The following is a 288358-nucleotide window of genomic DNA, read 5'->3' as shown; positions in this document are numbered from 1 at the left end:
GAGAGATTGAAAAATCTTTTTTATTATTATTTTTTCTGAAGTTATGGCACCAAAGTCAACAGAAAGTTGCTCAATACATATCAGTCCTTCCTCACAATAAATATGCATAAAGAAAAAATAATCAGGTAAAAGAACAGGTAATTCCGGAAAAATAATGAACAATGTTCAGAGCAATGAGCAAATAGTTCTAGCAGGAGTCACCATGGGAATTATCAATGATATAGAGACTTTGGCTGGATTCATGGTTTCTATTTATTTTAAAGAAAATAACTAAACTATTGTTAAGAAATATACTGAAGTACATAGAAACTTTGGTATATACAAACAAAAACCCTTGTGTTCAAGCTGACCTCTGTTTAGTAGAAGTAGCAAGAAGGATTTCTTCCAAGGGTAGATTATTCCATTCCTAGTTATTGCAGGGATATCTATCTAGGTTATCTTCTTCTGGAAAAGTGGTTAATTACTTACCACACAAAACCAGATGTAGTGAAGACTAATAGGCTGATTTGAAATAGCAATCACCCAAAAAGTGGCTGGCTTTAAATTTCACATAATTGGCTTCTCTACTTTTGATTTAGTGTGCTGCATGATTCCATCACTGGATTCATAAAATAAAATTTAGGGCAGGAACAATAGCAAAAAGATTGGTGTGTTGTAATAAGGAAGCAGGAATGTGGCTGTTATAGGGCATATTAAACTACTCAATACAAAATCAGACAACATGGTTTTCACTTCTATACACTAATATACAGAATATGAAAAATAGATGAAATTCAACACTTTGTAACAAAAGGCAAACAAGATTTTAAAGATATAACAAATGAGATGATTGCCAGAAGTAGAAGAGCAACTGAAGAACATTTTTTTTTTCAAAAGAACTGGATGCCATATGAGAGGACAACGTTCACAATATCTTAAAAATGCACATATCTGCTCTGAAAAGTGAAATGTATTGGACAATAAAATTTAGAACATCTAAATTAGACTAAGAGATGAAGCGCACTCTCATAGAATTGGTAGTAAAAAAAGGTTGAATCCCATCACTGATTACTCTTGATATCTACTTACTTAGGTAAAGAAATGCTGGTTATTTTTAAAGCATATAAAAAGACAAACAGTGGACTTTATTTACCTAACAGTGATTGGGAATCAAATTCTGCCAAACTTGGTTCTTTCAAGAAATTATTGGTTGTTTTGCAGAGTAAAGAGTTGAATTGATTCATTAGGTTTTCCCCAGGCTAATTTTCCCCAACATGGACACATCTAAATGTATTGGACCCTCTTGATTTGCACAAATATCTGGACAACCTGCAAAATCAATTCCATTCATTTCGAAGTATAGCTACATATATGCTTACATGTTTTCAGTTGACAATTATTACCACAGTACAATTTTTCTCTCTCCTGTATGAATTTGAATCTGTGAACATATCTCTGCTTAATTGGACAGCACTCGGAGCATATTTGATCTTTTGTCTACCTTAAAAATTGTTCTGTTTGGGGATATTGTCATGATGGTCAAATTCTTGGCTTGCTCCCTTCAAGTGTGGCAGTTTGGCTCCCTCTACTTGTCACAGTCATATGGACATTCTCATAGGCACAATTCCTAATTGATGGGAAGTGGCATTGTTTGTGGTGTCTCTGGGGAAATAAGTGCTACTTTAGTAATTTGTTGCTATCAGCCAATATAAACACTGGATATGGCCCTTTCTCTGGATTTTATCACAATGTATAAATTTTTATGAGAGCCTACTTTCCCATTCAACAGCAAGTGTTGCCAAAGACTGTTCTGAATAGTATGTGGACATCTAAAATCTACACTATTACCATTCAAAGTTGCTTGCATATCAAGTATCGTTAGTCAAAATGGTACACTGTACATACATGTATATTTGGCAACTGGGAAGCAAAGCAGAAATCTTAAAAGGGCTTGACATTGCCCTGCTACATCCAGGTGTTAAATCCTTAGCATCCTTAATCTTCAGTTCAAAATTCATACAGGTAATATTTCTGTGTTCTCACTTTATGTCCCAATAAATATTTTGCTAATATTTTTACAGACAACCTGGGGATGTTAGGTTATGTTATCCATTATCTAAAGACATCTTGCCTCTTCTCTAGCAAACGTATGCAGTCTTGTATGCCATAATTGACCAAATCAAATCTAGATGGGCTTTAGAAATATCAATAGTGCTATAACAATTGATCGGCATTCTTCTTCATCTCATTCAAGTCAATGAGATTCTTGAAGCACCCTACCCCTCAGTCCTCACCTTCACAGTACGATGTGCAAGTCATCGAGTAGAGGATTCTGCACTTGTCAAGCTGACAACTTTTCCAAGCATTAAATTAAAAATACTGTATAGAGTTAACATGCTATATTGCTACAAAACTACTGGAGCAGATAGAAGACAAGCTATTATTATTAACTATCGTAATTGCGGCTAGGATAACTTATTGAAGAAGCAAGGACAAAAGGACAAATGGTATCTAATTATCTAGAGAGCTTATTGTTTTACAGCCATAATACAGATATCAACAATATCATCTAGTTTGGAAGATAATGGATAATTTTGCCAAGAAAATGAGTCAACACATCAGAGTTATATTATCAACGCCATTCTTTAAAATGTCACTTATTATAACACTGTATAAATGTAAATTAATGTATGCCTGTGATAAACAATTTAATGTTAGGCTCACACATTGTACTTAGCAATGGTTTGTTTGTTATGAGTGTGGATACCCTCAATAAGTCAGAGAGAGGCAATTTGGTTTAGTCCAGCAAACAGGAGGCTGTGAGTTCTAGTCTGCCTTAGGAACAAAACCAACTCTGTGACCACAGCCCCATTACTCTCTCAGCCCTAGGAAGCAGGCAACAGGAAACCACTTCTGAAATTTGCCAAGAAAAGTACAGGGGCCATCCACCAGGAGTCAACACTGACTTGAAGGCATCAAAAGAAACATCAGAACATCGCATCTATCTTCTAGTTATTGGGATTCAGACATTATGAATTGGTGTCATTTAGGTTGTGAAAGTAAGAGTGCATTCCATTGAATAGCAATAATGGTAAACCAGAGTAGAAAATATGGAGGAACCTAAGAATGAATGGAAGTACAGATAGTAACTGTTTGGCAAATAATGTATCCCTTATGGTTTGGAATACTGTAGCTTATGCAGAAGTCCATTCATACATACAAACATCAAAATAAAGAAAATAAATGCAAAAGCATGAATTATTTTATTATGCTAAAAATTGGAAAAATTACTAATGAAAAGTGCTGAATGTGGAACAGATTATTTCATGGTAGCATCTGAACAAACCTTGAGAACATCAACATGGAAGGAAGGAAGGTAATGTTTTAACAAGGAAAATGGAGTGAAATGGTTCCAAATTATACAAGAGGGAAAAATAAGAACAATTAAATGGATTTCTGCATCTTGGTAGAATATTTATTAAAGATTGGGAAATGTATAGAGAAATGTTAATGTGCAAATGTTGATAGAAAGGATGCCAGTTAGAAAGAGTATTGATGCTTTCAAAACAGCTGAGTATCCCATGGAAAGCTAAGAAAACAAGCAAATGGATCACTGAACAAATCAACTCAGAGTTCTCACGTGAGGCAGAAATAGCCATGCTTATATTCTTATATTTTGAATATATTATGCAAAGACCTAGCTCTCAGAGAAGGTTCTGGTACTGGGAAAGGTGGAAGGAAAGTGAAGAGGAAGATCTGCAGCAAGGTGACAAACTCAGTTACAGTGGCAATGGGTGCATCATTAGAAGAACCAAAGGACCAGGTTAGAAACACACCACCATGCAAAAAAATCTATGTGGCCATTGACTTCCGAGGAAGAAACACTGAACTAAAGATGGCTCCACTAAAAGCACAGCCAATAACCATGATGGAACGAGAAGCCAGTGAGTAGTCTGGATCTTCGTAATTCCTCCTCTGGGCAAGGAGATGGCCTGAGATTGTCCACAGTTGCTCCTCATAAGATCACAAGACAGCAGTCTTCATCAGGTTTAGAACTCTGAGAAAGAAGGGCCTATTTCTCAAACAACAGTCAGTGCCTTTAAGGACACTGGGTATACATACTTCCTTTTCTAATGACTTCAGAAATTGCTTGTTAACTGCTTTTCAGCTATTAGGAACTTTTGGATCAACAAGTTTTATAGCATCAGGTGAGTCCTTTCATCCTTAGCGACAGAAGTTTTAAAACAAATTTAAGGACTTTAAAAATTATTTTGGATCAAACAGCAAAAAGATGACCAGAGCTTTGATTTTGGAAAGTTACAAATGAGCTAAGGATCCGGATAGATCTGAAATAAGGTTTTAAAATTAATTATAAGAATCCTCCCTGTGGGAAAATTGTTTGGAATTCTATTTTAAAAAGATTATAGGATCAAACTTTGAAGGTTAGACACAAGAGGAATCAGAAGGAACTAAGGATTATAATTAAGGAAGAAGTCTATAACCATTCCAAGATACTGTGATTTGTTCAACTCCCCAACCAATTTTAGGAACTAGCTCATTCACTTGATTGTGTTTAGAATTTTCTTATTGAGTATTGTAGAAGAGTGACAACACAAACTTAAATTTGCCTTACTAATACAGAATGAAACAAAATATTTTAACATTGGACTTATTAAAGTTTTTTTAAGAGGGGTTTCTAAAGTGTTAAAATGAGCATTGTCTGTATTAAAAGCATTTCATTATTTATGGAAAGTTCTTACTTTAATACCTTTGGTATGTTTCTTAATTTTTCTTTATATTTGATGCATCTACTGTTGTCTACATTTTTACTTTATAAGCTGTTTAAAGCCACTTTGGTTGAAGTGGCAAACTGCAACTGTCTCATGAATAGACAGATTGTAGTATTAAATCATTTCTACTAAGCTACCCAGAATGGGAATAAGAAGACAACTAGTAAAAAAAACACCAAAGAACAATTCAAAGGAACCATAGTTTCAAGTTTAATTTGAAATATAGGATCCATTGGCTAGAGTTACTGGGATTTGTTTAGTTGCAACTAAATAGTTATCATATACTTCCGATCAGTGGTGGGGTTCAAAAATTTTTACTATCCGTTCTGTGGGCGTGGCTTGGTGGGCGTGGCTTGGTGGGCATGGTTTGGTGGGCATGGGATAGCAGACGTGGCATGGTGCGGCGTGGTGGACCTGGCAGAGGAAGGATACTGTAAAATCTCCATTGCCTCTGCACTCCTGAGGGAAGGTTACCGCTGGTTCTCTGAACTACTCAATTTTTTTGCTACCAGTTCTCCAAAACTGGTCAGAACCTGCTGAATACCACCTCTGCTTCCGATTCAGTTTCCAGAAAATGCACATGGGTACACAAAAATCTCAGGATGTGCAGTTTCTATTGCTTGAAGAATGAAGAACCACCCAAGGCTGTCAAATCTGTTTGGGGAAGAAGACTGTTGAAGCATTCAGCCCCTACAAGAGCTTAAGACTTTTGTTCTTTAACCCTGAAAACTTTAGGGGAAAAAACCAAATTCTCCACACACACACACAAACACAAATATATACGCGTGCACATACATACACAGAGTTCCTTTAGTCCCAAAGAAGGAAGGGAAGGGTGAGAGAAAGCTGCACTTCTTCTACCTCTGATCTTTAGAAGAACATTAGAAGAGCACATATAAATACCCCTGCTCCATGAATTGTAATGGGTACCACTTATAATCACCTACAAAGCCCTACATAGCACAGGACCAGGTTATCTACAGAACCAGCTTCATCCAATCTCATCAGCCTGTCTCTATCAGGCAGGGAAGATAAGCTACAGACCTATCAGTCAAAGAATTCTCACTGACAGGCTCTAAGAAGGGAGCCTTTTCTGCTGCTACTGCTCCTCTGTGGCACATCCTGCCTCCAGAAATGAAGAAAGCTCCCAATCTCTTGGCCTTTCGCAAAGGGGTCAAAACTTGGCTCTGCAACCATGCATGGTGGGGTGGATGCATAGAGGACCACCAACCATAAGGCTGGCTAGTTAGTCCCTTGAGAGCTCTCCACCCCCCCACCCCCACCCCCAAATAATCCAATGTTAAATGGCCATCTAAGGATTTTCCCTCTGGATATTTGTCATTATTTTATAATTTAAATTTTTTTAACCCTCATTTAATTTTAATTGTTTTACTTCTCAATTATAATATATTGTACATGGCCCAGAGTCCATCTTTGAGGGACATGAGTGGTTTAGAAATATGAAATATAAATAACCACAATAAAGAATATTTATAGCGCAGGGTTGAAATGAGGGGTCCTTGGTGCTCTCTGAGCTTGCTCGTTTTCTTGCAGAGGTTTCATTACCCCAACTAGGGAACATCATCAGTGCGACTAGCTGATGATGTTCCCTAGTTGGGGTAATGAAACCTCTGCAAGAAAACACAAGCAAGTTCAGAGAGCACCCAGGACCCCTCAAATAACCACAATGTTGCTTATTTAGCTTTGACTTCACAAATGGATACTGCTTGTTGTGGTTTGTTTAATAACCCAGAAATAAACAAGCAACGGTATCTGCAGGTGGATAAATCTGGTCTTCGATGCTTGACTTCCACTAGCACAGGGGTCTTCAGACTTGACAGCTTTAAGACTTGCGGACTTCAACTCCCAGAATTCCTCCTCCAGTCATGTTAGCTCAGGAATTCTGGGAGTTGATGTCCACAAGTCCTAAAGCTAGGTTTGAAGACCCTTGCACTAGCACGTTTTGAGATCTAGCGCTCTCTGACCTAGTCGCCTTCGTTAACGGACAAGGCGCCCAAACCCAGCTGCAAGGGAGGAGAAACCGTGTCAATCTCGGAACACATTAACGAAATGTTTCGCTAGGAATTGTGGGTTTGGTAGTCCAACCCATATCAAAAATACTGAGTCGGAAAAAATGGAGCGCGCCTCTACTGACCGCTCCCACCCCACAAGTCGGCTTTGACCAATGACACTACAGTTCCCAGAATGCACCACTAAGGGCTTGTTTTGATGAAGTATGACTATGGCAACAGAGCGCCTTTGCAACAAGGGACGGCGGTTATAGCGCTTTCCGGTCTAGTGGTCAGAGAAGTCTGACGCAGGAAATCCGAAAATAGAGTGAGACGTTCTAGCGTACTCAAGCGTCGTTTTCTATGATGTTCTGTCAAAAGCTTCCGTTCTATTTATTGGGTGTAATAGCATAGAGATAGAAAGAGGACAATAAACTAGGACGAGTTTACTCAATTTTTTTTTCTTTAAGCTTCTCTCTCCCCGTTTCTTTCTTTTGCCCCGAAGTTGTGAAGTGTCTCTCTTCCTTCCTGCCACAGACAGAAAATCCGCTGTCCTGCCTCAGCCCGGCACCTCAGTAGAATTTCCCTTTGGCCCTGTCATCACTGGTCTAGGCAAAGCCTGTCTATCTCGGTGAATCGGAGGAGGAAGTTGGGAGCAAGTTTTGCCCCGCTCCCAGAGGGCGTTCCGGCTATAACTTCCGAAGCTCTATTGTTTCCAGAACGGCCCTCTCGACGGTTTTCTTCTCTATGGCTCTGGGCCGCCGGAGCCGGAGGGAGGCAGCAATACTGAGCCTTTGAACTGGAGCGGCCGTGGAGGGGGCGGGGTAACCGAACGGGAACCGATGGAGCCCGAGATGGAGGCAGAGACGTTGGAGTCCAGGATCAGTAAGTTGGGGAAGACCGCCCGGGTTTATCCCTAGCGGTAGCAGGTGCTTCGGGCCTCCTTGGAAGAGGGCTCTTCTTCGCGTGACCCGCTTGCCATCACATGCTCTGCGGTTCCCCTTTTTCATCGCGGGGGTCACCGCCTGTTAGGAAGACGTTGCCACGTTTTGCCTCATTCCGAGGGAGGAAGAGACTGGCCCTCCGTCCCCTCCTTTAGTCCTGGAGAGCTTTTTTCCCCCTCCCCTGTCTGGCCCAACTAAAGTTTCCCACTCACCAACTGCCAAAGGTTAGGGGTCTGTTACTGTGGCCAGGAATGAAGCTTGCCCCAGGCCTTAGTGCAATCGGACTTTGAAATCCCCAGAAAGTGTTGCTGGATTAATCACATACTCAGTTATGGACAGTAAATATGTTGCTGGTACCAAATAACATTGTTTTTTTTAAAAAAAAAGAATTCCGAATTAGGTTTAGTTACGAATATAACTCTTCAAAATCCAGAGCATGTTTCAAGGAGATAACTTTGTAATCTTTAGTTGCAATGAACTACCCTAAAATGAGTTTATAATTTGCAAAATGATTTTTTAAAAATACCTTTATATCTGGTGAAAGGAACTTTGGCCCACAAAGATTTTTGTGCAGCGGTTTAACTTTTAAGGTATAGCAGGTTCTGTATGCTGTTTTTGTAGACCGTCTTGCTGTTTTGGGCTGTGGTATTGTTCCCCTCTTTTTTGACCTGACAGCATTATTTTTTTTTAAATTAAGTTTGCTGTGTGCAGACGGGATGACTTATATATTCCTCTGCTTTGTAGGAATAGAAGCTGTAGTAAGTTTCATTTGGCTGTAGTGCAGATGACAGCAATATTCATTTCAGGTTACATTGTAATGGTGGATTGTATTGAGAGAACTTTGATTTGCATTTTTAAAAATGAACACTTGCTACTCAGCATGGACAATTAAGACTTGAGTTTGGTATCTTAGGGAATAATGTGCACAATTTGATTCCCCCCATAATGTCATGTTCCAATTTTCATTCATAGAGCTACCTTAGGTTGAGCCAGAAGTTTGGTTCAATTTGTTGAGGACTGTCCACTCATTTAGTAATACTTGCACATGCTAAGTAGATAACTTATTGTGGCCAAAAAAAGATATTGAAGATTAAACCTGTGACCTTTATTGGGAAAGCACATGATTTCCCTCTAACAATGGCGTCTCCCTGTTGTGTCATTCCTGTGGTGTCTGATGGCAGCATTGTAATAAAATTTTGATAACTTCCTCTTTGTTGTAATGTGATTGGTAAATGGTCTCTGACATTTATTCTGATTGCAAGTTAAAAAAAATCGAGAAAACTTTATTTATTTTCTTTCAATTCAGACAGAGCTACAAATCCTTTAAATAAGGATGTGGAATGGGACAATATCAATGCTTTTTGTGACCAGCTGAACAAAGAATTAGAGGGGTTAGTATACCTGATATACCTATATTTGACTATCTGGGGTTTATGTATGCTGAAAACATAATAATGAAATAAAGTATTCCAAAGAAGCATTCTGAATAAACTTATGGCTACATCTGAATCACTTTGTGTTCTTCTAATGTTCAAAGCTTCTCTTTACTTAGCTGTAGTTACTAAATTAATCCACTATTCTGGGTTTGCATAATCCATTTTGCCACGCAGTCCTGATCATATGATGGTAAACCCACCAGCAGTGGGTTTGTGAGGTTGGGATACTGTCCAGCAATGCAGATAGCCTCTTTTGCATTTTACAACAGTTCATTTAGTGACCGTTCAAAGTTAGAACAACACTGAAAAAAAGTGATTTATGACCATTTTCCACACTTACAACCACTGCAGCATATCCGGGGTCACATGATCAAAATTCAGACGCTTGACAACTGACTCATATTTATGTCGGTTGCAGTGCCCTGGATCACGTGATCACCTTTTACAACCTTCTGATAAGAAGTCAGTGGGAAGCCAGATTCATTTAACAGCGATGTTATTAACTTAACATCTGCAATGATTCACTTAATAACTGTAGCAAGCAAGGTTGTAAAATGGGGCAAAACTCAATAAATTTTGGGCTCAATTGTGGTCATAAGGACTGCCTGTATTGAACACGCTTCTACCATTCTATAGATCTGAAGCAAATATTGACAGTGGATAGCATCTGCCTCTAAGGTAGAATAGCTTTTCCCATTTACTGGGCAACTCACAAATCCTGCCAGTGAACTATCTAGCAAGCTTATTTAGTGCTCATTTAGAATTGCAGGATTTTTTTTTTTTTTATTTGATTTGATTTCAGTGCCACATGATTCCAAATTGACTGTGTGGCTTTTTTGAAAGAACCAGTTTACTGTCTTATGGTACATGCTGATAAGCTACATAACAGGCTACAGCACAGGTGTCAAACTCAATCGTGTCACATGACATATCACGACATTTTCTTTGCCTTTGTGGAGTCGGAGTGTGGGTGGCCTGCACATGATGCATCTGGTCCACTGGCCGCCAATTTGACACCCCTGAGCTACAGGAAGTTACCCTGGGTTTTGATAGGTGTGACCTCCTCACCTGGAAGGGAAAAAAAAGAAGAATAGCAGAGGAGAATTCCTTAGATTCCAAGAAAGTGGCAGGCCTCCAGAATCCTGAAGTAGCAAATAGGTGCCAAGCTCTCCCTAACTCCTGCGTATCATCTGACCAGATAGTAAATCACAATGGATTTTACTCACTTGGACACCGCTATGGATTGCTGATGGCTTGGGGGGGGGAGGGGGGAACATGACTTTAAAGATTAAGTGCAGTTAAATGCAACTTAAGCCTGTCTTACTCATGAGCTAAGGACAATTTGAAAATAGTGTCATAGGAACATAGAAGAACAAGAAGTTACTAGAGCAGGGCTTTCAAATTCGCGGCGTCATGTTGCCATCATGTGACATATTGTGACTGGAGGTGGGCGTGGCCACTGCTTGACTCATCTGGCCCCCGGCCCATGAATTTGACACCACTGTACTAAAGCATATTTGTAACATAGTTAAAAGCCAATAGGGAAATATCCTATGTATGAAATATGGGAGTTCTGGAAAGATTTAAAAAAGAATAGTAAAAGCAATTAGTTAAGACTTTCGGTATATATAAATCAGACACCTAAAACACTACAATTAATAGATTGATTTAAATTTGCATAAAGGATAGTAGGTTTTAATTGATGATTTTTGAAGAGGATCATCATTTAACAGAGAATGTTAAAAGAAATTTCAAAATGGTGCTTATATACCCTCTTTATTGGTAGTAGGGCTCTCCAGCATAGGTTTTCTGGATTACTTGGAGATTTCATTAAGATATTAAAAGCTAGGATATTTCTTTAGGGAATGGGCCAGAGTCATAATCAAATTTTGACTACAAAAGTGATTATTTCCTAGAAGTCAACTTCAATCAGTCTCTTAGTATCGGTTAGCAAGTTACTAAATTGCCTTATTCGTAATGTTTGTTGCAAAGGAAGTATAATTCCTTAAAAAGGAAGTACAAAGTATTTACACAGTTTAAGAACCAGTGAGATTTTCTTGAAGCCAGCTAATAGAAAGTAAAAAATTTGAAGACTGCATCAGGGAAAAGAGAGATTTCATATTCATATAGCAATAGGCAGCATCTCACCAACACATCTGCTCCATTTCACAAAATGTATCAGCCTCAAGGCTGTCTGAAGGTGACTTGAAAAGAATAAATAGCCTCTGGATTGAGAGCTCTTCTTCCAGTGAATGGTGGTTTGTCTGTTGTTATGAATGTATAAAGATTAAAATAAAATGGGGAATGGAGAGATCCAGATTGTTACTTCATTAACTGTTTCTGTGATGCCACTCACTGTGTCTATGTTTCACTCATAGCCCACCCCTAGCAACCCGGCTCCTAGCCCACAAGATCCAGTCTCCACAAGAATGGGAAGCCATTCAGGCTCTCACGGTAAGATTCCATGAACTATATCCTGCTTGATTTACTACAAGTTGAAAGGAAACAAAGCTTGATAACTACCTGAATGAGAGCTGGTACAACTTAAGCCATCTTGGGTTATATTAGAATATGTTGGAAGAAGAGTGGTGATATAATCAGGACTAAATGTGAAACATCAGGATAATTATTATCTCTCCCATCCCTCTGCACTCTGATTTCAAGTGCCACACCTTTGACAGATATAGATATTCTTCTTTTCATGGGATGCCAGGTATTTCAAAGAGACACCATAGCTTCACTGTTTCCTGATTTCAAGAAAACTGCAGTTCTGTTTGGTTATTCATTTGGAGCCACAATTTGGCTTGACTAACTGTATTTTTATTATTATGGCTTAATTGAAAGGATCTTTTCAGCATTGGTGTGTCAACTGAGACATTGCCCTTTCTAGAAAAGACCATCTGACACACTTTTATGGTCTCTTCCATTTCCAGTGAAAATTGGATTTCCTATGCTTTTCAAATTTTCAGCTTTAAAATATTTCTCTTTGGATTCTTGCACTGGTTCTGTTTTATTTCGGTTTTAGGTTACTTTAGATTGTTATAAAATTTGTGTGTATTGGTTTTCAACTTTTAAAGTATACATATTTTGCCCATGGCAATATAGTAAATTAATAAATATATTCCCCATTCATGTGAAACAGTTGGTCTACATAGAGAGCAATAATCGCAGCATTGGTATTAATACATAAACTCTAAAAGCTAATTCTAACTGATGCTTAATGAATGAATTGTAAGGTAATAGAAAAAGTCCTGCTACAATCTGCTATTCCCATCCTCACAAATTGTGACAATGACCGCTCTTGATGATTTTACATGCAATCTATTTCTAGCAAGAGTAAATACTATCTGTATCTAATCACTTGGGAAGGAGGAAATTCTCATCTGACTACAAGTCTATTGACACTTGAGATTTTGGATCAGGTGTTTAATAAGGACACTCCTGCTTAGCTCTCAGCTCAGTGTTTCCAATGATTCCTTATCATCTATGCCTGCCACAAAATGAGAAATGAGAGATTCTCTGAGTTCCTGGGAGCAACTGACACTTTTTTCCTGGCATATATCATATTTAACTTATATTTTATAGAATGAATTATTGTAGGTTCATATTAATGCATATGCATGTGATATTTGAGTAAGGCATTCTTGGGCTCAATACTGGAAGCCATCATATAGGATGTTTATTTTTGGTCTAACATATTGTTATTACAAGACAATGCTCTCTCAATAGCCCAAGGTGACTAATTCTGTACTGAGCCATGGTGGGATTGCTTTTAATTATTTCCATACTTAAGACCCAAGGAAGGTAATGTGCACAAAATAAGTCACTCTAAGTGCAACTAGTCTTTTCAAATCTGAGGTCATAATTTGTGAATTTTGGCAGAGGGAGCAAACTTTTTTATTACCTCTTCCCAAAATGGAGTTTTCCTGATGTAGGGAAACTTCTAGAATTATACTCCAATATCTAGGAGGCACTATTGAGGCAGACTGATTTATCAGTAGAGAGAGAAAAAGTATGAAAGCTTCAGAAGGCAATATTTTTTAAAAATAACATTCTTCTCAGTCCTCATCCCCATCCCCCATTTCATTGCATTGTGAAGAAAATGGGGAATCCTGGCATGTGGACTTTCAGGATCACTTCCTGCTCTGTTTTACAGGTGCTAGAGGCCTGTATGAAAAACTGTGGCAAGCGCTTTCATGATGAAGTTGGCAAATTTAGGTTCCTTAACGAGCTCATCAAGGTTGTATCACCAAAGGTGAGTGCTCATTACTATATGGCCCAAGGGTTAATCAATAAACTAAATTAAACTAAACTAACACTAGTGGGTCAGGTTCAAAATGTAACATGTAAAAGTGACAAGCACAGAGCATTTTCATATTTCAACATGTTGAATAAAAGGTAATATTATTGGCTTCATTAAGAAAACCTTGTATTTTGAGTCATTTTCTTTTTGAGTCCTGTGCTAGTACATTGTAAAAGAAAAGTGAAGAATTGCTGATGGTAGTTTATTTCATTAATGTCTGATATTATCACATTGCAACAGTTGGATTTGTCTTCATCTTCAGTGTAGAATCAAACACACGACACTTCATCTCATGCTTGGTATAGAATACCCTGGAAGCAAATTCTTGTGTTTTTCTTTAACCCTTTCAAGTTAAATATGAGATGTGATTTGTTTCTTCCTCAGTATCTAGGAAACAGAACTCCAGAAAAAGTGAAATCAAAAATCTTAGAATTGATGTATAGCTGGACGTTGGGTCTGCCTGAGGAAGTGAAAATTACAGAAGCATATCAGATGTTAAAAAAACAAGGTAGGATATACTTTTCTATGCTCAGAGGTTTTCACCTAATTGTATAAGAATGCAGACATTCCTTCCGAACTTGGATTTAATACCTTGGGTTTTATATTCTGGGTTACAGAAATACTGAAAGGGTAAGATAAAGAACTGGGCATTTTTTCAGCTCTAACTCATCTGTTTGCAAACTCATACATACAAATTAATAAATGATACAGAGGATGGTTCAAAATGGTTAAAGCAGGTTAACTTTTGCTTCATATCTTATTTACAATGCTAGGGAGAAGTAATACTGGAGATGTGCATCCCTCTTTCTGCCAATAATCATCATCAAAGCATCTATTTGATTCTTAAAGATGAAATTAATTAGCATAGTTTGATTAAATTTTTATTACTGATGTTGTGTCTGTATATTCTTAACTTTTAAAATGTGTATATAATTTCACAGCAAGTATTGAAATGAAAATATAAATATACTAATTCAATACGTGTGCTTTGCTACGAAACTATGTGGTTGGACTTAGTTTTAGGGGAAGAAAATGGGGGGGGGGGATTCTGCCTCTGCCTACCAGCATCCATCAGTATTCATGTGGCTAGGATCAGTGTGTGAGAGAGTTGAGGGCTGTTTGGAAACTGAAGCAGTATTTGCTGTGTGAGCAAGGAGACAGCAAGGAGCCGGGGCGTGACTTAGCTCAATTGTTCTGTACCAAGGTTGCTTGGTGCTGTGAAACTAAAACTGAAACTGAAACTCCTCTACTTGTGTTTTGCATTTGGAACAGATTACTTTTCAGGTGGGGAAGGGGAATAGAATTCCTAAGCATCAAAGCTTGTTAATAATATATGAAATACTAATGCTCTGATGATCATTTCAAAAAATCCTTTCTTAGTGAGCATCTTGAAGCCAAGATTTCAAGTTTGCCAAATTTCAAGTTTGTAGGCTTTACAGTTTACATATATATTTATATGTACCTTGCAGCATTCAACATTCTCAGCATTATACATTTCTCAGGTATTTGCCAAAATACAGTATAATAATTTGAATCTGGTCAATTAGGCTTGCCATGAGAACTCTGGATTATTTATTAACTTACTAACCAGAATATTCTGAGGTACTTCATCAAATACATTTCTGAAAGTAAGTCATATTATAGTCATTCCCACAATCTAGTAAGGAAGTTGCCCATTTAAAAAAAAATTAAATAAATTTAGTTTGATAAGTTTGATTTGTTATTACAAATTCATACTAATTATTGCATTGTTTTCAAGGAGCTTAGCTTATTTGTTAGATATCAATATCAGAATGGCTGATTTATAGTTTCCAGATCCTTCTTTTTCTCCTTTTTCAAGATAAAGATAGTATTTGCTCATTTCCTTTGGCGTCAGACAGTCTTAACCTTTAATTCACCAAGTTTCTGTCATAGGACTAAATGGCCATTCAAACTTTCTTTCTCCCATTTCAAAAATTTCTTCAAGATTCTACTAACCTTTTTTTTGTAAATTCAATAATAAATCATTGTCCAGATCTTTTCCCATCTCTTGATATATGTCACTTGTATTTCAAGTCTATCATTTTACAGTTGTTTTATAATCCACAGTTTCTTCAAAATATTTCTACATTGTTTAGGATTTTTTTTTCTATATCTTTGATTTCTTTAACATTTCAAGAAATATTTTGGCAGATGTAGAAATTATTGTTGTTGGTTTATTTGTAAGCTGCTCTCTCAGTTCTTCAATGACTCTTTGAAATGTCTCAAGTATCATATCTTTATCAGACATTTTTAAAGTTTCTGCCTGAAATGTTAATTTAGTATCCTGTTTTTGTATTTACAAAATCTCATTTCTTTATTTTGAAGTTTCCACAATAATCTCTTTCCTCATAGGATCAACAAGTCCCATTCCCACAAAAGTGTTTTATTTACTCAATTTTTCAAAGTTCTTTAAGTCCTAATATTCCAAATTCATTTGCTTCCTTAATCCATTCAAAACTTTCTTAGGTTGAATTTTTATTTAGCTTTTTGGCATTTATTTTTAAATTCTTTAAATTGTAAAGTAATCTTTCTTCTATTTCAGGATGAAGTTTTACTCACCAGATGGATTTTCAGAGTTGTTCAGAAGATCTCTTTTAACTTAATATAATTGTAATTCCAAAAGTGATTAGAAAGTGAGGTTAGACTAATTTAATGACCTTAAGGGCTCTACTACAGCTAGGCTTGATGATTTCCCTTGTCGTTCAGTGCTTAGACCCACAGGAGAAATACAGGCCTACAGTTTCCTTATAAGGAGGAGCTGTCTGGAGCACAAATAGGCAATCTTCTCTCCTCTCCTGTCTGGAGAGGAGCAGCATCTACACTCCTTCGGAGTTGCCTAATTCTAGTTCTCAATTTTTCAAAGATAATACCAGACCATCAAATTTTTGCTTTATTGCCACAGTACATAATTCATCTAGCCTTAGACATTTAATCATAGTAATTTCCTGACAGTAACTCTATCAATCCCGGGCTTCAATCCTGCTTCTTGATGTTGGTCTTTAAATTTGCCTCATGAAATCTAGAGTCACTTATTTGAGAGGACTAGTATAGTTCTGCCACCTCCTTGTTACAATTTAGCATGTTAGTATCTTCACTGCGCATTTGTTATTTGATTATTTTCATTTCATTTCAAACCTTTCTAAAGAAGCCCTTGTTCTTGTACTGGTCTTTGTTACCCAAACTCAGTTTATTGCCTTTGTTTTTCCAAGACAACCTTCTAGAGTTCCATGCTATCTTTTGCATTCACTTCTTAGAAGGCAGGCTTTGTCAATACTTTCCCCTTGGTTGGATGAGTAATAGGAGAAATCAGCAATACAGGTAGTCCTCAACTTACGACCACAATTGAGCTCGATATTTCTGTTGCTAAGTGAGACATTTGTTAACTGAGTTTTGCCCCATTTTACGACCTTTCTTGCCACAGTTGTTAAGTGAATCACTGCAGTTGTTAAATTAGTAACACAGTCGTCAAGTGAATCAGGTTTCCTCATTCACTTAGTCAAAACGTTGCAAGAGGCAATTCCATGATCCTGGGACATTACAACTATCATAAATACGGTATGAATCTGTTGCCAAGCTTCTGAATTTTGATCACATAATGAGGGGATGCTGCAATGGTCATAAGTGTGAAAAATGGTCATAAGTCACTTTTTTCAGTGCCATTCAGGAGTGGGATGCTACCAGTTCTGCTCGGTTCTAAAGAACCGGTAGCTCTGAAGAGCAGCAGACACCGAATTGGTTCTGTGTTTGCTGCTGTTTGGCCACCCGCCCGCCTGGGCTCTTACCTGACCTTTATTGTCTGTTTTTTCAACCTCAGCTGCTTTGCACGGCATAGCTGAGGTTGAAAAAGCAGGAAAAAAGTGCTTTTTCAAATGCTGCGTACGCGCTTTTCAGCTGTCTGGGTGGCATAGCTGATGATTTTTTTACACATGTATGAAGCGCGTGTCTGCATGCAAAACATCACCAAAATAGTAGTAACACCGGTTGAATCCCACCCCTGGTGCCATTGTAACTTTGAACGGTCATTACATGAACTGTAAGTTGAGGACTACCCATAGTTCCTTCATTTATTTTAACTGAGGAGTTGTCCACTTCACTGCAACATTCATTCACATAGAAAAAGGGGTCAAATTGGGGAGACTTATTAAATTGGTCTGATAGGGAAATGGATCATTTGCCTACTTACTTGCTTTTGACCACTTGGGAACTCTTAGTAGGAGCTTTTCTTTTTTTTCCCCCAGGGATTGTAAAATGTGACCCCAAGTTGCCAGATGATGCACCTTTCCCTCTACCTCCTCCCAGACCAAAGAATGCAATTTTTGATGATGAAGAGAAATCCAAGGTAAAAAATAATTTATTGACTATATATTTTACAGTAATTGTTTTGCTTTATCTAAGGTTTGAAACTCTTAGCTTTTCAAGGTACTGCATCATCTGAAAAGGTTTTGTGTGGAAAGTGAAAATGTGAGCTATTTAGAGGTTGCAGTGAACACCCCCTAAATAACAAGTTTTAAGAACTTGTTGGATAGGACTTGGATAGGACTAGGATTGGGTGAGTTAACCTGTAAACCTCTATTTTTTGCTCCTTAGTTCTCATCGTCCTTGACTATTATTTGGGGCTTTTTTTTAATGGACTGATAGATATGTAGTTAGACAATTTCTAGAGTGCCCAGATTGCCCTGGTTTGGGCTAAAAGATGAAATTGTCTGTAGGCCAAGGTTATAATAATGGGCCATAGAGTTTCATATAATATTGTTAAAAACAAATTGGCAACACATGAGTGGTTCACTAAACCTCCTGCTTTTCTTTCCTTAAACAAGTTTAGAAACAGCCCATGAAATCTATCTGTTTATCTTAGTACATCACGGATTATGCTAGCCTACTGTATAGAGAAAGCAGAAAATATAAAATTTATCCTTACTCTGTTGTTGATTATTATAATACTTTCTGGGGTGTTTTAGGTTCTATCAAAGTATAGAAAGCTGAAATGTCTAAAGGTCTGATTGATTTAAAAGGATTACATTATGTGGAAAGTATTGCTCTTATATTATCCTGCTCTATAACTCATATCTATTTTTTCAGATATTCTTCTATTGTAAGCTTTCCACAGACGCCTATTTTTTCTGTGTCTTTGCAGATGCTGGCCCGCCTGCTTAAAAGTTCCCATCCCGAAGATCTCCGAGCTGCCAATAAACTCATCAAAGAGATGGTTCAAGAGGCAAGCTTTACTTCCACCTCCATATATTTATCAATTGGCATTGTTTGATAATGTTGTCTTTAAAGTTTTCGTGCTAGGGTTTTTCCTCACAATAACTTATTTCACAGGGATTTTTCCCTGTAGAAGAAAGAGGTTTCCAAGACTCAAAAATAAATGATGGTCTTGAAATACATGTCCAGTGAGCTATAAGAGCTTTCTGTGGCATGTTTTAATGGCTGTAGTTGCTTAGGATACTTAGTTAGCTGCAGTATCTTTGCATTCAGTGAGCTCGATAGAATAATACTGGGGTACATCAGCTGAGGCTCTCTTTAAAAGTCATTGAAGATAATAGGATTGCCATGTTTTACATTTTCTAGTCTTCTAAAAAGTTGGAAGAGATTGTAACCCTTCTCTTCTTCCAGGACCAAAAACGAATGGAGAAGATTTCCAAGCGAGTGCATGCCATTGAAGAAGTAAATAACAATGTGAAACTGCTGACTGACATGGTGACTAACTATACCAATGGAGAGATGACAGAGAGCAGCGAGGATCTCATGAAAGTGAGTAGATAATCCCCATTTGCATTTTGTTTTGCAACAAGTCCTAATGGAGGATTTGAAATTCTCAACTATGAATACATGTGCGTTTTTACATCCTAAGCAGCAAATGTCCCATTTATGTTTGCATGAAGAAACTAAAATTGTTAGTCCAATAGGCCCTTACAAGGCATCATTGAAAATCCTTGGTTACATAATTTAACATAACAAAGATACGCACAAAGATTGATCTTCTAAGTATCTCCCCAGTTACCCTTGAGGCTCAGCTGCCTGATTATTTTTTCATTCAGCCACTGCCTGCTTTACATTTCTGTGTCTGTCGCTTAAGCTGCGTTGTAAATGAGTAAATCAGTCACCTGAATACAATTAAGATTTGCAAACATTGCTGTGTGACTGTGCTAATAATTGTATATATTCAGCAAATATACACATTCAGCAAATTTACTATTATTTTTAAATACTATTATCTAAATTGATTCTAATACTTCCACTTCATTTACTGTTCAGTTGAACAGGTTCCATATCATAGGTTCCAAATCACATTACACCATATTACATTTTGGCATAATGTTTTGTACACTACAGCCTACTTCATCAGAAATTTCCATACATCAGCTGACATGGACTTCAGTCTACAGAAAATGTATATGATGATACTTGTTAATCTTTAAGCTGCTTTAAAACTGCTTATCTTGGCATCAAATACATGCTAATCTTTATTAGCATTTTTTTTTTTGCCTGTCACGTATAGTACTTCCTAACACACTTTGCTAGAGTTTTCAGACTGGTCAGGATGTTGGGAATTCTGATAGTCTAATACTCCAGAGTTGGATGGGAAAGACTGACAGAATCAGAAACCAATTAGAAGATTAATCTGACAATCCTCCAGAAGGGGGCAGAACATCCTTTTTGCTCTTTCTACAATTAACCACAATAAACAAAGCAGTATCTGGACTCACATGTGGGATGACTAAGCCATTGTGATACTTGGCTTGATTTGGCTTCATGCACTGACTGAATCCCTGAATTCCTGCCTTATTTCAAAAAGCAGACTTAAACAAACTATAATTCAATGGTATACACCCAATTATTGCATTTAGACTTTAAACTTTAAACCGGAAATTCAGTAAGTGGTGTCAATTAATGATTGAAAAGGTGTTAATGTTTCAGAAATAGCTCAGTAAAAGAAATTGCAACTTTTTCTCTTATTGAAACAATCACCTACACAGCAAACACTGGCTGCTCCTTTCAGAAGTTATGAACCCTAACCCTCTTGCTTCTTTTCAAATGAATCAATTTTATAATTTCATATGGGTTCACACAGATATAATCAATAAAATAAAACCACCCCACTTACTTGACTATGTATTTTTAAGCCTAAAAGTACACTTAATTATGTTGAACTTTAATATTCCTCATTATAGGAGTTGTATCAGCGCTGTGAACGCATGAGGCCCATGCTTTTCAGGCTTGCTAGTGACACAGAGGACAATGATGAAGCACTGGGTAAGTTATCTTTAAGCAAGCATCTAGTTTTATATTAGAATAATTTCAAGTAAACCCTATGATATCAATAGACTTCTTCACATTCCATTATAAGTTACTCTAATTATGAGTTTCTGGATTAAAGTGCACTCGAACTTACCGTGTGCATAGATATTGTGATCTTTCACTTCTGACATCTGTTATCATCCCCTGGCGAGCATCTTTGGGTCTGTTCTAATTAGGTTAGCTAATTGAATGGAAGCAAAATTGCTAATCAATGTATAGACTTATTGTGTTACGTTGATATATTATGAATGTCAATGTAATTTTCAGCTAAAGGTTTTAAACCTAACAATGTAGGCTTAAAACATTTGTATTTTTTATTGTAGAAAAGTTAATGCTAGGGTTCATCTCTATTGTGGAACATTTGATTACCCTCTGAACCTTCATTTGTATCATCTTGATCTTGTTGCAGCTGAAATTTTGCAAGCTAATGACAACTTAACACAAGTGATCAATTTGTACAAGCAGATTGTGAAAGGAGAGGAGATCAATGGTGAAACAATGGCAGGTTCTCTCCGAGGTAAGGAGGCTGGATAATAGCTGCTGATGTAAGAGGAGAGGGCTCAGAGCCTTGGCTAAAGTAGGAATCTAAATAAAAGATGAGATAAACAGAAGAGATAAAAAAATAAGAGATAAACAGATTAAAAAATCCAACTTTAGGATTTAGAAAGTGATCTTATTTGACTAACTCACTCTCATTTAGTCCAGCAACAGGGCTGAAAAAATAAAGCAGTAATCAGGGATTACTGAAGACTGAAGGGAGTTGAGGTAGAGTAAGGGTTTTCGCAGGGCAATCTCTGACTGACATAAGGGAGTGATTGCTAAGAGCTGGGTTTGTTGCTATTCTGTTCTTCTAGATAGAGACTTTGTTTCTTTGTTTAGGCAGCACTTCTGCACTTCTGGATCTGTCAGGATTGGACATGCCACCTGCAAACCCTGCCTACCCAGCCATACCAACTTTCTCAGGCGGTAGCTCAGCAACTGTGCCAGAGCAAAGCAGTTCAGTCTCTCTGTTGGATGATGAGCTCATGTCACTAGGTAAATCCATGATTCTACAGGAGAGAAGGGGACTGTTCTAAATGAATGAATACTGGTTGTTTGCTCTTGAGTGTAGCTTGTCTTCTATAACAAGGATGTTCTAAACAGATAAGAATAAGGTTTAATAATATGGCAATCCTGCAAGGTTACAGCCATCAAGCAAAACTTTAAGTAATTTTTGGTACGTCGTAAGTCCAGATATTATTGTACAAATGTGCTTAAATCGTTCCCAAATTGATTTAGACAAATTCATAATTAACTCTTCTTGAAAATGCAGAATCTATTCACAAATTACGTATAGATCTTGTTAGTGAAGTTCTAAAGCTGTTTAGGTTTTTCTGATTTGACTTAAGTGTACATGTTTATTTTATTAGGTAGTTATTACATTTATATGCCACACATCTTGCTATCTAAATTTGCATTACTAAATCATATAATCAGTTTCCTATAGACTAAGAAAAATCTTGACTGTCATAAAAAGTAATATTTGAATAGGCCATTAATATAAAGAGATAATAACATATTTTATTGCAGTCATTAACCAACACAAATATAAAAAGAAAAAAAACCAATCTGTTTAAGGCATAGTAGCATTTCAGAAGATCCCTGGGAAGGTTGCAAAATGACAGTCCCAGGACACTACAACCCTTGAAAATACATAATGATCATGATCATATGGCTATGCGATGGTCCTAAGTGTGAGAATTAGTCATAAGTTACTTTTTCAACATCGTTATAACTTTGAATGGTTGCTAAACGAATGGTTCTAAGTCGAGGACTACCTGTGTACGGTATATACATAGACATCAGAATTGTGATTTTCCATTTATTCTTATTAAAGCTTTGGAAGAGCATCCTGATGGAGATAGCCACTCCTTATGATTTTCAAGAAATGTTAACATAGAACTATTTCAGAAAGCATTCTCCCTAAGTTTATGCAATGCAACATGAATTCTTGCCTTTTTATTCCTTTTATTTTTCTTTTATTGTTCTATTATAATTGATTTTATTGTGCATTGGGGACATTTTATGACTATTAGTTAATGTACTGTTTTAATCATTGTTGGAATATTTTAATTTGTTTTCCATATTATACTGAGTTACTAGAATACTATTGTAGTTTGGGCTCCTCACTCCTCACATATCTGTTCTTTCTGATCCTCTGCCTAGGGCTTACTGATCAAGCAACTTCTTCAGTCCAAGGTGGAGACAACAGTGGGTGGAACAGTTTCCAGGTAAGCATCTGAAAGCTGAAAGGACATCACTGGTTGATAAATCCTACAACTTTGCAACTAGAAGTCAATGGATAATGAAAAATAAAGCTGTGAGTGCAGATTCTTCATATTTATACTAAGTGTAGATTAAAGATGCTTCAATCAAAATGTGTACAGCTTATCCAGTGGAAATATAAATGAAGTTTATTTTAGTTGACTAGGTCTATAAAGATGCCTTTGCATGTTGAAATGTTTCTGTAGCATAGATAGGTGAGCAAGGTTGTGTGCAGAAGTAACTTTTATGAAGGAAATCCTCTAATATGAGTTGCTTGTTTTTCTGGATCTGCTTTAATTTCAGATTGTTAGATCTTGATTTGAGAAGAAGAAAATCATTAGAGTTTTATTTCAGGAAAATAGATGCAACCAAAGTGTGAATCAAGCTCCTGTTCTCGTTTCCCCCCCCAGCTGTCTTTTTGTAAAACAAATAAGGGAGACCTTACTTTCTTGAAAGGGATATAAAAAGACCAGCACACTTGAGCCTCCCATTTTTCAGGCAAAGTTTATGTTAGAAAGCTTAATGAAACAGCACACAGAATAGAGATGACCACAAATAAATAATTGAATCCATGTCATTCCTTGAATTTATTTTATTTTTTATTTATTTTTATTTGCCAATTGTTTTCAAGATAATAGCTATAAGTAAAAACATAGTTATGAATACATGGATACATATAAGAAAAATAAAAAAACATAAAAGAAAGAATAGGACAGGGACGGTAGGCACTTTGGTGTGCTTATGCATGACCCTCTTGTGCAGGCCTTGTAGATTCTGTGCAAATCTCATCTGCTGTGCAGAAAATTGTAGACTTTCCTAATCCTATCTGGAGGACTGCAGTTATTTGAAATTGCTGTCAACATGTGTGCAAGAAACCCAAGGATTTTTCTGCACTTTGTACTGCATGTGAATATACTGTTCTTTATCTAATGGTTATACTTAAGCTATTCAGTTTGGCTGTGCTTTTGTGGGGAGCTGTATCAAAATTTCTTCCTTTTTCTTTTTTTAGTCTTCTGAAAGCCCAGAAGGACTACCAACTCCAATAGGGAAAGCTGAAGCTGGACAGCCTGCATCTCCTGCTGCCACTAGTGGTATGGATGACCTGGATCTGCTAGGCAAGACTCTGTTGCAGCAGTCTCTTCCCCCAGAATCTCTTCAAGTCAGATGGTAGGAAGCAAGGAGGGGAAGGACAGAGAGCGTTTCTGAAAAGGGTGTAGCTTTTGCTGAGGGGGAAGCCAGTTCTTGGCCTTTCTCTTGAAAATCTCACTCTCTTTCAAACTTTGCAGGGAGAAGCAGCCACCTCCTCGGTTAACCCTGCGTGATCTCCAGAACAAAAGCACTTCCAGTCCATCTCTGAGCACCAATAGCGCTTCGTCTGTCTTCCCAAATCTCTCTTCAAACCCTGCGGTCACCCTGCCCTTGGAAAAAACAGCCCCTGTTTTGGCCCCTCAAGGGTCACCGACTCTTTCTGGAAGCGCAAGCCTTCCAGCAGGTCTCCCAGCTTCCACACACCCCTTGGAATTCTCACTGATGAATGTCACCGTGCCTTTGGAATCCATCAAGCCAAGTGAGTTTGGGCAAAGTTTTGGAGAACGGTCTCCAAATAATAATAAGCATCTGGCTTAGCTCATTTATTGTGGTGGAATCTCTTGCTTGGTGGGGGGAGGGAGGGAGAGGGGAGAAGTGGAAAAACTGGGGAGCTTGGAGTCGTCCTTGCAGGGAGGGAAGCGATGGAGGCCAGGAAACCTCCCCACACCTTAGAATTCTTGATAGCCTTTAACTTTCTGTTCCCAAAATAATGTAGTCAGTCTGATGAGATTCTTATAAATAGACAGACAACAATAACGACGCAACTCTGATCAGCTTAGAATGTCACTCTGGTTCCTTGTGTCTGACATTAATGCAAGTTAGAAAACTTGGGGGAAAGATTGTGGTTTGTCTTCTCATTTTACATTTGAAGCATACCTCCATTGCCTCAATCTGGAAAGTTAAAATGTGGGGTTCCTACTACTTGAAATGTAAAGGACAACCAAGCTAAGAGAGATAGAATTTCGGGGTGGGGGGGTGAGATAGGTGGGGGTTGGTCATTCTAGTCCTACCTCCTGACTGTAATAACATTTAGTCAATGACTGACTGCTTCTTTAGAGTGGACCAGTCAATATTCTCTCATATTTTATGCCTCTCCTGCTACTTATTCTAGGCAACATCCTCCCAGTGACTGTGTATGACCAGCATGGTTTCCGTGTCCTCTTCCACTTTGCAAAGGACTCTCTGCCTGACCGACCTGATGTGCTAGTGGTGGTCATTTCTATGCTAAGCACAGCCCCTCTGCCCATTCGGAACATCATCTTTCAGTCTGCTGTCCCCAAGGTAATATTTTTATGCAACTGAAAATTTCTTGGACAGTATTTTAATTGTTTGAGAACACTAGGAAGTCACCACCCAGCCTCTACTTACCTAGTGTAAGTGCCTAAGTAAGTGCTTATCTATCTAGTACTTACTTTGCCTACAACTTCTGCTGATTTTTTTCCAATTGAGTTAAGGAGAAATCATAACTTACTAGTGAAAGGCATGACTTGGTTTCATTCCTTATTTTCTCTGACCCAAAAGGCTATTGCTGATTAATAGTTTAAAATGTAACATTTGTTAAAAATCTGAGACTTTGAGAACCACTACCAGTTACGTTCAAATAATTCTGCTTTTTTGTTTGGGGTTAAGGTTTCACTTCCATACATGCAGGTTGATCTGAAAGGAGCAAGTCCCATGGCTGATCAATGTGTTGATGATATACTTCCATGCTGCCCTTGGTACAGTGATTGCAATGGCCTGTTCCTTGAAATAATTTTGTTTAGCTAGTTAAAGATTTTTAAACAACAATTGCTTTAGTATTTCCCATTGTCATTGAAAGAAAAGAAATGTAATATTCGTAAAGGCTGTAAAACAAGCCTTGAATTAGAATTATTAACTAAAAGATCCGGAGAGTCATATTATTATATTAATCAAACTTCTAATGGATGTGGTTTAATTTATCAGTCCAATTCTTCCAGAGGGGAGATACAAAGCCTACAACCTTTCTAATTAAGTAATGCCATTATTTGGCTGTATGGAGGCAACTCTTGTTCTTTAATGGTTAAATCATAGAGTTGTATTTATGTGCTTTTCTTTGTACAGGTGATGAAAGTGAAATTGCAGCCACCTTCAGGGACAGAGCTCCCACCATTCAACCCAATAGTGCCCCCTACAGCAATCACCCAGGTCCTCCTCCTTGCAAATCCACAAAAGGTAACCATACCTCCTTAAGGAAAATAAGTGGGTCTGTGTTCTTGATCTAGAGTTGTCTTCCTCAGAAGTCTTAGTTCCTCTCTACTCCACTCCTACCCCACATTTGCAAATCTCGGCCATTATCCCCGAGTCCTTCTCTTAATTGTTATATATCTTTTTCTCTGTCTAGGAGAAAGTAAGACTACGATACAAGTTGACCTTCACCATGGCAGATCAGACTTACAATGAAATGGGAGATGTGGACCAGTTCCCCCCTCCAGAATCATGGGGAAATCTCTAGTGCCACAGCCAGTGTGCTGGGTCATGTTTCTAAAGATTCTGCCTCGCTTAGGACCAGAGCCTTCCCAGGATTGGCTGCTGTTTGGACTCTGCTTTCAGACTGCAAAGGCAGGCGCAGGAGGATGAGAGGCAGAGAAGAACAAGAGGGGGTGTCTGTCTTGGGGTCAGAGGGACAAGAAAGATTGAGTTGCTCTCTGTTCTTTGATTTCGGTTCTTATTTGATTTGTCCTTTACCCTCATCTTGTTGTCTCCCTTTTTGCTTTTCCTTCAGTGGAATGATATCAGCACAGATGAGCTTTGAAGAGACACTTTAGATCTTCTTCTGTACAGCTTTCCCAAATCTGCTGAAATAGGATTGGATCTTACACTTTCCCATTAATGCCACTTCTACACAAGCAGCCCTGACATGTTCAGGTTAATAGATCAGTTCTGGGTTTTGGTTTTTGTTTTTTGTTTTGCTGCAACACAAAAGCTGCAAGACAAAAGATGGGGCAAGATAAGTACCCAGTACTTTGTCACAGGAGAATTAGCTGTCCCATTTAAAGCTTCGTGAATTAAACATCTTTAGGACTACAGGGTAGCTGTTTCTGTTTTGCTCACAAGGCCTTCATTCTCCCAAAGGCTGGACAAGGGGAGGAGTGTTGGCCTAATTCTCAATGTATTGATTAACACTCCAGGAGTCTGAACTAGACTGAGTTAACAGGATGGGGAACCAAGTTTTATAAGGGAAGTCTGAAAACTGTTTTGCTCCATGATTTGTTTTTCTGGGAAAGGAAGTAAGCTATACCAATATACTGTGTGCAGGAAGTTGCAGGATCCATCTTCAGGTCCACATTGTTGTATGCAAAGCTCCTAGCTCCATCTTACATAATCCAGTCTTTGAAATCCACCAGAATATAACAGAAAATTGTTGAGAGAGAAAGATATTCCCCTAAATATGCTTCCCTTCAAACCATTAGCAACTATAGCTCCCTTCTTCATTTAGACTTGGAAACATGCAGTCTATAGGACTGTTAGATTTATTTTCATGAGCAAAATGTCCATGGAAGAGTTCTCAACTGGTTTTATAATAAATTGCACTAAGACGGATGAAACTAAGCATTGCAAAAACTAAATGCAAAAACTAAATGGGATTGAGACAGTGAATGACATTTTTACCCAACAGAGTTGCATACTTTCTTCAGTCAAATTGACAGGTTTTGATGAGAAATATTTCTGGTTAGATTCTGCTATGACTGGATACTTTTAATTTCTAGTCTCTCTTTTCAGGTTTTATCTTTGCCCCTTGCTTATTTTAGAGCTGGTTTCATTTAAGTTTTGAAGTCTCTGTTTTTGTGTGCATGTATCTACACACACACTCACAAGTTCTGCACATAGAAAGGAGCCCCAAAATATACCGTGCGAAGTCTGGTGTATTAATGAGAAATATTTTTCCCTAAAGTGCATTCTAAGATCTGGGACCTCCTGAAATAGCATGAGGATCCTGTATAGAGTTGTAGTCTTACAAATCTCTTGTTTTTCTCCTGTTGGTAATTTATAAACTTCATTTTGAACTTGAATAGTTTGCAGTCACTCTGTTTTTGGTGGAAAAGAGTAGTGGCTCTTCATATCATGGCTTACATAGAACTCTGCTTGTATCATCTCTATTTTGGGCCAAATCCGTACTATGTACAGTATAATCTGCACTTTTAAAAAGATGTACTGAGAAACTGAATGTATTATGCAAATATCTCATCTTTTTGTAACACTTTATGGTGTTTCTACCAGTTAACCGAAATCTTGCCTTTGTGAATTAGTGCCATTGCTGGCGCATTCTTTTAATGCAGTCTGATAGGCTAGAAATGTAAGGGGCAAGACTCGCAAAATGCATCATTAATTCCTTGCTTCTGGATTTCTGTAACATGTTTGGGATATTTACGGGTATTCGTGTCTGTTTTTAAAACTGTCCTGGAGGTTAGCCCTGACAAACACTTGATAATCCACAAATACTAAGCATTTATATAAAAATACTAATGCATTTTAAAGCAATTTACTGATATTTTATGCAGACTCAGTAGAAGGATAAATGTAGAGCAACCATTTCCAGTCATAATGAGTTATGTTCCTCAGTCTCAATTCCTGTTTTAGTGCAGAAACTTCGAACATAACTAAGATATGACTATATCGACCACAGTTGCCTCCATATTTCATGCAAGGTAGTGTTTGTATAGTGATCTGTAGAGCAATTACAGAGCAATATAATTTGGCAGAAAGCAAGAAATGGCTGCAAATGCTAAGCATAGTTTTTAACTCGAGGAAACTTGGCCAACAGTCCTTTCTACTCCTCTTCTAGGCAGGGTTATTATAACCTCAAACTGTGTGTTATAGTTTGTGGCCAAATCTACTCTGCATATATTAATAGCTCTCACTTCCTCTTCCTGCTGCCTTTTTTGCAGGGCCTCTGCAGCAGTAATTTCTGCTACGTGATAACTGGAAAGGGAGGAAATGCATACTTGCATTTGAGATATAGGAGTAAGTACAGGTGGAGATTGATGCCTTATTTGGGGCTTGATATTGCTACTGTCTACAAATTTCCATCACACAACTTCTCAGATTGCTATATCATTTCATGAATTTGCTTCCTTTCTATTTTTGGTGGACATTATTGTACCATAACTAAATGTTTACATCTTCTGTGGTAATCTTCTTTGTACCTTAATTAGGCTGATTGGATTTCAGAAAGGAAGCTGACAGTGATCTGTAAGAAAGAATAATTATATTAGATTATACTAGTATACATCAGTGATAGATTAATAAAATTTAACAGAAAGCCATAATTATTCCACATAAGGGCAGCCAGATTATTCATCATTTTTGCAGGTTGTGAGATGGTGACTGCAACCTCCCAGAAATGACTTTTTTTCCATATGCCCTTAATCTGTGCAAGACAACCAATGAGCTCTTTTTTAACCTCAGTGAAACTGAAATTTAATGTCTTAACAAACACCTTAATTTAAGTAAACAAGGAATCGAAAAGAACACCTTCTCTATTTTAACACACTTGAGAAGTATCCTGAATCAGAGATACACATTTTCCTCCTCTATTAGGCAACGTTGATTTATTATATCCCATCAGCTTGGTGTTGATTCTTACTGGCCACAAAGCTAGGCCAAGTGAACGGTCCTTCAGATTTTCCAGCAGTGCATCCACTGCTGTTGTGATCATTTCCATCCATTTCATTGCTGGTCATCTTTTAGATTTGTCAGGAGCATTAGATCTTCACATACCTTCAAACAGAATTTGAGTCTGGACATCTTTGCCTTGAATGAGAACTCCAGATTGATTTGTTTTATGATCCACTTGGCTATCTCTGGTATTATCAGGAGCCTTTAGCAAAACCAACCTTCTAATTTTTTTTTTCCTATTCTGCTTCTTCTCCTATCCTCCACCTTCTGCTTCCATAGAGTAACAGAAAAGTATTGCCTCCACAATTCTGATCTGATTTATAATACAAACATTTCACACTATCTGTGTATCTTTTCCAAAGCCTTCAATTGCGATCCTACCAAGTGTTAACTTGTAGTGTATTTCTTCACTACCACTTTACTGTTGATTATCAATTCTGAAAGGTAGAAACTGTCTATCACTTCAGTATATTTATTTGTCAGTTTTAAGGTAGTGGTTGTATCTCTTGTCATTAGTTTGATCATCTTTATATTTAATCTTAGTCTTGATTTTTCCATTGGTGCTCCTTTGCTTTCATTACTAGAGCTTGCATATCATTTGCATTTTCAGTTATCAGAGTAGTGTCATCAGCATACTGCAGATTTGTGATGCTTCTGTCTCGAATTTTAATTCTATACTTACTGTTTTCCAATCCAGCCTTTCTCAGTAAAATATCCAGGATATAAATTGAATGAATCGGGAGAGAGTATACAACCTTATCTCATCTTTTACTGACCTGAAGTCAGTTTGTTTAACCGTGTTAAACAACCATGAGATACTCTGAGATTCCTGTTTTCCTAGGGACGCTACTGTACATGATTTGACATGTTCAACAAAATCCAAGACTTGTATAGTTCTGAAACAAGTACTGATTTCACTGGGGTACTTTTGGCTTTCTCACTTATCCAGCACATGTCAATAATAATGTTTCTTGTTCCTCAGTCTTTTTTAAAACTAGCTTTAATGCCTGGGTTTTCCTTTCTTTATACGGCTCTAATTTACATTGTATGATCCTAAATATTGTTTTGCTAGCACGAGAGAGTTAAGAATATTGTACAATAGTTTGGACATTTTGCTATTTTATTTTATTTTATTTTTGTATTGGGATACAGACTGATCTCTGTAGCCTACTGTAGTGTTCTCCTAATTTGCAGGCATAGTTTGATTATGTCGATTGTTTGAGGTAACCCAGACAAGAAGCTCAATAGGGAATGTAAGTTCTATCTTTGTTGTAAGGTTAAATTGACAAAATATTACAAGACTGAAAATATGTTGGCCCTCCTCCCCTTTTTCTCTCCAGAGTGTTAGGGACAGTTCCTTCTGAAATGCTTCTCGTGCCTCTTCTCCTTCCATGGACTATGACATCTTTTAGATATCAGTTGTCCAGTCTGAAGCTCTTCCTCCTGTCTTCCACATACCATTAACAGATTAGAACCTTTATTAATTCTTCTGTCACTTGCATAGTTCTGCAGATATTCCATTCTTAAAGACCTCTGACTTACTAATATTGGCCTCTTTTTTTCTACTAAAGGTGCTCAAAAATAGGGAGCATCTTTAAAGGTATATTGGTATAATTATCCCTAATGTACAGTATTTCCATTTACTCTTTCCATCTTGATTGATCTTCTTGGAATCAATTATTAGTTATACTACCATTTCACTGACATTGATTAGTATATCAGTTTGAGGTTGGAACTTCTAAGTTAACAGATCTTGGAAAACTTGGGGCTTTTTTTTGTACTTGTTTTCATTTTTAATGTGTTTTCATTGCCTCTGCTTCTTGCCTCATTTAGTTGTACTCTGAAATTTTTGGTAAGTTTTTCCCTGAGATTTGTGTCTAACTTCTTTTCTCTTGGCTATTTACTTTCTTCTGCCATCCATTTTACTTCCTTCTATTTCTTGATCTTTGGCAATCTTTTTTTCACATTAATACTTCTTTGATTTTAATTCACAGTTCTTCTAGTTCCCTATCAATGAGGTTCAAGATTTCAAAACAATTTGTGATCTTGAAAATGGTTAGCATGTATTCAAGATCATATTATGGAAGCTGATTGCCTTTTTTCCACTTTTGTTTGATTTCAAACTTGCACATATGTACTTCAGAGTTATTGCACAGCCAGCCTCATCTTTGCTGTTACAGCCAAGTTCTTCCACTGCCTTGTATCAATAATATAGTCAGTCTGATTTTTGTGCACCCTATCTGATGATGTCCAGTTATACAGATGTCATTTTGGTTGTTTAAAGAATGTTAGCAATAAAATGGATTAGCAAAAACAGACTATTCTGCTTCATTTCTGTTTCTTAGACCATAGATCCAACTGTCTTTTTAACCTTAAACTATTTCCTACTTTGGCATTCTAATTTCCAACCACAAGCTTACGTGTTCTACCAATTTCACATTAAACTTGACCCATTGCTGTTCTCTTCTATGCCGGTGATTGGAGGATACAAGTATGTAAGTGTCATGTTAAAGTGTTGTCTGCAAAATCTAATAGTCAGTCATTGACTGCATCATTTCCCATTATTCTGCTTGCTACAGTATCTCCTTAATTATGAAAGTAGCTTTGTTCTTCCTTCATTCTTCATGTTCTGAGTAATAAACCTGATCTTCTGACTGAAAAGTCCAATTCCAGAACATTTCATAAGATTTTGAATGTGTTATTGGTTCATTTCAACTATGTTGAGCATCCCGTGTTCATATTTCTTGTGTCCTGTGCTCCCACAGTAATTCTGCCTTTGCAGCTCCAGCTTTTCCTCTCGTACATGGCAATATTGGTTACTGGCCATTCCAGAGTCTTTAAACTGATTGCATTGTAAATACCATTAACACTCTGAAAGAACTTCAGCTTTTTCTCAGGAGAACATTGGATGCCACCTGATCCGAAGGGCCCTTCTTCTGGCACTATATTGTCAGTCACTTTATACACTTTATATAGCAATAGCACTTAGACTTATATACCGCTTTACAGCCCTCTCAAAGCAGTTTACAGAGTCAGCATATTGCCCCCAACAATTTGGGTCCTCGTTTTACCCATCTCGGAAGGATGGAAGGCTGAGTCAACCTTGAGCCTGGTGAGATTCGATCTGCCAAATTGCAGTGGGTGTAGTTTGCAGTATTGCACTCTAACCACTGTGCCACTGAGGCTCGATATACCTTTCTAAGTGGCTTTCTTGCTAAAATAGAGGAATAGTTTAGCATTGCCTTCTGCATGGTATGAAATTATGCCTTTGCCATTGTCACAAAACCGATCATCCACCTCCAGCATTTCCTATATCACTGATGCCTACCTGCTTTAATTAGCTGAGATCTTCATATCTGGGTATATCATCATCATCATCATCACCAACATCAGTTTAGCCATTGTCTATCCATTGCAGGATGAAGGCCTCGTCTGCATGTTTCCAGCCAATACGATCCTGAGCTTTATTTTGCCAATTGGGCCCGCAATACCTGCTGATGTTGATTTATCTTGTTTTAAATGGATTGATGACAACTCTGTGTGTGTGTGTGTGTCATCTATATATCTCCTTGGTATATACTCCCAGAATTCTTCACTCATCACTTCCAGGATAGCACTACCACTACAATCAACTAATGTAGCAGGATTGCTTCAGAAGAATTATTATATAATGATTTTTTCTAAGCTGGAAGTCTGCTAAATATGTTGTATTTCAATTCACATAATTCCTGGTATTTGAGAGATTGCAGTCCAATGGATGACTGCTACAGATAGAATAGTGGCTAGAGTGGTTGTTTATGCTATCTTGAGCTGGGAAGAATACCCTGCTGTTACTTCCTTACACAATTTACAAGAATGAAGCTGTCCATCCAGTGGATCAAGACTTTAGTTTAAACATTTCACTGCTATGTTGTATGTTATAAAGTGCATATCATCTCACAGGCAACACATTTATGAGGAATTCTAAGACAGAAATGTATTTATTTAGACAATTTAATCCTGTCTCTTGGAAATACAATCTTAAATATTTCAGAATTAAATAAAACCCATTAGAGATGGTAAATTCAAAGTAATCCATCTTATGCTTACTTTCTTGTCTTTTTGGAATTTTTACAAAATTGAGTTATGCAGAATTCTCTGACCAGTGCACTGAAAAACTCTTTGATTCTGACCATTGTTATCTCTATAATTTTTTTAAAAAAAATTGCAATCAATCTTTATCACCACTATTCATTTTACAAATACATTCGAGCAACAATTATTTAATGATTTTTCCCCATAGCCTATGAATCAAAAGTCTTGCTTCCACTAAATTGAAATGCATACTACTATAAGCTTCTTTCTCATAATTTTCATTTGCTTTATACCCCCTTACACTGTGCTTTTGGAAGATACTAAAGGGTGTCAGCACTTGGCTAATCTTGTTTAAGTTAAAAAGGGTTGGAATATGCTTAGTCTTTCTACATAAAATTCCAGACCTCAAAAGCAAATGCAACAATTCAGTGGTGGGGTTCAATTTTTTTTTTACTACTGGTTCTGTGGGCATGGCTTGGTGGGCGTGGCAGGGGTAAAATCTGTAAAATCTCCGGTCGGAGGTGGTATTTGTTGGTTCTCAGATCTATTCAAAATTTCCTCTACTGGTTCTCCAAAACTGGTCAGAACCTGCTGAATACCACCTCTGCAATAATTACTCAATAATTTCAGTTACATATACAATTCGGAACGTGTATATCAGTTCTATTTCAGTTCCTTGAATATCTAGATTTAGGGTACTGTAAGTGCTGAGATAAATCTTTTTTTCTTGTCTACAACTATATGTAATTCTTGCTTAGCAACCACAAACTCAGTTGTTAAAGCAGTCACTAAGTGAAATTACGACTGCTTATAATCTTATTTCAGTTCCCCTTTGCTTTATAAATTTGTGACGAGCATAAGTGTGAACATCATAAATGCAAAGATTAGTTGTAAAGTTACTTTTTCATCACTGTTGTAACTACAAATGGTCACCAAACATGGACTACTTATAAAATTGACTTCTCAACTGGACTATGACTGCTTTCCTGCCTTTTCCTTCAGGTTTCCTATTTCTCAGACCATAATTTGAATGAAATTCTCAATTACAAGTCAAAATCCCAGACAATAAAACCTATAGAAAACAGCTACAAAATTGATTAAAGCATACACCAAATAAAACATGGATAATCATGCTTGCACTAATTGCTATCAGCCATATATGAGTTTTATAAGCCACAGGAACAAAGTTTGCATCTGCTAGTAAAAAGTAAACATAAATTTCTTCAGTTAATTCTTCAGTCAAATCAGTGGCTCTCTTTGTCTCAGTTGAAGGTGCAATACAATAATATGCATTCGTTTCAATCTTTATGAGGGCAGAGCCTTCCTCCATAATATAGCGAGTGAATGGCACCAAGCAGTTATTAAGGGGATTACTTATAGATGAAGAGGAAATTTGGAGAAGGAAGCAAGTGGTCAAAGGTCAAGAAAGTTGTTACACCTGTTAGAAGGAAGACAATGAAAGATATGTGTGTTTTCTGTAATCATACAATAAGGTCCTTGTTTGACTCTCAGATGAACATGTGCGTGACCTCCAGTTAACATAGCTCAGTGGTCCTATCAGATAATAAAGACATTTTGTTGGGAGTATATAAACTGTTACGGTTGTTCTTGGTTATAAAAGCAGAATTTAGAGATGGGAAGCAGTTGCATGATGCAAGTCTTAACTGTTTTCTGAAGTTATTTCCAGTAGCATCAAGACAAACGTTTCTGGAAGGGCTCAACCAGCATATGAAGATGATCACTGTCCAGACCTGTTCATCACCACCAGGACATACTTCATACCTGAAAATCCATTTTGCATTGTAAATGATTGTTGCTAATAAACTAAATCTTCAAAAATGTTACTAATTTATTTTTAAAAGACTACTGTAATACTGAATTTCACAACCCAACCAAGTGATATGAAATGAACATCTTTTATCTGTTGTGGATTGTTAATTATAATTCATATGTGGGTATGTGGACGTGTGTATACATTTCAATACATGCCCACACTGTTCTGTGCAAATATTAAGGCACCATTGATCAATATTGTTAGGAATATAAGTCACCTAACAGGTATTTGGGTTAGAAATATATAAACCAGGATAAACATTTTGAAACTGTATCTTTAAGAAAATGCAAAACTGTAATTAGGTGTGGTTTCTCAAATGGCCATAAGATGGAGCCAGAAACCTGGGTTGTTTAGTCTGAGTCTCAGGAAAGTGTGAGTGTATCTCTGTTTCCTTCTGTTGGAAAGTATTGCCGTTCCTCCATTTTTCCTAATTGACTGCTATTTCTGGATTTGATATAAGTTTGTTACTGAACTGTTTTTGACACTGGAATTTGTTATTAGATTATCCCTGGATTGAAAAACTGACTGATTTACCTGTGAATGACTTTGGACTGCTTATCTTGAACTTTGCTTAAACTTTCTGGAAGTAAAAACCTACATTTACTGTACAGTGTATCTGTGTACTGTATGTGTATTATTCAAACACTACTCTCTATACCAGGCTTGTCCAACCCGCGGCCCACGGGCCGCATGCGGCCAAGGTCGCCTCGTAATGTGGCCCAGTGCCCACCCCAACCATCGTGCTACAGCCAGCGAGAAGGAGGAGGAGAGGCAGGCGCAAGGCGGGGCGAGGCGAGCGCCAGGCCAAGCAGCAAGAGAAAAGGTGGGCGCCGTTAGAGCGCCACCTCCTGCTGTTACCGCCGCCGCTTCTGCCCCTGCCACCGCTGCTGCTTCTGCCCCCGACGCCGCTGCTTCTGCCCCGACGCCACCCCGCCGCTTCTGCCCCGCCGCCACCCCTGCCGCTTCTGCCCCAGCCGCTTCTGCCACCGCCGCCACTGCTTCTTCTCCGCCACTGCTGCTGCTTCTGCCGCCACCGCTGCCCCCACGGCAGGGGAAGAAGCGGTGGCGGTGGCGGGGAAGAAGCGGCGGCGGGGGGGTGGCGGGGGCAGAAATGGCGGTGGCAGAAGCAGCAGCAGTGGCGGGGAAGAAGCGGCGGCGGCAGAAGCGGCGGTGGGGGAAGCGGCGCGGCGGGGTGGTGGCGGGGCAGAAACGGGGCGGCAGAAGCAGCAGCGGTGGCGGGGAAGAAGCAGCGGCGGGGCAGAAGCGGCGGGGGAAGCGGCGGCGGGGGCAGAAGCAGCAGCGGTGGCAGAGGAAGAAGCGGTGGCGGGGGCAGAAGCAGCAGCGGCGGCAGGGGCAGAAGCGGTGGCAGCGGCGGGGCAGAAGCCTTTCCCCGCTGCTGCTTCTGCCCCCGCCGCTGCTGCTGCTGCTTCTGCCTTCCAGTCCTGCCTCATCCAGCCGGGCTATTTGCAGGAGGAGAGGTAGGCGTGAGGCAGGCGAGCTTTCCCCCAAAATTTGGCCGGAAAATAAACTGTGATAAAAAACTGTGATAGAAAAACCGTGATAAAAAATAAATAATTTTTAATAAATAATAAATAATAAAAACATCTCACTAACTTTATTTCTAAATAAATTTAATATGTTAACTATGTTTTCTATGGTTTTTTGGGATGATCGGGTATGGTTACTGTTATTTTATTTTATGTGCGGCCCAAACCAAATTTTCATCTTCTAATGTGGCCCAGGGAAGGTGAAAGGTTGGACACCCCTGCTCTATACATCTCCCTGCATGCGCTCATTCTCCTAAATGGGAATTACCTCAACAAATATTATGATTCAGCATTTGGAAGTGGTTATTTCTGGAAAAAATGGTATTACAAGGAAGTACGGTAACTAAAAGGATATCCAAACTTGCATTTTTCATGTTCACTGATTTCTTAGTTTGAATCAGTAAATAATTGCATGTAAAAAGTAGGATAAAGCTATGTTCACCTTTGTTTCAGCTTCTATTCATTTAGGGATTCTTTGAAACATACAGCCTTAACTGGTGCCTTAACTTTGGCATACTGATTTCATATATTTTTATATCTATCTTATTTCTGTATTCTTGTTGAAAACTGACAGGTAAACTCATGTTTAAATACCTGCCTGAACCAAACAAAAAAAGAAAAATGTAATTACAGAAATATTAGAAAGATTTTAAATTTGGTATTCATAGAAATGGAGTGGTTTTTAAAAAAAAAACATGAAAAGATGAAGTTGAAAAAACATGCATTACAAAGTTGCATTTTCACAAGTATCAAGGAGGCATACCCATGGTTTTATTATGGAGGCTTTGCTTTTAAAAAATCACCCACCATGTTTTTATCCATTGTAGTTGAGAAGGTGTTGGTAAGAGCATTAAATCTCCAGAACTAGAGATGATGAAAAATAAAACAGTGGGCATGAGTGTAATATCAGCATGTAACAGAATGCTGTATCTTGCACACTTAGAATCTTTATTTTCTAAGATAGTTTTTGTTCTGATGTTTATTTTCTCTCGGCATCAGTACGCAGCTGAAAATTTCCAGAAAGGCAGAATATCATCATTTATCATTACAGATATTTTGTTTGTGTGGTCACAACTAAAACAGTTGGAATCACTGCACGTTATCAGCTTTGCTTGAAGAGGTCCAAGCCTTTGAAAAACCCATTTTCCTTTGCCTAGAGGTAATACTGATCAATTCTCTTTGAGATCCTGTCTGGGAACACTCGTAAATCAAATGTGCATGAGTATGTATTTTATAGGTAGTTTTCCTCTGGTCCGTTCACACAGTATGCTAAGCCATAAGAAGCTTGCTCAGCCCTAATGCAGCTTATTATGTGAATCTAGATATGATGGCTTATTTATAAATCATGGCTCAGATAACATGCAGGCTCATTTTTGCCACCTATTCTAATCAACGGGCTGTCATCTTTGTACAAACCTTTATGTTAATGTATCAAACATTCACTATTAAGCACTGGAGAAAGAAAAAAAAACAGAAAAAAGTAGGAAGTGCTACCACATGAGCCTTGCAAATCAGCTTGTTCTGCCTTGTTTCATGTTTGCTGTAATCATATTTCCCCTTTACGTCTTGGCTGAAGTTATTTGTGTGGTTTTTTTTTTAAGGGGTGGTGACAGGAACTCGGAGAAACAGCCACCAATTTTACCTGACAAGCACAAGGAAAGGTGGTGTTAGAGGCTAGAAGGAGCAAGAGAATTAGGAAGCTGGAAAGTTTGCAAAAAAAAAAAAAAAAAAGTAAAGTAGCACCCAGAAAAAGATGAGTAAAGCTCATTAGTGGAAGGGGAAACCATGAGAAGGAAGTAGAATTGGGAGGAGAGGCATAAAGACACAAAGGGAGGATAGGTGGAGAAGAAAAAGGAGGTCAAACTAGAAGATGACAAGGAAGTGACAAGAAGAAGCCTGCAGTGAAGGCGGGGAGAGAGAGAGCAACGCATGGCAGCAAGTGCAGCTGTCTTGTCTTGAGGAGATACTAAAGCCTCTGGCTTCTTTTCTTGCCTTCGTGGTGCTATTTCAGCTTGGCCCACAGAATGATGAAGAAGCAGTTTAACTGGATGCGGCAACAGCTCAGTTACCCCAGTAGCAGTGGACGGTAAGGACTAGTTGTTTGGCTACATTGCTAGACTTTCTATGCAATTTGGGGTGCTAGTACTTTGTGTTTAAAAGTTCATCTGGATTTAGATTTTGTACCTCTAGCTGAAGGGTAGCTAAAATTCTTGCAGGGTAGCTCTCGATGGAGGTACACCCCCTCACAAAAAAAATCTAGTACAGGGCATGTATTCACAACCCTACCTTTTCTGTGGAATTATTTAATTACAGTTTATTAATGGCTTACAGGATCACCTTCCTATGCCACCCCAATGCTCACTCAGCAGACTTCTAAAAAACTTCCATGGTGATTAGCAATGTGCTGAATTTTCTCACAACAGATAGCCCTCATTTCCTGCAACTCTGTTAAGACTTCAACACCCAGGTTTTGCAACCAAAAGGGGGAAGAGTTCTGATTCCCAATTGGTTAACAAGAACAAAGTGATCTCTCCATTCTTATCATAGCTTGTTGCTGAGCCTGATGCTGTTGATCTCACTGCTGAAATTAAGAAAGCCAGTATGCTGTGGTGGTTAAGGTTCTGGAGTAGGAGTGTGGACACTCAGATTCTCATTCTCCCTTGGCTGCAGAAACCAGTTTGATAACCTTGAGCTAAGCAATCCCCCTCAAGCTTGATCAGCATCAGACTCTGCAACAAGCTAGATTCTAAATAATTCCTTCTTACTGCATCATGCATTGATAGATTCACCTGTAAGAACCAGGTGATGCAGGGCAAACCAAGCAGAGCCTTAGCAGGAGAAGTGCTAAGAACAGCAACTCTTGAAATGAAAATAGTGGGGCTAATCATAAATTGATTTGAGGGTAGAAAATGCGGAATCCATCTATTATTCCTATCAGAGAAGGAGAGGGGCTTTTGAGGGGCTTATATAGTACCCTTTGTGTATATACCGTAGTTCAACTGATGGTCTGTGGTATTAGTGAAACAAAAACTGGATTCTGCAGAACTGAAAGCTGCCTTTCCCTGTTGTAAGTAAAACTGGAATCTTTTTGTGTGTGTGAACAATCACATGCTTTGAAACCTCATCTAAAGAAGCATAGACACTTTTGCTCTTTCCTAAAATAAAAGCAGAGGTTTTCAGATAGCAGATTCTGTACAATATTTGTAGGCGATGAGATTGCTATAATCTCATCATATATATATCCTGAGCATATCAGTTTCATGTTTAGTCACTTTCTTGAGCAGTTAAAATAGCAGCTATCAATCAAAGGCTTATACTGTTGATCTTATGTATCCCTGAAATAACTGGAGATTGGTAAACTTCTAAAGATGCAAGCGATAAGTTATAACTGGCAAGGTAGGAAGAATTATGGCATTTACAAGAATGCCAGAAAATCATAGGATCTCCATTCCTGACGAATAAAAAGAAAAAGGCCGAAGGTCATGTTTCTATTAGCTCATGTTTACCAACCTACTGTTACTAACCCTGCATCCCAACCACATCACATTTAATCAATGTGGTGAATTTAGTCCAACAGGTTAGAAACTTTTTCTTGCCAAATATGAGTAAGAAGATGAGCGGCATCTTTGCTCCAAGAGAAGGCAATGTTTGCTTTGCAGGACAGATAATTTTATTGTTTGTTTTATTTTATTTGTTTGTATGTTAAATTTATTTGCCACCTATCTAACTGTGGGGCTATTCCTGTTGTTATTGTTAGAATAACTCTGAAATATTATTGTCCTTCAGAAGATTTAAATCAAAATTCAATTATCTCTGAGGAAGATGGGCAGTTAAAAAATAGGAAATATAAATAAAATAAATTTGATTCTTGATTCTTCTTGTATTTCCTGGCTGCTTTTTAACAATTCAGCACATCTATAGATGGGTAGGATTTTACTTTTGGTCTCCCAATGGCAAACACATTTCACTAGCACAACAATAAACAGCTTAGTGCCTTTCAAATATTTTGATTAAAATTCACGTAATCTCTGGCTCTTGGTCATGCTGAATTGGGATTTTGAAACTCTACTCCAAGACATAAGGACACCTGGTTGTCTATTCCTGTCCTAAAACAGTCAAAAGGGAGATTCCATAGAGGTTGGATGAGGAGGTCTCTTCTTAACTTTGTTCCTGTCATTTTTTAGGCTGGAAGTACAGAGAAATTTGACTGCTTATCATATATTTTAAAATGTGGGCATGACATCAGTAGAGTTAGGGCAAGGTTCTCCTCTCAGGAGTCCTGAAGCTGCTTTTCCTGTCTTCCCTGTCTAATTGTTGTGAAGTTACTCATCCTATTCCAAGATGGGGGTGAAAAGGATCTTTGCAGACTTGCTCACCTAGGCTAATTGCACAAAGGGACACTTAAGTATTGCTGTTGTTGCATAAAACAAGGGGCCGTGTTAATAACATGTTTTTAGGTTTAACTATTCTTTGTTTGCAACTTTCATTAAAATACCATTCGGATCAGTCACAACACAATAAAAAAAAATGCAGGGAGAAGAATTCATCATCTCCCCAGGATGGTTGTGACCATTATTTCAACAATGCAGCAGCAATTAAGGTCCCAAACCATTAACATTAATACTTGTGTTTTTAGCAGAGCATTTATTTGAAATGGGATTCCCCCACCCCCCCAAGATAATGTTACATTAATGTTATAACAGTAATTTTCAGTTCATCAGCAATTGGTGAACGGATCCATAACTATTGGAGTCATCTTAGCTGTAAGCTTATGCATTGCCATCTTTTCCTGACTCTCTTTTTTCAGAGAGTAGGAGCTAAAAGTTGAAATGTAAGAATCCACTTCTTGAGTTGGCAAAGCACTATTACAATATAAAAACTGCTGTCCACCCAGCCCAATCCTAGACTGAAGTGCAGGTTATCCTCAACTTAACCAGCATTCATTTAGTTATTTTTCAAAGTTACAGCACTGAAAAAAGTGCAGTTCTCCCACTTATCACTGTTGCAGCATCTCCACCATCATGTGATCAAATCTTGGGGGTGCTTGGCAACCAGCATGTATTCACAATGGTTGCTGCATCGCAGGATCCTGGGATTGTCATTTGCAACCTTACTCGGGTGCTTCTGACGTTAAGCAAAGACAATGGAGGAAGCCAGATTTGCTTAACAGCCATACGATTCACTTAATAACTGCAGTCATTCCTCTAACAACCATGGTGCTGTTGGAAGAAAAATTTAGTTCCAGTTCCAAGCTGGGAATAAAATGGAGGCTGATTGGAAAGAAAGTTGGTTTATTGATTGGCAGAACCAGCAGCAGTATGTGGTTCTGGGACAGCTGACAAAATGGAGTTGAGAGTGGGTGGCTTTTTATATCTTCTTTGGGATTTGTATTTGAGCTTCCTGTTCCTGTGCAAGAACATGTTCCTTTAATATTCTAATGCCTGTTGTCAGTTTGTTCCATCCAACCGGGTTATCGGTGATAGACTTGTTGACAGGTCTTGTGCCATCTTTACCAGGATAGTAACCCACAATTAAACAGTAAACAGCTGTCTGTATACAGTACTGTGCATTCACACCAACTCTCAGTTATCTGAGCCTGGTATGGCCTGGGCACATAACCAGTGTTGAGGTAATTCCCTGTTAGGAGAATGAGTGCACACAGGGAGACGTAGTGAGAGTGGCGAGGAATAACACACAACCAGCACACAGATACACTGTATAGTAAAATGTAGGTTTTTACTTCCAGTTAATGGTTAAGCAAAGTCCAACACAGTCCAAGTCATACACAGTTATAGCAGTCAGTTTTCAGTCCAGGGATAATCCAATAACAAAGTCCAGTATCAAAAACAGTTCAGTAAAAGACTCACATCAAATCTAAGAATAACGATGATCAGCAACAGTCAATAGGGAAATGCAGGAACGGCAACACTCTCAGCAACAACAAAACAGAACAACCCAGGTTTCTGGCTCCATCTTATGGCCGTTTGAGGAACCACACCCAATTACAATTTTAGCATTCCCTTAAAGAGACAGTATTAAAATGTCTTATATATTTTCCAACCCAACTGTTAGGTGACTTACATTCCTAACAGGGAGGTGCAAAGTTTTGAAATAAGTACAATTTTTTAAAAAAAAAAAAACTTGAATTGCAATAGTGGATACAGATTTTGAAAGAGTCACACTGTCCTCTGGAAAGCATGGCACTTTCAAACATGGTGCCACCACCAGCCTACTCCTCGGCATTTTCTGCTGGGAGATGGAAGAAAAACAAAATGTAGACGAATGCCCAAGGGAAAAGATGTTCCCATACCAGTCTAAAGCAACAAATAGATGTGGAGCTAGTCCCATCAACTCTCTATGTTTATCTTAGTAGGCAATGGAAAAAGCAATTGACAAACTGCATCAGATTATATATTTCTTTAAACTGCTACAGATTGTTTTTAAAGGGGAAACATGGTTTAGGTAAGGATAAAAGAAAGCTATATTATACCTTTTCTAAAGCACCTGTAGGCCAGACAAGGAATAATGGATGGTAACTGAACAAGGAGAGATTTAACCTGGAAATAAGGAGAAACTTTCTGACAGTGAGAACAATCAACCAATGGAACAGCTTGTCCTTGGAAGTTGTGGGAACGCCATCACTTGACACTTTCAAGAAGAGATTGGACTGCCATTTGCCAGAAATGGTGTTGGGTCTCCCGCTTGGGTGGTGGGGTTGGACTAGATGACCTACAAGGTCCCTTCCAACTGATTATCTGTTATCTGTTAGGTACAAGATGAAGGCAACATCTTGGAGACCCAGCAAAAAGACGATACTACCAGTGTTTCTCAATACTGACAACTTTAAGAGATGTGGACTTTAATTCTCAGAATTCGCAAGCCAATTCTGGGAATTGAATTCCTGGTATCTTAGTTGCTGAGATTGGCTTCTATCTTCTTTGATTTCCTGATTTGTATTCATTTGTATTCATTTCAGTTTGCTGTGAAATTCAAACTAAGCATGTCAAGGTAATTAAAATCCCATATATTTCCTCTAGATCAGAGCTTGGAATGTGTTTCTAACCAAATACAGACATCAAAAACAAAAGGAGATGGAGGATATTGTCAGACATAGGGCTAAGAATAAGGCAACAGCAACATTTCAGACGTGTGAGAAAGTGTCCTCTATGTTTTTCTGGAAGATGCCCTAGTGGTTATTTGTCCAAGAACTGAAGTGGGGGAGAGTTTGACCAAAGCATCTATTGTAATCTTTTGAGTAGGAAGTGTTCCAGGTTTTTTTGCCAGTCCATTTTGCCCCAACCTCAGGAAAGAACATTTTTTGAGTTCAGAAAACTCAATATGGATGTTCTGGTAATATTTTGAGCTTTGGGTATCTTGCATGGCTCAGATGGGCCTCATCTAATGGTGACAGTTGACTGATTCTGTGTGGACTCAAAAGCTAAGCAGCTGGGATAGAAGCTGAAATAGGAGATCACCAGAAATGTTATGGCAGAAGGCTAGTCTGGAAGAGCAGTTGTCTGGGAGTAGGTAAGAATGGCAAGCCATCTCTGCAATCAAGAAAATTCCAAAGCAATTACATCCATATAGACAACTGGAGCCAAGTTTGACTTAAGGGCATCTTTACTATTTTGTTTATCAGTGGCAAGAATGTGTTGCAGAATCTGGGAAGCATTCCAATTTTCCACAAAATAGCATTGTGCTGTTGAAATATCAGTTTTCAGGCTCCATTTCCAGAGTCCTGGAAACAATTATTTTCAAAAGGAACCAAGGGCGAGGCTTTTGCTGATTCCTCATGTTGCCATTTATAGGCCTTCGGCCTACATTCAACTTCAGGTTGAATTGTGAAAATTAAACCACAGCTAACATTTGAACATTTTAAGCCTGCATTTGCTTGACATGTTGCAACTGCCCAAGAACCCTTCCACTGTGTACCAACGTGTCTAAATAACTGTGGGGACAACTGTCCCCATCTCTGTCCATGCTTTATGTTTCTTTTTTCTGAATGCTAACCGGGTATATTGTTAGTGACAACTATGAGCCTGGAAAATCCTGATTCTATTCTTCTTTCCCAGGGATAAATCAATCTGTCCTACAAACAACCCTACCATTGTCCTAAAAGTATAATGCTGATGTAACATGTAAGGTGGTGGCTTATAGACATTATTGAAATAATATAAAGTTAATGCACAAGTGTGTTGGTGACCTCTTTCTTCCATTGCTGCTCCTCCTTCTCCAGAGCCCAAGAGACAGCGGATTACTTGACTGAAGACTTGCTCCAGGTGAGGCACCGGGTTTCATTAGTGGGCATGTGCTTACCTGTAGCCCTGTGCTGGCAGAGAAGGCGTGACCAAATTGAGCAGTTTGTTTTCGCTCTGTCTCTGAGTCACAAGGCAATCTTGGACTGGAATCGTCCTCTTCCGATCTACTAGTAAGGTCTACTAGTAAGCTGTGTCATGCAAGCTGAGTACAATGAGACTCCACTGGGTGGGGTGGGAGGTGGGGACAACTCCCCATAAGATGCAGAGCATTCGAAACAACACAGACTAGCAAAACTGTAGAACATACAAAGCTGCAGATGTACTGTGAACTGGGTCTCTCTCTGTCCTTAAATTAATGGAGTTTTTAAAGGCAACGAAGAGGCTTTCAAATGGATGAGTCTTAGTGCCATCACTCATAAGATATCTTAGAGTCATTGGACCTTTCTTTATTTAACTGGGTTTTTTTTTCCCCCTGGCATAAAAAGCATAGGGAAAAAAAGACCATAATATTTGAATTCAGTGTAAAATTCTGACAATGAGAAGGGTAGCTACATAAATAAAAATTATGATGATGTGCCACAGATAAATGCAATGTACGTATTTTAGCCACAATCTCCAAAAGGAGAAGATGATCAGACTATCCTGGGTATGCTTTCAAAAGTGGCTGCATTTTTTTTAACTCAAGTTGTGTCATTTTAATAACACTACAATGCATTTTCGGCACTGCAAGAGTCCATGAATAAATATTTATATTTTATCAAATTTGTATGTTACCCAACTCCTAACAACTGAGTGTCTCAGTATAACATGAGATTACAACAATAAGCAGTTAAAAATGATTTAAACAAACAAAATTGTGAGTGACAGACTGGCCAAGATGAAGCAAAGGATGTTCACAGAAGCTATTTGCATATATATATATATATATATATATATATATATATATATATATATATATATATATATATATATATATATATATATATATATATATATATATATGCTCATATACTTACAGTATGTTTGGGGAACCACAGTGGATGCATAGAAAATGAATTTCTCCTCATTTCTTCTCAGCTAACTGTTGCACTTTCTGTTTTAGGTTGAACAGAGAATTGAACCAGTCAAACGGGCAGCACATAATGTGCACAAGAGGCTTGTGGCTTGCCTCCAGGGGCAATATGGAGCGGAACTGGACAAACGGGTGGTAAATCTCATTTTTCCCCTTTTTTGTGGTTCTTTCTTAGTTCACAATGTATTTATAATATGGGAAGCACATTTTTGGTGCTTCATGATAGTTCTCAAGTATAAAACATCTTTCTTTCCCCACCTCACCTTTTTTAGAAGCTGATACTATTCTACACTGAGAAAAAAAGTGCAATGGATTACACAGTAATTTATGCCTATAATTTTTTTCCTCTTCATGGCTCCAGCTTTGGGTGCTGATCTAAATTGTACTATAGAGTTTTATCTCTATAGTTTGCTACTGTACAGCTCCTCTGCAGATCTCCAGGAGATTAAAGAAACATGGGAATTAAAATGGTCTAATATATAAAGCCTTAGTAAGACCACACCTACAATACTGCATCCAGTTTTGGTCACCACACTATAAAAAGGATGCTGACACTCTAGAAAGTGTACAGAGAAGATCAACAAAGATTATTAGGGTACTGGAGGCTAAATAATATGAAAACAGTTAGAGGAACTGGGCATGGATAGTCTAGTGAAGAGAAGGGCCAGGGGAAACATGACAGCAGTGTTTCAATATTTGAGGGGCTATCACAAAGAGGAGGGGGGGGGTCAAGCTATTTTCCAAAGCACCTGAAAGCCAGACAAGGAATAATGGATGGAAACTGATCAAGGAAAGATGCAACCTAGAAATAATGGTTTTTTTTCTGGAAGTGAGAACAATGCACCAGTGGAACAGCTTGCCTTCAGAAGTTGTGGGAGCTTCATCATTGGAAGCTTTCTAGAAGAGACTGGACTGCCATCTGTCAGAAATAGTGTAGGGTCTCCTGCTTGGGCAGGGGGTTAGAACTAGATGACCTATAAGGTCCCTTCCCATTCTGTTATTCTGTTAATATTAATCCACAGTTCTATCTGTAGCATTTATCCTAGGCTATGGTAGATTTAAGTTCTGTTGCCCTTCCAGATAAACTCCTAAGATAGTCCTCTAGTATTTAATATCTTCTGAATACATTGGATTTCTCACCTCACAATCAGGAGGCTGGGAGTTCGATACCAGGTAGAGGCTAATATTGGAAATAGACTCTCCTCCTCGAGCAGGGGGTTGGACTAGATGATCTCCAAGGTCCTTTATAAGTCTGTTATTCTATGATTCTATGAATCTTCAGCAAATATTGCCATTAGGCATGCTGGCTAAAATTATGGAAGCCATATTCTCATTTATCTATTGGTATGAAAAGTCCATTCTAAGATATCAAAAGAAGAAGTAGGGAAGGTATCCTGGAGGTTAACATGCCCTGTTTATGATAATCAGTATTCAAAGGAATATGACATTGAACAGAATTGTTGGATTTTTGCCCATGGAGAAATACAGCTAGGTGATGCAACCTCTCTATACAAATTTTATAATGTTTTGGAATGAAATACAGGCAAAATCCAAATATCCTATTTGTTATTTTTCTTCGGCAGTTCATTTTTGCTTCTGTATATAAATAGGTATGAAAGGGAGGAAGGGAGCCAATTACTCTTTTCAGACTAATATACTACACAGAACTTTTCTAATACTTAAAAAAAATAGGAGAGAATGATAACAGACTACCTGCATTCCTTCCTTCAAGGAATGGTAAAATAAAAAATATTAAAAAGCAAGAGAATTTATTAATCAAGCTTTATAACTCTTTCATTAGTTGTCTATTTTAGAACAGTAATACTTTTGTACTTCATATCCTTTAGAATTATTATTTTTTATCTTCTTTCTTCTAGCTAGAAGGAACCAGGGATGAAGTAATCTTTTTCAGTTTGTTCTTATATTACATGTCTAGCTTCTGAGTGAATACAGTAAATCCAGAATACTAATCACTAAATTCAACTAGCCAAGCTGTGGACATTTTTTAGCAGTATTTCCCTCCTCGTGGGTGCAGCCAGGAAGAATAGAGACACATTTGCTATCTAGCCAGATAGTCTTCAGAATAAGGTATAAATTGGCCCCATTAGTACCAATAATGGTTTGCCTTAAAACCCATGGTATATTTATTTTATTTATTTATTTATTCAATCATTTATTTGTTTGTTTGTTTGTTTGTTGTTTGACAAGCAAGTGTTAGATAACAGGTATAAGTATAAACATGGTTATGAATACATAAATGGATATGAATAAAAAAGAAACAATAGGACAGGGACGGTAGGCATGTTGGTGCGCTTATGCACGCCCCCTACAGACCTCTTAGGAAAGGGGTGAGGTCAATAGTAGACAGTCTAAAGTTAAAGTTTTTGGGGTTTGGGGAAGAAACCACAGAATCAGGTAGACTAGTATTCCAGACATTGACCACTCTGTTGCTGAAGTCGTATTTCCTGCAATCAAGTTTGGTGCAGTTTACCTTGAATTTGTATCTATTGTGTGCTCTTGTATTGTTGTGGTTGAAGCTGAAGTATTCATTGACAGGTAGGACATTGCAGTAGATAATTTTATGTACTATACTTAGATCAGACCAAAAGCAGCATAGTTCTAGGTTTTCTAGGTCTAAAATTTCAAATCTGCTGGCATAAAGTATTCTTCTACGAGTAGAGGAGTGCAGAACTCTTCTCGTGAAATATTTCTGGACTTTCTTGACTGTATTAATATCCGATATGTAATGCGGGTTCCAGATTGATGAGCTGTATTCATGTATTGGCCTAGCAAATGTTTTGTATGCTCTAGTTAGTGGTGTGATATTTCCAGAGAAAAAGCTACGCAGGATTAGGTTAACAACTCTTAATACCTTTTTGGCTATGTAGTTACAGTGGGCTCTAGCACGTAGATCATTAGAGATGAGTACTCCAAGGTCCTTGACATAGTTGAGATCATCAACAAAGTCTTGACTATTTACCCGTCTGTGTCTGTGGCGTATTATGTAACCACCAATAATATGTTAAGATGCTAATATTAAACTTTAAATCAGTTATGCCACCATGTATTTTTATTTTTAAAATCATTTTAATCATTTTTACAAATATGTATGGGAGTAGAGAAAACCAATATAATTATCATTTAAAGAACAGGCTTGTTATATTCATATAGTTAATGAACTACCATACGTACCTCCATCATACTTACCTACATACTTATCATACTGTTCCCTTTTGGGGTGAATTATGCATAGTTCAGAAAAGGAGTAATAAAAAGCCAAAGAAATTAAAGAATGGGTTCAGAAAAAGAAACATAGCTAAATCTGGTTTACAGTTCATTGCACCTCTCTCTATCTTTCTGTCCTTGCAGATTATCCTTGTTTCTTTATTGAGTTGGTGCATATTTCTATACTGAGTTGGTCTTGCTTTGTGTGAAAAAGATTCATTCCTCACAACAAACCACATTGTACCTACCCTTCTCTACTACCATTTAATTCATAAAATTTCTCCACTTGAATTCTCATCTTTAAATAACAATTGTACCAATATACAAAAATTCATCTCTTTGCTCTTGTTTTTCACCATTTATTTATAATGTACAATCTTTCACTCGGGTTTCACTGTTGAATATATCTACCCTGGTCTTTGAATATTAATCTCCAAAAATCCATATTCATCTATATACAATCTATTCTCAGTCTTCTCTAAGCTTGATTGATTGCTTGGAGACATTTTGTTACTAGAAGTCAGTGCTAAAAGATTGTGAAGTTAGTAGCTTGCCCTGTTAGTGTTTATGGGGGTGCTGTTTTCTCCTGGTACTTCCTCGATTAGGATATTATTTACTATTCGGTTGTTTGGTGTTAATTTCTGCTTATCTGGGTGTTTACTGATAAGAAGAATTCTTTTTTAAATTTCCATCTTAGCTTTTTTCTAGTCTCTTTTAAATGATGTGAAAATTATATGTGCCTATGGGTGGCTTATTTGTCTGAGTGCCAAGTATCCAGGAATGTGTTTTTGGATTTATCTTGGTCTGGGATAAACAAGCAGTAAACAACAGTTTACCTTCTAGTACTGTAGATGTTATATCTAGTCTGGTAATGAAATATCTGCAAGGAAACAACCAAGCTCAGAGAGCACTAAGGACTGCTCAGTCCAACTCTGGGCTATAAATATTCTCTTCTATTAATAATTGATCTGCAAACAATAGATCTGCATACAAATATGATATGTATATTCATATTTCCAACCAATGTCTAATATCATTCCAATGTTCCTTATATATTCGCCATCAATATATTTCATCACCAAAGAGTATCTTTTTCTAAGCAGGTACTCAACAGGCACCATACTGATTCATTCTTGGGTCTTCAATGGCCCAATCACTTTTTTCCCCAGACTTTTCTATACTATTCAAGTCACTTGGCTGAATATTTTTCTCCATTCAGATAAAATTCATGTAGAATGTTACATAATTTTTTTTACCAAAACTTATCACTGGGTCTTCCTTTTTTACCATTTACCAGAGTATAATATGAAACTATCACAAGCCCCTGGACTTTTATTTTCTGTGCAATTACCATGGCATAAATGATGCTAATTCATACTCTCTGGCCTGTATCTTGGTCTTTTCATTCATAAGGTAGGATCCTTAATTCAGACATTGCCTGGAAACCAAAATACTGATACCCACATTTCGCTAACTAGGAAATATACCCAGTATACGCATACATACTGCCCATAGGATTCAATGAATTATCATTGCCAAAAAAATATAATATCACATTAAGATAAGATGTTGATGGTGAGAAACAGCTATTATTATTATTACCTGTTAAGTCAATAGTAATATATATAAATATAAATTATGGAGTCCATAATGGAGTTATATCCCTACAAGAACCCGTAATGTAGGCAAACGTTAGATATTTAATAACTGTAATTACCAACTGTTACTGGTATAGGTATTTTTCTTCTCTGTTCATGGTCTTATTTTCTCATTTTTTTCCATAGAAAAAGTTACCTTTGATGGCATTATCAGTCGCTATGGCTGAAAGTTTTAAGGAATTAGACATGGATTCCAGTCTTGGGTAAGAATTGTTACATTTTATGAGTGAAAGACACAGTGTTCTTCATAACTGAGGAACATATTAGTCTAGCTTGTTATCTCTGATAGCATCTCTGTTATCTCTGATACTATAAAGTTCATCCCCTCTATGGATCACAAAATCATATTTTCTTTTACAATTTGGAAATGTCCTTTGCATTAATATCCTGACTGAACTGGTTTTGTTTGTTTTCTGAAAACATAAAAATATTATTTTTCAAGAGCAGTATTCTTTCTAGCATCTGTGTAATTAATATTAATCTTAAAATCTACTCGTACAGAAATATCTGGCAACTTGAGTCTCCTCTGTTTGCCTTATCTGTTTCCCTCCACCACATGTTTTTACTGTTGGCCATGTATTTTAAGAACCATGCCAACTATGAAATCTGCTTTAAGCTATGGTATATTTTGTACTTCTGGGATAACTTTCTGTCCAGCAATATGGTGGTACAGAAGAAAGCAACAGAAACACAGAGTGGATCCAGTTTTCACTAGTGAAATCCAAGCTGCAGTTTTGTGATGGGTGGGTATTGGATTTGGGGGGTTGGGGTTGACTTCATTTCAGTTTTTGACTCCTAGTGATTACCTGGATAAGTCCCTGAAGTTTTCTTGACAAGATTTCAGAAGTGGGTGCCATTGCCTGCTTCCTAGGGATAAGAGTATATGATTAGCCAAAGGTCAACTAGTTTGCTTCATGCCTAAGTGGGATTAGAATCCTTTGTCTCCTGGTTTCTAATCTTCTGTCTTAATCAGTACACCAAATTGGTTCTTACATTTCTATTAGCAGAAGCCAATTCTGGGTGTTGAGTGGGAGGAAGGCCATTTCCCTTTCTCCTTGCACAGGTTTGCCCCATGCCTTCAAATCTGTTTCAGAGAAATTCATATTCTTCCAGAGCAATTGTAAGAACACACAGGAGTGACATGAAGAAGAGAAAGTCTCATCACACAAGTGCAAATCTGCTAGTGCAGCCTTAAATTCTACTGCTCATCACTTAATAGGCACAATTTTCCCTGCTAGCATTCCCTTGGCTTCCTCTATACAGTGTCACAAAAGAGCAAAGGGTAGACTTTTTTTCAGTAACAGACACACCAAGTCACAAAAAAACAAAGCATTTTTTACAGGCGATCCCACAAGTAATATATGGATGTTGCATTATCAACTGAAGCTGAGCCACAATGACCTGAAACTGCAGGAAAATCTTTGGGGTTTATCAATGTCAAGTACATATATCTGCTCCTCAAGGAGTATTTTATTTAGAAAATGAATATTGGGAATGATATTTACTGATTGCATAAACTGTCTTGTATCTCCAATCATTCAAGCAATTCCAAGTATTGGAGAGTATTTCTCTGGAAATTGTGCTCAAGTTTCCACCCTTTATCTTTTTCAGTTGGAATGAGGCATGATTTTTACCCCCTTTAAACTAGATTTTTCAACTGCTTATTTTACTTTTAGTGGCTCTATATATCCTCTGGGTAAAAAGATGCAATACATATCAGAGAAATTAAAGCATAATTAATAATAATTGCAGAGGTTAAAATTGTGGCAGACAAATTGAAAAAAAAATAGTTTTCCCAATTTGATGCTCTCAGTTCCCATTGCACATGGATTGCAATGCCATATATTTAGAAAATGCTGGCTGTGGGAAGAAGCAGCTGTTGAAGGAGTCAAACAGGTCTCTGGAAGCAAAAGAAGAATATTATGTATTATATGTTAGTCCCCAGAGGTGTTATGGTAGATTGATATTCTTCACCTTCCAAGTGGGATTTTGAACTCTTTCTTTCTTCTTTCCTTCTAGGAAAGCTCTAGAAATGAGTTGCTGCATTCAAAGCACGCTGGCCAGGATCCTTGCAGAGTTTGAAATTACTCTTGAACAAGATGTCCTACAACCTCTGAATAAACTGAGTGAGGTATCTTTAATCTTGAATCAAATCTTTACTACAGTCAGAAACCAGCATAATCTTTCATCTCTTTTCTCTTCACTCCTATTTCCATGTTTACTTAACCTCAGCATTTTCACAATTTGTCCAGCCACAGTGCAATTCATGCAGTAAACTATGGTTAAACAATTGATGATGAAATGCTTCAGGTACCCAGCCACATAGTCCTTCCTCACTAATGGGCAAAAGCTGCTGTAATTTAGGAGCTATGGGAACTTTGGTTGTAATGTTCATTTACAAGGAAGAACAAAATCAAAAGGTTGTTTAAATTTTGTAAGGCTGTTCACAGCTATAGTTAAGGATTAATATACACTGGAAATAACTATCTTGTCATGCTTGACTTTCTAACTTAAGCAAAATCAGGAAACAGGCATTTCCTGACAAGGTGCTAGAAGAAAGACCACTAACTGCTTCTGCTGTTCAAATGTAAGAAAAGTATAGTAGATAAGAAGCCACTCAAGGCCTCAGGAGAGCCAAACCCATTCTCAGTCATTGGAAGCTCATTGAATGCCTTTATACCAATCACTGTTTCTCAACTCAACAATCCTCATGGAATGATTGTTGTAAGAAAAATTGGAGAAAAGACTACTATGTATACTCCTTTGATCTTCTGGAGGAAAGATAGGATATAAATCTAGCAAATAAATAACAAATCTGGCTATGGTGAAAATTCTCATACAAAATCCTGGCAAGGGCCATCACAATATTAAGGTCAGAAAAAGAATAAAATCTTGGAAACATAAGAAATAGGCTATTTTATGCCGATTACAAACCAACAGGATCTTAAATTAATGCCATTTCCTCATTAGTCACTGAAAGAATTTTCTAGTGCCATCCATCCATCATTGATATAAAGCTTATTATTATGGTTGGTCCCACAATCAGCCAGATGTTTAAACTGGAGTTGGCATTTTTCTATATGGACTTACTGAGTCCTTCCCAAAAACCCAAGATAGGCAGGAGTTGTTTAATAATTAAATATCATTGCAGCATGTTGTTCCAAGTAAAGCTGCCTTTTGCAATTAACTCATGGTGATTTTTGTCAATGCCAATGGTGTAAGAGTGGGGCTCCAGATGTTTTGGAATTGCACCCAAGATGCCTATTACTATTGGTATTATCTTTGCTTTTTTTTGCTACTTTTATTTGTAGGTCTTTAAATTTTGTGATTTTCTCCAGTTCTTTGTCTTTTGCTGTCTTTAGGTACTGCCTCATCCACTATCACTATAGAATTTTTTGTCTTTCTTATCAACAGTTGTTCAATCTGAGGCATTATATGGCAGGTGCTTGTCTGTTTGAATTTTAAAATACCAGAACACTTTAGCTTCTTCATTTTTTAGTTGTCTATTTTGTGATCTCACCAGTTCTTGCTTTCAGGCAAATGATATTTCTTGAAGATATTCCAAAGTATCTTTGTTACCACTGTTGTTTATATAAGAATATAACAGTCAAATATTTAGACTGTATTTGGAATTTTTATTATTAGTATTAGTATTATTACCATATATTACTGTATCTAAAGTCTATTTAAACATTTATTAGTTAAAACTATTGGTGGGAATGGTGCTTATGGGAGCTGATGATAGTGGGAACTGACCCCAAATCCTTCATCCCAACCTCTTCTAGGAGGAGCTGCCTGTCATCCTGAAACACAAAAAGAATCTTCAGAAACTTATTCTGGATTGGAACACCATCAAAAGCCGGTACTGAGGGGATATAATAAAATAGAAAAATGAGGAAGGCTCAATGAAAACTTTGAATGGGAGTGATGGGGGGAAAGTCTCTTAAAATGTAGCTCATGTTCTGCCAGGGGCTGGTTATGTTTTTGATAACATTACCTTGGCAACAAGATCTCTACCATTCAAAGCCTGAAAGTACCAACTAACTTAACATTCTGAATTACAGTTTCCTTGGATTTGAGGTTTAGGGTTTGTATGAGCTAGCCACAATGGCTTATGATATAGTGCAATCACTGAAAGAAGTTAGGTTTGAGCACTTCAAAACTACTTCAAATCTTTAGCATATTATTTTTCCAATCTGTTACCAGATGTACTGTACTATTCTTCCTATTACTCACAGTCAGCATAGCCAGTGGCATATTATAGTCCTGCAATTGGGACCACTAACTCCATCACTAAATGGCATGGTCATAAAATGAAATATCATGTGAGGACACTGACTTTTAACAGTTGGCAGCTGCAGTTGTTATGTGAATCATCCTCAATCATTAAGCATGATATCACATGCTAACCAGTCATTAAGTAAGGATTACCTGTATTTGAGAGATGCCAGGTCGGGGAAAGCTGCACAAATGGATAATCCCCTACATGCCTGTTCAACTGCATTTCAATTTGGGAGTCCCACTTTCTGTATGTCTTGTATTATTATTTGTTTTGTGTGCTGACTTACATAAATGATTTAACGTTTCTAAAAAAATGCATAGGTTAAGGAGAGGTGATTGCTCAGTGGTGGAACTCCTACTTTGTGTGTAGTACATCTCAGCACAAATACTTGCCATTTCTGAATTAGACAAGAAAAACAGCTGCAAGAGTTTGATAACTGCCATCAATTCATGTCAGTAATAGGAAACTAAATTCTCAAGGTTGTTAGAAGTGGCTTTCATGTTTTTTCATGTCTTTTTGGTTAGTAACTGTTTGCTGTCATATTCACATCAGTAAAGTGTTTCACTACTATGCTTGCTAACTGAAAAAATGAACTACATTTTCTTGCATATAAGGGCCTACATGGTTACAGTCTCCGTAAGTCCATAATGTACTTTAGATATCATAAGCCCAGACTTTAAGGTTTAGATTTGTGTTCTGCCTCTTTCAAGGAAAAAGTAATGTTATACGTGGTATTTCCAGAAGTCCACTGTCAGTGCAAAGCAATGCCCATAAAGAGTCACGTTTATACACACAAACATTACAGGGGGTGTAGTCCTGTTCCTCTTTCAGGTTTCTCGATTACCAAAGACCTTCCACTCAACATTTTCATCTGTGTGTTCAAGTGGATACATGTACTGTATTTTGGGACATAAGAATTGTATGGACATACATCTGGCTATTGTAATATGAGTGGTATAAATATAATGTCACTCTCCTGTTTAATTATTATCAGTTCTAACACTGCATTGGGATAAACTAAGGAATAATTAAGATAGAATGTATTACTGAACATTAGAAATAATACTGATTAGTTGCAACTTTCCATCTGTAGATAATTCACATTCCATTTACTTAAAAGTAAGTGACTGTCCATCAATGCCCATAGTGCTCTTATGCTATCCATGTTATACCAAAGGCTAAAAGGGAAAGTTGTTGCCAATTTAATTGGCTTGACCTGGAGTAATATTATATTCATATGTTATGAAGGAATCTCTTAAGTGTCCCAATCTTGACTCATTTTTATCCTGCCTTATTTCTAAAGAATCAGACAGATTTCTTCCCCTCTCCCCTTTTATTCTCACAACAGTGTGAAATAATTTAGAGTAAAATAAAACAAGCCACAGCCATTCAGTAAACTTTGACAAAAAAAAAATTGGATTAGGATTTGTATCCAAGTGGTACAAGAATGTGATAGTGATGTTACTAGAAGAGATAGGACTAACATTCTTGTCTTTTTTATGTCTTGGGGGAATCAATTTACCTCTTTTAACATCTAAAATTTGTACCATCTGAATTTGGTAATTTACCCTTAAATTTAGATTGCATGAAATTACCAAGTTGTGCAGAATAAATAAACTGGATGGTATTGGTTGTCTGTGCAATACGCTTTCTCAGTGAGACAAGATTTGAACTCAAGCCTCCCCTAGTTCTAGTCTGGCACTCAAAATTTGCACTACACAAACTGCTGTTAAAACAGTTGGGGCTTCCCACTCCACAGGAAATACAACATCACATGGTTTTTTCATACAAAGTGTCAGTCTTAGGCTTCACAATAACACCTCAAAACCTTCTTATTAAGACATTTTTTTTATATCAAACATACCCTGTTTCCTAATTTTGAAATACCATTGAACCTACCTGTTTCTTTTTTTAAAAAAAAATCAGTCTAAACCAAGCTGCCAAGAATTCCAGTAATAGTGTCAGTGCTAGCACAACTTCAGGAGCCTCATCAGCTGCCGTAAAGTTGGAGAATCTGAAGGAGGAAGAAGAGGAGATGAAGAGGAGGTTGGAGCAGAGTAAGGTACTTCTACATAGAGACAGCTTGATCAAGAATGTATTGATTTATCTTAGTCTACTCTTCAATTCTGGTATCGATAAACATGTTTATGTAAGAAATTCATCAAGTACAGGACAGCTGAGAAATAGTTAAAAAATAAAGTGGAAAGAACAGAGTGTTGAAGTAGTTTCTTTTTTGTCACAGAGTTCATCAGATTGGCTGTTTTTAGTTTGTTTACTGATGGAACCAGTCCCTACTATCAATTTTATTGTGTATTGTGTAGCTTCCATAAGTGAGCTCAAAATGCCAGACTAGTTTCTAATGATTGTCACTCCAAAACCTACTATTTGATTGCTAAAATAAGACTATTGCAAAACTCCTGCATCTCATTATTCTAGCTTGGAAAGTCACCATGGATTTGTAATGGCTACCAATGGAAGGCATAAGAATTTTTTGGCTTCCATTAGTTGCGTACATGTATCCTCAGAGCCATGCAGTTACATTCAAGAAGTGCACTAGAGGTATACTCCCTAACTCTATTAGGAGTTTGTTGATGCTGTAATGCAGTTTCCCAACCTTGGCAATTTTAAGATGCATGGACTTCAACTCCCAGAATTCTCCAGCCAGCATGGGAAATTCTGGGAGATGAAGTCTACATATCTTTGTGACCTAGATTGGGAAACCCTACTGTAACGAATGAATATTAAGAAATAATAGTGATGAATTTTATGTTAAATTTTTCATGAGTGTATCAAGGAATAATAGTTCCCAATACTGTTCCAGGATGAATATATGGCTGATTTATATCATTTTTCAACCAAGGAGGACAGCTATGCTAAGTACTTTATCAAAGTAAGATTTAATTTCATTTTCTTAACTACTCTATTTATATTTTATTCATATTATATTTTAAAAATCACATGTTCTAACTTCTGAAAATTTCATCTCTCCATGGACAAGATGTGAGAAAAATACTAATTAGAATTACAATTCTGTTTACTTGTTTCTCTGTCACAGTTGTTGGAAATCCAGGCAGAATATCATCAGAAGTCTCTGGAATCTCTAAATTCCAGCTTGGCAGAGCTAATGAGTTGTCACAACCAAACAGGTACAATTTGAGATGCATTTTTTTGGTATAACACATTAGCAATGAATAAATTACTGTACAGCCAGAGTTTTAGGAATATTAAAGAGAAAGGATTACAAATACAGTATGTGGGATCTGAACATTAATAGCAATAGTAATAGCACTTAGATTATATACTGCTTCACAGTGCTTTATAGCCATCTCTATGCAATTTACAGAGTCAGCATATTGCCCCCAACAATCTGGATCCTTTTAATACTTAATGTTTTTGGCAGGGGCACTCTCTGGCCATTTGCTTAGAAGTGGTCCTTTTTAACTGATATTTGCATTAACTGATGTTTGCATTGACCCATGGTAGTCAGCTAGAAATGGCTTCAGCTTTTTGTTCTGTGTCCATAAAAAAACACCCCAGATATTAGCCCAGAAGAGTTGAGAGGAGATGACTCTGGAAATTAATAGACAAGCATTCTTTAATCTTTCTCCATTCTCCTCCTCCTTCCTTGTTTAGATGCCCCTTTTCCATTAGATCCAGCTGTACCAGGGGTGTATGGAATGCCCTTAGAGACTCACCTGAAGGCTGCTGGGCGAGAGATTGCACTTCCCATTGAAGCCTGTGTTATGATGCTGTTGACCGCAGGTATGCGGGAAGAGGTAGGTACCACCCTCTATCCAGCTATTTATTTGCCACAGACCTCCTGGTTTCTCCCTTATTTTTTTTTTCTTTTCTTTTAGGGGCTCTTCCGGTTGGCAGCTGGAGCTTCTGTGCTGAAGAAACTAAAATACTGCCTGGACAGTGGCTCAAATATTTTGGATGAATTCTACGTAGACCCTCATGCTGTGGCAGGTAGGTGATCAACAGTACTGAAGAGCTCTTGTTTGGGACACTACACACTGTCTGGGACATTACACATCCTCCTCATGACCTGTTTTCCTTGTTAGCTACCGAGAGGAGGCTTTGTGGTATCTGAAACAGAACATCCAGATTCAGTTACAGTTTTGTTCCATATAGTATCAACCTTGATGAACTCTCAAACTTCCTCTTTCTGATATGTATTCAAGATGGACAGTGATTAATATATGTATATATGGGTGTAGGGGTGTGTGTGAATGTGTGTGTGATGTGTGTGTACACTTTTGAGAGCAGGCAACAGAATTTCATTTTTAATGTGTTCCAGTGTGTCCACAGTGAAAAACAGCAATAAAGGTTGTCTGTCTGTCTGTCAGTTATGTATTGTGAAAGGAGTAAGTTTTCACTTCAGTCTGCCAATCGGGCAGGAAAATACTTTAAACTGATTGGATGGCTTGTCTGACTGCTCCTATAAAAGGAGAACTGTCAGACAGGGTTTTTGCTGGGTTGTTTGTTCCTGAATAAAGAAGTTACAGCGAGTCTGTCTGTACAACACTATCTATCTATCTATCTATCTATCTATCTATCTATCTATCTATCTATCTATCTATCTATCTATCATCTATCTATCTATCTATCTATCTATCATCAAAGAGGATTTTCAGTGAAATTTGAGTAGAACAAAACAGAAGCAAAGCACATTGTTCTCTCACCTCCAAGCTTCTAAGCAACCTTCCCTTGCTGCTTCATAATATAGGAAAATAAAGTATTTACTTTGAACATCATTAAATGTGGCAAGTTTACACAGCATAATTCCACCTTTCTCTCAGACAGCAGTAAACAACTTAAGGTTCTTTAGACAGTTAGGAAAACAGTTCCCAAACTCTGGTCATTGATTACAATACTGGTTCTCATAATATTGAAACATTTGACACATACCCAGCAATTTACATCTTGTTTACAGCTAGGCAGTCATATTGTGTCAGAAACATACTTCTTTGTTTCCAGGTGCATTAAAATGTTACCTACGAGAATTGCCACAGCCGTTGATGACCTCTGAACTCTATGATGATTGGCTGAAAGCTGCCAGGTGAGTTAGAAATAGAAAGACAGGCTTAAGCACGCTATAGTTCTTTCTGTCTTTGGCTGAGTTTTATTTCTCTGATGAACTAATACTTACTCCCTTGTTTATATTTATATTTATATTGACTAGAACACTGGGCCGTATCTAACAAAATGAAATTCAATGTAGAGAAAAGTAAAGTCCTACACTTAGGCAAGAAAAACCAAAAGTATAGACTGGGTGAAACCAGGGTCAATAGCAGTAACTGTGAGAGGGATCTTGGAGTCTTAATGGACAGCTAAATATGAGCCAGCAGTGTGCAGCAGCAGCCAAAAAAGCTAATGCAATCCTAAGTTGCGTTAACAAAGAGATACAATTGAGATCAAGTGAGGTACTAATACCACTCTATAAAGCCTTAGTAAGAACTGCATCCAGTTTTGGTCATCACATTATAAAAAAGATGTTGACACTCTAGAAAAAGTACAGAGAAGAGCAACCAGGATGATTAAAGGACTGGAGACTAAAACATATGAAGAATGGTTACAGGAACTGGGCATGGATAGTCTAGGGAAGAGAAGGACCAGGGGAGAAATGATAGCAGTCTTCCAATATTTGAGAGGCTGCCACAGAGAGGGAGGGATTAAGCTATTTTCTAAAGTGCCTGTAGGCCAGACAAGGAATAATGGATGGAAACTGAACAAGGAGAGATTTAACCTGGAAACAAGGAGAAACTTTCTGACAGTGAGAACAATCAACCAATGGAACACCTTGCCCTCGGAAGTTATGGGAGTGCCATTGCTTGAGACTTTCAAGAAGAGATTGGACTGCCATTTGTCAGAAATGGTGTAGGGTCTCTTGCTTAGGTTGGACTAGATGACCTACAAGGTCTCTTCCAACTCTGATTATCTGTTATATTTGAAAAATAGTTATAAAACCTATTTTCTTCCCAGATATACAGTGGATATAAAAAGTCTACACACACCTGTTTAAAATGCTAGGTTTTTGAGATGTAAAAAAATCAGACCAAGATAAATCACTTCAAAAAAAATTGCATCCTGATTTATATTGATCTGATTTTTTTTTTACATCTCAAACACCTAGCATTTTAACAGGTGTTTAGAGTTCTTATATCCACTGTATATGCTGGCACAGGTCAGGCTGCATGGTCATTAAGAAAGTGCAGATATTCTTATCACAAGTTAATAAAGACATTAAAAAATTAAAAGGAAATTCTATATTTCAGCAGAGATCTTTAAAAAAAAAATCTCAGAAATATATCCAATTATTGTTCCTAACTCAGATTATTCTTAGAATACTAATTCAGCCTAGTTCTAGTCCTATTCAATTTCCCATAGGCAGATAGAACTATAACAACCCAACAACAAGCAAGAAAGATCTCCTACTCTTTGTGTGTAATTGTTAATCTCCAGATTCATAGTACTTTCTTAGAAATTTACGAAAAAATCTTCCTCTCCTAACACATGATGGTACAGAAGAAAAATGTCTAATACATTCTGATCCATAAAATATAGAGACAACCAGTGGTTGAAATTTAGAATAAACTGTAGAAACCTTACAATGAATCTCAGCTTAAGCAATTAACTCTGATAATCAAATCAGATTCCTTTGCATTGAACTTGACTTCTGATAATTTCATGAACATGCCTGTATAATTTCTTGGCAACAACATGAAATTGTTGCCACTGCCTTATTTCCATTAAAACAAGCAGTCTAGAAATTAACCTTAGTTAATTAGTTAACCCAGATGACACCCTCTTGCAAATATTAACCAGACTCACCCAACTTGTTTGGCTTCTACCGTCAGTGAAGCTCGGCCAAGTGCTACCACCAACTGAGAACTAAAGACAGCTGTGGTGGCACAGTGGTTAGAATACAGTATTGCAGGCTAATTCTGCCAATTGCCAGCAGTTCGATTCTGCCTGGTTGACTCACTCTTTCACCCTTCCAAGGTCGATAAAGACCCAGATTGTTGAGGGCAATATGGTGATTCTGTAAACCACTTAGAGAGGTGTAAGCCACTATGAAGTGGTATTTAAGTCTAAGTACTATTGCTATTGCTAAAGAGGATTGCTCCATCCATAACTGAGAAGCCTTAGAGGATGTAAATGAGAAGAAATACTGCAAGAATCTGATTGCATTGTCCTTGACTATTAGGCAATATGAAATAATATGAGAAATTCTCACAATCGCTATTATCCTTTTTATTTTCATGTTGTTCTGGCTTTCCTTTTCTGCCTCAAAAAAAAAGAAATAACACACTTTCCACCCTTCACTCTTCCTTTTCAGTGCCAAAGAGCCAGAAATTCAACTAGAGTGCCTCAAGGATGTTTGTAATCTTCTTCCCAAGGACAACTACAACAATCTGAGGTGTGACATAGCTATAAATTTTTAGAATGTTCAAGAATCAGTCCTTGAATGTTTGCATTTTTATGTGTTCACTGCCTTAATTCAGAAAGTTGGCTTACTTAAATGAAGATGTAAAGCTTTTCTCCTCCTTGCCTTTCTGTGATAGGTCAAAATTCAATGGAAAAACATGGGAATCCTAAGAAAATCAAGGCACAGAGTTTTGCTTTTACAAATCACTCTCTCTTTGTAGGTATCTGATTCGTTTTTTAGCCAAGCTGGCTGAACAACAGGAAGTGAATAAAATGTCCCCAAGCAACATTGCTATAGTCCTAGGACCCAACCTACTGTGGCCCCAGGAGAATGAAAGGTAAAGTATAGATGTGCCAGAAGACAATATATTGTGGGTTTCATATAGCATAATACTTATTCAGTAATGAAGTATTGAGAAATACCTCTCTTATTTCACACACTCTCTCAATCTGTGTAATATGCTGTACCAAAATGATATATGTTACTTTCTTCCAATCTTGGTACTGCCCATCTGGTGTATTAAACAATAATGCTCATTATTCCCCAGCCAATAGCATTATTGTTGGGAATTGTAAGACAGATCAACTGGGGACCCACAGGGTAGATAAAGAAAATCATCCAGATCAAATTCATTTAAAACTGGAAAATATTTGGAAAGTGCATCCTTTTTCATCACTGCAACAATGTAATTAATTTTTCTGGTTTCAATGCAATTTAATTTTTCTGGTTTCAACATTCCTCATTCAAAGACCTTATTGAGAACTTTTTCTTTATTTGTAATGGAGAGAGGAAGGTCTTCATTTCTTTTTCAGCCATGCCAAACCAATCAAGTAAGTGGCTGGTAGTTTAAATAGATACATAAACAGATCTCCTTTCCAACTTTTTTGCACCGGTTCAGCTTTCCAAGAATTAGACATAAAGTTTTTAAAAAGCTTCAAAAATAACTTCATGAATAATTAGTTAAGCTATTAAATTATTCCTTGCCTAAAGTAATGATACTATCACTATATTCCTTATAGAATATGTCTGTGTATGTAACTATGGGTAATTTCTATCTTAATCAGGGGCAGTAATTGCCCTTAGTTGGCAGTCTTATGTAGCTAGTGAATACTGCTGGCTTTCTTCCAATCAGCTTCTACCTCTGTATGGAATATGTGTGACTCTATGTCACATCCTTCTCCATCTTTGCTGATCTTCTTATTTGAACTCTTTGGCAATCTTCCTCAGTCTGTCTTGGAATCTGCACTTCTTCATCAATCAAAACTACGTAAATCCCTTTTAGTTTTTCAACTATCAGCTTCTTCTGGATCTCTCTAATCACAGTTCCAAAGCAGCTCTCTTTTACTGTCATGCTTTCAACTATCTTCAATATTTTTTGTCAATTCCAGCTCTCCTAATGTGAGAAAGTGTGTATGTGCTTGTGTATTGAAAGTTTATTTATTTTACTTTATATTTTTATATAGCATTTCTAAAATCTCTCAAGAAATGACAGAAATTGAATGGGTATTCACTGCCAAAATGAAGTGGGGGAATATAATTGCTTCCCCTTTTAAATCTGTTCTTAATATGTTTCAAATTAGGTTTTAGTCAGTTTTCCAGAAAACACATATGAACAGCAGTGCTTTCAACCTAATATTCTGTTCTTGAAGTAACCAGCCCAAAACAGATGGGAATCCTTGTTGAAAGACAAGGCTGCATGCTTTCCTACACATTTTAAAGAGAAACCAATATTGAGATATATTTTTTTCTTTTCAGGGAATTAATATGTATCAATATATCTTTTCACAATAATAGCCTTATCTTACCACCTCCTGTTTAGTACCACATAAATATAAAAACCCAGATGGAGAGGATAGTGTTGTTAAATTATTTATGTGCACTTGTTGTAATCAGGTTAAATCTTATTAGATGTTCAGAGATCAAGCAGCAGAAGAGCCTAATATTTATACGCTGACATATAAGTGAAGCTTACCTGTAAAGGTGAGCAAGGGAGATTAGGACAAATGAATTACAATATATAAGATGTTTCTTCAGAATCTGCTCAGTGTTGTTCTTGGCTTTTTCTCCCAGGTCCCAAGTGCAGCTAGACATAGCTTCTGTATCCTCCATCCAAGTTGTGGGAGTTGTGGAGCCTCTCATACAAAATGCTGAGATCCTCTTTCCAGGAGGTAACTAGAATTCTTTTTTCTCAGAGCAAATTGGGCTCTTTCACAAAGCTTGTAAGCAGACACGTGCAGTAGGTACCCAGTTGAAAAGGACAAGCGTAGAGAGACTGGAAAATGGAATTAATAAACGATTCTGTGGATTCATTAGTCACTATGAAAAAGAAATATCTATGTGGCTTATGGGGTAACTATGCACTGCAATAATATCATTCATGTGCTATATTTCTTTGTTGTGCAAGTTTCAATAGCAAGATTTTTATAATCCTGTGTGTGTGTGTGTGTATGTAGGGGTTCTTAATTTGTGCTTCTTTGGAGCAAAAAAAATATATAATTTATATTAATGATTTTTAGTATTTAAAAGTAAGGTACTGTATAAAGGTGGCTAGAGAAATGGTTTTAAAATACTTAATACTTTTAAAGTTGTAGAGATAAAAATGGAGTATATGTGAACCATTCTTGGGGAGAACTCAAATAAGTGGAAGATGTAGAAGCTGCATGTGGATGATTTAATCAAGTATGATTTATATGCAGTTACCAACACTTCTGAAAGGAATGTCCAAGGCACTTCATTAAATGATGCATTGAATGCCATCATGGTATTCCAGCCAAATGTATTGCCTTTCTCTAGGCTAAACCAAGATCCTAGAAGGGAGGTGCTTTCTTAATCAAAAAGTAGATAAATGAACACCTGTCTTTTAGCAATTTAAACACCTAGGTTGTGGCATTAGCTTTTAAGGGCCTTAGATAAAAGAATCACAGGCTTCTGACTTTTAGCCAGGCTGTCTCTTCTTGATCTTGCATGAATTGACTATTCTCTATTACAACACTGATACATCTTAGGAAACAAAGAGGTGGAAGGAATCGAAGACTAACCTCCTTTCTTCTGCTGCTAGAGAGAACCGCAGAATATTATAATAGCTTTCAGACACTCAGACTGTCTCATGCATTTATTTGTCTTTTTTCCTTAAGATATTGACTTCAATGTCTCCAGTCTGTTCACTCCTCCAATAGACATCAAAAATCAAAACATCCCCACAACAGAAGCTACAGCAGTGTTTCTGCCTTCTGAATCTAATTTCCCTATGCCTGAAGAAAGGTATACATAGATAAATATAACCTTCAACTGTGCTCTTTATCTGTGTGCCCGCCCCCAGTGCAATTGTACTTTTAAAAAGTTTCCACTCAGCCTTCCAACTAGAGTGGTAGGATTCAAAATAATTTTACTACCAGTTCTGTGGGCGTGCTTGGCGGACGTGGCTGGGGAAGAATACTATAATATCTCCAGTCAGAGGTGGTATTTGCCGGTTCTCTGAACTTCTCAAAATTTCCCCTATCGGTTCTCCAGAACTGGTCAGAACCTGCTGATGGTATCCATTTGAAGACATCTTCTGTTGGGTTGTCTGGTCCAAGTCTGATTTCAGAGTAAAGGACTAGGTGTTGATAAAACCTACCAGTCTTCCTCTGTACCATATCAAAACAGTTATGCTGAAATGATATTGGATCATGATTGGAAAAATCACAAATTGCTTCTAGTTTGGAAGATTAATTTCTGGAAAATGGCTGGTCCAGGATGACTAGAACACTTGGGGTCCAAAGGAGGAAAGGAAGGTTTTACACATTCCAAAAAGAATGCCGAGAATGAAAAGGCCATGAAAGTATTCATCTGAGTTAGCATCTGGATAGCAGCATAAATATACATACAGAGCTTGTGGTCACAGTTACTCTAATATGGATTGAATGCATTGGGTTCCCCTCACCCCACCCCCGTTATACCTGTTCCTCAAAAAACTGTAGTGATACATTTCAATTACAAAATGTGGATCTTTTGTTCTCCACTTTTTATTCTGATACAATTTTTCTTTTTAGTGATGCAATGTGCCCATTTATCTATCACCACAGGATACTGTTGTGTTTATTAAGCCTATCTTAATAAAACATTTGTAAAAATAATAAAAGAGGAATCAAATAAATAACCACTATACCTACAATAACATGCTATATAAAAGCAAATAAATTGTGTTACAGCTTAACATACTGATTACAGCTTAACATACTGATCCTACCATATGAAGACAATGGCTGGGCTTCTAATAAAGACTACCTAACCAATCATAAGTTACTCTACCTTACTTTAGCCAGTTCTGGTGTGTGCTGCTTGTGCAGCCATACTGTTGATGCTTAGGGGTGTGTGTGTGTTGAGGTATTCTCCGTTAGGAGAATGAGTGCACTCAGGGAAACGTAGTGAGAGTGATGATGAATAACACACAACCAGTATACAAATACACTGAATAGTCAAATGTAGGTTTTACTTCCAGTAAATGGGTAAACAAAGCCCAACAAACAGTCCAAATCATAAACGGTTAAAGCAGTTAGTATTCAGAACAATCAGTCCAGGGATAATCCAAAAACGAAGTCAAATATCATAAACAGAGTTCAGTAAACAGAGTTTGCTAACAGTTGCAAGACTCACAGCAATCCAAGCAGAACGAGGGTCAGGCAAAACAGCAAAACAGGAAATGCAAGAAAAAAACAAACCAGGTTTCTGGCTCCATCTTATGGCCCTTGGAGGAACCTCAGCCAATCACAATTACAGCATTCTCTTAAAGATGCAACAGTCTTAAATAACTATCCCGGTTTATATATTTCCAACCCAACTGTTAGGTGACTATCATTCATAACAGGGGGGACTCCAGAGAAGAAGGCTTTCCACAACCATCATTATGAGATAGGATATGATTTAATGCATTGTAACCTGACCTTGTAGTACCAATAGTCAGTAGCACATAAAAAGCAGGACTAAAAGTCTCTCACTCAAACTTACATTTAAAAATAATCCCAAAGAAAAGCAGATTAGCAAAAGAGAAAAGGAGAAAACACAATTTGGGAATCAGTTTTTTTTTCCTTTGGGATGCACAAAGCAATGTCAGCTGTTCTCCACTAGTCAGTGAACGGAGTAAAAACGTTAATCTTCCTGAATTACAGGTCAGTCACTATTTTAGTGGTTTGTGGTTGAAATCAAAGGATTAAAAATGGAAAGATCTCTGGAATTTCTCTGTATACTAATTGCTTTTGGAAGCCTATAAATGAGAGTTTATCTGACTTTTCCACATTGGCAGGAACAATGAAGTTATTCCAGAAATAGTGCCCTCAAAAGTGACCCAGTCATCTACTGAAACAACAATCTGTCCACCTACCTCTGCTTCTGCTGATGAGACATCACGAAAAAGTAAGTTTCATAGTACTACCATAGAAATATTTTTACCTCTCTTATTGACACCAGCTGCCAATGTCCCCACATCACTCAAGAACTCTTCAAAAGGGATCGTAGCAAGATACTTGCATTAAGTACAAGACAGTGGTACTATTTTGTATTCCGAAAACATAGCTTGTAGCTTGGAAGATTCAAAAGGTCTTAGTTGTGCAATTGTGTTCCTCTAAATTTTACAGAGACCGGATGATAACAACTTACATTGATACTTTTCCTACTTCTTACATTTTTTTAACAAAAGAATAAACAGCTAAATAAGGAGTAAAGGAATAATGGTATTTCGATTGACAGAATTGGAACCTATCGGGAAATATGCAATGTCATACTACCTGTTGCCTGTTTTCTTCTGTTTACCTCCGTACCATTCTGCTACTCATAGCTGCCTTTTTACTGTCCTGTTCAGAAAATCCATGACATAGCCAAAGTTGACAAACTAGTGCATAACTCTGTATGTACTTTGAAATGACAAGACTAGATAAAATAGAGGGGGGCATATGTAGAAAATTCATACTGCAGTTTGATAATGTTGGGTATAATCTAAAATATAGATTTCAGTTTTCAGTTTACTCTGTAATTCTGGTATTGTTAGGAACCATCTTAGGCAGTTAACCACATATAAATAACACATATAAAAACCCAGTACTTTTAGAAATAATTTTATTTCAGTTTTGAAAAACAGATACAAAGAAAATACATAGAAATAAAATAAGTAAAAGAGACTTTTATATCAAATGTGACAGTGTTTTTTTCGGGATTCATGTAGAGCTGAGACACAGGAGTTAGAAAAAAAAATGCCTAAAATACTGGATTTTATTTCTCTTTCTTTCATTCTCCTTTACAGCAAAGCGGGTGGCTCCACCCAGACCTACCATACCACCACCCCATCCTCAAACCACGCCACCTGCTCCCCGTCACATGCCGCCTCCTCCTCCTCCTCCTTCAGAGTCTTCCTCCATCCCTAAAGCCTTGCCTCGAAGAACAGTGGGGGGACCAGCACGGGTGCCAGTGGTGCCACCACCCCTTCCCCCACAGCCCGCCAGACGGCAGAGTCACAAAGCTCCGCCATCACCCAGGCATCCTTCAGAAGCTATGAACAATAAAGCAGCCGCAGCTGAAGAGGATTCTGCTCATGTCTGCAGTAGAGAAACACCCAAAGATTCCGTCCATACCCAGAAAGAAGCCACTGAAGGAAAGAACAGCTCTCCATCTACTGCTGCTCAGAAAGTATAAACTCTGGAGAATATCTGAAGGGAAGAGTTTTACTGGCTTTGCTTTTGCCTATCCAACTTGTTGCAATTCTTTTCTGCCTGGTATTTTGTTAGGTGTTCCCCAAATGCATCAAGGTGCAAGGGCCATCTCCCTTGGGACCCTTATATATGGTCATCTATTTAAATCAAACAACTCCCCTCCACAAAATAAATAGAAAATCCCCTCTTCCTGTTTACAAACATCATCATTTAATATAGGTTGTCCTTCATGCAATATTTCAATCCAAGCCCTGTACAGAAGCAGCAATCTGATACAGCATACTTCACGTTCCTACTATTCTTTTGTCAATCTATAAAACACAATGTATCTTTTCATTAACGGTGTTCTACTTTTTTATTATTTTTGACAAGACATTTGTGGAAGCTTCTGAATAAATGTTAAAAGAAGATAACTACTGGTTATCTTTTCTTTATTGCAGTTATATCATACATCTTGCATTAACCCTATCTATGAGAATTATACTTACCCTTTTAGTGGTTAGTTATTTCACTGGGGTAACATTTTATCTATAACTCAACTTTAACAATATATTTAGTTCATCTAAGATGATCCAAACTGTTCATATAGGCAAAAGGCAAATCAAAGAAACTGTGTATCAGTTTTGCTTGTACCAAACATAAATACAGCTCTCATTTTATTGAGATAAAAGCCGTTTTGTAACATTATAAAGTCTAATAAATACATTGTCAGTGAATACTCCTTTTATCAATTTTCACTTTTAGGTACTGTTTCAGGAAAAACAAATGAGAGGAATAGGCAAATAAAATTGCAATTGAAAGACACTTTTCTGCATAAAATCAAAATTGTAGGCAATATATATAACTTTTCATAAATAAACAAATACACTGTAATATACAAGAAAGAGCATAATAAAAATTCTGGGTCCTACATGAACACATAGACACACACACAAAAAAAATTGAACAAATGTAGCAAGGCAGGGGTGTCAAAGTCGCATCACCACGTGACATATCACAAATTCTTTTCCCTTCGCTAAACCAGGCGTGGGCGTGACGAGCGCATGATGCATCCAGCCCGTGGGCCGTAAGTTTGACAGCCCTGCAGCAAGGCATTCATGCTGACACAATTCAAAAGTGGCCCTTCAGAAGCAGGTGAAGAGTTCAAATCCCTAGCCTTTCCTGGAGAGCAAGATTTTTTTCTGCCTGTTTTAAATGGCTAGAATGTGCTTTATTTCCAAACCTTGCACCTGTGCCAGGCACAAAAGACTAGGTCCACACATGAAGGTCCAATTCAACAGATTTATTTCTATGCACAGAAATCTTCTCAACTAATGGTGAGCACCTGCTTGGAGTTAAACAAGGGTCCATGGAATTCAAGGAAAGTTGGATTTAGTCCATTTGTGACTAAGCTGAGAGTCTAGGTTGATTCTTCTTTTAACTCCACACCAGGTTCTGCCACTCCTTTTCCTATATACTGTCACCTTGTTTTTATTCTTTTCACAGAGGAGAGAGTAGGAAAACAAGAAGTGATAGGAGTACCTCAGGCAATTCTCTTAATTTCTATAGCAACTATCTGGCAGCACCTATCCTCAAGCAGCTTCTTGAAGAGTTTATCAACAGGAGTTTTTCTAAAGGTAGCAACAGTAGTTTCCAGGGGGGAAATAAAATCAGTATTTTGGATGACTTGAACAGGTGTACTATTTTAATATAGAGCTGTGGTGGCGCAGCAGTTAAAACATAGTGCTGCAGGATAATTTTGTTATGGTATTCAGCTTTGTTCGGGTATTTTCCCACGTCATTATAGTTGTGCTTTTAAAGTTGTAGTGACGTTTCGGCAGAATCTCATCTGCCATCCTCAGGCTTGTGTACTGGGCTCTTTATAATCTTGTGTGTCAGGCTTAGCAGCCATTTAGCTAAGCCTGACAAACAAGATTAAAAAGAACCCAATACAGAAGCCTGAGGATGGCAGATGAGATTCTGCCGAAACGTCGCTATAATAAAAGCACAAATATTAAGACGTGGGAAAATACCCGAAGAAACCTAAATATCATACACATACATATATACTGTATGTATGTATGTGTGTGTGTGTATGTATGTATGTATGTAATATATATATATATTACATACATACACACACGTATATATGAGATGAGCATTATTTAAATCAGATGATGCTGATGATAAATGATGGAAGAGGTGGAGATGGAGAGAGATATAGAAATAGATATGATAGAGATAGAGGAAGAGAGATGATATAGGTAGTCAAGTAGATAAATCTAGGACAGGGGTCTCCAAACTTAGCAACTTTAAGACTTTACTGGGAATTGAAGTCCACAAGTCTTAGAGTTGCCAAGTTTGGAGACCTCTAGGATATAATCCCTCTGTTACCCCGCGGTCTTTTCCCACGGTCCGTCACCTGAGTTTTTTTCAAACGTTCCTTTGTAAGATGAGCCCGTCGAGCTTTGATCCTCCGATCCAAACAGGTCTACAACACGTGCCACTTTATTTTGACCCGCCTCTTCCTTCTTTTCTTCCACCAATAGGCTAAAGCTACAGGGGCGGAGGGAACATTGCTTTGCCCTTCCCGCTGCTCATTTAGAAAGGAAGACGAGCGCCCCCTTGCGGGTCTTGCTCAGAAAATGCATTTTCTTTCTTTCTCTCGCCCCCCCGCCCCCCTTTTGTGATCCGCTTCTCACGCAGCCCGCCCGGCTTCCATCACTTCGGGCGACCCCTCCTGCCGGAGGGGGTTAACTGCCTTCATCGCATCAGCTCCCGCCATTGGACGACGACACCCCCGCCCACCCCAGCTTTCCCTCCGTTTCAGTTCTAACCGGGTCGAGCCCCCGGCTCTTCGGGCATCTGATTGGTACCGTTTCCTAAATCCATCAAGGGAACGGCGCGCTTCTGATTGGTTGCGGTCACCGCGAGGAGGACCGGGTGGAGGGGCGGCGAGAGCGGTTCCAGCATGGCGGGCTGCAGGCGGTTGAGCGGCGCTTGTCTGCGCGAGGTGCTGGGCGAGGCGCAGGGGCTGCTCTTCGACTGCGACGGGGTCCTGTGGACCGGAGAGCGGGCGGTTCCTGGGGCGCCGGAGCTGCTGGAGCGCCTGAACCAGAACGGGAAGAGCACCCTGTTCGTGTCCAACAACAGCCGCCGCTCCGTGGCCGAGCTGGAGCGTCGCTTCTCCCGCCTGGGCTTCCGCGGCGTCCGCGGCGAGCAGGTGTTCAGCTCCGCTCTCTGCTCCGCTCTCTACCTCCGCCAGCGGCTTCTGGGCGGGGAAGCCGGAGCTGGCGACTCGACCCCGGGCCGGGTCTTCGTGCTGGGCGGGGAAGGGCTGCGCGGGGAGCTGCGCGACGCGGGGCTCCGCCTGACCGGAGAAGAAGGGGACGGCGACGAAGAGCCTCCGGGCCAGGAGGCCCTCCCGGTGCGCGCTGTCGTCGTCGGCTACGACGACCAGTTCACCTTCGCTAAGCTCTCGGAGGCCTGCGCCTATTTGCGCGACCCGCGGTGCCTGCTGGTAGCCACCGACCCAGACCCCTGGCACCCGCTTAGCAGTGGGCAGCGCACCCCGGGTGAGTGAGGGCGGCGGGCCGGAGGGGGCCAGGCTCTGGAGCCCCCTTGCCAGCCCCGGGTGGGCGTCGAGGCCCAGTTGCGTCACCCTGCCCTGGGCCTGGTAGCTCGGTACACATCCTGCATTTCCACAATACCTAAGAGAAAGGGGTAGAGAGAAAAAGAGGACAACCATCCAAAGCCTTCATATGATCTGGGTAGGCTTAAGGCTGAGGAATGGATTTTCACTTGTTATACACTCTACTCTGGTCTTCAATATCTTGCTTTCTGTACAGTTTAATAAATGTCCCATAATGAGATTTAAACTGACTAATATTTCATTCAGATAACAGCATACAGTATAGAAGTACACACCATAATTTATTTGAAGAATCCTGACCTGCTGAGCAAAGCTTTGACCAGATAAAGGTAGTGTGAAATCAAGGAATGTTCTCAAAGTCAAGTGTGCCTTTTCCTAAAATGCTGAAGAATTTAGCCTTTATGTCACTTTTATTTTATATTTTACTAGCAATCATTGTTGGAAGAACCCTTGGTGTATTAACACTGCCAGTGATCAAATAACCTTGTGGAAGTTCTCTTGTGTTGCTATGATATGAGCCTGGCACAGTTTCTGTATTCAGGGTTGTTGTTATTTTGATAGCCCCTTTTGCATGGTTGTTAATTAGCAATTCCAATAAGATGACTTTTAGTAAGGTGATTTGCAAGTAGAAAGTAAATGTCTATTAGTCAGCTGCTGCACAGCTCTTCAAATAAGATGAGTCAATATTTGTTTCCCTGCCTGGACCATTGCAAGCAACTCCTTTTAGAGCTTTAGGAATTTTAAGTTGTTTTTTTGTGGAACTTAGAAATATCCCTGCACTGAATGAGACATTCTCCATGATTGGTAAGAGAAGTGGGCGGGGGGGATCTTAATCTCTATTGATATATATCTATGAATCTTCAAACATCCTAGTCTTGCCCTCATAAAAAGGTTATTTGTTCCCCACTTTTTTTTTGAAAACTTTGCTCCAAAGTTCACTGATTGATCTTAGGTATACATTACTATTAGCAATGCTACTTGTATCCTGTATAGCTATATATTATATGATAACATATACTTATATTATACAGAGTAATAAATTGTATCCATATCTAATTCTAGTCTTGAAATGTTACATACTCAAGCATATCTGCTTCTGAACAAATGGGAAGTTGATTCTTTAAGTTGGGATAACTGAGCTGATAGATTTTCTTGGATTATAATGTTATTTACAGTAAAATCTTTAGAAACATGTGAATCTGTTTCATATAAATAGTAAAATTAGATGCAAACCTTCCATTTAAGTGAAAGTTTACTTTGTCTCGCTAGTTTGAACCCAAAATGACCCATTTCACTCATCCTTTATTGGTTGAATTAATTTGGATTACCTAAATATGTCAGGCAGTGCCTGGATTGCTGTTGCTAACAGGGGTCAATCTTTTGATTGGTGGTTGTTTTGTCTCTTCTCTTTCAGGGACAGGGAGTCTCACTGCTGCAGTTGAAACAGCCTCCGGTCGCAAAGCAACAGTAATTGGAAAACCAAACACATACATGTTTGAATGCATTGTAGAGCGCTTTGGTGTAGATCCATCCCGCATGCTTATGGTGGGTGATCGGCTGGAAACGGATATACTGTTTGGCAAGAACTGTGGCCTTGATACTGTCTTGACCCTGACAGGTGTCTCTGATTTAGAGGAGGCACAGGCTTACATGGCCAGTGACAGCCCTTCAGTCAAGGACCTGGTGCCTCACTACTATGTGGACAGCATTGCAGACTTAATACCAGGCCTGGATGAATGAGGGGAGAAGTGGGTGGGAAACAGTCCTGTTTCCATTCCAGACTGCCAACCTTTCCTCCTCCTGTCTCCCCTCTTGAATCCGGGCTCATCACATTCCAGTGTTTCTTCAAGAATGAAGAGAGTGGGACTAATTCCCCTCTCATTCTTTAAGATTACTCGGTTTTATTTTAGACACAGTAGGGGAGCAGGAAATCTAATGTGAAAAAAAAAGGTGGTTTACAGGCCAAACTAGTATTTATTACTGTTTTTCATCACAGTAACTATCTAAGTTATTTTAATTTTATTGTAGCCAATAGTGGTCGTCTTACTGTTGGCCTTTGCTTTACTTTGAAGCATAATGATGTACTTGATGTGCTTTTGTAGTGTTCGTCTCCAGGCTTAAATATAACCACTACCATTCCACGCCTGTTTTGAAGTTCTTCTCCAAGAACCTATGCTGTGAAAAGGAAACATCAGGTACATATTCAGACAACATGACATTGAGCTTCCACAAAATAGTCCTTTGGGTTTATTCCTGTGGAAGTTTATGTAGTTGAAGTTCATTCAAACAATTTAGCTGATCCAGGAGTTGTAAGAACTAAGACCATTTTTAAAATTGAAGCTAAATAGAGGAGCCATTCTAACAGAATCAAATAAATTCCTCCATAGGATTTGTTCCAAAGTGCTTTGTTTTGTGCAGGAAAGAAAATGACAGCTGTCAAAAGGAACTCAATATCCAGAGTATATATTAATGAATTAAAATGTTAATATCCTTTTTCTGTCTTGAGTCTTATCAGCTTAAATGTTTCTTTATCCAATTTCATTTTGGTATATGGAATTGCTACTGCTGCATCAAACTAAGTTGCATACAATAATTTTGGTGCCACAGTGTTCAAAACTGATGCACTTTATCTTGGTAATTCTTCTGTAGTCACAGCCTCCAGATATTCTTGCCTAAGCAAAATCAAGAACTCGATGATTTTATTCCTTTTTTCCCCCTAACTGGGCAAACTGATAAATTTCATCAGTAAACATTTTAGCTCCTGTCTGTGCCTGATACAATACACCACTGTTCTAGAGGAGGGATGAATACGTGTTCTCCTCCTGCTCTGCCATGGTGTGCTTGACCTGCGGGATAATGTTGGCATTGCCAGTGGTGTCTGTACCACTGTATTCCCAAATCAGTCCTTGCTGTTCTTTTAATGGTTTATTATGTATTTATTAATGTGTTTGTATAAATTATGCTGATCAATTGTGCCAAAGTGGTATGTTGCCTCTGGGCCTACTCACTAACTGTACCTCCATGATGTTGTGCTTTTTCTGACACTTGCTGTCATTCTGCATATAATAAATTGCAGACACCAGATGGGATTTGATTGTATTTATTTAACTACTTTGTGAGATTGCTCAGGGATCACTTCTAAGTCCATAATTTCTTTAATTAGGAATGTGCAGAAATCATTGATAGGGGAACAGAATGTTCCAGAGAACTCCAGAATGCTCAATTTCTCTTACAATTGTGTTGAACCTTCTTCTGGACCATGTCTTTCTGAGATGATCTGTCAGTTTTCAGAAGTAAATCTTCCAAGCCAGAAGAGGTTTGGTGTATTTTAAGAATGATCTTTTATTATAGTCATTGACAAACAAACATAAAATGATACATTCAAAGTGATCCATTGATTCATAATAGCTTCACCATTTTTTTTAAAATGGAGAAAGGACAACTTGGAGATGAGTATTTTTAAAGTGTTCCCCCAAATGTTAATGCTTTAAAAAACTGTTAAGTAAACACTAAAAAATAGTATTTTAATACTTTTGGTTCTGTTCCTGCTCAAACCTTCTCATGCTTTGTAAAAAGCTTTTCCTCGGGAAGAAAATTGGCATAATTCACAAACAGAACACTCTTAACATTCTTAGGAATGTTCTTTTTATGGATTGACAGATATTACCAGAATATATTGTTTTCATTGTAGGCACACAAATCCTGTTGGATAGAGTACAGGGCAAGGGAAATGAGACTGGATTAATAGTCCTCACACAAGCCCAGGATGATTTTTGTTATGTTATTAATAGCCTTTACTGTCTTTTTTTTTAAAGAAAAAATCAGCCTGCTGACATCATTGAGACTAAATATAGGTCAACAATGCTACAATATTTATTATGTTCCATTCATAAAGTTTAATGTCTAATAAATAATGTGAATTAAACAGAACTGTAATGATATACTGAGAAGCCATTAAATGTCCTTGCACTTAAAAAGAAAGAAAAAACATGATGCTACAAACCTTTGGACCAAGGTACCTGTTTATTCATTTTGTGTAAAAAATGGTTTGACTAATCAATCTGCTGCAGATAGATCCTGCAAAACTTGTTAGAATTTTCAAAGCTGGGTCAAAGAAAGAGATAAAATTTTATAGCCATGAGAGCAGGCCAGAATTAAGGACTGCAAATGCATACAAAGATTAAGAGTAAAAGAAAACTTTCCCACAAGCATAACTTAAAACTCAGTTAAGTACTCTTGGGACTGGAGGCACATTAATAATCTGGTGAGCAGACATGGTGGTCATGGCAAGCTTCCAAACATCCATTTATCAGGGTCAAAAGCAGTATGTTTGCTCCACTGTTGGATGTCCTCTATCCAACCCTTTCGCTTACTGTTATCTTTTATGATCACTCACTTTCAAATAAAGGACTCACCCTTCTTCATTCTTTCAAAGTGTCTGGACCTATCTGAATTCCAGAAGTATCCTTAGAAACAAAGGCAATACAAGTTGTTGGCACTTTGAAGTATGCTCATTTCCAATTTTATTTTTTTAAGTCAAAAAATATTTTCAAAGTTCATAGAGCAGAAATTGGCCAGAAGGCCTTCCTCTGATTTAGGCATATTTTTTAATGGGGATGCTCTTGGTACAATAGTTTCTTATGAGTTGTACTATTAGCATGCTATAAAGCAGGAGTCCCCAACCACCAGTCTGTGAACTGGCATCAGTCTGTGACATGCCAGAAACTGGGCCACACAAACAAGTGAAGCCCCATCTGCTGGATGCAGGCAACACATGAAACCATACACCCCTCCAGTCCACAGAAAAAGCCTCTCTAAGGAACCAGTCCCTGGTGCCCAAAAAGTTGGGGCTGCTGGTATTTTGCAGCTTCTCTTTCCAAATTGCTGTGAATTTTACAGTGTGGGATGTCCTCCACTGGGGTGAATAGCCCAACCAGGAGGCAATTAGCAAGTTTCTAATGCTTTTATTAATTTGATCATAAGTCACTTAATGATTCATGCTATAATTACAGGATGTAAATTATGCAAAGAAAATTAAGAAAAAATACATAGAGAATGTATATCTTGCCTCCTGATTCATAGCTATATTAATACAGCAAAAAGACCATATCCAATCCATGGAACATAAAGATCAATTTGAGGAGTAAAGAATCAGGAGAGACCAAGAATGAGACCAGAGGAACACAGGCTCATAATGAAAAATAGTTTTCAATAAAGGGAAGGCATCCTGGGAATGCTCTTAAATAGCAGGAATTCAGGACCTTCCTAATCAGAAGAACAGATGCTCTCTCCTCTCAAGGAGACATGCCACTCCTTGGCCTTCCTTTGTTGACCTTGTGTTTTAAGATTGCGTACCCTCCTGGATTCTGGATTTGACCCTTTGTTCTGTGAGCCGGTGATCACCTACACTGAGTCTGAATTGTTTATTTGCCTCCCATCTACAGGTTCCCCTCTTCAGCTTTAGAACTAGGCAAGTCCATAACAATGACTAAATGGGAATGCTCCATTATCCTGCTTGAGTAGGATCTCACTCAGAATTTTATTACATAGAATATTGGTCTTATATCTCAAGATTAAAAATTGAAGCAGCATTCTAAGATTAAAGGCTTAAATCTATTATTTCAAGAGTAAGAAAGAAAACACCCGATTACAGATTTGGAAAAGGTCATCAAGCCAACCTGGTGATTAATTCCAAGAATTCAAGCAAACAAGTATTTTTATTTTAATAGAGCAAAGTAGAAAATACCATTTTTAACATTTAAATATATTCCTAGCATAAAATTATTCATTGGGCTTTCTAGTAAATGTGATGTAACTATTTCCTCTCTGTTATATTTTAGGGTATCCCAAAACAAAGCAGGATAGGAAAAATATAATAACAAAAAGTAATTCTTTCATTTCATACTCTATACCCATTTCTTAGAATAATAAAGGAAGTAATTATCAGGGTACAATTTTGTTTTATTTGCCTTTCCAGTGATCTGTAGGCTGGAAGCATTTTGATACTTGGGTCTCCAAATAGTATTCAAAAGAAGAAAGTAAATGCCAAGTAAAATAAATAATAGTAAAATTAACTACAGCAAAAATAGGCTTAGATCAGGCTTGTCCAACCCGCGGCCCATCGGCCGCATGCGGCCCAGGTTGCCTCGTAATGCGGCCCAGTGCCCACCCCAACCTTCGTGCCAGAGCCAGCAAGGTGGAGGAGGAGAGGCAGACGCGAGGCGGGGCGAGGCGAGCGCCAGGCCAAGCAGCAAGAGAAAAGGCGGGCGCTGTCAGAGCGCCACCTCCTGCTGTTGCCGCCGCCCCCGCCGCCACTTCTTCCCCTGCCCCCGCCGCTTCTGCCCCCACCGTCGCTGCCGCTTCTGCCACCGCCGCCACTGCCGCTTCTGCCCCTGCCCCTGCTGCTGACCCCGCCGCCGCTTCTGCCCCCGCCGCCACTGCTGCTGCTTCTGCCCCTGCCACCACCGCTTCTGCCCCCGCCGCCGCTTCTGCCCCCACCACCACTTCTGCCCCGCTGCTGCTTCTGCCCCCGCCGCCTTCTTCCCCATACAGCTGCTGCTTCTGCCCGCGCCGCTTCTTCCCCCACCACGCTGCTGCTTCTGCCCCCACCGCCGCGGTGGGGGCAGAAGCGGCGGGGCAGAAGCGGCAGAAGCAGCCACGGTGGTGGGGAAGAAGCGGCGGCGGAGCAGAAGCAGCGGTGGGGCAGCGGCGGTGGGGGCAGAAGCAGCAGCGGCGGCGGGGCAGAAGCAGCAGCGGTGGTAGGGGAAGGCTTCTGCTCCCTTCGCTGCTGCTGCTTCTGCCTTCCAGTCCTGCCTCATCCAGCCGGGCCATTTGCAGGAGAGGTAGGCGCGAGGCGGGGAGCTTTCTCTCCTCCCCTCAAAATTTGGCCGGAAAATAAACCGTGATAAAAAAACTGTGATTAAAAAAAGTGATAAAAATAAATAATTTTTAATAAATAATAAAAACATCTCACTGACTTCATTTCCAAATAAATTTAATATGTTAACTATGTTTTCTATGGTTTTTTTGGATGATCAGGTATCGTTACTGTTATTTTATTTTATGTGCGGCCCAAACCAAATTTTCATCTTCTAATGTGGCCCAGGGAAGGTGAAAAGTTGGACACCCCTGGCTTAGATAAAAGTATAAATTACAAACAAAACAAGAAACAAAGAGAATCCAAACTTCTGATTCATTAGGAATATAAATTGTTTTAAATCCTTGATTATACATTATTCACTCTTTCCATGTAGATGTTAACTTGCAGTCTTTTCCATAATCAAGGCATGGTTTTTGAGTAGCTCCATATGCTGTAATCTTTGAGTAATAGTGGTGTTAGTGATGGGGATAGTAGCTTTAATTGTGGAATAGTAAATAACATGAATTTATTTTCCAGGATCCTTTCGTTTCAAATTTCTGTTTCAAACTAACTCACAGACAAAGCAATTTCATTTACTCACTCTCTCCCCACAAATCTGAGGAAGAGTGTTTATTTCTCTGTTGTTATTTCTCAGGCTGATTCTTTATGGAACATAATATTTTGCCCTTTCAAAACAGAATCTAGCAATTTCAAATTCCTTACTGTTAGTTATGCTTTCTTTGTTTGTTTTATCCCTTGAAGCATCTTACCAGAACCAAGCTTTTTCACAATACTGTCTAGTTTAAAAATGTGACATTCCTTTTCCCTTTAAAAAAATAATTTCAATAATATAAAATAAGAAATCTGTGAACTGTACAATTTTTTTGAATAAATCATGAAATTAACAGGTGTCGCTCATGTCAGCAGTTTGGCCCTATGCAGTAGATGGGCAGCAGAATTATTGTCCACATCTTTTCACTATAAAGCTAGATTTTCAAAAAATGAAGAGAAGTAACATTAGTTCAGGAGTAAACCTATCCACTGAAAAGCTGTGATTAAGATGCAAACTCCAGATAATGGATCTCAAATTTAAAAAGTTCTGCCAACTGAATATACAGTAAATCATTGGGTCAGGCATATGCTTGTCCAAAAGTCTACCAAATGCTCTTGTTTATATCCTGTTCTTGTGCAATATAGAATAGTTGCATCAGTCCCTGATATTATTTTTCTCTAATCATTGAACTTGACATTCCCAAGGCAAGTTTTCTATTTAAGTATGGCAGAGAATAATATGGAAATCTTCCAGCTTCCCCCCCTCTTTTTAGTGAAAGGTTTGGCCATAATGTGCCCTTCTGCTCTTTTCAGCTAGAAAACAGGTTGTGTTTTTATTTATTTACTTTGCTTTTTGTTGGTATTAGTGTTAGTAAAGACAATGGCTAGTAAAAAGGGAGACGAGATGAGAAATGAAATGTGTGTGAGAGAAAGAGTTATGCTCCTCTCCAGAATTTCTTCTTTGCTCCCTACTATCAGAATTATGTCATTGGAGAAACAACATCCACCAACTCTTCTGAAACAGATTATGATTCTGAGGTAAAAACCCATCTCTGGACCGAAATCTTTTTTCTACCTTTTCAGGGATGAGACTGAAGATAACAAAGATAATTTCAGATCTTGATCCAGAGTTTAGAAGCTCTTATATTACCAGCTTTTTGATCTGTTAATATAAAAACATTTATATTTCGGGGCTTCCGGTTTGAGCTTCTTCGGCGATAGACCGAAATCCGCGATCGTGTGTGGTTTTTATCTGTGCTCACCTCTGGAGCGCCCCGAGCCGGCTGATTTTAGGGCTAAGCCACCCCGTAGAGGTGGTGAAGGGGGGGGAGACTGCCAGCAGGGTCGAGGAGAGTCACATCTCCCTTCCCCAGCTGGCTATTACTCCCTTTCCCAAAGGCGGTTGCAGCGGTGGTCAGAAATTGTCATCTCAAAGAACTCGACCGGAAAAGAATGTGCAGGAGGAAGATAAGAAGAGAAAGTTTAGGCAGACCGGGTTGAATTGAAAAAGCAACAATATAAGGTACCCTGGAATATGAATTATAAAGAATAACATTGCTTCCAAAGAAGGCTTTGAAGCAGTGAATGAGAGAGGGAAGGGAAAGGGTTTGTTTTTTTTTTTCTTCCCTAAATTGACAACTAAGAGATTTAAGCAAGAAATCAGCAAAAAATCCACTTTGACATTAACAGGTATTTAAACTGAAAATAAAATGTCAAAGGGATAATAAAGATTTCTGGATTCTAAAAAACTTTTAAAAGAAGGAAAAAAACAAAAGGGTGGGATCTGAAAAAATGGAGGAGACCACCTGGAAGTGAAAGGAATTAATAGTGAAACTTTAACAAGATTCCTAAAAGATACATTTTGACTGAAACTTTGTAACAAGATAATAGAACCCCAGAAAGAGAAAGTGGAAAAAAGAAGCAAGAAGAAACAGCTTTGTATTATTTGGATTACTTGGTGATTTTTGGATTTTTGGCTATTGGATCTAAAGGACCAAAATTAATTGTGTGGTTGTTTAAAAGTTTTTAAAATGGTATCACTCTTGGAAGAATTGAGAATGGAACTTAAAAACAGAAAGAAGATGCACAAGAAGGAAGAGGTTCTTTTGGCTTCGTATTTCAATTTTTAGAATTGGAGATCCTGAACTATGAGAAACAACAAGAAATGCCTGTAGAACAAGAAGGGTGGGACAAAGAAGAAGCCATCTTCAATGACCAAGTATTTCTATGCGGGGAAAAGAAAGGAGAGGGGGGAAAGAGAGTGAAAAATTTAAGATTTGAAAAAACAACCCCCAAAAAGAATAGTTTGAAAAGTAATTACAATATTAGGGAGAAACAAGAGAGTATTACAGAAGAGAGAATCAGAATTAGAGAGAGAAGAGGTCAAAAAGGGAAGGGAGAAGAAGAGGGGGAAGAGGGAAAGGAAAAGAAATTATAAAGGACAGAAACAGGACATAGAGAAACAGGGAAAATGTACAAAGATTAAGGGTATAAGCCTATTTAGAAGACACAGAGATAATGGGTGAAAATTTAATTGAAAGGGGGATTCCGTAAGGGTACATAAGATAGTATTGTTATATTAGAAATAGAAATGAATTTTGAAAATATGAAAGAAGTGTGATTAAAATGATAGATAAAATACTCATTGTAATGTAATAGAATGTTTAATAAATAAATGAAATAAAGAGAATGAGAGAATGAAATTAGGAAAGGAGGAGAACATTTTAATTATTATTAATGTGTTATAAAAATTTAAGTGAAGAGGAATATGAAAGAAATATGAAAAAATTATGGAAATATTATAAGTGTTCCTAGAAGTATGATATCCTATTGAAAAGAAATGTTAAAGATGTTAAAGATTATAACTAATATTAATGATAGAGCTGAATTGGAATAGAATAAGTATTTTATTTATTATTGTTATATATATACTTTCTCTTTAAGAACTTAGTGCATATTTTAAGAATGTACCAAGCAGAATTCGACTGGAAGTTATATGTTATATTGAATGTTATAATTGTAAAGGCATAAATTGAAGTTTAAATAAGAGTTGAATGGATAAAAATTAAAAGATGCAAACGTGTCATACTCCAATCAGTAACTACAGGGGAAATTTTTGTTTAATGAGAAAAGCAAATATGAAATTGAAACAGGACAGACAAAAGTATAAATATAACGATAAGAAAGATATTGAAACTTAGAAAAAGATATATATAATTGAATTTAGAAAGGAATGAGATAATTAAAAGTAAGATTGAGAAAACTAAGGGAAGGGAAAAATTATTGAGAAAATGTTAAAATAGTAATAAGATATAGAATAGAACACAAAGATGAATATGAAATTGAATTTGTGTCTGTATGGAGAAGTGATAACCCGGGACCATGCTATTCTCAAAAAAAGAAATTTTACTTGTATTATGTTTTGTGAAAACCCAAATGAAATTTTTATTAAAAAAAACATTTATATTTCTGATGATGATGATGCCACCAATAAACACTGACATATTAAACTGCAGTCCGTTATAGTTATTGCTGGCTCATTCATTAGTATAGAGGAGTATTGTTCAGTTTATTAAGTTTGCTTATAACATGAAAGGAAAAGATATTAAAAGTGCTTTCATACTTTCAAGGGTAAACATACCAAACTTCTTCAAACTATCTTCTTAGAACTTAGAACTTAGTTTTTAATTGAGTACAATTCTTGGAGCCAGCTATATATCTACTTAATTACCATGCCATCCAGCAGGCACGTAACTAGCTAATCAACATGTCATTTGGTACATTGACAAAAGTCAAGTTCTGATATGCCTACAGTATTCCCACACTTTATTAAGGAAGTTGTCAGATTTAAAAAATCAGATAAGTTTATCCTGACTCTTGACAAATCTATGCTGATTTCATGTAATTACTACATTGTTTTTGAAGGTGCTTACAAAGTGATCTCTGTGATATGTTCTAGCCCAACTACTGATGTCAGACTGACTGGTCTGTAGTTTGATGGATTCTTCTTTTTCTACTTTTTGAAGATAGGATAAAGATTTGTTATCCTTCGGTCACCTGGTGTTTCATCAGTTTCCCAAATATGTTTAAAATATAACAAGGATTCAGTCATATAATCAACTAATTTCTTCAGTACCCGAGAAATGGAATTAAACTGGCCTGAAGGTCTGGCTCATTCAGGGAATGCAATTATTCAAAGAAGCAGAAAAGGTACTTCAGGGAGTCCAAAGGCATGCTCACTGCACCTACTAGTGCCTCCTTAAAAAAGCCACACCTTTTCCTGAGGTCTCAAATGCATATTTTTCTAGGATCACACATCTAAGTTAAGAATATTTAATCCTTTTATATCTTCCTCCACCCTCTGAAGAAGAAAGTGGTTAGCAAACAAGTCAGGAATTTCTGGCCAAAATTATGCTTGAAGGAGTTTGTCTCCCAAAAGATTTTGTTTGGTTGTATCTAGCCTTTGGTACAAAGGGTCAAGGAGGTAGACATCATTCTCTCTCTAACCCAGTTCTTCCTGGAGCCAATCCTACACTTTAAGCACACTACCAGAGTGGATACAACAGATGCTAGCATAATTAAAGTCTCCCGTCACTACAAAGTCAAGTTTCCTTTTAGAAAATACCACCCACATCTTCTTCTCGGTTGAGAAGGCAATAATAGATGCTGACGATAGTATTTATTACCTGAAATCAAGTGCTGCTTATAGCATTCATTTGGATTTTTGAACAAAAATGGGTTACAGTGTAACTCCTTTCCTGCTCTTTAAAAAAAAACAATTTTCAATTGCTGTATTCTAATCAGTGGGGCTCTGGTATGTATTAACTCATATCTGTCCTTCTGTGCTAAAGCTGAAGCTCATCCTTTTGTTTGTACTATAGAAAATGGAGCCATGGGCTTTATAATCCTGTTCTTATACCCAAAAAATCAATGGAAAGCATTATAGTTAGTATTGAGCACACAGATATAAAAAAGGCCTAGCTCATGATAAAGAACAATCAGCAAGGCACATGTTGGCATTTATTACGCTTTCAATCTGACCAACAATACAAATTGTTTGGATACAAGAAGAGAGCTGCCCTTTAAAAATAATAGAGAACCTTTTCCTTTGCTACTTTTTTTTTTCCACGAGCTTGGAGCACATGTACCGGTCAGATTGATGCTGCTCATGAACGAAACAAATTATGTAATCAGGAAAGAAGATGGGAGATCGTGCTTTATAGATTACATTGTATGACTTTGAATTTTAGCGTACAGTGATGAATATATGTGGAAGCCAAAAAGCTACATCTATTGACTATTTTCAGTGTAGCCATAATCAAGGCATGCTTTTTGAGTAGTTCCATATACTGTAATCCTTGAGTAATAGTGGTGTTAGTGATGGGGATAGTAGCTTTGCTAATTAATTGTGGAATAGTAAATAACATGAATTTATTTTCCAGGATCCTATCATTTCAATGTAATTATAGATTACATCGTATGACTGAATTTTAGTGTACGGTGATGAATATAGGTGGAAGCCAAAAAGCTACATCTAATGATTATTTTCAGTGTAGCCCACTTACACGAGTAACACACACAATTCAGCCAATGTCCTGTATGGTTTGCCCTGTGTGTGTGCCTTTTGGAATTTCAGTTGTGTGCCACTACCATAAGCTTGAGAAAAATATGCTGCTTGATGAATATCCATGAAGAGGGAATCAGGAGTGCTTCCAAAGCCGGTTTGGTGCAGTGCAGCAGATGAAAGCCAGTCTGGTGTAGTGGTTAAGCCATCAGGCTAGAAACCAGGAATTCTAGTCCCACATTAGGCACAAAGCCAGTAGAACTCACTATCTGTTACTTTTTTTCCTCCTTCAATCATGTCTGACTCTCAAAGACTACCTGGGTAAGTCTCTGCAGTGTTCTTGGCAAGGTTTTTCAGAAGTGGTTTATTATTGCCTCCTTCCCAGGGCGGAGAAAAAGTGAACAGTTAAAGGTCATACTGAAAAACCTTGCCAAGAAAACTGTGGGGACTTACCCAGGTAGTCTTTGAGAGTCAGACATGATTGAAGGGGAGGAAAAAAGTAACAGTGAGTTCTACTAAATATTAAACCATTATCATTTTTTTTAAAAAAGGCAGACATCCAGTGACACCACTGAAACAATGCAGGTGACAAGCAGTGATGCAATTCTTAGCAATACGGTTATATTTTATTATAGGTACATTCAGGCCACAATAATTTCTTGTTGTCAGGAGCTGCCAAACAAGCTTTCAAACACAGGTGTCTTTTTCCTACTATCCCACACTTTTCCCCACACTTCTCACGCTTCTTGTCAGCCACAGTTCTAAAATCCTGCTCAACTTTGAGTAGTCAACTTTGAGTAGAAGAAAAACTTGTGATTCACATTACAGGTAGTCCTTGACTTACAGCTATCCATTCAGCAATCATTTGAAGTTACAATGGCACTGGTAAAATGGTGTGTAATTCACTTAACAATTGTTTTGCTTAGCAATGGATATTTTGGGCTCAAATGTGATTGTAAGTTATGGACTGCCTACATTTAACTCTTTTAACTGAGAAGACCCAACCTTCCATGTTAGGCAGGTTAAAAGAAACAAATCCAGAAACCCAGTCCTTTGCTCTTGAGTCTGTAAAAGAGCAGGAAAATTTCACTTCCAGATTGCTTTATCTCTGTATTTCAGGGTTGGGATTCGCTAGAACCAGTTGTTAACATTCTAAGCAGTTCAGAGAACCAGTTGTTAGAAGAAATTACTGGCCTAATCCTATAAGGAAAGCAGGAAGAAAACATTCTGGTGTTGCTTACAGAAACTGCCTCTCCGTTAACCCTTATTACATTCTTGGCAGGACTAGACTTCCTGTCTCTGGAACTTCCCTGGAGTTTTTATCCTCTCATTTGCTGGTACTTTGCTTGTGTGGCATGACCATTCAAAGTAACAATGGCACTGAAAAAAAGTGACCATTTTTCACACTTACGACTGTTGCAGCATCCCCACAGTCATGAGAGGCCAGGTGAGGAGATGCGTGCCTCAATGTGAGTGATATTGAGTTGGCCACGCCCAGTCAATAACAGGACCACCAAGCCACACCCACCCAGCCACATGACCACCAAGCCACGCCCATCTCCTAAGCCACGCCACAGAACCAGTTGTTAAAAAATTGAATCCCACCACTGCTGTATTTGCATGCATGCATTGTGTGTGTGTGTGTGAGCATGTATATATAAACCATATTAGCACGGATTGCATTGATTTATGATTTATTTTACAAAATTACAGTAAATTAGAATGCATCTCTGCAAGACTGTTAGTCCCCAAGCTCTTTTCCATTGGCAGGATTTCACATGCTTCTCAACTAAACAACAAAGCCAGAATTCAAAGAGCTTTTATCAGGTGGCTAAACATGTGGGAGTCTTCATTTATTTTGATCAGCAGATTCTTGGGTCAAAATCACAAGCTGTTACGAGAAGTCCCCTTGGTTTCAAAAACAGTTGCATTTCATAACAACCATGCTGTGGGCAGAAAGCTAAGGGTGATTCATTATAGATTTTGAAAATTTGTTTATGGTAATGGTAATTTAATTTTAGGAAGGAAGGAAATGTATGTAGATTTTTTTTTCTGTATCATTATTTTTATTATTAGCTAACTTAACTTTCTAGTGTGCTAGTCCAGCCTCTATGCATGTGAAATTGGATTCTTTTTATGGCCCAATGTGCACCAATTTTCATTTGCTTCCATTGGACCATATTTTATTGCACTATTTAATGCGTGTCCCTGCAGATCCTTCCAAAGTTCTTAGTATCTCTTTTTATTTTAATTGCTACCCTAAATAAAGTAATGGCTTCAATATATATACGTCTGCACTTTATTGCTCCAGATCTTTTAGGAACAACTTAAAACATTGCCCATTACAAATTCTTTGTGGGATCTTGTTATTTATATCCATCCATTGTGACATGAGAATAAATTATTCAATAACTTGTTCAATAAGTTATTAGGTCATTCATTTGACGTCCTCCAATAACTTTCTACCTCTGTGATGTCCTTTTGAAAATGGAACAAAAACTGCATATAGTACAATGTTTTGGATTTTTTGTACACATTAGTCACAGTTAATTTCCTAATATTTGGAAGCTTTGATTTTTTTTTTACTGTTGCTACATATTCTGAGTAACTATGTATGACTTTTTGTAGCAATTCTGCCCTTTTCACAAAATGTCCTATTTACGTTCTTGCAGAATTAATGATGCACTCACAAAATTTTATTTTCAAATAGATATTTGAACCCCAACAACACAACCCCAACCTTAAGATTTATCTCAAAAGACAGCATAGAAACATCATGAGAAGCAAAAAAAAACTTCTCATACATAGCTAGCAGTACTCATGTAGCTGGAAATATGTCTAGTGAGTACAGATTATAGAGCAGGATAAAGGTTTAGGGTGTCCAGACTGAGTCCTATGATCAGAGGTGGTATTCAACAGATTCTGACCAATTCTGGAGAACCAGTAGCGGAAATTTTGAGTAGTTCGGAGAACTGGCAAATGCCACCTCTGACTGGCCCCACCCCCATCTATTCTCTGCCTCCTGTGTCCCAGCTGATTGGCTGGATCTTCTTTTGTTGCCCTGCACAGGAGAACGAAGCTGTAAAGCAGGTTAGTGGGATGGGGAGGGAATGGGATTTTGCAGTAACCTTCCCCTAGGAGTGGGGAGGGAATGGAGATTTAACAGATAACAGATAATCAGAGTTGCAAGGGACCTTGTAGATCATCTAGTCCAACCCGCTGCCCAAGCGGGAGACCCTACACCATTTCTGACAAATGGCAGTCCAATCTTTCTTAAAAATCTCAAGTGATGATGCTCCCACAACTTCCGAGGGCAAACTGCTCCATTGGTTGATTGTTCTCACCATCAGAAAGTTTCTCCTTATTTCCAGGTTAAATCTCTCCTTGTTCAATTTCCAGCCATTATTCCTTGGTCTGGCCTATGGGTGCTTTAGAAAATAGCTTGACCCCCTCTTCTCTGTGGCAGCCCCTCAAATATTGGAAGACTGCTATCATGTCTCCCCTGGTCCTTCTCTTCACTAGGCTAGCCATGCCCAGTTCCTTCATATGTTTTAGTCTCCAGTCCCCTAATAATTCTGGTTGTTCTTCTCTGTACTTTTTCTAGCTCTCAACATCTTTTTTATAGTGTGGTGACCAAAACTGAAAGCAGTACTCTAGGTGTGGTCTTACTAAGGCTTTATATATTTTACAGTATCCTTCCCCTGGAGTGAGGTGGGAATGGAGATTTTGCAGTATCCTTCCCCTGCCATGCCCAACAAGCCACACCATGCCCAACAAGCCTCGCCCACAGAAACGTAGTAAAAAAATTTGAATCCCACCATTGCCTATGATATTTCTAAACAGAAGCGGGAGACACTGTTTTATTCTTGAGAAATCACCTTTACTCCTTCCTTCTTATTACTGGAGGATGCAGAGAGCTCAACTGATTATTTGAAACACTGTGGTTTACTCACCGTTTCTTCCATCATTTGTCCTTACCACAAAAATGAGAAACACGGATGGAAGAGAGCTTTCCCACTGCAAGAATCCATCACAAACAATCTCTGACAAAGGGCCATCCAGCTGCCTCTGAAACAGATCCAGTGGCAGGAAGCCCATTACTTCACTGGATAATTGGTTCCACTATTGAAATGCACTCTGAAATGAGAGAGAATGAGTATTTTAAAGAGGCACAAAAGGGGGAAAAACTGTTGAATGGAGGCCTAGGAACGGTTTGCCTGCTGCCTCTCCAGAAGGCTGTTTAGGGAGGCCTCCTGGTAAACTGTATAAAATGCTTGATTATTAAACCATGTATGCGTTTTTATTCAAAACAGTATTCAAGTAACAAACTAGAACCTTATTTTTAAATTTCTTCTCACTACAAAAAAAGCATGCTTAATCTCTTTTCACCTACTTCTTTCCTAGGAAAGGGTCTCTTTCCAAGTTAAATGAAAATTATTTCCAAACACAATCAGCCTTTGCTACAGAACATGCTCCAGAGTTACACTGAAAGAATGCAATATCTCAGTAGTGGGAATTATGTTTCCTTATTCTTGGATAAACTTTGTTGCATTGAATTAAATCAAAAATGTAAAGATCTTTTAAGAAAATACAAAAACACATTTAAATCAGAAGTGGTATTCAGCAGATTCTGACCAGTTCTAGGGAACCAGTAGCAGAAATTTTGAGTAGTTCGGAGAACCGGCAAATACCACCTCTGACTGGAGATTTTGCAGTAACCTTCCCCTGCCATGCCCACCAAGCCACATCCACAGAACCAGTAGTAAACATTTTTGAATCCCACCACTGATTTAAATCCATTGCTAGACCCTACTGGCTGTAGAAATATTGCTGCTTAATTATGGAATTCACTCACTGCCACAAAGTAGAGTGCTGTCCTTTAATGTAGATGAAATTAGAGGAATTGTGGAGGCTAGAATATCAGTAATGTAGTGGCTATACAGTAGCTTCATCAGAGGTGAGTACATTGTGATCTTACAGATAATGCTCAATTATCATTCTCAGAAGCACAGACAACAGACAATGGTGAGGAATATTGATAAAAGTGAATAGTTTCTTCTGAACTCCTGTTTCTGAGAGACAGCAGCAAGGAGATACTGTTACCTCTAGGTCCTGTCTCTGGCTTGTTAGACTGATAAACTCCCTCAGTATAAAGTAATTTGGTGGGATACCTAGACTAGAAAAATGCTTCTCCGTTTCAGTACATCATACATGAATAAGAAATTGGAACAAGTGATGGAAAGGTTGCATCTCCTGTCCCTCATCATTGAAGTTGGCGCCAGACATGGCATCATGGTGGCCATTGTTGATGAATAAACAAAAGCCATCAACAGTTCCTCAAACTCAAAGGTTCCATAGTAAAGATACAAAGATGGTAGAGAAGGTGATAGGTATTTACATGCTTAGTATTTCTCTCGTACGTAAACAGATTGGAAGGTAGGCCCAATGTGGAAGCTTGATATCAGCATTCTGAGTAAGAAACGTTCCAACTTGAGAATCTAGAGTCTGTGTGGATTTGCCAAACCGCAGGCAAGCCTACAAACACATCAACTTGGGAGATGGTGGGGCCTTCCATGTTAAGTTGGACTGATAGCATTAGTCATTGCGTAGCAATAAAAAGCATATCTTAGCCTATTACTCTGAGAATTTTTCACTGCTAAAGAAAAGAAGTAGTATTCTTTATATATCAGCATGAATATTTGATGGTGGATTCTCCTGGACATAGCTAGGAAGGCATTTTCCTGTTGAACCTTTTTCATCTAGTGAGTGCAACAAATTGGTCTTTTTGATTCATTGTTTTAAAATCTGTTCAACTTCCTGCTCTTTCTGAGTTATTGGGCAATAGAATTTCCTTACCACAATTCCAGAATGACCTCACACTGTCATTTATTAACTTATTGTTAATACTGTACTTATTTTTTTGATGAATCACTTCCCCAGTCTGGTGCCTTCCATATATGTTGGGGCTTCAATTTCAAAATGCTCAGGCAGCATTGGCCACCTAATCTATTTTTCTCCCCTTTTTCTTTCTAGGAGAGGTGTAACTTCCTGCTACCATAGCTCTGATGGCTTTTTTTTTAACTAAAAATACACTTTCATGAACATTGATGTTTTTGAACATCTAGGGGAAAAAATAAGAAACGTTTACATAGTGCCAAAGAAGTCATAATATAAATAGTTCTTGACTTACGACCATAAGTCACAATTCAGTTAATAACTAGGCTATTAATACAACCTGCTCAACCTCTTAGTTTAAACAAAGTTAGTCAGGAATTGCCATCTGTTGAGACTAATGTTACGGTATCACCACTTTGAATTGGGCCAGAAGACGAACTGGCAGATCAGATAATAGGGAGGAGTTAGCTGATGTTGTCCCTTTCTTACAATATCCCCCCTTTCCTGGGAGTAGGGCTATCATATGGGGAGAGAACCACTTTTGGTAGAAGTTTAATTTTACAATATATATTTTTACATTCAGAGCAGTAAGGATTAACTGGGGCTCTAAGTACATAGGTGGACTTCATTTTAATTCCCAAGATCCATGCTCTTCATTTCAAAAGCCTTATACTATGCAAGCGATCGATTCAACATCCAATAAAAGTCATTTTTTATTCTTCTCTGGCAACCTTCAATGGGTAGTTGTGGTGGGGTGTGGGGTGAAAAGTGGTGGAAAAGCAAAGGAGAATTTTGGGTTTTGATTTCATCACCAGTCTTCATGTAGCCCTCTGCAAATTCTCCTGACTGGGCAATTTTGTCATATTCCACCAGAGCAGAAGTATTGATCTTGGGTGGCATTGAGGAGACCATAATGCAGCTTTTTTGAAAACAGAATGGACTCCCCAGGATTATTTTTCATAATGGTGCCTTTGCCAACATGCATGGCTACTGCAAAGTCTAGTGATAATTTTCATATGTGAATGGTCTATGTCAGGCCTGATTGCACAGGTAGCAGAGATCATTCAAGGCACAGCTAGGCTCATTTTATACTTTGGTGGGTGGGGGTGGAGGGAAATGGAATAATGTAGCTAGGTTCTGTGCAGTTGGGAATGGGTGGTTTAATTTTTAAAAATGTGAAAATATGTGAGCAAAAATCAATAAAACAGAAATGTCATATTGTCAGACCTGCCAGCACTTAAACCTCTCAATAGAAATGATCCTTGGTTGGATCCATTTATAGAGAAAGGTATAATTTTATATCTTTCAATAGAAATCAAGTATATGCAGTAATGCATAACCAGAACTGAGAATTGCACACCAAAATCCCTAGCTTCAACTTATCCCTCCTTAACTTCCTCCCATCACTAATCCCTCATGACCCATTAGGTTCAAGCAAGATGTTTTCAGAAAGGATACTTCAAAAGTAGAGTGGTATGCAGTTGTCTTCTTCTTCCAGCCAGGTGACCTTGAAGCAGCATCTCAGGGAGATCCAGAGATACTTTCGCTTTCCTCCAATCATTCCCCCTCCCCTCCACCCTCCCCAGAGTTTATGGCAGGCTGTCACCACATGGTAGCAAAGCACATAAGCAAGTGTAAGGAGGCAGCTGACACATTTTCTAGTTCATTATCAGTTTAATGCAGGGGTGGGATTCAATTTTTTTAACAATTGGTTCTGTGAGCATGGCTTAGGAGGTGGGCATGGCTTGGTGGTCATGTTATTGGCTGGGTGTGACCAACTCAACATCACTCACATCGAGGCACACATCTCCTCGCATGGCCTCTCATGACTGTGGGGATGCTGCAACAGTCGTAAGTGTGAAAAACGGTCATGTCACTTTTTTCAATGGTCACTCCACACAAGCAAAGTACCAGCAAAGGAGGGGAAAAAATTCCAGAGAGGTTCCTGAGACAGGAAGTCTAGTCCTGCCAAGAATGTAATAAGGGTTAACGGAGAGGCAGTTTCTGTAAGCAACACCAGAATGTTTCCTTCCTGCTTTCCTTACAGGATTAGGCCAGTAATTTCTTCTAACAACTGGTTCTCGGAACTGCTTAGAATGTTAACAACCGGTTCTAGTGAATAGGTGCAAACTAGTAGAATCTCACCCCTGGTTTAATATCTCATGGTTACGCATTTTTAATTAGAAAATATTTGGAAGGTGATCATGGACTATAGAGTGAAAGGCATTAAACTTTATTAACATTATAGACTTGCTAATATATTCCTTTTTCAGAAAAGAGACTGATATTGCCAGATGCTTTAGAACCAATTTATAAAGATGAATCATCCAGGGAGTGGCAGGCTAACTCGCACCAGATTCTAGTACATTTGCAATCTGATACAATTTCCACTATAGGCAAAATGTCATTCTTTGTGGAATGGAACTAATTATTATTGTGCCAAGGAGCAAGTTTTAATCTATTTTAGTTTTTGCTTGGTTTCTCCCTGTTTCTAACCAGATGGATGCCACCATTTCTTGCCTGTTAAAGCCAGCCTTAGTGGAGCTGAGGACAAGAATAGTTTATAGCAAAGATGTATATGCAACTCTAAGTGTGTCTCTGGTTCCAAACAGTTATATATACAAGTTCATAGTCCAGACTGTGGCTGGGGAGAATTTAATTTGAGATTACCAACCAACAAATCAGTGCTTTGCTGCAGTGATCTGACTTTCTGTTTCCCAGTTGTTTAACAAAACCAAAACCCCTTTCTCTCCATTCCTAAATTATAGTGTCAAGATGGAAGAAAGCTTTCAATGAAAAACAGGAGTGCTTTTTACAAGTGCCTGAACTGTAAATGAGTTCTGGTATGGGAATACATTCTAATCTGAATGTGTGTTCAGTCATTCCTCAACTGTAAGGTCAAGATTTCTTTGCATTCTCTCAAGCCACTATTTTGTACCTGATTTTTGTGATTAAAGAAAAAAATGGAATTATATCCTGCAAGCTTGGAATCTCTGCATCCCTAGCTCATTCTGGCCTAAATCCCAAGTTTTTACCTTACCTGGTCTCCCTGTCTTTCCATCGACTGGGCTAATTGATTTAATATTTCATAATTCTAGTTCTTTGGCAAGATATTTTTTGAGTCCTCTCATTTTAAACTAATTGGAGTTTCCAGCCTGGTTCTTCCATATATCTTAGGTCTGCAGCTCCCAGAATCCCAAGTTAGGCTGTGACAGCAGGCATTATATACAAATTTTCAACAGAGGTTTGTATTCTTCACAAACGTTTTGCCATACATACCCGTTAACTATAATTGGAACGTTCCAAACTGTCTTGTTTTGAATCTTCTAGAATTGAAAAAACCCGCATAGATGCTCCTGTGGGTATTCCAGAACAAATAAGGGATATAACACAAAATTACTGCTCCTGCTTGGCAATGACCTACTGTTCCCGCCAAAATATTTCTATCATCTACCACTATAAATGGTGTATAGGAGGGAGAAATTTGTTAGATCAGGAATCGCTCACTTTCCCTCACTGAATTCATGGGCAGGCATAGTTTTTGCCCGGAGAACTGTGTTGATTGATGGTGGCGTTACTGGAGGGAATCCAGCCTCCATTTTCAAGTCTGAGAGATAGGAATTAGGATTGCTTAAAAAGAAACAAAAAAGTTAACAAGCTTATTGAAAAATTAACATCCTTCTTGCACCAGAGGGGAGAAGGGAAAATGGGAAGAACATTAAAATCATGTCTGGTGAGTTTAAAGGACTACAGAAAAGCATACTAATGCTGCTCTGAACATGAGGTAATTACTACTGGGGTAATTAAACATCTGCAAGGAAACAACCAAGCTTAGAGAGCACTAAGGATGCCGCAGGTCCACAGAAAACTAGCTAGCCTAGCTCTAAAGTATAGAAAACAAAAGCCAGCAGCTATCTACCCCTCTATCATACATTATATTTTTAAAGCTAGATCAGGACTAATACCCTGGAAATGGAGAAGTGTTTTTGTTGCTGAAAAATGCTTGGAAGAGAAGTTATCCTCATTCTTTCTAGATCCAGCATTCACCCTCTGCAACTGTCTCTTATATCTTTGCACATATTATATCGTCAATGCATTAAATTCTGGAGTTCCATGAGAATGCTACTATGGGATCCATTAATACTATTTCCATAAGCAAGCATAAGCTAGTATAGTAGAGCAAAGGAGAACTGTTTGTTCTGAAACGCTTGGAAGGACTTCAGCTGCCTTGAGATGAAAATATAAGCAAAACCACAAACCACAGAAATAGACGTTTTGCCTCTGGCTTTCTTTTTCTTTACTCTGCAGATTTAATTCTTCAGATAATTTATTTACCCCACCCACTATCCTCCACTTAAAAAAAGTCTTTTTTCATGCCATGATTCACAATTGGCATGATATACCAAAACCTGGTCATTTTCAAGTTCTGCAGAAATTGCTGAGAAGTCTTTGCCTCTGTACTAGATTCTTCTTTTAACTCCATCTGAAACCAGTTGGATTATCACCAGGACAGAGCCACCTAAGGGATTAGATAGATTCGGTCTGAAAGTTGGCCACTTGCCTAAACAATTCAAAGCATCTCAATTTAATGAGCTTCCCACCTTGTCTTTTGGCAGCATTGGACCAAACCTGAGCTCTTATCAGGTGGCTTTACAGTGGAACAATTAATTAAAAAAAAAGTTGTAGAAACCAGGATGGATGACCTATCAAAGTGACAAAGCCAACACAATGATTCTACTCGCTGCTGGGTAATATGGTTTTTTGAATAGAAGATAATATCTGTAGCTCAGGATTGAACTATAGAGAGCTTCTTGCTCTCTTAGATTGGTTATTTGCTTGCAGACTTTTTATTAACCAATTATGTTACAGCATCAGTGTGAGTGAGTGTGGGGTTTACTGGTTGTTTTCAGTTGGTTTATTATGCTACATAATATAGCCTGTGTTTTTTCCCTTTTGCTATATGTTATATTGTACCTCTTTCAATGTGAACATCCATTCATGGCTTCCTCTCCCTCTGGTTTTCATAAACCATTAGCCATGGTGGCACAGTGGTTAGAGTGCAGTACTGCGGGCTAGTTCTGCTGACTGCCTGCTGACTGCAATCTCACCAGGCTCAGGGTTGACTCAGACTTCCATCCTTCCAAGGTGGATAAAATGAGGACCCAGATTGTCGGAGGCAATATGCTGACTCTGTAAACTGCTTAGAGAGGGCTGTAAAGCACTATGAAATGATATATCAGTCCACGAGCTATTGCTGTTAAGCGTTGATGAAAAGTTTCAATGCTCATTTTGTCATGGTGATACCTAGAACATCCTTACAGCTTGCAAAGATGAGAGCAATGTTATAAAGTGCTGGCAACTAATGTCATGGAGAAAGAAAAATAGAGATCTAAATAAGGGAGTATGTATTAAGTACAGTTAAGTAGATACCCTAATCTACTTCATTCTAGTCTGATGTTTTAACTCTAATCTGATGTTTTTCAAAAATAATGAATTTGCAACTTTCAGACTTTTCAACTAGCATGTTGCAGTTTTACAGCCTCAATCTGTGAACTTCCTTTTGATCCTTTCCCAATGTTAGATTTTCTGGTGTGACAAAGATGTGGCTCTGAAATTTTGCAGAAGGATTTTTCAGTACCAAATTCCCCATTCTCCCTCCAGCCTCACAGGGAAAATACAAAATATCTTATGATCCCTGGGAAGCCCGCCCACAGATCATAAGATTTCAGCTTAGTCACATTAACTGTTGATGGTTATGTTCTCTTTTCATGGGAAGAATGAGCTGAAGGACCCAGAAAATAATCCATAAAATAGTCTAAAATAGAATCATTCTGCTTAAGGAAAACATATCGCAATCTTTCCTGAAATCAAAATCAACTATATTTCTGTCTCACTCTGGAGATATGACAGGTAAGAGTAAAACGTTAGGATAAAATCTCTGTTTGGAAGAAAGTCAGACAACAAAACAATCTAATAATGAATGTGTGGCCATCACTGTTGTTGGACAAGAATTAGATATCTTCAGTTAGATAAAAGAGTCATGCCTTAACAATAGATTAATTCAGCAATTCTGGTTTAAACTTCTCCCACTTCTTAGTTTTAAAATAAAGCCATTTATTCAAATATCTCTGAATCTTTTGGCTCTGATCTCTGTAGGCTTTTACAATAAAGAGGCCTAGAAGTCCCTGCCAACTAGTCAATTTAAATTGGGAAGGGGAGAGATCCTGGACAATAAAACCCTCTCATTGTGAAAGTATTTTCCATTGGCCTCAATGCATAATGAAAAAAACTATGCCACATTGCCACATCCCCCACAAACAACTGCCTTGATAATCCTTCCAGCCATCCTTCACTGCTGCTTTTCTATTGGTTGCTGGCATCTGTAATTCCTCAGTTGCAGAGTATTTAAAAGCAAGGGAGTGGCATCATAGTTCCCTTCATCTCTGTGCAGAATCTTCTTCTGTGAGCTGCAGGAACAAAGAACAGAGCCATGCCTGTAAGTTTATGGGGCAGTGATGTACGATGCTTAAGGATGCTGGCTATTGTTGAAACCAGGCACTCAAATTAGATGAGAGTGTCTTGCCTTCCTGCTGTTGCAAACAGAGGCAAGATACCCCAATCTACCCTGATCTTCCTAGAGAAGGGACCCTGATTTTGAGCTGGCTGATTAATTTTTCCACCACCATAGTAATACCAGAGTGAAAGATGAAATTGGCTAAAAATGTTAAATAGAATGTGTTATCTCTTAACAGGCTTCTATCTAGCACAGGGTTTTTGAAGTATCGAATATCTATGAGGTTATTGTAATTTTCTCATTTGTTTGGGAGAAGTTTGTGGAAGTATATCTGGGAAGAGAAGTTTGGCTTACATTTGCTTCAGCTTAACATTTTTTTTCTCCCTATTCTCGTCCAGTTTGTTCTCTCCCAATATTGCAGTAGCTGCAGAAAATTGCTGGAAAAACTGCTGATGGAAGCCCCAGTTTTTCAGACTCTGTAATCTCATTATTATAATATAAGTCTAGCATGATTTTAAATCCAGAGATTTGAAGGAACTGAAAACATCTGTTGGGGGGAATAAATAACAGGAATGTTCAAAGTCTTGGGGCAATTTGGTGTGGCTCAGGCTGGCACAGACTCGCTGGGGCGTTGCCCTCTTAGGCCTTTCCTCATATTATCTATCATTTTCTGTCTTTTGTGGTTTAAAAGTTTTAACTTTTACAACAGAAAATTTTTTAAACAAATGAATCTTTTTCCATTTTGTTTTAGTTCAGTGGCGGGAAAGAATATTGCTTGCTTGAGTTCTGTTTTGACTGCTTTATAAAAAAAAAAGAAAACTGTAGGCATCAGAAACACTAAGATTTCTTTTGCCTCTTTATAAACATACTTTGCCAATTTTAATCTCTTAAACATACCCCAAAGCCTTTTGTAACCATTTGTCTGAATAGCAGATGGGGATTGAAAATGGTTTTCCTGAAGAAAATCACATCAGGCTTTCAGCATCAATAGTATAAGAGTCGAACTTAGCCTTCTTCCCATAAAGGAAGTGACTGGAAACTTTCATGTCGCCATCTTTGACTTCTGAGATTTTCCACAAGCTTCCAGTTATGAATGTGTATAGAGAAGTTAACTATCAGATGGTGATGTCAGAACACCCCTTTCCCCCTCTCTCTCATAGACAGTCAAATGGGCAGGAGTTGCCCCTCCCTTGCAGAAGGTGGCTACGGGTTTGAAGCATTTCTCTGCTACTCTCACCCAGCCTTTCCAATAGTGAAATTCAGCATGTAGCAAAGCAAAAGGTAGCCTGGCATCCTCATGACTCGGCCCGGTGCTTGACTCTCTCCTCTCAGCACTGTTAGGTTTGGCAGGACAGAAAAAAGCAAGATGAGCCTGCAGTCTGAGGGCAAAAGGATGCCAGCTCAGAGCGACAAGGACAAAAATGTCAGATGAGGCTCTTTCTGTTGTTTCATGGTAGCCTTCATGCAGCAGCCTAGAACCACACGGTGAAAAATGCTGGAGCATTTTGGTCAAACTTATGGCCACTTTTATGTTTAACATAAAACATTTTGCTTTGTCAATAGCAACAAATAATCTATGATTATCATCTTCATTCTCAGCAGAGCTGCCTACTTAAAAGATAACATTTTAATGTGCCGTACTAAAACGGAATAACTAATTTCCTGGATTTTTCTGTAAACACAGTGCAGATTGTAAATCTCCCATCTAATAATATACAATGTTGTGAGAAATAACTAGTTAGGCTATCCCTTCTGATTTATGCAGAAGTATCATTCCTCTTGTTTTTCTGGCCAACATTAACTGGATTAGCAGAAAAGTATCCAATATAAAATTGTGCTTGGTTAGTGGACCACTTTGCTATGTGACAGAATCCTAATCTGGGAACAAAACAGATATCAAGGGGCAATTCATGAATATACTTTATTATTTCTGCTAGTTCAATTAACTTTGTACCAGTTTTATTTGCTTAGAACGCCTGTTCTCAGCCCAGTTAATCTCTAGAGATATTACAGGTTTGATTCCATTGTTGTTGGCTGAGGTGATAATATTGCAATCATTTCTAGAATGATTCTTTGAACTGGTAACACTGGGTAAAATATACTTGTATTTTTTTAATTTGTACAATTGATTTTTAAAAAATAATAATAATCCAAATAATAGAACATGGTAGCAACTTCAACACAGGCTAAAAAAATAAATTCCTCCATATTTAAGAGGACTTTAGTTTAGGAAAGGATAGAATATTTCCTGCCAATCCTTTCCTGTGATAAAATAATTAGACTTTAAAAGGTTTTGATTGTTCACTTTTTATGATATTAATTTGAATATTCATTGGTTTTGAAGTTAAAGGACCCAAATACTACATGGCCATATTTCCCTGCCACCTGGTACAATAATATGTTTTATCAATGCAGCAAGTTGTTGGCTTCAAATAAGCAGTTGTTCATAATAGGTGTATTTACTGGGGGGGGGGGGTGTCCTACAAAGGTGGGCACAGGAGCAACTCACTAAGTGCTTTTGGAATTTCTTTTCTAGGGAATTGTTTGTACTAGCCTGAGGATTCAACCTGGCCAGAAGGTAGCAGTGAAAGGTGATATTCAATCAGGATGTGATGGGTAAGTTGGCATCACTAATACAATAATTTAGAACATATTTAGAATCGTTTATAGTGGAACCTTGTATTGGTTCATAGAAGCTTCCCCCACCAGGTGATGACCAGATATACAGTAAGAGTTGATATCTAACATATCTGGAAGATGCCAGATTGTTAACATTAATCATAATGGTTTCCTCCAAAATGCCCGGGAACTATTGTTAAGTGACATAAAGAAATTTCTTTGTATCTGTCTGATTGCCAATCCCATTAGAAGGCCAAACTAGAAAATCAAGTCCACATTAAATTAGAACTGTATTTTATTGAGATAGGATATAATACTGAAATCTTGAACACCTGATGTGCTTTACTTCCTTCCTTCTTGTATCCCGGTGAATCGGGGATGAGATTGCCTGAGTTACCTCTGGATACTACCTTGCTTTCTGAGACTTAAGTAGTGTTTCAGCCCTCTTTGTTTATATAATGATTCTTGCATATTTCTATCAAGATCATCTCCCTGACTCTCTACACTTATATTCTCCAGTGATATACAGTACAATATAGTCTGGGCCTATGTGAGTAGGAGGAAGAACTTACTAGTCCTCAATAACAAAACAGAAGAATCCTGTTGCTTCTTCCCTCCTCTAACTCTAATCTAAAAGATCCCAAAGTTGTTTTTCCCCCAAAACATCTTTTGGGAAAAAGCATCAGTGGGACAACCATGTCCTGGATGATTGAGAAGCTCGATGGACAATTTGCTGGAAGAGGGTTAATGCCACTGTAACATTTTCCAATGACTCATATCTGAACACGTTCCCGCTGCTCTCTGCTACTCCTGCCAAGAAACTAAATAAAACCAGCTGTTGGGAAGCAGCCCCATTTTTTTGTCTTCCTTCTGTCTCCTTTTGGAATGTGTCCACTCCCCTATTCACTGTACACAGTAACCTAAATTTGGTGACCTCCTAGAAAGACCATGAGCATGATAATTTGAAAACTGTACATACATTCTTCTGACTGTGGTTTCCAATATGACTATCCATTTTTAAAGATACAAGTTTGCCCACTTGTTGACTCATCAACCAAGTGTCCTCCAAATGTGTTGGATCACAGCTCAACAGCTCAAGCCAGCACATTCAAATGATATTCAGACTAGGAATTGTGGGAGATGCATGAAGACTTTTCTCATAAAGTTGAGAAAAATGAACTTGATGGAACTAGAACTCACAACCTTCCAGTTTCTAGCCTGATGCCTTAGCCACCTCACCAACAGCTCTCACATATGATTCTAAATAGTTTTAAAATTGTATGCGTGTTCTTCCAGTTTTCACCAAAATCAAGAAAGGGACTGGAGACTTTTTCTTAGGAAAAAACTGCATGATCAGCACCATTTAGTGTTATAATCAGTGCTTATTATTTGGCTCAGCATGAAAGCAAAAGTGGGTGTTGGGTCTGTAGAGGAGGAACATGTCTGAGCAGGAAAATATTTTAGAAATCACTCCAAATGATAAACAGTGGAGCATCTTGCCAAAAAACATATAGTCAGGAACATTCCTCCTTAAAATATATTGAAGATGTCCCAATTATAGCAGTAAAATGTAGTCATTGAAGGCCATTTAAGAAAAAAGCAATTCACATGGCACAAAGGTACAATTTGAAAGAGAAAAGTTGGATGATATTATGAAAATGATGCTATTCTGTCTATACAATGGACTTACCCAAGCAGGTGACTTCCAAATGTGCTGCTTTTAAGCTCCCATTGTTCCTAGTTAAAGGGAGTTGTAACACTTTCTAGCAAGCACCAATGGTGTTGGTGGGGAGTGTATTAGGCATTTGTAGGGACTCTTGAGGGAGTCTGTATTTTGTCACTGAGACAGATATTCTGAGGATCTACATGCCCCAACTCTTCCCTTACTGGTAATCCCCATTATTTGGCTCAGACATCTCCCACTTGCACCCCAAAGGCAGGGAAGATCCCTGGAAGAGACGGGTGATACTAATTAAAGCCAAGAGAACTGATCTTCTTTGGGAAAGATGCTTGAGCAAGAACATTGCTAATACTATGTGACTGCTTCAGCTTGCCTTGGGGGCAAGGCGAGGCAGCTGCCGAATTGGGATGGGAGAAGATTGGAATTGGCAGTGGATGCCTTTTCCCCATTACCATGTTGCAGAGCTCCCACCCACCCTGAAGTTGGTGTGAAATTACCAGCATGAAATTTTCCATTCCCATTGATGATCCCCCATCCTCCCTCATGCATGCTTATTCTTATCTTCATTTATTGCTCTTTTTCAGAGTAGAAAAGTGTGCAGTGGGAAGTGAGAGTGAGAGAGAATACCTGTTTAGGACTGAACTTGCTTCAGATTACAATGTGAAAAAGGGAAGGGGGAAGCTACCACAATAATTCTCAATGGCTACATTTGTTGAGCATACTGCAAACTAGTGTAGAAAATTAGCATCCATCCCTCTCCTAGAAAAATGAAATATTCTAGGAAATATTAAAAAAGCAGAATATTATATTTTCCCTGGAGAAACATGTTTTGAAAGACATAAACTCAGAGCCTCAGTTCCCTGCCACCCACAGCAGATATTTTGGTGCCAACCTATTTACAAGACAAAAGGCTGGGCCAGCTTATCTACAAAACAAAAGACTTTCACCCTCAGGACATGATAGGATTAGCCCTCACTCAAGATCCAAACCCGGACAAAGCCATTAAGCCATAATAGGAATTGCCCAACACCCTTTCAGAACACAACCCTCTTCATCACCCAGCAAGATTCAACCAAGCCTGAGACTCAAGACAACCTACAAAGTTACCCCTATATGGCCACATGGGAGACTGACAACCAATCAGAATACATTTCTTTCACAGGAACAGGAAGCAAGTTCAAAGCCCAAGAGAGGGATAAATCTCTCTCACACACACACCCATGTGCTCAATTGCCCAGGGCCTCAAATCATGTGGTCCTGTCCACCATTAAACCATCTTTCCAAACAACCTCCATGTCCCAGTGTCTTTCTCCCCACTTGGAACTGAACCCAGATGGACATTTCTTCTAACACTAGCCAAGCACGCTTCAGCCTACTTCATTGTATGAACTCAGTCTGCCAGTTTACTTTATACTTTAGTGTTTTGTCAAGCCCAAACATAGGGTTAATACAGTATGAATAAATAAGGATGCCAGGCTAATATTTCATGGACATATTTGCCACTATTTTTCACATCCCATTAGAATGCTGCTTGCTAACCCAAGCTAATAAATTCTTAGTTTAAATGCAGGATAGTGTATTAGATACTGCTGGGAGTAAATTGCTTTACGCTCTAGTAAATTGCCCTAGAAATAGTTTGGTTTCAGTGATTTTGGAAGAGAGGAATATAAATGCCACTAATCAGTCTATTTCTGTTATTATTCCTGCACAAGGATCTTACCATATATTTTCCCCATCCTTCACAGTTTTGTAATAAATCTTGGCAAAGATCAAGATAATCTTGCACTACACTTCAATGCACGTTTTAATGCTCATGGAGACGTAAGAACCATCGTGTGCAATTCCAGGAACAAAGGGCAATGGGGGAAAGAACTCAGGGAGAGCAACTTTCCTTTCCAGGAGGGTGAAACTGTTGAGGTGAGTCTTAAAAGGGCACAAGAAGAGTCAAAATGTGTGCGTGCATGCTTGACAAGTAAGGAGCAGCTTTCCCCAACATTTACTCTGTGCATGTTTGACAATGTCAAAAATCAGGGGTGAAATTCAAAGTTTTTCTCTACCGGCTCTGTGGGCATGGCTTGGTGGGACTCAGTCTCTAAAAGGAAGAAGGCAGGCGTGCATGGGCAGGGCCAATCGATTCAAATCGTCCCTACCACCTCTCCAAAGCTATTCAAATCATCCCTACCACTTCTCCGGAGGTGGTGTGAGATGGTTGAATTTCACCCCTGACGCCCATTCTCCCAGCCAGTGGTTTATCAGCATTCTATTCCAATACACCTAGAGAATAATTTAGACATTATTCATCTAGTACTTCTAATACTCCTCTATTAGTCCCTTTAATCACTCCTCTGATAGTCCCAACTGATGCTCTTAAGGGTTTTGTGATGGGTAGCTCTTGGAATGGTTGATCTCCTTACTTGTTCAACTTGTCATTGGGAGTTCCTAGCTCTTTCTAATGGCAATACTTTTTTTAAGAATGATGGGAAGTCTTTCATAAATGAAGCTCTCAAATTATGTAAGTCTGTTGTAGATAATAAAGAGGAAATTAAGGACTTGTGCACTTTCCAGCATTCTTGATCACTGGCTATATTGGGTGAAACTACTGGGAACTGGTTTCTGTTCTATATTCCCCAACCTTGTATTATCAAACATTTATCCATCACATAATTAAAGGCTCAAAAGCTTTATGAAATTACCAATCATTAATCAAATCTTCTTTGGCAACTATTTCACCTACTCAACTGCTATCCAACTTCTTATTAGGCTAATTAAATGGATGCTGTATCTTCTGTTGAACTCTATATTTCACTCCATTGTGGGTTTTTTTTCAGGTGGTCTTCGCAAATGACAAAAAAGAATTGAATATTACATTGCCTGGAGGTCATCAGTTCAAGTTTCCCAATGAAACTGGTTTGGAAACCATTGAATTTATTTGCACAGAAGGGGGTCTGAATTTCAGAAGCCTCTCACTAGTTTAAACAACTTCCTGATCTGTTCACCTTTTTTTGCTTAATAAGGCAACAAAATAAATGCAACTGAATTCTGGTCTTTTGTTGATGTGTCCTTTCAGTTCTTGCCTTTGCACTTCAGGATTTCTCAAACCAAACATCTCTATATAACATCTCGAGGGTGGCTGACTGGACATACGGCTGCTTGGTTGAGGGATAAAAGCTGTATACATAAAAAAATGTAAAAGAAATATATTTTGGGGTCCTTATTGTTGAGGCCTGGTGTGTCATAGAAATGGAAATTATTCCACAGAGCAGATGCTACCACATAGAAGGTTTCTGACCATGGGAAAGACAAGGAGATAAGCTTACTTCAGTTTTGTCCAATAGTCATTCATCAATACAGAGTTTAATTAAATAAATATATAAGTAACTGCTTATCAGAAATAGACAACCAGTTTGTTGTAGCAGTTAACCTAATACCTTAATGCAGAGGTGTCAAACTCCTGGCCCATGGGACGGATGCATCACGTCCTGGTCACACCCGTGCCCGGTTTAGCAAAAGGGAAAAAAAGTCCTGATATATCACATGATGCCACCATGACAACATGAGTTTTACACCCATGCCTTAACACCTGGCTAAAAACCAGGAGCTGTGAGTTCTAGTCCTCAGTAGAAGCCAGGTGGGTGACCTTGGGCTAGTCACTCCCTTCTGCTCTAGGAAGTAGACAATGGCAAACCACTTTTGAAACCTTGCCAAGAACACTGCAGGGACTTGTCCAGGCAATCACCAGGAGTCAAAGCTGACTCCAGGGGAAAAAACAAAAAATTAGCAGAAGCTTGCTTCACCTATTGGAAAGTATGCATAACCAGCTGCTGAAAATTCACCAACTTCCAAGTGCTAACTTGTGCAACCATAACTACATCATGAATATTCTAGAAGTGTAGAACATACATCTATGTGAAACTTTCCTGGAGTAACTGTGCAAGAAAAATGAGAATTTATAAGTATTTATTTCAGGCTACCTACTTGTGCAATAATCTTCAGTAATTGTTAAAACATATGAGCCACCTCAAAGTGCAGCAAGCATTTTAAATTATATTCATGGCTACAAGAATGTGGAAAAAGGGGGAAATCTAAAATCCTTACTAGGGAAATATTTAGGGATTTTTATTAAGCCAACACAAAATATATGACAGATGTATACATTTTAAAATCTCCATGTCAGGCAGGAGGAATCTTATAAAAAGCAGAGATAAACTCAGAGTTTGGGGATTTCTAAAATATAGTGTTCCACTTACAACCATTCATTTAGCAATCATTAAACGTTGCAACACCACTGAAGAAAGTTACCTATGACCAGGCCTCACATTGCAGGGACTTGTCCAGGCAATCACCAGGAGTCAAAGCTGACTCCAGGGGAAAAAAACAAAAAATTAGCAGAATTAGCATGACCATAGCAGCTTTCTTCACAGTCTTGTGATCAAAATTTGCACACTTAGTAACCAGCATGTTTTTATGATGGTGGCAATGTCTCCAGGTTGTGTGATCACCATTTGCCACCTTCCCAGCCAGTTTCTGACAAACGAGGTCGGGGGAAGCTGGCTTTGCTTAATAACCACATGATTCGCTGAAGTTATTTGCTTCACTGTGGCAGAAAAGGTCATAAAATCCAATCCACTTAAAAGCTACCTTGTTTAGCAATGGGAATTCTGGTGCTAATTGTGATCAGAAGTCAAGGACTACCTGTATATCTGAACCAGTTTGCTGTTCTGAGTAAAGGCACGGACCAATGCCTGTGGGTTGCCAATTTTATAAAAGACAAACTTTAGAGTTAATCTCTCTTGGCTATGTTGCCTGTTATCCACCAGGGAATAGCCTTGCCCACCTCCTGGCTATGGGGGCTCAGCTTTAAACCGGGCATGTGACATAGATATACCCAGGGGTGGGATGCTACCGATTCTGCCCGTCTCTATAGAACCGGTAGCTCTGAAGAGCAGCAGATACCGAACCTATTTTGTGTTTCCCGCTGTTTGGTCCAGGCGCCCACCCAGACTCTTGGCTATCCTTTATTTCCTGCTTTTTCAACCTCAGCTGCTTTGCGCAGCACAGCTGAGGTTGAAAAAGCAGGAAAATAGAGGCTTTTCAAACGCTGCACACCCACACACAGCGCTTTTCAGCTGTCCAGATGGAACAACTTAAGGTATTTTACACGTGCGCACAAAATGTAGTCACTGAACCAGTAGTAAAACCAGTTGAATCTCACCCCTGGATATACCCACAAGGAAAGTCCTGATAAACCAGGTTCCTAATTATCCTATTTTATCTAAAGAAGGCAGTCTGCCATCTGGTGGTGAGGAAAGAATCATGCAGACTACAACCTCTTCTAGATTGCAATGGGGACAGTAAGACAGGGATGGTAGGCACGCTGGTAGGCTTATGCGCGCCCCCTTTACGGACTTCTTAGGAATGGGGTGAGGTCAGTGGTGGAATTCAAAAACTTTTACTACCGGATCTGTGGGCGTGGCTTGCTGTGCCTGGCCATGTGACTGGGTGGGCGTGGCTTTTTTGCAGCCCCCACCGGTTTTGGGGAGCTTCCTAGCCTCAGAGGAGCCTCAAGGGGTCATTTTTGCTCTCCTAAGGCTCCTCTGGGGCTCTGGAAGGCAAAAAATGGAGGGAGGGCTGAGCTCCTCCCTCCATTTTTTGCCTTCCTGGGCCTCAGCAAGGGGAATCCCTGCACAGCTGATCTTATCTACAGCTGATTGTCGGGAGGAAAAAAATTGCTACCCACCCACCCACCGCCCACCCTGGAACCAGAAGTAACTGTACTGCTGTCAGCACTTGGAGGTAAATAGACAGGAAACAAGCCAGTAGAGTTTTCAGATATGCTTTTTATTGTTTTAGGATAGAATAGCAATATCTTGAAACTAAGCCTGTCTATTTTTGTTTACTATATCTTATGCCAAATAAAATCAAGGCAGGGTTATTTTGAGTCCCTTTCTCAAGAGCGAGTATTCTTTTCTAAATCTTCTCTTCCCAATGGTTCACCTACCCCTTTCTCAACAACAGCAGCACGTGCAGCTGTAGGGTTTTGGAAAAAGCATCCAAATTTGCCGATAAAGCCACCCTTAAAAATAATAAAACCTCCCCAGGTTCAGTGGGATACTTTTTCATGCCCATGAGTGATCTGCAATTTCTGTCAGGGGGTAGGAAAGCCTGGTTTGAAAAAGGTGGGTTCTCTCATCTCCTTGGAAGAAAAGGACCCTGGAGGAGATGCCCAGAGACCAGAAGGGAAGGTTGTCCCCACACCAGCCCGAAATGGCCAATAGGTGCCAGGATGATTCATCCCCTTAGGCTACCTGACTGAATCACTGATAGCGAAACACATCACATTTTGCACACCTTTGTCTAGCATCTGCAACAAGATGCCTATTGTTACCAGTTTATCATGGATATCTCCTTTTATGCTGATTACCCTTCCCAGCTGGTTCTGGAGAATAATCAAATCATAATTTACTAGGACTCAAAGCAATATCCCACTCTTTAGCACTATTTTTCCTTCTGAATAATACCTCTCTAAGCCTTCATGATCTCCACCAGCAATCCTTGAAAATAAAAATGTTAAGTGGCTGCAGCCCATGCTTAATCTGGAAGCGTGCTTGACAGCTCAGAGTAAGGAAAATGTAGACTGAGATTATCTTAAGGTCTAGAGAGGTCAGCAGGAATATTCTCACTAATCTGCATGAGTTCCTATCACGTGCTATCAAAATTCTCAATGTACCCATGGAGCCCAAAAGGTTGAAGTTTTTGGATTAAGTGAGTTGGATGAACCTGAGGAACAATGACATATTTGACATTCATTATTAACAGATATCTTCTGTTTCTTCAATCTGGTCAACTCCCTCTGCTGCAGGTACATGTTCTGCTTGAGGTTTTACATCTCGCCCTCTTTTGAAGAAGGCAAACTGCCTGCCTTGTCTTTCCTCACACTGAGTTGCTATGTACTCACGGTATTTTTTTTTGTTAGCAAGGTATAAAGGAATGGGTTGATGCAACTGTTGCTATAGGTCAAGCAGGTAACACCAAAGTTGAGGTAAGCCTGAGCAGTAGAGCCAAGCTCAAAGTCCATTGACCAGTACAATTTGGCTAATTGCCAGGCCCAGAATGGTACAAAGCAAGCCCAATAGGCCACAGTGATGCTGAAGATTCTGGAGAACAGCTTCTGTTTCAACATTCTGCATGTCACCTGAGGCTGCATAGTTTTTGTAGAAATCCAATAGTTCCATGCAAGACGTGAGTACAATATGGCTAGGACAAGGCCAGGTGTTAAGATGATAGTGCCAAAGAGAACTGTGAGGTAAACTCGGAAGGCATCAGGTGTCCACGTGGGAAAGCAAATATGTTTATGGCTTCCACCTTCCCGCTGCTGGATCATGACCATCATTGGTATTGTAAGCAACAATGACAGAAGCCACACAGCAAGGCTGGCAACCTTACGATAACTGTTCCCAACAATCCTAACCTTTAGCGGTCTGGTCACTGCCCAATAACGCTCCAAACTCATGGCCGTCAGCAGAAAGATGCTAGCGTGCATTGTGAGCAAGTCCAAGCTAAGCAAAAATCTGCATCGTGCATCCCCAAAGAACCAGTCCTAGGCAAAATAGGTACAGACCACAAAGGGGATGGTGGAAAGATAGAGTAAGTCTGCCAAGGCCGAGTTAATAACATACAAACACAAACAGCTTGCTGAACGAATTGCCATGCTGCCAAATGCCACCACCAGTGTATAGATATTCCCTGTCATCCTAACGAAGCACATCAGGAGGATTGCTCCCAAAACTCCTGTGAGAGAACTCTGCTCCTTAAAGTCAATGTCTTCATCTGAGAAATTGCCCCAGAATGGTTCTTCAATGAGTTCTGCCATCACTGAATAGTCAAAATGCACTCCAATTCCACAGAAAACTATCATAGATACATTTTGTGCCTCACAAGTCTGGCAATCGAGATCAACAAGGAGGGTTGGGAATGCTGATGGGGCAAAAACCAAAATAGGTTGGATATGAGGAAAAAAAACTGTTCTTCATAAGGAATGATGGCAACCGCCTTCTTTGCACATCCTGCTCAGCCATGCTTCTTATCATTCCTTAGAGAAAGACCACGACTGAAAGAAGGACATCCATTGCACTTTATGAATGAAACAGTATGGTTTCTTCTTTCTGTTTTCTACCTCCAAAGATTGAGTCCTCTGTGCATCTGTGAGTCTTTAATTTCTCTTTGTATTCCAGTATTCATCTGCTAGCCCATTAATGCAAATCCATCCTCTCGGAGTAATCCAACAGATTTCTTCCTCATCTCTTCTGCTGCCCCGTCCCCTACTCAAAAATAGCATTCCCCTTTACAGAGGAGGAATGTGTCTGGCTCACCGCTTCACACTCAAATGCTAATATTCTCAGCAAAAACTAGTGGACTGTTAGCTAATGGAGAATGACACGGCATATTTAAACCCTGATGTCTTCCCGCCCATCTAACCCCCATGTTCTTCCTTCGGCTTTCTGTCAGTTTCTCCATTGCTTTCTCCAACCCCCGTTTCTGCCTTTTTGTGCATTGTTGTAATAGAGAAGGAATGTCTTTAATTGTCTTAGAATAAAAATAGAAAATTAAGAGGGCTAGGATGGAATAAGACAAACTAGTTAGTGGAATCAACACAACTTTCTGTGGTATAACAGAAAAGGTTGGCTGACACTGAAAAGAATTCCCCTTTCGATAAATTTACGTGTTAAAAAATGGAACACACAGAATTGTTTGTGTAGCACTGTAATTTTAAGATATTTTAAATATATCTGGAATAAAATACAGGTCTTTTTAATCAAATTATACCCGATATCTGTCTTGATCTAATCAGGATGCTCAGTGGTCTGTGACAGATGTAATGAGGTTCGGAGAATCATAAATTTTAAAGCAGCTTTTAAACAATCAAAGCCACCTCCCAATCAATGCAAGAACTCATATTAAAGCAAGCCTCATATTTCTATGATTCTTCCTCTACTTTAATTTAGACAGGATCTTTTCACCAATTTCAGAAATTTACATTTATCATGTTTCCCACCCACCACCCTCATTTTCAAGGCTAAACATATCCAATTCCTCCAATCTCTTCTTTTGACATAGCTTCCAGGAACTTTGAAAATGTTTTGAAATAAATGTGCTATGAATCTTGCACCTACCTCACTTCTTTACTGTTTAGTAAAGCTTCCTGCTATTTTTGTGTGTGTGTGTGTGTATGAGGAAAAAAAAGATTCCGCTGCTTTAAAAATCACAACCGAACAATTAAAACAGACATATTTCAAGGGTTGCATGGAAGCCTAAAAAAGACAAACTGAGATAATTCCAAGCCATTTTTGAAGTGTGCAAAGTTTACTTTCCAGGCGAATGATCCTTCCTCTTGTTTCAGAATTTGCTTTGCTTCTATCATAATACCAAGCAAGTAGAGTAAATAGTGGCCAATCTGCAGCAGGCAGTGGTAGCACAAAATAGGAATATGAACATTTTGGTCAATAAAAAACAAACCATTCAATTTATTGTAGGGCATGGCAGTAGCATCCATCAGCTGCTTTACATCAGTCTTTGTGCTGCTTATTTCCATACCAAGTGTCGTTTAGGATCAAAATGATAAGCGATTTTGAGTAGGTGTCCAGCAGTATTTTGGCAGAGGGCTGTCTAGATGGATTTTGTTTCTTTCAACACTTCTTCCAGCTCTGAGAGAATGCATAGGCTGTTGTGACTCCAGAATGTCTTTTCTTCTTTGTTATCCAAAAACTGTAGACCAAGAAACTAGCAGCAACTCACTGTTCCCCAGAGATGTTAATGTTTGATCCTGAAATTAGCTTCAACTATAAAAAAAAAGAAAGAAAGAAAATATATTATATTATAAATCTACTATGGCAAACATGAATAGTAAAGGTAAAGGTTTCCCTCGAACATACGTGCTAGTTGTTTCCAGCTCTAGGGGCTGGCGCTCATCTCAGCTACAAAGCCAAAGAGCCAGCGCTGTCTGAAAATGTTTCCGTGATCATGTGGCCGGCATGACTAAACACTGAAGGCACACGGAATGCTGTTACATTCCCACCAAAGTGGTCCCTATTTTTCTTCTTGCATTTTTACATGCTTTCGAACTGCTAGGTTGGCAAAAGCTGGGGCAAGTAATGGGAGCTCACTCTGTTACGCGGTGCTAGGGATTTGAACCACTGAAGTGCTGACCTTTCTGATTGAGAAGCTCAGCATCTTAGCCACAGAGCCACCACGTCCGCTGCAAATATGAATAGCCATAGGCAAAGGGGGGGGGGTGATAATTCTGCAACTCTATACAGTTATTTTATTGCTGAGCATATGACATAATTTATTTTAGAATTACTTTTCTTGCCCTGTTGGTTGAAGAGACAAAGGGTTGTGGGCAGTGCCTAGTGGCAGCAAGAGATAATAGCTGCATTTTATTACCCAACAGCCTTCCATGCGCCTCGTCGTACAGTCATGCTGGCCATGTGAGCAGAGAAGTTTCTTCAGACGATGCTAGCTCCCATGACTAAGAAATGAAGAGGAACACCACCATGTAAAGTTGGACAAAACTGGACAAGGGAAACCTTTATCTTTACCTTAGAGACCCTCTTGCCTAGTGAAAGCATAATAATTTAAGCCAGGAGTGTCAAACTCAATTTCTTTGAGGGCCTCATCAGGGTTGTGTTTGACCTCGGGGGGCCAGAGTGGGCATGGCCAGGGTGGGTGTGGCCAGCTTGACATCATTCTTGTCGGGGGCACCTGTGGTGGCCTGCACGCTATGCCAGTGAAAACAGGCTCCCAAGCTCTGTTTTCAGTTGTGACGGCCTCCTGCAACCTTCTGTCAGCAAAAATGGAGCTCTTCTTATGGGTCAGTTCAGAGTTTCTCAATCTCAGCAACTATTAAGATGCATGAACTTCAACTCACAAAATTCCGTAAACAACATACCAGCTAGGAAATTCTGGGACCTGAAGTCCATACATCTTAAAGTTGCTGAGGTTGAGAAACACTTGATTGGTAGGTATATTTAGAGTGTTCAGAGCATGTAAAGGGGAATCTTGCAATAGTCACAAAATAGCTTCCATAGGGGACAGAACCAGTTACAAAACATTCGTTTGAGAAAATGCTACCTGCCATCTTCTCCCGACTGCCATTGCTTACCTTGGTCCTTTTTCTGGGTACATTGGCATAGTCACAAACAAGCCACTGAGCTGTAGTCTCCCATTAAGCTTACAGGGTCCACTTGAGCCTTAAAATATTATTAGAGGTTGCCACTTTACCACAGAGACAGTTTGGTGTAATAGATTACGCTAGAAACTGAGAGATTCTGAGTTCTGTCTTAAGCAAAAGGCTACCTGGGTGACCTTGGGCCAGACCCTCTCAGTCCTAGGAAGAAGGCAATGGAGAACCATTTCCAAAATCTTGCCCAAAAAACTGCATGGATTTCTCAAGGCAGTCAACAGAAGCCAACCTTTTAACTTAAAGGCAAGTGGAGACACACACTGACAAAGATACACAGTTTTTAATGTAACTTGCCACGCCTTACTTCTTAATTCATTTTTTTTAATTTACCAAATTATAAGGGGAAGGACACCAAGAGAAAAATCAGCAACCACCTTAGGGCGATCCCCTGTCTTCAATTTCTCATGGCTGAATAGAATGAAAATATCCTCTTGAAACTTACTTGCATACTCCTGGGGCGTCATGGGCTGCTCCATCACATGGCTGAAGACAGATTTCCATTCCTCCTGCTCTTTCTCTGTCTCACAGGTGAAGATGTACTTGCGGTCAGGAGTTACAATAATTATGCCATGTTTCCAGGTGAACCTACCCTGCATGGCATGTGGCAATCCTTTTATGACATTATATCCTTGTTCCCCATTGCCCAGGAAAACCTCACCTTTAGCAAAAGCATCCTGCATGGGATAAGAAAAAAAAACATCTGCCTCAAAAGTAACTTTGGGATTCTAGACTATAGTTATAACTTATAACAGAATGCTGCCAAAAGTGCTCTGGTTGTTCTCCTGGGACATCAGTGAGAAGGGAGAAATTTGCCGATACTTTAGCTACAACATTCTAACTTTAGGAAGAGAAGTAGCAGCTGGAAGAACTGAAACAACAGCAGAACCATTTCTTCATACATTTTTGTACTTTAAAAAGATTGACTAACAGCCCTTCTTAAACATTCGTGGAGAAGTCAATTAAACACAAACAAGAAACCTTTGATGAATTGCTTCTGTGTTAAGGCCATTATATTATTGTTAATATTATTTGGGGAAGATAAATAAGGTTTACACATATTAATGCAAAGCTAAACTATACACCAAAAATTAGAATCTATTTTTTAAAAACAATTTTGAATTCTCAAGCTTGGGGTGTAGCTAGGCCATAATACATCGTTTTAGCAGTGAACAGTTACAATTTTATATAAAGCTATCTAATGCAATCACTCAAGTACATATATATTTCTAATAGGTTCATATAACTATCATCTTTTTTCAAACCTACTTTATTTTACAATGTGTATTTTTTCTTTGACAATGTATGTATTTTTATGTTTTTTTGTCATTATTTGAAAGGCAATAAAATAATGCATTGATTTAAAAAAAAAGAGCTTTGGATGCAGCTGAAAAGGAATTATCACTTTGGATCTAAAATCCTGGACTGAAGAAATTTGTTCACTTTTAGTCTTTGAAATGACTGGTGAGCTAATGAAAAGATTGACCAATATGATTCCTTTGGTGCAAATTTTAAATTGTTATTTCAAAACAGAGTCACTTTTACATCTCACTGTAACAGTAACACGTATATTTTTATAGTTTTTTTATTTTTGTTCTTAAATGCCCAAAATGAAACAAATCAAATGTTAAAAAGTTATGATGTTTATGAAATTATTTACCAAACTAAATTATATTGAAGTAACCAAAATATCTTTACAATCCCCAAGGCATGTCACAACTTTTGAGCAGCCGTAATGTTTGGAAATTGAAAGTTGAAAAATTTGATGGCCTTTTTTTTGTTTTAAATATACGTATATATTGTTTATATTTTTCTTTTCTTTTTCTATTATAGACTCATTTGACGATTACGTGTTACACTGAGGGATTAAAGATGGTAATTTCTTAGCCTTGGGTGGGAAGAACCTTTCAAATTTCTGAGCTATTAGAGCCCTCAGGATCCCAGCAATCAAAATCTTCCTTGATTGTACAAGAAGTTAGGAATGGAAAATGTCAAAGTTGGGCTCTTGACAAGCTCTCCTCAATCTTTGGGGCTAATAATGGATTATATATATGGAACATATGAAAATCAAAGATGAATAAACTTCAATATCCTGGTAGGAAATTCAGGGACATGCAATTCAAACACATCTTGAAGGCACTGAATTGGGAAAGGCTGTTCCAACTTTGCAAATTGAGGAGACAATTCTTCTCTCTAACTTAGAGTACACAACCAATAAAAGGAGAAACACTCTGGTCTGCTTTTAATAGAGGTTTGATATGCAAAAAATCAAGTGGAAAAAATAGGAAATTTAATATAGGTGTTTTTAGGTAGCTATAGGAGTGAGTTCAAAAACTAATAACCCTATTTTTATTTCAAGCAACAAAATGGCCATGTTTCAGCTGGACTAACATATATTTAAATACCTCAGTAAATCAGGAAGATGAGAGGAAAGGCAAAATCAATTACTGGCTTACCAAAGGATCTTTGAAGTACATCAGCCTTCGGTGATCTAGACTGAACCAGCGCTTCTTGAAACATTCCTTTTGCTGTGAAAACCAACCACAGACATTTATAAGAAGAGAGAGCCCTCACCTGGTCAATTCTTTGGAAGCAGCATTAAAAACAACTTCAATTCCTAACCTATGCTAGAGTCAATTTCTAGAGTGGCTATCTTGGGTTTACTTGTTTTCTTTGGTGCTGTTTGTTACATTTCCCAGTTAATCTTTCCAAGAACATTGCAATAAAGGTTTCACATATAATACTAAACCAGAATGGACTTTGTGACTTAAAATAACCATGGCGCATGGCTTAGTGTGTATAATGTCAACACAGGAAGTTGAATTTAGTCAAAAAATGAAATTCATTTTTAGTCCTGGAACAGCCATTTTTTGGAGTCTGGGTCTTATAATACTTTTGATATTTGCTGTTGGAGAAGACCCTGGAGAATATTTTCAATACTTCTTGGCTGACCAGTAAACAAACAAATGATTTATTGAACAAATCAGCTCAAGAGTTCTCAATCGTGGAAGAAAAGTTGAGGCTCAAATTACCCTATCTGGACACCTATGCAAAGATGTCATGCTCTGCAGAAGGCTCAAAAGCTGAGATAAGTGGAATGAAAAAGAAGAGGATGACCAGTAGCCAAATAGGTAGACTCAGTTACAGTAGCAATAAATGCACTATTGGAAGAGCTGAAGGTCCAGGTTAGGGTCAGATCATGTTGGGGAAAATCTACTTATATAGTTATTAAGAGTTGACAACAACTTGATGGTATGTAATGGTAATCACCACCATCATCATCCTGCTCAAAGATAACGTGAGGCTTTTCACCTCAAAAACATTGTACTTTCTTTAGTAAAAAAAATAGTCAATTTTATGAAAATCTGGAATTCCACATCATTGAACACTCTTGTCTTTCATGCTCCTTTTCTTTTCATATATCAAAGACTTTCAGTCAGTAATAGACACATAGAAATAAACCACATTTACACCAGTGATGGTACGCTACCAGTTCGGACCAGTTGGGCTGAACAGGTAGTAAAAAAAAAAAAAATCCTCGATGATCAGCTGAGAGGAGGAAAAAAATCCAATCAGCTGAGAGGAGAAAGTAGAGAAAAGCGCAGGATGGGCCCTCCCACCGGTCCCTGCATTTTTCTCTTCTTTATCCTCTCAGCTGATTGGCGCTACAGGCCTTAGCTGGTGTGAGGAAAGCTGCATGCGCGTATGTTAGGTGTGCCTGCACACACGAGCAATCACCGAACCCGTAGTGAAACAGGTAGGATCCACTGCTGATTTACACACCATTCAAAAGAAACAAAATGAAAAGAAGGAAACAAAAAGACCAAAACACATCCTCTCCAGTAACCGATACTCAGATAAGCAGGGATTAACACTAGACAAGAAAGCAGGAAACAATACCTCAATCAAGGAACTACCAAGGGCAAAATTACACACACCCCAACATTGGCAGGGCAAGCTACTATAAATAAGCAGGGAGCAGATCTTATACTCACTAGCACAGATGATGTTATCTAGTTGAGTAATGAAATGTCTGCAAGCAAATAACCAAGATCAGACACATCAAGACTTCACATTTTAATCCCGAGCTACTGATATTCTCTTCTATTGGGTTTTTTTTTTTTTTGGTAAATGGTAACAAAAAACAACAAAGTAATAAGTAGCAATAAGTAGTTGTACCTTGGGTCCAGTTTTTTCCATATAACCTTCTCTTAGGAAATTTCTTGTCAATCGGGTTTTCAGCTGCAGCAAAAAAAAAAAAAAGAAGAAGAGGATTACCTGTGAAAATGCCTTAGCTACTTTCAACAATTAAAGATTAGGATGAATTGTTTTTTTATCCAGCTATTCATGCTGGGCAGAGAAGAAAACATGCATGAGTCCAGAGACATATGATTATCCCATTTCACGGAGATAGCCCAAAATCTGAAAATAATTAGACTGGTTATGTCACAAGGAAATTACATCATCTTTAATATCGTTTTGTTAATAAGCTGTCCAGTTTAGCAAGATTCTTACCTCCTGATCACTAGCTCCGGGAAAGGCAACTTTAAGGTGGTGGAATTTTACAGCACGGATTGTATTGAACCAGTCCACAATTTCCTAGGAAGAGAAAAAGCACATTAAAAATTAAAATAGGATTGGCAACTTGGTCTTAAGGTGATTACTTAGAAACAATTCTCAGTTTACTTATGGAATTTATTTGACTGGTATAAAGAACTTCCAGAGGGTCCAAAGGTGCTTTTTTCAAGAGGCAACTGGACTTTCTGGTTTTTCTTTGAAGATATTTTGCTTCTCATCCAAGAAGCTTCTTCAGCTCTGTCTGGATGGTGGGACCATCCAGTTAGAGCTGAAGAAGCTTCTTGCATGAGAAATAAAATGTCTTGAAAGAAAAACCAGAAAGTCCAGTTGCCTCTTGAAAAAAGCATCTTTGGGACAACCATGACCTGGATGACTGAGAATCTCCATAGAAACTTCCAGAAGGAATTCATAGAATACACTAGAATACAAATTTGTTGTAATATGTCTGCATCTAACTATATTTCCTTTTTCTTAAATTAATTATTGGCACAAAGAAAAAGCTTTGAAAGAATTAAAAGAGAAAAAGAAAAAACGATCTTTAGATATGCTAGGTATAAAACTCTGCAAAATTTTTAAACATGCTCTGGAGAAGCTTGCTGAAGATTCATCTAAAGAGAATTTCTTTATTAGGCATCCAACTATGCATATATTTACTGGCAATAAATAGGTCATGATGAATGGAGAGTTCTTGCATTTCAAGGACTTCTTTTCTAGGGAAGAGTTGAAGACAGGAAAAAGACACAAGAAGCAGGAATGATCTGGCCCTGCTCTAGTCTTAAATGTACCGTTTTAAGATTGCAGCAACATCTCAGACTGTTTCCATCATTTCCTATAGCTGTGCAATAAACATATACAACAGATCCTCATACCTTCCCATCTTCGTGATAAACAAAGATGTTGCGAGTCTTGTTATGTTTAAGATAAGTGATCTGCAAACCATTGGAATGCCTCATTTTTTCTGTCTGGAACATGGCATTGACAGTGTCGATTTTAACTTCTATTTTGGGTTCTTTTGCCTGAGAAGAAAGTGGTTTTGCTATTATTTGTTTTGCTATCCATTTGCTATTAATGGATAGACATAGAGTGTTACAAAGTTCTATCTCTGCCCTCACCCATTTAAAAAAAGGAAATATCTTTTTGTCCCCAATGAATTTTAAAAAGTTAGTTCTTGCAGGAAGCTGAGTTGAAAATACGAAAGAAAAGGAACTGAAGAGACATCAAATGATTCTGTGACCCTAAATAAGGCTCTACTCAGCATAGAAGAGTCACTTAAAAGCTGGTTGTTACGCACATCCTGTTTGACAAAATATTTCAGACATCTCTCTTTCTCAGACAGAAGAAATCTGCGTGGCTGATATAGCTCATTATCTCGGCCTCGTTTCCACAGGATCCCTTCCTTCAGGCCTAGGAGAAGAAATGCAAGCTGCAGAGTTGGTTGTGTTAAATCTTTTTTAATTTTGATATATGAAGTCACAATGGCTAGGTCACACAGGTAGTCCTTGACTTATGGCTATAATTAAGCTCAGAATTACATTCTAAATTCTCCCCATCATTAAGTGAGTCTTCACCTGATCAATCCAATTTTACAACTTTTTTTTGAGTACTTGTTAAGCAAAACAGTGGTTGTGAAGCAAGCCCATTATACCCAAAGAACACTTCTTGCTAGCAACCAGAATTAAAAACTGGTTTCCTGCAAAAAAAGAAGTTGTATATTACAGTCATGTGACCGTGGGACCCTGCAAACAGCCATAAATGCAGGCTGGTTGCTGAGCCCAAAATGTGATCACATGACTGAGGAGCAAACATTTGCAATTTCAAACATTGAACTTCAAATCCAGGTTGTAAATACCTTTTCTGGGGTCCACTGCAATGTCAAACAGCTGCTAAGCAACTGGCCATTACGTGAGAACTGCCCATTTATCAAATTATCAATATCAGATTAAAGCCTAAAGCCTAGGTTATAAACTGCAACTAGCTTCTGACAATATGCTTAACCACATTTTTAAAAAAACCACATTAAGGCTAAATTCATTACTGCAAATATTATTGCCTGTATATACATTGGCAGAAGGGTGATATCAAGTCAGAATCACCCAGTTGGCCTAATCTTTCCCGTTTGGTGTCAACCTGCAAAATGGCTTCAGCTGAAGCCATTCTTTCTCATGCTTATTCCTGCTTCGTTTCTTGGTTGCCATTCATGGGGGAAGGGATGGGGGAACTTAGGAATGTGATGTCTCAGCTACTAGTGAAAACATCTAACAGCTGGCGGGTGAACCAAGGCCATGTCAATAGACACCTGCCAGAACCGAGTGGGAACTTGTGCCTGAATTGATTGGCCCACAAGACCTAAAGGACACAGGGGAGTGGGACATTTCTATTCTATTAACTATCCCTAAGTATGGGTGGCTCAGTGGCTATGACGCTGAGCTTGTCGATCAGAAAGGTCAGCAGTTTGGCAGTTCAAATCACCACATAACAGAGTGAGCTCCCATTACCTAGCACCACATAACAGAGTGAGCTCCCATTACTTGTCCCAGCTTCTGCCAACCTAGCAGTTTGAAAGCATATAAAAATGCAAGTAGAAAAATCGAGACCACTTTGGTGGGAAGGTTACAGCTTTCAGGGCGCCTTTGGCATTTAGTCATGCCGGCCACATGACCACGGAGACGTTTTCAGACAGCGCTGGCTCTTTGGCTTTGTAAAGGAGATGAGCACCACCCCCTAGAGCCGGAAACAACTAGCACGTATGTGCGAGGGGAACCTTTACCTTTACTTACTAAGCGTGGGAACCCTTTAGAGCTAGCTTCACCTTTCTGAATGCCGATACGATGTATTCAATAAAAAGCTTCTTGAAACTGAACGAACTGTCAGAGTCTTGTCTGCCTGGAGTTCATTATTTGGAACGATGATACTTGGTACTTCCAGATGTTTTGTGTTATAATCCTGTAACTTCCAATTACAGGCCACAGTGCCCAGGTTCATAGAAGCTGTAACTAGGCCTAACATATTTCAGCTACTAAAATTCAAGCAACCAGTATCTCATTCTGGCCATTTAATTTTTTGTAGTCCAGATATGGTAATTCTAAATTGTTGTGTACCTATAACTCTTTCTCATCGTGCTACTTCGTCTTTTGAATCAGGAACAAAACTGATTCAACTTCAACAAGGCCAATTCCTTGATCTCTCTACTCTAAACTCTACACAATTTTGCAAGAGGTCCCTTTTCCTTATTATTCCTTAATTGTAGTTATTTAGGAGCCTGTACAAGTTGTTGTTAGTTAAGAGCCTGTACAAGCAGGGCTTTTATTACCTTATTCAGTACTAGTAATTCAACTGGGGACGCTCTACAGTAACGAATGTGGGAAAAAATGTTTAATTTTTTATTTCTAAATTTGCTCTGCCTGTCTCCCCATGAGAAAGTCTTCAAATCCTCTGATGTGTAATTTCACATCTTCTAACATGCATAGACCACAAATATTGAGCTAGAATTCTTCCTGTTGCACTTTTGCAGGCTGCCACACTATGACACTTCCTATGTTGGACAAGAGTGAAGTATTACCAGTAACGCCAACAATACCACTTTATGAACTATCGGTGGGCCTGTTAAAAGGAAGGTTTCTGAAAAGTGAACTGTATGCCTGCTATTTGCTTAAGCATTGGAAACATAAGCAGCTGCCTTCTGCCATGGAAGGTAACTTGGCCTTCTGGGCCATTTTGGTTAAATGAGAAACTTAATTATGATGTTTGTTGTGGATATGGTTTAATATGTTATTCAAACCCTGATTAACTGATGTCTGAGCTGATATTAATTCCTCCAGAAAGCGATGTGGGATATGGGATCAGCTTTAACTACACCTGTACCGCCATCTCTGAGACTCTGCAATTGTCTTCTCCCTTCTTCAGGTGTGTGAAACTCTTTTTTTGAAAACAAAGGAGCTTTTACAGTGGCACTAAACCAAACCAGCTACTACATGCTTTCTGTGTTTTTTGCTTGCAAACAGCAACAAAACTATGATATTATAAGTACAGCGGCAATCAGTCATAGCACTAAACCATTTGGCCTAGTATTTTAGGCATAGATGGGCAGCCATTTCCAAAGTTTCAATTTCGCCAGGCTACAAGAATATGCCAGGAATGGAAACTGGCAATTTCTCAAACCACATATTTTGCCACCAAACTCTAGTCTTTCTCTTGAATTACAATCTCTCATCCTGCTGATACTTGCTACCCAGACTATATTGTAAGCTCCATAGCAGCATCCTGTCTTCTCTGATAGCTCCTACAGTCAGTTTTGAAAATTAGTCCGAATGGTGCATTTCACACATAAATTGAAGTCGTAATTTATTTGCTTGCTTGCTTTGGGCATAGCATTTTATGTGAACCTGATAGCATCTATTACCTCTTGTCTTGATTGCGATCCAGAGCATTATGGCTTGTCCAACCAACCAACATAAAAAACATAATACTTTAGCATATATGAACAACACTAATATATTTCAGGAGTCTTGTATAAAAGCAAAATTGACAACTCAGCCTTAATTTCCATTTAAGCAGAGGTGTATATTCAGAGATAGATTTTTATTGGTATCAAATTAAATGTCTGGGTCCAATTATTTTTAAGCAGTTCCCACTGGGCTTTGTCTCAGGGCTTCCAACATGCTGTTGGAAAAAAATATTTCCCAAGTTTTAATTTGCTTAAGACAAAAGGCATATACCTTTGCATAAATAAATGATAAATAAAAGTACTGTAGAAATTCTACCATAGAATTGTTACCATTAGAATAAGGAACTTTCTTTGGCTCCAGGAATTCCTTCCGTTCATACTTGGCTCGTATCCACTGCTCTCTCAGGACTCTGTGAGACATCACCACAAGTGATTAAGCTGGTAAGAGAAGTCCAAGAATGCCTACCACCCAATCTCCTGTACCTTCTCTAATCAAGAGTTATTGCACTTACTGACAGTCATTGTAAGATGGACGGTAATAATAAGCAGGTACATGAGCCTCGTACGTTGCTTTGGCCAGTGCATTCCCGTGCTGGGCCAGAAACTGTAAAGCAAGAAAAAGCAATTCTCTCAGTCATCTCCCTTTGCACAGAAATGATCTTCATTAGTAGCATGAAGATGAGCTGAGAGCATTCTGCCTCTCAGTTATCCAAGCTCCAACTATCCTCAATCCTCATATTCTGTAGAAAACTTTCTCTCTGCCAATTAGCTCCTGTAAAGGAATCCAGAGCTGACCTTCTGGAAGGAAGAAGCAAGTCATTAAAGAGGCAGCTTTCAGAAATGATTACAGTCTTGAAAGAGAACAGTTTAGCCTAGTGGTTAATGCATCAGTCTAGAGTCCATGATACTGCAAATTCTAATCCTGCCTTGGTGATTTCGGGATAGACACTCTGTCTCAGTTCTACGAAGGAGGCAATGGCAAAACACTTCAAGAAACCTTGTCAAGAAAACTGCAGGGACACATCCAGGCAGTTGTCAAGAATCAAGGCACAAAAAAAGAAAGAAAGAAAAATCAAAGTAACCGCCCCGTAATTTTGTTTGCGAAAAGGTGGGACAGAGAAAAATCTGGACAGCCTTTCAAGATACTGTTATGCTACCTTATTACAATAAAACAGACTCCTAATATCTTTACTGCACCTGTTTCTTGACCTGTTCTACATCAAAGGCCTAACAGCATCTGAGATTGAGAGGGGGTTTTCTTGAACCCTTTTCTGAATTCTTACACCACTACACCCTTTTGCTTCATAAATTGCTCAAAGACACGAGTGGTATGAGGCAGTAGAATTGCCTGTGGCCCTCAGCAGTCTTTCAAGTTAGGCAGTTAATTTTCTGAAAACAGACCTGATTTGTCAGTCTGTCCAGATTAGTGACTATCTCTTTCCATTAACTGTAGGAAACAAAAATCTGAAGTAGGCATGCTGGAATGCCAGCAAAGCAATATCCCTGATCTTGTAAGAAAAGTATTCTTCTAGCGTACAGCCACATCTGAAAAGTATCTGACTTGTAAATAAAAGGACTTCAGCTGCTGCAGTTAAAGCTGAACTGGGAATTTATAGTTTCTTTGTCTAAAATCGTGGCATATAATTCCTTCCCTGCTGGTGCAATTTATGAAAAAAATAATTTTCCCTCTCTTGCCACCTGCTTCCCTCAATGCCTCTGAGAGAAAATATGGTTACATGACTAAAACAAATAGCAGGCCAAGAAACTTCTCAGGATAGCACTTACCTGTATCTGGCTTTCTTCCCAGAAGTTCTTCTTTACTGATTTAACTTCACTTATGTTAGGGATCTGATAGTGTATTTTTGAGCACTCACAGCAGATGAAAGTACCCAAAGTACAGGAGACCCAGCAAGGATCTGAACAGAATCAAACAACATCAGTGATTATGGACTGACTGTTGTGAAATTCATCACAATAAATTGTAAAGAGCTAAAGTTCCTTAAGGTCCAAGTAGCTGTCAGTTAATTATCACGGCTACTTATTATTCCTACGTCACTGTGAGTTGCAACACCGTTCCTCAAGCTAATGTCTCAAGATTATTTATCAGTCAAGAACTGACATGGACCCAGGGGTGGGATTCAATTTAACAACCGGTTCTGTGGGTGTGGCTTAGTTGGTGGGCGTGGCTTGGTGGTCATGAGACTGGCTAGGCATGGCCAACTCAACATCAGTCACACCAAGGCACACATCTCCTCGTCTGGCCTCTTGTGACTGTGAGGATGCTGCAATAGTCATATGTGTGAAAAATGGTCATAAGTCACTTTTTTCAGTGCCATTGTAACTTTGAATGGTCACTCCACACAAGCAAAGTACCAGCAAAGGAGGAAAAAAAACTCCAGAGAAGTTCCTGAGACAGGAAGTCTAGTCCTGCCAAGAATGTAATAAGGGTTAACGGAGAGGCAGTTTCTATAAGCAACACCAGAATGTTTCCTTCCTGCCTTCCTTACAGGATTAGGCCAGTAATTTCTTCTAACAACCAGTTCTCCAACTGCTTAGAATGTTAACAACTGGTTCTAGCTAATAGGTGCAAACTGGTGGACCCTCCTTGGGGCCTTTTCGGAGTCCTACTTGGAGATGTATAGGCCGCACAGTACTGTGATGTCATGGAATGAGTATGGCAGAATTTTTTAAACTTCCTTTTTGTTCTATTTGGGGGTAGTTTTTAGGGTGAGATTTGTGCTATCCAAAATAAAAATATAAATCCCCTAAACCTTTTTTTTAAGGAGGCAAGTCTCTGCAAATACTTTAAAAATAGATCAAAATCCCAGATTAGCCTCTTGCACTTTGCAGGAACTCCCGTTAAGGGCCTGGCAAAAATATGGTGATATCAGAGAATTGGAAAAGGCTTTAACTCCACGTCCTAACAAAGGCTTGATCTGTTACATTTCTGTCCTTTCTGATCCAGATTACCGAAGCTATAAACAATGCAAATAGGATTAAAAAGCTGCACGCTGCTGTTTCTAATTATAATATCGAAGGTTAAAAAAATACCTTCTGCAAAAGATTTTATTAGATAGTATTCCATTGTTTTATTATGTGTGGCTCTTCAGTGGCCTGCATCAGTTCCAAGTCTACCCAGCCCTGCAGCCCAAGTGGTTTGTTAAACCTCCAATGTACATGCCATCTCCAGGATGCACACATACCCCCACCCCCAATACTTAAGGTTTTCTTAATTACATCCATTTCCTGTAGTTGGAAAAAAAAATCTCCCCAGTATACCAATCTTTTTCTCCAATACCTCAAAAAACTGGATACCTTCAAATATTTGTCTCTACCTGGGTGGTAATTCTTCACTTAAATAAATCCAGTGAGTTCATGCTTCCACAATCTCCATACAGTAGTATTACAATTCTTCATTTCTATCTTACAAGGAATTCACTCTTATTCTTTGGTGGTAGAAGCAATCTTTCTTCCTACTTACTCCCAGATGCTGAACTTCAAATCCCACCACCCATCGGAAGCATGGCCAATCATGACGGTAAAGACTGCAACGACGACACCATTAAAGCCAACATCTTTAACACATTTTTTGGCTCAGTATTTGTAAACAGCAATGGATCATGCCCAGTATTTCCTAGCCGAACCACAGATAACTACAATGATCTAATACATATCGATTTTACAGAAGACAATGTTGAAAAAGCACTTCGCAATCTAAAACCATCTCTATCTATTGGACTGGATGGAATATGTGCCTACTTCTTAAAAAAGCTACCCACTGCCATAGCCAAACCTCTAAGCATAATCTTTGAAAAATCTTTCAGGACCAGTTCCTTGCCTAACCTATGGTCACAAGCCACGGTCATCCCCATCTTCAAAAAGGGAGACCCCAGCCTAGTTGAAAATTACAGACCAATCTCCTTATGCTGCGTCACCTGTAAAGTCATGGAATCAATTATTAACCAATCCATCATCCTCCACTTAGAGACAAACAACCTACTCTCCAATAAACAATTTGGTTTCAGAAAAAAACTATCCTGTAATCTGCAACTCTTACACTGCAAAAACATATGGACTACACAACTTGATCAGGGCAAAACAATAGATGCAATCTACATAGACTTCTGTAAAGCCTTTGATTCAGTGGTACATGACAAACTACTACTAAAAATAAAATCCTATGGTATCTCTGGACAACTGCATAACTGGATAGAAGCATTCCTGTCAAACAGACAACAAATGGTCAAAATTGGGAGCGTCCTATCAAATTCTGTACCTGTCAATAGCAGTGTTCTAGGACCAACTCTCTTCATACTCTACATAAATGACCTCTGTGATCATATTAAGAGCAACTGCGTTCTTTTCGCTGATGATGTAAAGCTGTTCAATACTACAGACAATACTGCTACCCTTCAAAAAGACCTCGACTATGTATCAGAATGGTCAAACAAATGGCAACTTCAAATCTCAACAAATAAATGCTCTGTCTTACATATTGGCAAAAAAAATGAGAAAATAAAATACAAGCTGAATAGTCAAGATCTTGTTGATGATCCAAGCTCTGTCAAGGACCTTGGAATACTCACCTCTAATGATCTAAGTGCTAGAGCCCACTGCAACTACATAGCCAAAAAGGCATTAAGAGTTGTTAACCTAATCCTATGTAGCTTTTTCTCTGGTAATATCACACTACTAACTAGAGCATACAAAACATTTGCTAGACCAATACTTGAATACAGCTCATCAGTCTGGAACCCACATTACGTATCTGATATTAGCACAATTGAGAAAGTCCAGAAATATTTCACAAGAAGAGTTCTCCACTCATCTACTCGTTGTAGAATACCTTATGCCACCAGACTTGAAATTCTAGAACTAGAAAACCTTGAATTACGCCATCTTCGGTCTGATTTAAGCATGGTATATAAAATCATACATTGCAATGTCCTACCTGTCAATGAATACTTCAGCTTCAACCATAACAACACAAGAGCACACAACAGATACAAACTCAAGGTTAACCGCACCAAGCTTGATTGCAGGAAATACGACTTCAGCAACAGAGTGATCGATGTCTGGAATACTCTACCTGACTCTGTAGTTTCTTCCCCAAACCCCAAAAACTTTAACCTTAGACTGTCTACTATTGACCTCACCCCTTTCCTAAGAGGTCTCTAGGGGACGTGCATAAGCGCACCAACGTGCCTACCGTCCCTGTCCTATTGTTTCTTTTATTTTTCTTTTATTTTTCTTATATGTACCCATATCATGTATTCATAACTATGTATACACTTATACTTATTATCTTGTAAACAATTGACAAATCAAATAAAATAAATAAATAAAATAAATAAATAAAATGATGGCCGTTTGGAATTGTAGTTCAGCAACGTCTAGATTGCCATAGATTCTCATCACTGAATGGAAAGTCACAGAGACAACAGCAAGCACATTCCAGTTTAGATAGCTACTATTGTCTGCAGAGTTACAGAATTCTTAATCTTTAGTAGAACAAAATATTTAATGTATAATATACAGCATACACAGAATTCTATGACATATTTAAGAAATCACACAATATTAACTATCTCTTCCTTGTCCTAAATGCCAGGCATAATTCCTCCATCTGAATTTCTTCCAAATTACTGCAATTGCTTTTTTCCAAGAGCTATTTTTGTTAGCTATTCATTTCTGCTACCACCACCATTTCCCCCTTTACTTACCAGGCTGCCCGCAATCTGCACACATGGCATTTTCTTTTCTTTTCCAAACTTCCTGGAGGAGGCTTGTATTCTTCCCATCTTCTGCAGCCATTTTTCTCAGTTGCTTTTTAAGCCTCCAGGGCCTTTTTTTCTCTCCTCCACATGCATAGGAGATCAGACTTTATGTAGAGAAGTAGGTTTTCCTTTCTTTTCTCTTTTGCATGGGAAGAGTGACAGGAAAACAACAGTCAATGTCCCTGCATGGCAACTTGAATGACAGACTGCTTTTGTAATCCAAAGCAAGTTCAGGCTGAAGGGTACTAAGTAGGCTTAAGTGACAGCAGAGTGCTATAGTTCAGGAGACCAACCCCATGGGTGTAAACTTAAAGGGAAATACAGCTATTAACCACAAAACCGGATTTTCCATCTCAGAAGGGGCTGAAGGACAAGCTCATAAGTTTAAGCGCTTTGCAGACTGCTCTGTGATTAACAATACTGTGTGTAACTTCCCCACCCCTTTGATAAGGTCAGAGTACTTGTAATCAGTCACCTATTGGCATGAATCTTATTTGGAGATTTATTTATTTTTTAAAGGGGTGTGTGTGAACATCAAGACGAATCAAATACATTCAAGTTGTCCTGAATTTTTCTACACATGACAAACAGCTCCCTTAAAAGAGCCTCCAATTCCACTTTGCCTACTGCTTCCATGAAATAAGGTCTCCATAAAACTGCTCAGTCCTGATGAGCAGTAAAAGTGGCAGCAATCAAATACACACAATTCTAATTATGCTGTTATCTAAAGACAGTCTGGATTTTTGTAGTCCAGACTGTCTTAGTAGCCTTATTAAAGACTTGAAAGAAAAGGCAAAATGACCAATTCAGTGACTTGAGTCTACCCAGTGATGGCTATCAGAACGAGGTTGTAATTCCAGGGTATTCAGTATGAAGATAAATTTACATTTTCAAGCAATGCCCATCTATTTGTGATCATTTAAGTAAGAGACTGAGGCACTGAATCTGTAATTTTCTACCACAGTTGGGCAAGTAACAAGGATTAGGGTTTTACTTTTTTTTTCCAAAAGCCCAAACAACCACAGTTAATTTGCTTTATATGCAAATTAGAGATTGGATTTAGCTGGAAACAAATTGTAGTTCAGAGGGTAAATCTGACTTTCCATTACATCCCAAGGTTGTACAATACAACGATGAATAGAGTCTGACAGCTTCATTTAGAAAAGGATCCTTTTTATAGCTTTATCTATTCATTTAAATGTATTGTAGTTCTGATGGACTGGGCAATATACAAACCAAGAACAAATTCTATGAAGAGATACACAAACCATACATTTTGGACTAAAATGATTCAAAAGTGACACAAAATCAGGTTTTCAAGGCTTTCTTAAATTCTACAAAGAGGGCTCCATCTTTACCTTTGTGGGGAAGCTGTTCCAGAGTGAATGCGTTGTGACAGAGGAGGTATGCTTTTTCAATCCTGAAGGATGACAATCTTTAACAAAGGAAACCTGGAGCACACCCGGTCTGCCAGAAGAAACTAGATTGGCAGGAACAATTGGGGGTAAGTGGTTTCCTCAGATCTCCAGGCCTCTATACCATACAGGGCTTTATAAGTAATAACCAGAACACTGAATTGTACTTGAAACCCAATGGCAGCCAATGCAGCTTGCAAAGCAGAGGTGATACATAGGAATGCCAACAGGTACCATTGCTGCTGCATTTTGATCTGGCTGTACCTTCCAGGTGGTATTCAGAGGCAGTTCAACAATGGTCAGTTGGAAGCTCTTGCAGGTAAACTGTATAACATGCAGTGAAATGCTAACCAATGATCTGTGGTGGTGCAGTGATTAGAATGCAGTATTGCAGTTTGATTCCTTCGATCTCAACCGGTTCAAGGTTGACTCAACCTTTCATCCTTTTTTTTTTGAAAACAATTTTATTGATTTTTAAAAACAAACAAAACAGACAAAACATAAAAACATCCAACTTTCTTTCATAAATATACAAAACAGTGTATCGGTTGGTTTACCAATTTTTTGTGCATCCATTTCGTGGTCTCAATTACAGTTACCTTACATAATATCTCATATTGTCAATCAGAAATTATATACCCTAGTATCACTATTAAACAATCATTTGACCATGATTTTATTCATTCATACTTTACAAGATAACTATAGTTTACTTAATTTATTTTATAACAAATCATATAGTCATACCAAATCTATCCTAATAACATTTTATAAATATAATATCAAAAAAGAAAAGAAATAAATCTTTATATATTCGTTATTTTCTAAAATTCTGAATATTCTATTATTGTAAACCTTTCATCCTTCTGAGGTCAGTGAAATGAGGACCCAGATTATTGGGGCCATATGCTGACTCTGTAAACTGCTTAGAGAGTGCCACAAAATCTAAGTACTATTGCTAGATTCCCAAATCTACCTACAGCCTTCCCCCAGGGAGCCTACTTAGTGCTTATTTATGCAGTCACTGTGTTATTCTCTTTTTGTAACAAAAGTACAAGGTCAGTACCGCTGCTTGTACCTGTGAGTGAACTTCAGAGAGCAGTTTCACATGCATATACTGGAATAGGTCTAGAAAGATCCAGGAAACCATTTAAAAGTGCAAGCTAGCCACATGTTCCACAGAAACTTACTTCAGATGACAGAGACTGAGATATAGGTACAGGGTTTTTTCACACATCATCCTAATCCAATTTACTTCATCATGGTTTACTAAAAGAAATGGAAGCACACGCTTAAATCATAGACTGCAAACCACACTGAGCTCATACAAAACTAAACCACATTCACAGTATGATTTAGCGTATATTTGAAGCTTCCCATGACAATACAGCCTTTGCTTATCCATACGACCAGATCTCTCGTTTTGGGCTAACCAGAAGCGTGCAGAAGAATTGGGGAAACAGACTTGTCTCCGGGAGGCAGCCGCATTTAGGTTCCTGGCCCCCCAAAATATTTCGACTATGGATACTGCAGGGCAATCTCAAAAGTTGCGTAGCGATTGCATGACTAAAAAAAAAAAAGCTTGGTAATAAATAACTAGCCTAACAACGACCGATGAAAGGCGAGAGCAGAGGCGGAGCTTCCCGCAAAGACTCATCGAGGAGGCGACTGCGGAACGGAAGAGGCGGTGCACTGGTGTGCGCTTCTGCCGGCGGAATAGGAAGAAGTCATCGCCGGCATGGGCCGCAAGAAGAAGGAGCGGCGCGGTGGGACTGCGGTGCTCCGGAGAGTTGTGTCTTTCGATGAGAAGAGTCGGCGGTGAGTGCGGGAGAGGAGGAAGACGCTTGCCCGAGTAGATCTACCGCTGGCCCCTCGCTGGGCGTATGCCTCGGTGTGCAGATCCCTCCCGTGGGAAGGAGCCCACAGCGTGGAGATTTACCGGGAGGCTCTTTGCATGGGATGCTTGCTGCAAGGTTCAGACACATGTTGCTTTACTTCAGAGGTTTCCAAACTTGGCAACTTTAAGACTTGTGGACTTCAACTCCTAGATTCTGGAAGTTGAAATCCACAAGTCTTAAAGTTGCCAAGTTTGGGGATGCCTGCTTAACATAGAATGGGAATGGGAAGGGAAGGGAATTCTTGATTGGCCAACTGTGATTAGACACACAAGGAATTTGTCTTGGTGCAAATGCTCTCAGTATACATATAAAAGAAAAGATACATTCGTCAAGAATCATAAGGTACAACACTTAATAATAGTCATAGGATACAATAAGCAGTCAAATATTAGGAAACAGTCAATATAGATCATAAGGATATAAGCTACAAAGTTACAGTCATACAGTCACAAGTGGGAGGGGATGGGTGATAAGGAGTGATGAGAAGATTGGTCGTAATAGTAGTGCAGACTTTGTAAATAGTTGGACAGTGTTGAGGGAATTATTTGTTTAGCAGAGTGATGGCATTTGGAAAAAAAACTGTTCTTGTGTCTAGTTGTTCTGGTGTGCAGTGCTCTATAGCGTTGTTTTGAGGGTAGGAGTTGAAACAGTTTATGTCCGGGATGTGAGAGGGGTCTAAATATTTTCACAGCCCTCTTTTTACTCATGCAGTATACAGGTCCTCGATTGAAGGCAGGTTGGTAGTAATTGTTTTTTCTGCAGTCCTAATTACTCTCTGAAGTCTGTGTCTTTCCTGTTGGATTGCAGAACCAAATCAGACAGTTATAGAGGTGCAGGTGATAGACTCAATAATTCCTCTGTAGAACTGTATCAGCAGCTCCTTGGGCAGTTTGAGCTTTTTGAGTTGGTGCAGAAAGAATATTCTTTGTTGTATAGTATAATGTTTTTCAAACTTGGTCACTTTAAGATGAGTGGACTTCAACTCCCAGAATTCCTAGCCAGTGGCCAAGTTTGGAAAACACTGCTTTACCTTACTAGATGTTAGTTAGTATACATGTGCAACAGAATGTATGCATAATGAATTTATTTACAAAAGGGGCAATTTGCTAGAATTTCTGAATTCTCTTCAAAGTAGATTTTCCCTTATGTCATACCTTCCAGTTGGTTTGGATTCCTCTTCATCTGGGCAACATCAAGAAAGTGAAGGAGTCATGGTTTCAAAACAATCCACAGAATAGTTAACCAGCTCTTCAAAGAGTAAAATCCAATTTTTGTTCTTGTGGTTGACATTCACAGTTACTTCTTTATTCCCTTGGCCATTGCCTCTTCATCCTTCTTGCTTAGGACTATATCTGAGCTACAGATATCCAGGCATGCTTCAGATAGTAGCTGGAACAGATATGGATTTTTTTTCAGCTTAAGAGGGAAATAGAGAAGTGAAATGTGTGGAGCAAGAAAGTCTGCTTATCATTCTGTCTCGATTGGGTAGACAAGCTAAAATAAAATGGCAAGTAATGGGCAACAGTTACATTGCCAAGAAAACTAGCCCACTTAGGGGAACAGAATCACACAAGGCTACCTGGATATTCAGAATTATAAATAGTTCTTGGTTAACAACTGTCCAATTTAATGATTGCTCGGTTATATAACTGCTGAAAAAAGTAGTTTTATGACTGGTCCTCACTCAATTGTTGCAGCATCCCATAGTCATGTGATCACCATTTGTGAGCTTCAATCAATCAAAATAGAGCTGGAAGGGACCTTCTTCTAGTTTAACCCTCTGCTTAAGCAGAAGACCCTATACCAGGGGTGACAAACTTGCATTGTCATGTCATCATGTGACGTATTGCAACTTTTTTCCCCTTTGCTAAAATGGGGGTGGGGGTGGCCAGTGTGTGATGCATCCAGCCTGCAGGCTGCAAGTTTGACACCCCTGCCCTATACCATTTCAGACAAGTGGCTGTCCAGGCTCTTCTTAAAAACCAAACACTTGCGTCCAGCAAGCGGAATCAACGGAGAAGCCAGCAGGAAGCCAGTCATATGATGCCAGGCTTAACCTTGGATGCTTCACTTTATGCATGGCAGTGAAAATGATGTAGGTTTGTGATGAAGGGTAGCCATATCCCCTAGCAAAGGAGTTGCTGGTCCCAATTGCAATTGTTAAGGACTACCTTGGGCTTAAAAAAAATCATAACTTTCATACTTTATGGTTATCCAATCTGTTCTGCAGGGTAATCTTAACTTATTGTTGCCTATTATACTGTGTTTATTCTTTCCAGGGAGTTCTTGACAGGGTTTCACAAACGCAAGGTTGAGAGGAGAAAAGCAGCTTTGGAGGAAATAAAGCGCAAACTGAAAGAGGAAGAAAAGAAGATGAAAGAAGAGGTATGATTTCATCTGAGATCTGTTTGGGAAATGGAAGGCTATAACAGCTGCAAAAGTAAGGCAGAATTGTTTCCTTCCAAAAATGACTTTTTTCAAACATTTTGGATAGCTGCCTTCATTTTTGCCTTTTATTATTGATACTCCAAAAATGTATTTTAGCAAGCTTAGCCTCGCCATTTTGACTCCACTCTAAATATGTTATACCAGTGTATTACCAAATTAAGCTGACCTTACAAACAATAAAGACGTAGGTGCTTGGAAATAAAATGGAGTACCTCCAAGTGTGACTCATATTTTTAGGCAAAGATTTTGTAGGGAAAAAGAAAGAGCTTTGCTTATGGCACCATGGTTTAAACTGGCTTGTTTTAAGGGAGATTCCAGATCTTGTAGGCTTTGATAGTGTAATATTATAGAGTAAGTTGAGTTTGGTAAGTTAATATAGAAATACCACACAGTACCAAAATTCTACCAAATACAGTACTATACTACCATAATAGTAAGAAATAGTGCATTACTTTTCATTGGCAGGATTTAACTAGCAACTTGAATGAGGCAATTTAAGGAGATGATCTGAAAATTCTTGGAATATCTAGTTGTTTGCTTCTCTTGTAGAGACATAAAGAATACATGAAGATGCTGAAGGAGAGAGAAGAAGCCTTAGGTAAGTGTCCTATTTGAAGATGTAACCTAGCCTAGGAATCTCAAAATGTATAAGATGACAACTTAGAGAACAGAAGGCTGATCAATACAATTTCTTTAAGGTTAAATGAATATGAATCATGATTCAAACTATATCTTCATTTAATCTGTTAATGAATTAGTTTTTCTAATCTATAATCTTTAGCACACTTTTACTAGGTGTTGTTTTCTGTATTACTCAGTATGATTATGTTTAGGTCACTGTTGTTAATCACAGATAGTTGGAAGGAGACAGATTCAGTGCTGATTTTTTGCTGCACTGTGTAAGCTTTCGGTTTTTAGAAGAATGGTTACTATATGGACTTTCTGCTAATCCCAGGATTGAAAAGATGATGTTTTATGGATTTATTTATAGATAAGCAATGGGATATGAGATGAAGAAATTTGTAAAGGGTGAAGAGTCATTAAATTTGTTTACATTTGCAATGATGAAGATTGGAAGGAATTTTTTTTATATTCCTACTCTTCTCTTTTTTTCTCTTTCCTTCTTTCATTTCCTTGAAGAAGCTTGCCCATCACTGGCAGAATTATGTAGTAAATAATGATGATTATGTGGCAAATACAGATAACAAAAGAACCTGCTTCATCTCTTAAAATATTCCAGTTTAAAGTTATGGAGGTAGAGGCATCAATTGTCATTAAACCACATACAGTATATAAAGGAATAATAGAATGTAATGGTAGCAGGACTGAAAGGTCTAAGCTTAAAGAATTCCTCCCATAAAGTTTTCATTTAGAATATAGATGCCATTCTTCAACAGAGTGATTGAAGAAACTGCCTTTACACAAAAAATTATCACTGTACTTATGTCATCTTCTCAGAGGAAGCTGATGAGTTGGAACATCTAGTGACATCTCAAACAGAATCGGTGAGCTATGATCACCCAAACCATACGGTTACCGTTACTACCATCAGTGATCTGGATCTTTCTGGTGCTCGTGTGCTAGGGCTAACTGAGGTAATATATCTGTCTTTTATTCACTTGTTTGTTCACTTGTTAATTTAACAAAAATATTTATATGTAATTTTTATATGGCTGCCCAACTCACAAATTCAACTCTAGTTGACTATCCTAGGTGTAAAAGGCAGACTAGTGAACAACAATTGTAGGACCGTACCATGCCATATAAAGTGGCACAAAAACATAATATCTCAATATCCGAAACCTTTTTTTTCAAACGGGCTCATCCAACATCTTACTTTGTGTGTGTGTGTGTGTGTGCATGTGTGTCAGATTTTTAAAGTCGTACAGAAATTCAGGAGGGAGGGAGAGTGAACAAGCCCACAGCTACTCAGGTTTGTTTGGGTTAAGCCAAAGCTTTTACCTCCCCATCTAAATCCCCAAGGCTCCCTGACACAGAGAATCTGAAGGTATTGTTTGGTCAGCCCAGGATAAAGATGGAAACCCACATACCATTAGCATACTGACTAATGATACTTAATCCCATGCCAATGGATAACCTCCCCCAGAGACGTGTTTGGGAAATAACTTGATTTTAAGTTTCTAGTCCAGATCGTCATTAGGAATCAATATTGACTGGGAAGCACAAAAATAAAATGTGGAAGAAGAGCCCCGGACTGCTCAACATCCTACAGTGTGGAATATGGCTGAGTGGGTATTAATCTGTTAACTCCACAGCCATGGTTTGATACTTTAATCACTGTGCAAGAGCAATGGGTAGAATGCAGTTTTTCAGGCTAATTCTGCTAACTGCCAACAATTCAATTCCCACTTGTTCAAGGTTGACTCAACTTTCCATCCTTCTAAGGTCGGTAAAATGAGGATCCAGATTGTTGGCGCAGTATGCTGACTGTGTAAACCACTTAGAGAGGGCTATAAAGAACTGTGAAGTGGTAGATAAGTCTATTGCTATACTACAAATTTCTCACATATATTTGTGCATCCAAATATGCAAGATTCTAGTGTTATGTTTGAATATAGTGTCTTTTGAGCTGTTATTCCCAAAGTTTATGGAAGGGAAAAGCTTGCCTGAATCAAGCCAGAAGCCAAATTCCGAACCATAATTTATGGATTACAGTTCACCACTGTGCTAAATGATTGATGCCAAGTTTTGGCTTTACATGTTTGTGTTGATTGCTATTATTCTTTCATCTAAAGTGTTTGCATTTAATCTGAAATCTTAATATTTTGCTTAGAAAATTAAATCATGTTTCTAGTTGCATGTCTAGATTTTATTGTGGTGTTCTTTATTAGCTCACGTGCCTTCTTTTTTAGAAAGAAAATACTGACCTGGAAGGAGAAGACGCCTTGAATACATGTACATTGCCTAAGAAAGCTAGAGATCCTCTTCTGTCTGAGAGGTATTACAATTGTGTGACTTACTTTCAGTTACCAAATCATTCAGAATGTCCCATCTGTTCTCTGAAGATTTGCTTAGAGATTATTCTAACACTGAGTGGAGAGTAAACTCTGTTGAATTTAAAGGGCTTTTGTTCTGAGTAGATACGTACAGGATGCGCTGTCAAGTTATGTTAAATAGAAAAAGTAGAGGTAAGTATGATACGGTCAGGTGGAAGTAGGCATAGAGGATTACGTGAAAGTATTATTTATATATAACACTTTATATAAAGATATTACTGTCTGAGAGAATAAACGGTGTAGGGACAAGAAAGGAGCTTCCCCCAATGGCTACCAGCATTCAGGCGTCCCGCGAGTCAAGATAACACTGCCTGAAAAAATTCCTTTCACAGAGGCAGCCAGCCACCTCAGTGATCCCTGGCTAACATGCCATACACTAAAAAAACAAAACTGTCTGAGTTAGGAAGAAATGTGACTGAAGAGTCTTCTCACTGCTGGTTCTTTCTTATGATAGACTTTCTTTAGAAAGTATACCAATATTCCTATACCTACCCCTTTGTCTATGTAAATATATTTCTCCCACCAGACAAATGAGTTAGTTTTTTAGTCCTTTTAAATATATTGGAAATTTTGTTTTTGTTTTTACAGTTCCTGTTCTCCCTCTAGTTCCAAATTTATTGCTGCAGAGTTTATTTACTCAATATGGATTGATTTGTTATCTCTTAATAGTGCTGCAATTTGTATTGTTTTGTTTAATTTTTATAATCTATCCAGAGAATTTCAGGTGTACAGTTTTTCTAACGCATGTAAAAATAAAATAAAGGAGAAGAGGACTGACAATTCTGTAAATAACAGGAACATTCAAGTCAGAATTAGTCCAAGGAAACTATTTTTTTCTTATCTGTTTATTGTTTCTCTTCAGAGCTCAGAATTGTATTTAAATATTCAAACATCCTAAAACTGGATGGACATACATAGCACTGAGCTGTGTTTATAATCATGATTTCTTAAATAAACCACTATAATACAGTTGAATAAACCAGTATAATACCTTTGACCAATGAAATTTTCATTTTATGTGTTCAAAGACATAATGGCTTCGGAAAAAGTTATAACCTATACTTGCACATCTCTAGGGTTGCATAATCTCTAGGGTTGCATAATCATAATTCAGGAGCTTGGTAATTGCTTCATATTTATGACCAGTTGCATAATCCTGTGCCTTATTAATTATGATTTGCAGCCTTTTTTGTCAATTTCCAGCCAAAAACGCCCATTGGGAAAACTGGATTTGCTTAACTGTAATTATTTAACAACTCCATAAAAAAATATTGGAAAATCAAGTCCAATTTGACTTACAACCTCAACAATTTAACCACAAATATTCCAGTTCCAATTGTGGTTGTAAGTCAAGGACTACTGGTAATTTGAAAACCACAGCAGCCATGTTTACAAGGAGCATAGGTGAGGGTGAATAAACCTGAGAATTAAAAGCTAGCTTTTATTTTTTAAAACTAAGAAACAATCATTATTTTCTTCTCTTTTCCTCAGAATTTCTTCCCTCACTGCTTCTCTGCATTCCCGTACTCAGAAAAAGAAGAAAAGAAAACATATCAACCACAAACAAGTGATAAAGAACAGAGGCCAAAACACAAGAACAGGACGAACGAGCAAGTCTCAGCGCCGGAAAATGACAGGCAGGAAGAGGCATGTCCAAGACTGAATGGCTGACACATGGACTATTAAACTCTACTAATTTGCTTGGAGGAAGATCAGTGTTACGTGAACACAGTCTTCTACTCAGGATCTCTCATTCAACTTCCCCTTATTTGGGTGGACAAAGGCCTTTTTTTCCAGAGAGAGATTGGATCCCTGATTAATATCATGTTTTCCAAGACTGAGGAAGGCCACATTTGTAATTGTATTTTAATTTTTATCCCTATGCAATATCATTTTATGTATTGGATTCAGATAAAGAAATAAGTATAAAAGAGTAGCCATGGACAACCAGGTGTTCTCCACTTGTTGGGACAAACACCCAAATATTGTGCAACACATCTGTCAAGTATGAAGTTGGGTAAGACTGGCACAGATAATAGCAATATTTTCTTCTTGCACATTATTTTACCATTATTCATATTAATTTTCATCTCTTGAGGAAGAAACGGGTTTCTCATAAATCCTGGTGACACATGCCAACATTTACACCACTACTCATAAACAAGCATTGAGGATAAAAGTAGTTGTTAACTTTTTGAATTGTTTTTGCTCTCGCGGGAAAACATAGAACCTGCCCCCATTCCCAGTAGGTCCAAGGAGTAACTTACCAACACTAGCAAGAAATGAATCTATGGAAGCAGTGACAATGAATCCATATCTATACTTAAAACCCCATACTTGATCTATTAGCTGTCAGGGACTTTTTTAAAATGACCAGGATCCAAATATTTCTTTAGGTAGATCCATAACTCTGCTTTTTTTTTTCTGAAGAAGTCCTCTCTCAAGGTGTTGGCTCTGTGTCTGAGCATCATTTAATTACAGTACATTTAAATGTCAGGCATCTGCCATTTAAAATTCCTGAATTAGATCTCCAGATCAAAAAGAATTATTAGATGTGCTGTTTTGCCCATCCAGCAAAAAAACTAAGAAGCAGGAAGAGGATTTTCTGTATTATGTTCTAACAGCAGCCTGGAAAACTGGGGAGACAGCCAATGCAGATGCTGTTGCTTGTGCCCTGGCAATAATCACACCAAGCCAAAATATTTCTGATCTATTTGTAATTGGTTACAGAGCTCAGAACAACAGCGAAAGAATGCATTATGATGGGGAAAACATAGGAGGGGAAAGGGGGAGAGGTGAGACCTGGAGGTCAAGCTATATATGTCTCGTCACCTCAGTCATGTGAAGACTTTGAAAGGCAGCACTTGTCTTGCTGGATAAAGTATTTTTTTCTCCTTGTCTTTGAAGGCTAAATGCCAGAAGCACTAGGCTCATGGCAGTTGGGTGGTTTGCTGTTTGGGTGAGGGGTGAGGGAAGAGAGTATGTTTTCTGATTTCTCAGCTACTGGAAAGCCCTCAGACAAACAAACAAAATAAGATGGTACAATCTTTTAAAGACAATACTTGCATACCCACATCCAACTTTGACAAATGTGCCCAGCTACTATCCTACATGGACTGGGATAGCGTAATGTCACTGCTTCATGCCCAAGGAACTTTTGGATTGGATTGCTGCAATTCTTCATGAAGCTATCTTGAAGTTAACCCAAAAGCTGTAACTGGTGCAGACTGCATCTGCCTAATTGTCGAGAGGGGTGGCTATAGTATCACACTAATCTTGAAAAGTGTCACATTGGTTGTGATTACTGAACTGTACTTCAAGTGTTGAGATTAATTTGTAAAATTATAAGGATCCAAATATTTAAAAGAATATCTCCTTCAACACTGTCCAAAGCTTGCATTGCAATCAGGAGGGGAGGCCTTGGGGAGGTCCTATTAGTGGATTTAGTTAATAGTATGATGGCTATATTTTTGAAATTTTTGGAAAATCACGACTGCAAACTCTGCCCATCTCACTTTATGCCAGCAAGCTGGTTTTACTGATCACAGTCAGGAGTTGATGAATTTACAGTGTGTATGTCTCCCTCCAATATCATATTGGAACATAGAATCTAACCATGCACAGAATACAGGAACACATCAACAGGAACACATGTGCATCACCTATATTGGATACATAGCGTAAAATGAGAAGCTGCTAACACATTGAGTGGACTTTGGTCATGCAAAATACTTCAGCATTAAATGTAGTAGAAACAAGCATAAGAAATGAATTGTTAGCAGGAACATCATCTTGGAAATATTCCCTCAACACTTTAAAACATATAGGCAGCCCACTGTCTCCAGTGAATGTGGTTAATGGGAATTAGTCCAAACATTTGGAGACCAGGTTGCTAACTTTGCTCTGAACTACAAACAACTGCCAGATAGCTCAGCCCCACTTCTATAATGGGGATTGCAGGAAGAAAACACCAGACAAATGGGAGGGGGAATTTAGAGAGCCCTGCTGGATCAGACCAAGTTCAGTATCAGTATTCCATCAGAGGTTCAGTAATTAAGACATGGGGTTTATTACTAATATTCTCACCGGTTTCCAGTGGACAACAATGAAAGGGAGGTTGCCTTTGATTCTAATTTCCAGAGAGCATATGTACCTTGAAGTAGAATTTTTGCATTTCTTCCCTGCCTCCTTTGAAGATTCTCCCCCTCCACATTAAATGAATGTATAGACCATTCCCTATCCGGATGCCATCCAGATGTGTTTGGATTCTGGCTTCAGAATTTTCAGCCAGTATGGGCAAGATGTATGAAGGAAGGACTGGAGATGGCTGCTACAATGGTTGGTGTTCTTAGATTAAGTTCTAATGTGGCTTATCTGATTTTGACTTTGTGTGTTGTATGAGCAGATAATGGTGGAATTGCTTGTAATGCTTTATGATAAGATAATTTTTCTCTGCTACTATAGCATAGGATGGCAGGGTTTATCATTTGGCTTGCTACATCTGGGGGCCATCCATAATTACTGTATAAGTACTTAAATGTGCAACAGATTAGTTTTTCCAACTAATATGCAGAAGAGTAAGCTTGGGTGGTCTAGAAAGAAATGCATAAGCTTTGTTTTAATCAAAATTGCTCTTGTATAGAAAGAAGAGAAACATAATCCTGATTAATGAAGATCCAACTACAGAGTGTTAAAAGATTTTCAAAGGAGAGACAGATCAAGAGAAAAGGGAGAAGACATTGCTGTAATGATAAATTGTACATGAGAAATGAAAAAAAACCCACCAATAATTGCGATAGAATCTCGTCAATCAATATAACAACATATTGGGGATTGATTTATATCCCTATTTAGGGGGGCAGCCATAGTGCTTCCTCCTATCATTTTTCATCATAACCACCCAGTGAGATACATTATATTTGAAGTTTGTACCGAGGGGCTTGGTGAGGTTCTTCATTGGGGAGGTTAAAGTTAGTTGAGATATCTGTTTTATATTTATGATTTCTATATTAGACACCAACCAGGTTGTTTTGAGAGGACGTTTTGTGGAACAAAATCTAAACGTGTACATGCATACAATAAGTTACTATGTACCTAAAAGGCTACAGTGTTGGATCAGCAGCAAACAACATCCTGCCAAAAATATACTCTTGTGGTAGACTTGACCTAGAGCAGGGTCCAGGAAAGTTGGCACATACTGCAATGGAAAGGAGAGATTCCAAAGAGGGTATAAACACGGCAAAAATCAAGATGATCCACTCCACGCGGTGTCAAAGCGTGTGTCATTGTTTATGTCCGCTATTTCGCATTTTATCTCCTCCTAGTGAAAAAAGACAGAAAGCATTTAAAAAAAATAGTCGTTTGCCCGAAAGGACGCGTGCTAACTCTTGACAGAAAGCACGACGGGGAGAAATCAGCCACACGCCCAATGACTCTGCAACGCGGGTTGTAATAAAATACTGGGGGAGAGGAGGCGTCGATTTAATTGCAAAAAAACCCGCAGCCGAAAAAGATCCAACTCAAAAACTTCCAATATCGTCTGAAATGTAATTCGTTCCTGATCGGCCCACCCCTCTGAGGCAATCAATTGAGATAGTACATTCAAATGAGTGTGGTCCATTCAGCCAATGGAAAGGAGGCTAGTGGGTGGAGTCCTGATCCACTTCCTCGGAGGAAAGTTTGTATTCATAAAAAAGTCAGTGGTGGATGAGTTCCAGTTGTAGCTAAGTGTAGGCGTGCGTAGTAGGAGTTGCATTCTCAAGGTGCGTTCTTTTTTTTCTCCTATACGCTGTAATGATAATGTATGAGCTTGCTATTTTCTAGTCACAAACTAGTTATATATTAGTATTAAAAACTATCCAATTCTTAATAAGATGGTGCTATTTTATTTAAATTTTCAGTAGAAAAGAATTTACATTTTTTTCTTTACATAGAAGGTTGACTCAGCTTTCCATCCTTCCGAAGTGGGGAGAATGAGGACCCAAATTGTTGAGGGCAATATGCTGACTCTGTAAAACCTCGTAGAGAGGGCTGTAAAGCACTGCGAAGCGGTATATAAGTCTTAGTGATATTGATACTGCTACATTTTCCAATTGTTGATAATTGGAAAATATATTTTATTTTCTTCAGTTGCAGGCAGAAAGTGAATTCTTTAGAGGCCGTGAATTTATCGTGGGCACAATAAAATTTTTTCCTCTATTACTAAGTTCCAGAATGGTTTCAAGTGACTGTGCTTGATTTTGATGTGTTTCTGAATGTATTACATGATAATTTAAAACAGTGGCAGAAAAAGGATGAAAAATCACGTAAGGAAGCATATAAAAATAAAGATGTTCAGCAGACATGGATTATGAAATTTGAGTCTTTGTATAGCATGCATTGTAAAAATCTTTTTTTTTTCTAAAAACTACTGTTAACTTCTAAGTTGTGCTAAATCCTTAAGTTGGGATTCTAATGAATGAGCAGGAGTTACATTTTGTGTGATAGGAAGCAAAACAATACAAGATGCTTGTGTAAAACTTACACTGTGGAGTATTTTTTTAAAGTTATCCCAAGAATTGGTTGATATAACTGCATGGTAGCATGAGTTACCACCATTCTTATCTAGGGAGATGTTACATCTTGATAAGGTTTTTGTTTTCCTATTAAATCATGTCTGATTCTCTGAGACTGCCTAGATAAGTCAATGCAGTTTTCCTGGCAAGGTTTTTCAGGAATGGTTTGCCATTACCTCTTTCCAAGTGCTGAGGGTAAGTGACTGGGCCATAGTCACCCAGCTGACTTTGTGTCTAAGACGTCTCCTGGTTTCTAGACAAACACCTTAACCACTACACCAAACTGGCAGTAAAAAGCACAATAGGGTTCATAAATTGATCACACATGAAATAGAATACATTAAAAAAGATACTGAAGAAACTGAGATGGGAAATTAAGAACATAAAATCAATGTTAAGTTTGAAATATTAAATGGCAAGGTCAATTGTGTTTAATTAGTTCAGTCAAAGGAATTGGACTTACGTTTATATCCTCATGACGATAAATAATTAAAAGTATAGAAAAATACAGTACTCACTGTCATTAAGTTGGTTCTTACATTGATGCAATCGTGCAATAATTGTCTTGTTAAAAGTAGGGAGTTATGATTTGCTCTCATTTTCCTTTTCCAAAGTTTTAATCTTCATGTTGACCCACACTGTTGCAGCAGATCCTGTTTCCAAATCAGGGTTAGAAAGTAGAACAAGCTTATCAAACACTTCACAGAGATGCATGTGGTAAACCTGGGCATCTGAAAACATAATGCAGAAGCAGCAAAATAAGTACAAGTATTTTAGCATGTAATATACTTATATGTAGCTGAAAGTTAGCAATATCTCCCAGTAATTAGGCAGACAATACTTTTCCAGCTGCCTTTTTTTAATTACACCAATGATAGTTTCTTAATATTAGAAAAGCTTTTGCTAAACTATGTGCATCCAGGTAAGAACTGTGAAAATGCATTCCCTTTGTAAACCACAATTATATGTGGTTAGTTATATGTGAATAAGCCTTACTGGAGGGTCCCAGCAAACTAACAATGTTTTGTTTTTGAGAAACTGCAGTTGTACTGCATCTTGGAGACAGCAGATTGAGAAAACTTCTTTAATGTGATTTTCTCAATTGAGAAAATGCACATAGCAGGTCTACCTAAACAGGATATACTTCTGTGGGTGAGTGTTTGATTCCCGTGTAACTTAAAGCATCTCTCTAGCTTTGATATTCCCATCTGAAGATTATTTTCCAGGTGATGGGAGAGCAATCTTACAATTGCTAGTAGATACCAGTATGTACAAAATGTTTTCTCTTTGATAAGTTTAAAGGAAACAAGGGGTATTTGTTGTGTCTTGTCTCCTGATCCTTTCACAGCTGCTCTTCCCTCCCCGCTCTCTCCATCTCTCCACAAAACTACTTGCCTAAGGCATCTTTCCTTCCTTGCATAGACTATGTCCGAACCAGCTGATTATGCTCTCTGTGAGAAATTTGAAGCCAATATGTTTGCCAAAAACCGATGCCAGAACTGTTTGCGAACAATCACTGCTCATCAACATGGTAACCAGGTGAGCTTAATTCTGACATGGAGGAAAAATTAATTCATGAGGAATGCTTAGTGTTGGGAAGGGTAGCATCATAAATGTTACAAGAGCAGCTTTACAACAGTAAGGTGTTAAAACACAAGCAATATTTCTGGTAATTAAGATTTAAGGCAATGGCGACCAATCCCCTTTTTAAAAAATCAAGAGTCTGTTAGCACCTTTTCCAGCTAGCAGACTTTATTAAAAAGGACAGGCTTTCATCAGCTGCGGCTTCATTCTCCCTTTTAAAAATTATCAGCATACTAATTCTTAATGTAAAAGAGAATAAAGGATAAAGCTGGGAATCCTTTTTCAGTGAACTGCTTCTCTTTTACATTTTTAAAATATTTTTAAAAGCACTTTTGTGCTAGAGTTGGTACAGATATTTGAGTTGTGAATGTTGCAGGTGTGGAATGGAGATGGAAGTAAGAAGTTTGGCAAGTTATCATGAGCCCACCCCCATCAGATGTCGTCCTCAGAGGGCAAAAGGTGTTTTTAATATTGTACTTGGATGGGACACAACTAGGAATTCCTCTGGCTGTAGGCTAAATTAGAAAGTTGAAAGAAATACCTCAGAAGAAGGTAGTGGCAAATCATTTCCATGTTGTAAATCCTCCAGAAAATCTTGAATGGATCTATTTATGTAGTTGCCAGGAGCTGACCTGAACTCAAGGAATCTTTATCTTTGTTGTGATGCACTTCTCATACGGTAGATTGCAATTTTAAAACATCAAAAGGGAAAAATGTATAAATAAAATCAGTTACATTAAATGTAAGTCGATGTACAATATACTGAACCAGCCTAGAATAAATATAATTTTCATGAAGAATAGCACATGACTAAAGTAATCTTAAAATAAATTTCAGTAGTTAGCTTAATCAATTTCAGTATTTTGGGGTATTTTGACTTGCCAAGCCAAATTTCTTATGCGGTTCTAAATACAGAATATAACAAATTGCTGGAGTGGTCTACAGGCACTGTGATAATATATGACGGACAGGGATCTCAAAGAGCGGACTGTCAAGGGATGGAATATAGTTGTATCTTGCCAGATCTGAAAAAATGGGCATGTATCTATGGAATTCTTCATTTGAAACACAAGAAAATTCAAACTTTGGATACTTCGCGGAGTGATTATAAGAAAGGTGGTACATTTAAAGCAGGTCTGGAATTCAATAGTCATACCACAGAAATAAAAATTATATGTATGTTGTAATAGTGATAGAATGACTAAATGATTTATCTTAGAAATAAGCACTCAGATAATTGTGGAATAAGCACAGTGGCCTCCAGATATATTGACTTTAACTATCATTAGCCAGTATGAAAAATGGCAAGTGACTTCAGATTCAAGAGAGATCTTCTCCAAAGTTATCTACCTATTTTTCAGAACTGCAAGGAAGTCAGGATGACTTTGAATATTTGCAGTCTCTCCTCAAAAATATTTTAGATGTGCTGATCCATGATCCTATGCTAAGTTTGGGATAGGGGAGGTTGTTGTGGTTGAAATACCTAGGGAGAAAATTGCCTCATCCTCTTTCCATTGCTCCCACCAGGAGAATTAGATGACGGGGCATTTTCTTCATAAGCTGTTCTCAATAGCTTAGTTGGGACTGCTGGCTGTTCTTTATTTGGGATTTATTCTATTTCCTTTTGTTCTCTCTAGATTCCTTTGACTTCTGCTTAGGTTGATGCTTTCACCAGGGTTCCTTGGCCACAGAACCAGCAAGCCATGTCCCTTTGTCTACTTTTAAAAATGTGAAGTGGGAATATTGAAAATAATGTCCTTTTTTATTCTTATAACACTACATCTACTTAAATTCAGCTTTCTGCAACTGCCTATTATACCAGAAGGTTGATTATTCAGACTGTAAGCTAACCTTCCTCCACCTGGTGTTCTTAGAGATCTTAGATTCGCCCCCCCCCCCACTTCCAATTCTCAGGTAGCATGCTGAAGATTGCTAAGCGGGTGGAGAGAGGCTGCTGCAAGTATCAGAAGTGATTATCCTCTATTTTCCTGTTTTGGAGCATCCTGAAGAAGGCAGAGTATTCTTGTCATAGCCCCAGTACTTCCTAAAACAATGATGGCTTGCCAAATGAAAGAACAGTCCTTCCCCATAGCTTGCTTTCTTGCTTTAGTGCTGTTTGCAAATGTGGAATATCCATAAAATTCTAAACTTTAGTAAACAAAACTTGATAAATTAAGGATAGTATTAGTAGTATCAGTGGCTTAAAATAACAGCTCAGTGTCTACTGTGGAGATCCTGATAAGTTTCTTTTCTAAAGGGCTAGGAATTCTGTGTCTTTCATTGCTATGTGGCAGGCAGCCATTCAGCAGGTGAAACTGCCCTGTTTATTTTCTGCAGTGCTGTAGGATGCTTTCTGGCCTGGTGTAGACTGGCTGAATGTCAGCACTGTCCCTCCTTATACAGTGCCAACTTGTATACTGTAAACAAAGGGGTTTATATTATGTCTTGTTCAGTGGGCTGCATCAGCCCAGGATTATGAAATAGTAATGAGGTTTCTTCTCTCCAGTCCTGGCCCTCTAGAATTTCCTTCTGGCGTAGCTATGTGCAGCCCAGAGCCAGTCCTCCTGAGCTTCAGCAGGACAATGGAAGGGAAATGGAGGTGCTGACAGCCAGTCTGCTAGGGACCCTCCCTTTGCTGATCAAAACCTGTTAAGGTAACCCGACTGGGATGAGGTGGTGGATGGCTCTCTAGCTTAATAAGGCGATAGGATGCTCTTAAAGGGACAGGCACATTTGAAATTCAACTTAGGATCTGAGTAGGAGAGGATACTTCACCTACACCCCTGCTGCTAGCCACTCCATTTCTCTGGAGCAGAGCGGGCAGTGCTTCCCATTAGATGGTTCATCCTTGGTAGACTATGGGCTTGACCAGGAACCGTATGCTAAGCCATAATATGATTGATTTTCACTTCTAAATAGTGGTTTATGGCTCTGTGGTATGTGAATTCAACCTATCAGTCAGGTAATCTCCACCTTCACTAAGACCCAAGTACAGTTGCAAATCTGTGGTTTAACATTGTCTGCAGAATTGGAACTGGGGTGACCAATTGTAACCTTCAGTATACAATTATTTCATTAGCCTGGCATAAGCTAGAAATAAAAAAAAGTGCCCTCTAATTGGGTTTGTACATTACATGAAGCTGTATTGGTTGGTTTGGTTTTGACTTTGGTGTTGTGTGAACCCAGCTAATGGCTTTTTCAACAACCTTGGCTTTGAACAGTATGTGAGCTCCGCCTGAGTGGGAGCTTAGAAATATTGCCAGACAAAGATGTGTTCATGAAGAGGTTTCGGTGTGATACGAGTAGCTAGTGCATGACCTCTCTTCAGATATTTTGGACTATAAATCTTGTATCTCTGGCTGGGGAAAGCTATATTGCAAATGTGTTGTTGGCACTAGATTACTATCTTAAATGTTAAGATGAGTTATCCCCTCTGAAGAAAGGTGGACACCAATGGCCAGAGGAAGTTGACTGAGATGTTGGAGACCAGTGTTGGAATGGGCTATTCATATTTTTTATTCTATGAGCTTTTTGGTTCAGGATGTTCAAAGTGCATTCTAGGCCCCTCTGTTAGGTTATATCAACCTTCCCTTCAGGAGCTCAAGGAGGTTAACATGAGAATCGTAACAATTAACCTGATTGGTTGGTCTAAGAGCATGACTGGCCCAGATTTCCCAGCCGTAATCATGACTGAAGGTGAACTTAAATGTTGTAAAATGAATAAAATATTTGAGATATTTTTTGTTCAGGTGCTGCAGTGAGTCCCAGTGTAGGTAGTCCTTGACTTAGAACAGTTCAGTTAGTGACCATGAAAAGTTACAACGGCATTGAAAAAAGTATTTTTCACACTTACGACCGTTACAGCATCCCCATGGTCACGTGATCAAAATTCAGATGCTGGACAATCAAATCACATTTATGACCGTTGTGGTATGCCAGAGTCACCTTTTGAGGCCTTCTGATAAGCCCAGTCAATGGGAAAGCCAGATTCTAAATTTAGCAGCTGCAGTGATTCACTTAACAACTGTGGCAAGAAAGGTTGTAAAATGGGGTAAAATTCACTTAACAAATGTCTCGCTTAGTAACAAAAACGTTGGACTCAATGATGGCTGTAAGTCAAGGACTACCTGTATTGAAGGATTCTGGGCAATGCACTATAACACATCAAAACAAAAGTTATAAAACTCAACAAACTGAATTAAAATAAAATCAGATAACCAAAAGATGGACACCTAATAATCAAACCAACAGAGGCCAAAGGCTCATTGGAATAATGGTGATTTTAATTGCTTACAGAAGGTAACCCCGTCTTTCCTCAGAGAGCTACTGAAGAAGCATTAAAGTACCTCTGTGCCCATGTTTTATAGCTTCTCAATTCTTCCTGACAGGTATTCAAAAAAGATGTCATAAACCTTCCTAAATGTATTTCTAATAATATCAGCGAATCTGATCCTGCTGATCCATGGGACCCCTTGTGCATTCTAGCATCCCAGTGTAAAGTCTATGTATATGTGGGCTCTGAAGACAGAAGAGAAAGGCAAGTACTATATTTGTGAGGCAAAAGATGGTTTATTTTTGAAACTTATAGCTGGTTCTTCAGTAGGCATGCAGAGTTTCCTGGTCAAGCTTCAAAAGTATATAATAGGAATGATCAAAAATTTTATATGGTAGACAACATGTGATTTTGCATAATGTCCACAGGCCTTACATATAAAGTGATATTAATACACATGACATCCAGTTTGGTGTAGTGGTTAAAGCAGTGGGCTAGAAACTGGGAGACTGTGAGTTCTAATCCCACCATAGGCACAAAGCCAGCTGGGTGACCCTGGGCCAGTCACTCACTCGCAGTCCCAGGAAGAAGATAACAAACCATTTCTGAAATAATAATGTTAAGAATTGGAGAAGATCACAAAGTATTAAGATCTGAAAATAGAAGTAGAAAGATAATGGCATTAACTGGCTGTAGTGGTCCTGATGGTTGTTAGCACAAAATTGGACAGCACTTAGAAATTCTGTGTATTGTCAAATTTTTCATCTGTTGGAATCTCTTCACATTGTTGAGAACATTTTTAAATTATTTTTTAAATTGGCAATATAGTATTTTTTTCCTTTTTGGAAAAAAAATCAAAATGAAATTCATTTTCTCCTGAGATACAAGTGAAAGGAAGAATCTACTGTTTGTATCTCACATTCTGTGATGTCACTAGTTATCCTCAGCCGTTCACTCTTTTCATGTTAACCGTAAGGAAATAATAATAATGTTGGAAGCAGTTCTTTTATTGTGTGATATGTTAATTTCAAGTGGGTTTTTTATTAGTAGTCATGTAATTGAACTGGGTTATTTGATAAGGGGAAGATGTTCAGTATGGTCCATTTAATTGGCTGTTCGTATTGTATACAAACATTCTTTTCAATGTTATTTTTATTGAGAGACTTGTAAATATTTTTGAGAAATGACTATTTGTTGATGTAAAGTTCCCTTACATCATCCAAATTTCCAGGAAGCTAAAACATTTCATAAGTTTCTTCTTTCAGCCCAACTCACCTCACATGGTTGTTATTGTTGTTGGGAAAATAGGAGGAAGAAGGTGTATTTGGATATGTTTACTGCCTTGAGTTATTTGTAAAAATAATAAAGATGAGATATAAACAAAGATAAAGTAAAACCTAGTATTTCAGTTTTAGCGTGATCAGAGAACGGTGCTATTAAATGATTTGCATGGAAGTATCTCAAAGTAGTAAAATCCATTGCTGGTTGGATTCTATACAGAGTTTCTCCCACTTAAACTACAACCTTACCTCTTTCTTGGCCAATAGGAGACATCCAGCCTTCTTCAGACAACTAGGAGGAAAGCAGTGAAATTAATACATTCATTTTTGGCTCTTATAGTAGATCAATGATGATAGAGGAGCAGGGCAAAAATATAGAATTTTGCTTAGCAGAATGAGTAGAACGTCCAAATGTGACTCATGTGACATAAGTTTAAGTCAGTAAAGTCACCACCAAATAAAAATAATTAAATCTGGAGATTTGCATTAACTAATTAGTATAACCATTGGTTTTGAGCACAAGTTTTTTTAAAGCAAGGCTGAGCCTTCTAAACAAGTTTCTATTATAGACATAGCTCTTAACATTACAACTGTACCTGAAATGTTGGTGGTTCTCATTTGTTTCACTTCTTCTTCCCCACAGCCAGCAGGAAAGGTTGGGATATACCCTGCTCAACTGCAGCAATGAAGAATCTGAAGCAGCAAATACATGCCCTGATGCCAGCAATACTCTCAGCACTGATGCAGGTGGCAATGCCATGCTTAGTGAGGTGAGATATCAATTCTCATATCTACTTTAACAATCTACTAGTCCATATGCATGCAAAACATTCCATAGTTAACTTTATTCTTTTTACCATGCTTTCTCTAAATCAACAAATGTACAATGAACTTTTTTCCATTCATACATTTTTCAGTGACCTAAAGGGCAGAGTCTGCACATTCTCTCCTAGTACAGGACTATATAGCACTTCCCAAAATTTGCTTATTGTCTCCTTCTGGAAACCTTCTAGTCAGAATTCTGCCAAAATAACTTTTGCAGGCAGAGTTAACAAACCAGACTGGTAAATATTGCATTCACTCTTAAAACTGTTCTCTTCAAAAGAATAATAACATTATTCTAATTGTCAGATCCTGATGCAGTCTTCACACAAACTTTAAACAAGTTGTACATCCATTTAACAAGCAAAAGACCAGTATTTTAATAATCCTTCATATACCTTCAACCTCACTATTTTTCAACATTCTCACCTTATGAAATACAAGTACATGAATAAATCTGATTCTTGGTAGGGACTTTTTAGTGACATGCTAATTCTTATTCACTTAGGACCAGGAAATGACTAGACTGCTCAGCAACATTTTGGAATCTGAAAAAAAAAACTCACTACACATTGCAAGTCTGAAGGAAAAGGTACAGTCTGAAAACTTGCACTCTGATAGGCACAGGTGGGCCGAGGCAACATCCTGTAGAAGAACAGTGTCTTGGAGTTGTCTAAAACCAGGTATGTTTTCTTATCACCAACAACTTTCTGTTGACCTTATTTTTAGGAAATGCTCAACTCCTGTCCTAGTGCTCCACAACGGAAAACAAATCTGCATTTAAATAAAAAATGTTTTTTATTTATTTTATAAATAGAATAAAAATTATTTTCTCTCTCAACTCATGCACACAGTTAATTTTGCTCCACCATTTATATCAATCCTCTCTAATATTATGCCTTCCAGATGTATTGGTCTTCAATTCACATAACTTTCTGTTACACTGGATTTCAAATAGTAGTCAGGAAATATTGTATGGTTGTAGGAAAAGCCCTATCTAGGTTTCAAAGAACTTGACGATTTTAGTCAGGTTAGAGGTGGTTGAAGGGCAAAAGGAAATAATACTTTTTAAAATAGTTTTTATTAAAGGATTTTATATACAAGTACTTTTTAAAGAAAAAAATATCAGAAAAAAGATAGAAAAAAAGAAAAGAGAAGATACCAGAAAACATGGAAAATGCTTCTGATCATCCTCTTGGCAGTCATACATACAATTCTAATCAAACTTCTCTGTAGAATTACACCATAATCCTCTTCTTTCTAAAACCCTATGATGCTATGTTGGCCTCTTTCCATCTGTCAGGAATCTTTCCATTCTGTAGAATAATATTCATTGTTTGTTGTAAATGTTATAAACATTCATCCTCAAAACATTTATAATAAGAGGCCAGCAGACCATTTGGGCCAGCTGCCTTTCTTGTTTTACTATGTTTTTCTTGCTCTTTTATATAGAGTAGAACAATGCTGGAGAAATAATTCTGCATATTTGCATTATCTGTTATTGCAGTATTTCCTTCTTGTAACTTTAGTATTACTTTATTTTTCTTTTCACAACATATGCCGGCCATTTTGCATAATTCATTTTTAGTTCCATCTCTCTCATTGTCAACATAGACAACCACCTCTGTAGAAGCTTAATTTGGTGAGTAATCTTCTCTGGGGAGTTTTCCTGTTTTGCTCTCTCTGTCTTTAACATTTTAGTCCTAATTAGCTCTCCATAGTTACAGTCACACAATCGGACTCACATTACTTATCTTCTTATTTTGTAAAATCCATCAAGTATCTAATTTCTTTAATAAATAATCAATATTCCCCTAAAGTTTCAGTTTAGTTGTCTAGTTAATTTTACTATTTTTAAAGAGACGTCAAACACAATTCTTTTGTTTCTAAAATTATTGTGCCCTTTATCTGTTAAAAATTTAAATCACAATCTTGTTAAGTTGTTTGCTTTTACATCAAAATTAGTTTTTTTCTCTCTTCTTAATTCCAAAAAGAAGGCTTAATTCCAAAAAGACACTGAGTGTCTTTATTCTTTCTTGTTGCTTAGAAAATCTTTCTTAAGACATAAATTAATTATATCAGATTTTTTTTTTAAAGTGAGGCTTTGGTTAGTCAAGTGTCCATAAAGGGCTGCACAGTATTTTTGAGTGGTAATCCCTCTACTTCCAAGCCACTCAACCTATGATTGATCGCAAGAAGGTTAATTCCTGTGGTCTCCTCTTCTACTGTAGAACACAAGTGGATGATCTCTTGGTCTCTTCTCTGGGAAAAATTTTGTTGGTCAGAACTAGCAATCTTTGCTGCGGCGTTGTCTCCACTCATAGGAATGTCTAACCCCTTATAGATCCTCACCCAGAAGCTGCAGAAGAAAGTAATATTAAGAAGCAGATTAAAAATTCAAAATAACCTCCCAGAGAAGGCGGAAAAAACCAAGAAAATGTAGGAGGAAGAGAAAATGAACCAGTATTAGGCACTAAAGTCTTTTCCTTGACCAGTGAGAGCCCAGCCCTGTCTTCATTGGATATCTAAATAGCCTTTGTATTACTAAATACTAATATTTATTTATTCAGTAATAGTTCCATACACTGTGCGAACAAGTTTGTGCCAGGGGCTTATAAGTACTTCTTCCCTCCCTTCTTTGAAAACTGGCATTCTCCAGATCATATCTCAGAGCTAGAAACTGGAATCTATTCATGGAATGGCCTCATGAAGAAATGGAATGCACATTGCTTTAGTTCAGTGTACAAAATGTTCAATTACAAATCTTATTTGTAAAGATTATCTGTTTTTTCATCTTACTCTCCTCATTGATGATGAAGACTTATTTTGTCCTGAGTGGTGGTGGAAAAGCTGCAACTGCAACCAGTCAAAACCATATTTATCCTCATCTACTCACAGTTCCTTTCAACCACCTTGAAATTATTAGATGGAGATTGAGGGCTTTCCTTTTTGCTCATCATGTAAATGCCAAAAGGTTGTTTTTAAACTCCCTAGCCACATAAGTATTTTTAAATCAAGCTTTCTATTGGCCAGAAGGGTCTGCTATGTCAATTTGGCCATCAACAAGCATAATTGATAATCAAAGAGACTTCACCAAACTGGCATCACTTACATACTTGGATTGTAACTCATGTTTTCACTAGCCAGCACAGCCAAGGGGCAGGCAGGCTGAGGCTTAGAAACTGGTAGTTCATCATGTCCGGAGTACATTTGGTCTAGAATAACACTAAGAAGATTCTGATAAAGAATAAGCCAGAATGCCTTTTGTTAGTGCTTTGGGGTCTGTGTTTCCCAATTCGGTCTTAAAAGCAACTCTGTTCAGAGATGTTTTGAACTGTATTCTCCCTAGGAATGTGCACCTTTTTCAAACAATTTGTCATTATGACATTTTTTCTTCCTTCAAGAATCCAGGGCTATGAGCCAGGACTGTGGCGACAGCAGGAGGAAGCATCAAGCTGAGAGTGGCTATTTCTCTTTGGAGTGTTGTAAATCAGAGTCAAATTGGATCTCTTCCACTTCCTGTCCTAATCATAGCATGTTGCCCACTCCTAGCAAGGCCACAGGAGCCTCCCTCAGCTTGGCAGATTCCAAGCTGAACTTTCACAAGAGTGGCAGCAATGAGGGCCGATGTGGGCTGATAAAGCAGAACTATACAATCTTGGCTGACTTGCCCAAGGCCAAACGGCTCCGTCACCAGGAGGCTTTTGAAAAAGAGCACAGCCGTGCTCGTAGCCCAGGCCGAGCAGAGGTGGAACGGATTTTTGGGCAGGAACGCAGGTAAGAAATGCTGTTGTGTCCCAAACTGCATCCTCTCTCAGCCACAAGCATGGGAACTAGATAAGTCTTTGTGCAAACAATATTACTGCAAAGATTCATCTGTGACAATATGGAGAACGTTCCTTTTGGTCCCATTAGAGCAGGGAATACCCAAGCCTTGGGCTGCAGCCAGGGGTGGGATTCAAATTTTTTAACAACCGGTTCTGTGGGTGTGGCTTAGTTGGTGGGTGTGGCTTGGTGGTCATGTGACTGACTGGGCGTGGCCAACTCAACATCACTCACATCAAGGCATGCATCCCCTCACCTGGCCTCTCATGACTGTGGGGATGCTGCATCAGTCGTAAGTGTGAAAAATGGTCATAAGTCACTTTTTTCAGTGCCATTGTAACTTTGAATGATCACTCCACACAAGCAAAGTACCAGCAAAGGAGGGAAAAAAAACTCCAGAGAAGTTCCTGAGACAGGAAGTCTAGTCCTGCCAAGAATGTAATAAGGGTTAACGGAGAGGCAGTTTCTGTAAGCAACACCAGAATGTTTCCTTCCTGCCTTCCTTACAGGATTAGGCCAGTAATTTCTTCTAACAACCAGTTCTCCAACTGCTTAGAATGTTAACAACCGGTTTTAGAGAATAGGTGCAAACTGGTAGAATCCCCAAACCCTGGGCTGCAGCCCATTCAGAACTGGGCCACGGAAGCAGTGGGCAAGTACACACATACCTCCTCTTGTGCATGCAGCAGGCAACTGAGCATGCATGCACAGCTCCCCTTGTTTGAGTGGGGATGGGACACACATGCCTGTCGCTTGCACAGGTGGAGCTGTGCCCACTCGCCTACCACTTGGACCCATCCCCTCTCCTAACTGTAGTGACTCGCTTGACAATCATCATAAAAGTAGTCATAAAATCGAGTCTACTCCAGTGGTGGTATTCGACCTGTTCTGCCTGGTTCTGGAGAGCCAGTAGGAGCGATGAGCAGCAAAGACCGAACCAGTTCTCTCCGCTGCTCTAATGGCTCTGCTGTTGGGCCCACCCACCCGCCAAGGCTCCCATACTCACCTTTATCCGCTGAATTTGAAGCGCAGCTGCTTTGCGTGGCACAGAAGAGTGCCACGTGGCAGCTGCTGAAGCAACCGGAATCATGCAGGCTTGCAGGAGGCGAGTTAGAACAGCTCTGTGCCTGCGCAAAATACACGTTTGGTGCACGCATGCATGCAAAGTATGTGCATGCACGCAAAGCCACGCCCACCGAACTGGTGGCAACAATATTTGAATCCCACTACTGGTCTACTCATGTGGTGACTTGACTTCCGACCAAAATTCTGGGTTCAGTTGTGGTCACAAGTCAAGGACTGCCTGCATTGCATACCTATTATACCAACATACATTTGACTTTGGGAGAATGGATTTTATGATCAAACATGGCTCAAAGCTACCAGACAGGGAAAAGTTTTTACAGGTATTAGAAATAATATTAAAAACATATACTGGAGTGTAAATGCTCATATTAACCCTTGATTTGAATCTGGAGATCCTTTGCAGGTTATTTCAATTGTTTCTGAAGACTGTCCCTTTATTTTTGGTTGTTAGGAAGTCAGAGACCCTGGAAGTCTTCCAGGCACTGGAAGAGGGCCTCCTGGAACATTTGGACAGCAAGTCCTTGAAGCTGGCCAAGGAAGGGCGATTAGTCAGAAGGCGATCGAGCCCCACCCTGTGCCGAGAAGTGAGTGGCTGGTCCACAGGCAGAATTTCAGTTCCATTTACTAGCTGGATACTGAAGGGGGAAAGAAAAAATATCTTCAGTGTTGCATTCCTTGATTTGTCTTGCTTTCTGTGGTGGTCAACCTCAAAGAATGAAATTCTTGCTTTTTCGGCTTCATTTTTCAACTGTGTGGTGGAATACTGAGGAACAGACCAATCCACAACAGCTGAAGATTGTACCACTTCTAAGCATATAAGAAGAGTTGTTATCTTGAAAATGCTGTGGTGACAAACTCTTCCTGGTTGCACAAAATTCACCATGGTGCAAGGGAGAAGCAAACCAATTTAACCCTCCCTTTGATGTGCTAGTTTTGCAAGGATATCAGATTGTCCCTTATAAACATCTTTGCATTGTGGTGTTGGGAAGAAATTGCTTTCCTATTTTATTTGCCAAAGGATGACAGAACACTTTTTCATGTGTGGGCATGGCAACTAAAAATAGTTGAAACCTATATTTTAATTTTCTCAACTGCTAGTGGTGGCTGCCAGTGGCCAAGTCTCAGGGCATGTCTGTACTTGTAATAATAGATATGAACATAGATCTGAAAAATAGCCACTATGTATGAACCAACACAATGTAGGGATCTACTTTATCTTCACAAAATAATCTTTTGTTGTTTGTGTTAAATATACTGATAGTAATTGCTGGGGGCAGCAAGGGCATGGGAGGGTCAGAGGTCAGCTCAGAATAACCTGCTTGACCAGTTAATCTGATACTGATTTTTTGATTGCACTATGTGAACTTTTCTGGACTGTTGAGAATGTTCCATATATTTTGAAAATTCCTTACTAGGGCAGAATTTAGCCTTTTCAGTATTTCAGATTTAGAATTTTTTGAGAACTACTTGCAATATCCATAGAACATGCTGTGGTTTTTAGCATCCTGGACTACAAAGCAGGCTTGTAAGCATGTTGAAAATGTCAAAGAAAATCTCAGAAGATTTAGAAAAGTATCCAATGAGTAATCATTGATTTTCCTAACTCCGCCAAATTAATGTTTTAACCATTACTACATTGACCTACATTACTGGTTTCTAGACGTGCTGACATTATAATCCCCAGAATTCCTAATCAGTATGCTTGGAGAATTATGGGAATTGCAATTCCAACCAATCTGGAAGATGTTGGATTGCGAAACACTGGTCTTGAGCTATTGAGCTTTAGAGTAGAATGTTTTTCTGGATATATAACACCCATCTACTTAAATCTTAGAACTCCACTATCTCTAGTTGACTGCTAGTTGCTTATCTCCAAATCCCAACACTTCCAATCACAGGCATCAATGATATTTATAGTTCTGTACAATATCTAGAGAACCTTCAATTTCATGTTCTAAAAGAAATGGCAGCACTTCTTTTGGAACATAGAATATACATATCTTTTAAAAATATTGCTTTAATTAAATATTTCTGCTTGGGACTATAAGGCAGTGGAGGATACATAGAAGACTTAATTCAGCAAAGAATCTTGGTAAATTCAAGCAGGTTTGATTGAATAAGGATGGCTTTACTATCACATTAAGTGGAATGAAGCAGTTATTTCAGCCCCTGCTAATGAGAACAAGTTTTATAGGATTTGTGTTTTATTTAATAAACTACATTGCCTTGTATTGAGTATTCAACAGTGAGAGAGAGGTTTTACTACTGAAGAATAAAAAGGAATGTGAGGAAACTAGCCACTGTAGGAAATTGAATTTTTCAAGTTATAAATTTCAGCATGAGAAATGTTTTTCTAATGGATTTCCAATTTCCAAGGTAATTTATTAAGTTTAACTGTTTGCAATAGGTACATTGATGGGACTTGCATAATTTGTTCTCTTCCCTTCTCTGCTACAGGTGAAGAAAAGATTTCCATGGGAGCCAGAACAGCCCAGGAAAAGAGAATCTCTTTGCATAGGAAGAGCAGAACAGCAACTCAAGATAAGTAGCCAGAGCCATGGTGAATCCTTGCACTTAAAGAACCCAAATCAGCAATCACAGAGAGAAATTCAAAGTAGAGGGATGCCTCTGTACTCAACAACTTCAACCTCTCAGAAGATGGAGAGACAAGGAAGGAAATTGGAGGAGCTTGTGTCCCGTTTGACTTCCAGTGCAGAGAGGGCTGCCCTTTGTCCTATGAGTCATGGGAGGCAAGTGGATAATGATAAAAAGAGACCAGCAGAGATCTCACATCACAAGAGCCCTGGAAAGAATGACACAGATGCTAGATGGAAAAGCAATCCAAGTACCTTGCATACTGCTAACCCTCCAAAGACTTTGGACAAGAATCAAGCAAGGCTCACAAGGCAACTAGATAGGTATAAAGAAAGTGACCGGAAGGCACGAGGAAAACCTTTGCTCCTTGTAGGTACAGTTGACCAGCCAAGAAAGAACATAAGAGACTCCCAAGATGTTATTTGTGCCGTTGGCTCAAGAAGTGAAATAGCAGCTAGAGGGAAAGAGGGGCGGCCAGTGGTTTGTTCAAGGTTTGGGCATGATCAGTGCGGAGCCCAAGAAGTGAAAAAGTATTCTTTTAATCCTAGGAAAGAAATGGAAATCGGTTTGAAATGTCCTAGTGCAGCTGTGAATAGCTCTAGTCCTGGAATATCTGCTAGTAGAAGCAAAAGAGATATCAGAAACTCTTGTGGTCCAGGGAGATTCAAGGAAGACAACTGGAACAACTTGAAAGAGCTCAGACATTCTCCAAGTCCTGGGAGTTTGATGGAAAGTACCCAATTATGCTTTGAGCAGGCAAGATGCTGTGCTGCTTCACAGCAGCGCCAAGAGAATAACTGGAAAAGTCGAAGGGAAGCCAGGAGTTTAAGGGCCAGTGCCAGTAGTGATGGGCTGAGCAAAGGAGACCATTCAATTGCTTTCACTCCTAAGAAAGCGAATGACTTGAAGGGTTGTTGCACATCCTTTAGCCCCCCAGACCCTACAGTTTTTGGACAGAAAGGGATGGTCCAAGAAGCTCTTGCACACTCCATCAAACCAGAGACTGTCCCAAGAATTCAAGAAAGCTCCCAGAGCCATGTACATCCAATGCCATCCTTGGAAAAAGAGTGGATAAACCAAGGGGAGTGCTTTCATTCTGCCAAGCCAGGGCAGCAACAGTTGGAGGATAACAGGAAAAACCAAGGAACTCCAGAAAAATGGGCAGAGGATAAATGGATAAACTGGCAGAGGTGTCCCAGCCCCTCAACAGCAGAGAAGCATCTGGGAAATAATAAGGAAAGAATGGTAAGGAAGAGATTAAAAACAATGCCTGAAATTGCTTTCATGTTGTCCCATATTTTCTTTTTGTTTCTGTCTTCTGCCTGGTCCTCAAAATGCAGGGTGGATAATCAGGCATGCTTCAGAGAAGAATCCTGTTTTCTGTCTCCTGAAGCAACATTGATATGTCTCAATTTTAAGCATGTATGTGCAGTGTGTGACCCTATAAAATATGTCATTGGCATTATTGTATGAGTTAAGGAGTGGAATTATATAAAAATAGAAAAATGCAGCTATTACATCTTTGTGGATTTGTGGTTTCATGGCTCTAACGTCCGTTTTCAGGATTTTAAAAACCATGGCTTATTTAACTAGCCAAATGTCCACCAACGGTTGCTGCATATGCAGTATTAATATAGAGGAAGGCTTACTCATTCAGCAGAGCAAATCTGAACTGTTGAAAAGTTATTAGAAAAGGGCTATTGTAAGCAATCAGAACTACATAGAATATAAAAGTTTTCAGTGTGATATAAAATAACATATTTATACTGATATTGTGTAAAGCACTAAAATAGCTTAGAATTTCTGTTTTATAAACACATATAACTATGATTATTTAATTTAAAAATCCTTGACAAAGACATGCATTGGCTTCTGAACAGAAGTAATTTTTGCTTTTTGAGGCTTTTTTTAAATTATCCCATTAATGGAGGAAATGGAGATTTTTCAAAAATATTTTTTTCCTTTGTAGAAGCAGCAATGTGAAGGGCATATTGCAACAAGTGCTTGTTCCTCTAGAAGTCAAATCCTTTATCTGGACTCCAGTAAGAAACATAAGGTATAGTACAACTTTATATCCTTTGGCTCAAGTAGATGCAACTTGATGTCCTAAGTTTTGGATTTCTTCAGTTCCAGTCAACATGGTCAAAAGGGAAGGAACTATTAGGAAATGAAGTCCTGAATATCTGCATGGCCACAGGTTGTCTACTCTTCATTTAGCTGTTCAGCATTGCCTACTGTTGTCACTTCAAAAAAGCCTTATACTTTGTTTTGGAAAGAATAATTAACAATTCTTCTGGGCATACTTGGCATGAGTTTAGCACTTTCAGGTGCCTATTAATATATCCTGGACAAATACTGTAATTATAAGAATCTGAAAAGCAGATTTGTGTGTTCTCGTAGGAATACAGGCAACTGCCTTATATATGATCAGTCTGCTGATCTATTTAGTTAAATACAGTATTATTCTGATGAGAATTGCTCTTCAGAGGAGTTTCCCATCTTTCTCCACTAGATGCTTTTTGCAGGAGGTGTCAATGGCTGTGTGCCTTATTACTTTTAAAGCTGGTACTCTGTTCCTGAGCAACTCTTCCTCTTCTTAGGGGGCTGGAGGTACTGAGATCAGCCAAGCCTGACTGATCTCAGAAACCAAGGAGAGTTAGAAACCACTAAGAAATAGTAGCACCAGAAGTAAACTAGCTAGCTTAAAAAGTTTGTAAAAATGCAATGCCATTTCTGGATTCTGATCAAGAAAATATGGAAGTAGCTATGAAATCATCAGGAGTTGGAGCTTGACATGAAAAAGACTTATTATATCTCACGTGGGGAATACACTACTGATATAAGCCCACAGAAAATTTCAATGTTTTCAAATAAATGGTCATAGACTGCAAGTAAATGAAATGCACAGAACTCGAAAATTCTAGATCCTCCTTTAAGATTAAAGAATACCAGTCCCAGTAATATTTGGGTGTAAGACTGAGAAGAGTCCCCCCTGGGTCCAGGAACAGTGCAGTATTGAATCTGAACTTGGAAAACCTGATTTAAAAAGTAGCGCGTGAATAGCAGGGCATGTAGACAACATTGGGGACTATTATTTATTGTTCAGGTGGAGATGGCTGGCCAGCTGGCCTCTTCTGTAAACACTGCATCAATGCCTTCCCCCTCCCTCCAAAACCCCTTTAGAGCAAGCCTCTGCTCAAATTGCAGCTGCAAGTGGATGATATGAATCTGCCTTCGTGCTTTAGGCCAGTTTAGCACCTGTATATCTGCTCTTCCAGACACTGACTCTACTGTTAAGCATGTTACACCCTTAAGGGAGGCAGCAGCAAAGTAAATAGCCTGAAAGAACCATTAATCCCTATTTAGAAGTGATGACACTGAAATGACCTAAAGCTATATGCAAATATTTCTGGAGTGGGAAGAGATTATATTCTATAGTACAAGACAGATACATGTTTGAGGAGAGTTTGCAAATATACAATCTTAATTTTTTAAAAGACAAAATCTATTATCCAATTATTATTTTTTTTGCTGTAAAAATAGGCCTGTTTATATTTTTACAGATACCAAGTATTAAGATTTTTTTACATCTAAGTATTCCGAATTGCATGATTTCTGAGAGGGGAGGGAGTAGTGGGAGGGATTGGTATAGCTGGGAGAGAGCTGCCCTGGATGTCGTGCTCCATGGCTATCCAAGAAAACTCTTGGTTTTTCAGGTTCCACTGGCATATTTTAGTAAATAGTACATACTTACAAATGAGTTGGGCAATATAAAATAGTAGGCTCATTTCTTTTGTTCATAAAGCAATTCACCCCTATGTTATTGCATTTCTGAATGTTCAAAATGAAGAACTTGTATTTTGTGAATAGAAAATGTTGAAGTACCTTTGCCAATAATTTCTGTTCTTTCTAGGAAACAAAAGGTCTTGTATTAGACAACCTATAAATACCCAACAGCGAAAGCTGGCAATTTCTTAAGTACAGCCATGTAATTTTAAATGGCAATTTCTTAAGTACAGCCATGTAATTTTAACTGAAGATGGAAGCAATTTAGTGATTTGCTACAACAGATGTAATATTGAGCAAGGTTGACAGGTGGGAGACAGAAGCAGCTGCTTAGCACCCTGTTTAGGATATGGTGTGCGGGATGGTGTGTTTTCTCTATGGCTATCATTGACATAGTGTTATCTTCCCATCATCCTGCATTTTTCCTTGCTAGCAAGTGAACCTTCTCATCAAACAGTTTGTGATTTTTTTTCGTGGGCATCAATAGATTTTCTCAAACAAAACAGCTGGGCTGTACAGTAAGCAAGTACTTTTGTTTCCAATTGTGCATGCTTGAAAATGCTTCATTTTTTCCTTACTTTATATATTTAAGAGAGTTTTAGGTTACAAAGTCAATTGACTTCCTGGAAAGCAGAGTTAGGGCCTATTGTGTCCTGGTTGAATGAAGCATTGATGGTAATGCTACATATTTCTTAGGGCTTTTCCAGAGATCATGTCATTACAAGTTCAGCTAGTGCTGGTAAAATGTGAAGGGAAGTGTGCATTTTCTGAAGCAGTAAGCTTTTCATTTGCTGCCTGACAGAACTCCATTTAAGAAAAAACAATGAACAGTACAGGTAATTATCAACTTACAACAGTTCATTTAGTGACTGTTCAAAGTTACAATGGCACTGAAAAAAAATGACTTATGGCCATTTTTCACACTTACAATTGTTGCAGCATCCCCAGTCATGAGAGGCGAGGCGATGTGTGCCTTGATGTGAGTGATACTGAGTTGGCCATGCCCAGCCAATAACATGACCACCAAGCCACGGCCATCCAGTCACATGACCACCAAGCCAACTAAGCCATGGCCACAGAACCAGTAGTTAAAAAATTTGAATCCCACCCCTGGAGCTGGGAATTATGAAGGTAAAAGAAATGAAATGCAGTCAGATTGTTTTTAAAAGGTTGACACTTAAAACTGCTTTTGGTCTTGAAGCTGTCATTCCCTGTTTTGACTTAGGAAATGTAATTGGCACAATGCTTGCTCTAATTGGGTTTCCTTCATTTAAAGTATTAGTGTTCTTCATACCTCTTGGATTGCATGATAGAAACTGTAACTTTTTCTGGTTTAGGCAAAGGCAGAAATGTAAATACTCATTTTACAGCATTGCATACTTCAGAGTGTCTGATCTTGTCAGCCATTGTGCAGAAATAGGAGCCATAGATTCTCTTCCCCAAATCAACGTAAAGGCTGAAGCTATCAGGTTATTATTGCACTTCCCATTTGTGCAAGCCAGAATGTATATGTAAACCATCATCATGAATTCCACAAAACACACTTTTAATCCTACTTAGGTTTCCCCTCTCAGGCTTCTTTACACAATTAACACCAAATTAGAAAAAATGCCACCGGAGAAGTCTGAAATGTAAGAGTTATTTTTCTCCTTTCTTAAATTACAACCCAGACGCCTCTTTCCTTCCCAATCATTCCCAGGATTAGAGAAAGGCAGGGGAGGAATTACGCGCGGGAATCTAGAGGGTTGGTAAAAAGGAGGAAGCCCCTGATATTCTGGACTGCGAGCCTCTTCGTCGGACTGTAATTCGGCATTCGCGCCCCAAGGCTTTCCGTAGGACCATAGGCTTTTTTTTTTTCTTAACTTGGCTTTGAATCAGCCAACCTCTCCTTTGCTGCGGCTGACAGGCGCTGCCCGGCGCACAATCCCCGTCTGGGAAGGGACCGTGCGGCGCCTCTCGCCGAACTTTTGCCTGCTCTCCCTCGCCGCTTTAGTCTCTCGCGCCCGCCTCCCCCATTGGTTACTCTTGCCTCGGGGCAGCTGGGCTCCGCCCCCATCTTCGTTCTTGTTTCCTCGTTGGCTGCTTGGTGATAGTGCGTCACGAACGTTGGAATTCGATACGTCCCTATTGGCGGGGAAGAGCCTGCCAGGAAGTTTTGAGGAAAAGGGGAGAAGAAGAAGGAGGAAAAAAAAAAAAGTTTCTCCTGGGCGGATCGGAGAAGCGAGGCGAGTTCGGAGCCGAGCGAGCGGAAGGCGAGAAATGGCCATTGATGCCGCTGCGGTCGGCGGGGACTTTAGCGTCGCTTTGCGGGGCTGATAACTGAAACGTCCCCGGGGAGGCTTGACAGCCGTCCGCTTTCGACGGCAACATGACGGTAAGGGTCGGTCCCGGTGGAGGTTTTTGTGACCGCGTCGACTTGCCTATGGAGGGGAGGGCGTGTCCGGTCGGGCAATCCGCTACCTTTCGGCTTCGAAGCTAAGCCTCGCGAGGTCGATTCTCGCGGGGCTTTTTCCCCGCTTTTCCCCCCTCGAAAAGGTGGGCTGATACCTGAACTTCCCCCGCTTTTGAAGGCCTGCCGCCTCCTCCTGTAAGGGCTCTTCCCCCCCCACTCTCGTTTTGGGGAGAGGTCACGCGTTTGCACACACGAGTGCGCGCCCCGGGATGACTTGGGAAGATTTTGCGCCGCCGCCGCCGGCTTTCGGAAGGGAGAACGGAGGCGAGCGATCCCTCCGATCCCGCTTTTGCTGAGAGCGGCGGACGCCGGTTCTCTTGTTCCCCTTCCCGCAGGGAGAGAAAAAAAAAAAAGAAATATGGGCAGAAGAAGCAACTGGCTTCATAAGTTTGTAAGTTTTACGGAAAAGGAGCCATGCAAACTTTCTCGGCAACACAGAATTCTTTGGTCGAATAAGGAATTCTGTAGAAGTCTGAAAACCTGTTGAACGCTTATTCCGGCAGAAAAAAGTATTCCCATGAAAGTATTGTGTTCGTAGAATATCCATATCCGTAGAGCGGATATAACTAGGAAGAGCCGCTGCTCCTGGGTGGGAAAATTCTTCTTTGCCTGCTCCAGAACCTATCACCATTCTTCCTAGGCAGGCCTAAAAAATTGGCTTTGTGCAATCTCTTTTCTTTAACTTCTTCTCTTTCCCATTTTGATCTCCTGGGAGTGGGTGTATTGTAATCATAGCATGGAGCAGCTTTGAGATGAACATGTTGATTTGGAAAGCAGGGGTTTTTTTTTTTGTTTTGTTAGCCAAGCAGACATATTTTCTATATCTGTTTCTTCTCCTTATCCTGTGAATTGGACCTTATAAAATATATTGCAATATAAATAAACAATGTGTGGTTTTTCCCGTTTACTGAAAAAAATTCAACATTTCATTCTGCATCTTTACAGAGAAGAATAGCATCCAACATTTTGTGGAATTTCTGAAATAGTTGGCAATAATGGTCTTTCTTATCATGCTTAAGAAAATAAGGAACCGGGAGAGGAGATTGTTCCTGAATTCCACCCAATACAGGGAGAGGAGATTGTTCCTGAAAGGGTGATGGGCTGGGATTTGGAAAGGGATGGGGGACAGGAGGACTAATGCTGAAACAATTGAAAGCTTTGTCTGGTTTTTTTTTTTTTTTTTTTGCAAATGTGCGTTATGGACCTTTCTCCAATGCCTTAGGACCCTGGAGCAGAATTACCTAGCATGAGATTGGACAAAGTGAATGCAGCAACAAGTTGGTGCCCCTGGCAAAACAAAAATCTTACCTTCCCAGGCTGATTGGCAGGAAACAGATTTGCCAGTCGATCATGGTGGCTGATGTGAGGCCTCCTCCTTGTCAGATTGTGTGAGGTGAAAGAGCCTGTTATGGAAGAGGTGAAAATAAATGGGGAATCTCAGTGCTTTTAGTTTAGTGGCCATGAAATGCCTCGGCATAGATATTTGAGGGCAGAGCAGTGATCTAGGAATATTTGTAATGTCCAGAAGTCTGTGAGAGAGGGCTGACATAATGAGGGAGGGTGGGGAGAAAGAGAGAGAGAGTGTGTTGATAACATTTGGTTATTTATGCTGGCTGCATGAAGAATGAAGGCTTCAATGATTTTACAACCATATTAGGGGAAAGCCATGACCCTGAGTTTTGCTTCGTGCTTCCTACTGCCTCATTAACATCCTGCAGCCCTTCCTATCCTTCCTGGAGACACCACTCCTTTTCCTCTTCTCTTACCCTTCGGACCACCCTTCCCAGTCCTGGCTTAGAATAATTACTTAGAGAGGAGGAGGAGGAGGAGGAGGAGGAGGAGGAGGAAATGGCCACGTGAAAATGATTTTCCATCTTGAGGTCTATGTGGAGTCCCAGTTCCATAAGAATGGCATAGTTCCTGGTTAGATTTTCCTCCTTTTGGTTTTCCGTTCTCCCTGTTTTTTATTGTGGGCGGAGTTGATTATCAAGCCTTGGCTACAATGCAGCAGGGAGAGATGGTTTATTTAAAAAAAAACTTTAATAGTGTTGAATTGTATCTCGCTAGAGTAGGTGATGTATATCCCTTGCTATTGCTGACATGTCTTCCTTTTGACAGTGTCATTTTTATTCAGTTTTAGTGAGTTCTCACTCAGTGCTTACACAGGAACATTCTTCTAATGACTCTTGTAGGCAAAACAGTCAGGTGATCTCTCTTTACCCCTAAACAGACCTGTGCTTTGGTGGAATCTGTTGAAGACAATATGTCCTCTACAGTAAAGTCTCTGTTAAAGGCATGCATTCCTCAACATTTAACCCAAAGGAATTAGTAGTTAATAAATGGCAACAACCAATAGTTTGCATAGATGTATGTAAGAATGTCACCCATAGTGGTTTCCTATAGAGATATTCAAATACAATGCTAAGTAATTTAATAAGTTAATGAGGTTTGAGTCTCAGTCTCCTTCCCAAGGCATGGCAGTTGAAGAAAGGACAGATCAGTGCTTCCAATTCTGTACCAAAGAGTAGTTGTGGATTTACACATGATAGAAATGTTACACATTTCTGCAAGAATTTAAAGCAGCTGCATTTTTCTTGAGAATGAGTGTCAATACGCTGCAGTTATGGTGGTGGAATTAAGTGCTGGACTAGCGGTAGGGAGGCCAAGGTTCTTGTTCTCCCTTAGGCATAGAAGACAGCTGGGTGACCTTGGGCCAGTCTCTATTTCGCATCTCCCAAACAGCATCACGTTAGCTGATTAGCCTGCTGAAGACCTAACCTCTCATTGCATCATGGTTTGATGCCTTTGCTCTGTGAAATAGGCAAGCACAGAGCATTCCAGCAGACTCCTCAACAAGTAGGACAAATGCTAAAAGAAAAGAAAAAACCTTGGAATTTGTGGCAGCTGAACTTTTGTGAAATAAACACAAAACTGCATAGCGATGCTTGATCTTCGTGTTGAAACAAAGCCTTTGAATTTCATCCAAAGAGGCAGTGATCTGTGATAGCTTACAAACAAGGATTAGTTTTGAGTTTTTGATTTTAAGCTGAGGATGACTGCTTGTTCAGATGCAATACCAGCTCTGCTAAACTATAATGTATCTTACTTGTTTTTGATGTAGGGTGTTAAAAACTAGCCATTATAGTTTGTGAAACATAGTTTGATTTATGTTCCATCTTTCTACCCCAACAATATTTAAACCATCTATCATTTTTTAACAATTCCAAAAAATCAAAATAAGAATCACCATTAATATTAACATGAAAAACTAGTAAAAGATATGCCTACATGAATTTTTAACATCAGTGTTTCTCAACTCTGACAGCTTTAATGTGTGGATTTCAAGCTCCCAGAATTCCCCAGCCAGACTGCAAACCTCTAATAGCAAGGGCATCTTTAGAAGGAACTCTTCTATCCATTTTAACAAATTCATACAAGGAAAAGTAATTCCTGATATAAGCAGAACCATATATACCGTGTTTCTCCAACAATACGGCCTCCACCAATAGGAAGCCCTACCATGTTTTATTGGCATAAAATCAAATTAAGCCCTCCCCCCAAATTAAGGCCCATATTAAACATGGAAAATGGGGGGGGGGAAAGGCGGGCGGGGTTTGCCATTAGGAAGTACTTTCGTTGCATGCCCGGATATGGTGCTGCCTGCATTGGTGGGGCACTTCATATCAGGAGACCTTCCGCCACCGTTGCTTTCCCTTCTCCCTTGCTGCCGCAGCATTTAGAGCGGGAGGTCTCCCGATACGAAGTGCCCCACCAACGACGAGGTCAACATCCAAGCTGTCGCCACCCGCCCACTCGAGGATGCAAGGGGGGGAATTAAGTCACCCCCGAAAAGACGGCCTAGCCGTTTTTTCGGGGGTCAAAAAAAAAAAAACAAGGCCCGGCCTTATTTTGTGAGAGAAACACGGTATTTAGATTTTATACTGCAGTAGTTGTACTGTAGTTGCTAAACACTTTTTAAGAGTAGCCCACGTACAATAAGTTGCAATAGTCAGGTGTAATCAGCATAGTCATTCTCATTAAATTCTGCTAATGTAGAATAATTATTAGTGCATTGGCATTATCCACAATTGTGCAAATATACTTCTTGCTATAGTTGCCCTCTTTAAATTAAGTAAATCTGAGGATTAAGGAACACTCAACAAACTATGGAACTTCTCTTTATGGAAGAGTACAACCCTGTACAAAACAGTCACTGAGTTGAGTTACCTATTTATCAGTAACACATTAATATTACATAGGTTTCACCTTGTTCTTCATCCAATCCGTTATTGGACTTAAGCGAGACTCAAAGGTATCTAAAATATCTGAATGCTAATAAACACCAAAACTGGGTTCATCAGTCTGGATAACACCCAGCTACTGTGTTCCCCTGCAATTTTATGTAGATGTTACACTGCAGGGAGAACACAAGGGAATCTATGGGAAACTTTAGATCAAAACTTTGATATTAAATAGACGTTCCCAACCACCATGTTATCGGGTATTGCTTTATATGAAAGGCTGGAATGACAGTAAAAGCTGGCCTATAAGGGCCAGTTCCATCAGATAATCTGGAAGGGTGCCTTGTTGATACTTCTGAAAGCAACTGTGATGTCTAAAAGCTCCAGCAGAACTGCAAAAGTCACATTCCAGTTTCACTGCAGATCATCAACAAATTGCCCCAAAACTGTAATTGAAATGTGTCTAGAACATCAACCATATGTTTGGATTCCTTTTCCCAGAAATTGAATTTTTAAAAGTGATACAATTGTACAGACAACTTTTTACTCACCCTTCTTTGGCTGGAAGGGGATATTCCCCTGAACTGAATATTTTCCTCAAGTATGGGCCAATTAAGTAACTATAGTTTTTATCTCTGCAGACATCTTGTGCACATGTTCAAGATCTACAAATATTCTAAAATAATAAAGTAGTCAAAATACATCCTTTCAACTTTATCCACGAAAAATAATGCAAATGAGTCAATGATGGCTCAGTGATTGCCAACTCTTGGCCTAGTATGATATAATTTTAAAACTTGGCATGTATAAGAATTGGGAGTTCTGATTACTGTGAACTTGGAAATACAAGAGTTTGAGGCTATTTATTTTTTTAATGGAAGATTCATGCTTTAGCATTATGGCAAGAGCTCTGTCACTCAGTCTATTCTTGTCTTCTCTGTTAACTATTTCTACGAAAACAATATAGACATTAGAGTTGGTCAGCGTTTATTTAAACTAAAAGAGTTGCATGGATATGATTTGTGCAAGTAACTTGAGTAAGGAACGATATATTTGGTGGAGAGTAGTTATACAAAAAAACTTAACCCGTGGTTGCAGAATGTAATACGTGTTTGCCTGTTTGCATGATCTATTCTTAATTTCTGTACAGTTATGCTTTAAAAAGAATTAACGCAAATTTAATGAATGATGTCTAATATATATCATTACAGTAGAATCTCTTTGGTTACACTTTGCTGCTGGTCAGATAAGATTTTCTCTAGTGTTTAGATTAGATAGGTTTTCTTGCTGCTTCTCAAGGTGCCAACACCAAAACCTAAGTCAGAATTGAGCTGAAGATTGTTCCCTTCCATTTTTTATTACTGGATTTGATATTTTTATCCACCTGTTGAGTCCATTTTGAGAATGGCCAAGCTATGCAGCTGAGGGATGAAGCAGCTTGCTCTTCTTATGCCAGGGGTCTCAAACTCAATTTACCTGGGGGCCGCTGGAGGCAGAGTCTGGGTGAGGCTGGGCCGCATAAGGGATTCTACAAAAAACATTGTTAAAAAATATCTTCAAATGTTATACTTTCATATCACGGTGGGGGCCACAGGATATCGTCCTGCAGGTCGCAATTGGCCCGCGGGCCGCGAGAATGAGACCTCTGTCTTATGCAGTGTCTTCCTTTCTAGTTCAGGTGGGCTAAAAGCTGTGTGAGCTTTGCCCCAACTTCATTTTCCCCCTCACAACTTCTCTCCTCCCTTTCTAGTCCAAGTGGAAAAAGGGACATTCTCCCAGCTTCATTTCCCCTGCAGCTTCTAGCCCACGTGGGCTACAAAGGGAGGCGAGAAGCTGTGAGGAGGGAAACGGAGCTGGGACAATTTTTATAGAAGTGTCAAATTCAGAAAAGTGAGCCTTTGTGTATATTCCACAGATTTGTTTATTTTGTGATGTGTAAATTGGAAGGGACAGTTTATAAGATGTTCTTACATAATCACCTGTGTATGCAGGCAGTCCTTGAATTGCAACCATAGTTGGAGTAAAAAATTCATCATTAAGTGGTGCAGTCATTAAGCAGGACACCATTTGCCTGTGACTTACCCTGCTAGCTTCCACACTGACTTCATTTATTCGAAGCTGGCTTGGAAGATTGCAAATGGCGCCAAATGATTGCAGGATGCTATCCTAAGCGCAAGCTGATTGCTAACTGCCTGGATCGTGATTATTTAACCATGATGGGATACTGTGACCTTCATAAGTACAAGGACTAGGTTATTTTCAGGGCCTCATCACTTCAAGCAGTCGCTTAACAAATGGGTGTGAGGTTGAGGTGTATCTAATTTGTATAAAAGAGAGAGGCAATCTAGGTGAATGGCTAATTTCTTTTTAAAAAATGCTTTTATTTGATTTACATTGATTTAAAAATTAATTTAATTTACATCTGAGCAGAATCGGAAATAATAAATATTAACAACCTATTAGAAAAACTTATCAGGGGACATTGCTTTTTAAAAACATGTATGACAAATGTTGTGTTTCTTATACCGACAAATATCCTTTTGCAATATATATGTGTAATGTTAGTTTGGCTGGTACATCTTACAGTAATGGTCCCAGATCTGAATTTGCAAATTGGAATGACCTTGTAGTAGCACTAAAGATGGCCATTCATGATTATAGTTTTTCAGAAAGAAAAGGAGCTTATTTTTTATGCAAATTATACTGTTTTGCATAAGGATGTTTATATCTGCAGTGAAGCGGGTAAAAAATATTTTAACTTTGTTTTCTAATGTTAGAAGAAGTTTACATGAAACTCCTTTATAAATACACTCAAAATCCCTAACAGTTCAAGTTGATTTAGTATCCTTTAATAATAATATCTCACGTATAGAGTTTCTTCCAAGTTGAAACCACAACTAGTGTTGAAAAATATGCTAAGTCTTGCAAGAAAAAGCAAAGTAACTAGCTTGTATAGATGAAGCTCTGAAGCTGGAAATTTGAATCCAGGTCAGGGGAGCCAGATACGCCAAACCTCTAAAGTTGCTTGTAGTCCTCAGGTATCCTTTTTCAAGTTGCTTGATGTTCCTTAATGTTCCTGACTAGGATGAAATGCTGGATAAATAGATGTATCACTTAACTGAGGGTGAAATGTTCCAAAACTTAGCCCTACCATTTTATTGCTGCCTAAAAGCCTTTATAGACATAAATCAGAAAAAAGGAACTGTGGTTTTGATAATTTAAAAAAAACAAGTTAACGGGGGGGAAAAGATCTTTCCTTTTGTAGCCATAGAATATGAGAGAATGTTGTGCTTGTATTTGCTGCAAAGAAAATCAGACCTTTCTTCTATTTCTTTTTATCTTTTTGCACTTTTGTCTATTTTTCTCGCTTTACCTTTCTTCTCATTCATTACTTTAGTTTTTGGTTAATTTGTATATTTTTTAAAATAATCTTTTAATGAAATTTGTATGTACATGTAGTCTTCATTTAATGAGTTCTAATAGACCTTCCAAAAACTACTTATGACCCAGTCCCAGAATTCTGACAGATATGCTATTCCCTCTTCCCCCATTGAGTCATGCAATCACATTTTGGACGCTTAGCACTCAGATCGCATTTAGGACCATTTGCAGCATTCCGCATTCATGTGACCACAATCTTTAGTGGGGGGATTGGCCAGTTTTCAGCATTTATTTCTGGTTTTGGACAAAAAAAACCCTCACCCATTGGGTAAAACGGTTTTACTGACTGCTGCAAAAAAGGTTGTAAAATCAGGTACAGTCATGCAGTGATCCTTTTAATGACTGCCACAACTTATAACCATAATTCCAGGATCATGTATGGCCGTAATTCAAGAACTACGCGCGCGCGCACACACACACACACACACATACATATATATAAAACTCAGCCCCAACCACCTCATCGTTCTCACTTCCCCTTCAAATCGTATGTGTGACCTTTGTTCACCCAAAGATTGTACACTGCCAGAGTAATTCAGTGCTACTCTAAATACATTTTTAAATCTTGGTTAGGCCTTTTGTAGATGTTCTTAGCTTGGTATGACAGTCCCAACACATTGTTAGTAAGGTGCCTGGTAGAGAAAGCCAGAAGTTGCTGTAGTTAAGGTGGAGCATACAGTGCCATGTTTGGTTTTCTCTACTGCTGTGTCCAGAAGGTTTCTCATTCTCTGCCATACAACCTTTTTATTAAAGGGCTTGTTGTTTGCTTGCTTTTTTTCTGCCCTAGTTACGAAGTCCTGTTTGCTTTTGGGTGAATGCAGTATTTAATTGTGATGAGCCATTCTGATTTGATGGATTTTGTGAAATACTTTCAATTGGGTTCTGTAACCTCATTTCTGAAAAACAGGAGCAGGTCATGGTTTTCCTATTTCAGGTATATTGGGGATGTGGCAACAGTTCAGAGAGATTGTAGATAACAGCAGCCTTTTGTGTCTGATCATGAAGTTTGGTTAGAATTAGATCATTGCCGCAGATGGCTCAGTTTCGTTTTAGCATAACTGCACAGTGACCAAGAACACTTTAATGTATTCAGTGAGTAATCCCTTAATTAACTAATTCATCATTATAGACTTCCTGAACCTCCCGTGTGTGGACTACATAGAGCTATGCTAGCTAACAATAGTAGGATGTCTTGTGTACCTGAAAGACTTAAGTTGAGAGGAAGGGTAGATTGCACAGCCACTGACAACATTGAAATTCAAACTCACCTCCTTTTCGTCAAGTTTATATCATTATTTGGTCAGCTTTTGCTACCAAACTTCTAGCTAACAGGGAATTAGTGTGCTAACTTTTCTCTATTTAAATTTACTAATTGGTTTTGGCAGTATATGTTTATAACTTGCATGTGAAAAAGATTATGCCTTTCCCGTCAAGGTAAGCCACTGTAAATCAAAAGTTGGAATGGAATTGGAGGGATGTCCTAATGTCCATGCTACCGATTGCTTTATACTTTCTCTTGACTTTGTGCCCAAAGTCTGCATGGACTTTGTGCCATTTTAATCCTCTCCTTTGCCTATGAAATAACCATAGGCAAAGAAAAACCGGTCTGTTTAAACTAGTGAACAATTTCATTAAGCTAACTTTTTTTTATTGCTATTGTGCTCCAAAGACTCCTGACTTATTTAGCCTCCCCCCTCCCCCCATGTGGCTTCTGTTTTTGACTTGGAGGAAACTGCTCCGAATATTATAGCTTTATTGTTTAGTTTTTCTCCTTAAAAGCATGAGACATACAAACCTCTGAGACATACAAGGTATTTGTCATTCTCTCAGGATCTGTTGATTCCCCTTTTACGCAATCTTGCTATAAACCGTTAGATCTCACACTTGGTCGGTGTCTGATGAGAATTCCTTCCTTGTTCTTCTCCTCTTTTGCCATTCTAAGCAATTTCTCTCCTTTGGTATTTACATTCTTGGCGTACTTGCTCACTATTATCATATTCCCCATCAACTTCATTTTAGCAGAGTAAGCATTTTTGATTCTTTTTAATCTCATGCAGGATAAGCCTCTTCAGACCTGTGGGAGGATTTGTGAAATACACATGCGCATACACACACACAGAGACACACACACACACACACAGAGACACACACACACACACAAAGATGGTTTACTACTTCTTGTAGCAAGTTGTTTTAAGCTGAAATATAACACGATTTTTTTTAATTTGCTGCTGGTTTGTTTTCTTGCATGACACATCTTTTCTATTATTCTTGTTAATATATAGAATACCTGTATATGTAGAAGGTACCAATATCAACTATTCAATAAAATTTGTCTTAAAAAAAGGAAATGACAACTTAGAGACATTGGTTCTATCTTTGCTTTCTTTTGCCACAATTATTCTACTTCCATTTACAAGTTTTTGTATTTTGCAATTTTCTCTAGTTCTTTCGCTTCTACTCTGCTGTCTCCAGGTACTGTCAGATCCACTACCCAGACTTTTCCTTTTGGTTTCGCTTATCAATAACTGTTACATCTGGGGTGTTATGGGGTAGGCGCTTGTCTGCTTGAATTATAGAACCCCAGAGCACTTTAGCTTCATCATTAGCTATTACTTTGCCTATTTTGTGGTTGCACCAGGTTTTTGCTTGCAGGAAAATGGTATTTATTGCAGATATTCTAATGCACCATTGTGGTGATGGAATCTGGTGCTGGTTGCCGAAGGGAGGGGCTCTTTCAGCATGCCAAGGATTCAAAGCTGATTCGTCTTTTGGCTTCTTGAGAAAGAGCCTCTCCCTCCCCCAAACCATTACAAACTAGTTTGTCATGCCATTTGTAGTCAGTCTGTGTAGTCCTCTTGCAGCAGCTAACTAGGCGTCCACCATTTCTCCCACTTCTTTGTAGAAACGGCATTTGCTCTCTCTCGCTGTCTTCTCAATTGTTGTATGGACTAGTTCTTAAGGCTTGGTCTTGTGCAGCTAGAATTAGCCCCTCGTATAATAATGGGGCCATTAGAATCAGGGCCATCTGGGTTTTGTGAGGACCCTTGTTTCAGAGGGCAGATGCTGCTGCAAAGAGAAGGCAGACTTCCAGGATCCCATTAAATCAGGCGTCCCCAACCTTGGCCACCTTAACACTTGTGGACTTCAACTCCCAGAATTCCTTAGCCAGTTTTGCTGGCTGAGGAATTTTGGGAGTTGAAGTCCTCAAGTCTAAAAGTGGCCAAGGTTGGAGACCCCTGCATTAGATAACATTGTTTACTCAAAGGAACCCAGAGTACACCCAACTCTGAAGGATCAAATTGGTTGGGCAGATGCTGTTGGAGACAGATGGTATCAGTTGTAAAAATGAGTGTGACTCACTTAATAATGGCATTGCTTAACATTGCTTAATTCTGGTTCGAGTGGTCAGAAGTCGAGGTCTATCTGTATGATATTTTGGAGCTCTTCTATATCCTGACGGGAAATGATCAGAATTGTAAGTAATGTGTAAGGGAGGTCCTAGGTCCGTGTTGGCGAACTTGTACCATGCATGCCAGAAGTGGGGAATTGCGCATGCACACGCAAAGACGGGTGGTGTGTGAGGAGGGAATCGCATGCGCAGACCTTCTGGGTGCTGGCATGTGAGCTCGCGCAATTATCAGCACGAGAGCTGAGAAAGGTTAGCCACTACTGTCCTAGGTTGTTGAAGCTCCTAGAGGCATAATTGGTCCTTCAAATACCTTGATCTTAGGCCATTTAAAAAGATATTGATTCACACCCTTTTTAATCCATCGTATATAGATACCAGATTATGCATTACTGCTATAAAATATTATGGTAGAATGCATAGATGAGACTTTGTTAATAGGCAAGAAAATTACCTTGCAGCTCTTTCAGGTGCTCAAACAGAATTTTACACATTTTCTTCATGATTTTGATTGTCCTTACCTGTCTGACATGTAGGAATCTGTTGAAGTTGAAATCTCTTTAGAATGGTAGACTAGAGGAAGACCTCACTTTATGACCACAAGCAGGACTAGACTTTCTGTTGTTAAGTGATGTAGTCTTAAGGGAATCATCCTGTGACCTCACCTGGTTTTACAACCCTTTTTGCCACAGTTGCTAAGTGGGCCATGTGGTCATTAAGGAAATATGACTTCCTCCTTGGCTTTGCTTGTGGGAAGCTGGCTGGGAAGGCCCCAAATGGCGATCATGTGACTCCGGGATGCTGCAAGCATTGTAAATGTCAGTTGGTTGCCAAGTTCCTGGATCACAATCACATGACCGTAGGGACACTGCAACCACTGGAAGTGCGAGGACCAGTTTGAGAATTAGATCCTAGGCACTGTTGTGAAATGTCTGCTGAGGGGCTATTCCTCATTGAGATGGGATAATTTCATCTCCCTTCTCCTGCTAGGTGCTCCCTATTATTATTATTTTTTATCCTTTTTTAAACTGGCATACGTCCAAATAAAACTCTGGTAGCAGCTGCCCAATATTTTTATTTTTAAAAAATACAGATAGTCCTCGACTTACACCCACAATTGAACCCAGAGTTCTTGTTGCTAAGCAAGACAGTTGTTAACTGAATTTTGCCTCATTTTACGACCTTTCTTGCCACAGTTGTTAAGCGAATCACTGAAGTTGTTAGTAGCATGATTGTTAAGCAAATCTGGCTTCCCCATTGAGTTATCTTTTAAAAAGGTCACAAAAGGTGATCACATGACCCAGAGACACTGCAACCATCCTAAACATGAGTCGGTTGCCAAGGGTCTAAATTTTGATCACATGACTATGGGGAGGCTGCAGGCATAAGTATGAAAAATGGTCATAAGTCACTTTCAGTGCCTTTGTAACTTTAAACAGTTGCTAAATGAATTGTTGTAAGCCAAGAACTACCTGTACTTGTGGTGCTGATTGGCATTTGAAAGTAAAAACTATGTCATTAGCTGATGCTTTTTTTAAATTAAAAGTCTCTTTTTAAAAATGTTCAAAGTCTGGGATGGCAAAAATCTTGCTGAGCACCAAATGACATTAACATTTTCTGCTATGCTAAGAAACCCAACAAACTACCGTATATTAAATACCAATGGACAAATAGTGAGGATATACATGGATAAGATCCTAATTTCCCCCTTGTCTTCACACATTCATGTGGACACCACACCATCTCTCACTTTCCAGTGGCTAGAAATATAGAGATGAGAAATGAGAAAAACCTTGCTTTCCTGGCTTTAGTTTCTATGTAAATTTTTTTCTTTTGTGTTTTCCTATTGATATCAAGTTCCTGCACTTCAGCAAACGAGTCATATTTGTGTCTGAAGCACCTACTGTACAAAGCTAACCAAAATGATAGGCTGGGATTCATAGTTGTAGCAACAGGTGGCCTTCCCCATTTCAAATCAGGCTGTACAATCTGGGATGGGCCTAGCACACATGCTTCAGTACGCCTGCCCATCAGCTTGGGTGTAACCAAACTCAGTCCTTTGAGATGAAAGCAGAGAAAGTTTCCTTCAAGCTGGATTTGCAGACTCAACTTGATCCTTTCTTAGAAGTATTGGAAACTCAGCAAGATCTGAGGATCCATCCAAGAACTGCTTCTAAGTCCTGTATCCCTGAGTGGAGGATGTGGCAGACGCGGTCATTGGATGGTTTCTCTATAAATGCTTTTCTTGCTCCAGACAGCTCTCTGGTATGGATATATTATTTCAGATATTCTATGTGAAGAACCTATGGAAGCCTCGGGTTTGAAGCCCAAGGTCATTTTGCTTGTGTAAACAGAACTTAGATAACTGATTTAAATATTTTTGTTGGCATCTTATTTTTCTTTATTATTACGCTAGAACTACATAGTGCATCCAAATACTATTGTGTTCTGTATTTGAAGGGGGTTAGTATCCTTTCTGTTTGTCTGAAACCAGAGAGATCTTCCTATGGCAGCTGTCCTGAACTAGGAAGCTAAACTGGTTGGGGTGCAGCAACAGCTGGCATGTGTGGCATTACAAATTTGGTTTGAGTGGCATCCACCCTACCTATGCAAGAGTTTCCTATCAGAAACAGGAAGGGAATGGCAAAGGTGGGGAGCTTCTGGCTCACCTGAGAAGTTCCTCCTGCATGTTTTTATGTTAACTTTGTTTTTCCTCAAATCTGACTTGTGCCATAGCCTTGAGTGGGTGATTTTAATATTTATAAATTACACCGCCTATGTTAAGGGAAGCCTAACTATGATTTGTTTGCTCTGTGTCTTGGATTAGGAAAAAGGAAAAATATATTTTTTAAAGATGTGATTCATAGTGCAGGATAGCCCTTTAAAAGAAAAGTTCAATTTTTTTTACAAATATACAAAAAGATGCTGTCCATAAAAGAATAATTCATGTAAATGATGAAAAAATGTGAGTAGTTCATTTAGTTCAAGTCTAATTATTCATTCATATAGGTAAGTTTAAGTGTTTATTATTCAATCACTGTGGATCAAGCCCCTTTAAAGGTGTTTCAGAGAAAGGAGCTTCTGACCTAGTCCTGGATAGATGGAGAGAGCCAGGGCTGTAGGCAAGATCATGAAATCAAGAAAACAACCCAGAAGAAGGCAGTGGCAAACGATTTCTGTATTGTTGTTGTTGTATTATGTCTATCTAATTATCAAAGATTTGATTACTAATTTATTTGAGATTTAATGTAGTTATGCAAACAAATGTAATAAATGTATTGCACAAACAACATTATTGTTAAATAACGCCAGTACATAAAACTGTTAAAACAATACATTGGCTCACTTTTTACGTGTTGTTCCTGCCTTATCAGTTACTAGAAGAATGATCAGCTTCTGTTTGCTACCTATTCTAAACCAACCATAATTAGGAAAGTTGTTTTTTTTTTTGTTAAAATCTCTGGGCTTTAGTTGGCCATAAGCAAGTGCGGGATGGAGCCAAGCATCAAATAAGTAGCATATCGTATCTGTACCATATCATAACAGCTTATATGGCAGTAAATGCTTATCTACCCTGAGGAAAGTCAGGATATTAAGTAAATAAATAACATTATGTTTTAATTCTTTGAAAATGGAATGTAACAGCATTTACAGCAGCCTAATAGAAATCTGACCAAATGCAGTCACGTATATTCAATATATGTACACATATATTCACACACTCTATATTAAGAACAAAGCCTTCCTCTGTTTTTAGAGAGATAATAAATTCACTTTGCTTTGGGTTTAGTATCATTTTTACTATAGATCTGATAACTGAATTTGGGCCAACAAAATATTTCTTTTTAGTGCTACAACTGTAATACAGGAAAAGCAGTAATCCTTATTATTCCCCTAAAGGCATTCATGTAGTGACACAGTGAGAAAGACCTGTTTGCGTGCCTGTTGTTTTTAAGTAAACTTGTAAGCCTCCTAGATATTCTGGAAGCTGTAAGGATAGATGTTTGCTATTCTTTTCTGTAGATGAGTTTTAATGTACATTCTTGAAATTCAGGGAAATGGGGAGTTGTGGATGTTTTGAATACATAAAAGAGCTCTGGTTGATTGTGTAGATTGGCTGGGGAGATATATTGTAGAGGACTTGGTCTCTCATCATCTCTCTGCATAGAAACCAAGTAAGAGCTTTAAGGAAGGAAACCCTTTCATCTGAATCCCTTTCTTATTATTACAACTCCCAGCAGGCTAAAAAAAAACCCAGAAACTAATCTTAGTTACTCTAGTTATAAAGCATAGTTAATTAGTGATATGCAGATAAAAAATGCAGCAGTGGTTCCATGTGTGACGTCTTTTTCATGTTTTCAGATGTAAGAGTTTATTGCATATTTCCCCAGTGTATGCTTTAGTCTAGCCCAAGGGCCTTCAAACTTGGCAAGTTTAAGACTTGTGGACTTCAACTCCCAGAATTCCTGAGCTAACATGACTGGAGGAGGAATTCTGGGAGTTGAAGTCCACAAGTCTTAAAGCTGTCAAGTTTGAAGACTTCTGGCCTAGTCTTTCCCATCTTCTAGAGCAGGGGTCCCCAATCCCCGGTCTGTGGACCAGCACTGTGGACGCAGCATGCCAGAAATCAGGCAAAAAAGCAAAGCCCCATCCATGGGATGCAGGCACCATGCAAAACCACACCCCCTACAGGCTGCGGTAGGACCTCTCTTCTTGGAACCGGTCCCTGGTGCCCAAAAGGGGTGTGTGTGTGTGTGTGTTCTAGAACATTATGAATGATAAACATTGCATACTGGAGAGTACAAGGACAGGGAATGGTCAGCTTAATCTTGTGCTCTGTATTAAATCTGTTCTGTCTTCATCTCTCTTTCCAGCCAGATCTTCTGAATTTCAAGAAGGGATGGATGTCCATATTGGATGAGCCAGGAGAGGTAAGGTGGAAGAATTATTAGAGCCTACCTCATCCCCACCTCTCCATTTGAAGAATTATTAGGACTCTTCTTCTTACTCTTACTCTTCTTTTTCTTCCATTCCCACTGAAATAATAGTTTTACAACAACCCCTTTTTAAAAATGTGCAAATTAAATAGGCTTTTGATTTTTCTTCATAGTTAAATGTATCGCTTTACACAGAAGCTTTTGCTGTGTAACATAAATGAGTTATATGTATCAGTAAAATATCAATATGGATACATGTTTTCTGTGATTCACAATTCTGTTGCATGTTTTTTGTAAAAAATGGCTGACAAATAAATTGGGATATCTCTTTTTTCATAATTAAGTGGCTACACATGAGTCTGAGTGTTTTTTGAGCAGTATAGGTGTTGAATAATCCATGTTTTTGAGAATTGAAAAAAAAACATATTTTATCTTGCTGTTCTCCTTCGGTTGATGGTTTGGCCAACAGTGGACAAAGCACTGGTTTGTGCTGACAGACTCAAGTCTGAAGTACTACAGGGACTCCAATGCTGAAGAGGTAAGAGCCTGCATGGAATCTTTTGGATGTGGTAGTCAAGTATTCAAGGGAAGAGTACTGTATAATGATTGTATTTCCTTGGGGGGAAAGTAGAAGTGATGTGCTTATTTAAAAGTGACAAAGAAATGTCATGTGCTTCTCTATACACTGAAAAGATAACATGGGATTGCTTAGCTTGGAAATAATCATTGAACTGAAGTAGATAAGAGGAAGAAGGAGGTTCCAGTAGACTGGAAAGGGTGTATATTGGAGATAGGAAATTCCTGGAGTAGATGATTTGCTTAATGCTTATGGTCTGGAGGTCTTTTCAGGCAGACGATCTAGATGGAGAAATTGACCTACGTACTTGTACCGACGTGACAGAATATGCAGTGCAGAGGAATTACGGCTTCCAGATACATGTAAGTGCTCAAAAATGAAATAAAAGTATTTGGAAATGAAATAAAAGGCCATATAGTTTACTGAGTCCAGCAAGGAATTCTCTAAAGTTCTTTAATTCTGTGGAGAAGATGCTTCTGTGTTGCCACCATAGTGAAGTAAACACAAAGGATGGCAATTTAGCTTGTGAATTGAAGTTATTTTCTAAACCACAGTCATAGAATTATAACAGGAAGGAACCCCAGTGCTTACCTTTCTGTTTCCCAAGAGACAGAGTAGAATTGACCAAGATGAAGTTTTCAAAAGGAATAGGTGGCAGTTTGTGTAAATACTGTTGAACAAAGGGTTAAACTAAGTGGAACCCAGCTTTAGTTACAGCTAGTTGACTTAAAACTGTAATGGAGGCTAAAAGTACAGTTGTGAATCGTTGTGATCTTAAGTCTCACATGACTGGACCTGGGGGTTTTTTGGCATTTTTTGCAGTGGTTATTAATCAAACAACATGGTTGTTAAAGAGACCTGGAAGTAAATGCTGAAAACCAGCAAAAAAACGCCATAAATGTCCTATAATATGTGCAAATGACTGTTAAGGTGAACCTGACCAGCCAGCGCATAACCTTGGGGGGATGTGGCCCTTATAAATTCAAAATCAGGTTGTAAGTAGCTTCGGGGGTAGGGATCCATCATTATTTAAAACTGTTGCTTAATAACTTGTCATAAGTTGAGGAATACCTGTAATACTTAGTTTGTAAGGAAGTTCTTATGTGATTTTATCCTCATTGAAATCTGGCTGTTTCCTGTTTAATCAAAACCCAAACCAGAAGTCAGATGTACTCATAGGACTTGCCAGCATTTGAAGTTCTTGGTGCTCTCTGAGCTCTGTTGCTTGCTTACAGATGTTTCATTTCCTGACTTTTCAGTCAAATGAAACATTGCAAGCAATCAACAAAGCTCAGGAGCACCAAGGACTACATAGTTCAATCCTGAGCTGCATATATTCTCTTCTATTGCTAGTATACACTGCCTTCCATTTGGCTCGTTACCTTTCCTATGTTGAAGGTGAACCGTAGGTATACTTGAGGTGTATAATCAAGCCATATTTTGTATGTTTCTTTTTTTCAGACTAAAGATGGTGTTTTTACATTATCTGCAATGACATCAGGAATCCGCCGGAACTGGATTGAGGCTCTAAGGAAGAGTATTCGACCAGCCAGTGTGCCTGATGTCACAAAGTATGTGGTGCATCAAAATTCAGACAGATATACGTTCCTTGCTAGAATGTGGTGTTAGAATGGAGGTGGCAGAGCAATCATCTTAAATCTGGTGCTCTTTAACAGACATGGTGGTTGAGAATTGCAAGTAAACTGTGCTGAAGGTTTTGGTAAAAAACAGGTTTCTTATGGAGTTGAGTGGAGAAAACTGTTGCCCTTCAGTGTACTTTCTGCATTGGTCAATAGTTCTTTTCTAGATTTCAGAAATCCCTTTTCCCTAGCCCTGATGAGTTTGGATATAGCATCCTTTAAATGTTGACCAAGAGTTAGATTGCTGTGCTGGGCCTCTTTCCGATTCCCAAAAGTTGTCTAGTCTGATCCAATGCTATCAGTCTGGAATGCCAGCTCTTCTCTCCAACTGGTCCAGGTGAAAATATTTATTAGTATTATTCATCACATATATTTTGTTATATTTCCAACAATCCAGTTATTGTAACTCCTTGAGAACTTGTTCCTCTTGAATTACTATGTGGGTTAATAGGGCTGACTGTGCTTGGGTGGCTTCCAGATGTGGGTGTCATCTACAGTGAGATTGGAGATCCATTGTAGGCAGTTTCTATGAACACTTTCCTGAATGGTTTCTACTTCTAAGTTTTGCATGACTTTCCTCCTGGTTTCAGGCTATCTGACCACAACAAGGAAAACTCATTCTGCAACAATAAATCCCCCAAGAATTCCTTCCGAACTGAGCTGCAGCCCAACACTGGAAGTGAGGTGATATCCAGAGCTGTCAGCAGGAAGGCTGAAGGGCAGCAACAAGCTTTTGACTATGTTGACTTATCCCCCTTACAACAGCGGTCAGCTTTAAATAAGGGGTCCCCTCAGCGGTCAAGAGGGAGCACGAGAAGTTCAGATGGAGCAGTCAAGCGGGAAGAGTTGGAGCGGGACCTGGCGCTCCGCTCGGAAGAGAGGCGCAAGTGGTTTGAGTCTTCATTCAGTGGGGGCCTGCAAACCGATGGCCCAGCAGAGAATCTTTGTCCTAAGAAACCTCAAGGGACTCCTCTGACCGAAGCTCAGAGGAGCAGGCTAAATGAAGACATCGAGAAGAAGTGGCAGGAGCTGGAATGTCTGCCTCTAAAAGAGTCCAAACGGGTCCCACTGATGGTGCTGCTGAACCAGGGCAAAGGGAACCCTGAGGATGCAAGTGAGGCACTGGAGAAAGAGGTAGAGAAAAAGGGAGATGGTGCTTTTAAAGTTTGATAAATAAAATAAATAGAAGTAGCCACTGGTAATGTCCTGAGTCATCATGTGTGGGAGGAAATACCTCTGTCCTTTTCACAAGCCTGAATAATGCAAATGTGCACATTCCCTAAATTGTTTCTGCTGTTGATGCTGACTCTTTGAAACCTATTGAAATAAGAAGGAAGGAGAAACATAAGCTTCTCTGTAGAGGTAGCACCTAGTAATAGCATTTGGACTTATATACTGCTCCACAGTGTTTTACAGCACCCTCTGAGTAGTTTACAATGTCAATGTATTGCCCCCAACAATCTGGGTCCTCATTTTAGCGACCTTGAAAGAATGAGTCAACCTTGAGCTGGTCAGGATTGAACTCTAGGCTGTGGGCAGAGTTAGCCTGCAATACTGCATTCTAATCACATGGAATGCCATCAGTCTGGTGTACTGAGAACACTACAGTACTGAATAGGAAAAGAGTCCCTTCCATGCTTTTAACAGTGTGCAAAGAAGAGGTGTCAGTCCAGGTTCATTTTGAGTTCGACACATTCACCAATGAAATTTCGATCACTTGGCCATTCCAAACACATAAGTCTGGATCAGCTACAGTTTACTGAATAAAACATAAACTATGGTTCACAAACCACTGGCTAGATTTTCCTGACACACTGAAGCAAACTGGAACAAACCATTAGTTTAATACAGGATATGAAACATCCATATAACTATTGTGTAACTTTTGTGGTTTGGTCATAACACTAAATAATGTGACACAAACCAGCACACAGAGATCATTGGAATGGTTCTATGTTTCTTTACTTGCAGAAATAACATAGTACTTTGAAGCTGTCTTGACTATGGTAGCCAGAGTATAGAGTCATCTGGATAGAAAAATGATTCTTGAATGTTGCCAGCAGCTTCAAAAATCCACGGTCACATAGGAGTTGACTTCCATGCAGCAGTGATTATGATGTTTTGGAGCAGCAAAAATGGGGAAATATTAAGGGGTTTAAAATGGATGTACTGAATTGATGTATCAGCATGCTGGCATGTTCCTGTGTCATAATATCAAGGGTGTGTGGATGGATTAAGGAGTAAGTCCATTTGCCTTTCCTGGTGACCTGGGACTCGGGTTAACAGAAAATTATTCTTTGGTGGTGGTTTGTTATTCTGCTAAATCATTTTTCTAACAGGTCCAAGCCCTGAGGTCACAGCTGGAGTCCTTGCGTTCCCACAATGAGGCAAACCTCCATAAAAATGGGCATGCGCCCCAAGGATACATTTCCCAGGTAATGATAATAGCCCAACATAATCTTTATACTCTCCAGCTTTTCCTTTCTCCACTCCAGTCGCTAACCAGCCAACGTGGATAGAGAAATGCTGGGACCGTGTCCGTCATTTTCCTATCTATGCTTGATGTATCTGCAGTGGGGCAGTGCCTTTAACACATGGCAAACATTGTAAAGGAAAGGACTTCTAATGCAAGCTCTTTCTGATTGTGCTGCTCTTTAAAGTAGAGATGGGTAGCCTGTGGAGCTCCAGAAGCTGCTAACTTTGATTTGCAGAACCTCTTGATGTTACCATGTTGGCTGAGGTATGCTGGTAGTTCAACAATAACTGAGGGGCTGTAGGGATTGAAACTGATACCAAGTTGGCTAAAGTGGGTGTGGGTGGGTATTTCAGTCTCAACCTGTGATAATAATTGTAAATGCCTGCTTGCCTGATATGGAGTGAGGACAAGGCAGGAAATGTCTATTTCCATGTTGACCAGAAGCCATTATGTTATTTATCCATATCTGAACAGGGTGATTCTCTTGCATATGTACTGGGCAACAGTGCACTCTGCAATGACTCAAGACAGTATTTTTAATACCAGTAGAAGGCACTCAGCTGTGGAATTTCCTCTGCACACAATAACAGTTTCTACCAAATCTTGGGAACTTTTAGCACCAACTTGAGTTCATTAAAATAGTGGGATTTTTTTTATTTCCTTTAGCAATGATTACAGACTTAAAATGAATGAACAGATGGATAAAGTAACTATGACTTGTTGAAAAAAAACAGTTTAAACAGTAACATACGGTTGTTTTAACTTTAGCTAAGGCTATTTTGAGTGCTTTTGAGGCCAAGCAAAACTGTAACTCTAACCAGTGTGAATTGTCAAGTTTGCTTTGGTGGTTGCACAACCAACAGAGAAGGTTGAAACCAAGGTTCATGATGTGTTGTTTTTATAATTTAAATTACAGTATAGCATTTCCAAATAATAAGATGGTTGAAGATACAGATATGGTTAAGAGTATTTGCCTTTGAGGCGTAGGAGTATTTACAGTTTATAGTGCAAAATAGTTAGTATCATCAACTAAATTATTTAATAAAGTAATTGGACAGGCTGAACTTGTTAACTGAAACTGTAAATTGGAGACCCTCTCTACTTTTTAAAACTTCTTTTGTTAACTTTATTTTTATTAAAAAATATTTCAATTCTTATTACAGAATAATCTAAAACTTTTAGATTATTATAATCTAAAATCATTCTAAAATATAGCAAGATGATGATTATGGGTAGTTTTAATTGTCTGTTGAAACTTGAAAACTGCTATGCCTCTCGGGGTCATTATACATTGGAGCAGGCTATAAACACTAGACTAAACACCTGATAATTATTAACAATTTTTAAAAATAAAATGAAAAATATGGAAGGTACAAGTTATAGGCTAAAAAAGTCTAAAATGTAGAATTGTTTTTTTAAAAATGAAACCCAAAGATAATCCTCCACTTACTACTATTGATACTAAGACATAGCATGACTCAGAATTGAGTTACTTATAATAAACTTAAATTTTAAATTTCACATACATTTACAAACTAAAATGTAAAACGTTAATATCTAACTTGGTTACTTGATTTCCCTCTAACTTTATGAGATCTATTTATTTAGATTATATCAATAAACAATAGGTGAGTTTTAATAAAATTAAATATTTTAAGACCTTTATCAATTACCAGTTATAATTAAAAAGATTAAAATGATTCTGCAATGCACACAGCTCCCCCAAATCCTCACCAGAAAAGCCAGTTCTGGTGGAAAGTTTTCACAACTTTCCACGGTGCTTTGGAGAGATGGAGCCACCACCACAAAGCCTGATTCCAGACTCCCACTCTAATCTCAGAGAACTAGGACTCACCTTCTAAGTCCCAAACAGCATAAGTCAGTTCTGAACTGTGACCCAAAGGACTGAGATAATCCCTATGGGGCTCTCTAAAATCATAATGCCACCCCTTCCTGGCTAATTAACAGGAAGACCAAATTCTATTTTTAGGTCCCATAGACAGGTTGGACCCAAACTACTTCTTTATAGTATATATAGGACAATAACAGCGTCTTCAGTTGAATTGTAAAACAGATTGTATTGTAAAACAAATGTCTTAACATGTAACCTGATAGAGCTGCAGGGTAGAGGGGCTTTTGTATCTCTCTTTTTAATATGTTACGTCCCTCTTAACTTTTTTGCAGTTATCTGTTCTCAGGGCTCCCCTTTGGCAAGCAGCGATGCGTTTCTTGTTAATTAATCCCATAAAATGTGTTTTTCCATTCTTCTCTCCCCCATCCCCTTCTAGGAGGCATGTGAGCGCAGTTTAGCAGAGATGGAAAATTCCCATCAACAGGTCATGTCAGAGGTACAACGGCATCACCAGTGGGAGATGGAGCGGTTGCGGCAGGAAAAAGAGCGCCTTTTGACTGAGGAGGCAGCTGCAACAGCTGCAGGTAGAACCTACACGATGCACCACACAAAACTAAGGTGTAATGCTTTTTTTTCTTCCTGTATATAATACTGTATAAAAAGGAAGAAAATACAGATGCCTATTCTAGCCATCTATTTTTTAAATATTAAATCTTGTCCAATCACGTTGATAAAGATTTTCCATTTTGACAATAGTGAGCCAGTTTAAAAGCAGAGAGAGAGAGAGAGAGAGCTTACCATCAATCCAAGAAAGTAGATTCAGATTTTCACTATAACAAAGTAATTTTTAATGACCCATGCCTAGTACTTGGTACATATTTCTTTTGTTAGTGAATTCCATTTTTTCCTAAACAGTTAAAATCCTGTAGTGCTGCCCTCTCTCGATGAGGAGAGGCAAAACATGTACTTTGGTAGAAAACAAGCAAACATCAAAAACAATTGTAGTCCGCAGGCTGTAGTTATCCCTTTAAATGCCAAGGGCAGAGCATGTAAAATTTTGGGAAGATATGGTTGTCAACCACAATAATATTTTCAGGGTGGAAACAAGCAGAAAATAAGTCTTGACGACACGAATGGGAACAAAAGAAGAACAGGCAAGGGAAAATCAAAGGATGGGGAAGTTAAAGGGAATTTATATTAGATATCTTATAGTCAGCTTTGAACAAAGCTATAAAATTCTTGATAGAGATCCCATTAGAGAATTGGGGGAACTGTTACTTCATTTTTTATTGGTCCTTGTCCTCTACTGCCCTGACTCCTGGAAAAAGTAGGACTAGATTCATTGAAGTGGTTTCCTGCCTTTCTGTTAGGTCACACATTTTAATAGCTTGAACTCGCAGCTGTTGACTTGCTAGCCCTGGGCATCCTGATGTCCATCTTAAAAATATTCTTTAGTTATTTGTAATCTAAAATGCATCTCATTGTTGATAATCTTTAGGAGCTATAGAACTGCTAATGCATCCAAATCAAACTGTAAAATCATCAGATGTTTTAATTAGATATATACTGCCATCCAGCATGTTTAGACAATTCAAATTCCTTTTGTAATAAATCATTCTTTTTAAATACATTTTATTAAATATCATAAAGTAAAAATACAAAAAGAAACAAAAGTTAGAAAACTGACAGAAAGAGAAGTGCAAAGAAAGAAGAAAAAAGTAGTGACTCGACTTACTCTTAATAAGATACCAAAAACTAAAAATAAAAAAAATTGCAATCTCAACCAGGCTATTCCTATAATAAGAAGAGTATTCTAATAATCAAAACCTAAAATTAAAGTATCATTTTTTTTAGTTTTAAGTGAAAACTCCAGAAGTGGTTCCCAAGTAGAACTAAAACTAGATAAATTCTTCTCTTTAAGTAAAACAGTTTTGCCCTTAACTCCATCACCTTTATTATCTGCTCTGCCATTGTGGGAATTAGCGCATCTATCCATCTTTCTGCATATCAGGCTCTTGCCACTGTAAACATATAATTGCAAGGTTCCAAATTTTCTTTCAAGTTCTTGGTCCCTTAAACCTAAAATGAAGACTCTTGGTTCCAATTTTATATTTAAGAATCTTCTGAATCAAGATAAACTCACCTAATGAAGACTTCATATTTGTGGTTTCAAAAATCTTTAATAGCTTTAAGATAGTCAATAGGCAGTTTGTTAAAGTGATTAGAAAGAGAAGTTTACAAACTTAGTGTCCTTTAAAACAGGAGACTCCAACTTTGGGAACTTTCAGACTTGTGGACTTCAATTCCCAGAACTCTTAGGAACTTTAAGACTTGTGGACTTCAATCCCCAGAATTCTGGGAGTTGAAGTCCACAGGTCTTAAAGTTGCCAAGGTTGGAGACCCCTGCTTTAAAAGACTCCACCATGGTTGCAAGCGAGATGGCTGATCTCGTCTTCTGGAGCTCCAATCCACAGAAACCTGTTGTCCTGAATCTCCTCATGAGGAGCAGCTGTCCAGAGCACATGTGGCCAATCTCCCAACCTCTCTTTGTCTTGGCTGTAAGCACCACTTTGGCAAAATTGTCTTTAATTTGCCATACCATCGCCAGTAGTCCAATAAGCAAGTGAATTTCTCTTCAAATAATTGCTTTGAGAAACCTAAGAAAAACCTCAAAGTAAAACCTAATTTGTTAGCAATTATAATTGGGAATATAAATGATATTTCTCCATTTAATTGAATAACCTGATAATTCAGCATCCTTTTAATATTATGGCAGTGCGTTTTGGTAAAGAATATTCACAATGATCAAATAAAATGTATAATTCACATATAACATGTTTAGCTCTAGCCACTGACATCTCCATTATTTAAACATCAGTGGGCCAATGTTCTCTTTGTCACCTGATACAATGAGTGCAGAACTTAATCCACTGGATTTTTCTCCTTCCTAAAACAATTTATTTTAAAGTGGTGGGACTTATCTCCAGGAGGGATGAGTCTGCCTACCGAGATGAGGTGGACCAATTGCTTTCGTGGTGTGGAGATAACAACTTGGTCCTCAACACCAATAAGACCAAGGAGCTTATAGTGGATTATAAAAGGAACAGATCTGACATCCAGCCCTTGCTTATCAGTGGAGACCGAGTGGATCAAGTGGCCAGTTTTAAGTTTCTAGTGTTACCATAAAAGAGGACCTGACCTGGGGTGCCCACATTGCAGCCCTACTCCAAAGGACCCAGAAGAGATTATACTACCTGAGACTTCTCAGAAAACAACTGAATGAAAAACTGCTGGTGACCTTCTACTGCTGCACCATGGAGAGTATTTTAACTTATTGCACCTGTGTATGGTTTGCCAATTGCACAGTGGCAAATAGGACAGCACTCCAGAGGGTTAATGTCATTGCCCAGAAGATCATTGGTTGCCCTCTCCCCTCTTTGGAAGAGCTGTATAGCTCCCACTGCCTTAAGAAAGTTAAAAACATTCTCAAAGATCCATCTCATCATGGGCACCCATTTTTTGAACTATTACCAACTGGCAGACGGTACAGAATAATGAAAACAAGGACAGATAGGCTGAAAAACAGCTTCTATCCCAGGGCAGTAGCTCTTTTGAATTCTGCTGTATAGTGCAGTTTTGGTGTAGTGTCGGGGGTTTCCGGTTCAATGTGTGAGGGATGTGTGTTTGTGTTTATTTTCATGGTCATGGTCATGATGTGCACTGAAGATGGTGTTTGATTTCATTGTACGAGGTGCAGTGACAATAAAGTAAACTAAACTAAACTAAACTAATTTAGTTTGGAATACATAAGATACATAAATTACAAGTTTAGCAGATTTTACTAATCCTTTCTGTGTCTTGCCTCTCTGCTCCTACCCTCCCTTTTGCTCTAGCAATTGAAGCTCTGAAGAAGGCACACAGGGAAGAAATGAACAAGGAGTTGGGCAGGACACGCAACTTTCAGAAAGGGTTTTCAGATCCAAATGCGCTTCAGCAACAGCATCAGTAAGTGATGATGGAAAAACGATTGAGGGAATCTTGATTGGTGAATTGAGGTGGGAGGTATAATTGTTACCTATCAAAATGTTGATTGCTGTAGCATTTGATGATAATATTTGGGTGCGTTTTGGGAGCAAATTGAGTTCACCAGCAATTGTAAGTGTAATAGAGAGAAGAAAAATATAAAATAGCTGGAGAGTAGTCCTATTAATTTGTGCGTTCGTTTAAATTCATTTAGATCAAATTCAATTTTTGTCCTACCTTTATAATATGTCATTCTTTGACTCACCCCCTTGTGCTTTTGGGATGCATCCCCTCTAGCTCATTCAGCTAAGTGCAACCCTTTTACAGGAAAAGCTAATGACCTTGCGCTTTCAGTTAATGACCTTGCGCTTTCAGAAGCCATTGCTTGTTTTTCTTTCAACAGATAGAAAGATAGGTCAGAAAGATAGGTTAAATAGGACCACTTAAGGCCCTTTTGCACCATAGATAGCCTAGAAAGGGAATTCTGGAAATTCAAAAAGATGCACATCAGACCTAGAAATGGAGATGTTAGCAGTAAGCTATATGTGTATAGATTAGGGGTCGCCAACCTTTTGGACCTCAGGGACCACCAAACTCATAATTTTAAATCCCATGGACCACTAACTGGTTCTGTGAGCCTGGCCTAATTTTTGGTGGTCATGTGACTGGCTAGGCATGGCTTGTATGTAAATATAAATATTTATATAAATATTGATTTTTTTTATCAAAAAAGAGCAACTTTTACCCAAAATCAGGCAAAGCAGGCAGGTAGATTGAGTTGCTCACAGAATCACAGATTCATTCAAAAATCTATCTATCTGCCATTGGCTAGCTCAGTCTGTCACATAAAATTTGCTTGCAAGCAAACTCACAAAATTAACTCACAACACCATGCATGTAAATACTGATTTTTTTATTTAGAAAAGGAGCAACTTTTACCCAAAAGGCAGATTGAGTTGCTCACAGAATCATTCAGTGATCGATCTATCTGCCATCAGCTAGCTCAGTCTCTCAAATTTGCTTCCTGTGAGTCTGCACTGAATAACAGAACCTTCAGTCCTAAGGGAGGTTCGGCTGTACTTTAAAGCAGAGCCAAAGATCTAAAGACTAGCTAGAAAGCAAGAAATCCAACCATTTCCTGCTTCCTAGCTAATCTAAATCTCCCGGCATAGCAGAACAGATGATGGTCGGAAAAAGGAAAAATAGCAATTTAGCAGGCAAGTTTGCTGGGTAAGGAGTGAGTGGGCAGGGAGCGTTCCTGCAGGCCATGTGTACGGCGCAGCCTTGTGTTTCTGTGCAGCCTGGATTAACTGCTTTGGGAGGTTCTCTGGGGGGTGACATTTCTCTGCAGCCCACCAAAATTTTCTCACGGCCCACCAGTGGGCCATGGTTCACCGGTTGGCGACTGCTGACATAGATTAGCCTTTCAAACGGCTTTTGTCTCATGACGGTCACATTTTATTCAGGATTTGCAAAATAAGATTCTTATTTTGGAGGGGACAGGCCAGATGGAAGACTAGCAGAGAAAACTTAGGCTGTGTTGATGGTGAAATCCTGATATCTGCTGCAGGTCTGATGTGGAGTCTCTGAAGAGGGAGTTGCAAGTGCTTTCAGAACAGTATTCCCAGAAGTGCCTGCAGATCGGGGGCCTGGTGCAGAAGGCAGAAGAACAGGAACAAATGCTGCAGCGTTGTCAACAGGAGGGGAAAGAGCTGCTTCGGCAAAACCAGGCAAGGGCTGGTAGTGCTGCCAATAGCAGGAATTCTGAGGGAAAAACAGTGACAAATTTGCATTCATGAAAGGAGGACAATTGCAATTTCCTTAATCTAAAATTCAAATTAAATTTAAAAACCAGTGAGCTTGCCATTCTTCTTACCTGGTGGTCCTTATCTTAGCAGCTAATTCTGGGAGATTTAGCAAAAAAAAAAAATTGTGATGTCAGCCACAGACCTGTTTGGGATCCCTAAAATGCTGAGTCAAGTTGAGCAGTAGAAGAGCAAACACTATTGAGCTCTGGAAAGTCAAGCTTGGTAGAGAGCCCCGGGCAACATGCAGCCTAAGATGTTTCTTCTCAAGGCTGCACAATTGAAGATGGCAGCAGGCCATTGTGTAAAAATGGTGCAAATGTCCAGAGTCTTTTGTCAATATAAGAAGTTAGACAGCCATGGTTTTGCTATATGTAACTCATCTTTTAATAACTTAAAAAGTTAAGAAATAGAAGGCGCAAAGCCAGAAACTATCTGTCTCCCTTGAGGACATTTATTGGGGGGGAAATGTTTAAATGGTTACCAGCTTCAAAAAGTCTTCCTCCACCTGTTATATTTGATGAATATGTTAAACTATTCCATCCTCATTCTTCCAGGAGTTGCAGAAGCGTCTTTCAGAAGAGATTGGCCAGTTACGAGACTTCATTGCTGCTCGGGGCGCACGTGACAATGCTTCACACAATGAGAAGAGTTCTTGTGAGCTACAGGTAAGGAGGAAAGGTTGCTTGTTACTTCTTGCCTGTCAAACTTTGCAGGTTTTTTTGTTTCAGGTTTAATTTGGCTATGTGGTATTGTGAATGAAAATAAATCTCTGCTGAATCCAGAAGCAGATGCACACAGCTTTTGTGGCAACAAATAGCTCTTTTAAAAGGGAGATTGGGAAAATTAGATGAGCCAGCTTAATGTTTCTTCAAGACAATTGGTAGAAACGGTAATCAAGGACATAAAGAAAATTAAAAAAAGAAAATCAATCTCGATTTTGTCAAACTTGTAAGATTTTTTTTAAAAAGAAATCTACCAGGCAATAAGGTATAGTTGAACAAACGTGGTTGAGTAGCTCAGGTAAACTAAGCCACAGAAAATCAGTTTGTTTATGAACACTATCAATTTCCTGCTTTGTATCAGACATGATTTTAGTCTTAGGGGAATGCTTGGGCAACCTGATTTTTGTTGTCTTCTGAGGGCAGTATCTCACCCGTCTTACCACATTGAAAGTGGTTTTGATAGTGGACAGTTGTGTCCTGAACATTTCCCTTTCCATCTTTCTTCTGAAGGTGCTTCTTCGAGTGAAGGAGAATGAACTCCAGTATCAGAAACAAGAAGTCCAGTGTCTGAGGGATGAACTCCAAATGATGCAGAAGGTAGATTTCTAAAAGCAAATCAGAGTTGCCGGTTTGCAAGAAGTGTGAACGCACATTGGCACAAACCAATCACTCCATTCCCTGTAATGGTATGCTGTGTTATCCAGAAAAGTAGCAAACTAAAGAAATTAAAGGCATCGTGTAGAAAAGGAAACCCAGCTAAAGCTGTTTCGCACCAAATCAAATTCTCTGTATTGCCCCATACCTTTCTGCCCTGGCAAATCACCTTTGCTTCCATCATATCCATCCCTTGCTTCATACTCTGGCTTTTATTCTTTAAATTATTAGGCTCTCTTTTTTGAGGATCTCTTCAAACCCCTATAAATTCTCAGTTATTCTTTTCCCCTCAACTTATTTCATTTTTTTTTCTAATTTGATTCTCATTGTTTATGACTAATACATTTCTTCCATACTAGTCACTTAATATTCAGCCCACATTCATTCTTAATTCTCCTTGATCTCATTATATTACGTTGCATTCAACTTTATATTTCTCTCCTGATATACCTAACATAAAACAGAGCGGGCAAAAGCATGCTTATATATAGCTATTGTCTTTTGATGAACATTCATACACTATTTTTCTAGAAACATTTGCACATCTTAAAATTTTTCTATCCAGGTTCCCATCTTTAATTAACGTTCTACAATATTGGTGTACAAATCATACATTTGCCTTATTTTTTGTACTACTTGCAAACATTTAATCCATTTTCCCTGTTATTTTCCTGTTATCCACAGCTATCTTTGTGTTAGATTGTGTATCACACAATCTAACATTCAGTTCAAATCATTCAACTTCTCAGCCAACACAATATCATCTGCATATTCTGGTTCATGTCCAGTATTCATCTAACATCTCTACAAGTCCATAAATACTGTACATTAAACAACCAGGAAAACATCCAACATCCCTGTCTTACACTCCATTCAATACTGAGTTATCTGCTCAGCATTTATTCTTACATATGCTTTGTTGCAATTATATACCACTGTTATTATATTGAGCAATGAACTTCAGCACAAACAATTCCATAATTCAAGTCTGTTTATAATTAATAACGTATACTTTACCTCAAAAGATGCCAGTATCTTTTATTTGTATCCTTGATTTCTATTTTTTCTGAACAGTGGTACTTCCTTCCCCATGCAGGACAAGAAGTTTGCCTCAGGAAAGTACCATGATATTTACCTGGAGCTGAATCACATCAAGCAACGGTCAGAACGAGAGATTAAACATTTGAAAGAGCATCTGCGCCTGGCCATGGAAGCCCTACAAGAGAAAGAGATGCTGCACAACAATATTGGTATAAAAGACATGTTTGCATTAAAGACACATGTTGTGTAAAGTAGAGCTAGCCAAACTGCAAAGGCAGAAGGCATTGAGGCCCCTTTTATCTCTCAACAGCAGAGATGCACCTTGTATTGGCTATCTTGCTGATTGCTTCAAAATCTTTCTCCTTGCCTCCTCTTCTCTCTCCTCCCCTCTTCTGTTATGCCAGAGGACAAATGCATAAACAAACTGCTTGTAGAAGGCTCCATGAAATCAGGTTGAAAGCTACATGTTGGTCACAGCTACTGTATTGGTCTAGTCCAAGTCAGTTTCATTCTGCATCTAAAATAAGTTTATAAGCCAAGGATGTTACAGCTGAAATCTATAAATTGTCATCATCAAGACACTTGAAATGTTTTAAACTCCTGTCTTCCATTACCATTAGCATGGCCACCAGTCCTACTATGTAGCAAAGGTACACTTTTTGAACACAATGTATTGTTCTTGATTCTACTTTTCTTTGTTCCATAGGTTAGTTACTTTTTGGTGCACCACTTCGGAGAATAAAGCAGCATTCCTCTCCAGGAGCACTGGGCAAGACTTTACCAAATAGCCAGCACATGCATCTGTGTCACTTGGGCATGTTTTGGGCTGGATCCTACTACTAGCACCTTTTTGGGACTTTATACATGAAAATAATTTTTATATTTTGGGGATGGAGTTGCGGATATGTTTTAAAATCTTATACTTAAGTTTCCCAGCAGTTAACCACAAAGGTGGGTCAGATATTTCTCCCTAACGTTCCTTTAGATCTAATTGTTTCTTCTCCCAAATATTTAGCTGTATTTACATTTAAAGTATTTATCTGCTTTCAGTTTTCTTCTAAATGGAGAAACAAAACTACATAACTCTCAACTTCAGGCTGTATAGTGTTGCTTCACAGCAATCCATGTTGGAAATACGCTGTGCCGAAAGAACGTTGTATTAGTTACATTGTCAGTGGAACTGGTTTGTCCAAAGACCACGCAGAGTTTATGTTTAGGATCTATGAGTAGCAATTGTTTTCAGAACGGAAGTTTATTTTTAATGTTGATTAAATGCCTGTGCATCCCATTGTAAACTCAGTCTTCCTCCCCAAAAGTTGGGTTCAACTGATGTGTTCTCAGAGGGAGAAATTTTACTGCTGATGTTGCAGAGCCAAACAATGAAGGTGGCTGATTTTCTTTTATTTCTGCAGAGTTAACTTAATAAAATCATTGACTACAGAAATGTGTGCTTTTTGCTTGGCAGTAGAAAGTATAAATGTTGAACCATTTTGCATTCCCCAAAGGTTGGCACCACTTCTTCTTTATATTAACATTATTGGCTCTTAATGCTTTTTGGAAGTTCAAAGTACTTTCCCTGTTTTCTCTCTAATCTTAGAAATCTTTAAGCAGAAATGCGGGCAGGGGGCCCCTTTATTTACATTTTGGATGATTTGCAATAGATCAGGGGTGTCAAACTCAAGGCCCATGGGCCGAATCCGGCCCACAGGGTGCTTAAATCTGGCCCATGAGGCCAGACTGGAAATATGAAAGGACTGGCCTGCAGTGCCTCTGGTGGCTAAAATGGGCCTCATTTTTACCCTGCATGGCCTCATGCAGCACTCTACCGACTGAAAACGGCCTGAAAAATGAGCCCAAAACAGGCTGAAAATGGGCTGAAAAATGGGCCCAAAATGAACTGAAAAACGGGGTAAAAAAACAGGCCCCAAAAGGGCTGAAAAATAGGCCCAATGCCCCAAAACAGGCCCAAAATACCCAAACCTCAGGCTCAAAACAGGCTGAAAAATGGGCTAACAGCCAAAAAAGCAGGCCAAAAATGTGCCATGCCAACCACCCGCCCCTCCCCACCCTGGCCAGCCTGCAGATGAGAACTACAGTGCTGATCCGGCCCTCGAAGAAATCCAGTTTGACAGCCGTGCAACATATCAAATACTTGACTCTGAATCAGGGGTGGGCAAACTACAGCCCGCGGGCCACATCCGGCCCGTTGGTCTTTTTAATCTGGCCCGCCGAAGATTGGTGCAGAATTAAGGTTTGATGTGAATGATTGAATGATTGCATTCATTTGATTTTGACTTGTAATGACAGGCATTTTGACACCAGGTGGCGGCCCGTCTGTCAAATTTTAAAAGTCAATGAGGCCCCCGAGCCAAAAAGTTTGCCCACCCCTGCTCTGAATTCTTGGCAATAGCAACAAGAACAAATTTCTACTCCTAAATTCATCTGTTATAATCTGTTCTGCAAATATAGTTTTTCATTGTTTAATTAAAAGGAAGAGTAATTATAAAATCTTTAATAATTTAATAAAATCTTGCTGCATGATAGGTAAACCACCTATGTCCCACCTATGATTGGGTTTGTATGTTGTCACCTAAAGTAAAACAACTTTTACCCAATTTTAGGAATATACCAAGGTTTGGAAAGCGTAAGAGTTAAAATGTCCAAACTTGATCTTGAACTTGACCCCAAGTCACCCAGTTTTTGTATGTTAACGGGTTACTTAGGAACTTGAATTTATTTCTCTGTTCCTACCGTATGCTGAGCCCTCTATCAGTGACATATCACATTTGAATGCAGAGGTTATTTGCAAACTAAAATATGCAGATGAAGATTGCAAATCTGTTATAAAAATGTTTAAATGCATAATATATATAATATAAAAATGTTTTGAATTTTGTTAAAATGTTATCAGTAGTAAATATTCCAAAAATTATGAAAGATGCTTTTACTCTTTCAGATATTCTCCTACCCATAATTTCTTTTTTTTAAAAAAAAAATGCTCTGCATTTAGTAGTCTTTGAATTAATTATATTACACAAGATCAAATTTCAAAATAAATATTGAGACCATCACATTACCATTCCATCATGCAATTTAATTAGATAGCACAAAATTGGTCTCCTTTTCCCATATAAAACAAGCAGAGATGCATGTTTTTTAACATGCATGCTTTTATCCAAGTTTTTTCATGAGACCATTCCAGTAAGTTCATAACATTTCTTGTATTTACTAGCTCTCTCTCTCTCTCTCTCTCTCCCACACATACATACAAAGCACCCTTCTATAACTGGCATATCAGGTTTCTCATTAACAAGATATGGCAAAATGATATATTAAAAATGTTCAGCAATTTCATGTGTGCAGTAATTTCATTTGTAAGAAAAGCGGGTATTGTATAACTACTTAAATTCTTTCCCTTTAAAAAATGACCTTGACTGAACCAAGAGAATATAGCATATATACTGGAGTCCAGCTAAGGAAGAGTTTTGTTTCTCCAACCTCACTCTGATTAACAATGGTTTACTCTATCCAAATCAAACATCGCATGGACTTGAATTGCAGATTCCGCTGGCTGAAAGGTGGTTGTGAGTCAATTTGTCGCAGCCATAAAAAGCCATGTAAGGGAAAACGTAGCTCTTTCGAATTATATTTGTAAGATACGGCTGGGTTTTAAATAGGTAAAATTCATCTTAAAGAAATCCTACTAAAAATTGTGACCGGTCATCTGAAAAATAATTTTCGTTGCAAAGAGAGTCGCGTATGCGTTGCCCCCCATCCCGATCCGGCCATTCCTGTTCTCTCATTCATTTCGTAACGCGTCCCTCCCTCGCAATGCCTTTCTATAGTAGCCGACGGGGTCCTTAAAGGATGACGGCTAAATTAAACTTATATTTTGTCGTAAAGCAACTGAGGAACTAAACAGCACGCGTGTCCAGTACCCATCTCTGGCGGTGCGAAACAAAGGAAAGGGGGGCTAGCCTCTTTCGGGCGATGCGTGTAGTCTGTGCCGAAGAGGAAGCGTGTGCGACCATCCAGAAGCATTAGACTGTCGCCTTCCAATCGCAGGGAGGAGTCACATTCCTATTTCTTCAATCCTTCCAATGTTGGCACTGTCAAGTAAGGTAGAAGCCTTCCTTCTCCGACTACATTTCCCACAAAACATTGCTCGCACGTTGTACGGCGGCCCTTTAGCCATAGAAACCACTTTGACCGATTCCTTTCCCTCGGTAAGAATTAATCAGCTGATTGCTGAGAGCTCTTCAAAGAAACTATTGCTATTGTCAACAGAGAACTGTCAACGCGATTACATCCCACAGGGCTGTTTAATCGCTGCCCTTATCTCAATCTTTAAATTCTTCAGTAAATACTTAACACGGCTCATAGAAAACTACTTTCCTGAGATCTTGGCTCGTAATAAACACTAAAGAAGCAAAATCCCACTTTATAATTTCAATAAATTAAACATTATTTCTTAACTTTCGGGGAAACATACTTTAGAATTTTATATAACATTTTAATACTTTTTATATCTTTAGTGAATCCTGAAAGTAACCTTCGATCTCACCGATTAATTTTCTATATCCTCCAACTATTTACAATCTTGGTATACGGGTAAATTTGAAATTTAATCTACTGGCGCAATCTTTTTCTCTATTACGTTCCTCTCGGTTTTTCGGTATAATGAGTCAAGGGAAAAGACAGGTTTAAAACAGAAGTTTTACATGAGTGTGTATCCCACCCCCCACCTTTTTTTTCCTCAACTGTCCAAATTAAAAGTAGCCTAGATATTTAAAAAATAATAATATTTCCAGTAATGTGCATGATACTGAGATAGCGATGAAGGATAGATATTAATGAGCCTAGAGCCTAATCATTTGACAAAACAATAAGATTAGCAATCCCAATCTTTTTCCGCGATGTCGAAGTCAAAGCAATTAAATCGAGAGAGACGGGCCGGGGGCTGGGACCAAGGCCCTTCCCCACCTCTCTATTGCCATCAACTTACTTGGAAGTCCTCGAGTAATATCGGGAGTTGGAGGTAGTAGATCAAGCTGCCTTGCTATTCATCTGTTCTATAATACACACACCCGCGTCATACTCCACGCCACGGGGGTCTTTACTTTCTCCAAATCGAGGAACGCCTCCTCTCCCCCTTCTTTTTTGAAAGAGTCTAAGGAAGCTTCCCAAGAGAAAAGACGCAGGCATTGCAAAGGTGCTGACGTTTTGTTATTCGCATTCTACTGCTGCCATAAAACTGCATCTCATGGTTTTGTGTTTAAAAAAAACACCACACAGACATATTGCTAACTCAGTTTTTGGATCTAAGAAGCGGCGGGGTATTTTGGAAACGGGGAGAAGTGCGAATGTACTTAGATGTGTTTTTGGGGTGGTGTTCTCCGGGTTGCTAGGATGCCAGTTCGATCTTATAATTCCCTCTTTTTAAAAAAGTATTCAGAGGTGTGCTTTTTTTTTTTTTAACTTTTCCTCCCGAGTTTTTCCGATACCACCAACCGACACTTAGCAGCTCCGAGTCTTTCAGGTTGCATCCACGACGCTTTTCATTAATTTCTTTATTAACAACAACACTCCTGAGGGGAGAAGGGGGGAAAAACAACCTCAGTTCTTCCAGCAAGATGGCGATTGCACGTACATGTAGTCTTCCAACAGTTAAGCCCTCCGCCTAGGCTGGCAAATTAGGGTTAATTCATTTAGGGAAATGGCTCTTCAAGCCCCTGTCGCCTCATACCCCCTTTCCTTCTCGGGAACTTATTTGGAGAAAGTGTTTAAGTAAGAGGAGAGATTCCACCCTGAAAAGCCCAAACAACAGCTCGTATAAATCTCCACTGTTTTTTAGTGGGGGACAAAATAAATCGGGGGGCTGGGGGTACGAAGGCAAGTTGACCTGGGGTGTGGTGAGAGGGGTCTGAGATAAGTCGATAGTGGGGTACTTAGGCAATGGGGGTGTTGTGTCCCCCTCCCCTTTCCCTCTTATGTAGACACACTTATTATTTTGATCCCATTGCAGGCAATGAAGTGCGTTTTGGGGTAACGGGGGGCGAGTGAAGAAAGACCCCATTCTGCCCCTCTTCGTCCGAAGTCAAAAGGAAGATCCAGATGCGTCCCCAAGCTAGGTGCCCCCCAACTCCAAGCAGGGGGCTGCTAAGTGGTCCTTGGGGGAGGGGATGGCTGCAAACTTCCCATCTAACAAAAAGGAAAGTTTTCTCAGCGCTAGGACTTGGGGAGGGGACGGCTGGAGGACGGGACCCACAGTATGGGGGGCGAGGGTCCCCCCAAAGACACCCCCAACCCGGGGGGAGCCGCTCCCCCCACCCTTCCTGGCCAGGTCTTAGCTGAGTCTCGGCTGGCTCGGGGCTCCCTGTGTTAGTTGGGGTCTGCTCCAGGGCTCCCCGCGCGGCTCTTGGGGCTCTTGGAGTGCCGGAACGGGGGTTTCCCGTTGGCCTAGGGGTGCCTCTTGCTTGTCGCTTTCCCTCTTGGCTGGGCTCCCCTCGGCTGCTTCGCTAGGGGGGAGCAAAGGGGAAATGTCGAGGCGCCCCACTCGCACCCAGCGCCGTTTGGGGCGCCCTGAAGCGGCGGAGGACGGCTGCAGAGGGAGCCGGCCGCGGGGACCAAGAGCTCAAGGACCGGAGCAGCCGGCGGCAGTGGTGCGGAACCCAAGAGCCACGGGGAGAAGCGGGAAAAAGCCGCTTTAGGCGGCGGAAGAAACACAGATGTCGGCGGCGCGGCGCCATTCGGGGCCTGAACAGGCAGCCAGCAACCCTGTCCTCACCGCGGTCCGCGCCTGAGCGCTAAATACCCGGATGCGCCGGCTGCTGCCTAGAGAGCCAGACAGAGAGCAAGAAGCGGAGGCAGGGCGCAGCAGAAGCTGTCAGAAGAGGTGGGGAATTGAGTCCCAGAGAGAAAAAGAGAGAAAAGAAGGCAAGCAGGAGCTGGGCTTGGGCGCAAAGCCGTCCCCAAGCCCGAGTGCGGACACCTGCTTCCTTGAAAAGACTGGTGAAGCAGAAAGGCCTTAGCCAGAGCTGCTTCTCAGGAGGGTGCATTCCCGAAGAAGACTGTCCTGACCACGCCCTGCCACCAGCTGCCTGGAAAGACTGTCAGGAGGTGACATCCTTCTTGGGCATTAAAAAGGAACTCTTGTCAAAGAAACTGTTGGTGAAAGTTCAGTACCTCTCAGCAGGATCTTCTGTACCACGCAGGCTGCTGGAAAGAAGTCCCCACGTGTCTAAAGAAAGTTTAAGACCAGCCCCAAGACTGGTGGCTTAGAGACCAGACCTGTCCTTCTGAAGGGAGACTGCGCAGCAGGATGACTGAAAACTCTACCACGGCACCTGCTGCCAAACCCAAGCGGGCCAAGGCGGCCAAGAAGTCCACGGACCACCCCAAGTACTCTGACATGATTGTGGCTGCCATTCAGGCTGAAAAGAGCCGGGCTGGTTCTTCACGCCAGTCTATCCAGAAATACATCAAAAGCCACTACAAGGTAGGGGAGAATGCAGATTCCCAAATCAAGCTGTCCATCAAGAGGTTGGTCACAACAGGTGTCCTAAAGCAGACCAAGGGTGTCGGGGCTTCAGGTTCCTTCCGCCTGGCCAAAAATGATGAACCCAAGAAGGCTCCAGTCAAGAAGGCCAAAAAGGAAGTCAAGAAGGCTACAACACCCAAGAAAGCTGCTAAGCCCAAGAAAGCTGCTGCCAAGTCCCCGGCCAAAAAGCCCAAGCCTGCAGCAAAGAAAGCCAAAAAGAAGCCTGCACCTGCTCCAAAGAAAGCCAAGAAGCCAAAGACTGTCAAGGCCAAGCCGGTGAAGGCCTCCAAGCCTAAAAAAGCAAAAGCCTCCAAACCCAAAGCAAAGTCCAGCGCAAAGAAGTCGGCCAAGAAAAAGTGAGGGGCAAGTTTGGGACTTATTTCTTGGAACTTCTTCTTGACCTCTATTCTGTAAATAGATTTCTTCTTTATTCTCTACTCATTTCTATTGCAGCTTTATAAAGACTGGACAATTCTTGCCCTATACTTTAAAAAAAAAATTCATATGGAAGCTACATTTGGGGTTTGGTTTTGTTTTTCTATTGTAATTTGAAAGAGATTTTTATGTCATTATTTTATTTCCCTTCTCTATTAAGGTATGCAATACATGTGTCTTAAGCATGAGGGAAGATTAATGAGGGAAATCTTAGTGTTCTTATTTTTGGTGGAAAATTTGAGAAATATTTGATGGAGGGGATGTGCTATGGGTGGGCCTTCTTTAATTGGATCTCCTCAACTGAATATACCCACAACTGATCATTGTAACTGGCTTTTAAGAAAAACAACTTTGTTTTATCATGGATAAATAAGCTTCCAATTTAGCTGATATGGTGGATGATTGTTTCTTGACCTAATGAAGGCTGGATTCGTTGAGGTTAATAAGCTTTCCACTGACTTCATTCTTTCAGAGGGGGACTGTGCTATTTGCAGGAAAGATTGAAATGGGGTCAGTGAAAAATACTGCAAATATTTGAATTTTTCCCTATTAATATTTGTACATGTTGGCCACATTGGAGTAAAGTGAAGATGTTAATTCTGTTCCTCAAAAGAGAACAGAAATAATCAGGAGGGGGTGTGTTCACAGACTCTGACCACCATCTGATTCTGGCAATTTCAAGAGAGTTCCAAAAGGTATCCTACCTGCTATTGGAATCAGTTGGATGCCTCCCAATTCTGCAGTAACTGCCATGTAAAATTATAACTTTTATATGAGAATAATCTACAAGATTCCTTCCAACCTTCACTTTTAAATTATGGTGTTTTTGAGGGTAAAGGATGAAGAACAAATGTTAGGGAATAATAGATAACACAAATGTAGCCAATATTGAAACTAGGAAGCTGTACACAATTATTGCTAAGGTTTGGAATGTTTTTCCCCAAGAGGGGAGTGAAAAACAATTTTAAGTACTCCAGATTTTAAAAATTAAGTATGCTTATGTTTAAACAAGAAAATTCTTATAGGATTGATATCTGATTGTTCATTTTACTTTGTATGTGTAATTTTGTGCAAGGAAGGTTTAGCTGTCTTTGTAATTTTAGGGTTTAAAATAAAATGTAAAACAAACTAACATTTTATTCATTTACATTATGTTGTGTAAAAATCATTTTTATAACATTGCAAATTGAGTTATATATCCTCAACACTAGACAAATCAAGAGCATTATTCTTGATCAAATATGTTAACTTGAAAGGAAAAAGGAGACAGTTCTTTGGTCATGAAAACAAAGCAGTCAGGGAAAAAACTGCCCAAGCCTAGGTTTCTCCATTCGGGTATTCTCCAGATACTTCTCCCCCCACCCCACCCCACCCCATCAAACAGATCTGGGAAGCATGAGCTTAAGAAAGCTTTATTATAATTCTATATAGACATAGCATTGGTGGCAAATTAAGGAATTGGATATTTGACAGGTTGAAAATAAGTTTTCATCACAGAAAAATCAATATCACTTCACCACCAGATGTCAGCCCAACAAGACGTAATCTCATTTTACTATGAAAATGTGTTTTACATTAAAAATAGCCAATCTGTTATTTAGTTCTTTGTCTAAACCCTGTATGAACTAGACAAAGTTGCATTTACATTAAAGTGTGTGTGTGTGTGTGTGTCTCACAATTGTCTGCTACTATGTTGAAAACTTACATACTATCAGATTGCAAACACATTTGATATTAGAATCATCAGATGGTCCCACATGGCCTGGTTTGGAATTTGCAATGGAGATAGGAACAACTTGAATAGAATATTTGGAATACAGAAAGTGCTTTCAAGGAACAAATACATCGGTTCCTCTAAGAATACCATGCAGATGTGGCTTTATAAAGTTAATTAATTGACACTTCTCAGACATATTTAAGATAAAAAATCAAAATGGAAAATTTCTGCAGGAATGTTTACTTTGTAGCTAAATCAAATAAAGGCGAATAGAGAAGAGAAATTGGAAGGAGGCATGCCCCTGCATCACTTTTCATATAATGCTACACACATAGCTGAAAACATGAGATTTCTCAAAATTGTGCTACAATTGGAAGGAGGATATGCTCTTATATTCACTGTTCTTTGATAATCTATGTTTACCATTACTAGTTTACAGGGCTTTTATTTTTTCTTCTTCTGATCTTCAAAGATTGAAATTAACCCCAAACCTGCTCAGGTTTTTATATTTCAGCTAAGTGTTAGTTGTTCCTATTCTATTTTTCAGAATTTTTTCATGTTTTTTTCAAGTTGGAAACACTAGGGTTTTGTTTGTGTTTCAGTAACAGACTTGTTCAACTTGGGAGATTTTGCCTGACTTCAAAGAAACCTATTTACAGCAATGTGTGGTGGGTGAGTGCAGGCATGCTGGCTTAAAACTATGATTGTGAATGCACCTTTCCCAACTGCATCACAAGACAAATGACAAACACATATTTTCCCAAATTTGAATATTCACTTTCAAATCCAGCTAAATATGTCCACTTTAAACAATCCTAGTGAATGTTATTATTAGCATTAACAAGTTAATAATTATATTATTTTAATTATAAAACCTACACTGATTTTCTTCTAGTATGCAAACATTCCCAAAGCAGAATAAAAATATTCATTACATATAAGCAACTTATTAGAACAGATCTAAAGGGTAGCATAAAACCATGTGTAAATATTAAATGCAGGAGCAAAAAGATCCTGGCATGTTGACCAAGTACTTCCAACCTTATTTGAGGAGTGTGGACTTTCCTGAGTCCCTTAACAAATGGGCTTTTCAGTTTCAATTTTTTTGAAACCAGAGGAACCAGATGTTCATAGAACTTAAGATGTGTATTTTTCCTAATTTGTCCAAGGAAATCAAGGCAGACAAGAGAACACTGCAGATTTTAAACAACGCATAGGAGACCTACTTCACAGCCTGATTTATAATTTTACTTTATTAATGCATTGTTATAGGCATTTATTTTACGTGATATAAATATGTTATTCCCCCTCCCTCATTTGTTCTTTACCTTCTCTGATCTTTGTTGGGGCGTACAGCCAAGCCCAAAACACAAAGGAACAGTATGAAATGTAACAATGGCAAACATTACAAAACAAAAATCAAATCTAGGAACAGAAACCTACAGCAATTGAAAAGAATTTGGTTGCTATCAGGGAATGGTTTGGATTTCACACACTATTGCAAATCTCAAAAGCCAGGCAACTTTGTACAGGAGAGGCAATCTTTCAAGTAATTAGATCCTAAACTACTAATTGTACTGTTGGAAGAAAAATCCTTCTGGGTTCAGTTCCAAGTGGGGAAAAAGACACTGGAAACATGGAGGCTGTTTGGAAGGTTTAATGGTAGACAGGAGGACCACATGGCCTAGAGCTCCAGAGTGAAAAGAAAGGATGATCACATGCTTCAAGCTGAAGGAAGAGATCAAGAAAAACAGCTGAGGTGCTGAGAGTGCCTGGGTTTTATAACCTTTGTTGGGATTTGAATTGGATCTTGTATTCTGATTGGTTGTCAGACTCCCATGAGGCCATGCAGGGGCAACTCTGTAGGCTGTCCTGAGTTCCAGGTTTGGTTGAGCTTGCTGGGTGATGATGCACTGAAAGGGCTTTTGAGCAATTGCTATAGTTTTACCTGGAGAACTTCGTTATGTAAAGTATTCTGGCCCAAGCCTGAAGGTGGAGGTGAGCATCTGCTTCTGAGGTGAGTTTCTGCTTCTGAGTTTCTACTCTTTTTAGAGGAAATATTCTGCCTTTTTAATATTTCCCAGGATATTTCATTTTTCTAGGAGAGGGGTGGGTGCTAACTTCCTACAGTACAAATTGTAACCAGTACTTTGAATGGTCCCAGAAACCAACCAGATATGTACTAGACTTTTAAGCAGTATGGGAGTGCTTCCTAAACTGGGCAAGGTACTTCTGCTTGAGACAAACTTATTCCTAATTCTTAATCCATCACATATTTCTTTTGCAGAAGGGTTTCAACGGACTCTTAATACACTAATGGTAACAGGATAGCATTTTTCAGAATAAATGTCTACGGAGATTGTCTGTGATGCAGGTCATAGTTGTCCCAAAGGTGCTTTTTTTTTTCAAAAGGGAATTGGACTATGTTATTCTTTGAAGACATTTCACTTCTTATCCAATAAGTTTCTTGGATGAGAAGCGAAACGTCTTCAAGAAAAACAAAGTCCAGTTGCCTTTTGAAAAAAAAGCACCTTTGGGACATTTTTCAGCATACAAGCAAGATATCTAGATCAGCAAGCTAGATTAGGATGTGTGAGCAAGCTGTCCCTCTCTGAGATAAACTTTTTAAATTTGGAAATAGGAATTTCCTAGTCTGAAATCAGAGCAGGATAAGACATATTTGGAAGGGTCATTCTACAAAGCCAAGAAGAGAACTTTTTCTGCAGCAGGCATTCCCCTCCAATTTCCACCCATTTTATCTTACTCAACTGAATATCACATTAAAATCCCTGGGTGTGGAATAGTCAATTCCAGATAATTTTTGGATTCTATGTGGGTTTGTATTAAAGAAAAAGCACTGGCAATTTGAACTGATCCTACAGTATGTCCTGACTTCTATTGATACGTTTTATATGGTGAATTGATTGTAGTTCTCAAACTGACTTCAAGACAATTCCACAGAAGAAACTTGAGAGTAATCTAATCATGAAACTTAGCAAAGCATCTCTAAAGTTTCTACATAAGGTTGAGCACAGATAACAGGCAACAGGTAGATTCATTATGCTATGTTCCATCTCCAGAAATATCCAGTAGCTTCAAAAGCCATTGCACTTAACAAGCCACATACAAATAATCACGTTGCTCTAGTCTGTTGTGTTAAACTCAGCAAAAATGAGCTTCTCTTTTTCACAGATTTCAGTCTCACTAACTTGTGGAGGAGATAAGGGAATTCCATGTATTTCACAACAATTCTTATTACTGCATATTAACATTTTCAAAAGTTTCTATGGTTTTTCTAGCCAAACATCCCCTTAAACTAGTATTTCTTAAAGTGTGGCCCTAGGACCACCCCACCCCCCCAGAGATCTCCAAGACCCTCTCGGGAGTCTGTAAAATCAAAATTATTTGCCAGCCTATGTTGAAAAATAGTACACTATTAAAATCCCATCCAATAATCGTAAGAAGCAATAATAGCAGAAAATGCATCCACTTTAGTTTTTAATACAATAAATATCAATAAATATAACTAATATGAACAAAACTCTTTTGGGGTCCTCCATAATTTTTGAAAGTGAAAAGGCATCCTAAGAGAAACAAAGTTTAAGAAACACTCCTAAACAAATGAAAAATTGCGGACAAATCTGATCGATTAATTCTAAGCAAGTTAATTTTCAGTTAACTTAAGCAAGCTTCCAGGTTTCTTTATATTCTTTCCTATTAGGCCTGCATGACTTGTTCCAATAACCCATTTGGCTATTTTTCATTCCGCTCCTTACCAATTTCAGTTCAATTTCTGTTCCGCTTTAGAATCTCAGAATATCATCTCCCCGCACCCCCCCACCCCTTAAGGTTACCCTGTCTCTTTAAATAAATTCTGCTGCTTATTGGTGCGGCTGGAGGGAGAAGCCTTTTCTGTTCCCTGATTGACTGCTCAGTCCATGCCTCTTTTGTCAAAAAGCCCTCGCCTGCCAGATCTCCCAGTGTCGGTGTGGCAAGCTTTCCTTCGGAGCCATGTGGTGGAGCCAGTTCCTACGGCCCCCGTTTGTTCTGGGGCAACGCAGCCCTTCGCGGGCGCAGTCTGCTTTGGCCCAGCTCAAGCACCTGCTGGAGGGGGAGCTGGAGGGTATCCGAGGGGCCGGGACCTGGAAGAACGAGAGGGTGATAACATCAAAGCAAGGCTCGCATATTAATGTTGAAGGCAGCCGAGGAGGTAAGCCTTGGGAAAGAGAAACGAAAGAGAAACGGAGCTTTGGGGGAAGGGGAATACAGAAACTTATTTGTCAATAGTTCCAGGAATTCATATTTCTCTTTCTTATTGAACTGACATATTTGGCAAGCAGAAAACAGATAATCATCTCATGTATGTTAATGATGCTGGTTAGCCGTACATGGAAACGAATAAAAAAAGACAGAGCAAGTATAAAAGTTAAGATTTGAGTTACTTTTAGGGTGGCTAAGTGGGAAGATGCTTGTCTCCCACTCAGAACAGTGGTGGGATTTGGGCATGGCAGGGGAAGGATACCTTAAAAAAAACACCCCATTCCTTACCCATTCCATTTACTGCAAAATCCCTATTCCCTCCCCAGCCCACTAACCTGCTTTCCAGCTCTGTTCTCCTGTGCAGGGCAACAAAGAAAGACTCAGCCAATCATCTGGGACTCAGGAGTCAGAATAAATGGGGGCGGGGCCAGTCAGAGGTGGTATTTGCTGGTTCTCCAAACTACTCAAAATTTCCACTATGGGTTCTCCAGAACTGGGCAGAACCTACTGAATACCACCTCTGACTCAGAAGTTTGAGAGTTCAATCCTGGGTTGAGAGAAAATTCAATCTGGGTAGTGGGAAGATGCTTGCCTCCCACTCAGAAAGTTGAGAGAGTTCTATCCTGGGCAGCGACTGTGAAGGAGTCAGGAAGGACTCAGTTCCACCCAGTCACCCTGATTCTATACAGGGAGTTTCTTTTAGGTTACTTTTCTCTTGCATGGGACAACTCCTACTGACTTTGCAGAAAGTGCTACGCCTTTTTCTTGGGAAAGATCCTCCATGAACTTTCTAATCTAGAAAGGTTCAAACCCAATTTTTCTTATATGTCCCTTGGGATGTCCAGTAGTCTTGAAAAATAATACTTTGTTGAATAAAATTCATTTTAAGGTCATGTAATACTGATCTGACATTTTTAAAAAACCTTAGCCTGTTGATTTGCTAAAAAAAAAATCTAACTTCTTATTGAAGCCATGTGCAAATTACACATATTTTTCAGTGCCATTTTTCAATTGTAAATAAAAATTAGCTCTAGGAATAAAGCTTTTTCTAAAATACTTGATAAAGTCAAGTATCTTCAGATGCACCTAATCAATCACACTCAAACCATGCTATCAAGTAAGAATATTTTTTCATCAAATGTATGATGAGAAATTTAATATATATTTTATATATTTTATATATATATTCACAAAACATCAAAAGCTGCTCCAAAATGTTAATGCTTCCTCCTCAGGAATTCCAGAAAAATCGTTGGTGACCAATTTTAAGGATTAGATTGTCCCATAGGCATAATTCCATCTGCTTATTTCAAACCACATTTACCATTTTAGTCCCCACTCCTTCCATTTAGAAGCAGCATTTTAACTCTTTAGTATTTTAATACTTAGTAATTTGACTTGCACTGTGTCATTTGAGAATATATTAAAAAGGATCAGTACTTGGAATGTCGCTGAACTAGGAACCAATGCACAGATTACAGACTTTTGGGTGAGAATTAACCTGGTGTGTAAATGTTCATACCACCTCCATGGCTAATGCCTTCCCCATCACACACACATGAATATTGTTGCGATAGTTGAATTGAGAAAATTGGAATAGGTGAGGAAAGTGAAGACGGGGTAGATTTTTAAGGTCTGGGATCAACTTTTTTGAACAAGACCATGTTATATTTAGAAGAGTGGGTTTGGGGTAAATATGGGGATTCATGTTTTTTAACACTGATTTCTTTTGTAAGGCTTTCTACTTTAGTTTTCATCTATTTCCCAGATTTATTCACAGCACAGGCTCTTAAAGTTTCTTTAAGCCCATTAGCGACAAAGGTGGTTCCAAGCCAACAAGAAAGGGATTCAAGTGGAACTTCTGGTTTGAAGGACTTTGGCGACAGGCAGGAATCCACGATCGTGCGCGGTTTCTGCCTGGGCTTGCCGCTGGAGCGCCCCGAACCGGCTGGTTTCGGCGCTAAGCCACCCCATAGAGGTGGTGAAGAGGGGGGAGATCACCAGCAGGGTCGAGGAGAGCCGCATCTCTCCTCCTCAGCTGGCCAAACTCCCTTTCCCGAAGGCGGTAGGAGCGGCGGTCAGAAATGGCCGCCTCAAAGAAGAACTGGAAAAGAACGTGCAGGAGGAAGATAAGAAGTGAAAGTTTTGGCTGACTGGGTTAAGCTGAAAAAACAACAATTAAGGTACCCTGGAACTTAAATTTTATAAAAGATAACATCGCTCCCAAAGAAGAGTCGGAAGCAGTGGAAGAAAGTGAAAAGAGAAAGGTTTTTTTTTTCTTCTCTCTCCTTCCTCACATTGACAACCAAGAGGTCTGAATAAGAAATTGGAAAAATCCGCTTTGGCATCAATAGGCAATTAAGCTGAAAATATAATTAAATGCCAAAGGGACAATAAAGATTTCTGGACATTAAAAACTTTTTTTTCTATAAGTAGGAAGGGAGAGGAAAAGAATAAGGGCAGGATCTGGAGGGAGGAGACTGCCTGGATTTCAAAAGAATCTAAAGTAAAATCTCAATAAGACTTCTAAAAGATACATTTTAACTGGAACTTTGCAACTAAACAGTAACCCCAGGAAGAGAAAGTGAAAAAAGAAGAAAGTGTAAAAAGAAACAGCTTGTGTGTATTTGGATTGCTTGGTGACTTTTGGATTTTTGGTTATTATATTTGAATGACTAAAAACAATTGGGTGGTGGTTTAAAATTTTTTTTACAATGGCATCACTTCTGGATGAACTGAAAATGGAACTTAAAAAATATAAAGAAGATTCACAAGAAGGGAAGGGCTCTTTTGGCTTCATTTTTCAATTCCTAGAAATGGAGATCTGCAACTATGAGAAACAACAAGCAAAACAAGAAGACTGGGACAAAGAAGAAGCCATCTTTAATGAACAAGTAACTCTATGTGTGGAAGAAAGGGGAAAGGGGGGAAAGAATGGAGAATTTAAGACTTAAAAAAACAGCCAAAGAAGGAAAAACAATTTGAAAAGTGGATATAATGTTGGAAAGCAACAGAAAAGGGAAATACAGAAGAAGGAAATGGAGGTGGAGAGACGGGGGGTAAAAAGGGGAGAGAGAAGAAGAGAGGGAAGAAGGAAAGGAAGAGAAGTTACAAAGGTTTGGAGCAAGATGTAAAGAAACAGGACCTATTTAAAGATAATGGGTGAAAATCTAACTGAAAAAGGGATTCTGTGAAGGTACATAAGATTGTATTGTTATATATGTAATAGAAATAATGTTAGAAAATTGGAAACAACATATGACTAATAAGGGGGATAAAATAGTGTAATTTAGTGAAATGTTTGTGAATAAAATAAATGAAATAAAATAAATGAGAAAATTTAATTAGGAAGGAACGGGAACATTTTAATTAGTCAATGTTTTATAAAATATAAGTGAAGGGGGGGAATTAACTATGGAAAGTTTATAATTGTTCCCATAGAAGTATGATATTTATTTGAAAAGTAATGTGCAAAATGTTAAGATTTAAATGAATATTAATATTAATGATAGAATTGAATTGGAATGGATTGTTGTTTTAATTATATTATACATTTATAATTTTTTCTTTTTTTAAGAATATAGTGTGTAGTTTTAGAATGTACCAAGCAGAATCCGAATGGAAGTTATGTATTATATTAAGTGCTACAATTTTAGGGGAAAGATATAAAGGCGTCATACTCCAATCAGTGATTACAGGAGAAATTTTGTTTAATGAGAAAAGATAGCAGACCGTTGAAACAGGACAGACAAAGAATATAAGTACAATGATTTGAATTGAGATGAAATAAATAAAATAAAATTAAGAAAGTTTAAAGAGGGGAGAAGCTATATAGAAAATGTAGAGTAGTAATAAGATATGGAATGGAATATAAAAATGAGCATGAACTTGAATTTGTGTCTGTACGAAGAGATGTAACCCGGGATTATGCTGCTTTCAAAAAAGATGTTTTATGTTTTTATGTTTTGTTTGTTGATGTTTGTTTTTAAAAACCAATAAAATTTACAAAAAAAGAAAAAGAAAGGGATTCAAGTGTGCATATTTGGGACCTCAACTCACCTACCTTTGGAGTAGATTAATAGTATAATTTAGCTTTGATCTTGCTATTCTCATGATTAATCTTTGCATTTATATTCATAGTTCTGACAATCCAAACAAAGATTCATTCTCCCATATTTGCTAGTGTAAACAAAGGGTGTTTTTAGTAACCCAGTAGACCTGGACCTGCATATACTCTATGTGCAGTTTTTAAAAAAAGTATCAAAACCTGCTTGAGGAAGATATGCACAGTAATATTATTCTTAAGGGTCTATCTTCAAATATTCAAACTTCAGACAAGAGGCAAAATGATGTTTGCTAGAAGTCCTGACAAGCAGAAGCTGAAGCTTAACCAGAATAGGATGTGGACAAAACTATCTCATGACATAAAGTAAAACCATATATATATAAAATTGAAATATAGAACATATTTCTATATATAATAGAAATGTAGAATTATTTAAGAAGCTGCATATGGCTGGATTCCTTGTGCCCAGTTCATTTCCTCTTCTTACTACATGTCATTTTTTTTTTTGCAGATATCCTGAATTTCTGTGCCAACAATTACCTTGGACTTTCTAGTCATCCAGAAGTCATCCGTGCTGGACATGATGCTCTGGAGAAGTACGGAGCTGGCCTCAGTTCTGTCCGCTTCATCTGTGGAACACAAGTAGGAAGCCATAGGAATGTGGATCTGTGTAAAAGCTATCATTTTATAATTCAATTTATAATGCCTTATAGCACTATATTTGTAGAGCAAGCATTTGAAAATTTGATTTTCCTTAGCAGTTGCTCTGAGGACAATTTTTAAGAGTTAAACATTTTCAAAAGCAAGACAAGGTTCTGTTGTATTATTTCTTAGGACTGTTCAATTTTGAGGCAAAAAATGCTTTGGAACATATGGGGTACTCCCATAGCAGTATCTGCAACTTTTTGAAGGAGCTGCATCTTTCAGGATCCAATCTGGGTTGGTCACTGGGACCAAAGGTTTGTCTTCTGACTTTTGGACTCATACTGGAACCCATCTTCAGGGAACTTCTCTCTAGTTAACTCTCTAGCTTGGAAGACAACATTTTGGGTCCCAAAGCCGGACCCAGATTGGATCCTGCAACATTATCCCTGGACATGTTTATTCACCTTCATTCATCTGCTGTATCTTGAATTGAATTGAATACTTTATTTGGCCAAGTGTGTTTAGACACACAAGGGATTTGTCTCTGATGCAGAAGCTTCTCAGTGTACTTGCAAAGCAACAACAATAATAATCAAAACAATGCCAATAGGAGGGGGTAGTAAAGAAGATAATAAGGATAAAAATACTACAGTCCTACTATATGGGTAAATACACATAGACATTTGAAAGCACTGTAAGAATTAGTGTTCAGCAGAGTGATGGCATGAGGGGAAAAACTGTCCCTGTGTCTAGTTGTTTTGGCTACAATGCCCTATAGCGCTGTCCTGGGGGTAGGAATTAAAACAGTTTATGTCCAGGATGTGTGGGGTCTGTATGTATCTTCCCAGCATTCCTTCTGACCCAAGCGATATACAGGTCGTCTATGGAAGCAGGCTGATTACAATTCTATAGTTACAATTTCAAATCTCCCAGGACCTTTCTCCCGCTATAGTACAATCCCCACAAAAGACTTTTGGTTGAAGGAATTGCAGGCAGTTGTCACATATATGCCCCATTACACACTGAGTGTTTTTTTTTTCTTTTTTACCTTTGAATCCAAAGCAGTGCACATCCTTCACATTTATATTATGGAATCTATAATTCTATATAAAAAAGTTGGGTACTGGAAGAAAGATAAAAACATGAAAAAATATCATTACTAATACATTTCTGGTGCTAGCTTTAGGAGCCTAAAGTTCATAAAAATTTGAGTTTCTCAGGATTCTATTATACACAAAGTTTGGATTTTCTGTTTTCTCATACAGTAGGTCTTTTTAAAGCTACTGTGATTTGTCTTGGTGGGATAATAGTTAATGCATTTGCACTTATTTGGAGATTTCTGAAAAGAAAACAGAGGTTACCATAATACCAGCCTTCCGTTTGGATTTGACTGTGTAGATATTGGCTTATTCTATGTGGAAAATGCTGGTGGTCCTTGACTTATGACCACAATTGAGCCCAAAATTTATGTTGCAAAATGAGACATTTGTTAAATGAGTTTTGCCCCATTTTACGACTTTCCATGCCATAGTCGTTAGTGAACCATTGCAGTCATTAAGTTAGTTATCTGATTAAGCGAATCTGGCTTCCCCATTGACTTTGCTTGTCACAAGGTTGCAAAAGGGAACGCAGCAACTGTCATAAATCTGAACCAGTTGCCAAGCATCCGAATTTTCAGCACATGGCTGCAACTGTTGTAAGTGTGAAAAACGGTCATAAGTCACTTTTTTCAGTGCCATTGTAACTTTCCATGGTCACTAAATGAACTGTTGTAAGTCAAGGACTACTATGATAAGTTACTCTTGGACATACTGAAATTGAGCATAATGTTGGAGGTATAGATCTATTAGGTAATAGCATCTTTTCTCAAGCTACTACACTCAGATGTGTGAATTGTTTATGGCAGTGGTTGCCAACCAGTGGGCCGGGGACCACTGGTGGTCCGTGAGAAAATTTTGGTGGTCCACAGAGAAATGTCCCCCCCAAAGCAATTAATCCAGGCTGCGCCGGAACACAAGGCTGCGCCGCCCAAATGACCTGTGGGAACACAAGGCTTGCATCGCTTGCATTGCACACAACACAAGGTAGTGAGGGGAGGAGGGAAAGGGCAGAGGGGGGAACTTCCCCCCCCCTCGCCCCATGCGCTTGGCCTGGCCACCAGGCTGCTTCTTTCCACTTCTTTCTCCTTCTGTTTTTGGCTGCATACAAGGAAAGCAGCAAAAGTCTTTCTTTCTCTCCCCCAAACTCCGCCAGAAATGAGTCTTTGGGACCCTGCAAGACATCCTGCTCCAACAGGCTGAGCAGGCAAAGACTCATTTCTGGCAGAGTTTGGGGGAGAGAAAGAAAGACTTCTGCACCTGCTGCTTTCCTTGCATGAAGCCAAAAGTCCCCCCCGCTCTCTCCCACTCCCCGAGAACGGAGCTGGAGACTGTATCCTGCGATCCCAAATGTTCGATTAGTAGGAAAATGGGGTGGGGGATTTTCCTGCAGACTTTTTGGGGGATTTCCCAGAGTCTTTGCTGCTTTCTGCAGAGACCCTGGGAAAACATCAGCAAGACACCGTCAGTCAAAATTCGTATTAGTGGTCCGCGGGATTTAAAATTATGAGTTTGGTGGTCCCTGAGGTCCAAAAGGTTGGCGACCCCTGGTTTATGGCATAGTGCTGCTTAGAATACTTATCTACTTTGTGCAACAAAATGAGATTGAAGTAAACCATAATTAATGTGTGCATGCACTGTGGTTTGTATTACTAAAAATATGGATGTAGATTCTTCAAGCTGCATGGGTGATAGTGATAGTTGTGGCCATTTATGTTGGGATTTTTTTTTTGTCTATTTTCCAAATTTTCAGAATATACATAAGGATCTGGAGGAGAAGATCGCTCGTTTCCATCAAAGAGAAGATGCCATTCTCTACATCAGCTGTTTTGATGCCAATGCTGGGATCTTTGAGGTTGTTAACCTTGTGTAAATAGGAGATTGATGCAAGAAGGGGTGGATTACCCACCACAATTGTAAAGCAACCATATTTCAGTAATTTCTGAATGGTTCACTCTAGTAGTGCTATTACAATAAATAACAAAAATTGTTCTGATCCTTTTTCCATGATATTATGGCACAGTGATTAGACTCATATGATTTATGATATGAGTTGATCTGGTTTAGTGTATTGTGTGAATGCAGCCAAATGTATTTTGGTTAAAACATGGTTTAGTGTGACATAAGTATCCATACAATATTCCAGTAATGTGTATATGGAAATAGATGTTGGAGTATTGAGGGGTAAAACATGTAAACCGATGTCAGAGGAAAATAAATGTTTAAGAAAAAAACATTTGACAATTTGTTATAATCTGTGTTATAATCTGTTATAATTTACATGTCTACACAATAATACAATACATAATAAACATACCAACATTCCAAACAGCAACAATAAATGCCTTAGCACTGTTAGAATTCCCATTTATGATGGGATATTTTTTTAACTGTTCTATTTGTTTTCTGGTATTTACAGGCACTTTTGACGCCCGAAGATGCAGTACTGTCAGATGAACTGAACCATGCCTCCATAATTGATGGAATCCGTCTTTGTAAAGCCAATAAGTATCGTTACAAACATATGGATATGCAAGATCTGGAAGTCAAACTGCAGGAGGCACAGGTTAGTAGCTGGGTAACTCCTACCGTGTTTCTCATATAATAAGGCCGGGTCTTATTTTTTTTGAGCCCCGAAAAAATGGCTAGGCTGTCTTTTGGGAGGTGACTTAATTTCCGCCCCCCCTTGAATCTTTGGGCAGGCGGGCAGCGACGGCTTGGATGTTGACCTCGGCATTGGTGGGGCACTTCATATTGGGGTCAACGCAGGCAGCACCATATCTGGGTGTGCAACAAAAGTACTTCCTAATGGCAAGGGCCCCCCCACCATTCCCCCCCATTTTGCATGTTTTAATATAGGCCTTAATTTGGGGGGAGGGGCTTAATTTCATTTCATGCCTATAAAACATGCTGGGGCTTCGTATTGGGGTGGCCGTATTGTTGGAGAAACAGGGTAGATTGTTCAGTACTACAGATCTCCCAAAAACCAAAGCAAAACAAAGCTCTCAGAATCTTTTAACTAGCCAGAATCCCTTGCCTATACTCTTGTCACCCACTGTTCTGCATAGAAATATCGTCTGCGGATGGTGGCTACAGATGGTGCTTTTTCCATGGATGGCGATATTGCCCCATTAAAGGAAATTTGTGGCCTTGCTCAGAAATACAATGCCTTTGTTTTTGTCGACGAATGTCATGCCACTGGATTTCTTGGGCCTAATGGCAGGTAAGAAACTGTTACTTTTTTCTGATCCATGTTAGAAAAACAGCTATATAGTGACTATATTTGTTGAGAATAGCAAATTAAAATTTGTTTCTGTGATGCTTTTTGTAAAAAAATAAAACCATATTTTTCTACATACAATGTGTAGAAATACAACCTACTTTCTGAGTTCTCACATCAAATCATCCACGATTTCTTAAATAAACCGTGATGTCCAAAGCACACTGCAATACCGTTTCATGGTGCTTTACAGCCCTCTCTAAACTGTTTCCAGAGTCAGAATATTGTCCCCAACAATCTGGGTCCTCATTTGACCGACCTCAGAAGGATGGAAGGCTTTATCAACTTTGATCCTGGTGAGATTTGAACTGCCAAACTGCAGCCAGCCAGCAGCCAGCAAAAGTAGTCAGCAGTACTGCATTCTAACACTGCACCACCGCAACTCTTATTGATATGATTTTTGGTTCACAATGGTTGGGTTCACACAACAAGCTAAGTCAAAATCAGATAAAACACAGTATGATTTAGCATAATGTAGGTAGTTCTTGGTTAACGACTTTCTTGTTTAGCAACCATTTGAATGTCTAGTGGCACTGCAAAAATAGGTTTGTGACCAATTATCAAAGTTACATGGCTTACAGCATCCCCACAGCAATGGGTTGTAATTTAAGAGCTTGACAATAAGTGTGATTTACAACAGTTACAGCATATCACAGTTACATGATCAACATGTACAACCTTTGTAGCCAGTTTCTAACAAGCTCTCAGCAGTATATAATAAAAACTTAATAATCAGAATCGGACTAGAATGGAAGTTAAGCATTAAAAAGTTCAATGGAATAGGGATATGCTTAAAGGATGATCATAACGTGTTTGCCGTTCTGCTTGTAAGATGACAACAAATACAATGCATTCTGTGCCGTATCTATATTTGTGTAGATACATTTCTGTATATAAAGGGAAGTATTAGCCTTTTAATTGTGTTTGCATTATCCCTTGTACATAAGTCAATTTTTATCAGATTGTTTCTGGGAGTTCTTTTGTGAATTAATCATGAGTGGTAGATAAGCATTCCTAAAACTACATTAATCTTCTCCAATGCAAGTGCTATTGAGAAATAATAGGTTATATGTTCACTTTGAGGTGAATAATATTCAGATCCAAAGTGGGCAAGTATTCTTCAAACCCAACATGAATACATTCTTTTCTACTCCTTTAAAGGACACCTGACAAGTAGAGATCTGATCTCTATGCTGGATCTGAAGCATGTTTGTTCATTTTAGATCTGAATATTCTGCATGCTGCTTGCCATCATATTTTGTTAGTCCCTGTTTTCAAATAGATTCTTTTGAATACATCTCCCAATCCTTTCTGATACACAAGAGCTTTTTTATTAGCAAGAAGGACATGTTTGTTTGAAGAGTTAGTTCTCTATAGATAGGACAAAAAATTTATTCTGAAGTGGCTTCTTATGGTATGTGTACAGAGATACACGGAATACAATTCTAGATCTGTTTGAGGCAAAGTCTTTTTAAGGGAGATTTAAAAAGCAAAACCATACAAAAATGTGTGTGCTATAGAATAGTCTTTCCTGATTGATGCCTTCCAGATGTATTGAACTGCATCAGCATCCAAGTTCTGTTGTTGAGTTGGACAAGACTGTAATAATGGCTTGTATTCTATTAGAATTTATAGGTTTTCCATTTCAGATTAGATAGTTTGTGCCTCTACCTTCTGAAAATGATAGTGAAGGAGCAAATGTAAGATGCCAGTTTTGGATTGTTGTTACTTTGACTTGAACTGCCTAGAGTCTTGACTATTAAGGTTCTTTTCTTCTGCAGGGGCACCGATGAGCTTTTGGGAGTGATGGATCAAGTAACTATAATCAACTCAACACTTGGAAAAGCCCTTGGGGGAGCAGCAGGTGCCAATTTCAGCTAATGATTTTAACATATTGTTTCTAAATCTTGGAAGCTTTGAGGAAAGACAGGGCAATTTATTTTCTATTTTAGCTTTCTAATGTATGTTTCTAATTTCTGGAGTCCCTTAACATTGCCCTGATGAAATTTAGCAGCAAACCACCAAATACTAACAACACAATTTTCTTCAGGTTGAGGCTAAATGAGAAATAACAAGTGTATTAAGCCATTGATAGGAATAACAGCCCTATTTTAAGTGAAAGAAAAAAATTGGAAATTCAGGCTTCACTCCATCCTATGCTGTCCTTAGCTTTCTACACCTACAGCCCCTTGCCATTCACTTATTCTTCCTGCATCTAATGCAGGTTCCTTTCAGAAGTGAAGTAAAGAACTTGGATACTCTTTTGGCTGAATACTGCATTTTTTTCACACAAGTGTATGAATTATCAGGAGGAGCACAGACCACCAGTTATGCATTGGGAAGATTCCATTTGGATCTTTGATCTTCACTGTCTGAATTATAAAAAAGCGAAAAATACAATGTGTCAGCTTCTTGGAAGACTCATTGGGGATTACTGGTTGGTGAAACGCAAACCTTGGTGACTGTAATAGAAAAAATACTTTTTTCTCTTTGTAGGTGGCTATACAACTGGTCCTAAAGCACTCGTGGATCTTCTGCGCCAACGTTCCCGCCCCTACCTCTTTTCCAACAGCTTGCCTCCTGCTGTTGTGGGCTGTGCCTCCAAAGCTCTGGACCTACTCATGGAGAGCAATGCCATTGCGCAGTCCATGGCTGCCAAGACTTCACAGTAAGGGAGAATATATTGTGCCCTTCATTCTAATTATCTAATAGGTTGCTCTACAGAGAAAGGGTGTGGGGGGTGTTCTCTAACGCAGGGGTCTTCAAACTTGACAGCTTTAAGACTTATGGAGTTCAACTCCCAGAATTCCTCCTCCAGTCATGTTAGCTCAGGAATTCTGGGAGTTGAAGTCCACAAGTCTTAAACTTGCCAAGTTTGAAGTCCCTTGCTCTACCATAAGGGTTGCTTAACTGTTAGAATAAACCTATATTTGCACTGCATGCTGAATCATAAACCATAGTTAAACCTTAAACATAGAATGCCAAGGTAAAACTAGGAAAGTTTTGTAATGTCTTAGCATGATGCAGGAATTGAGAAACACGCTCTAGTCTAGAATTTAACAAATCAACAGTCCTTACTCTGCACGGATTCCCTTCAGCAATGCATTTTTTAGCAATTGAACCTAGGTATGTTTTGTGACATGAATGGAAAAAGTGGCTTGGGTGGATAAGTTTATATTTTCATCCTTGTTTATCCAGTTCCAATAAGTATTTTTCAAATGAGAACTGAGAAATGAACTGAACTCTCTCTGCCTCAGACAAATGTACACCCACTGAATTCTGTGGAAATACTTATAATTCCATATATAGCTCTGTCTCCTAAAAGATGTATTAAGTTGACACTGATCTGATTTCCACAATTTTTCCTTATAGGAAGGATTTTTTTTCCTGTTGCCTTCTGTTTTGATTTGCTTTTTCTATAATCTCATCCCAATCCTTGTTGAATATTCAACATTTCAGGCAAAGGCAATGAAATACCTTGCACTGCTGTGCCAATTAGGTGAACTAATAAAATTTGCTCAGCTTGTACAAAAGGTAGAACTTCTATTGAAATGTGGTAACATGGTTCTCTGGTTCTAGCCAGACAGTGTAGCTCTCCTTCAGGATGTTCTGTTTCATTTTCTGATATTTCTCCACATTCTGTGGCTACTGGCAGAGTTTTTATGTAGCTACTTTGGTCTGTCATTAGAACTATTTTTTTTCTGTTCTTCCTTGGTGTCATAAAGGTATCATAATGAGTTGAACCTACACATCCAATACTGACAGCACAAGTGCTGCTTCTCTTGGTCCTCTTCCTAATGATTTGAGATCAGCAACATGGAATTTGGAGCAATTGTGCCTTCATTACAAATGAGCTTTGAATCCTCTTTGGTTAATTATGAGATGGGTAAAGCACTTCAGCCAGTCTTCTGGCTGTGAGGATGGGGGAAGAGAGAGAACAGGAGACATCTTGACTCCTTAATGAGTTGTCTATGTGCATACTTTTCCAAAGTATTTTACTTTATTTGCAATCAATGGTAGGAAGGAGAAGGAGAGGAACAAAGTGGTTGCTGGAGCCAGCTGTTGCCTAACTAAATAATCAAATATGCTTAGATCTTATTCTATTTTCAGAGGTAGAACTTGTACCCTTATACTGCACATATTCTCAGTGGTTCTCATTTTATAGAACTATTGGCACCCATCATCTGAATTCTCTTAGAAAGTTATTGTTCCTAAGGATTGAATTGTTGAGATGTTTAGCTTAAAATAGATCAAATGATGAATTTCCTCTGACCTGCAGGTTCCGAAGTAAGATGGCAGCAGCTGGATTTACAATTTCAGGCAATAATCATCCTATTTGCCCTGTGATGTTGGGTGATGCCCGGTTAGCTTCAGTGATGGCTGATGATATACTAAAAAGAGGTAAATGTTCTGGAGAAGTTGGAGGCTCATACCGTATAATCTGATGTGATTTTTTTTGGCCCTCAGAAATTGGTTTCGGCGCCAATTAAATCATAGGAAGGCGTAAAGTTATCACTCTATACCCAGTCATAGATACTATGGGCAGTAATAATCCATAACTTCCAGAGGGCATTTGTAACAACCTACTTAAAATCTTAGCGCTGTGAGAAAAAAAGATGACTTGCAACCGTCTGCATTGAAGGCCATCAGAGTTGGAACCAGTGCTTTCCTGTCCCATTCATTTTATTCTTTAATAGAACAGGTAAATGAGGATAACTTCTTGGCAATTTTTAATTACAAATAGTTGAGCTATAATCATTCGTTCCTGGCTGTTTGAAGTTATTATGGCTCTGAATCAAGGGAATTACAATCAGTCCTCAAAGTTCCAGCTATTGCTGTGCCCCCCGCAACAGTCCTGTGAATAGAAATCAGGCACTTGGCATCCAGCTCATACTTATGAACCGAGAGAAGGGCTGTCCAACCTTGGCAACTTTTAAGACTTATGGACATAAACTCCCACAATTCTCCAGCCAATATTGCCCAAATTGGACACCTCTGAATTAGAGTATCCTGCAATCATATGATCACTGTTGCTGACCTTCTCTGTGCACGTAAAGTCAATGGGAAGCCGTCAGGGAAGATCACAAGCCACTCAGATAAGTCCTTCCTTCTCCCACCCCCACCAGCTTTTCTTCATACGTGCATTATGCCCTCCTTCCCTCTTAGCTTGCTCATATTCACTGACACCCTCCTTCCCTGGGCCTTCCAGTCATGCACCCACCATATCCCTTCTTCCCTAGCCATCTTGTGCTTGAACACAGGCACCCCTCCACTTCTTACTTAGGACTCCCTCTGCTCCCCATGGAACAACCCGTGTGTCTTAGGCTTGCTACGACAACTGGGACTGCTTGGATTGCCATCGCTAAGCGATGCATGATGCATCACACTTTATGATCACATCACTTAGCAACAGCAATCCTGGTCCCAGTTGTCATAATTCAACAACTGCCTGAGTAGAAGAAACAACTGAACTAATTGCTACTTCTGAGAATTCTTCTATTTTAATAAATGAAATAGAAATTCCTTTTGAAAATTCATAGAATTATGACACTATCAAACTGAAAGATTATCTCAGAGGTTATCTACTTCAGGGAACTAGATCCAGGAAAACGAATTAAGGCCTCCTTGAGAAGGGTCCTTCTTAAAAGACTTCTCAGGTGAAGAACCTAGAACCTTCCTAGGTAGACTGTTCCATTCTTGTACAGCTCTTACTTTTGGGTAGTTTTGCTTATGTTTAAGTGAAATCCAGACACCTGCAACTTATATTCATTATTTCTGACCTCAGTATGTATGGAGTGGAGAATAATTCGTGACATCTTCCTTATGATGAGTCATGGCAAATATCAACTGAACTTTTAGCAATTTCCAACTTCTGTTTTGTCTCAAAATGATCCACAAAATGTGCCATTTGCGATTTTGAAAGAGATCCTAAAATGATCTCTTAAGACATTACATAGTACTGGAAGCCCAAGTACTTTAGAGCTGCTAGCTGATTTGGCATTTGCTTCCACCTTGGTTGATGAGTCCTAAAGAGAGAGTGAAATTAGAATTACGGATTTGTGGATGGCAAGCATCCATGTCTGACTTCGAGTACTCTGAAATGTCCTTTTGATTTAGCTACTTGCTTCTGTTCTTTTTCCTTCCCTCTTCCTAAAGCCATCTACTCTTCCAAGGGCATCTCATTTTTCTATTCATTCTCCTGCATTCTTTAGGACTTTGCTCCTTCTAATTAGATTAGGAAAGATTCTGGCCTGAAACCTGGAGTGCCAGTTGAAGCAGAGGATGCCAAAGAAGATTCAGCCGGGGTCTGCTACAGAAGCTTTCTAGGATTGGATACACCACAATGTAGCAAATCTGTACACAATGCTTTATTGCAGCACACACCTTCCCAACAACAGGCTATTGTTCTGGGTCCTAAAACCAAAGGGCTGGAATGGACCTTGGAGGTCTTCTAATCCGGCCCCTTGCCCAAGGCACAGCTCTATCACGTAGGACTTGTAAGTTACTGTTGCCATGTAAATACATCATTAATACACATCCTTTATGCTTAGTCTTTTAATATTTCATTCAAACAAAAGTCTCAAATGTTGTGAAATAAGAGCCTTTTTCCAAAAGTTTTTTGCCCTTTTCCAAAAGTTCTTGCACTTGTTAGGATAAGGTGCTGCCTCAGGAGTTGTTCCTTTTCTAGTTGCTACCAAGCTCCCAGAAATGCTCCAGGCAGAACTCCCGCCAGGATGTGCTGCCCACCATAGCTTCTGGTTCTTGCACAGGGCTGTCAAACTCACGACCTGCAGGCTGAATGCGTCACATGCTGGCCACACCCACACCTGGTTTAGCAAAAGGGGGGAAAGTCATGATATGTCACGTGACAGCACCATGACAATGTGAGTTTGACACCCCTGCTTTAGCAGTTGACTGATAGTCCTGTTGCCTACTTGTAATAGCTGTAGGGGGCGTGCATAAGCGCACCAACGTGCCTACCGTCCCTGTCCTATTGTTTCTTTTTTTTATTTTTCTTATATGTATCCATATATTCATAACTGTTATGACTCCCTTGAAATTCAAACGAACAAAACAGAAAGCAGCCGTTTCACAATTAAATCAAATGGAAAGAAGTCTTACAAGATAACGGCTGGCAGAAACCACAGCATAAATCTTTACTCTGTCTGGCAAACCAGTCCTGGCAATAAATCCTCAGCCTCAGAGCTCTTTGCTGTAACGTCCTCACTCAAATAGTCATTTTGTTCCTGGCGAAATGTACCAGCCCAAGCTGTGTCCTTTTATACTCATTAAGACAACGTGCTAATTTACTGACTCGCTCTCCTCATTCGCTCCAGCTGATTTTGCCTTCTCAACCGTCTTCTATTTTTTACATTTAACCACAAATTTTCCAAGTTCTCATCTCCACTAGAAGACTCTCTCAAAACTTCCCTGTCAGCCATTCCCGGCTGTTGATCAGATAAGGAACCAGAGGAGGTCAAAGGTCCTGACAATTCTAATACATCAGGTCTGTCGTCCTTTGTCACATCCATCTCCTCATCCTGGTTATCAGTCCAATCAGTAAGCCAGGCTGGTTCATATTGTTCTGACATAACCTCTTCACTTGAACTCATATTAATCACAGGAGCTGAATCCAAGCCCGGAGCCACAACACATAACTATGTTTTTTACTTATACCTATTATCTTGTAAGCAATTGACATAAATAAATAAAAAAATAAAATAGCTGCCAATCTCCAGACATTGCCTCTCCCATCTGCATGCCCTTAGCTTATTTCCTTTTCTCTTCTACTACACCCACTCTGTCTTAATGTTTGCTTTCATAAGCTAAGAACCTGGGTGGGAGGTGGCTGCCTCTGCCAATCAGCCTATCCTTGAAAATGTGGGATGTGACTCAATGATTACAGGCAGCTGAAAGACCAGCTTGGGTGCTTCTGAGTAGAGTGAATGTATGTATGAGGGAGATGGGAGTGGGAAGCATTTTTACCTAGCTATGGCTACCCTTCCCAAGTGCAGATAGCCATACCAACTTCACTCCCTCATATCAGCCCAGAGCAAAACCATGGCTGGACTAACAGCAGCACCATTCTTGTCACCCAACAGGCATTTATGTCATCGGCTTCAGCTATCCTGTAGTGCCCAAAGGTAAAGCCCGTATCCGGGTTCAGATCTCAGCTGTTCACAGCGAAGAAGATATTGATCGATGTGTGGAGGCCTTTATTGAAGTGGGGCGTAAACATGGAGCCTTGCCTTAAACAGCTGCAGGAAATGAACAGTGCCATTCTACAACAGGAACCAAATGCTGCCAAATAACTCCTTGGCTTTGCCAATGACAAGGATTGTGGCAACTACAGTTCCAAATTCCCCAGTTTGCCTGCTCTTTTTATAAGGGTTACTTTGCAATAGTTCCAATGATGCAATGTTAATTGAAGGTTTAAGTTCTTCTAAGAACTGCAGTCCACTACTATGCTAGAAGATTGATAATAACGATTGCCTCTCTCTTGGTCAAAGGCAACGAGAGCTTACAACACAAGGGAAAAGGTTGCAGGTTGCATAAAATACCTCGTTCTGATTTGTGCCTTATGCTCAGGCCATTGTGCATTTTACCCCTTTTTTGCAGAAATCAAGTTGGAGGAAGGAGAGGGAAAGATGGCTTTTTTCCTTCTCACCTTTGCATAAATTTGTCTTTATGGAAGCAGTTTCTTCATATTGATCACTAGAGGGCATATTTGTAACTCTGGCCTCAGGGACCCCAAAGCAGCGGAACATACATACATTGCATTATTCATTGTCGTATATTCATTTTCCTTACAATATACTAAAAATATTAACAAACAATTGCTGGTTCTCTGTATTTTTTTAATAGTCTCGTGTGTGTGTGCGTGTGTGTGTGTATAAAATAAAGAAGTGGAAAGAGGGAAGGAATAGGATGTGTTCTAAATGGGACAAAAGAGCCAGAGTACAAACATGTTTATAATGGGATAAAGCCAAATTTGATTTTGCAGCTCTACCATGTACATGAGATTACCATATCTGGCCTGTAAAGAGCTGAACAGCAGTAAACGGCAACCAAGAAATACAGTGCACTAGTCCAGTAGCTCTATATTTGTATAGCCTGCATGTGGAAGCCCTAACTGGCACAAATCACTGTTAAGATTAAGAAAGAGGTTGGGTTCCCTTCTGTGAAGTCAGACTGGCATAGCTATAAGATACAGTGTAAGCAGGGGTGGGATTCTATTTTTTTAACAACCGGTTCTGTGGGCATGGCTTTTTTTTTTTCAGCAACCCCCACACACACTCTATTTTTGGGTCTCCTGGGCCTCAGGGAAGCCTCCTGTGGGGGGGGGGGTTTGCACCCAGGAAGCTTCCCCGAGGCCTAAAAAGGCAAAAAAAAAATAGAATGGGGGCAGGCAGTACATCCCCTCCATACGCCCCTTTTTTGCCTCCTGGGCCTCAGGGAAGCCTCCTGGGTGAAGCAGTAAGACAGCGAGGGGGATCCCGGCACAGCTGATCATTGGAACAGCTGATCATTGGGAGGAAAAAAAAACCTTAATAAGTGACTGGTTGGGGGAGAATACAGTCAGTGATGTCGGGCATATGCGCGATGTGGTGCATGCGTGATAAGGACTGACTAGGCAAGGAGGGAAGGGACAGACGGAGAGGGGCAGGGCCAGCCATTGGCCCCATTTGCCAGTTCTCCGAACTGCACAGAATCGTAACAACCGGTTCTATAGAACTGGTCCGAACTGGTCGAGTCCCACCCCTGGATATAAGAATATATCTGAAAGCATTGCCATTTTTCTTTTTTAAAAAGCAGTATTGACCGCTCATTAAATTAGCATAAACCCAACCTTTTTCTGTCTGAAGCAAAAATAAAATCTCTGCCCTCTCATGTTACATATATACAGGGATGGTGACAACCAGTGAGCCAGTTATAATGGCTGGAAACATACATTCTGTGCTATCAATGAATTACATGAGGTACCTTTGGGAAATACATAGAAAAACCGGACATATGTGACTTTCCTATTTCTCACTAATCTGCAATAATGACTAATCTTACTCAAGACATTTTGCAGTGATACCTCTTGGATTTTGTTGTCCTGAGCAACAGCAAACTGAATGGGAAAGAAACAAGTATCAAAGTGTTTTTTTCTTAATTCTTTCCATTATTACAGCCTTCTGGGTTATAGTGTGCTTGCTGATGGAGGGAGGTCAAGGGTAAAGGAAATGAACACTTTAAAAATGTTACAAAGTAGGATATTCACATACATTTTGCCAATGTTCATAAGCTATACAGTAATTGCAAAATTAGAATTTGTATGTATTCCTTTGAAGCAGCCTTAACACCTGGCAATTGACTTCCTTCAGTTTTCTTGATAAGATTTCAGAAATGGTTTGTCATTGCCTACTTCCTAGGGCTGGGAGAAAGTGACTGGCCCATGGTCACGCAGCTGGTTTGTGCCTAAGGCAGGCCTAGAACTAATGGTCTCCAGGTTTCTAGTCTGATGCCTGTAACCACTATATGAGACTGATTATTGGCATATAAGTAGATTTCATGATAATAAGAATGTAATAATATGGTCTTGTTGTGCCTGTTTGAACTGTTATCTCAATTGCTGGAAAATACCTAATCTATGCTCTGTTCTTATGATCATTATGTTGTGAGAGCCTTTGACTCAACAAGCCTTTAAGCAATCAACAATTATAAAACAAGACACAGGGACATCTTTTGAAAGAGCCACTCAGCTTCAGGAATTAAAAAAACTTAGCAGAAATTCCCACCTCACTCTAGTTATGGGCACTAATATTCTGGAATGTTTATTGTGGAACCACGGTGGCTCAGTGATTAGAATGTAGTACTGCAGGCAGGGTTGGGATCCGACTGGTGTAACTACCGGTTCGGTGATTTTATGCTGCGCGCGTGTGTATATCATCGTCAGCTAGCTGCCTGGAGAGCTGAGCAGTACTGCGCATGGGTGCGCAGCGGTTGATAAAACACCTTTTCCCTGCTTTTTCAACCGCAGCTGTGTCGCGCAAAGCAGTTGTGGTTGAAAAAAGCAGGAAATAAAGGTCAGGTAACAGCCCAGGCGTGCGGGTGGGCCAAAACTGCAGCAGAGATAGAACCGGTTCTTTGTATGCTCTCTGTCTACTCTTCTTCAGAGCAACCAGTTCTACAGAGGTGGACAAAACCGGTAGAATCCCACTCCTGACTGCAGGCTAATTCTGCTGACTGCCGACTGCCAGCAGTTCAGGTCTCATCAGCCCAAAGTTCTCGGCCTTCCATTCTTCTGAGGTTGATAAAATGAGGATCCAGATGGTTGGGGGAAATATGTTGACTCTGTAACTGCTTAGAGAGGGCTGTAAAACCTTATGAAGCAGTATATGTCTAAATACTATTGCTATTGCCATATTCTCAAGTACTGAGATATTTTTTAGGCAAGGTAGGAAGGTTTGAAATATAACTCTCAAAGAATTTGGAATGCATCTGTCTTATGAACCCAGAACTGTCTTGCAATGTTGAGTTTCTATTGCACTGATTCTATTGCAATGATTTAGGAGGAAGTGCATTTTGGCAGATCTGTTGCCTTATGAAGTCAACATTGGTTCCTGTTAAGGTCCTTATTGTCTAATTTTTCATTAAGTCAAGCTGAATAAGGAATTCCTCTGGCCAGGACTTTTCCTCAAAGCAGGATTAATGTGTTTTCTTCTAGAACGGAGATGGCACAAATGTATTCTGGCATACCTCATGCTGCCTTCACTGCTGAATCATATTCTGCCTTCGTAGTGAGGCCCCTGATATCATCTATTGGCAGGAAAAACAGCCATCAGTCATTCTTTCAAGCAATGTTACTGTTCTGGTTTATGAGGCAAAAGCCGAGGAATTCCCCAGCCTGCATGGATCAAACACTGCATAACATCTGCTTGAGCTTGATGATCTACATTGTCCTTGTTTTCAGTCCTAAAATACAAATACATTGAGTAATACAGACACAGAATAAAATAATATCAGAATATTTCAGCATCCCAGGACACTGTATTGCAGACCTCAAAGTGACCATTTTAGAAGAACAAAACTTACTCTAAGCAACACTGAGCAAGAGATCGCTAAACTCATATACATCCAAACATCTCATCACAAAGGATTTTTAACACTTTGCAATTAATTGATAACATACTGGCAATCTATCTCACATGTAACAAGCCATTCAATCACATAGGTAAATTAAATTGCATCAAAATATCACCCAGCTTTATACAATTGGCCAGATTGGTTCCAGAGAAGCCAGAGAATGTTCTTTTGAGATGCTAGAAGGTTGGATAATTTAGCAACTTGCATGTCATTTCAGACATAAGCCATCAATTATGTAATTTTCTTGCTGTCAAATTATTATTGTGACATCATCCTACCCAAGTCTAATTAGAAGCCCCAGGAATCATGTATATAGTATTACACTTGTACTGCACTTTGTTGATTTTATACAACAACTTATCCCAATTCCCAGATGCATCATTTATGTTCCCAGACATGGGGTATATTTGAAACAAATACATAGAAGGGAAACCAGGCCAAAGGAAGTTTTAGCAAAGCAGGAATCTTCCATTTACTTAAAAAATTGCTAGGAATTCATATAGATAAAAGTAAACTGAATAGCAGTTCTTGAATTTCAAAGACCTAGATCAAAACTGCAGAACTTAACTTAAAAAAATTTTTTTTAAATAGAATCCACAATGGAAAATGTACCCTATATATAAGGCTTACTAAATTACGCATAACCAAGACTATAAATATCTAGTAACATAGAGATAATAATATGCCGAGATTTGTTAACCCAAATTCTAATTAAGACCTTTTGTTTCTTTATCCCCCTTTATTTTTTAATGTTAATCTCATGCATCATCTCCAATTAAAAGAAAGAAATACTATTACTAAATTTCCAGAGTTCCAAAACTCTTGATTAAAACATATATAGTTTCTGCTATTATTTCATCATAGCACATTTGAGAAAGATGCTGGTGTTTCTGTTTTGTATTTGGCTAGCATTCTTTGGGTATGACAGAGAACTGTAATACCTGGTCTTGTTTTGGTTTTTACATAGCTGTGAAGATTCCTCCAAGCACAGTTTTTCAGATGTTCATGAAAGACATCTCTCATTTTCATTACAATTATTGCTCTCAAGTTTATGTCATCTTGAGCTTTAATCTAATTGGGAAATGACAACAAAATCCTCACGAAGTCCAATGCTGCAGTATAAACTTCACTTCATCCGTATCACGAGCAGGCACACCTACATGCAGTTACAACAGGATAAGGAATTTATCTCCAAACACATTCCTTACGAGACTTTCTACGATTCAGAGGCTGGGTTCCATTTATCCAACAGTGCCATGCTAGGAGTTTGATGTGGGTAATTTGGGCTGGCTGGCAAGACATGCCTGGAGGCCAAGAGCACCCAGCTTGCATCAGGTCACAGTATGTATGGCGTATCCAGCGTGGCCAGAAGACGGATCCCATGTCTACCTAGGAAGAGGTTAAAGAACAGGTTGCACTATCCACTGGCCATCAACATAGATGATGAATGAAGGACTGGCTCAAATTACGAGCGATTCCATCCTCAAAAGGCAGCAATGGCTGCAACTTGGGAAGCTGAGGTTTGCTTGTCTCCTCCAGGAGCTTCTTCTTAAATTGGGCTGTATGTTTAGCCAGCTCTAGGTTCTGTGTGCTCAGTTCTTCAGTGCTTGGGTTCCAACTTTGGGGGTCTTCAGGAGACATCTAGAAAGGGTCATAGGAAGATCCCAGAAACTTCATCAGCTTGGAAGTACGCAAGTGCTTTGGCTTGGGCACAGAATAGTGGTAGTCCTCAGAAGAGAGGGAGAGGCTGTAAGGCCTTGCTTGAGTCTGCAGCTTAACTCCAGGTAAGATGCGTGTCAGGATTGGGCTACTCCAGTACCCTGATGTTATTCGGTGGTCAGAGAACCCCACTTAAGGAAAAGCCGCCATTTTGAGAGACGAAAATTGCTCCAATGTAGTGGGATTCCTGGCTCCATTGCTCCAGAAGCAGCATACAGGCCAACCATACTTTAACATCCATGTTTCTTCAGGACTTGAATGTGTCTCAATTGCTGCAAGCTAACTCTATGAGCCTTTCTTTCTCTCCACCTCTTTTATTATCAGCCTTTGACCCAGAGTTTAGCAGCTGCCCTCTATCCTACTTGCAGGCTTGGATAACAAATAACACTGTGGTTCCCATTGACATAAACAGAGAGCCCTCATTTAAGCCATTTGGACCTTTTTTTTTTTTTACTAACCTAGAGTTTTAATGATATACTATCATCAGCATTAATAGTTCAAGAACTTTAAGTTGAGCAATTCCTTAAAAATGTTAGGGCTTGGATTCACCAGCCACTGTCAAATTGAAACTTAGTTCTGGGTTTTTAGTCTAGATCAGCATTCCCCAACCTAATGCCCTCCAGATGGGTCAGATCACAAATCCATCATTCCTGACTATTTCAGATTTTCACTAAATCCGTCCACCCCATAGTAGACCATTAACTTGACATATATGCAAATTATTGTAACAGTAAAGCGGTTTCTGGATTATTGCATACCAAGCTTTTGTTCAATTGCTTGCATTGCATTTGGATAATATGCATGTTCTGCAAGAACAGTTGTGGTTCTGGAATCGAGTTCTTTTGGAACCTGAACATAGACCATGCAACCATTCAAAAATTTGATTCCGTCTCCAACAATGAGATATCAAAAAGTGGGAATGATTCTTTTTATCTCTATGCAATTCCCTAGAAGTCCCCCAATAAGACAAATGTTCAATTGCCAGGCATAATAGATCCCTCATTTTCCTCATTTTCTCTGGAAAATTGAAAATTCTTCAGTTAAAATCCCATCTGAAATTTCACTCTAGCTTTCTTTGTAAAGGCAACAATGATTAGCCACGTTTATAGATCTTTTTGTGACCCAGGACTCATTCTGACATTAGAATGAAGCTATAGAACATGTTCCAAGTAGAACATATTCTGTTGCATAGATGGTAAGTCAGTACAGAGAAAACTCATACATGCTTGGTCAGTAAATAGATCAGTCATGAGAAAAATAATTACATCAGAACAATAATTACCTGGTGCAAAAGCAAGAGTTTATTCAAACATACCTCTAGCATTAATCTTGAAAATGGAGAGTTCTTAAGCTAGAAACTTCACTATTATGCCCAGATATCAACTGTAAACAACCAGTTTTATTAACTTCAGTTATTTCCTCATAAGGAAATGCTACATCTTAAAACTCCTATACTTACAGGGAATCCTGTTTTACAGCTGGAGTATCTTTATGCATCTGAATTTCCACCCACCAGCATTTTGGGAATCTGAATAGTGTTATTCATATTCTCCAAGGCAACTCTGCAGTTATACAGACACAAACACAAAACAGATACTTCTAAGGAACTCAAAACTCCCCTCACTCCAAATTTAATATTAAAAAAAAACAGGTGTTGTTTTCAAGACACATGTGATTGAGAAAACCAAGCTAAATCATTCTGCTAATCAGCTGCTTTCCTATTCACTGGAAGATGCTATCCTGTTTTGACCATTTAAATATTCAGTGTCCGCTCCATTCAGCTTTTCTGATGGAGTGCATGATAACCTATACCTCAGCATCACACTATCAAAGTATATCCTAATGGTACGGTAGGTTCCCAGTATGATACCTTGTGATGCCAGATGCTCATGGACACTTTATTTGTTTTTTAATTGTTATTTACATTTAATACACGACTAATAAAAAACAAAAAAAACATTAAAATGTAAAATGTTATGTTTTAATACAATTCAGTTTTAAAACAAATTAAATATTGATCATGTAAATTATTGTCTTTCCTTTCCACAGGTAGTTCAAAAATTGGGAGGGCACAGATGCCAGAATTTTTTTTCTAAAACCAAAATAATAATTTGAACAATCCAGGCACAAGAGATATAAAGCTTTTCTGAGTACAAACATCTTAACTGTCTTCCTAAAACCTGGTTCATGTTCATATTACTAAGTGAGAATCTGCAGAGTCTCTTGGTCCTGATGCAGGGACAATCCATTAAATGTTCCAGAAGATGGCCTGGATACCACTGCCTTTATTTTTATCATCCATCTTTAGCTGAGTCAATCAAGGTGTGGCTGTTCTGGAAGGATTTTTTTCCCCTCTTATTCCATCTCCAGGTGCTGCGTATTGGTCAGGTAGAATGCATTGTTGCTCATGGAGAAGGTAGACTGAAATTATATATTCTGTGTCAGCCAATTTGTGGCTCCAATAGGTTCTGCTGGGTCTACCAGGGTCTGCCCTCTTCCTTTTGGCCTCTGACTTGTTCTCTTGACCCTCAGTCCTATTTTCAGTGTAAGAAAGACTGGAGCTAAGTTTAGCAGGCAATTTGTGTCCTCCCCACCCCGCAAAACTTTATTAAATGTCCAAAACATATACATTCCAAAAGATCAAAGAGAAAGGTTAGAAAGAGGAAAAAAGTGAGTGGGGAATAAAACAAAATTGGGTGATGCAGACAAGTTAGAGAAAAATATATAAAAATGTTCACTTCCAGGTTTTTTTTCTTTACAGTTATACAAGCATGAACTGGAATAAACCATAGCACACAGTACTTCTGTACTCATTAGCAGTTCTGGTCATCAAATCCCAAGGTTAAAATTTGTTTTCTTTTAGGGTCAAGCAAAAAGTCCAAAAGTGGTTTCCAAGGAAAAACAAAGCTGGACAAAGTTTTTCTTTAATCAAAGCAGCCAATTTCCCCCTCTCCTCCAAATCTATTATCATCACAATCCATTCTTCCATTGTTGGCACTTGTGAGTCCTTTCATGTCTGGACATAATGCTGCTGTTATCTTGTATAAGAACAGAGGGTTATTTTTTTTAATAGGATGATCAGCAGTTGGCTGTCAGGGTTAGAGAGTGTGAAGCCTTGAAGTAAACTAGCCTGTCCTTGGCTTAATGTATGCCAAAAGAAGTGTGATTGAAAGCACCCTGCTCTTGTTGGAGCAAAACTACATAATGGGTAGGAGAGACAGGAACACTTTATTTACAATGCCTACTGCCAAGGCCACGTATCTCCAAATGTACCCATTGCCATGGCAACAAAACATTTGCATTTAGGAAGAAGTTATCTCCCTTATTTCTCTGTTTAATGTTTAACTATACATTTCTAAGAGAAATTATTCATCATGAAAAGATGATTATAAATAATATCATGCAGTCCTTTATATAAAGTCCGTGAGATAACTATAGCTCAGTACAAGTGTCCTTCAAAGTCCCCTTCCATAGTATCAATTCAATTTCACTTCAACAGGTTTCCTATCCTTTACCCCATCTGCTCAAAAAGAATTCTTTTTTTTTTCTTTTTTTCCTGATTCTCACAAAGTTCTCTTCAGCAAGATCTATTGAAATGAAGAAGGGTATGGGGGCAAGAATTTCAATAAGTGAACAATTTCCAATTTATCAACAAAATATCTTCATATATCTTAAGGAAAAATATTTCTGGTTCTCTTGTTTACAGCATCTGTAAGCAGAGATTAAATGAGTGAGACCGAAAGTAACATTGCACCATTGGATGCAAACCTTTTCTACCTACATCAAAATGTTACACATATGTCCCAAATAGGTGGAGTTTGAGATGTGCTGCTCTGATATTACTTTAAAAAAACAGCAGATTCTTTAAAATATCATAAAGAAGAAAGTAAGTCTCTTAATTGATCAATTAAGAGACTTACTTTCTTCCTTATATCTTCAAGAAGATAATTTTTATAGCTACTTGTTTACATAACAGTCACCTAAATCTACCAGTCTAGGAATCAATTCTTATGCATCTTTATGTGGCCAAAATGACACCATCTACTGAGAGAAGCTATTTTATTTATTAGATTTAAAAATACATTAAATCTAATCTTGTCTCATTTCAGAGTGACTCTGGACAGCCTACATCATTAAAAACATTAAAACTACATAAATATTTCTAATATTTTTATTCCCAGAAGGATTCCCTCAAGCTCAGAAAGGAAAAAAGTGGAGAAGGGGGGCATGCAGCACACCCCGGTGCTCCATTTTGGGGCCTTCTGAGCCTCAGGGAAGCCTCTTAGGGCGGCATTTTTGTTCCCAGGAAGCTTCTCTGGGGCCCAGGAAGGCAAAAAATGGAGGGGGAGGGGTGCTGCTGTGCCCCCCCTCCATTTTTTTGCCTTCCTGGGCCTCAGGGAAGCTCCTGGGTGAAGCAGTAAGTAAGCGAGAGGAATCCCAGCACAGCTGATCATAGGAACCGCTGATCGTCAAGAGGGAAAAAAGAAAAGAAATACCTTAAGGAGTGACTGGGCAGGGAAGAACACAGTCAGCAATGTTGGGCATGTGCAATGTTGCACTTGCGTGGTATGGACTGATTGGGCATGGAGGGGAGGGGCAGCCAGGGGAGGTCTCCAAACTGTGCAGAATTGTAGCAACCGGCTCGATAGAACCGGTCCAAACCAGTAAAATCCCACCTCTGGTCCAACCTCTTGCTTAATTCAAGAATCCAAATTAAAGTTTTCTCAATGAGTTTCTGCCAAGTTTCCATTTGAATACAACCCATGAAGGGAACCCACCATTCTCTGAGTAATTAATTGGTTTTACTATACATGGCAAATGGTAAGAAGCAGTCCAATGAGAACCAAGCCTGATAGTGGGCAGAGGTTGCAGGCTAATTTGGGGGTGAGAGAACAAAAACATGGGCTGAAGAGGAGAAAAAATAGAGTAGGCTGTCCTAAAGAAAATTCATGGCTCCTTACTGCTCTCAGTAACTGATAAAGACAAAGTTCTTTATATATTAGATCGTGTTTGAATTCTGGATCTTCTATGATATTTTTGTATTAATCATGCTTTGCTCATAGAAATTTGAAGAAAATGTTACTTTCTAAAAGTAACATAATTACAACATATAAAAACATCACAGGTTTTCAAACTCACTAAGAGTCAAACACTGTAGAATGTTTATTTGCTAGTGCTAGATTTTGCTCAAATTGATTAATATAAATATTAAAGTTAAGATTATCTGCCTGTGCAATATAATTCAATCTAAAAACAATATTTAAAAATAATGGCTCACCATTATTTTTAAATGACAGGAAACTAACTAGATCTAAACCCAGCATAACAGCTTTAGTTTTATTTAATATTGGATAAATATGTAGTATTGGCTTAGTATGTTTGTTTGGAAGAATTCTGCTATGTGATTTTATATAAAGTCACTATAAAACCACCAAATAGGCTATATAGCACATGTAATTTCTCTCACTGGCTGTTTTTTCAGACCTTCTGAGACAGCCTGAATGTTTCAATATATGTATGTTTAGCTGCATCACATTCAATTGTGTTGCCTTTTCATTCCAAAATGACATCTGTAATGGACTGGCCAGGAAGTTAAAAGTCTTTGCTATTACTTTGTCCTTGTTTTGAGTCCTGATGTCAAATTTGTGCCCATTAATTATTTTGTGTGCAATGTTTCATATTATCCTATGCAGAATCCAGATGGGCATTAAAGGGATATGCTGACATATATTGCATTAAAAGAAGAGAATGTGGAGCCTCTGTAGCCCAACAACTACCAGACATGTTCTGATTTTGGGCTACCATAGCCTTATAAGGCTCTCCTTCTGCAATGTTCTCTCATAGTGTAATCAATCCTAGCTCAAAAAAAAAAAACCTTGAATAATAAGATTGAGTGTATTGGGATAAGATGTGACTCACTAGCCTCTATTACAAAAAGCATACTCCATTTGGATTTGCGCTCAACTGGATGTTCCTCCAAAAGCCAATCAAATGTTTAGCTAAGAAATCTTAGTACAACAAACTATCAACTCTAGTTTACATCCAACAATAATTAGGCTCACACAATGTGCTATGCCAAACACTGTCCTTTAACAAAATGTGTGCATCCCACTACTCAGCTCTATAGAAAGAAAGGAAATCTAGAAAAAAAAAGTTCCCTCATTGGAATTAAAATATTGGGATGCAATATAAATTAGCATTTGGGGGGCACATCCCACATCCCAATATTACTAGTATAGCAATATATTTATTTGGATATCATTTATGTCAGAACAAACAAAATTATGAAAATAAAATCAAATAAAAAAATAAACAGGACCAGTCAAGATATCGTATAAATATGCATGTCTGAAATAATGTTTTCAACAAATTTCTCTCTAGAAACAACTCCAAATATAATCGCAGCCCCCAAAACACAGCTTTAACAGAAGTAGAAGAAAATTATTTCATTATGATTCTGACAAATCTATTTTGTGCTGCATTATATATGACAGGATGTTTTCCTGGAATCTTGCAGATATAAGACAATAAAGCAAATAGCAAGGAAGGTCCCCAACCATATTTGTTCAGTACTGTATGGACAAAGGCATGAATTATAGAGAATAATTCATAACATGCCTTCGGGCACTGGCGATGTCATCAGTCACATTCATAACTGATCCAAAGCCCTTCTTTTGGAAAAGTCCAAATTGATAGCAAATTCTATAACAATAGGAGTTATAATGGAAGGAAATCAAAGTCATGCCCTATTACTTGCTAAGGCAGAATTTGAATAGAATAACAGAGTTGGAAGGGACCTTAGAGATCTTCTAGAAAATCTAGTCCAAAGCCCTGCTTAAGCAGGAGACCCTATACTCTTTCAGACAAGTGATTGTCAATCACTTCTTTCAAACCTCCACGTTTTGCTCTACTTGTGGAGCACACACAAATTTTGAAGATAGCCTGATCCATTGATTAATTGTTTTGTCAGGAAATTTCTCCTTATTTCTAGGTTTGTTCTCTTCTTGATTAGTTTCCACCCATTGCTTCTTGTCCTGCCCTTAGGTACTTTGGAGAAAAGGTTGACCCCCCCTCTTCTTTGATTAGATTAGATTCAACTTTATTGTCATTGCCATGGATACAGACAATGAAATGCAGTTAGCATCCAACCAGAAGTGCAAAACAACAGTAAAATATAAATATATGTATGCAAATATGCAAGGCATCTATGAATATGTCAATGGAAAACACAAAAATAAATGTATGTACATGAGCACACAAAGATAAGTGTGACTGCACATATATGAACATATACAACTGTACAAAATGTTTATGGACACATTGAATATAAATACAAATGCACAGAGAATTATACAAAATACATCATATATTATCAAGGGAAGCATCAGCATATGTGTGGGGACAAACGAACTGAGAAGTTCAGCAAGGAAACCACTGTGTGGTAAAAGCTGTTCCCTAGCCTGCTGGTCTTAGACTGCAGGCACCTGAACCTCCTCCCAGATGGAAGAAGAATAAACCGTTTGTGGGCTGGATGGAAGAAGTCCTTAATGATGCTGTGGGCTTTACGCAGACATCGTTTCCTCTGAATGTCCACAATGGCAGGAAGTGGAATCCCTATAATGCGTTGGGCGGTTTTCACCACCCTCTGTAATGCCTTTTTTTCTTTTATAGTGCAATTTCCATACCAAACTGAGATACAGCTAGTTAAGATGCTCTCGACTGTGCAACGGTAGAAATTAATCAGAATGGCTAAGGAGAGGTGATTCTTCCTCAGTAATCTCAGCAAGAAGAGGCGCTGGTGAGCTTTCTTAATCAGACTAGTGGTGTTAATCTGCCAGGACAAGTCCTGAGAGGTGGATCCCCAGGAACTTGAAGCTGGTGACACATTCTACCATTCTCCTGTTGATGTATATAGGAGAGTGTGTGCGACCATTCTTTTTCCTGAAGTCCACAATGAGCTTTTTGGTCTTGTTAGTATTAAGTAATAAGTTATTGTCAGAGCACCACGTACCTAGGCACTGCACCTCCTCGCTGTACTCTGAATTGTCGTCATCATTGATGAGTCCAATCACCGTAGTATTGTCTGCAAACTTGATAATGGAGTTAGAGCCATACACAGGCCTGCAGTCATAGGTGAAGAAAGAGAACAAGAAGGGGCTCAGCACACAGCCTTGGGGTACGCCAGTACTCAGTGTACTCCTGGTTGTCTTGTTCAAAGCGAGCATAAAAATCATTTAGCTCATCAAGAAACAAGACATTAGCAAATGAGGGAGTAAAATGTGCAGGCTTGTAGTTGGTAATATTCTGGATGCCCTGCCACACGCATCAAGGATTGGAGTTACCAAAATGATCCTCAATACTTAGCTTATAGCTACACATTGCTTTCTTAATATCCCTTCTCAAATTGGCCCTAGATGCACTATAGGCCTGTCTGTCACCGGATCTGAAGGCAACGCCTTAAGCCTTAAGCAAGAGATGGATCTCCCTATTCATCCATGGCTTCTGATTGGGATATATGATGATCTGTTTTTCAATTGTGACACTGTTGATCATGAAGTTCATATGATCCAAAAGGGAGGAGGTATATTTATCAATGTCCATGTGAGAGTCAGAGGTAGCTTGAGAGGCAAACATACTCCAGTCTGTGTGCTGAAATTGGTCCTGCAGTATATTATCTGATTCTTCAGGCCAAACTTTGATTGTATTCACAGAGGGTTTCACACGTTGGATGAACGATGTGTATTTAGGGAGTAGGAACAATGGGAGATGATCAGACTGTCCCAGGTGGGGGAGAGAGAAAACTCTGTATACATCTTCAACCGTTTCAATTCCAGGGTACCTTATCTGTTGCTTTTGCTGTTTGACCCGGTCAACCAAAACTTTCACTTCTTATCTTCCTCCTGCACATTCTTTTCCGGTCGAGTTTTTCTTTGAGGTGGCCATTTCTGACCACCGCTGCAACCGCGTTCGGGAAAGGGAGTAATGGCCAGCTGGGGAGGAGAGATGCAGCTCTCCTCAACCCTGCTGGCAGTCTCCCCCCTCTTCACCACCTCTATGGGGTGGCTTAGGCCCAAAAACAGCCAACTCAGGGCGCTCCAGCGGTGAGCATTGATCGAAGCCTCACAGAGATGAGGTTTCGGTCTGTCACTGAAGAAGCTCAAACCGGAAGTCCCAGAAAAATGACACCTTGATGCAGTGATGAGATTCAAAAAATTTTTATGACTGGTTCTGTGGGCATGGCTTGGTGGGTGTGGCTTGGTGGGCATGGCAGGGGAAGGTTACTACAAAATCCCATTCCCTCCCCACCCCACTAACCTGCTTTCCAGCTCCATTCTCCTGTGCAGGGCAATGAAAGAAGACCCAGATGATCAGCTAGGACTAGGGAGGCAGTGAATAGATGGGGGTGGGGCCAGTCAGAGGTGATATTTGCCAGTTCGCCGAACTACTCAAAATTTCTGCTACTGGTTCTCCAGAACTGGTCAGAACCTGCTGAATACCACCTCTGCCTTGATGAGATGCGTCAGTTTAATCCCAGGCAGGTGAAAATAATGTGACTAGTTAATGACAGGAAATATAGGTAAAACTGCCCAATGATAAGGGCTCATAATTATGATAACAGTTTTCTGGACATAAAGCATGATCTCATATATGCTTAGGTTTCCATTAAATAAAGGATGTGTTTCACTCTTTCTCTTTCAACTGAACAGACTTCAGAAGAGTAATAATGTTTGTCTGACCCCAGCCTAACAGTCTGCAGAATATTAAATGGATAATTATTAACTATTTTGTCTAAATCTTACTAGCATTTTTTTCTCAGTATAATTCATCTGCTCTGGAGACTTTTTTGCCAACATGCAAACTGTAATTTTAGATCATTATGAAAATAATATTTTTTTCACCTTTGTTCTGTTATTTGATGTGTGAATATACCGCAGTTAAAGTGTGCATTCTACTATTCATATAGATAAGCTAAAGCATGGTACCACATTTTGAAACTGTTTTTTCATATACATACAAGTCTTCTATGAATCCGAAGGAAATTAATCACTGGAATGAAACCTACATCACTATATAAGCAAATTCTGCCTGTGAAACAAATCTTTGAAAAATCCTTTTGGATTATGAGGCTAAACCATAGTAAATGGATGGCTCTTTTGGCTCCAGGGAAAGGAAAAGAAAGGAAACTTCTCAATATAATCTGGAAATCTCTGTATGCCAGCAGATATGTAACATCAGTTGGTTATGTTCCGGGCTGTCATTATTTGTATGGTCATTCAGAAGACTCTACTTAGCTGCAGCTGCAAATATTGAGTGGGAAAAATATGCTCTTCTGTCATTGATGGGAGCAATATATAAGATACATATTTCCTGAACTACATTCCTATATTTCTTTGTTGTACAGGCATTATTGCGTTTAGGGAAGAGGCTAATAAGGATGGATGGATGGATGGATGGATGGATGACATTAGATAAGCAGTTCTGGCTATTGGAGGGTTAACACAAAGGCACAGTAAAAACAGGAGGGGGAAGAGCAAAGACAAATTATAGAATGAGAAGAAGAGGAAAGCAGAGGCAGGGAACAGTTGGATGGATGTACTGAAAGTAGATTACAGAGAGGGGAGGTGAATCGCAGGCCAAATCTTTCATCTCAACTTCAGAAATTCTGCTCGGTCTGTTTTTTCAGGCTCTGGAATGAGGGCTTCTTCATGTTTCCAGTTACTGCTTCTTCAGGTCCAGGAGGAGTCTAATAAAAGTGAGTAAGTGCAGCTTACAAGGGAGAAGACAGCTAGTTACAGGGTGGCTTTTCCAGAGCTCTGCAGGTTGCACAGAGACAGAAGGAGGGAGTAAATGTTGCTGGAGTCACCAGATTCAGGGGGCAAGCTCTGCCTACTTTTAGTGGGGAGAATTTCAGCAGGTGTGTTTTCTTGCGTGACAGTTTTATGTTCAGGCGAGGCAAAGAAGAAACAACTCTAATCTGAGGAAGAAAATGATGCAGAGAGCTGCATACCATCTCCAAATAGGGCATGTGGCAGTGGACAATGACTGGATGGGTGAAGCTCAGAACCAGTCCAGCTGGAGGGCCACAGACGAATAAAACTGTATATTCCATTACTGGACAAAGGGGGTGAAGAACAGATAGCAGTTCAGTGCTTTTTGAAGGTGTTTTCTTTAGGTAAGTGACGCATGGCTGCAGATATGACAGCATTTGTTTTATGCTTTATTAACTTTGCATGGTACTGTGCTCTGTTAGTATTATAACGCTTTTTCTCTTTGACAATTCTCTTTGTTCGCCTTTGTAATTTTTGTTTGATGAATAAAATTAACAATAATTTTAATAATAATAACTTTTGTTTGTTGAATAAAATAAATATACCTTTGGAATCTCTTTCTGCCAAGGATAAAGCTGCAGAAAGTACCAGGTCTTTGTGTTGAACCTCAAAGCACTCCAGAAGCAAGTAGTAGAAAGAGTGCATTTCAAGAGGCTTTATGATTCTGGAATAAGGCGCAGTCCTTGGGACCAGAGGGTTTGTCTTCTGAAATTTTGGACTTGTGCTGGAGCCCCTCATCAGGGAACTTCTTTCTAGCAGAGTCCGAAAGCTTGGAAGACAAAACCTCTGGTCCTGATGATAGACCCAGATTGGATCCTGCACTAATCACACCAATTATGTGCTTTCCCAGTAATCTTACTTGAGAATATATTATTATCACACAGAGTTAAAAATTGAAAATATTAAAACAAACCTGGTGCATTTTTCCTCCAATTGGGATTTAGTAACTTGCAATCTCCAGGCTCTTTTCCCTGGCAGAATTTCTTTCTGTTGATGAAACAAACATAGACAGCTGTGGGATTGTACTCATAATAACTTGGTGGCCCCTTCTTTAAGGCATCAAGGTTGAGGCTTTTTTACAACCAATTTTTGGAACAGTACATACTGTAAACAAGCTAAGTGCGGCATAATCAGGAGGTGCAAACTGTCACTATTGCTTATTCTATGCAAATCAGAATTATTCACTTAACATGAACAGTGGAAAGGAGACTGCAGAAATACAAAAAAAGACCGTCAAATGCAAAAACCTCAATTGTATGCATCAGAAACAAGCCTAAAGGCTGAACCCGGTTAAATCAAGTTAGAGCCACAGAAAGACAATAATTTTATTCAGTGATTCCACATGCTCAGCTCTGATATGAAGTTATGAAAAATCTACAAAATCTATTTGTCCACAAGGACCAAAGAATGTGAGTATGTATTGATTGTCCCTTGCAGATACCCAATTTTTCTTAAAATCATATACTGAGTTCATTCATTATACTAAGCCATAATGTTATATAATTGGTTTTGGTTTAGTATGATGTATGAACCTAAAGTCATATGTGAATCAAATTATTATGAGTAATGAAAGTTTTTTTTTCTTTTCATCCACGCATTATGTGCCAGGGCTCCTATCATTCCCAAGATTGAGAGGAATCCAAAGTTCAGTTTTTCATAGGGAAAATGTAAAAGAGAGGATCTGCTTCAAAACCTAGCAAATTATACAGGATCACAAACAAAGAAAAAAAGATTTAACAGCTATGAGGAAAATGGCTGGATAAAAGAGGGAAGCGAGAAGTTTTTATTTTGACCCTCATAAAACGAAAGACGATTTGAACTCACACCCTGAGTAATGGAGAAGGAGCTTTATAGCTCAATATCAGCACACTAAACTAGCATATTTAGGGTAGGCATCAAAAAGATATTGGTTGGATACATGAAATATACTAAGCTGTGGTTTATTTTAATGATGATTTGTTGAATAAACCACAGTGGCTAGATTAAGACATGATATTGCAACAAACCATAGCTTACAAATGGCAGTGGCTGGATTCCCACACAGTATACAAAGCCCAACCATACAAACTCATGATGTAGGAGAAGGATATAGTTACCTTCACAAACAAATCCCAGAGCCAGATGTCCAAGATGTCAAATTCAAGCCCCTTAGGTAGAGCCTAACATACAGTAGCACTACCCAATTCTGTATGTCACTGGATAGCAGATGGGTGCCAAAACTCCAGCCGGTGCCATTCAGATTAACAGGTTTGAATGTTGATCAAAGCTGCTATGTTCATTTTTTGTGGACCCTACTGTCATATTTCTATTCTTCCTCTGCTCCTGTGTTTAAACATTGTCACACATTAATACATTTCAGCCAAAATTATTTTCTCCCAACCTATATGCTAAGCTTAACCTGTTGAATGCATGTGTCAGATTTCTGCAAAGACAAAGCAGGAAAGTAGCAGTGTAGAGAAGCAATCGCCTCCGTAGCTGACTTTTCATTCACTAATGGTGTCCTGGGTACAGGATGCTTTCTTCAAGACAGTATGAGTGGTCCCTACTTCTGTCTTTTAGGTACTAAGTAAATTCTAGGCATTTTATAAATACTTGTTTTATTTACCAAGGGAGATCTTTATCTATTACTAGCCATGTATTTTACACTCTTGAATTTTATCTGTGCCTTTCTTAATGCATCTATTTTCTATGTACAGTATTTTTGCTTTGAGAAAAGCAGGCATTTGATGCACATAAATTGAAACTAAAAAGCATTTGGGATTTTGTGTGTGTGTGTGTGTTCATGATAAGCAACATACAGAGTCATCAAATATTTAAAAATTGTAATGTTTGTAATTGTTTTATTTCATTTTAATTCTGATTGTTGCACAGAGTCACTTGTTATGATGGGCAGTTTAGGTAGTCCTCAGCTCACGATCATTCGTTTAGTGAGCATTCGAAGTTACAACAGCACTTGAAAAAAGTGGTTTATGCCCATTTTTCAAACTTACAACTGTGGCAGCATCCCTATCGTCACATGTTCAGAATTTGGATGCTTGGCAACTGGCATATATTTATGATCGCTGCAATGTCCCAGGGCCAATATTTGTGACCTTCTGACAAGCAAAGTCAATGGGGAAGCCAGATTCACTTAACAACCGTGTTACCTACTTAACAACTGCAGCGATTCAGTTAACACTTATGGCAGGAAAGGTCATAAAACGGGGCAAAATTCACTTAACTCTTGCTTAGCGTCAGAAATTTGGGGCTCAATTATGGTCATAAGTTGAGGATTACTTGGCAATTGAATGAAGAAATCAAATAATATGCCAGTCCTGATCAGATTCCTATTTGTTTTGTATAGTTCAGAAGTATGGAATTGCTTTTGTTTGCTGTTTCAGGTTGCAAACATTTTTGCCCTGCTTATTTGAAACGATGGTTGCTGTATATAGATTTACCTTTGAAAATATTAAACACAAACATGTATATATAGTAATGCCAAGATACAAATTTAGAACAAGTATATAGTCCTTGTTCCAAGGAGCTTATAATGTAAAGTTTAACACAAATGTTATTATATAGTCCTTGCTCCAAGGAGCTTTTAATATAAACTTTAACACAAATATTAAACGAAATCATAGCTAGCTTGGGCAGGATGTGCAAACAGTATATTCAGTTCTTCAAGTTGTAGATGATCTGGGACATAGTTTGGCAGGGATGGACAAGCTTTGGGTCACTGTACAGCTGAAGAAGATTGCCTTGGGGAAGCAAGACAAAGGTTGAAAAAACAAAAGTGTGTTTTAACACAGACATAGAGAAAGTGTGAGTAAGAAGATGAGATTCATTCCTCCTTGATTCATTAGATTCAGTCTTCCCTAGCCAGAACTCCCCAGCCAGCACTTCTGGGAATTGCAGTCCACACATTTTCCAAATGCCAAAGTTGAGAAACACAGCACTTTGATATAAAAGGCGGGGGGGGGGGGGATTCTGTTGCTATAGTTAAGCTTAATAAAGTATAGTTCCAGCTACATTTGTTGAGTCTGCTTCTTTTCTTGGGCTACCTCGAAGGGCTGACAGCCACTTAGAGCCAGTCCAGCCCAATTTTTGCAATTCTTAGATCCCCCATGAATCAGGAGGAATCTTCTACCACCTTCTCTAACTGATTTTATTCAAATGTGTTATTTAGAAAAAGTGCTGTCAGACTCTACCATAGACTAACACGGTTCTCCTCTTACAATATCAACATACAGCAACACTGAAAAGAGTGGGAGGACACAATATTTTTGACCTTGAAGCCTTGCACATTATTTGTCCTACCCACTTTAACCATACCCCCTCCATTCTTTTACTCATGTAATTTAAATGTGGCACTTCTTCCTCTTGCCTTCCCACAACTCTGCCAATGCAGAGCTTGTCGATCAGAAAGGTCGGCAGTTCAGTGGTTCGAACCCCTAGCACTGCATTACAAAGTGAGCTTCTGTTACTTGTCCCAGCTTCTGCCAACCTAGCAGTTTGAAAGCACATAAAAAATGCAAGTAGAAAAATAGGAACCATTTTGATGGGAAGGTAACAACGTTCCATGCGCCTTCGGGCGTTTAGTCATGCTGGCCACATGACCATGGAGACATCTTCGGACAGCGCTGGTTCTTCGGCTTGTAACGGAGATGAGCACCGCCCCCTAGAGTCGGACACGACTAGCACGTATATTGGGCTTGAGTGGTAGGTTGCTTAAAATAGGAGAATTGCAGAAGTAAGATGGTGCCCCAGATCACTGATGCTGAGTGCTGTCAAGAGTTAGTAGCAACAATGAACACCTTATCCTGTGTCCCCTGTATGGGCTTTCAGCTCTCGGGTGTGGTCAAGTGAAATAAGATATAAGATGTGAAGAACTCAGTTGGGTTCTTTAGATGGAATGGTAGGGAACAAGAGTTATGTTATCCTTCGCCTCAAGTTGGAAAATGCTGGGATAGAAAATGTAAGTGGTAGTTTTGGGAGATAAGAAGAGCATATGTTGAACCCAGGAATGAAACCATCCTTAAGGAGAGGTCATCATTTACTTCTCTTTCTATTTCTGCCAGGTCTATTATCTCTGATGGAGAGATGTCAGACCGCTGGAATATATCTTCAGACAGCTTAGAAGCAAGAACTATAGGCATTATTGTGCCTATAGTCTATTCCCTCATCTTCCTTGTAGGCACAGTCGGGAATAGCCTGGTATTGGCTGTGCTGCTACACAATGGAGAGGTGAAATATAATACCACAAACCTGTTCATCCTCAACTTGGCAGTGGCAGACCTCTTCTTCATTGTCTTCTGTGTCCCATTCCAGGCCACCATCTATACTCTGGATGGATGGCTCTTTGGTGCCATTGCCTGCAAAGCTGTGCATTTCTTCATCTACCTTACCTTGTATGCCAGCAGTTTTACCCTGGCAGCTGTTTCTGTGGACAGGTAAGTATAAATGTTCTCTTTCCTCCAAAAGTCAAAACTTCTTGTCTCCTCCTATAACAAAACATTGCTTGTGTAGTTGCTCTGACATTGCACTAATGTGGTTTGATTGATTCTGGCAAAGTATATTGTGTTTATTCAGGCATTGAAACCATTTTTTTAAGAAAAGAAAGAGAAGAAACCATTGCTTAATATGATATGTGAAATCAGTCTATTTATTTCTAAACAGGAGAAGGAGGAGAGTCTTTAATCTTTTATCCAAAATCTTAAATTACCTGACAGGTGACCTATTAGAAGAGAATATTTGTAACTGCTAGCTTTCTACTTGCTACCAAAAATCTTCCTGGCAACAGAGTTTACATGGATTGCTCACCTGCCATTTCTTCCCTCCCCAAACTTTCTCATTCCATCCAACTGAATGCAGATTTGTGGCCTTAGGCCTGATCTCCTGATCTGCATCTTCATTCCAAACCTCTACCTGTGTCACAGTCAATCAAAAAGAAAATGCCTTGAATAATTATTTCTATTTTTATCACTTTACCCTTTTCAAACTTTCCCTTCTCTTTCCCCTTAATAATTGTAGCACATTTACCAGTTCTTTATGTTTCCTGTCAAATGTATATGAATAAATTCTTTCAGTAAAATGTCATATCCAAACATAGAATGAATTTCTAGCATGGTTCAACTATGTGGGTTCCAAAACCTTTCTACCTGTATCAGGCGAAAAAAGATCCATATTATATTTACGCAGGGATGGGCTTCCAAAAATTTAGCAACTGGTTCTCTGTCAGGTTGCTGGATGGGCATGGCCATGGTGGGTGTGGCCTAGTCGGCTCCTACACTACACAGGCCTGGGAGCGAAAAGAGGCCACCGGGGGGTTATTTTTGCCCTCCCCAGGCTCCGGAGACTTTCCTCGAGCCTCCGGGAGGGCAAAAATGGCCTCCTCAGGCTCCAGAGGCCCTCTGGAGGCTGGAAATGGGGGGGGGGGATTTTTCGCCCTCTTTGAGCCTTCACATGTGCCCTGCACTTACCTGAGATCCAAAATGGGATGCGTAGGGATTCCTGGGAGGGGAGGGGCAGGATGGGCAGGGCCAGCCAGGGGTGGGATTTACCAGTTCAGTGAACTGGCCATAAAATTAACATCCGGTTCACCTGAACCAGTGGAAATCAGTAGCAGCTGACCCCTGCATTTATGGGATTATGAAATTATGAACACCTACGTCAATTTCAGTAGACTTTCAAATAGTAGGTTTGGGTGGCACTTTAAGTATCAAATTCATGCTGAAAAGGGCATAAAAAGGCTTGTCACAAGTAGAGTCTGAATCTGGAAGAAAGTGCAACACATTTAAGCAATAAAGGTGAAAATAACGATAGATGTATGTATGCATAATATATTGAATTTATCAACTTCTGTCTTGTTTCCAGATATTTGGCTATTTGCTATCCACTGAAATCTCGGAATCTCCGTACCACTTGCAATGCAGTCCTTGCTATTATCATGATTTGGTCCCTCTCCCTGCTTTTTGCAGGACCCTATCTCAGCTATTACCAAACCATTAATTATCAGGAGACATTCATGTGTGCCCCTGTTTGGGAGGACCAACACCGGAAGATCTTAGACATCCTCACTTTTGTGTTTAGTTACATCTTCCCAATCTCTGTTGTCAGCCTGGCTTATGCTAGAACCATCAAATTCTTGTGGACTGCTGTAGACCCTCTGGAAGGAATCTCAGAGTCCCGCAAGGCCAAAAGGAGGGTCACCAAGATGATTATTGCAGTGACTGTCCTCTTCTGCTTGTGTTGGTTGCCCCACCATCTGTTAATCTTGTATTTCTGGTTTGGCTATTTCGACTTTAACCAAGCTACCTTTGCCTTACGCCTAGCTTCTCATTGCTGCTCATATGCCAATTCCTGCCTCAACCCAATTGTTTATGCTCTCATTTCCAAGCACTTCCGCAAGAAGTTCAAGCAGGTCTTCACTTGTGTTCTTGTCTAAGACAAGAACAAGAAGAAATGAACTGATAATAAATCCAAGTGGCCAATGCTGCTGATGGTTCCGTCAACCAGACTGCAGGTTTCTTTGGAGGAATCACAAAAGTAGCATGGCTTAATGAGGAAAATATGAACTGTTGCATAGATCTGTTGGTAAGAACATGGGAAGACATTCTTCCTGAGAAATGGCTCTAACATTTACAAGACATCATATTTGAACAGAAATTACAAAAGGACCAAGAAAATTCTGGAACTATCAAGTCACCTCACTGAGTGCAACATGGACAACAGTAATTCTTAAAAATTAATGGCAGGTGGTATCAATTATCCCTTCTCAGCATGACTATCATATTTTCATTCAAATCAGGCTTGGGTCAGTGGAGTGTAGGTTAACTCAAATTAATTTTCCTCAATGCAACCAAAGTATCCCAATTCTTTAGAGAACAGCTTGATATTACTTAGTCTGTCTCCATAGTTGGCTGAGGATGAAACCAAGACAATGTCATGAAGATGTGTAACTTGAAAATGGTTCACAAGGCTCCTTGTGCTACAGTTAGAGGGATGTGAAGATGAGCCCGGAAGATCATTTTAATACTTATTTACTCTTCCAGAAGTGGTTATAGAAAGCATAAAAGAAAGCTTCAAAGTTCTTGGGTTGCTGCATAGGAATTAGAGTTTTGAAGATATACCTATAAACAAAGAGGTTGTTGCTTTTGTAGTTGTGTTTTAGCCTCTGGACCCAGATTGATAAAGGTAAGTGCTTGGACTCTTTCTCCTTTTCCTTTCATTTTGTAATGACGACATTTATGTTTGGATTTCTTTGTCTTTTGATTTTGAATTTGTTTTTGCTTCTTTTTTTAAAAAAAAGAAGGACTTTACATTATTTTAAAGCACTTAAGCATTGTTCTGAGAGAGGAGAAATAGAACTGAAGAAGCTTCTTGAATGAGAAATGAAATGTCTTCAAAGAAAAACCAGAAAGTCCAGTTGCCTCTTGAAAAAGCACCTTTGGGATCACTATGACCTGGATGACTGAGAATCTCCAAAGACACTTGTTGTTTTGATTGTCACAAGGATAATCCAAAGAGCTGTACTGGCTGATGTCTTGGCAATGTGAGCTCAAGTTCAGAGGTGGCTCTGATTCAAAAAAAATTAGGATTCTGGGAATCCTAAGGATAAATTTTCCACTCAGTCTCTCCTCCTTTTCTTCTTGTTACTTCCAATGTCAATATAGCTCCCATCCAACATTGTCTCTGTTATTTACAATTAGTAAACAGGTATGTAAGTGGAAACACTGAATTATAGAATAATTTTGGAGCTGAATTTAGTTTTATTCCTTGAATAAGTGTATGGTTTAATTTGAACATTACAAATGCTGAACCATTTTGGGGGTGGAAGTCCCTCTGTATGTGGGGCTTGTAGCTACTGAACCTTTTGCAAACCCAAAAGACCCTGCTTACCATCTCAAAGTTGAAGAGTTATTATATAATTTGTGATGGAATTCACACATCCATACGGCTCTGCGTTACATCCTAAAACATCTTGGATCTCCCCATACCTATGCAAGGGTCCTCTTTGTAGACTTCAGTTCAGTATTCAATACCATCATTCCAGACACTCTTCTATGTAAATTAAACCAATTAGCAGTACCTGAACACACTTGTAAGTGGACCATAAGCTTCCTAACAAACAGGAAGCAGTAGGTGAAGCTAGGCAGAATCACATCCGATACCTGTACAATCAGCACAGGGGCCCCACCAGGCTGTGTGCTTTCTCTACTTCTCTTCTCCCTATATACCAATGACTGCATATCAAACGATCCATCTGTTAAAATACTGAAGTTTGCTGATGACACAACAGTGATTGGTCTAATTTGAGACAACAATGTACTTGCATAGAGACAGGAGGTTATACATCTTGCCTCGTGGTGTAAACAGAACAATCTGGAACTGAACACACTCAAAACCGTAGAAACGGTGGTAGACTTTAGAAGAAACCCTCCCTTACAACCATCTCTTAAGTACTAGACAACACAGTATCAACAGTTGAGACCTTCAAATTTCTAGGTTCTACTATATCACCTGACCTAAAATGGACACCTAACATCAAAAACGTCATCAAAAAAGCACAACAAAGAATGTTCTATCTGCACCAACTCAGAAAGCTCAAACTGCCGAAGGAGTTCTACAGAGGAATTATTGAGTCTATCATCTGCACCTCTATAACTGTATGGTTTGGTTCTGCAACTCAACAGGACAGACACAGACTTCAAAGGATAACTAGGACTGCAGAAAAAAAACAATTACTACCAACCTCCCTTCCATCCAGGACCTGTATACTGCACGAGTCAAAAAGAGGGCTGTGAAAATATTTATGGACTGCTCATATTTCGGACATAAACTGTTTCAATTCCTTCCCTCAAAATGACACTATAGAGCACTGCACTCCAGAACAACTAGACACAAGAACAGTTTTTTCCGGAAAGCCATCACTCTGCTAAACAAATAATTCCCTCAACACTGTTCAACTATTACAAAGTCTGCACTACTATTACTACTAACCTTCTCGTCACTCCTTATCACCCATCCCTCCCACTTGTGATTGTAGGACTGTAACTTTGTCGCTTGTATCCTTACGATTTATATTGACTGTTTCCTAGTATGATTTGATTGCTGATAGTACCCTATGACTATAATTAAGTGTTGTACGTTATGATTCTTGATTCTTAACGAATGTATCTTTTCTTTTATGTATACTGAGAGTATTTACACCAAGATAAATTCCTTGTGTGTCCAATCACACTTGGCCAATAAAGTATTCTATTCTATTCTATTCTATTCTATTCTATTCTATTCTATTCTATTCTATTCTATTCTATTCTATTTATATTCAACCATAATATGATTGTTTGGTTTTAGCTGAGCGTACTAGATGAAATCATAATCAGATTGAGAATCAAAAACATGACAAGTGAACCCAAGTTATTGTGTATTTATTTTGTGGTTCAGCAGGAGTTTTAGAGATTAGAGAAGCCTTTTTTTATTTGCCTGATAATTGCAATTTTCTCCTCCTTGAGCAGTTAAGTTAATTTGAATTCAGCAGTAACCTAGAAACAAAGTGCTACATTACTGATATCAATGAACTTGTATTTCTCCCAATGTCCTTAAGTTTAAAACTATTGTTGTTTACACACTTATTTGGAATGTTGATTCTACTGATTTAATGGGACTGACTTCTGAGTAAGCATGAATACCAGTGAGAATCATCAGCATAATAGGCTCTGGTCCTGTGTGCTATTATTAATAGACAAAAGGAATTAGCAGAATACATTTTTGAATAAATAATGATAAACTGGTATTTTCCACACTAATATCAGTGAGACTGACTCCCCCAAAGGCCTGATCAAGGTTTAACTTTAATTATTTCACATTCATAAATATGCAGCGCAGCACCTCTGTTTCTGTTGCTGGATTCTGAAAATTACAGCTGGCCCAGGAGTATTTAGTTAATTAATCCTCCACCTCCTAGTTTCAAGGCTTTGTATCAGAACAAATCACAGTTTTCAATCTTACACCTTAAACCCAACAGCAAAGAAAGCTGATAATTCATATAAATAGCTTATTATTTCAGTTTCCCTTCAGCATTTGTTTCTCCAAAGAATTGTTGAAAAGCTGTGAGAATATCTGACAAGTTTGCTTCAATTACAGTCCGTTATTATCTTTCCACTTTTCCGTGAATTCAAGAATCATGGGAGCTATTATGAGGTTGATTTTTCTGCCAGACAACTTTGCACCCAGGATGAGTTTTCTAGGGCCATAATCATCAAAGCCACACATGGGTTTTTAAGGCAGTTGAAAGTGGCACAAAAGAACCTTTGTTATATATTCATTTTTTAAAATGTTTGCAACCATTCAAATAGGCTTTGCTGATTTTTAATCAATGTGCAACTTATTTACCAAAACAGCACTTATTTACCACAGGAAGATGAATTTCGCTTCTTTCAAATCAACTTCAGTTTGTTGCAAATATAAAATGTCATTTATCTCCCCCCAATATATCTTTACAATCCCAATTGGCCCATCAGTCACATGATCTTTATTACACTAGCGGCTAGCCCCATTTCAGGTCATTCTCTCTCTCTCTCTCTTTCTCTCTCTCTCTTTCTGTGAGGTGGGGGGGAGGGAGGGGCCAGCTTTGATCAGTCATTGGTGGATTCCTAGGGATTCCTCTAAAAACGTCTTCTTCCATGAAGACAATACATGTTATTAGCCACTGAGGACAGAACATAAATGGGGACAACATATTATTTTCCCATCAAGCTATTATTCTGACACCCCAAGAGCTGGATGACACTAGTGAAGAAATGTTCATTTGTGTGCTTGAAATCTATTGTTGGAAGAAATATCCTTCTGGGTTCAGTTCCAAGTGGGGAAAAGGACACTGGATTCATGGAAGTTGCTTGGAAAGAAGGTTTAATGGTGGACAGGGCTACATGGCTAGGAGCTCCAAAGTTGGGTGAAGGAAAAGAAGGGCCAAGATGCCGAGAGACCCTTAGTTTTATACCCTCTGTTGGGCCCCACCTTAGTGTTTCCTGTCCCTGTGTAAAAAATGTATCTTATTGGCTGTCAGACTCCCAGGGGCACATGGCTTCACCTGAGTGCTGGCTGATGCAATCTTCCCAGGCCAGGTGGTGAGATGGATAGAGGCCTTTGTTATGTATGGCCCACCCATTAACAAAGGTGGGGGATGAGCTTCTCCCTCTCTGAGTTCCTACTTCCCTTTTAGGGGAAATATTCTGCCTTTTTAATATTTCCTAGGATATTTCTTTTTCCTAGGAGTGGGGCGGGTGCTAACTTCCTACACTATATTTTTGCTTCTTTTTCTTCTTTTGGTCTCTTGCCTATATCTTTCCCAAGTCTATCCTACTGTAAGAATCCATTATAAAGCTAGTGGTGCTTTTCTTTCATAGATACAGATTATGACAAAGTAGAATATGTGGAAAGTTTACAATGAAAATCAAGATGGTCTTTATCAGATTATTACTCGAACCTCCATAAAACTATTCAACATTTGGACACATTCTTCATTGCATGTGTTGACCCGGAGCAATTTCTCTGTGCGTTAAAGGTATTGATTGGGGAAGGGGACTTTTACAGTACTTCTATCCTGGAAAGAGGTCACCTCCTTCCTCAATGTTGTATCACATAAAGCATCTAAACTAAGGCTATTCCATAGAAGAAACTTTAAGAATTGTAATTGTAAAAGACCCTACTAAATGCCATTTTTTCTGTTGAACTGCAACTGAGCACAAAGTAAACCAGTTCAGTTCTAAGTAGAAATTGTGTTGTGGGATTGTGCAGGTGTGGAACCAGTCTGGGTGTGTCACAAGCATTGTGTATGGCTGTGCTTACTTTTGTGCTTACAAGTTGCTTACTTTTCTTTCTATAATGAACACTTTCTTCTAGTTCATTTTAGAATTACAACAAATATTTTAATATACGGTTGGCAATAAAGCCATAGTCATATTTGCATGGAAATAAATCCTAGCACAGGAACTTACAGGACATTGTGGACTTGGGTCCAAATGTATGGTGTTTTAGCACCAGGCTAAACACCAGGAGACTGTGAGTTCTAGTCCTACCTTAGGCATGAAAGCCAGCTGGTGATTTTGGGCCAGTCATTTTCTCTCAGCCCAACCCCCCTCACAGGGTTGTTGTGGGAAAAATAGGAGGAGGAATGAGTATCATGTACATTTACCCTTGAGTTATTCATGCAATAATTAAGGCATTTGATTTGATTGATTTAAGTAAAGTGAGGTATTCAGCTCCAAAATGTTATAAAATGACTTCTGCTGCATGACATTGGCCATGCTGATAAAATTTAGGCATCAATCTATTTTATCTCTTCACCAGTTTTTGCATATTTACCATTTACAGTACCATTTATCTGTCAAAAAAGGGGAAAGAGAAAAGGATTCAAGTATTGTGCTTGTTTTGACAACAGGGGTACTAAAATTAGATTCAGGTATGATTCTCTGAACAGACTCAGTCTGGGCAATGAAATATGATCCTTGTCTGAGAAAAGAAGAAAAGGCCAAAGAAAGAATCAAGAAAGAACAGAAGCTGGAAATAAGGATTCTTCTAAGAAAAGCAGACCAAGAAGGTACTGCAATGTAGTAGCTATCGTAAATAAAATAAATAAGTGCTGTGTAATGGCCTGTTCATAAGGAACAATCCAGGCTAAACTGTCCTTGTGAGATACATTTCTCAAAGAAACCTGCATGTCAGCTTATTAACTCTTTTTAAGATCCAATGAATGTATATTTTCGTGTATACTCATTAAAACTTCTATTTGGTGATACTAAGGAAACCTGAAACAAAGCTATCAGATTCATATTTATGTTTTAATTCATGGAACTGCCTGTAAACACACACACACAGCTTTCAATTATCATAGAATGCCACTTTGGCTGAGCGAAGTGGACCATCTAAAACCGCACGATTGCCAGGCTAAAATTGATGCTCTGCTGCTTTCCTATTGACAGTGACATGTTCAAATGAGATCCTGGGGGAAATATTCAAAATGGCAAAACATCTACTTGTCATCATGCTGAAGCTTTTTAGATTTATTTCATTCCTTGAAGAATGAAATATTTTGAGGAATATTAAAAAGGCAGAATATTATATTTCCATGGATGAGAAATGGAGAAACATGTTCTTTTAGAGGGAGAAAGCAGCCCATTCATACAATAGAGAATCTAGGACAAATTGCTGGAGTTCTAATCCCCCACCCCCCCACCCCCCAACCACAGTTAGAGGTTGGTAATAATGAATATGTATACATAGAGAATGAGGAAACAGGAAAAAAGGATGAAGATATACTAAGAGATTCTGGAACAGTTGCCTGATGTTTTGCTTAAATATGTAAGTAACCAAGGGAGCTCTTGTTATTTGTTCCAGGATTATAGCTGCATGTGTTGCCGTTACTGCAAAAAGTGATACTTTAATGGGAGGAGATCTTAGGAAGAACCAATTTGGTATAGTGGTTAAGGTGCTGGGCTAGGAAAACTAGAATGCGATTTCTAGGTCTCCCTTAGTCATGAAAGCTGGCAAAGTGTCTTTTGAGCTAGTACCAGTAATATCACCTGAGCCCAGCCTTCTTGTTGTGGGGAAAATAGAAGCCAGGTGTTTGCACACAGAGAGGGGTGTGCATGTGATGAAAAATCTGTTAATAATATTCCCACTAACTAACCTCTCAATTGTGGCATTATAAAAACAACACTGCCTATCATCCGTGACAGTCTTTGATCACCTGGTGATTACATCTCTCCCCAATAGTTAATCATATTACATGGGAGTGATTTGATTATTCTGGATGATCAGGTGTTTGTTAGATATCAGCCATCTTAAAACATACACAAATACTGGACTGGCTATTATTTTATTGGCAATGCTATGAGGCAGATGTGGAAACTACCCAGAACACTTACAGGCTCCACATCGAAAAAAGAACTGGGGACAAAGTAACTATGGCAATAGTTTTGTGAGAAATAAAACACCTGTTTCTTCTATGACACTGTAGGTCAGATTGATTTTGAAATCAATAAACCAAGAAGTAATAGAAGATGTCATAAACAAAAATTAGAAAATGATGGTTATGCCAAAATAGTGATAGAGATGATGAAAAAACTTTTCCTTTGGAAAGTTGGAAGACATTTTATAGGGGATGGATTGGCTTTGCGTAATTTATATTTTTCTTTTTTGCCATTTGTTGTGAGGTGGAGGAACCCCAAAAGTCAGACTTTATGCCAAATCCTTTATGCAGACTTTTCTGTTTATAAGAGTTTAGCTATGCAGAAGCAAACTTATTACAATTGTGGTATTTCCAAGCCTGCCAATCTTGAGCTAAAGTAATATTGGGTTACACATTACATTAAGCCATGTAGTTTGCTTAATCTAATATGAACCAGTCATGCAATATGTGAGTTCAATTTAATCCTTCTGTGTTTTAAGCAGCTCCCCACACTTCCAAAGGAGCTTGAGATGGAGATTGTTTGATAGACTCTACTCCAAATTTCTACAATTTTCAGATAGGGACAGGTATATTAAGCAAAAAAAATCAATATATGTATTTGTATATTATGAAAAGTCAAAATATGGTTTCCTCTTTGTTTGGCATAATGTGTTAACCCAATTATTGTGGTTTGTGAGCCATGGTTTATGGGTTAACATATTGGGTAAAATGAACAAATTATGCCAATAAATTGTGTTCAAGCACCAAACGGATTAATAGAATGCAGGGGTGTCAAGGCCCACGGGCTGGATCCAGCCTGCGGGGTGCTTAGATCTGACCCATGGGGCCAGTCTGGAAATAGCAAAGGACCGGCCTACGGTGCCTCTGCTAGCAAAAATGGGGCATGGGTGGGGTGCCCCCCCCCCCCATAACTGCTTTTGGCCTCCAGAGTCGCCCAGGCCTTCCAAGCCCAAAATGGGGCCTCTGGAGTGGTCCAGGAGGCTGTCCTTGACTCAGATGGTTATTAAAGGGAGGAAAAGTAACATATTTTACCTTTCAGGCTTGCAGGATTCTGCTACTGTAGCCTATGTCAATAATTTTGTAGTTCTAGTCTTCCTATGGAGTCAGTTTCTTGATCTCTTTCTCATAAGGTGATCAAGTAGATCAAGTAAGTATTAAAAAAACAAAATCACAGAAATGTATGCCTCCCTATTTTTATAAGTTTATAAAACCATGTCTGTGGAGGTGTGGTCCCATGTCACACCCACTATAGCCATGCCCCCACTGGCCCTCCAAAGTCAAACCTGATCCTGATGTGGCCCTCAATGAAATTGAGTTTGACAGCCCTGATATAATGTATAAACATAGTATTATTGCTTCTTTTACTTACACATACCCCTGTAAGGTATTCCAGCAAGTTTGATTAAGTTTAAGAAATATTCATAGCCATACTATGAAAATAACAAAACATACATATCTCATAAGTCCCACTTTTGTATGTGCATCCCACTGTTGAAGGCAAGTACTCATATCACATAGTTTATGTTGTGTTGTTAAGAAGTGTACTTGATCATTCCTCCCTCTCCTCCATATGTTTTTGGAGATCTTATATAATTCTTATAGTTTCCTCCGAATTATCAGAACAGCTTTTTATATGTTTCCCTATCCTATTTACAACCTGATCAAATAAAGTAACAAGCAGTTCTCATTGGAGACTTTCTCTGTCCCCATCAACTCCTCCCTTTTCCAAACACTGTTTACATGTTCTCAGTTCCCAGTGAATTAGGAGTCAGGGAGAACTTAATGTGTTTTCAGTCACACGCTAAAAGTGGGAAATTACATCAAGATTACAGCCTCTGAGCTCACTTTAACTGGACACTATCACAATTCATTTCACTGCGGTTAGTTTCAGTAAGGAAATGGCATCAGGTTGAAATAAAAAAAGGAGGGGAAACAACCTAAAGGCAGGAAAGAATAAACATCCCAAACTCATTCTGACAGCAAACCAGTTTTATTGAAAAGATAAAATTGCTTCCCACCTTCCTTGTATAATAGAATAAAATTCATTGTATTCACAGTGACAGTTCTAGCAAAGTCTGAGCCAATTCAGAACTACAGCATCCTCTTGAGGAAAGAATTCAAGATTCCTTGATCAAGCTGCTGCATTCAGTAGATCCAAGAACGGTGTCTCTTTTAAAGTTAGGCATCCCGTAACTCTTCTGCCACAAACATTGCATATTTACCAAAAATAAAGTCATAAGAAGATACAAATCTCAAGGAACTAAAACAACCTTGGAATTTTGATGATGCTGGGATGGCTACAACTTTTTTCCTTTTTAATTACTGTTGACTGGTTAGAGTCAAAACACCCAGTTAGGACATAACAACAGCTTTGAGGGTTTTTTCCTCTGAACCAGGTCTTATTCAACAAATTTATGGTTGCAGAAAATTGTGTGAACTTCAGAATAAGGGTTTTTCTTTTCATTTGGAACATCAAAATGAAAAAGCAAGTACTTTCCCATAAAAGAAGCAGAATTTCCAAAACTTGCTCAGCCAGAGCCAATTAAAATGGCATCATTAAAAATGTCTTACATGTTCAAGGAACTCACAGGCCCCAGGGGAAAACACTTCTCTCTGCTCATCTACATTCTCTCTCTAAACACTTTTCTCTGCTCATCTACGTTATCCTAGATAAGGCCTGTGCCTAATGCAATATAACTAACCATATTTTGATTTGAGTATAATCTACATACTATCACAGTGAGACATTTTTTTTATTTAAAGCAGATGATTTGCTACAGTCCCTGAATCTGGCATGAGCTGTAAACCAATTTTATGCCCTTTGTAGGAAGAAAAACAGCATATGAAAGTAAACTAGCATGTCACCCATTGTACTTCACATTATTTTCCTCCTTTTCTCCCCCTTCTGGAAAAGTAATAAAAGGGCACAATAAGAATATTCAGCTGATGATCTAACAAGTCATTGCAGCACCCTAAAGGAATCACCCAACTCCTGCAAATGTCTTTTTGTACTAGCAGGCTAAGAGACAACCAAAGACTTGAGCTACTCTTGCTCTGCTCCTTTAATTCAATTAATATCAGCAAGAGAAACTTGGGCAGAGCATAGACTTACTTATACCAGCCTTTTGGGGATTCAAAATTCAAGAAATAGAATCAGCATAAAGGAAATGGCCCTTGTGAATAAATCTGAAGTGTGCATGTATGTACACGTGTGTGATATCAATAAAATCTCTCCCCTCCTCCAACAATGAACATAGGCAGCACTTCTAGCCCTTCAAACTTTGCTCCATTTAAAATATCCCCATCCTATTTTTTTATTTATTGTCAATTAAGTTTGTCACCTTCTACAAAGGCTCAATAATTGTGTGCATAAATACTGGGTATTAAAAGCAGAGCAATTGCTAATAGCTGCCATTTCTCCAAATATATCAGAGCAGACTGAAGATGCTACTTGCAGGACTTCAATAATACTTCCTGAAGACAGTGTCCTTAAAGAAGGGCAGCTCCACCAGAATTCATTAGCTGAAAGGTAATTCCTGATTCTTAAACAAAGAATAATAAGAATGCCTTTGAAGGCAGCACAGCAAAAATCCTTGGCCCAAAGAAAGGATATTGAAGGCAGTCCCTGATGTTTCATGGTTTCAAACTGTTCAACATAGAAGCAGCAGGAAAAGTAAGTTGGATGCTGGCAACAACAATGCTCCAGTCCTGCAATGGTGCTCCAGCTATCTTTTCTTCCAGGGCTTCTCCTTTGGTGTGAGAGGACAACAGAAAAGCCGGTTACCCCTGGTCTATCTTCTGCTTCTGCAAGCTGAGTGAGGTGAAACTGGCTAAGAGATCAGTAACTTCATCGACCTGCCAGGGAAGCACATGAGATGATTATATAGGAGCTGAAGAAGAACCCTACAAAGATGGGCAGCTTGTCGCCCAACCCCTTTTTGAAGCAGCTGAAGTCCCTCAACCCAATTCTGCTGAAATCCGGCAGCAGCAAACCATCCTATAATGGCAATAACAAATGGACCATAATTGGATCATTAATTCCCATGAAGTTCTTTAACAGACTTGTAACTCACTCCAAAAAATGAAAAATGGGTTAAAATGTCATCTTCACCAGGGATGAAACAATATAGCCACAAAATACAATTTAAATATCCTTAAAATCAGACACTCTCCTACAATACCAATTATTCTCAATGTATTTATCCTAAATTCAAGTGATATATGTATTTTGCCAAAACTAAAATATTTCACAGTGACATTGAACATAGTTTTTGGATTTCCCAGTTTCTCATGTTGTAGAACTGTTCAGCTAGTACAAAATTTTATTTAGCCCTCACCTGTTCTTTTGTGCTAGTCATCTGTAGCCTGGTGCAAAGGTCATCCAATTGTTCCCTCTGTTCATGACGTCCAAGACGGTCAAGATATTCCCTCAACATCTGGATAATCTAAAACAGCATGGAAATATGTGGTTTGCAGCAAACAATGAAAAAAGCCCAAATTTTTAATTAAAAACCCAATTCTGAAGCAAATCTATAGAGTTACTATAAGCTTTTAGTAAAGTGGAAGGTGACTGACAACTGTACATTAACTACCTAGGAGAAAAAAGTAAGAATTAAACATAAATAATAACTGTAAATGAATAAAACTATTTTTTTTATTGGGACTCAAGGCACTTCATTTTTTAAAAGTGACAGTATTATTATTTATTCAGTTTACAATGCCTTCCATCTCACATATGTGACTCTTAGCAGCTAATAAAGTTGAAATACAATAAGCAATACTAAGTCAAGCAACAAAAACCATTAAAACAAATGTTGACCTACCAGTCCTATCGCCATCAAAAAATAACCAATGATGAATGCAAGGCAATCCATCAGCCTTCAACAGGTAGGGGGTTAAAAATTATATTAATCAACAGTTTTATTAGGCACATTGAAGAGGTGACATGGGATGGGCAAAAAAGTAATACACGTTGACCACAACTATGCAATCAAAGCTCCACCCTTTTTTTGCAGGTAAAGCATGCGTGCTATATGTAAAAATCCATTGTTAGATCAGAATTCATCTCTATTTTATAGGTATGGATGCTGACAACAGTAGCAAGAAAGCTACACTGCTATGGTAAACATTTCCAAATCATAACATTTTGGATCCACATCAACAGATGGCCCAAACTTTGCAGTGACAGTTAAACAAATGCACTTAGTGCACGTAGATCAGAATGTAACATTTTAAATACATTGCCATAGATTTTGGACAGCAGTAGATAGAAGGATTACAATAGAAATGAAATATCATTCTGGCAAAATGCAGATTCTAAAGATACTATAGCTATAAAGAGCTAGAAAGTAAATAAAATAAAAGGTAAGTGCAATATGTACTTTAAAAAACTCTGCATGTTTGTATTATACATTTTTGAGAGTAGATTGGCTCTCTTCAGTATGATTACTTCATGATCTTACTAGCAATATATCTTGGGACCTTCAGAGGCCAAAACGTTTTGAAGCCTGTGGAAGAAAATATCCTACCCTGGCTATAGAAGGCCATTTGTCAGCAACAAGTCACAGATAAAACAGGAGAGGGAGGAACAAGCCTTACTTTTCTATCTGCTACCCTCTATACTTTCTCTATTTTCCTTTTTCACAGTTGCCAGGGAAGTGCAAATTGTACTTCCAAGAGGATCTCCAAATATACTTAGTAATTATTCCCTGATCTAAAACTTTTCAAAGATCACATTCATTTTTCGACTCATCAAGACTTCTACCATATCCAACTAATCTGATTGGCCAATTACGCCTTAGAATTTCAGTCCTCTAAGCCAAAGGTGTTTTTCCTTTCCTAGTCTAGCGTGTGAATCAGGTTTACACACCTTTGCCTTTCTCTCAGAATCCACTGACACCAAACTCTCATGTCCACATACATTCCTCAGTCCCAAATGTCTTCTGTGGAGTGCAGAGACAACTGTTAAATATATAACACCTGGCAGCCCCTCAAATCCAGGATAACCTTCCTGTACCTGCTTTACTTCAAGGCGCACAACCTCCAAGCTCTGTGAGAGGCCATCCTGCAGGATGTTTAACTTTGACCTGGCCAAGTGCAGAGGGGTCCTTCCAGCTCGATCCAAGGCATCCACTCGAGCTCCTGAAATATGCAAATGCAGAGTAAGAAAAACAGGTTGAAAGAGCACTAGAAGAAAGGGCAGCTTTAGCGTTGCCTAAAAGAAAGGTTACCTCCGCGGAGCAGCATGGTGATGACAGGAACATGGTTCGTGCAGGCAGCTGTGGAGGGGAAATACAAAACATAGAACTAAGGAGTGCTTTGCAGTAAAGCAGCAGGGATATATTATATCTGATCAGAATCACCACTTTATTTATACAGTAAAGACTGTGTTTCCAAAAAGCTCCCTTTGCAAATCTATATAGTATACTAACAAAGAATGCAAGCTGAGAAATCTGATCTCAGCTTCATGTCAGGGCATGAAACAAGTCAATGCAGTCTCACCAAATCCTATCTGTGCTAGAAGAAATATTCCAGTAAAAGTTAAGAATATTATAGAACCTACAAAAACTAAACAGAGTATCACAAGTTCTTTGGCGCAGATGTACTGGCTCTATAATGTAAGACTATTAAAATCCATTTTTTAAAAACACGAGATATGCAACTGCTTACACGCAATAAAAAAAATGCTAAAACATACTTTATAGAAATTATCACAGTAAACATTAAGCTAGTCCTGAAAAGTAAATATTATGCTTCTTGTATGGCAGATGTGAGTTCAGTTCCAAAGGCAAAAGTGTGCATATGTTCACTCTCTGCTGAGGTGATATTTGAATGGGCAATTTCCTGGTTTACTCTAAAGAAATTTTTCCCATATGTCCCAGGCTATTGCTGCCTGAACTTGAAGCAAATCCAGTTTCAGCAAATTTTCTCAGGAAAAAAAAAGATGGCATTTCAGATAAATGATGCTTACCCAAATGCAAGGGAGTGTTCCCTAATCCATCTCGCTGGTTTGGATCAGCACCATGGTCTAAAAGCAACTGCACTAAAACACAAACAAAGAGCCTCTCAAGTTCACTTTGAAAACCATTAAGAAATATCCCCAATATTAGCCCGTGGTCATATAGTCTTAAAGAACTCATTCTTTTCTAGCAACTTTTGGAGATGGATAGCATCCAGTCCTAGCTGCATCTCACCAAAATCAACCTCTTTCCCTAAGGACTTTAATGGAAGAGGTCTCTATAATAAAATGATGCTTTTATGTCCCTTGAAACAGTCAAGCCTGCATATGAAGCACTACTGAATGGACCTCTGGGCCCCATCATCTCAAGTTCACACTATCCAAAATTGCCTGCAATATAAACTGCCACAGCACAATGTGAGCCAATCTGCCACATTTGGGGGCTGTTCAAAAATAATGGGATGTCCATAATGAGCGTCACTGGCTTCAAGATGATGGGCATGATCAGGGGATTAAAGCTCAAATCTCTTTTAACCTGCATTGCATGCAATGTATACCCATAAAATGGATCAAGGCTTTACTTGCCTAGTAGTACCTGCCATTTCACAACACAAGCATCACTGCAGATCCCTCCCCCCAAATGTAATTTGCCAGTGAGAATATTACCTCCCTCAGCTCCTTCTTAATCACTCCAACTCCAAGAATATGCCAATAAACTTTAAGTACATGTTATTGAATAATATCACATATTTATTTATCAGCCTTCAGGGGCACTTGAAGGAAAGAATGTAAAGTTGAGTTATGGACCCTCACAATCTCAAACTGCTCATCTTTGAAGCAAGAAGCCAACTTACACATTGCTCAACTCTTGGTAACCAAAAATGACTACAGTGAGCTGATATTAGCTTAATTGAATCTGTCCTCTATCCAATATCCAAGCCTCATTCAACCTAGAAGGGACAGAAAAGTTTTAATTAAGGATGCTGGTGTCACTCCTAATTTGCAGGTGTTACCTATGTTCTCAGGGTTTTTTTGCCCCTATTCTTATATTTTTAGCCAAACTTTTCAAGGAACACACCCAAAGTTTGTTTATAAAACCACAAAACCTCCTGGAATTATTCTGGACACCAGGCAATCTCTGTAATACTGATTTTTAGAACAGTGTTTCTCAACCTGGGCAAGTTTAAGATGGGTTGACTTCAATTCCCCAAATTCCCCAGCCACCCACCCACCTTAAACGCTGCTTTGCTGGCTGGGAAATTCTGGGAGTTAAAGTCCATCCATCTGAAACTTGACCAGGTTGAGAAACACTGTTTTAGGAAGTATACTTCATAATGGTATTTTCACTTCTAACTTCATTCTATCTTGTAATAATCTATATCGGTGGTTTTTCAACCTTAGCCAATTTAAGATACATGGATTTCATCTGCCAGAATTGTTCATCCAGCATAGTTGGCCTGGGAATTCTGGGAATTGAAATCTATAACATCTTAACTTTCCTAAGATTGAGAAACACTGATCTATGTCCATGACTTTTGCCCAGTTTCCTTCTACCTGCTAGGAACCATGGACTACCTGACTGAAATCTACAAATAATAATGCTTTTGAAAATAATCAGCGTTATCTCTCTGTGAAGTGGCATCCAAAGTGAAAGTCCCCCATTCTTTAAATTGGCTTACCAATGCGATCATTTCCATTACAAGAAGCAAAGTGCAAGGCTGTTCGACCTTTGTCATCAGCAGCGCAGGGGTCTGCCCCATCTTCTAGAAGTTGCATTACTGATGCCACCAAATAAGAAAGAAAAGGAAGCATTAATAACCTGAAGATTTAATTGGCTAAAAGTCACCATCAGTATCCTAGCTTAAAATGTAATAAATTGTTGCAAAACTTTCAAGAAACAATACTTAATACTTAAAGTTCATTTTAGAAGAAACAAATAAGATACATGCACAAATTCATTCAGATCTTTTCAAGCAATTCAGTATCAGTAAATTACTTCCTTTCAAGCTCAAAGTGAACCAGAAAGAATTAAAGCACCCACAAAAAGAAACTGTACATAGTAATTGTTTCAATCAATGTGAATATATATTTCTTTTAATGAAAACATTAAATGCAAATTTTAATCCATCAGGTAGTTAGGACATTGTCTCTCCCAGAACTATATTTTTATTTAAAATTTACTTCCTTATTCAATTAAAAAAAATGACAAAATACCAAATATTCCAATATCTCACTACACTCTTCAGACAAATTTAAGTCTAAACTTCTTCTGATTTCAGCTAAAGTTTAGAGATAGAAGGATATTTAATATAGGTTAATCAGAGATATAGAAAAATTTCATATTCCTGCAAATGTAACCTTCTAGTAAATGTACTCATCTTGTAATCCTGATTGGCAATCAGGAACTGTGTGCCAAGAAATTAAATATGCAGACAAGTGAGGAGAGTGAAGATGGAGGGTTAGCAAAGCACTGAAATCTAGCCCTCTGCATTTCTTCCAGCCAACATTTCCATAAACAAATTTATTTGAAATGATTATATGCGTCTTACAATAAGATAGAACTGGTTAGGAAAGACTTAATCGAAACTAGGAGATGAAAGAATACCTGGGTAGAAGAAGTGTGTGTGCATAAAACTAACATTTTGTTAACAGACCCATTTTCAAGCCTACCTGAGGTTCCTCCAAGCTACTGATATAGATAGATAGATAGATAGATAGATAGATAGAGATACACACACACACACACACACACACATATATATATACATACATACATACACACACACACACACACACATATATATGTAAAAGCTTACGTATCAATGAAATTCTTAGGAATCTAATACAGTGTATTGAACATTCTCATCTCAAATAATCCGTTCCTGTTTACAGCCTGTCATTTTATAAGACCCATATTTCTCTAACAGAACCTATGTAGGGGAAAATACATGGGGCTAAAGATCAAATTTTGACAGATGCAATATTACCTGTTTCCAAATCATTTGAATTAGCAGCTTCTCTCAATCTTTTTAAAGCTGTGGAAAAAGAGAGTGAATTATTTCCTTCTCAATTTAATGTTACAAAAAACAAAACAACCACAACCACATCAGGTTTGGTTAAACAAAGGTTTTGTGACTCTCTCACTATGCACAATCCACACCTTCTCCTCAAGAGTGATCTTTTACTGGGGGAAGGCAGCAATGCAGTGTTTTATATCTAAGGAACTGTGATGTTACCTCTAGCTAGTGGACTCATAATTATTCGGATAGCATGACTTTTTGTAGGTATCTTTTACCTCTTAAAATTCATTTTAGATGTGCAAACAACAAACAGATCTTTTCTTTGCCTTGGCAGAAAGAATTTATAATCTTTTACAAGTAGGGCACAGGAGGCCTTTCAACAATGTTCCTGGATGGGCAGAGCCCAATAATTTTGATTTTTCTTTTCTCGTAATTTGAGGACTTTGATATAATTTTGACTGAAAAGATCTTTCAAGAATTAATGATCCTTTTGTATCTGGAAAGAGAGGAACACGAGTCTACAAAGTTTTCACAATTTGCTTCTCTTCAAAATTTTACTCTGAGAAGTGAGCAAACTTTGTCTACATTTCTGCAGCTATTTATCCATAATACATAAAGCAGAACAAAACAAAACTTCTCAGGCTTCAATACAGTATAAATTTTCCTGGCAGTAAGTTGCAGTTAATAACTGGATTGCTTTGCTCTCATTTACTCATCACAAATCTTTTAATCCTTCACTTATAACACAAGCTACCTCATTTTATTCTCAATTTAAACTACATTCATTCTTTTAATACAAAATTAGGAATTCTGGTGACTTCAGGTCTGATGGGCAAAATTATTTCAAATGTACACCATTGAGCCATGCTTGTATTTCATTTTTTTCTTTTATACACCCCAGTACCATTTATTTATCTATAATATTTGTAGGCAATCCAATCAAACATGTTCTGGGTGACACACAATAGAAAAACAATGATTAATAAGACCTCATTAAAACAAATCATACCATCCATAATAGTACAATTTATTCTTGTAAGAAGTTTGGCTTGTTAAAATAAGCCAAGCATCCTGGCAAGAGCAGTCAGTTCCAAAACACAGGAGCTATTATGAAAAGTCCTGTCCTTTACCCTGGCAATAGGGCAGGTTGTTGGGCAATTATTACAAACGCCAGCTTGGGCGTTCAGATCAGGTTGGGGAAGGCTGCCTTGCATTATCAAGGGAACAATTATGTGTCCACACCTAAGTGTGTTTGCTTGAATGTTTAGTCCTCATCCGTATTTACAGGTAGTCCTCAACTTACAACCATGATTGAGCCCAAAATTTATGTTAAGTGGGACACTGAAATGAGCTTTGCCTCATTTTATGACCTTTCTTGACACAGTTGTTAAATGAATCACTGCAGTTAAGTTAATAACACGGTTGTTAGGTGAATCTACTTTCCCCATGGACTTAAGTTTGTCAGAAGATTGCAAAAGCTGATCACATGACCCCAGGATTCTGAAACTGTCATAAATATGAACCACTTGCCAATCATCTGAATTTTGATCATGTGACTATGGGGATGTAAGTGTGAAAAAGGATCATAAATCACTAAACAAACTGTTGTAAATCCAGGACTAGCTGTATTTGACAGCAAACTCCTGCTGCCTTCACCTGGAAGAGCTCTAAATTCCTGACAAAGCCCCAGACTAAAGCTCCCCAATTTCCCCTTCCAAGTGCCTAGACAATCCAGTAGATTACAGATTAACAGAGTTGGAAGGGACGTTGTTGGTCATCTAGTCCAACCCCCATTCCCAAGCAGGAGACCCTACGCCATTTCTGACAGAAATGGTTGTTCAGTCTCTTTTTGAAAGCTTCCAATGATGAAGCTCTCACAACTTCTGAAGGCAACTTCTGTTCCATTGGTTGATTGCTCACAGAGTCAGAAAATTTCTTATTTCCAGGTTGAACTCTCCTTGATCAGTAAGGAGAGGACGGGCGGCCTTTCGGTCACCCGGTAAAAAACAGAACGCCTTCCCCTTCCCGCCTAGCCCCGCAGCCAGCACCTCACCGTGAATCTCCTTGCCCAGCGGGCCCACCTTGTGGTGTAGCCGGGCGTCTCTGCGGCGGCGGCTGATGATCTTGCACACGCGGTGCTCCCTCTGCCACGGCAGCTGCAAGTAACCCAAAGCAGCCGGGTCCGGGGTCTCCGGGATGGTCTGCAAGGCGACGCCAAGACCCGCCAGGGAAAACAAGTTGGCGGCATCGGCCGGGCTGGCTTCGCCGGGGCTACTGCCTTCCATCCCTGCGGCTACCCCTAACCTCCCCACCGCCTCTCCAAGCGTTCGCTTCAAGCGTGGGCCCAGAAAGCCCAAGCTCGCGGACGGGAGGCGGGGAAATTCGCGTAACCATAGAAATGAAAGGAAGGGAACAAGCAAGCAGCAGCCAATAGCAGCGGTCGGACACCGTAAGCGACGGGTTAAGAATGACGGGCAAGGGAGTGTACTTCCCCCGCCCCCAAATGTTTCCCTCACCTTGTCCTTAAAGGTGAGAATTCGGTCTACGGCCAAGTAGAATGCGGAACGGATGCTTTTGTGCGCAAGCTTGGAAAGATGGAGGGCCTTCTGCTCACAGTCGGTGCTGATTACTGGCCGAAGATGATGTGCAATTCAGCACATCCTTTGGGGAGGGTATAAGCATTATCAGATTGAATGGAAGGGACCTTGGAGGTCATCTAGTCCAACCCCCTGCTCCAGCAGGAGAGTCTATTCCAAATATTCTACCTAGGATCGAACTCACAGCCTCCTGATTGTGAGGTGAGAGCTCCACCTCTAGGCCACCAGAGCTGCATTATGTATTAGAATAAAATGCACTTTCGAATGTGGATCATTACATAGACAAAACAGCACACCTTACATATTAAGAGGTGTTTGAATGTGAAAGGGAGAAGGGTAGGTGGACATCCCAAGTAGCAGAAAAAGATGGTGCTACTCCTTCAAGGGAAGGAAGTGAAACCACAATCTGCAAACGGGGAGGCTTTAACTACTGTACCATCCTGAGCAGAAGTGCAAAATGCATACCAACATTTCATTAGAAGCCTCATTTATACCCAGGATAATATAGTACTTGTGCAACTCTGAGAAATATAATAATGTTATTCAACAAGGCAGCAAAAATAGAAAAGAAAGCATTTCAGAGGGGAAGATACTGTAATTACTTGACCCCCAAAATGAAACAATAGCAAAGCACACTGCTACAGATATAAATTATGCACACCTATTTACCAAATTTTAAACCTCAGTGTTGAGAGAAGATATTATTTCCAGGCATTAGATTGTAATGTCTACATCTTGTTCTAACTAAAATAAAAGGTTTACATTCAAGGACAATTGGTTGTTATAAATGTAGTATTAAGCATTGACAGGTAAACCCCACAGGACAGAAACTCAATAGGTTTAACTTTTGGTGTCATTTGTTAAATTTTTTCCTCTGTTGATGTAGGATTTTTTTTCCTTATTGAAATTGTACAGGAACATTCTTAGGAAACAAGTATTCTGTAATTATTTTGCTTCTCTTGGGGGGCAAAGAATATACTTTTATAAAAATACTGGTACAGAAATGTCTCAGCTGTGACTAAACTTTTATACTTTCTTATATATATTTTTACCATTCCTTAGTAATTATGAATTAGAGTTGCAATTGTGAGAAATTTGCTATTATCTAATGAATGTTTTATGAAAACAAAACTGACTTCAGGTTAGGAGGCAATATTCTTGTGTAGTGGTTATTAATGTTGCTCTAGACATTTGTCAAATCCCATCAATTCTGGTCACAAAACCAATGGAAATTTGTGACATTTTCACCCTGCTTGCGATTTTGCAACTAGATGGTCAATGTTGAAGATCAGATAACGCTTTAGGGGTCCTTTGATTTGATCTAACAAGAGATCAGTTATTCTCAATAGGTTTATAACCCGCATTTCTTTCATAACACAATTCACAGTAGTGTATCAAATGCACTACTTTTTCTAAGCGTGGTTGCCGTCACGTTATAACGCACACTAAATGTAGTGCGTTTACTTAGTCGTATTAGCAGCAGTTTAACAACGCTCCCTCTCATTCCTGCAGTATTTTAAGTCGTCCGCCAAACGGACTATTTATACAGGCGGCTTCCGGTTTACGAGGGAAATTCCACAAATTCGGTGACCGGAAGACCTTCTTTGCTGCACCTTTCTCAGACCGGTCGGCTGTTCGGCGGTGTGCGTTCTCGTTTTTTCGTGCTCTTAAGCCCGCCATGTCGTATCCGGTGGACGATTACGATGAGGTACAAACTTTGCGTATCTGTTCACTGCGATCTTGATTGGCGTGTGGGAATTGGGACCTTTAAGGGTGGTTTTTACTTGGCCTTTTCGGATAAAAGGGATGGGCGGGTGCCTCAGTGTAGTGGAAGGAAGAGGGGTTGCTGAGTTGTCACTAAAAGCAAAGCCGAGAAGAAGGGTCTTGTTTTCCAAAACATATGAGGTGGTGGTGGTGGAGCAACGATTAAGCATGTTCCACCGTGTTATCTGTACCAGTTTCAAGCCTTCCCTTTCCACGCTCTCTTTTCGCAGGGCTCTTACGACCCATATGCTTATACAGGGGACTATGATTTACACACAGGTGAGTCAGTATACTTTCGTGTTGATGGTCCTGCTACTTCGAGTTTATGTTACTGGAGGCAAAGAGATGTGTGTTGTGCTACAGACACAGTAGCAGTATCGTTCAGAAGTGCTTTGAGCCCAGCACATTTCTTTATTCAATTTCTACCAAAAAATGGATAACTATGTATTAAACTTTTGATATTTGTCTCTTATGGAAAGAAAGTACTTTGACCTATATTTGGTTTAGCAACTTTAATTCTTCCTTGTTTGTTTCTTTGCCAATTACTTTTAATCTGCAGATATAGGCTAAAATGTGAAAAAAAATGAGTAGAAACTAAATATTAAAAAATATGGCTACAAAAAATAGCTACTAGGCATTTCCATTCTTATACTTTCCATTCTTGTAATCTATTGTAGGTGTTTTATTCAGATTGGCTTGCTTAAGAATAATGGGATTTAATTTAATAAATATTTTTAAAGTTATCAGGACTGAATTGGGAAGATCCAAATTGAAATGTCCACTCAGTTATGGAACTCATTTGGGTAATTATAGAGCAGTTATCTCTCCCAAAATAAATTACTTCTTTGGATAGTTTAAGAATATAATGAAAAAAAAAACATATATGTATTCTGAAGCTGCCAGTTGAAAGTGATTTTTAATTAAGAAAAAAATGTTTCTGAATTAATGACTTAGATACCAATAATACTATGGCTTAAGTTCACATTATGACTTTGGATAGCATCCATAACAGAACAAAATACCTAAATACTATTAAAAAGCCCAAGTTAAGTTAGAATAAAGACAATATAAAAGCAAGGTTTAAAAAAACCAGGAAATAAGACTGAATGACAGCAAAGCATACAAAGAATGCATCTAGTCAACCATCACATTTAATAGAGTCCCAAATTCATGGGATCCCCAAACCTGTTGGCCAAAAACATTTTTGAGGGCCTTTTGTTCTATTTGCTTTTTTTCTTCCAACCTCTGTTGTCTTGTTTAGTAATATTCATGTTTGTTGGCCTCCACAGTAACCCTAATGTTGCCAGTGTTGAGTGGCCTATGATGGGCTGTAAGCCTCAGACATCCAGACAGACATCATCATGCAAATGCTGCTATTATATATTTTCATAATATATTTTTGCAAGTATGAAAGTAATGGTATTTGCATGGCCGGCATTATCATCAGTATGTTATCATTTCTCTTCTCATTCCTCCTTCCTGGCATCTGCCCAGGTTCATATTTGAAGAACTTTATTAAAAATGAGGATTCTAAAACAGATGCATGCATTTAAACATAAGATTCAAACTGTTGCTACTCTATATCTTCCTGATACTATGTTTTGATGTAGTTGTTATAACTTGTATTTTATAGGAGATCCAAAACAGGATTTAGCCTATGAGCGACAATATGAACAGCAAACCTATCAGGTGATTCCAGAAGTGATTAAAAATTTTATACAGTACTTTCATAAGACTGTTTCAGATCTGATTGACCAGAAAGTGTATGAGCTTCAGGCCAGTCGCATATCTAGTGATGTCATTGATCAGAAGGTATATGAGATCCAAGACATCTATGAAAACAGGTATGGTTTCATTTGCTTCAGAAAAGGGCAGGGCAAAAATTATCAGTATGGCTAGTTCTTATTGTGGTTCAATTACGTTTAAAGACATAAAATATTAATGTAAGTGATACATAGCTATATAATTGTGAATATATAATGGGACATAATCAAAGATTATAAGGTATGAGAAAAATGGTAAGAAAAATGCTAAAGAACAAGATTTTTCAGTGACATAGGCTATCTGCCCACATTAGCACATGCCGTTGAAAAATCTTGTTTTTTAGCATCTTTCTCACCACATTTTTCATAGAAATCTTTACATATGTAGAGTTGGCAAAAAGTGAGATGGGGCGTGTAAATTGTGGTAGTTTGTTATATGGGTTTATTATAGTCAGTCATGCCATTATTTTCTAAATAATTATGTGTATTGCAGTTGGACCAAACTAACAGAAAGGTTCTTTAAAAACACACCGTGGCCAGAAGCAGAGGCTATTGCACCACAGGTTGGAAATGGTAAGAATTTTTAATAGAAAATGTTATTCTGACTTTGGTCCCATATTGGAAGAGTAATTTTGAGGGGGAGGGTGGGAAAGGAAGGGAATTAGTACATATCGAAGAAGACAGATTAAGAATTGCATTGCATTGAACTTTCTTAATTCCAAATGATTTCTTTAATGTAACAGGATATGTCACATGCGATCTGATCCATATTTCCAACATTTATATAATAAGCCTAAAAATAGATTCAGCAGAAGATTTTATTCTTTTTTATGGTAGCTATACCTGGCTTGTTTTTTGTACTGAAATCATAAAACTCGTGATAAATTTAAGAGGTGGTATAAAAAAATATTGTCCTTGAACTTTTGCATTCTACCCTATTGTATTAAGCTGTTGATATTATAGTTTCAAAAAATTAGAGGGTCTTTAGTGCCAGAAGAAATTTCCAATCTTAATTATATTTCCTATTTGCATCACTCAGTATTCTTGAATAATGTTTTAACAATATCACTCCATGCTTGAAGATTATATAGCATAGTACAATACTGTATTTTTTAAATATACAACACAATTAGTTTTTATCAAAATAAGAATAGCCTGTTTTTATTATAGTTGCAGTTAATAGATCTTAATGACAGTGTACGATCACCAATTCTGAGATATCTCAGTTGCTCATTAGCAAGAGAGACTGTATTCAGACAAAAATGTATTTGTGGCATATTCTACCGTAGCATATCATATTCGTTAACTTTCAGATAGTGTATGAAATTTCATTTGCCAAAGAATCATGTTGATACGCTTTTTCTGCAATTTTTTTGACTTTTATTTGTTACAGGAAATTTTTGGATTTGTGATATATTTTATTATTTTCACTTGCATCAAATACTTGACCAATTGAATGAAAAAATCAAAGGCAAATACTTCAGATACAATGATTTATAGCTTTTCTTTAATTGTAGATGCTGTGTTCCTGATTTTGTACAAGGAGTTGTATTATAGACACATCTATGCTAAAGTCAGTGTGAGTATCAGATTTAGATTGTCCTCAATGAAAAGTGCCTTTACTTTTTGTTCAATTGCTCTGTTTACGTAGAACTCTGAGATCATGTATTCATTCATTTCAGAAATCTAGGCAACTATTTACTTTTTCTTCATTTATTGCAGGGTGGCCCAACCCTGGAACAAAGATTTGAATCTTATTACAATTACTGCAATCTCTTCAACTATATTCTTAGTGAGTCTCTAAAATTATATATTTCTATGTATTGTACAAGGGGTAATAAGAATATATCTTCTATATTTAGAGTAATATTTAGTCAGTTACTATCCTAATATATAACTCTGTTCCCAAGTGTGGGTGGGGTTTTTTTTGGAAGCCTTCTGAAACTCTCTGACCCCTTTTGTTAATACTGTATATCTTTATTTTTTTTAAAGAAAAATCCGCGTCTTCATTCTGATTTTGTAATCTCTGTTTGGTCTTTCCTCTCCTTTTTACATTTTGTTCTGTTAAGGACATGATTTGCTATGATACAATGTTTATTTAGAATGCCCAGAAAACAATGCAAGTATGTAAAATTAAAACAAGCAACAGTGCAAGCTCTAGTTAAATTAGTAAATATTCAGTATTTATTAACTAATGGTGGGATCTAATTTGAATTAAAAGTAACTGTCTATTGGAAAATGCAGCAATGTATAGATTTCCTCCCAAAATTGGTAAATAAATTATATTATGAAGTGGCTTTTGGCACAATGCAGAATAATACTATAAAGTTAGGTTCTAACTTGTCTTTGGAACTGTTCAGTCAGCAATCCAGGCTTTCCTCTTTATCTTTTTATCGGTAAGATGCGGGGAGAATAAAAACATATAGACTCTTTGCTTTGTATTATTCATTCCATATATTCTATATGAATGTTCCTTTCTAGATGCAGATGGTCCAGCTCCTCTAGAACTACCCAATCAATGGCTCTGGGATATTATAGATGAATTTATATATCAGGTATAAAAATGGATAGTTCTCTTATGTCAATTCCACATGCCTTTTTAATAATGATGAAAATCTACAAAGATCACTAGAATCAAATGCTAAACATGCAAGTAATTTGCAAAACACTTTTCAAAGCACTAAAACTTCCAGATATTTTATGGTTGGAATGCATATATCTTTCTGTTTGGGTCTTGGAACACTATAGATATCCAGTTATATATATGCATGGAAAGAGGGGTTTATTTCTATATTGATATGTAAGATTGCAATTTGTATGGGACTTTGTGTGCTGGGCAGAATTTAAACTCTGCTTAATACCAGCTCAGTTTTACGTATACTATATACTGTATATTTTGGATAGGAACATATCTATCGTTAGTGACTTGGAATAATATTTTTGTGGTGAGTTGTAATTTTATTCAGTGTTCTCACACTATGTGTCTTTCCTCCTACAAATTGTTATGGCTGCAATCTGGTTTCTGGTTAGCACTGAGGAAACTACTATTTTCATTTGTAAAATAGTATATAGTTTGGTTTTGTTATAATACAACATAACATTTGTACTCATCGATAAATTGCTCTTTCTTTCCCACTTTTGCTTTTGGGTAATTCCAATTTATTCAGTCATTTCATTTTTATTCTGGTTATGTAAAAAAAAAAATCCAAGGAGGAAAATAATGCCACCCTCATTTTCTCTTGCATTCTCTATCTCCTTGTAAAGTTTCAGTCCTACAGTCAGTATCGCTGCAAGACTGCCAAGAAATCTGAGGAAGAAATTGATTTCTTGAGGTTAAATCCTAAGATCTGGAATGTCCACAGTGTTCTTAATGTGTTATATTCCATAGTGGACAAATCCAACATCAACAGGCAACTGGAAGTCTATACCAGCGGAGGTAAGGAAATAAATATTTTAAAATGAGTGGGCTTTGCCATTGTCAATTATCAATAATAATTATCCAGTAGTTTATTCATGAGGAAGGTCTAGCCATTTTAATTCTAATTGTGAATCTTCAGCTATTTCATTCTGATCAGGAATCAAGCTGTCAGATTGAAATTTGCATTTCCATTCACTGTTGCATTTAGAGTCCACATATATAGTTTCAAATTCTTTTTTCCCCTTAGGGGACCCCGAGAGCGTCGCTGGAGAATACGGTCGTCATTCTTTATATAAGATGTTGGGCTATTTTAGCCTTGTGGGTCTGCTGCGCCTTCATTCATTGCTGGGTGATTATTATCAAGCCATTAAGGTTCTGGAAAATATTGAGCTTAACAAGAAGGTAATAACCTTTGGTTTAAAAATTGCACTTTTTTAAAAGAACAGTTCTCTTCTGGAACATTTATTTATTTGCATAGATTTATATCACCATCCATCTCCTGAATATGGCTCTAGACAGCTATATTTATATAAATATATAAACTTTGTTTGGTAGGATGCTAAATGTTCTGCAAAATTTTTATCTAAACAATAGACATCAGCCTGGTGAATGTCTCAGAACCGTACAGTGAGATTCCAAAATTACTTCTTTTCTCTGATGATTGTTAGCTGTGCTTCTCCCCTCATACACTACCTACTTTCCCCCAAATCTACTGTTCCCCTGATTTCCAAATAAATCATATAGGTTGTATACTAAAAACAAGCTAATGTGAAGAAAATCAGTAACGTATATCTGTGTAGATATATAGCCCCATCTAATTTTGGCTGTGTTTGAGCTGAAAATAAACAGCCCCTGTGATTTCACACAGGATTGCCATGATTTCTCTTGACAGCTACTTGTACCCTTTAGACCTCTCCTGTCAAGAATCAAATCACTTATCTGGAAAGTACAGAGTTGGGGAAGGTTGTAATAAAAGATCTCTACAGTGGTGAAGTTGTTACATCGTACCTTTTTAATCAGAGAAAAAATTGTATCTTTGTCCTTTTTTTTTTGCCAGCTAGCTGATGATAATTGTTTCAAAATACCTGTAAACAAGTTTGGGTTAAAAATGCTGAATACGTTTGCTTTTAAAATCATAGATTGGTTTAAAATAACAATGTCTTATTGCTCAAGTTTAAGGTACTCTATATCTCTTCATTTTGTTTGCTGCAAGGAACTTAACAGGCCTATCTCTCTGAAAATGCTACATTAAGACTGAATAAGGAGGTACTGTGCTGCAGTACTTCAGAGACACTAGGGCAGTACAGGTAGTCCTCCACTTACATCAGTCCATTTAGTGACCATTTGAAGTTACAACAGCACTGAAAAAAGTGACTTATGATTGTTTTTCAAACTTACAACCATTGCAGCATTCCCATTGTCAGATGAGCAAAATTCATACACTTGGCAACTGATTCATATTTATGATGGTTGCAGTGTTCTGAGTTCATGTGTTCATCTTTTATACCTGACAAGCAAACTCAAGGGGGAAGCCAGATTCACTTAACTGCATTACTAGGTTAACAATTGCCATGCATCACTTAACAACTGTGGCAAAAAGGTAGTAAAATGGGGCAAAATTCACTTAACAACGGTCTTACTTAGCAACAGAAATTTGGGGCTTAATTGCAGTTGTAAATTGTAAACAGGCTGGCTAGGGTTATTTGGGGAATTGAAGTCCGCACATCTTAAAGTTGCTGAAATTACCTTGCATTTACCCACATGATCTTTATTTATAGACTGAAGGCATGTGGAGTCAAGTCCTTATGTTATAGCTTTGGGAATGACGCTATTCACTCTTTGTAGAGGCTGGTAACATTCTCCTGTCTTGTCTACTGAACAATATTTCCTTTTTCCCTTCTCAGAGTATGTACTCACGAGTACCAGAATGCCAGGTTACCACCTATTACTATGTTGGTTTTGCATACTTCATGATGCGACGTTACCAAGATGCAATCCGTGTCTTTGCTAATATTCTGCTGTATATTCAGAGGACCAAGAGCATGTTCCAGAGAACAACTTACAAATATGAAATGGTAAAATGTTGTAAGGTTTCTACCCTCCTTTCTAAGAGTTGTCCTTGAAAATTCTTTCCTATTTGCTAATAATGTTAGTGATCTTTCAGCACAATTCTATCAGAATCTGTTTCACTGATATGAAGAAGTATGTTGTATTCATCTTTCAGCTTTTAGTTCAAGTCAGTTTGTTTAAAAAATTGCAAATGCTTTCTGGTTTAGCTGATCCTTATTGTCCTTCCTGGCATCAATAGTTCCCACTAGATGCATCCAGTATTTAACTGATTAAATCTTTCAGGAGACTATTTATCCTTTGATCTTTTTCATTTGCCCTAGGTATATCAAACTTCAGTCTTCACTTTTAGACACTTTTGATAATTTGATTTAACTTGTCTATTTCCCTAGTCTGCTGTTGTTCTGCTGATGCCCTCTCCCCTTCCCATTTCTTCCTATATAGTGATAGCGTTTTCAAAATTTTCTATGGGACTGGCTCCTTATTGTGAATTGTGCAAAGCTTTGTACTCTTTGTTAATGTATATCCTGTCTGGTGACATTCCCACCAGCATATGCCTATGATGGTATCTCAGTTCCTCCTATTTTTGCTGGTATTTTCTTAAATATGGTAATCACTTCTGTGGAGAATTCTCATAGGTAGCTTTCCTTATTGGGTTGGTCTTCAAAGTTAATGTTCAAAGAGCTGAGAACTCTTTGGGATTTTATTTTTGAAGTGTTCAAATAAAGTGGGGGGGTGCAGGGGGAGAATAGGCAGCATACAATATGCAGGTAACATGACAAGTCTGTTTCATTTTCATGACAGCAAGTTTCAAAGTGCTTTTTTAAAGTCCCTTTATATTAATGAACAAGACCCCATTATCCAAGGGACTTGGTCTATTAATCAAAGAAATGCAGAACTAGAACTGTATGTTCAGGGAGCTTAATGGATCAGGGCAGCTTTTACTTTCCATTAGTGTGTCACTATGTTTGCTTGTCTAGTTTTTACTTTGGAAAGCTACCCATGAATTTATGGCAAAAGTGAGACTTAATGATGTGTTACTTGGCTAGTAACCGCTACACATGTATCTTCTTAGATGCAAAGAGTAATTTATCTTTAATGTTTCTCATGGAAATTGTTTATTTTTCAGATTAACAAACAAAATGAGCAGATGCATGCTCTTCTGGCCATTGCTCTTGCCATGTATCCAATGCGCATTGATGAAAGCATTCACCTGCAGCTTAGAGAGAAGTATGGGGATAAGATGCTACGAATGCAGAAGGGAGACCCCCAGGTATATGAGGAGCTGTTCAGCTATGCTTGTCCCAAATTTGTCTCGCCTGTGGTACCCAACTACGACAATGTGCATCCCAATTATCATAAAGAACCATACCTGCAGCAGTTGAAAGTCTTTGCTGATGAAGTCCAGCAGCAAGCTCAGCTGTCCACCATCCGCAGTTTCCTAAAACTCTACACTACTATGCCTGTGACTAAACTGGCTGGCTTCTTGGATCTCACAGAACAGGAATTCTGCATCCAATTGCTGGTCTTCAAGCACAAAATGAAAAACCTGGTCTGGACAAGTGGCATCTCTGCCTTGGATGGAGAGTTCCAGTCAGCTTCTGAGGTGGACTTTTACATTGACAAGGTTTGACTTTCCTCCAACCCTTCTGACAATAGTACATAGTACCTGAACTTGATATTATTTAGATGTACTGAACTCCAGTCAACGGGATGGCTGGAATGTATCATCATCAAACTCATTTAGCATCCTCTCTTGGGTTTGAGTTCCTTTATACATTTGAGATGAATCTGTGTTGGAAACTAATGTAAAAACTAGATATTCCCACCATTCTCTTGCCTTGACTGTTTCGCAGGGGCCATATAGTAGTAGAGATGGGGGCCCAGTCCTTCTCTGAAGCCCTTTCCTTGTGAGACCAGATCACTAGGCCACCTCTCTGAGGGGCATTAGCTTCAGATGGGAACCTCCAATCAGACTAAATCCAGACTAAGAGAATAGCAGGTAACATGACAAGTCTGTTTTCATTTTCATGACAGCAAGTTCTTATCTGGACAAGCATATAATGTTTAGCATGATACAAGGCAATATAAAAATAAAACCCTATAATCCCAGCCTAGAGCAGACATAATACCCAGCAGATGCCTCCTAGCAGAATCTGGATATGTTGCTAACTTCTATTTGCCTTTTGGCAGGACATGATCCATATTGCAGATACAAAAGTCGCTCGACGCTATGGGGATTTCTTCATCCGTCAGATTCATAAATTTGAAGAGGTAAGTTAATGGCTGAATGCACAGGAGAAATCTATTAACAAATAAATGGCATAGTTTCCAAAACCTGGTGGCCATGAAACTTAAACGTCTTTCTTGCTTCAGTCTGGGCTTCTTTCCCATACAAAGGTGGTCAAATATTAAAAGAGCATCAGTTATTCCAAAAAATATTTGTTTGTAACCCCAAAATGAAGCAATTGCTGGCATTGCTGCCCTCTTTCTGTGAGAAAAGGGAGTTGTCAAAAAGATCCCTTGCAACCTGCTGCCTAGAGAGCAAAATGTGGCCGTTTTAGTATCCTGAAGAGGTCACTGCATTACCCAGAAATCTATCCAAAGGAGTAAAGATGTGTGTGCGTGTGGTTATACCTAGTTCCTATGTTGCTTTGAAAAACTGAAATGGCTTGGCACACTCTGTTGAGGTCATTTAACATGGCATCATGGTGGGAAAATGGAGGGAAGCTATCAGATGAGCATCATGTAAAGCTGCCTTGTGATTAAGCCCTCAAAAATTGTCAGACTGCTGGCAGTTGGCAAGTCTCTTCTGGAAGGGTGAAAGGCTCCCCCCTCCCTAAATTGCCTGCTTTGTTTTTATTCTGGATAGAAGAGCAAGAACGGAGAGCTAAAACCCCTCTTTGCCATCCCACCAGAACTGAGTTCCTGATTATTTGTAATCAACAAATTGTATGTTAATACAAGATTTATTCAGAGTTGCGTGATGCACTTTATCATCATTTTTAAAATAAAACCAAGATGCTAGCCAGCTTCATAAGAAGGTGCATGGTTAAAATGGCCTCAATTATAACTATGCTTTTCAGATGTCTTAATCCTCACCGTTGTAGATAAAGATATTGTCTTGAGTGAGCATGATTATAGTTATGTTGAAAAGTAGGGGTCAAGGGATCCCTACTGCACAAAGAGTTTGCCCTCATAAGAATGAAAGGTCAGAGTCGGTGAAAGATATTCTCCAAACTGCAGCTTTTTTGCAGAGGCTTGCCAAGATCTAAGCAGCTTATGTTACAAATAACGCCAGGCAAATTAATTTTGAAGATGCTAATTTTGGGTTGTCTAATGAAGATCATAAGGGTTAGGGTTAGTGTCTGTCAAGTAAAGGATACAACAAATGGTTTAAACAGAAATGGCTGAATTATTTGAATAGATTGTGTATAATTGAGCTATGGTAAATATTTGTGGTCTATTTTCCATATTGTTTATTATAATAATTTCTGTAATATGTCCTTTCTGTTAGTTTTCTTGATCACACAAATCTTACATATGTATAGATGCATGCCCTATTATTAATGCTGTTCCCTGTCATCATTGTGTAAGGAGCAGAAAGGAGTAAGAATAAACCAAATAAACATCTAAAACAGGTGTCAAACTCATGTCGTCATGGTGGCATCACGTGACATATCGGAACTTTTTTTCCTCTTCACTAAAGTGGGCGTGGGCATGGCCAGCACATGACGCATCTGGCCCATGGGCCCAGAGTTTGACACCCCTGATCTAAAGAGAAAGGAAGCAGCTGATTTTAATTTATATGGAATAATCTTTCTCCATATACATCTCTATCACCTCTTAGTTTTTTCTGCACATTTCATGTATAGTACAATTTCCTGCATCCCACCAAATAGGAGATAAAGTGTAGTGTATTGACTCACCTTCAGAATACATAATTACCAGTAGTTGGTCACATTAATATCTGTGGGAATTACATGATTCCTGAAGGAGAGAATAAGGAATAAGGAAGTATAAGGAAGTATCTAGAAATGCATAATATAGTGTTGGAAGTTAAAAATCACCCCTCTCCTTGAAAAATGAAATATTTTAGGATATATTAAAATGGCAGAATATTTTCCCTAAAAGAGAACTAGAAACTCAGAGAGGCAGAAACAGCCCCTCCCCTTTTGTTAATCGGCCATTAAAGCAAGGGCCAGTCTATTCTACATAACAAAGATCTACCTCCTTCAGGCAGAGCCATTTAATAGCTCTTCATTTTATCACCCAAGTTTCAACCAAACTTAGCACACAGACAACCTAAAAAGCTAGTTATGGCCTCTGACAACAGCCAATCGGGATACTCTTCCTGTGTTCCAGGAAGTTCAAAGACAGAGGGGGTATAAAACCCAGGGACTCTCAGCATCTCTTCCCCTTTCTTTGTCCAGAGCTCCAAGGCATGTGATTCTGTTCATCAGTAAACTTCCTTTCCAAGTTTCCATGATTCTAGTGTCTTTTTCCCCACTTGGAACTGAACCCAGAAGGATGTTTCTTCCAACAATTGTATAAAAATTTGGAAAATAGTGCAGGAGATTAAATAATACTATGTAATGAGGTTTCTGAAAGCAATCCCAAAAGTAAAAAGAATTGAGATAACCAGTGGATCAATGAGTATGAATTCTTTACAACCAGATCTTTGCTATGAATCTCCCAATTTCAATAACCCCAAAATTCTTTTTCTAAGTTTATTTTTATCAGTTGAATAGTCATTTTCCAGAAATGATGATTTCTAAACAATTTTGCCAGTGTGTATTTGGATAAAATGCTGCTAAAATTTATTTGTAGTTCATGTAACTTGCAGGTGCCCATCGCTTTTTACAAATATGTTGGTGGACCTCAAATATATGGTTGGACCTCAAATCTGTCCACTTTAGTATAGTCTGCATATGGGCTAGATTTGATTTACTCATTCAGCTGCATTCAGCATTCTTGGTAGGATTCAGACACTTGTTTGGAGAGTATATAATTGGGGCAATGATACTGAAGTGCTTAACTATGTGAGGACTTATCTCCCCCTTCCCCCAATTAACTTGTAATTAGATGTCTGTCTCTTTCAGTTGAATCGTACCCTGAAGAAGATGGGCCAGAGACCTTGAAACTCTTTTGTTGCATCAGCTATTTGCCCGATTTGAAGAAGGCAAGCCTGGAAGAAAAATGAGCTAAGAATTGTGGAATTTTCTGTAATCTCTGCAGTTTTTTACTTGGATAGCAGATGACTGTGCTCATGCAAAAAAAACCCTAAAAGGTCTAATTAAATAAATGTAATTTCTTCGTGTCTCTGGAGTTTGTTCATTTGTCCATTTGAGGGAGAAATAGCTAATCTTTGGCTTCTTTTGATATCTTAGTTTTAGGACCTGCCTACTTTCATTCTATAGGAAGTGTTTTTGAATAGCTGGCAATGTGTTTGCCAGGACTCAATCACAGGTCTTCACCTCTATTTTGAAACGTGACCTGTATTAATGCTGATTTCGCAAAAATGTGAAGCGGCCCTTTCTCCTATAGCTTTAGAATGTAAAACCACAATGCCCTGCATTGTTAAAAGAAAGGAAAAGAGATCGTGTTACATGTCCAAATGATTTCCGTGAGACTGTAGATTTAATCCCTCTAAGGTTGAATGCCTCAGAGTATCTTCCAGATCTTTTATGATTTTTTTTCTTTTAATTTAAGGCACTAGGACAGGAAAAGTGAAGTCTCTGAATCAGGCTCAGCTCTTGGTGACCTCGTGGATATGCCCAGGGATGACTTTTGGCAATATTCATGTATCCTGTTGTGTTTTAATTGTGCAGTCTACACCCAGTAGATAGTGAAGTTGACATCATATAGCACCTTTCTTATCATTTATGATTAAATTTCTCTCCCTTTTAAAAATGATATTGAAAAATACTGCAAATAAACCTGCAGTCTTTTTATACGAAACAAAAGAAATTATGACTACAGTCCCATGTAAATTGGAAATCATTCTCTTGAACTTGGTAATTTTAGAAAACATGTTAGGGTTGGGCTGCCCAAAGAATATATATCTTTACTTACAGATTGGATCAAATGTTAGGGGATTTCAGTGTGTAACAAAGTACAGTTCATGTTACGGAACGCTTCTGACAGTAATAAAACAACATTGCTAAAAAATACCAGCAATTTGTTCATGCCAGACTCCTTCCAACTTTCTTAGTGAGGGTAAGCGCATGAAATTAGGGCTGCCATTTTTTTCAATTGTACACTCAGTGTGAGCTAGTTAACACCTCTTGGGAAATGTTTGTTTCTTAGAAAAGGCATATGAGGAAGTGCTGAGTTCAAGTAAAACTGAAAATCTGGAAGCTCCTTTCCTATTACAAGTTCAATACAAAGTAACAAAACAAGCACACTTTACAATTTGAGAGTCTGTGTGTTTTACTGTCTCTTCATAGTGCTTTGTTCTCATCCTCAATAGTTCTGTTTATATATTTTAGTTTCTATATTTTTACTAGAAAACATGAAAAACAATAATAGAAAAACAATAAATTTTTCATGTTCACTTTTGCTAAAGCTAATTGGAGAAGAGGAAAAGCTAAAGCATTTCGTAAAAGTCCTTGTTGCAGGTGCTAATTAGTCAGCTGGAGACCTATTAACAACACACAAATTTGAAAATTTTACATTTTTCAGAATTTTTGCAACTGTTATAATGAGTAGTTATAAAAAAAAATGTCAGTTGTTCATACAGGATCTAAAATGTACATTATAGGCTTCTGGTAGCATCCATGTGGTGCCTATAAGAATACTCCCTCCTTTCTGTAACAATGAGTTGGAAAGGTAGAGTCATTCTTGCTAGAGATTCTATCAACAGAAAAACATAGTATTAACAGATTTTAGCAGCAGACAATGTGACAATTATAGGAGTTGAGTATTTCCTAACTTCCAGCACTGGAGATAAATTCCTTGTGTGTCTAATCACACTTGGCAAACAAAACTATTATATTCTGTTCTGTTGCATTCTATTCA

At 38.7% G+C, this 288358-nt stretch overlaps 12 protein-coding genes and 2 pseudogenes across 14 annotated transcripts; 10 read left to right on the top strand and 4 right to left on the bottom strand.

Moving 5' to 3' along the window:
- Positions 1-7158: 7158 nt before the first annotated feature.
- On the top strand, positions 7159-28208 carry GGA1 (golgi associated, gamma adaptin ear containing, ARF binding protein 1). The gene is made up of 17 exons (XM_026695910.2): positions 7159-7663; positions 9029-9113; positions 11537-11612; positions 13315-13413; positions 13846-13969; positions 17721-17821; positions 18617-18697; positions 19099-19236; positions 20658-20739; positions 21194-21301; positions 21664-21819; positions 22990-23054; positions 24098-24255; positions 24375-24655; positions 25289-25458; positions 26260-26370; positions 26540-28208. The coding sequence occupies exons 1-17, from the start codon at positions 7621-7623 to the stop codon at positions 26648-26650; spliced, it is 1989 nt and encodes a 662-aa protein (XP_026551695.1). The 5' UTR covers positions 7159-7620; the 3' UTR covers positions 26651-28208.
- Positions 28209-38826: 10618 nt separating this feature from the next.
- On the top strand, positions 38827-70289 carry SH3BP1 (SH3 domain binding protein 1). The gene is made up of 18 exons (XM_026703358.2): positions 38827-39355; positions 45506-45548; positions 46630-46734; positions 51609-51685; positions 53502-53613; positions 55268-55344; positions 57691-57826; positions 58586-58654; positions 58820-58910; positions 59398-59540; positions 59622-59733; positions 60745-60826; positions 63107-63187; positions 63417-63533; positions 65267-65364; positions 66331-66457; positions 68478-68587; positions 69471-70289. Exons 1-18 carry the CDS (start codon positions 39294-39296, stop codon positions 69857-69859), a joined length of 2031 nt encoding a protein of 676 aa, XP_026559143.2. The 5' UTR covers positions 38827-39293; the 3' UTR covers positions 69860-70289.
- A 2202-nt stretch (positions 70290-72491) lies between these two features.
- On the top strand, positions 72492-76591 carry PDXP (pyridoxal phosphatase). Its single transcript, XM_087934816.1, has 2 exons — positions 72492-73430; positions 74922-76591. The coding sequence occupies exons 1-2, from the start codon at positions 72827-72829 to the stop codon at positions 75245-75247; spliced, it is 930 nt and encodes a 309-aa protein (XP_087790942.1). The 5' UTR covers positions 72492-72826; the 3' UTR covers positions 75248-76591.
- Positions 76592-98809: 22218 nt separating this feature from the next.
- Positions 98810-106232, top strand: LOC113433365 (galectin-1-like). Its single transcript, XM_026695922.2, has 4 exons — positions 98810-98872; positions 101427-101506; positions 104936-105107; positions 106019-106232. Exons 1-4 carry the CDS (start codon positions 98867-98869, stop codon positions 106163-106165), a joined length of 405 nt encoding a protein of 134 aa, XP_026551707.1. The 5' UTR covers positions 98810-98866; the 3' UTR covers positions 106166-106232.
- Positions 106233-109899: 3667 nt separating this feature from the next.
- LOC113438126 (urotensin-2 receptor-like) lies at positions 109900-111212 on the bottom strand (annotated as a pseudogene).
- Positions 111213-111934: 722 nt separating this feature from the next.
- On the bottom strand, positions 111935-130802 carry LOC113433371 (arf-GAP with dual PH domain-containing protein 1). Its single transcript, XM_026695936.2, has 12 exons — positions 130584-130802; positions 129172-129364; positions 125234-125364; positions 123961-124052; positions 123779-123858; positions 120296-120408; positions 119874-120020; positions 118942-119025; positions 118606-118668; positions 116883-116954; positions 114872-115103; positions 111935-113026 (listed from the first exon to the last, which is right to left on the bottom strand). The coding sequence occupies exons 2-12, from the start codon at positions 129260-129262 to the stop codon at positions 112998-113000; spliced, it is 1134 nt and encodes a 377-aa protein (XP_026551721.1). The 5' UTR covers positions 129263-129364; positions 130584-130802; the 3' UTR covers positions 111935-112997.
- Positions 130803-132294: 1492 nt separating this feature from the next.
- NOL12 (nucleolar protein 12) lies at positions 132295-139947 on the top strand. Of its 2 annotated transcripts, XM_087934815.1 has the most exons (7): positions 132324-132458; positions 134491-134633; positions 134818-134923; positions 135536-135584; positions 136445-136581; positions 137860-137945; positions 139495-139947. In XM_087934815.1, exons 2-7 carry the CDS (start codon positions 134617-134619, stop codon positions 139664-139666), a joined length of 567 nt encoding a protein of 188 aa, XP_087790941.1. In that variant the 5' UTR covers positions 132324-132458; positions 134491-134616; the 3' UTR covers positions 139667-139947. The 2 variants fall into 2 exon arrangements, with proteins under 2 accessions (XP_026551731.1, XP_087790941.1); XM_026695946.2 differs by lacking the exon at positions 134491-134633 and having other exon boundaries at positions 132295-132458.
- Positions 139948-145982: 6035 nt separating this feature from the next.
- On the top strand, positions 145983-198519 carry TRIOBP (TRIO and F-actin binding protein). Its single transcript, XM_087935492.1, has 23 exons — positions 145983-146096; positions 150530-150682; positions 152342-152464; positions 153025-153199; positions 155921-156293; positions 157879-158011; positions 159885-161267; positions 161992-162078; positions 162623-162632; positions 166401-166651; positions 182226-182282; positions 182758-182826; positions 183138-183227; positions 184327-184436; positions 185096-185639; positions 186845-186940; positions 189270-189417; positions 192727-192838; positions 194427-194586; positions 195219-195329; positions 195897-195983; positions 197137-197290; positions 197788-198519. Exons 1-23 carry the CDS (start codon positions 145983-145985, stop codon positions 197790-197792), a joined length of 4545 nt encoding a protein of 1514 aa, XP_087791618.1. The 3' UTR covers positions 197793-198519.
- A 5157-nt stretch (positions 198520-203676) lies between these two features.
- Positions 203677-206184, top strand: H1-0 (H1.0 linker histone). The gene has a single exon (XM_026695989.2). The coding sequence runs from the start codon at positions 204403-204405 to the stop codon at positions 204979-204981; it is 579 nt and encodes a 192-aa protein (XP_026551774.1). The 5' UTR covers positions 203677-204402; the 3' UTR covers positions 204982-206184.
- A 4525-nt stretch (positions 206185-210709) lies between these two features.
- On the top strand, positions 210710-232137 carry GCAT (glycine C-acetyltransferase). Of its 2 annotated transcripts, none has more exons than XM_026696013.2 (9): positions 210710-210983; positions 215611-215741; positions 218595-218696; positions 219261-219407; positions 219910-220064; positions 221903-221985; positions 222618-222789; positions 224401-224522; positions 228224-228958. In XM_026696013.2, exons 1-9 carry the CDS (start codon positions 210785-210787, stop codon positions 228373-228375), a joined length of 1263 nt encoding a protein of 420 aa, XP_026551798.2. In that variant the 5' UTR covers positions 210710-210784; the 3' UTR covers positions 228376-228958. The 2 variants fall into 2 exon arrangements, with proteins under 2 accessions (XP_026551798.2, XP_087790940.1); XM_087934814.1 differs by lacking the exon at positions 228224-228958 and adding an exon at positions 231835-232137 and having other exon boundaries at positions 210712-210983.
- A 1256-nt stretch (positions 232138-233393) lies between these two features.
- On the bottom strand, positions 233394-234836 carry LOC113438142 (noggin-1-like; annotated as a pseudogene).
- A 15004-nt stretch (positions 234837-249840) lies between these two features.
- On the top strand, positions 249841-252879 carry GALR3 (galanin receptor 3). The gene is made up of 2 exons (XM_026700877.2): positions 249841-250230; positions 251654-252879. Exons 1-2 carry the CDS (start codon positions 249881-249883, stop codon positions 252222-252224), a joined length of 921 nt encoding a protein of 306 aa, XP_026556662.2. The 5' UTR covers positions 249841-249880; the 3' UTR covers positions 252225-252879.
- An 8846-nt stretch (positions 252880-261725) lies between these two features.
- Positions 261726-272123, bottom strand: ANKRD54 (ankyrin repeat domain 54). The gene is made up of 8 exons (XM_026696027.2): positions 271783-272123; positions 269697-269744; positions 268389-268487; positions 266722-266793; positions 265982-266029; positions 265768-265892; positions 264089-264196; positions 261726-263606 (listed from the first exon to the last, which is right to left on the bottom strand). Exons 1-8 carry the CDS (start codon positions 272012-272014, stop codon positions 263532-263534), a joined length of 807 nt encoding a protein of 268 aa, XP_026551812.1. The 5' UTR covers positions 272015-272123; the 3' UTR covers positions 261726-263531.
- A 1721-nt stretch (positions 272124-273844) lies between these two features.
- Positions 273845-286658, top strand: EIF3L (eukaryotic translation initiation factor 3 subunit L). Its single transcript, XM_026696042.2, has 13 exons — positions 273845-274034; positions 274321-274369; positions 275724-275934; positions 276347-276426; positions 277371-277432; positions 277576-277645; positions 278335-278408; positions 279118-279289; positions 279519-279673; positions 281176-281346; positions 282468-282965; positions 283532-283612; positions 286441-286658. The coding sequence occupies exons 1-13, from the start codon at positions 274005-274007 to the stop codon at positions 286477-286479; spliced, it is 1692 nt and encodes a 563-aa protein (XP_026551827.1). The 5' UTR covers positions 273845-274004; the 3' UTR covers positions 286480-286658.
- Positions 286659-288358: the final 1700 nt, after the last annotated feature.

This window comes from Pseudonaja textilis, chromosome 5 (genome assembly GCF_049901715.1).
Source record: "Pseudonaja textilis isolate UNSWEBS1 chromosome 5, rPseTex1.2, whole genome shotgun sequence".
Lineage (NCBI taxonomy): Eukaryota > Metazoa > Chordata > Lepidosauria > Squamata > Elapidae > Pseudonaja > Pseudonaja textilis.
Note: the sequence above shows the minus strand (reverse complement) of the source record. Positions and strands in the feature narration are given on the sequence as shown.

Excerpts from the sequence above, each read along its gene's own strand:
- GGA1 (XM_026695910.2), top strand. The coding sequence starts at position 7,621 with ATGGAGCCCGAGATGGAGGCAGAGACGTTGGAGTCCAGGATCA. Across the intron at positions 11,613-13,314 it reads AAGCCATTCAGGCTCTCACG|GTGCTAGAGGCCTGTATGAA; the intron begins GTAAGATTCCAT and ends TCTGTTTTACAG. Across the intron at positions 26,371-26,539 it reads TCCTTGCAAATCCACAAAAG|GAGAAAGTAAGACTACGATA; the intron begins GTAACCATACCT and ends TTCTCTGTCTAG.
- SH3BP1 (XM_026703358.2), top strand. The coding sequence starts at position 39,294 with ATGATGAAGAAGCAGTTTAACTGGATGCGGCAACAGCTCAGTTACCCC. Across the intron at positions 63,188-63,416 it reads GACAACTACAACAATCTGAG|GTATCTGATTCGTTTTTTAG; the intron begins GTGTGACATAGC and ends CTCTCTTTGTAG. Across the intron at positions 63,534-65,266 it reads TGGCCCCAGGAGAATGAAAG|GTCCCAAGTGCAGCTAGACA; the intron begins GTAAAGTATAGA and ends TTTTTCTCCCAG.
- PDXP (XM_087934816.1), top strand. The coding sequence starts at position 72,827 with ATGGCGGGCTGCAGGCGGTTGAGCGGCGCTTGTCTGCGCGAGGTGCTG. Across the intron at positions 73,431-74,921 it reads CAGTGGGCAGCGCACCCCGG|GGACAGGGAGTCTCACTGCT; the intron begins GTGAGTGAGGGC and ends CTTCTCTTTCAG.
- LOC113433365 (XM_026695922.2), top strand. Across the intron at positions 101,507-104,935 it reads ATTCAATCAGGATGTGATGG|TTTTGTAATAAATCTTGGCA; the intron begins GTAAGTTGGCAT and ends CATCCTTCACAG. Across the intron at positions 105,108-106,018 it reads AGGAGGGTGAAACTGTTGAG|GTGGTCTTCGCAAATGACAA; the intron begins GTGAGTCTTAAA and ends GTTTTTTTTCAG.
- LOC113433371 (XM_026695936.2), bottom strand. The coding sequence starts at position 129,262 with ATGGCTGCAGAAGATGGGAAGAATACAAGCCTCCTCCAGGAAGTTTGG. Across the intron at positions 123,859-123,960 it reads CCATCTTACAATGACTGTCA|AGTCCTGAGAGAGCAGTGGA; the intron begins GTAAGTGCAATA and ends GATGTCTCACAG. Across the intron at positions 120,021-120,295 it reads AATATTTTGTCAAACAGGAT|GCAAAAGAACCCAAAATAGA; the intron begins GTGCGTAACAAC and ends CTTTCTTCTCAG.
- NOL12 (XM_026695946.2), top strand. The coding sequence starts at position 132,379 with ATGGGCCGCAAGAAGAAGGAGCGGCGCGGTGGGACTGCGGTGCTCCGG. Across the intron at positions 136,582-137,859 it reads GTGTGCTAGGGCTAACTGAG|AAAGAAAATACTGACCTGGA; the intron begins GTAATATATCTG and ends CTTCTTTTTTAG. Across the intron at positions 137,946-139,494 it reads GATCCTCTTCTGTCTGAGAG|AATTTCTTCCCTCACTGCTT; the intron begins GTATTACAATTG and ends TCTTTTCCTCAG.
- TRIOBP (XM_087935492.1), top strand. The coding sequence starts at position 145,983 with ATGTCCGAACCAGCTGATTATGCTCTCTGTGAGAAATTTGAAGCCAAT. Across the intron at positions 166,652-182,225 it reads GCAACTGGCTTCATAAGTTT|CCAGATCTTCTGAATTTCAA; the intron begins GTAAGTTTTACG and ends CTCTCTTTCCAG. Across the intron at positions 182,827-183,137 it reads GGGACTCCAATGCTGAAGAG|GCAGACGATCTAGATGGAGA; the intron begins GTAAGAGCCTGC and ends AGGTCTTTTCAG.
- H1-0 (XM_026695989.2), top strand. The coding sequence starts at position 204,403 with ATGACTGAAAACTCTACCACGGCACCTGCTGCCAAACCCAAGCGGGCC.
- GCAT (XM_026696013.2), top strand. The coding sequence starts at position 210,785 with ATGTGGTGGAGCCAGTTCCTACGGCCCCCGTTTGTTCTGGGGCAACGC. Across the intron at positions 221,986-222,617 it reads AGCCCTTGGGGGAGCAGCAG|GTGGCTATACAACTGGTCCT; the intron begins GTGCCAATTTCA and ends TTCTCTTTGTAG. Across the intron at positions 222,790-224,400 it reads ATGGCTGCCAAGACTTCACA|GTTCCGAAGTAAGATGGCAG; the intron begins GTAAGGGAGAAT and ends TCTGACCTGCAG.
- GALR3 (XM_026700877.2), top strand. The coding sequence starts at position 249,881 with ATGTCAGACCGCTGGAATATATCTTCAGACAGCTTAGAAGCAAGAACT. Across the intron at positions 250,231-251,653 it reads GCAGCTGTTTCTGTGGACAG|ATATTTGGCTATTTGCTATC; the intron begins GTAAGTATAAAT and ends TCTTGTTTCCAG.
- ANKRD54 (XM_026696027.2), bottom strand. The coding sequence starts at position 272,014 with ATGGAAGGCAGTAGCCCCGGCGAAGCCAGCCCGGCCGATGCCGCCAAC. Across the intron at positions 265,893-265,981 it reads CACCATGCTGCTCCGCGGAG|GAGCTCGAGTGGATGCCTTG; the intron begins GTAACCTTTCTT and ends TGCATATTTCAG. Across the intron at positions 264,197-265,767 it reads TGCGCCTTGAAGTAAAGCAG|ATTATCCAGATGTTGAGGGA; the intron begins GTACAGGAAGGT and ends ATGCTGTTTTAG.
- EIF3L (XM_026696042.2), top strand. The coding sequence starts at position 274,005 with ATGTCGTATCCGGTGGACGATTACGATGAG. Across the intron at positions 276,427-277,370 it reads TGCACCACAGGTTGGAAATG|ATGCTGTGTTCCTGATTTTG; the intron begins GTAAGAATTTTT and ends CTTTAATTGTAG. Across the intron at positions 281,347-282,467 it reads CAACTTACAAATATGAAATG|ATTAACAAACAAAATGAGCA; the intron begins GTAAAATGTTGT and ends TTTATTTTTCAG.